Source organism: Homo sapiens, chromosome 7 (genome assembly GCF_000001405.40).
Source record: "Homo sapiens chromosome 7, GRCh38.p14 Primary Assembly".
Classification (NCBI taxonomy): Eukaryota; Metazoa; Chordata; class Mammalia; order Primates; family Hominidae; genus Homo; species Homo sapiens.
The window spans coordinates 6,060,899-6,325,588 of record NC_000007.14 but is presented as its reverse complement, the minus strand read 5'-3'; the positions used below and the strand labels follow the sequence as shown (position 1 = coordinate 6,325,588).

The 264,690-nt window shown below is 45.8% G+C and overlaps 2 protein-coding genes across 23 annotated transcripts, besides 24 other annotated features; one reads left to right on the top strand and one right to left on the bottom strand.

The window, feature by feature from the left end:
- Positions 1,838-2,338: an enhancer, noted in NCBI's record as "H3K27ac hESC enhancer chr7:6362882-6363382 (GRCh37/hg19 assembly coordinates)". NCBI's record gives its function as "activates a minimal SCP1, AML or CMV promoter by ChIP-STARR-seq in primed H9 embryonic stem cells {active_cell/tissue: H9 hESC(primed)}" and the evidence as "EXISTENCE:reporter gene assay evidence [ECO:0000049][PMID:30033119]".
- Positions 41,085-41,966: an enhancer, noted in NCBI's record as "H3K27ac hESC enhancer chr7:6323254-6324135 (GRCh37/hg19 assembly coordinates)". NCBI's record gives its function as "activates a minimal SCP1, AML or CMV promoter by ChIP-STARR-seq in naive H9 embryonic stem cells {active_cell/tissue: H9 hESC(naive)}" and the evidence as "EXISTENCE:reporter gene assay evidence [ECO:0000049][PMID:30033119]".
- Positions 41,967-42,849: an enhancer, noted in NCBI's record as "H3K27ac hESC enhancer chr7:6322371-6323253 (GRCh37/hg19 assembly coordinates)". NCBI's record gives its function as "activates a minimal SCP1, AML or CMV promoter by ChIP-STARR-seq in naive H9 embryonic stem cells {active_cell/tissue: H9 hESC(naive)}" and the evidence as "EXISTENCE:reporter gene assay evidence [ECO:0000049][PMID:30033119]".
- Positions 52,738-53,097: a silencer, noted in NCBI's record as "silent region_17939". NCBI's record gives its function as "represses an Ori minimal core promoter by ATAC-STARR-seq in GM12878 lymphoblastoid cells {active_cell/tissue: GM12878}" and the evidence as "EXISTENCE:reporter gene assay evidence [ECO:0000049][PMID:35858748]".
- Positions 52,738-53,627: a biological region, named in NCBI's record as "H3K27ac-H3K4me1 hESC enhancer GRCh37_chr7:6311593-6312314".
- Positions 52,906-53,627: an enhancer, noted in NCBI's record as "H3K27ac-H3K4me1 hESC enhancer chr7:6311593-6312314 (GRCh37/hg19 assembly coordinates)". NCBI's record gives its function as "activates a minimal SCP1, AML or CMV promoter by ChIP-STARR-seq in naive H9 embryonic stem cells {active_cell/tissue: H9 hESC(naive)}" and the evidence as "EXISTENCE:reporter gene assay evidence [ECO:0000049][PMID:30033119]".
- On the top strand, positions 52,965-163,810 carry CYTH3 (cytohesin 3). 4 transcript variants are annotated; one of them, NM_001367581.1, is made up of 14 exons: positions 52,965-53,115; positions 135,058-135,140; positions 137,868-137,932; positions 138,473-138,539; positions 147,648-147,766; positions 151,177-151,399; positions 151,856-151,936; positions 154,275-154,387; positions 154,611-154,759; positions 154,943-155,054; positions 159,779-159,855; positions 159,973-160,044; positions 160,162-160,316; positions 160,573-163,810. In NM_001367581.1, the coding sequence occupies exons 8-14, from the start codon at positions 154,327-154,329 to the stop codon at positions 160,643-160,645; spliced, it is 699 nt and encodes a 232-aa protein (NP_001354510.1). In that variant the 5' UTR covers positions 52,965-53,115; positions 135,058-135,140; positions 137,868-137,932; positions 138,473-138,539; positions 147,648-147,766; positions 151,177-151,399; positions 151,856-151,936; positions 154,275-154,326; the 3' UTR covers positions 160,646-163,810. The 4 variants fall into 4 exon arrangements, with proteins under 4 accessions (NP_001354510.1, NP_004218.1, NP_001354509.1 ...); NM_004227.4 differs by lacking the exon at positions 151,177-151,399; NM_001367580.1 differs by lacking the exon at positions 151,177-151,399 and having other exon boundaries at positions 151,856-152,858.
- Positions 53,418-53,587: a silencer, noted in NCBI's record as "silent region_17938". NCBI's record gives its function as "represses an Ori minimal core promoter by ATAC-STARR-seq in GM12878 lymphoblastoid cells {active_cell/tissue: GM12878}" and the evidence as "EXISTENCE:reporter gene assay evidence [ECO:0000049][PMID:35858748]".
- Positions 53,628-54,350: an enhancer, noted in NCBI's record as "H3K27ac-H3K4me1 hESC enhancer chr7:6310870-6311592 (GRCh37/hg19 assembly coordinates)". NCBI's record gives its function as "activates a minimal SCP1, AML or CMV promoter by ChIP-STARR-seq in naive H9 embryonic stem cells {active_cell/tissue: H9 hESC(naive)}" and the evidence as "EXISTENCE:reporter gene assay evidence [ECO:0000049][PMID:30033119]".
- Positions 68,904-68,953: an enhancer, noted in NCBI's record as "active region_25620". NCBI's record gives its function as "activates an Ori minimal core promoter by ATAC-STARR-seq in GM12878 lymphoblastoid cells {active_cell/tissue: GM12878}" and the evidence as "EXISTENCE:reporter gene assay evidence [ECO:0000049][PMID:35858748]".
- Positions 74,904-75,063: an enhancer, noted in NCBI's record as "active region_25619". NCBI's record gives its function as "activates an Ori minimal core promoter by ATAC-STARR-seq in GM12878 lymphoblastoid cells {active_cell/tissue: GM12878}" and the evidence as "EXISTENCE:reporter gene assay evidence [ECO:0000049][PMID:35858748]".
- Positions 96,997-97,291: a silencer, noted in NCBI's record as "tiled region #15593; K562 Repressive DNase unmatched - State 5:Enh". NCBI's record gives its function as "represses a minimal TATA promoter and a strong SV40 promoter by Sharpr-MPRA in K562 cells {active_cell/tissue: K562}" and the evidence as "EXISTENCE:reporter gene assay evidence [ECO:0000049][PMID:27701403]".
- Positions 101,695-102,315: an enhancer, noted in NCBI's record as "NANOG-H3K27ac-H3K4me1 hESC enhancer chr7:6262905-6263525 (GRCh37/hg19 assembly coordinates)". NCBI's record gives its function as "activates a minimal SCP1, AML or CMV promoter by ChIP-STARR-seq in naive H9 embryonic stem cells {active_cell/tissue: H9 hESC(naive)}" and the evidence as "EXISTENCE:reporter gene assay evidence [ECO:0000049][PMID:30033119]".
- USP42 (ubiquitin specific peptidase 42) lies at positions 164,025-244,348 on the bottom strand. Of its 19 annotated transcripts, none has more exons than XM_047420940.1 (22): positions 244,319-244,348; positions 240,917-241,160; positions 240,327-240,444; positions 236,844-236,988; positions 234,572-234,657; positions 232,477-232,560; positions 214,215-214,464; positions 210,066-210,266; positions 189,638-189,748; positions 186,395-186,497; positions 185,394-185,461; positions 184,605-184,675; positions 182,575-182,657; positions 181,393-181,504; positions 179,933-180,073; positions 179,341-179,441; positions 177,697-177,850; positions 175,287-176,006; positions 175,083-175,177; positions 170,394-171,833; positions 168,534-168,835; positions 164,025-165,034 (listed from the first exon to the last, which is right to left on the bottom strand). In XM_047420940.1, exons 7-22 carry the CDS (start codon positions 214,453-214,455, stop codon positions 164,994-164,996), a joined length of 3,984 nt encoding a protein of 1,327 aa, XP_047276896.1. In that variant the 5' UTR covers positions 214,456-214,464; positions 232,477-232,560; positions 234,572-234,657; positions 236,844-236,988; positions 240,327-240,444; positions 240,917-241,160; positions 244,319-244,348; the 3' UTR covers positions 164,025-164,993. The 19 variants fall into 19 exon arrangements, with proteins under 19 accessions (XP_047276896.1, XP_024302737.1, XP_047276894.1 ...); XM_024446969.2 differs by lacking the exon at positions 236,844-236,988 and adding an exon at positions 236,689-236,799; XM_047420938.1 differs by lacking the exon at positions 234,572-234,657.
- Positions 174,891-176,090: an enhancer, noted in NCBI's record as "CDK7 strongly-dependent group 2 enhancer chr7:6189130-6190329 (GRCh37/hg19 assembly coordinates)". NCBI's record gives its function as "activates an origin of replication core promoter dependent on BRD2, BRD4, P300/CBP, MED14 and CDK7 cofactors, with strong dependence on CDK7, by STARR-seq in HCT116 cells {active_cell/tissue: HCT116}" and the evidence as "EXISTENCE:reporter gene assay evidence [ECO:0000049][PMID:35650434]".
- Positions 219,275-219,344: a silencer, noted in NCBI's record as "silent region_17937". NCBI's record gives its function as "represses an Ori minimal core promoter by ATAC-STARR-seq in GM12878 lymphoblastoid cells {active_cell/tissue: GM12878}" and the evidence as "EXISTENCE:reporter gene assay evidence [ECO:0000049][PMID:35858748]".
- Positions 220,455-220,504: a silencer, noted in NCBI's record as "silent region_17936". NCBI's record gives its function as "represses an Ori minimal core promoter by ATAC-STARR-seq in GM12878 lymphoblastoid cells {active_cell/tissue: GM12878}" and the evidence as "EXISTENCE:reporter gene assay evidence [ECO:0000049][PMID:35858748]".
- Positions 220,655-220,744: a silencer, noted in NCBI's record as "silent region_17935". NCBI's record gives its function as "represses an Ori minimal core promoter by ATAC-STARR-seq in GM12878 lymphoblastoid cells {active_cell/tissue: GM12878}" and the evidence as "EXISTENCE:reporter gene assay evidence [ECO:0000049][PMID:35858748]".
- Positions 221,005-221,224: an enhancer, noted in NCBI's record as "active region_25618". NCBI's record gives its function as "activates an Ori minimal core promoter by ATAC-STARR-seq in GM12878 lymphoblastoid cells {active_cell/tissue: GM12878}" and the evidence as "EXISTENCE:reporter gene assay evidence [ECO:0000049][PMID:35858748]".
- Positions 221,005-221,707: a biological region, named in NCBI's record as "H3K27ac-H3K4me1 hESC enhancer GRCh37_chr7:6143513-6144112".
- Positions 221,108-221,707: an enhancer, noted in NCBI's record as "H3K27ac-H3K4me1 hESC enhancer chr7:6143513-6144112 (GRCh37/hg19 assembly coordinates)". NCBI's record gives its function as "activates a minimal SCP1, AML or CMV promoter by ChIP-STARR-seq in naive H9 embryonic stem cells {active_cell/tissue: H9 hESC(naive)}" and the evidence as "EXISTENCE:reporter gene assay evidence [ECO:0000049][PMID:30033119]".
- Positions 221,245-221,294: an enhancer, noted in NCBI's record as "active region_25617". NCBI's record gives its function as "activates an Ori minimal core promoter by ATAC-STARR-seq in GM12878 lymphoblastoid cells {active_cell/tissue: GM12878}" and the evidence as "EXISTENCE:reporter gene assay evidence [ECO:0000049][PMID:35858748]".
- Positions 223,868-224,091: a silencer, noted in NCBI's record as "fragment chr7:6141129-6141352 (GRCh37/hg19 assembly coordinates)". NCBI's record gives its function as "represses an EF-1alpha promoter that drives an FKBP-Casp9 reporter gene in an ReSE screen in K562 erythroleukemia cells {active_cell/tissue: K562}" and the evidence as "EXISTENCE:reporter gene assay evidence [ECO:0000049][PMID:32094911]".
- Positions 243,835-244,384: a silencer, noted in NCBI's record as "silent region_17934". NCBI's record gives its function as "represses an Ori minimal core promoter by ATAC-STARR-seq in GM12878 lymphoblastoid cells {active_cell/tissue: GM12878}" and the evidence as "EXISTENCE:reporter gene assay evidence [ECO:0000049][PMID:35858748]".
- Positions 247,321-248,234: an enhancer, noted in NCBI's record as "NANOG-H3K27ac hESC enhancer chr7:6116986-6117899 (GRCh37/hg19 assembly coordinates)". NCBI's record gives its function as "activates a minimal SCP1, AML or CMV promoter by ChIP-STARR-seq in naive H9 embryonic stem cells {active_cell/tissue: H9 hESC(naive)}" and the evidence as "EXISTENCE:reporter gene assay evidence [ECO:0000049][PMID:30033119]".
- Positions 248,235-249,149: an enhancer, noted in NCBI's record as "NANOG-H3K27ac hESC enhancer chr7:6116071-6116985 (GRCh37/hg19 assembly coordinates)". NCBI's record gives its function as "activates a minimal SCP1, AML or CMV promoter by ChIP-STARR-seq in naive H9 embryonic stem cells {active_cell/tissue: H9 hESC(naive)}" and the evidence as "EXISTENCE:reporter gene assay evidence [ECO:0000049][PMID:30033119]".

The following is a 264,690-nucleotide window of genomic DNA, read 5'->3' as shown; positions in this document are numbered from 1 at the left end:
AGACGGGGTTTCGCCATATTAACCAGGCTGGTCTTGAATTCCTGACATCAAGTGATCCATCTGCCTTGGCCACCCAAAGTGCTGGGATTAGAGGTGTGAGCCACCTCACTCGGATGTATATATATATACTATTTTTATATCGAGATGGGGGTCTTGATATGTTGCCCGGGTTCCTGCTGCCTCAGCCTCCTAAAGTGCTGGGATTACAGGCATGAGTGCCACTCTGCCTGGCTTGCTTTTAGTTGTTTTTAAGGCAGTGGATTCAACCTGTTTTGTTTTTCCTTGTTTGCCTCCTAAGAGTTCTGATTCTGGGTGGTGCATAACTGGCTCACACCTGGAATCCCAGCACTTTGGGAGGCAGAGGCAGGTGGATTACTTGAGCTCAGGAGTTCTAGGCCAGCCTGGGCAACATAGCAAGACCATCTCTACAAAAATACAAAAAATTAGCTGGATGTGGTGGCGCGCATCTGTAGTTCCAGCTACTCAGGAGACTGAGGAAGGATCACTTGGGCCTGGGAGATTGAGGCCGCGGTGAACTGTGATTGCCCCCACTACACTCCTGCCTGGGTGACAGGAAGAGATCCTATGTCAAAAACACCCCCAAAAACCCCACAAAGAGTTCTGATTATGCTCTAAGAAAAAAAAGATCAGTAATTGGAAGATTACTAAGTAGGCTCTGTTTTTGTTGTTGTTGTTGTTTTTCTGAGGCAGAGTCTCGCTCTGTCGCCCAGGCTGGAGTGCATGGCACAATCCCAGCTCACTGCAACCCCTGCATCCTGGGTTCAAGTGATTTTCCTGCCTCAGCCTCCTGAGTATCTGGGATTACAGGCGCCCGCCACCGTGCACAGCTAATTTTTGTATTTTTAGTAGAGACAGGTTTTCACCATGTTGGTCAGGCTGGTCTTGAATTCCTGACCTCGTGATCTGCTCGCCTCAGCCTCCCAAAGTGCTGGGATTTCAGGCACAAGTCACCGCACCCGGCCCTGTTTCTGTTTTTCAGAAAGGGTCTTGCTCCATTGCCCAGGTTGGAGTGCAGTGGTGCAATCATAGCTCACTGCAGCCTCCACCTCCTGGGTTCAAGTGATCCCCCTACCTCAGCCTCCTGAGTAGCTGGTACTACAGATATACACTGCCACACCCGGGTAATTTTTTAATTTTTTGTAGGAACGGGGTCTCACTGTGTTGCCCAGTCTGGTCTCCAACTCCTGAGCTCAAGCAATCTGCCTGCCTCAGCCTCCCAAAGTGCTGGGATTACAGGTGTCAGCCACCACACCCAGCCAGAAAGCAGTATTTCTTTTCACACTCCCATATTCCAAGACTTATGACTCATGCTTGTTCAGGAAAACCTATTATGTGAGGGTGAGCTGAGAAAAGAGGGGAGTTTGGTTGATTTTAAATGCAGGTGCTTTGTTCCGTGTCTTAATTCATCTGGAAATTGAGAATGCGGCCGTAGGAGAACAGTGCTTTTTAGCTTTGTGTTGTGATGCCTTTGGGAAAGTGGGAGGAGTAGGTTAAGTCACAGGCAGATTCATTGTTAAACAAATGTTCATGGTTTCCTACTGCACGGTGTAAAAGCAAGGTTTGGCAAATACGTGAATTTAAAAATGTTTAAGCATTTGGAATTTCCATTAAAATCAGCTTCTCCTGGCTGGGGAGGGTGGCCCATGCCTGTAGTCCCAGCATTTTGGGAGGCTGAGGCAGGAGGATCACTTGAGGCTAGGAGTTCCAGACCAGCCAGAGGAACATAGGGAGACCCCCATCTCTTAATTATAATTAACTAACTTATTCATTTATTTATTTATGAGACAGAGTTTCACTCTTGTCGCCCAAGCTGGAGTGCAGTGGCATAATCTCAGCTCACTGCAACCTCTGCCTCCTGGGTTCAAGAGATTCTCCTGCCTCAGCCTCCTGAGTAGCTGGGATGACAGGCATGTGCCACCACACCTGGCTAATTTTTTCATATTTTTAATAGAGATGGGGTTTCACCATGTTGGCCAGGTTGGTCTTGAACTCCTGACATCAAGTGATCCGCCCGCCTCGGCCTCCCAAAGTGCTGGGATTACAGGTGTGAGCCACTGTGCCCGGCCTAATAATGCTTATTTTTGAAGTGATACGGGCATATATATTTATATATATTGTGTTTAAGTTGGCAGATGAGGTCATGTGTCATTGGAGGATGCCAAGTAATCACTTAGTTTAAGTGACCTTTATTCTGGGCAAATTTTAAGCTAGAATGCGAAAGTCTCACCTCCCTCTGAAGGTGAAAGACTGAAGCAGGCTGCACTGGATGGAACGCTGATGCCGGATAGACTGTTTTGTGAATCTCATGGTAATTTATGTGGCTGCATAATAATTTGGGAGGAGTGGATGAGGTTGGGAAGAAAGCCCCGGGGCTGTGCCCGTGAGGTTCGCGTTGACCACAAGAGGGAGCCATGTGTTCACCTAGGGAGTGTGCTGTTTTGGGATGTTTTTATGGTTATTTTGTTTAGCCAAATTCTTAAGCAAAAATTAACATAAAAACGTCAGACTTAGTTTAGTATGGGTTGTTAACGCAAGTGTGTGTAATGTATCAAACCTTACAACAAGATCGTAACTATTTCCTTTTTTAAATTTAAAATTTTTTTGTAGAGATAAGTTCTCACTATGTTGTCCAGACTGGTCCCCAAATAACAGGCTCAAGCAATCCTTCCACCTTGGCATCCCAAAGTGCTGGGATTACAAGTGTGAACAACTGTACCCAACCCAGCTGCAGCTCTTTATTTATTTGTTCACTTAATTTATTTTGAGACGGAGCTTCACTCTTGTTGCCCAGGCTGAAGTGCAATGGCACGATCTCGGCTCACTGCAACCTCTGCCTCCCAGGTTCAAGCAAAATTCTCCTGCCTCAGCCTCCCGAGTAGCTGGGATTACAGGTGCCCACCACCACGCCTGGCTAATTTTTAGTAGAGATGGGGTTTCACCATGTTGGCCAGGCTGGTCTCGAACTCTTGACCTCAAGTGATCCGCCTGACTCGGCCTCCCAAAGTGCTGGGATTTCAGGCATGAGCCACTGCACCCGGCCCAGCTGCAGCTCTTTAATTCAATACCCATAGGTGGTGCTTAAAGAAAGAAGATAAATGTGATAGAAAAGTAAAATGTATTTTTGTGTTTATTTTTTATTTTGGTGCATGGCTTTCAGTAAGAAACCACATTTTCACACTGCACCAACACGAACAGTAGTTTTAGGGCCAGGTGTGGTGGCTCACGCCTGTAATCCCAACACTTTGGGAGGACAAGGTGGGAGGACTACTTGAGGCCAGGCATTCCAGATCAGCCTGGGCAACACAGTGAGACCCCATGTCTACCAAAAAAATAAATAAAATGATATAAAATAAGATAAAAATTTAAAAGAGCAGTAGTTTTCTTCAGAGTGGGCTGGTCAGAATTTTCACTTCTGCCAAGGATGTTCACAGGCTCCCAATGTTGGGAGCTTTTCTGGGCCCTTTCAGGTGGATGGGGCAGGGGCAGGGAGGACCTGTGCTGATTTGCGGGCCCACAGTGCGTTCCTCCTCAGCCTGTTCCTTTGCATGAGAGCCTCTTAGATGCCCTTACAGGGAAATCTGTGACACAGAACAAGTCCATTATGGCTGAGCATGGTGGCTCATGCTGGTAATCCCAACACCTTGGGAGGCCAAGGTGAGAGGATTGCTTGAACCTGGGAGGCTGAGGCTGCAATGAGCCGTGATCATGCCACTGCCCTCCATCCTGCAAGGGAGAGCGAGACCCTATCTCAAGAAAAAAAAAAAGTCAATTTTTTACTATAGAAATCACAACTTTAAATTTCTTTTGTGGCTTGTAGTGAAACATGCTTAAAATGTTGGAATCTACTAAAAAAGATTGAGAACTGCTATTGTATTATTCTATAACATCAATAAATGATTGCTCTTTCTTTTCTTTTATTTATTTAATTTTTTTGAGATGGAGTCTCGCTCTGTTGCCCAGGCTGGGGTGCAGTGGCGAGATCCGGCTCACCACAACCTCCGCCTCCCAGGTTCACGCCTTTCTCCTGCCTAAGCCTCCCGAGTGGCTGGGATTACAGGCGCCCACCACCGCACCCAGCTAATTTTTTGTTATTTTTAGTAGAGACGGGGATTCACCATGTGCAGGATGGTCTCGATCTCTTGACCTCGTGATCTGCCTGCCTCGGCCTCACAAAGTGCTGGGATAACAGGCGTGAGCCACCGTGCCTGGCTAATTTTTGTATTTTTAGTAGAGATGGGGGTTTCACCATGTTGGAACAGACTGGTCTTGAACTGCTGACCTCAGGTGATCCTCCGGCCTCGGCCTCCCAAAGAGCTGGGATTACAGGCATGAGCCACTGCGTCTGGCCAGGTATAAGTATATTATAAAATCATATCTTTCTGTTATAAAAGCTCATATCTTTATGCACATAGTTCTCTCCCATATTCACTATTCTTCTAATATATGTTATTAAGAGATAAACTGACAATAGTGGCATAATTCCTAAGAATATTTCATCTGCAGTCAGGCAACTGATGATCTTAACAGCTAATAGCAGCTATTCATTGAGCTCCCACCTCTAGGTGTGAACAGGTGGTGAAGCTGCTGGGTGTAATATTATCTCATCTTCAGAACAGTCCTGAAAAGCAGTCGTTTTCATTTTCCTGCTGAAGACATGGAGGTGAGGTCACTGCTCAGAACTGGCAGAGCTGGGAGTTGCTTGTTTGTTTTTTGAGACAGGGTCTCACTCTGTCACCCAGGTTGGAGTGCAGTGGCACCAACATTGCTCATTGCAGCCTCAAACTCCTGGGCTCAAGTGATCCTCCTGCCTCAGCCTCCTGAGTGGCTGGAACTACAGGCTTTTGCCACCATGCCTGGCTAATTTTTAATGTTTTTGGCAGAGATGGGAGTGTCTCACCATGTTGCCCAGGCTGGTCTCAACCTCTTGGTTGGCCTCAAGTGATCCTCTCACCTCGGCTTCCCAAAGTGCTGAGATTACAGGCATGAACCATCACACTCAGCTTACTGTCTTTTATTTATTATTGTTATTATTTTTTGAGACAGAGTTTTTCCTCTTGTCACCCAGGCTGGAGTGCAGTGGTGCGATCTTGGCTTGCTGCAACCTCCGCCTCCTGGGTTTAAGTGATTCTCCTGCCTCAGCCTCCTGAGTAGCTGGGACTACAGACGTGCACCACCGCACTCGGCTAATTTTTGTATTTTTAGTAGACATGGGGTTTCACCATGTTGGGCAGGATGGTCTCGATCTCCTGATCTCATGATCCGCCTGCCTCAGCCTCCCAAAGTTCTGGGATTACAGGCATGGGCCACCGTGCCTGGCACCACTGTCTTTCATTATTATTATTATCATTATTATTTATTTATTTATTTATTTATTTACTTTTTTGAGATGGAGTCTTACTCTGTCACCCAGGCTGGTGTGCAGTGGTGCGATCTTGGCTCACTGCAACTTCCACCTCCTGGGTTCAGGCGATTCTCCTGCCTCAGCGTTCCAAGTAGCTGGGATTATAGGCACGCACCACCATGCCCGGCTAATTTTTGTATTTTTAGTAGAGACGTGGGTTTCCACCATGTTGGCCTGGCTGGTCTCGAACTCCTGACCTCAAATGAGCCACCTTCCTCAGCCTCCCAAAGTGCTGGGATCAGGCGTGAGCCATTGTGCCTGGCTGCTAATTTATTTATTTATTTATTTATTTTTTTTTTTTTTGAGATGTAGTCTCACTCTGTTGCCCAGGCTGGAGTGCAGTGGTGCGATCTCGGCTTACTGCAAGCTCCGTCTCCCAGGTTCACACTATTCTCCTGCCTCAGCCTCCTGAGTAGCTGGGACTACAGGTGCCCGCCACCATGCCTGGCTAACTTTTTTTTTTTTGTATTTTTAGTAGAAACGGGGTTTCACCGTGTTAGCCAGGATGGTTTCGATCTCCTGATCTCGTGATCCGCCCGCCTTGGCCTCCCAAAGTGCTGGGATTACAGGCGTGAGCCACTGCGCCTAGCCGCCTGGCTGCTAATTTTTAATAAATAAAATTTGAAATTCAGTTCCCCACTTACACCAGTCACATTTCAAGTGCTCAATAGCTATATGCAGCCAGTGACTACTGTATTAGTACGCATAAAGTACAATTCCCTCATCACAGAAGGTTCTATTGGACAGCCTCTTAGCCCTTGTAGACATACTCAGGACAACTTTGCCTCTTCAGGAAAAGATCTGGCTTTAATACATCAGAGTATGTGATTTTTTTGTCTTACTTTTAACCACCCCCTATCAATATAAGAGGACACTATTTTCTCAAATTGATGGAAAAAAAAAGATTGTGAGTCTGCCGATGATTTTCTGTAAGCTTTTGTTCTCCAAAAAGGGACTGTCTTTGCCTATTTTTATCTTGTTTACAAGGTATTTCTTAGTTCTCGTTGAGTAAAAGATGTAAGAATTCAGCACAGTGCCAGGTACCTAGTCGGTTTCCCATGAATGGCAGCATCACTTTGCCTTGATTTTATATTATTTTGTATATTTTAAAATGTAGACTAGGGGTGGTGGCTCACACCTGTAATCTTAGCACTATGGGAGGCTGAGGCAGGAGGATTGCTTGAGCCCAGGAGTTCAAAGCTGCAGTGAGCTATGATTGCACCAGTGCACTCCAGCCTGGGTGACGGAACAAGACCCTGTCTCTAAAATAAATAAATAAATAAATAAATAAATAAATAAATGCTTAATCTTTTGCATTTTAAGTACTTTATTGCACAATAGCAATTGATTTCAATGTCTCATTGTCTCGAACCTTTTGAAAAACTTCTTTTTCGGCTGGGCCCAGTGGTTCACGCCTGTAGTCCCAACACTTTGGGAGGCCGAGGCAGGTGGATCACCTGAGGTCAGGAGTTCGAAACCAACCTTGCCAACATGGTGAAACTCTCTTTCTACTAAAAATACAAAAATTAGCCTGGCGTGGTGGCAGGCGCCTGTAATCCCAGCTGCTTGGGAGGCTGAGGCAGGAGAATCGCTTGAACCCGGGAGGCGGAGGTTGCAATGAGCCGAGATCGCTCCATTGCACTCCAGCCTGGGCAACAAGAGGGAAACTGTTTCAAAAAAAGAGAAAAAGGAAAGATAAGAAAAACTTCACTTTTGGCTGGGCGCGGTGGCTCATGCCTGTAATCCCAGCACTTTGGGAAGCTGAGGTGGGAGGACTGCATGAACCAGCGAAGCTGATGCTGTAGTGAGCCGCGTTCGTGTCACTACACTCCAGCTTGGGTGACAGAGTAAGTCCCTGTCTCAAAAAAACAGAACAAAGAAAAACTTCAATTTCTCTTACACTGCAGCCTGAGCGTGTGACTTGTAGAAGAGTGCACTTACCCTTTAGCACACTCCAGAGGAAATACATACTCAGGTTTAAAGCTTGACCTTGGCTCTGGTAACGGGACAGTTCATCGAACAAGGGGTGATTCATGAGAACATCCTGTACCGCCCCCTCTCCCTCTAGAGCCACTGGGGGCCTCAAAACGTGAGAGCGGAACCGCTCGAGGAATGGAGGCAGGTTTTGCAAGCGTCTGTCTCCCTGGAACGGCAGGCTTACTGAGGAGTCTCTGGGCTCCTTCCAGCTCCAGGCTGGACTTGGCCTCCCCCTTACTGCCTCCAACGTTACCTCTTTTCCCAAAAATAGGATTTGGAACTTATTCCCCAAGTGACATAATACATCTTACAGTCATGGGCAGGAAGTGGCTGTTTTCCTGCCAGGCCTGTGAGGTCCCCTGGAGATGAGCTGGGAAGGGTACTCCTCGTCCTGCTTCACAATAGAACTTCAACGCCTTCATTTTAAGGCGATTTTCTTCCATTTGGAAGCGCAGCGTGCTTTTCCACACTATGCAGCGAAAGAGGTTAGATTGGCTGGATTTGGACGCTCTTGGGTGTTTCTGCTTCATAAACAAAGCATGCTTGAATATTAATAATGATGCCCTCCAACATGGCGAGATCCCGTCTCCACGGAAAATATAAAAATTAGCCGGGCGTGGCGGCTCATGTCTGTAATCCCAGCACTTTGGGAGGCCGAGGTGGACGGATCACGAGGTCAGGAGATGGAGACCATCCTGGCTAACAGGGTGAAACCCCGTCTCCACTAAAAATACAAAAAATTAGCCAGGCATGGTGGTGGCACCTGTAGTCCCAGCTACTCGGGAGGCTGAGGCAGGAGAATGGCGTGAACCCAGGAGGCGGAGGTTGCAGTGAGCCGAGATTGCGCCACTGCACTCCAGCCTGGGCGGCAGAGCAAGACCGTGTCTCTAAAAAATAAATAAAATATTATTTATTAATTTTACAATAAAATAATTATATTTTATATATTATATAAAATAAATTTATATTTTATAATAAATAAAATATTTTAATGTCTAAAATGTTATATATTAATATATAAAACATTATTTTATTTATTAAACATATAAATATTTTTTATTTATTAAAAATAAATAAAATATCATTTATGTTTTAGACAGGGTCGTCGTCTGGCACCCAGGCTGGAGTGCAGTGGTGCAATCACAGTTCACTGAAGCCTCGACCTCCCAGGCTCAAGGGATCCTCCTGCCTCAGCCTCCCGAGTACCCAGGACCACAGGCATGCGCCACCACGCCTGGCTTTATTGTAAGTTCTAGTGTAGGCACAACGCCGGTTACTTAAGATGACAAATGGGGAAAATCCACATTAATTGGGTTTGCTATTAAGTGGGTGTGTTGATGGCCGGGCACAGTGGCTCATGCTGGTAACCCCAGCACTTTGGGAGGCCGAGGTGGGCAGATCACTAGGTCAAGAGATCGAGACCATCCTGGCCAACACAGTGAAACCCCGTCTCTACTAAAAATACAAAAATTAGCTGGGTGTGGTGGTGTGCATCTGTAATCCCAGCTACTCAGGAGGCTGAGGCAGGAGAATTGCTTGAACCTGGGAGGTGGAGGGTGCAGTGAGCCAAGATCATGCCACTGCACTCCAGCCTGGCAACAGAGCGAGACTCCATCTAAAAAAACAAAAAACAAAACAACAAAAAAAAAGAATTGTCCTCCTCCCGCAACTGAAAACACTGCCCAGGCGAGACTTCCTGACGTTGACATCATGCATCTTAGCACTTTCCTACCCAAGGCTGTAAAAAGCTCTGTTGCACTTTGGCAACGATAGGAATAAGTCTCTGCATCAGCTTTGATCCTGGCTCCAGAGCAAACTAAGCCAAGAACTGAGAATCTGTTGGCTCTGGCTTATTTTGTTTTATTTTATTTATTTTTTTGAGGCAGGGTCGATTTTGGCCCACTGCAACTTCTGCCTCCTGGGCTCAAGCAGTTCTCCTACCTCAGACTCTTGAGTAGCTGGGATTACAGGCACATGGCACCACACCCAGCTAATTTTTGTGTTTTTTGTAGAGACAGGGTTTCATGATGTTACCCAGGCTGGTCTCGAACTCCTGAGCTCAAGAGATCCTCCTGGCTCAGCCTCCCAAAGTGCTGGGATTACAGGTGTGAGCTGCCACACCCGGCTGGGTCTGGCTTCTTATACTGGGCCTTGCCCAGGTTTTGTTATCTGTTTGGAAGTTATTTTTAGCCCTCCGGAACAGTTTTGAGACAAATCGTTTCGGTGCTTATGCAGCATTATTTTTTTTAACCGATCATGACTATTTTCAACTCAGTAGAAGTTCTAAGGCAGAAACATTTCCTTTTTAAGGCCGTGTTTCTCTGGCAGTCCTAAAGACTAATCCAAAAGATTAGCAAAAGTAACCGCTTGTTAAACAGCTCAAATCTGGTAAATACAGGAGATATGCTTCTGTTCAGGGAACCTCTCAGGGTGAGAGAAGAAAGGAAGAAAAAGAGAAGATTTCTATGGATGTCTATGAACAGTGAATTCCTTAACGGAACCAAAATTTGTCTTTTTTAACTGGAAAACTTACATTCATTGATGATAAATAGTATATATCTGAGCCAAAACTGTGTTGCCCAAAATTTAAGTTACATTAAGAAATAGTCGGCCAAGGCCGGGCGCGGTGGCTGACACCTGTAATCCCAGCACTTTGGGAGGCTGAGGCGGGCATATCACGAGGTCAGGAGATCGAGACCATCCTGGCTAACACGGTGAAACCCCGTCTCTACTAACGATACAAAAAAAAAAAAAATTAGCCAGGCGTGGTGGTGGGCGCCTGTAGTACCAGCTACTAGCGAGGCTGAGGTGGGAGAATGACATGAACCTGGGAGGCAGAGCTTGCAGTGAGCCAAGATTGTGCCACTGCACTCCAACCTGGGTGACAGAGCGAGACTCCATCTCGGAAAAAAAAAGAAATAGTCGGCCAGGCACAGTGGCTCACACCTGTAATCCCAGCACTTTGGGAGGCCGAGGCTGACAAATCACGAGGTCAGGAGTTCGAGACCAGCCCGGCCAACATGGTGAAACCCCATCTCTACTAAAATACATAAATTAGCCGGGTGTGGTGGCGGGCGCCTGTAGTCCCAGCTACTTGGGAGGCTGAGGCAGGAGAATCACTTGAACCCCGGAGGCGGAGGTTGCAGTGAGCTGAGATCGCACCATTGCCCTCCAGCCTGGTGACGGAGAGAGACTACGTCTCAAAAAAGAAAAAAAAATAGTCCTCTAACTTTTTGAGTCAGCTCTGTACATCTGCTGGTCGCTCAGTGGGTCTGATCCAGTTCTGTGTCTTTGGGAATAATCTGGCCACAGGGCTGTCCCCACTGTTTTAGCGGGGCAGTGTCAACCTCCCTCAACCCCAGCGGCCATAGGTCCAGAGTTAGGCTTTGTCTTTTTTTTTTTTTTTTTGAGACGGAGTCTCGCTCTGTCGCCCAGGCTGGAGTGCAGTGGCGCGGTCTCGGCTCACTGCAAGCTCCGCCTCTCAGGTTCACGCCATTCTCCTGCCTCAGCCTCCCGAGTAGCTGGGACTACAGGCGCCCGCCACCACGCCCTGCTATAGGCTTTGTCTTCAAAGCAAACAGAGTATTTCCTTTTGGGAAGCGCATGAAGCTGCTTTTTTACTTAGAAAACAAACCCACCCTTCCAAACATGCACAGTGAAATAAGCCAGGCATAAAAGGACAAATATTGTAGGATTCCACTTACATGAGGTTCCTAGAAGAGACAGCTCCGGAGAGACAGTAAGTAGAACGATGGCTGCCAGGGGCTAGGAGAAGGGGGAGAGGGGAGCGAGTGTTTAGCGGGGACACAGTTTCTGTTTGAGAAGATGAAAATGTCCTGGAGATGGATGGGGACGATGGTGGCTGCACAACAATGTCATTGTGCTTAATGCCACTGAACTGTGCACTTAAAAAGGGTTAAGATGGGACGGGCGCAGTGGCTTGTGCCTGTGATCCCAGCACTTTGGGAAGCCTAGGTGGGCGGATCACTTGAGGCCAGGAGTTCAAGACCAGCCTGGCCAACATGGTGAAACCCCATCTGTACTAAACATACAGAAAACTAGTTGGGCGTGTTGGCGCGTGCCTGTAATCCTAGCTGCTAGGGAGGCTAAGGTGGGAGAATCTCTTGAACCCTGGAGGCGGAGGTTGTAGTGAGCCGAGATCGCACCACTGCACTCCAGCCTGGGCGGCATAGTGAAATTCCATCTCAAAAAAAAAAAAAAAAAAAAACCAAAAAAAAAAAAAAACAAAAAAAAAACGGAAAGAAAAGAAAAGGGGGTTAAGATGGTAAATATTATGTTATGTGTGTTTTACCGCAGTGAAAACTATTTACACACGCAGACCCCATTAGCCAATGTGATGCTTCAGGAGGAGGTCTTGGGAATCATTTAGACCTAGACCAGGGTTTGAATCCCACCTCCACCACTTCTTGCTTATGACCCTGGCAAGGGACTTAACCTTTCTGACCTTCATCTGCTTTCTTTGTAAAATAGCGTTGGCCTGGCGCAGTGGCTCACACCTGTGATCCCAGCACTTTGGGAGGCTGGGGCAGGAGGATGGCTTGAACCCAGAAAGTCAAGGCTGCAGTGAGCCGCGATCACGCCACTGCACTCCAGCCTGCGTGGCAGAGTGAAACTCTGTCTCAAAAACAAATACAAAAATATAAATAAATAAATAAATAAACAAATTTAAAAATAAATAAAATAACTCAAGTGGCATTTTAAGTAGTTGTCAGGTCTCATAGCAGGCCTAAAAGTTACTGTCCAAATAAATGCAGTGATCTGGCCAGGTGCGGTGGCTCACACCTGTAATCCTAGCACTTTGGGAGGCTGAGGTGAGACGATCACTTGAGGTCGGGAGTTCAAGACCAGCCTGGCCAATATGGCAAAACCCTGTCTCTACTAAAAATACAAAAATTAGTCGGGGTGTGGTGGCATGTGCCTGTAATCTCAGCTACCCAGGAGACTGAGGCAGGAGAATTGGCCCAGTGCGGTGTCTCATGCCTGTAATCCCAGCACTTTGGGAGGCCGAGGCGGGTGGATCACAAGGTCAGGAGATTGAGACCATCCTGGCTAACACAGTGAAACCCTGTCTCTACTAAAAATACAAAAAAAATTAGCCAGGTGTGGTGGCGGGCGCCTGTAGTCCCAGCTACTCGGAAGGCTGAGGCAGGAGAATGACGTGAACCTGGGAGGCGGAGCTTGCAGTGAGTTGAGATCGCACCACTGCACTCCAGCCTGGGCGACAGAGCAAGACTCCGTCTCAAAAAAAAGGAAAAATGCAGTGATCTTCTGTAGGCCCATTTATGGTGATCTGGGGCCCTCAGCACCATGGTTAGTACTTTTTTTTTCTAGCTAGCAGCCTGGTAAAAATTAACATTAAATACTGATTTTTGCTGGGCACTGTGGCTCAGACCTGGAACCCAGCACTTTGGGAGACCAAGACAGGAGGATTGCTTGAGGCCAGGAGTTCGAGACCAGCCTGGGCAACATGCAGAGACCACTGCTCCCCATCTCTTCCAAAAAAAAAAAAAAAAAAACCACCACAGGAGGCTGAGGCAGGAGAATGGGCATGAACCCGGGAGGTGGAGCTTGCAGTGAGCCGAGATGGCACCACTGCACTCCAGCCTGGGCAACAGAGCGAGGCTCCATTCCAAAAAAACAAAACAACAACAACAAAAAAACCCAAAACAACAAAACAAAGTTAATTTTCAGCCTCGTGGTTGCTAATCTCACATGCTTGTGTGCCTTTTTTTTTTTGAGACAGGGTTTTACTCCTGTTGCCTAGGCTAGAATGAAATGGTGAGGTCTCGGCTCACTGAAACCTTCGCCTCCTGGGTTCAAGTGATCCTCCTGCCTCATTCTCCCAAAGTGCTGGGATTACAGACATGAGCCACTGCACCCAGCCTGTGTTTTTTTGTTTTTTTGTGTTGTTTTGTTTTGAGACAGGGTCTTGCTTTGTCACCCAGACTGGAGTGCAGTGGTACGATCATAGCTCACTGCAACTTGAACTGCGCTCAGGCAATCCTTCTGCCTCAGCCTCCCAAGTACCTGGGACTATAGTTTCATGCCATTATGCCCAGGTAATTACTATTTTTTTGTTTTTTTTTGGAGAGACAGGGTCTTGCTCTGTTGCCCAGTCTGGACTTGAACTCTTGAGCTCAAGCAATCCTTCAACCTCAGTCCCCCAAAGTGTTGAGATTGCAGGCGTGAGCCACCACATCTGGCCACATTTACCATTTTAAAGTAAACAATTCCAGTGGCATTTAATATACTTTGTGCAAATACTACCTCTATCTAGTTCCAAAACATCACCCCAAAAAGAAACCTGTACCCATTAAGCAATTGCTCCCCATTTCACCCACCCCTAACTGGCAACCACCAATCTATATTATTTTTCTATGGATTTCTTTCCTTTTTATTTTTATTTTTTTTCTGAGTCTGCTTGCCAGGGAATATGGATTTCTTTTCTTTTTTTTTTTTTTTTTTTTTTTGAGACGGAGTCTGGCTGTGTCGCCCAGGCTGGGGTGCAGTGGTGCGATCTCTGCTCACTGCAAGCTCCGCCTCCCGGGTTCACGCCATTCTCCTGCCTCAGCCTCCCGAGTAGCTGGGACTACAAGTAGCTGGGACTACAGGTGCCTGCCAACATGCCCGGCTAATTTTTTTGTATTTTTAGTAGAGATGGGGTTTCACTGTGTTAGCCAGGATGGTCTCGATCTCCTGATCTCATGATCTGCCTGCCTTAGCCTCCCAAAGTGCTGGGATTACAGGCGTGAGCCACTGCACCTGGCCGGATTTCTTTTATTTTCTTTTGAGATGAGGTCTCACTGCTCCCCAGGCTGGACTGAAGTGGTGCAGTCACAGCTCACTGCAGCCTCAACCTCCTAGACTCAAGAGATCCTCCTGCCTCTCAAAGTGCTGGGACTACAGGTGTGTGCCACTGCATCTAGCTTCTATGGCTTTTCTTATTTTGAATTTTTTTTTTTTTTTTTGAGACGGAGTCTCGCTTTGTTGCCCAGGCTGGAGTGCAGTGGCGCAATCTTGGCTGACTGCAAGCTCCGCCTCCTGGGTTCATGCCATTCTCCTGCCTCAGCCTTCCGAGTAGCTGGGACTACAGGTGCCCGCCACCACGCCTGGCTAATTTTTTGTATTTTTAGTAGAGATGGGGTTTCACCGTGTTAGCCAGGATGGTCTCGATCTCCTGACCTCATGATCCACCCACCTCGGCCTCCCAAAGTGCTAGGATTACAGGCTTGAGCCACCGCGCCTGGCCTTGAATATTTCATATAAATAAAATCATACAATATGTGAGCCTTTTGTGTCTGGCTTCTTTCACTTAGCATAACGTGTTTGAGGCTCATCAGTGTTGTAGCATGAATCAGTGCTTCATCCCTTTTTATGGCTGAGTAATATTCCATTGAATAGACATACTATAATGTTTAACCATTCCTCTGTACATGGACATGGGATATTTCTGGCAGACTAATGAGCCCAATTGGCCCTTGGAACTGATGGAATAATGGCAGATGTGATAACTGAAATGCCCTGACAACTTACAACATTTTCTTCTTTATGTCCAGAGCAGTTGTTACACATGAAATTAGACGAATGAAAATTAAGTTCACTGAAGTTCCTAGATCTAGCGTTTGTAAATTATCACCCCTTGGGGACTGTTATCCTCATAGGATTCATTTTGTATTTGACATTTGGAAGACTTTGTGCTCTTTTAACAACAGAAAATTACATAAGGTCATTGTCACTTTCGTCGACTCCCTAGTGTTTTTATTCCAAACCATGCAAAATGTTTGTTTTATTTGGAGCGTTCCCTAACTTCGGTTGTATAAACTGTATCAGTAGCTCTCAAGCTTGACTGGTGATAAAAATCACTGGAAAAACTTAACAGAAGTACAGATGGCCAAGTGTAATCCCCCAATCTGCAAAGATGCAGATTCTCCTAGGGTCCCAGCATCTATTCAGGCACCCCAGTTTATGGACTACACTTTGTGAAACAGTGGCGTACACAGATGTCTTGAATTATCTAATAAATTTATCAGATTGGGCCAGGCACGGTGGCTCACGCCTGTAATCCCAGCACTTTGGGAGACCGAGGCGGGGGGATCACTTGAGGTCAGGGGTTCAAAATCAGCCTGGCCAACATGGCCAACAACTCTCTCTCTACTAAAAACACAAAAAAATGGCTGGGCGTGGTGCACACACCTGTAGTCCCAGCTACTCGGGTGGCTGAGGCAGGAGAATGGCTTGACCCTGGGAGGCAGAGGTTGCAATGAGCCGAGATCGCACCACTGCACTCCAGCCTGGGCAACAGAGAGAGACTCTGTCTTAAATAAAATAAAATAAATTTATCAGATCACACGATAGAACTTTAATTAATTACTTAATTGATTAATTTTTGAGGCAGAGTCTAGCTCTGTCGCCCAGGCTGGAGTGCAATGATGTGATCTCGGCTCACTGCAACCTCCACCTCCCGGGTTCTAGCAATTCTCCTGCCTCAGCCTCCCGAGTAGCTGGGATTACAGGTGCCTCCCACCACGCCTGGCTACTTTTTTGTATTTTTAGTAGAGATGCGATTTCACCATGTTGGTCAGGCTAATCTTGAACTCCTGACCTCAGGTGATCCACCCACCTCAGCCTCCCAAAGTGCTGGGATTACAGGCGTGAGCCACCCCGCGCCTGGTCGGAACTTTATTTTTGACATAACAAATTGAAAGATATATTGAAAATAATTCAATAAAATTCCAAAGAACATCATAAAATATATGTATGTTAAAATGGAAGAAAGGTTTTAAAAATGTTGATGAAATAGATTTTCTAAATCCTGAGGAAATTTATATCTGCTCCCATATATTTTCTTTTAATTGTAAGCAAAAATACATAACATGAAATTTATTGTCTTAAACATTTTTATGCGTACAGTTCGGTGGAGTTAAGTATATTCACATTGTGGTGCAACCAATCTCCAGAATTTTGAATAAGTTGCAAAATGGAACTCTCTATCCATTAAACGATTCAGGCCAGGCGCGGTGGCTCACGCCTGCAATCCCAGCACTTTGGGAGGCCAAGGCGGGCAGATTACCTGAGATCAGGAGTTCCAGACCAGCCTGGCCAACATGGTGAAACCCCGTCTCTACCTAAAATACAAAAAAATTCACCGGGCATGGTGGTGCGTGCCTGTAATCCCAGCTACTCGGGAGGCTGAGGCAGGAGAACCACTTGAACCCAGGAGGCAGAGGTTGCAGTGAGCCAAGATCGGGCCACTGCACTCCAGCCTGGGTGACAGAGTGAGACTCGATCTCAAAATACAAAAACAAAAACAATTCACCATTCTTTCTCCTCTTGACTCCTGGTAACCACCATTCTACTTTCTGTTTCTATGAATTTGACTACTCTAGGGACCTCATACAAATGGAATCACACAGTATTTGTCTTTTCTGTGACTGGCATATGTGAACAAAAGTTTCCTGAAAAGGAATTTGGAGAAAAGAGATTTTATTCCAGTGAGCAGTTTGCCCAGTTTCCTTTTAAAGGTTGATTAATATTCTATTGTATGGGTTCCCAGAGGCTCTAACCTGTAATCCCAGCATTTTGGGAGGCTGAGGCAGGAGGATCGCTTGAGCCCAGGAGTTTGAGACTAGCCCTGGCAACATAGCAAGACCCCATCCCTATTTTAAAAAAAATTAAATAAAAAGCAGCAGCAGCCAAGACAACTTCCAAGTTTAACAGAGCTCATGCTTTTAACTGAGAAATTAGCAATGTGGACTAATGACTTATTACGTTTTCATAAAGTTCTCTTTTTTTTTTTTTTTTTTTTTGAGACAAAGTCTCACTCTGTCACCCAGGCTGGTCTTGAACTCCTGACCTCAAGTGATCCACCTGCCTTGCCCTCCCAAAGTGCTGGGATTACAGGCCTGAGCCACCGCCTGGTGTTTCCTTAACGGCCTGTAACTTCCTAAAGTTTTCTTCATGGCCTGTAACTTCCTAACCCCTAGTTTCATTCTAGGAGTCTCCTGTTGCTGGTGTAAATTAAACAGCAGGGAAAAGCAACTTCAGGTTTCAAGCTACCTTAAATCCTGAAAACAGAACTCTGTGTCTGCTACTTTCTTGAAATTGATCTGATGTTCTGCACAAAAGCTCCTGGCTGCCCTTCTGACTCAGACTGAAAATCAAAGTCCTAACAATGCCTCCTGGCCCCTGCTTCCTCCATGCCCTGTTCTCTGACCTCTCCTGCCTCCCTTCTGACTGCGGCCACACCAGCCTCTGGGCGTTTCTGGAAGCCCAGTCGAGAGCTGCGGGCTGAGAGCTTTGCCCTGCAGCACCTTCTTTGGGCTATTTTTCCCCAGAAGCCCATATGGCCCACTTCCTCCCTGCCTTTTTTTTTTTTTTTTTAAAGACGGGGTCTTGCTCTGTACCCAGGCTGGAGTGCAGTGGTGTGATCACACAGCTCACTGCAGCCTCAACCTTCCCAGGCTCAGGTAATCCTCCCATGCCAGCCTCCCAAGTAGCTGCCTCCCTGCCTTTACATCTTTGCTTCTTTAAAAAAAAACAAAAACAAAACAAAACGTTTTTTAACGTTTTAGCACAGTAGTATGATTTCCCAGTTTACACATATTTACAATAAAAAAGTTGGGATAAATATTTCAGCCATGTAAGGCATTGCTCCTGAATATCTAGAATATTCTTCCTTCATTCTGGATAATAGAAGCGTATGAATTACATAATCCTCTTTGCATAAATATTATTCACAATGGCACAATGATTTAGAACACAATTCTATCTTTAAAGAGCAGGTTTTGGCTGGGCGCGGTGGCTCATGCCTGTAATCCCAGCACTTTGGGAGGCCGAGGTGGGCGGATCAAGAGGTCAGGAGATCGAGACCATCCTGGCTAACGCGGTGAAACCCCGTCTCTACTAAAAACACAAAAAATTAGCCGGGCGTGGTGGCGGGCGCCTGTAGTCTCAGCTACTGGGGAGGCTGAGGCAGGAGAATGGTGTGAGCCCGGGAGGCGGAGCTTGCAGTGAGCGGAAATCGCGCCACTGCACTCCAGCCTGGGCGACAGAGTGAGACTCCGACTCAAAAAAAAAAAAAAAGTGCAGGTTTTAAAATCCTCTTTTTAATTGAGTGTGAATAAAAGTATGAAAAGGATTCTGACTGCCTGGGCTAAAATGGTAATCTTGCTCAGATTATCATTAAAAATTTTTTTTTTAATATGATAAGAGCTGTGGAAAAAGATCTCAGCCCTTATTGTCTTTAAAAAAATTTTATCATATACATCATGTAAAATTTCCCATTGTAACCATTTTTTAAGCAACCAGTTCAGTGTCATTAAATACATGCACATGGTGCAACCATCATCACCATCGAGAACATTTTTTCACCTTGCAAAACAGTAACTCTGACCCCATTAAACCCTCATTCCCCATTCCCCCTCCCCCAGAGCCTGGCATCTACCATTCTACTTTCCCTGTCTATGAATTTGACTACTCTAGTGACCTCATATAAGTGGAATCATATAAAGCATGTATGAGGTGACTCACATAAGTGGCATCTAGTATTTGTCCTTTGTCTTCCAGGCTTGTCCGTGTTGCAGCAGGTGTCAGAATTTCTACCCTGTTAAGGTTGAATAATATTCCATTGTATGGATGGACCACATTTTGTTAATCCATTCATCCGTTATGGACACTTGGGCTGGTTCCACCTTTTGGCTCTTGTGAATATGCCTGTGTATTAGTTCATTCTTATACTGCTAATAAAGACATACCTGAGACTGGGTAATTTATAAAGAATTAATAAAGGTTTAATGGACTCACAGTTTCACATGGCTGGGGAGCTCTCACAATCATGGTGGAAGGCGAAGCAGGAGCAAAGGCACATCTTACATGGCAGCAGGCCAAGAGGGTATGTGCAGGGGAACTCCCCTTTATAAAACCATCAGGTCTCATTTGAGGTCAGGAGTTCAAGACCAGCCTCACCAACATGGCAAAACCCTGTCTCTACTAAAAATACAAAAATTAGCTGGGTGGCCAGGAGTGGTGCCTCACACCTGTAATCCCAGCACTTTGGGAGGCCGAGGTGGGCGGATCACAAGGTCAGGAGATTGAGACCATTCTGGCTGACATGGTGAAACCCCATCTCTACCTAAAAAAATACAAAAAATTAGCCGGGCGTGGTGGCAGGCACCTGTAGTCCCAGCTACTCGGGAGGCTGAGGCAGGAGAATGGCGTGAACCTGGGAGGCGGAGCTAGCAGTGAGCTGAGATTGTGCCACTGCACTCCAGCCTGGGCGACAGAGTGAGATGCCGTCTCCAAAAAACACACAAACAAAAAAAATTAGCTGGGCATAGCGGCACGTGCCTGTAATCCCAGCTACTCAGGAGGTTGAGGCAGGAGAATCGCTTGAACCCAGAAGATGGAGGTTACAGTGAGCAGAAATCATGCTACTGCACTCCAGCCTGGGTGACAGCAAGACTCTGTCTCAAAAAAAGCAAAAAGCAAAAAACAAAAAACACCAACATTTAGGGACATGGAAGTCATTGTAATGAAATACTTTAGCTCACTTTATCCCAGCACACCCCCAAGATCCTCCCTGGAAAAAAAGGGTAAAGAATGTGATAATACTCAAGAGTGTTTGATGTATTTGGAAACAGAAAAGTAGGATGTTTACTTGGGAAACGTAAATATTTGGAGTCTACCCATCTAGGAAAAATCATACATGAACCCTTTCAGGCACTGAGAATTCCAGATATAAAGATTAAAAATGATATATTTAATTGCAACATTTGCTACTTAAACATTTGGCAGCCAGGTTTGTTAGCTCACGCCTGTAATCCCAGAACTTTGGGAGGATGAGATAGGAGGATTGCTTGAGGCCAGAAGTTCAAGACCAGGCTGGACAGCATAGCGAGACCTCGTCTCTACTTAAAAAAAAAAAATAGGCCAGGCATAGTGGCTCACACCTGTAATCCCAGCACTTTGGGAGACCAAGGTGGGTGGTTCATCTGAGGTTTGGAGTTCGAGACTAGCCTGATCAAGATGGAGAAACCCCATCTCTACTAAAAATACAAAATTAGCTGGGTGTGGTGGTGCATGCCTATAATCTCGGCTACTTGAGAGGCTGAGGCAGAAGAATCTCTTGAACCCGGGAGGCAGAGGTTGTGGTGAACCGAGATCTCGCCATTGCACTCCAGCCTGGGCAACAAGAGTAAAACTCCATCTCAAAAAAAAAAAAAGGCCGGGCACAGTGGCTCACGCCTGTAATCCCAGCACTTTGGGAGGCTGAGGTGGGCAGATCACCTGACGTCAGGAGTTCGAGACCAGCCTGGCCAACATAGCAAAACCCTGGCTCTACTAAAAATACAAAAATTAGCTGGGCGTGGTGGAAGGCACCTGTAATCCCAGCTACTTGGAAGGCTGAGGCAGGAGAATCGCTTGAGCCCAGGAGCCGGAGGTTGCAGTGAGCAGAGATCGAGCCACTGCACTCCAGCCTGGGCAACAAAGCAAGACTCCGTTTCAAAAAAAAAAAAAAGAATAGCCAAGCAAGGTGGCATGTGCCTGTAGTCCCAGCTACTCAAGAGGCTGAGATGAGAGGATCATTTGAGTCCAGGAGGTCGAGGCTGCAGTGAGCCGTGATAGTGCCACTGCACTCCAGCCTGAGTGACAGAGTGAGACCCTGTCTCTAAAAAAATAAATAAATAAAAATGTGGCAGGGCACTGTGGCTCACGCCTGTGATCCCAGCACTTTGGGAGGCCAAGGTGGGTGGATCACCTAAAGTCAGGAGTTCAAGACCAGCCTGGGCAACATAGTGAAAGCCCATCTCTACTAAAAATACAAAAATTATCTGGGTGTGGTGGCGGGCGCCTGTAATCCTAGCTACTTGGGAGGCAGAGGCAGGAGAATCACTTTAGCCTGGGAGGTGGAGGTTGCAGTGAGTGGAGATCACACCATTGCACTCCAGCCTGGGCGACAGAGCGAGACTCCGTCTCAAAAAAAAGAAAAAAAAGTAAATAAAAAAATTTAAAAAAAATGTAATGCTTGCTTTTTGGCAAATACATTTTAAAGGTTGTTGCTCTTCAGAGGTTGTTTTTAACTGACCATTTGGAATATGAAACTCCAAGAGGAGCCCCTATAAATCTCATCTGTTTCAGAAATTCAAATGGGAGAACTTTGTTCTTTGTTATTTACATGATATGTGGCTAAGATCACTTTGGAAAATGTAGTAAAACTTCATAATAAACTGAACAAATAAAGAAAGCCTTTTCTAACTGGGAAACTGGAAATAACTTCTTTTTTTTTTTTTTTGATATGGAGTCTGGCTCTATTGCCCAGGCTGGAGTGCAGTGGCATGATCTTGGCTCACTGCAACCTCTACCTTCCAGGTTCAAGTGATTCTCCTGCCTCAGCCTCCCGAGTAACTGGGATTATAGGCGCCCACCACCATGCCTGGCTAATTTTTGTATTTTTGTATTTTTTGTGTTTTTTTTTTTTGAGATAGAGTCTCGCTCTGTCACCCAGGCTGGAGTGCAGTGGTGCGATCTCCGCTCACTGTAAGCTCCGCCTCCCTGGTTCAAGCCATTCTCCTGCCTCAGCCTCCCGAGTAGCTGGGACTACAGGCACCCGCCACCATGCCTGGCTATTTTTTTTGTATTTTTAGTAGCGATGGGGTTTCACCGTGTTAGCCAGTATGGTCTTGGTCTCCCAATCTCATGCCACCCTCCTCAGCCTCCCAAAGTGCTGGGATTACAGGCGTGAGCCACCATGCCGGCCTAATTTTAGTATTTTTAGTAGAGAGGGGTTTCTCCATGTTGGCCAGGGTGGTTTCGAACTCCTGACCTCAGGTGAACCGTCCGCCTTGGCCTCCCAAAGTGCTGGGATTACAGGCGTGAGTCACTGCGCCTGGCTGGAAATAACTTCTTAAATTGTCTTTTAACCATTAAGTTTTGCCTCGAATGTGGCTACTTGCCACTGTCACTTTTTTTTTTAATTTTTTTTTTAGAGCTAAGGTCTCTTGAATAAAGCTGAAAATTCTTATGTTGAAAGGTACTTCCTTCTGTTATTTTATCACCTTCCTGGTTTTGTCTAATCTCAGCGAGATTACAGTCATATTTCTTGTTCTTTTTAAGGTGCATTTAACAATTTCAAGCACAGAGTCTTTGTTCTGTGGTCTTGATGTTTTGTGTACTCCCGGACATATTTTGGGACTCTTTAAACAGAAGAATGTTTGCTTTAAATATTCTTAATGTCTTTAAACCTACTTTGTCATATTCAGCTTCTAAAATTTTCATGTGTGCTGATGAGATATTTTATTTAGAGTGTTTTGTTTTAATTAAGCCCATCTTAAGAGACATTCAATTTTTGCCAAGAATCTGCTTTCTCTCTTACAAACCAGTTATATTTGTAACATTCATAAACTAAGTTATTAGCAAAGGCGAAATTTTAGCTGCACCCCGGCTATGTCTTGCAGATTCATGGCGGAATTAAAGAGAGTAAGGGCAGGCTAAAACAAAACACGATGACAAATCAGGATGCTATAAACATGCATGACCTTTATTTTCAATATTTTCTTAAATGCGGTTTTTCCTTTTTTTTTTTTTTTTTGGAGACGGGGCTCACTCCGTTGCCCAGGTTGGAGTGCAGTGGTGCGATCTTAGCTCTCTGCAACCCCTGCCTCCTGGGCTCAAGCCATTCTTCTGCCTCAGCCTCCCGAGTAGCTGAGACTACAGGCATGTGCCACCGCACCCGGCTAATATTTGTATTTTTAGTAGAGACGGGGTTTTGCCATGTTGCCCAGACTGTAAATACTGTTTTTAAAAAATTGTTTCAGAGAACAATTTCTCATCTCTGAAAAGATCGCTAAGGGAGGTTGCTATATTTGAAAGCATTGTGTTTTATTTTTTCACTTGCATCCTTCAACTATGGAGAAAGGCTACAGTGGAAACTGCAATTCTTCCTTTGTTCAACCAGTCTGCATTTAAAAACTAAAGTTTATTTTTTTGACTATTAGAATGTATGTCCACATAGCAGAATATATAGAAAGTTCAGGAAAATAGAGGCAGGAAAATTAAAGTCATTTTACCAAAAGTAACCAATGTTATTATTTCGGTCTGTTTTGTTGGAAATATTGTACATGTAACCCTTTTCTTTTTATTATTGTCTTGTATTATTATCTTTTTTTTTTTCCTGAGACAGAGTCTCACTCTGTCACCCAGGCTGGAGTGTGGTGGCACGATCATGGCTCCCTGCGCCCTCAATCTCCTGGGCTCAAGCGATCCTCTTGCCTCAGCTTCGTATGTAGCTGGGACCACAGGTGTGCACCACCATGCCTGGCTAATTTTTAAAATTTTTTGTAGAGACAGGGTCTCACTTTGTTGCCCAGGCTGGTCTCGAACTCCTGGGCTCAAGCTATCCTCCTGCCTTGGCCTCCCAAAGTATTGGGCTTACACGCATGAGCCATAGCACCTGGCCCATATATACATTCTTTTATCCTGCTTTTTTTCTTTCTTTCTTTTTTTTTCCTCAGCCTCCCATATAGCTGGAATTACAGGAATGCACCACCATGCCCTGCTAATTTTGTACTTTTAGTAGAGACAGGGTTTTCTGCCTCAGCCTCCCAAATAGCTGGGATTACAGGCACGCACCACCACACCCTGCTAATTTTGTATTTTTAGTAGAGATGGGGTTTCACCATGTTGGTCAGGCTGGTCTCAAACTCCTGACCTCAGGTGATTCACCCGTCTCAGCCTTCCAAAGTGCTGGGACTGCAGGCGTGAACCACTGTGCCCGGCCTCTTTTTTTTCGAGACAGAGTCTTGCTCTGTCGCCCAGGCTGGAGTGCAGTGGCACGATCTCGGCTCACGGCAAGCTCTGCCTCCTGGGGTTCATGCCATTCTCCTGCCTCAGCCTCCTGAGTAGCTGGGACTACAGGCGCCCACCACCACGCCCAGCTAATTTTTTTAGTAGAGACGGGGTTTCAGTGTGTTAGCCAGGATGGTCTCCATCTCTTGACCTCATGATCCGCCAGCCTCAGCCTCCCAAAGTGCTGGGATTACAGGCGTGAGCCACCGCGCCTGGCTTTTTTTTTTTTTTTTCTTAAGAGAGGGTCCTTCTTTGTCGCCCAGGCTGGAGTGCAGTTATGTAATCATAGCTCACTGCAGCCTTGACCTCCCAGGCTCAAGTGATCCTCTCATCTCACCCTTCCCAGTAGCTGAGACCACTGCCATATGCCACCATGCCTGGGTAGTTCTTTTGTTTTGTTTTGTTTTGTTAGGTTTTTTTTTTTGAGATGGAGTCTCGCTCTGTCACCCAGGCTGGAGTGCAATGGCGTGATCTTGGCTCACTGCAACCTCCACTTCCCAGGTTCAAACAATTCTCCTGCCTCAACCTCCCGAAGAGCGGAGATTATAGGTGCCCACCACCACACCTGGCTAATTTTTTTGTATTTTTAGTAGAGACAGGTTTTCACCATGTTGGCCAGGCTGGTCTCGTACTCCTGATCTCAGGTGATCCACACGCCTCAGCCTCCCAAAGTGCTGGGATTATGGGTGTGAGCCACCATGCCCAGCCTATTTTATATGTTATTTTACATCTTTTGAGATAGTCTCACTGTGTTGCGCAGGCTGGAGTGCAGTGGCGCAATCTCGGCTCATTGCAACCTCTGCCTCTGGGGTTCAAGCAATTCTCCTGCCTCAGCCTCCAGAGTAGCTAGGATTATAGGTGTGTGCCACCATGCGTGGCTAATTTCCGTATTTTTAGTAGAGACAGAGTTTCACCATCTTGGTTAGGCTGGTCTCAAACCACTGACCTCAAGTGATCTGCCCACCTCAGCCTCCCAAAGTGCTTGGATTACAGGCATGAGCCACCGCACCTGGCCCTATTATAGATATTTTATATAAGTGGAATTGTATAATGTGTAGCTTTCTGCCTCTGGCTTCTTTCACTCAGCAGAATGTTTTCGAGCTTTATCTGCGTGGTAGCACGTGTCAGTACTTCTTTCCTTTCTATGGCTGAGAAATATTCTATGGTTTGTATACCTCAGTTTGTTTATCTGTTTGTCCATTTATGGACATTTGCGAAGTTTCCACCTTTTGACTATTGTGAATAATGCTGCTTTAAACTTGTGTGTATGTGTGTTCGTCTGAGCACCTGTTTCCTGCTCTTTTGGGTATGTACCTAGGAGTGGAATTGCTGGGTTGTACGGTAATTCTATGTTTAACTTTCTGAGGAACTGCCAGATCGTGTTTCATAGCAACTGCCCCATTTTACAATCCCTTCAGCAACATATGAGGCCTCCACATCCTCTCATGGGGATCATCTCTCTCTCTCTCTCTCTTTTTTTTTTTTGGAGACAGTGTCTCACTCTGTTACCCAGGCTGGCATGCACTGGCATGATCAGGGCTCACTGCAGCCTTGACCTCCTGGGATCAAGTCATCCTCCTGCCTCAGCCTCCCAAATAGCTGACACTACAGGTGCACACCATTTAATAATTAAAAAAAAAAAACACTAGTCTGATATGGCGGCACATGCCTGTAGGCCTACCTATTTGGGAGGCTGAGGTGAGAGGAACACTTGAGGACGGGATTTGGAAGCCTAAGTGAACTATGATCTTAATTTTTTAAAAATTAGCTTAGCCACATTCAGCTAATTTTAATTTTTTTTTGTAGAGACAGGGTGTCACGACGTTGCCCAGGCTGGTCTCGAACTCCTGGGGTCAAGTGATTCTCCCACCTTGACCTCCCAAGTGCTGGGATTACAGGAGTGACTCATCGGGCCCAGTTTTTAAAAATTTATTTTATTTTTTTGAGATGGAGTTTCGCTCTTGTTGCCCAGGCTGGAATGCAATGGTGCAATCTCGGCTCACCACAACCTCCACATCCCGGGTTCAAGCGATTCCTCTGCCTCAGCCTCCTGAGTAGCTGGGATTACAGGCATGTGCCACCATGCCTGACTAATTTTGTATTTTTAGTAGAGAAGGGTTTCTTCATCTTGGTCAGGCTGGTCTCGAATTCCTAACCTCAGGTGATCTGCCCACGTTGGCCTCCCAAAGTGCTGGGATTACAGGTGTGAGCCACCGTGCCCGGTCTTTTATTTTTTATTTTTTAAAGAGATAGAGCATGTTTAACTAGGTAACAAACCTGCCACATCCTGCACACGTATCCCAGAACTTAAAATAAAATAAAATAAAATAAAATAAAAAGATAGAGAGACTCTCACTCTTAAAAAATGGCCGGGCGCAGTGGCTCACACCTGTAATCCCAGCACTTTGGGAGGCCGAGGCTGGTGGATCACGAGGTCAGGAGATCGAGACCATCCTGGCTGACACGGTGAAACCCCGTCTCTACTAAAAATACAAAAAATTAGCTGGGCATGGTGGCGGGCACCTGTAGTCCCAGCTACTTGGGAGGCTGAGGCAGGAGAATGGCGTGAATCTGGGAGGCGGAGCTTGCAGTGAGCTGAGATGGAGCCTGGATGACAGAGTGAGACTCCGTCCCAAAATAAAATAAAATAAAATAAAAATAAAAGCTGGGGGCCAGGTGCGGTGGCTCACGCCTGTAATCCCAGCACTTTGGGAGGCCGAGGCGGGTGAATCACGAGGTCAGGAGATCGAGACCATCCTGGCCAACACAATGAAACCCCGTCTCTATTAAAAATACAAAAAAATTAGCCGGGCTTGGTGGCGGGCGCCTGTAGTCCCAGCTACTTGGGAGGCTGAGGCAGGAGAATGGCGGGAATCCCAGAGGCGGAGCTTGCAGTGAGCGAAGATCACACCACTGCACTCCAGCCTGGGCGAGAGAGTGAGACTCCATCTCCAAAAATAAATAAATAAATAAATAAATAAATAAATAAATAAAATGAAATAAATAAAAGCTGGGGTGTAGGGGTGTGATCTCGGCTCACTGCAACCTCTGCCTCTTGAGTTCATGTGATTCTCCCGCCTCAGCCTCCTGAGTAGCTGGGATTACAGGTGTGCACCACCACTCCTGCTAATTTTTGTATTTTTAGTAGAGACAGGGTTTCACCATGTTGGACAGGCTGGTCTCGAACTCCTGACGTCAAGTGACCCACCTGCCTTGTCCTCCCAAAATACGGGGATTACAGGCGTGAGCCACTGTTCCCGGCCTTTTTTGTTTGTTTGGTATTGAGACAGGGTCTTGCCCTGTCGCCCAGGTGTAGTGTAGTGGGGCCATCATAGCTCACTGCAGCCTCCAGCTTCCAGGCTCAAGCAATCCTCCTGCCTCAGCCTCCTGAGTAGCTGGGACTGTAGGTGTACACCACACCTGGCTAATTTTTGTATTTTTAGTAGAGATGGGGTTTCACACTCTTGGTGAGGCTGGTCTCGAACTCCTGACCTCAAGTGATTCGCCTGCTTTGGTCTCCCAAAGTGCTGGGATTACAGGCATCAGCCACTGTGCCTGGTTGCAAACGACATTACCAACTTGTTCCTGTGCACTATGGTGCCCACTCCATTCAGGGGGCTGGTGGTTTGGCGGTTAACATCAGAAGAGGGTAGGCATCACACTTTATCATCTTTCCGTGTCTTCAGTCTTTTGTGGTGTTTCTTGACCTGAGACTCACAGCCTCATCTTCACTCCTTGTCTTGGGTTTTCTAGGAGACACTTTGTTTTGATCCTCTGGGACAGGCAAATGCAATGTCTAGAATAAATGTATGTGTTATTAAATTTCACCCCTAAATGAATAATTCTTGCTGAGATGCACAGAGTGCAATGTGAGGAAGTAACATGAGCCTCAGAATCCACAGAATCTCAGACCTACATGGCAGGATTGGAAAATCTTCCAGCAATCGAAATTAAGCTACTAATCATGTCCTCTCCATAGAACTTTTTTTTTTTTTTTTGAGACAGTCTTGCTCAGTCACCCACTGGAGTGCAGTGGTGCGATCTCAGCTCATTGCAACCTCCGCCTCCCAAGTTCAAGCAATTCTCCTGCCTCAGCCTCCTGAGTAGCTGAGATTACAGGTACCCACCACCACACCCGGCTAATTTTTGTATTTTTAGTAGAGATGAGGTTTCACCATCTTGGCCAGGCTGGTCTTGAACTCCTGACCTCAAGTGATCTGCCCAACTCAACCTCCCAAAGTTCTGGGATTATAGGTGTGAGCCACTTCGCCCAGCCTTCTTTTTTTTTTTTTTTTTTTTTTTTTGAGACAGGGTCTCACTCTGTTGCCCAGGCTAGAGTGCAGTGGTGTGATCTTAGCTCACTGCAGCCTCCAACTCTTGGTCTCAAGTGATCCTCTCACCCTGGCCTCCTGAATATCTAGGACTACTGGCATGAGCCACCGTATCAGGCTAGGTTTTCTTTGTTGTTGTTTTTTTGAGATGGAGTCTCGCTCTGTTGCCCAGGCTGGAGTGCGGTGGCGCCATCTTGGCACCCTACAAGCACTGCCTCCCGGGTTCATGCCATTCTCCTGCCTCAGCCTGCTGAGTAGCTGGGACTACAGGTGCCTGCCACAACGCCTGGCTAATTTTTTGTATTTTTTAGTAGAGACGGGGTTTCACCATGTTAGCCAGGATGGTCTCGATCTCCTGACCTCGTGATCCGCCAGCCTCGGCCCCCCAAAGTGCTGGGATTATAGGTGTGAGCCACCACCCCCAGCCCAGGCTAGGTTTTTAAAACTTATTATTGTAGAGATGGAGTCTTGCTATGTTGCCCAGGCTGGTCTTGAACTCCTGGCCTCAAGTGATCCACCTGCCTTAGCCTCCCAAAGTGCTGGGATTATAGGCATGAGCCACCATTCCCTGCCCGAAGTTCAGTTTGATATCATGGCCAAGTCTCTTCCACCCCAGCCCCTTCCCTGGCTCTGGAATTTCCACCAGAAGATGGGCTTGTGCCGTTTCATCTTCAGAATCTGCAACACATCCGCTCCGCATCAGGCAGGTGACTTAGTGGGCAGCTCCCCTTGACTTCTGGCTGTGGGAGATTCAGATAAAGTCCAAGTAGCAGGCCGGGCGTGGTGGGCCACACCTGTAATCCCTGCACTTTGGGAGGCCAAGGTGGGTGGATCACTTGAGGCCAGGAGTTCAAGACCAGCCTGGCCAGCATGGCGAAACCCCATCTCTACTAAAAATACAAAAATTAGCCAGGTGTGGTGGTGCATGCTTGTGGTCCCAGCTACTCAGGAGGCTGAGGCAGAAGAATTGCTTGAGCTCGGGAGGCAGAGGTTGCAGTGAGCCGAGATCGTGGCACTGCACTGCACTGCAGCCTGGGCAATAGTGTGAGACTCTGTCACAAACAAAACAAAACAAAACAAAACAAAAAACAAATGAAAAACAAAGTCCAAGTCCAAGTAGCAAGAGGACTTTCAGTGAAACCATCTTTCCTCGGTCTTCCCTCTCTTTCCATAATCTGGTTACTAGAGATTAATTTTTCCTTTTTTTTTTTTTTTTTGAGATGGAGTTTTTGCTCTGTCGCCAGTATGGAGCGTGCGATATCGGTTCACTGCAACCTCTGCCTCCCGGGTTCAAGTGATTCTCCTGCCTCAGCCTCCCAAGTAGCTGGAACTACAGGGACCCGCCACCATGCCCAGCTAATTTTTGTATTTTTAGTAGAGACAGGGTTTCACCATGTTGGCCAGGATGGTCTCAATCTATTGACCTCGTGATCTGCCCGCTTTGGCCTCCCAAAGTGCTAGGATTACACGTGTGAGCCACTGCGCCCAGCCGTAATTTTTCCTTTTAATTCTCGGTAGTACTGTGGCTGTTTTCTGGAGCAGGCCAAAGCACATTTCACCTTTTTCCATTTTCTTTCATTCTCATCACAAAAATCCCTCCAGGCTAAGACTCCTTCTCAGAAACCTGGCAATTAGAAGAGGAAGCCTGTCTACTCCTAACACTTCATTTGTAGCCCCATTATAAATAATTAACCTGAAGTTATGCTCAGAAAACAAATAGATGGGGTGCAATTGGCAGGGCTGCATAGAAGATTTTTCTCATGGGTTTTTACCCCATTCACAAAATCCGGGAAGCGGATACAGCCCTTTCCATTAGCAGAAATGAGCTGTCTGCTCTTGAACACTTAGAGAGGAAACCACAGTGGAGCCACTTTTCTTATGCACTTAAACTTGAGATCTGCCCATGGAGTCGTTGTCTGAGGCTCTGGACAGCATTTCCTCCTACCAGGATCTCACAGGCCCCCTAAGGACAGGGCTTGGCTGCAGCTGCCACCGTACGCACTGATTCTGATCCCCTGCCAAGTCAGTCTTGTCCCTGGGGATGACAGTGGTGAGTAGATTCAGAAGGGGTTGTGGTCACCTCAACTCAGATTCAGTCCTTGGCTAAAATAGGGTAAAGACGAGGCTGATATTGTTGTTGTTTTTGTTTTTTTGAGACGGACTCTCTCTCTGTCCACTCAGGCTGGAGTGCAGTCGCGCCATCTCGGCTCACTGCAACCTCTGCTTCCCAGATTGGAGCAATTCTCCTGCCTCAGCCTCCCAAGTAGCTCAGATTACAGGCACCCGCCACCATGCCCGGCTAATTTTTGTGTTTTTTAGTAGAGACGGGGTTTCACCATATTGGCCAGGCTGGTCTCAAACTCCTGACCTGAAATGATCTGCCCGCCTCGGCCTCCAAAAGTGCTGGGATTGTGAAAATTTTTGAAATACAGGTGAAATTCACACAACATGATATTAACCATTGTATTAGTCCGTTTTCATGCTGCTGATAAAGACATACCCGAGACTGTGTAATTTATAAAGAAAAAGAGGTTTAGGCTGGGTGCGGTGGTTCACTTCTGTAATCCCAGTACTTTGGGAGGCCGAGGCAGGTGGATCACCTGAGGTCAGGAGTTCGAGACCAGCCTGGCCAACATGGTGAAACCCTGTCTCTACTAAAAATACAACAACTAGCCGGGCATGGTGGCAGGCGCTTGTAATTGCAGCTACTCGGGGTGCTGAGGCAGGAGAATCGCTTGAACCCGGGAGGCAGAGGTTGCAGTGAACCAAGATCATGCCACTGCACTGCAGCCTGGGAGACAAAAGTGAGACCGTCTCAAAAAATAAAAGAAAAGAAAAAGAGGTTTAGTGGACTTACAGTTCCATGTGGCTGGGGAGGCCTCACAATCATGGTGGAAAGTGAGGGAAGAACAAAGGCAAGTCTTACATAGCAGCAGGCAAAGAGAGAAACTGAGAGCCAAGTGAAAGGGGTTTCCCCTTCTAGAACCATCAGATCTCGTGAGACATACCATGAGAACAGCATGGGGGAAACCACCCCCATGATTCAGTTATCTCCCACCGGGTCTCTCACACAACACATGGGAATTATGGGAGCTACAATTCAAGATGAGATTTGGGGCCGAGTGCAGTGGCTCACACCTGTAATCCCAGCACTTTGGGAGGCCGAGGCAGGCGGATCACCTGAGGTCAGGAGTTCGAGACCAACCTGGCCAACATGGTGAAACACCATCTCTACTAAAAATACAAAAATTAGGTGGGTGTGGTGTCAGGTTCCTGTCATCCCAGCTACTCGCGAGAACTGCTTGAACTCGGGAGGCGGAGGTTGCATGAGCCAAGATCATGCCACTGCCCTCCAGCCTGGGCGACAAGAGCGAGAATTCATCTCAAAAAAAGAAAAAAAAAAAAAAAGATGAGATTTGTGTGGGAACACAGCCAAACCATATCAACCATTTTAGTCACAAAAGGACTAATGCTATACGATCCCAGTTATATGAGGTCCCTAGAGCAGTAAAATTCATAGAGATAGAAGGTATGGTGGTTGTAGGGGGCTGGGAGGAAGGAGAATGGGGAGTGTTTGACGGGTGCAGAGTTTCAGATTGGGAAGATAAGGAAGTTCTGGAGATGGATGGTGGTGATGGTTGCACAACACTGTGAATGTGCTTAGTGCCACTCAACTGGTCGCTTACAAGTGGTTAAAATGGTAAAATGTACACATATTTTATCACAATAAAATATATATGTTATATATTTTGTCACATAAAATATATATGGCTGGGTGTGGTGGGTGGCTCATGCCTGTAATCCTAGCACTTTGGGAAGTCGAGGCAGGCAAATTAGTTGAACCTAGGAGTTCGAGACCAACTTGGGTAACATGGTGAAACCCTGTCTCTACAAAAAAATACAAAAATTGGCCAGAGTGGTGGCATGTGTCTGCAGTCCCAGCTATTCGGGAGGCTTAAGTGGGAGGATCGCTTGAGCCTGGGAGGCAGAGTTTTCAGTGAGCCAAGATTGTGCCATTGCACTCCAGCCTGGGAGACAGAGTGAGACCCTGTCTCAAAAAAAAAAAAAAAAGAAAAGAAAAAGAAAAGGGTCAGGCACAGTGGCTCACACCTGTAATCCCTGCACTTTGGGAGGCCTAGGCGGGTGCATTACCTGAGATCAGGAGTTTGAGACCAGACTGGCCAACATGGCAAAACCCCATCTCTACTAAAAATACAAAAATTAGCTGGGCGTGGTGGCACATGCCTGTAATCCCAGCTCCTTGGGAGACCGAGGTGGGAGAATCGCTTGAACCTGGGAGGCGGAGGTTGCAGTGAGCGGAGATCTTGCCACTGCACTCCAGCCTGGGTGACAGAGTGAGACTCCATCTCAAAAACAAAAACAAAAACAAAGCAAACAAACAAAAAATATATATATGTGTGTGTGTGTGTGTGTGTGTATGTTTTATATATGCAAAACATTAATAATAACCATTTCAAAATATACAGTTCAGTGGCATTTAGTGCATTCCCACTGTTCTGCCACCACCTCTTCTATCTAGTATCAATATATATACGTGTATATATGTATATTTAATTTTTTTTTTTGAGATGGAGTCTCCCTCTGTCACCCAGGCTGGAGTGCAATAGTGCCATCTCGGCTCACTGCAACCACTGCCTCCTGGATTCAAGCAATTCTTCTGCCTCTGCCTCCTGAGTAGCTGAGATTACAGACACGTGCCACCAAGCCCGGCTAATTTAGTAGAGACGGGGGTCTCACCATGTTGGTCAGGCTGGTCTCGAACTCCTGACCTTGTGATCCACCCGCCTCGGCCTCCCAAAGTGCGGGGATTACAGGCATGAGCCACCGCGCCCGGCCTGTATATTTAAGTTTTTAGTAGAGACAAGATCTCACTATATTGCCCAGGCTGCTCTCGAACTCCTGGCCTCAAGTGATTCTCTCACCTTGGCCTCCCAAAGTGCTGGGGTTGCAGGCTGTAGCCACTGTGCCCGGCTGTTCCAAAATGTTTTAACATCATGAAAAGGAAACCTCATTCCCATTAAGCAGTTTCTCATCGTTCTACTCCCACCCCAGCCCCTGGCAACCATCAATTTGCTTTCTGTCTCTATGGATTTACTTATTCTAGATATTTCCTATAAATGGAATCATACAATATGTGGTCTTTGTGTTTGGCTTCTTCTACTTAGCCTCATGTTTTTGGGCCAGGCATGGTGGCTCATTCCCATAATCCCAGCACTTTCACAGGCTGAGGCAGGAAGATCAGTGGAGGTCAGGAGTCTGAGACCAGCCTGGGCAATATAGCAAGACCCCATCTCTATTGAAGATAATGTTGCTGGCCGGGAGCGGTGGCTTACGCCTGTAATCCCAGCACTTTGGGAGGCCGAGGTGGGTGGATCACAAAGTTAAGGGATTGAGACCGTCCTGACCAACATGGTAAAACCCTGTCTCTACTAAAAATAAAAATTAGCTGGGCCTGGTGGTGCAGCACCTGTGGTCCCAGCTACTCGGGAGGCTGAGGCAGGAGAATCACTTGAACCCAGGAGGTGGAGGTTGCAGTAAGCCGAGATCACGCCACTGAACTCCAGCCTGGCAACACAGCGAGACTTCGTCTAAAAAAAAAAAAAAAAAAAAAAAGATAATGTTTCTGAAATTCATTCACATTGTTTCATGCATCAGCTCTTCCTTCCCTCTTTTTTGTTTGAGACAGGGTCTCACTCTGTCACCTAGGGTAGAGTGCAGTGGCATGATCACAACTCTGGCCAACCTCAACCTCCTGGGCTCGAGTGATTCTCCCACCTCAGCTCCCTGAGTAGCTGGGACCACAGGTGCGTGACACTATGCCTGGCTATATTTTATTTTATTTTTTATAAATGCGGTCTTGCTATGTTGTCCAGGCTGGTCTTGAACTCCTGGGGTCATGTGATTCTCCTACCTGGGCCTCCCAAAGCGCTGGGATTACAGGTGTGAGCCCCCTCACCCAGCCGCTTCCTTCCTTTTGGTGGCCGAGTAGTATTCCACTGTGTGGATTTATTACCATTTGTTTCTCCATCTGTGGATGGACATACGGCCTGTTCCCACCTTTTGGTTATTGTGAACAGTGCTGCTGTGAGTATTCACATACAAGGATTTGTTTGGGTGCCTCTGCTGGGAACATTTTTGGCTGCTTTTTGCTCTCAGTTTCTTTCTGGCCTTGCCAAGAGGGCTCCCAGATCCCCTTCCTCACTTGTGGCCAGGTTGGTCCTGCTGGGGCCTCCTACAGCTTGTGAGACAATTGGTGCTTCTTGGAGAACCTGCTGGGTGACGTGTCTCAGAGGGTCACAGCACTCGGCGGCCACCCAGCAATTAGAAAGCTGCCTTGTCATGCTCTCTGGAGAGAGTACCTGAGTATGTGGCCTGGCAGTTCTGTCTGTCGGTTTTCTGGAAGCAACCAGGAGCTGTCCCAGCCTCTGTGGGGCAGGTACAGCAAGAATCCACCTCCCCGAGTCACCACTTGGAGAGCCTTCAAGTCTGTGGACATCCTGTCCCATTTCAACTTTAGTGTTAACAGGATGTGTCAGACATGACACTGAAATGGGAGGGGAGGACAGTGAGGCCGAAACTCTGCCCAGCAAGGGTTACCACGGGAGGCTCCGGGAATGGTTACTGAGGCCTGAACACGTCTGGTGGACACAGTGAGCTTCCAGCAAAGGACAATGGGCTTTTAGGCGCCAATAGCACTAGAAATAATGAGACATGGAATTTCTCTGCTGTGTGGTTTCATACCTTTTTAATTTATTGAGGTGAAATTCACATGAAATTAACCATTTTAAAGTGAGCAATTCAAGGCTTGGCATGGTGGCTCACACCTATAATCCCAACACTTTGGGAGGCTGAGGCAGGAGGATCACTTGAGCCCAGGAGTTCAAGACCAGCTTGGGCAGCATAGTGAGATCCTGTCTCTCCAAAAAATACATATATGTAAAAACATTAACTGGGCACGGTGGTGCGCACATGTAGTCCCAGCTACTCCGGAGGCTAAGGTGGGAGGATTGCTTGAGCCCAGGAGGTTGAGGCTGCAGTGAGCTGTGATCACACCACTGCACTCCAGCCTAGGAGACAGAACCAGACTCTATAAAAAAAAAAAATAGTTATGTAATATTGCTGTACTTATTAAATGATGAAGATTGTGATGGTGATGGTGATGGGGGTATCGATGGAAGTGCCAGGCAAAATCCAAGCCCCAGTAGCTGACTTTTTTTTTTTTTTTTGAGACAGAATCTCACTCTGTCGCCCAGGCTGGAGTTCAGTGGCGCAATCTCGGCTCACTGCAAGCTCTGCCTCCCGGGTTTATGCCATTCTCCTGCCTCAGCCTCCTGAGTAGCTGGGACTACAGATGCCCGCCACCACGCCTGGCTAATTTTTTGTATTTTTAGTAGAGATGGCGTTTCACCACGTTAGCCAGGATGGTCTCGATCTCCTGAGCTTGTGATCCACCTGCCTCAGCCTCCCAAAGTCCTGGGATTACAGGCGTGAGCCACAGCACCCAGCCCCCAGTAGTACACTTCTTATCCTAAATCCAGGAGAGAAAATGATGCAGGATAGTGAATAACAAGAGAGAGACATCTGGAAGAGTTTGCCTTCATTCAGGAGAAGCCAAGAGAACTGAAAGCCTTTTCAGGAATTAGGACATTCAGCTGGGTGCGGTGGCGCACACCTGTAATCCCAGCACTTTGGGAGGCTGAGGCAGGAGAATTGCTTGAGCCCAGGAGTTGGAGACCAGCCTGGGCAACATAGCGAGACCCTGTCTGTACAAAAAATAAGAAAAAAAATCCCAGCTACTTAGGAGACTGAGGTGGGACAATCACTGGAACCCAGGAGTTCAAGACCAGCCTGGACAACATAGTGAGACCCCCATCTCTACACAAAAATTTTGTTAGGCCGGGCGCAGTGGCTCATGTCTGTAATGCCAGCACTTTGGGAGGCCGAGGCAGGTGGATCACAAGGTCAAGAGATTGAGAACAAACTGGCTAATGCAGTGAAACCCCGTCTCTATTAAAAATACAAAAATTAGCTGGGTGTGGTGGTGCACACCTGTAGTCCCAGCTACTCAGGAGGCTGAGGTAGGAGAATCACTTGCACCCAGGAGTGGAGGTTGCAGTGAGCCGAGATCACGACACTGCACTCCAGCCTGGTGACAGAACAAGACTCCATCTCAAAAAAAAAAAAAAATCTAATAGCCAAGTTTTGGGTCACATGCCTGTAGTCCCAGATACTCAGGAGGCTGAGGTGGGAGGATTGCTTGAGCTCAGCAGTTGGAGGCTGCAGTGAGCTATGACTGAACCACTGCACTCCAGCCTGGGCAACAGAGTGAGACCCTGTCAAAGAAGGAAGGAAGAGCAAAAGGGAGGGAGGGAGGAAGGAAGGAAGGAAGGAGATAGAGAAAGAAGGAAGGAAGGAGAGAAAGAAGGAAAGAGAGAAAGAAAGGAAAGAAAGGAAGGAAGGAAAAGAAAGGAAGGAAGGAAGGGAGGGAGGAAGGAAAGAAGGAAGAAAAGGGGAGGAGGGAGGGAAGAAGGAAAGAAGGAAGGAAGGAGAGAGAGAAAGAAGGAAGGAAGGAGAGAAAGAAGGAAGGAAGGAGGGAAAGGAAGGAAGGAAGGAGGGAAAGGAAGGAAGGAAAGGAAGGAAGGAGGAAAAAGAGGAAGGAAGGAAGGGAGGGAGGAAGGAAGGAAGGGAGGAAGGAAAAGGAGACATTAGGCCGGGCATGGAAGTTCATGCCTGTCATCCCAGCACTTTGGGAGACTGAGGTGGGCGGATCACTTGAGGTCAGGAGTTCGAGACCAGCCTGGCCAACATGGTGAAACCCTATCTCTACAAAAAATACAAAAATTAGCATGGAGCGGTGGCACACGCCTGTAAACCCAGCTACTCAGGAGGCTAAGGTAGGAGAATCGCTTGAAACTGGGAGGCAGAGATTGCAATGAGCCAAAATTGTGCCACTGCACTCCAGCCTGGGCGACAGAGGGAGATTCTTTTTTTTATTTTTTAGCTTTTTTTTTCATTTTATTATTATTATACTTTAACTTTTAGGGTACATGTGCACAATGTGCAGGTTTGTTACATATGTATACATGTGCCATGTTGGTGTGCTGCACCCATTAAGTCGTCATTTAGCATTAGGTATATCTCCTAATGCTATCCCTCCTCCCGCCCCGCACCCCACAACAGTCCCCGGTGTGTGATGTTCCCCTTCCTGTGTCCATGTGTTCTCATTGTTCAATTCCCACCTATGAGTGAGAACATGCGGTGTTTGGTTTTTTGTCCTTGCGATAGTTTGCTGAGAATGATGGTTTCCAGTTTCATCCATGTCCCTACAAAGGACATGAACTCATCATTTTTTATGGCTGCATAGTATTCCATGGTGTATATGTGCCACATTTTCTTAATCCAGTCTATCATTGTTGGACATTTAGGTTGCTTCCAAGTCTTTGCTATGGTGAATAGTGCAGCTATAAACATACGTGTGCATGTGTCTTTATAGCAGCATGATTTATAGTCCTTTGGGTATATAGCCAGTAATGGGATGGCTGGGTCAAATGGTATTTCTAGTTCTAGATCCTTGAGGAATCGCCACACTGACTTCCACAATGGTTGAACTAGTTTACAGTCCCACCAACAGTGTAAAAGTGTTCCTATTTCTCCACATCCTCTCCAGCACCTGTTGTTTCCTGACTTTTTAATGATCACCATTCTAACTGTTGTGAGATGGTATCTCATTGTGGTTTTGATTTGCATTTCTCTGATGGCCAGTGATGGTGAGCATTTTTTCATGTGTTTTTTGGCTGCATAAATGTCTTCTTTTGAGAAGTGTCTGTTCATATCCTTTGCACACTTTTTCATGGGGTTGTTTGTTTTTTTCTTGTACATTTGTTTGAGTTCATTGTAGATTCTGGATATTAGCCCTTTGTCAGATGAGTAGGTTGCAAAAATTTTCTCCCATTCTGTAGGTTGCCTGTTCACTCTGATGGTAGTTTCTTTTGCTGTGCAGAAGCTCTTTAGTTTAAGAGATTTTGTCTTTAAAAAAAAAAAAAAGAAAGAAAAAGAAAAAAAGAAATTAAAGCACTCTCTCCCTGTGACCCACCTGCCCACCTGCTCAGGCAGGGTGTCTCCCTGCCAAGGTCCAGTAGGTCTCATTTCTAGCCTCCTTTGAACTTGGCAGTGTGGAGGGGTTAGAAGGGCCGTGACTAAGCTTCCAGCCAGCTGACTGGCCATCTTCTGATGAGCAGGCGGGCGCCGAGGGGAGACTGTGCCCTGGGCAGTGCATTTGTGTGGCGGCGCCAGAATGGGATTTTTGTTTGCTTGTTTTCCAGCTCCTTTTTTACACACAGCAAAATGTTGCATGCTTGAGGTTGTGTCTCCTGTTTCCTTTTGTAGAAGACAATCCTTCACTTCCCAGATGGAATCAATCTGGGATGTATTTTCTCTGTGAGCCAGCCGTGTGCACAGTTCCGGGATGGTGGAGACTGTCTTCTCTGGGCGTCCTTAGCAAAAGACTCCACTTACCAGAGACCACCAAAGAGACAGAATCAAACAATATTAGGGTCCTAGGGCTGCTGTAACAATGACTGCAGATCGGGGTCTTAAAAGCAACAGAAGTTGTCCAGGCGTGGTGGCTCACGCCTGTAATCCCAGCACTGTGGGAGGCTGAGGCAGGAGGATAGCTTAAGGCCAGGATTTCGAGACCAGCCTGGGTAACGTGGTGAAACACCGTCTCTACTAAAAATACCAAAAAAAAAAAAAAAAAAAAGCTGGACGTGGTAGTGCACGGCTGTAATCCCAGGCTGAGGCAGGAAAATTGCTTGAACTCGGGAGGCGGAGGTTGCAGTGAGCCAAGATCGTGCCACTGCACTCCATCCTGGGTGACAAGAGCGAAACTGTGTCTCAAAAAATAAACAAACAAACAAAAAACAATAATTAGCCATATGTGGTGGCACCCACCTGTGCTCCCAGCTACTCGGGAGGCTGGAGGTGGGAGGATTGCTTGAGCTCACTTGAAGGCTGCAGTGAGCTATGATCGCAGCACTGCACTCCAGTGTGGGCAACAGAGTGAGACTCTGTCTAAAAAAAAAAAAAAAAAAAAAAAAAAAAAAAGTAAAAAAAAGGGGAGGATCCTTCTAGGCCTCTCTTCCAGCTTCTGGTGGCTCCCGGCAATCCTTAGTATTCCGTAGATGGTAGCTGCATTGCTGCCATGTCTGCCTCCATTGTCACACACTTCCTTGTGTGTGTCTTCTCTCTTTTTTTTTTGGAGACGGAGTCTCACTCTGTCACCCAGGCTGGAGTGCAGTGGCGCGATCTCGGCTCACTGCAACCTCCGCCTCCCAGGTTCAAGTGATTCTCCTGCCTCAGCCTCCCAAATAGCTGGGACTACAGGCGTGTGCCACCACACCCGGCTAATTTTTTGTATTTTAGTACAGACGAGGTTTCACCATGTTGGCCAAGCTGGTCTCGAACTCCTGACCTCAAGTGATCCCCCCACCTCGGCCTCACGAAGTGCTGGGATTACAGGCGTGAGCCACTGTGCCCAGCTCTACCTCTCTTTTAAGCAATACTGCATTTCGTTTGTTGTTGAGGTTCAATCATCTTTATTCCCTCGAGGCCTTTCCCAGTTAATGCCAGCCAACCCTAGGTAGCCCCTGTGAAGTTGGGGCTTCTAGGAGGCAGTTAGAAGTGGGGGAGCTCATTCAGGGCTGCGTGGTGAGGGAGCTGCACAACAGGGGAAACTTCTAGTACAGATGGGACGTCAGGAAAAGACAGGAAGGAAGGGCCTCTGCTGTAGTGCAGCTCTCAGCGTCTCGCCAGCTCCATGGGGGCCCAGAGTAGAAGCTGCCAGGGGAGGAGCCCCAGGATGCCCTTGTCCCCTGCTGTCCACCCAGTTTCCCCGCTGGGTGACATCTCATGTAACTGTAGTAAAATATCAAAACCAGGAGTTCGACATTGGCATAAAGGGTGTATGTGGTTCTGTGTCATCGTATCACACAGGTAGATCCATCCATGCGATCATCGCCGCAATCAGGATACAGATCTGGGCCAGGCTCGATGACTCATGCTTGTAATTCCAGCACTTTGGGAGGCGGAAGTGGGCGGATCACTTGAGGCCAGGAGTTCAAGACCAGCCTGGGCAACAGCCGTTCAACAACAACAACAACAACAAACTTAACAAACTAGCTGGGTGTGGTAGCTCGCGCCTGTATTCCCAGCTACTCACTCGGGAGGCTGAGGTGGGAGGATCACTTGAGCCCGGGAGGTCGAGGCTGCAGTCAGCTGTGATTGTGCCACTGCACCAGCCTGGGCAACAGAGTGAGACACTGTCTCCCACTTCCTGAAAAATGATACAGATCTGTTCCATGATCTCAAATGCCAGAGAGCCTCCTGCTTCCCTGCTGCAGTCACACCACTCTCCTCCCCCACGAACATACCAACCCTTGTCAATCACTAATCTGTTTTCCATCTTTACAATGTTGTCATTTTGAAAATGTTACATAAATGAATTCCTATAGTATGTGATCTTTTGAGATTGGCTTTTATCGCTCAATGTAATGCCCTTGAGATGCGTCCAAACTGATGCTCATATTGTTTGTTCATATTTTTATTGTTGAGTAGTATTCCATGGTATGGACGTACCAGTTTAATTTTTTACTTATTGTAGGACACCTTGGTTGTTTCCTGTTTTTGGTTATTACGAATAAATTGCTGTGAGTATTCATGTCTGTGGTTTTGCTGGGACATAACTTTTTTGATTGTTTGTTTTGAGACAATGAAATCACTCCGTTGCCTAGGCTGCAGTGCAGTGGCAGGATCACGGCTCACTGCGGCCTCCACCTCCTGGGCTCAAGTGATCCTACTGCCTTAGCCTCCCGAGTAGCTGGAACTGCAGGCTCATGCCACCACGTCCAGCTAATTTTTGTATTCTTTGTAGAAATGGGGTCTTGCTGTGTTACCAAGGCTGGTCTCAAACTCCTGGGCTCAAAGGATCCGCTCACCCCAGCCTCCTAAAGCGCTGGGACTACAGGCATGACCCACCATGCCCAGCCGAACATAACTTTTTTTTTTTTTGAGACAGAATCTTGTTCTGTCTCCCAGGCTGGAGTGCAGTGGCGCAACCTTGAGGGCTCACTGCAATCTCCGCCTCCCAGGTTCCAGAGATTCTCCTGCCTCAGCCTCCTGAGTAGCTGGGATCACAGGCGCCCACCACCATGCCAGGCTAATGTTTTGTATTTTTAGTACAGATGGGGTTTCACCATGTTGGCCAGGCTTGTCTCAAGCTCCTGACCTCAAGTGATCTGCCCGCCTCGGCCTCCCAAATTGCTGGAATTACAGGCATGAGCCACCACGCCCAACCCTGGATTCTTTTTTTTCCTGCTAAGTTTTAGAGTTCTTTATACATTCTAGGAATGAGTAAGCTTTCAGATATGCAACACATTTCTCCCTGCAAATATTGGAAATATTTTTGCAATTATTTTCTCCCTTTGTGGCTTTTTTTTTTATCCTTTTAATTGGGTCCTTCACAGAGTATAAGTTTTAAATTTTGATGAAGTTCAGTTTATTGATGTTTTTTCTTTTATGGATCATGTGTTTTTGTTGTTGTTGTTGAGACAGACTCTGGCTCTTTTTCCCAGGCTGGAGTGCAGTGGTGTGATCTCGACTCGCTGCAACCTCTGCCTCCCAGGCTCAAGCCATCCTCCCAACTTAGCCTCCTGAGTAGCTGGAACTACAGGCATGTGCACCACCATGACTGGCTAATTTTTGTGTTTTTGGTAGAGACAGGGTTTCTTCATGTTGCCCAGGCTGGTCTCAAACCCCTAAGCTCAAGCAATCTGCCTGCCTTGGCCTCCTGAACTGTTGGGATTACAGGCGTGAGCCACCATGCCCGGCTGGATTGTGCTTTTCAAAGTGTCATGTCTGGCCGGGTGCGGTGGCTCATGCCTGTAATCCCAGCACTTTGGGAGGCCGAGGTGGGCGGATCACGAGGTCAGGAGACTGAGAGCATCCTGGCTAACACGGTGAAACCCCGTCTCTACTAAACATACAAAAAAAAAAAAAATAGCTGGGCGTGGTGGCAGATGTCTGTAGTCCCAGCTACTTGGGAGGGTGAGGCAGGAGAATGGCATGAACCTAGGAGGCGGAGCTTGCAGTGAGCCAAGATCACACCACTGCACTCCAGCCTGGGCGAGAGAGTGAGACTCTGTCTCAAAAAAAAAAAAAAAGAAAGAAAGAAAGTGTCATATCTAAAAACTTTTCACTAAGCTGTAAGTCCCAAAGATTTTCTCCTGTTGCCTTCTAAAAGCATGGTTTTCACACTTGGCATTTAAATCTATGATTCTTTTTTTTTTTTTTTTGAGATGGAGTCTCGCTCTGTCACCCAGGCTGGAGTGCAGTGGTGCGATCTCGGCTCACTGCAATCTCCACCTCCCAGGTTCAAGCAATTCTCCTGTCTCAGCCTCCTGAGTAGCTGGGATTACAGGCACCCACCGCCATGCCTGGCTAATTTTTGTATTTTTAGTAGAGATGGGGGTTTCACCATATTGGTCAGGCTGGTCTCGAACTCCTGACCTCAGGTGATCCACCCACCTCGGCCTGCCAAAGTGCTGGGATTACAGGAGTGAACCACTGCACCCAACCCTATGATTCATTTTGAGTTAATATTTGTATAAGTTAATTTTTGTCAGGTTTCTTTTTTTTTTCAATTTTATTGGCTATTCTTACATTGCTATACTTTTTTTTGGCCTATAAATATCCAATTGCTCCAGCACCATTTGTTGAAAGACTATCCTTCCTCCATTGAATGGCTGTTAGTCTGTTGTCAAAAAATCGTTTGTCTGTAATCCTAGCACACGCCTGTAATCCCAGCACTTTGGAAGGCTGAGGTGGGCAGATTGCATGAGCCCAGGAGTTCAAGACCAGTGTGGGCAACATAGCGAGACCCTGTCTCCACAAAAAATACAAAAATTATCCAGGCATGGTGGTGTGCGCCTATAGTCCCAGCTACTTGGGAGGCTGAGGTGGGAGGATGGCTTGAGCCTGGGAGGTGGAGGTTGCAGTGAGCCAAGATCATGCCATTGCATTCCATCCTGGGTGACACAGCCAGATCGTGTCTCAAAAAAAAATCAGGTGGCTGTACTTGTGTGAGGTTACTCCTGCCTACTGTATTCCATTCACCTGTGTATCTGTCTTTCAGCCAATACCACATGGTCTTCATTACTAGAGCTACGTAGTAAGTCTTGAAATTGGGTACAGTGATTTCTCCTACTTTTTCTTTTTCCAAATTGTTTGAGCTATTTTATTTTATTTATTTATTTATTTTTGAGACAAAGTCTCAATCTGTTGCCCAGGCAGGAGTGCGGTGGCACAATCTTGGCTCACTGCAACCTCCACCTCCTGGGTTCAAGCGATTCTCCTACCTCAGCCACCAGAGTAGCTGGGACTACAGGCATACGCCACCACGCCCAGCTGATTTTTATACTTTTAGTAGAGACAGGGTTTCACCATGTTGGCCAGGCTAGTCTCGAACTCCTGACCTCAAGTGATCCACCCACCTTGGCCTCCCAAAGTGCTGGAATTACAGGCGTGAGCCACTGTGCCCAGCCTGTTTGAGCTATTTTAGTTCCTTTGTCTTTCTATGTAAGTTTTAGAATAATCTTGGCTATATTTACTAAACATCTTGCTGGAATTTTGATAGGAATTGCTTTAAACCTGTATCTCAATTTGGGGAGAATTGGTATCTTTACTATGTTGAGTATTCTAATCCACGAACACAACATGCCTCCCTGTTTATTTGGATCTAGTTTGAGTTCTTCTATTTCAGTGTTTTGTCATTTTCAACATACAAATCCTGTACATGTTTTGTTAAATTTACACTCACGTGTTTTATTTATTTATTTATTTTTTGAGACGGAGTTTCGTTCTTGTTGCAAAGGCTGGAGTGCAATGGTGCGATCTCGGCTCACCGCAACCTCTGCCTCTCAGGTTCAAGCGATTCTCCTGCCTCAGCCTCCCGAGTAGCTGGGACTACAGGCATGTGCCACCACTCCCGGCTAATTTTGTATTTTTAATAGAGACAGGGTTTCTCCATGTTGGTCAGGCTGGTCTTGAACTCCCAACCTCAGGTGATTCGCCTACCTTGGCCTCCCAAAGTGCTGGGATTACAGGCGTGAGCCACTGGGTCCAGTCTTCACGTGTGTGTTTTTTTTTTTTCCAAGAAATTGTACATTGCATTTTGTTTCAAATTTTAGAGTCCACATTTTCATTGCTAGTACATATTAATAGAAATACAATTGATTTATATATATTAATCTCATATCCTGTAACCTTGCTGAATTCACTTATGAGTTCTAGGAGGTTTTTGTAGATTGTTTGGAATTTTCTTTTCTTTCTTTTCTTTTTTTTTTTTTTGAGACGGTCTCACTCTGTTGCCCAGGCTAGAGAGCAGTGGCATGATCTTGGCTCACTGCAACCTCTGCCTCCCGGGTTCATGTGATTCTCCTGCCTCAGCCTCCCCAGTAACTGGGATTACAGGTGCCCGCCACCACGCCCAGTTAATTTTTGTATTTTTAGTAGAGACAAGGTTTCACCATGTTGACCAGGCTGGTCTTCAAACTGAGCTCAAGTGATCCTCCCGCCTCGGCCCCCCAGTGTGCTGGGATTACAGCATGAGGCACCACACCCAGCTGGAATTTTCTGTGTAGACATTTTTTCTATATAGACCTATTTTTTTTTTTTAGGCGGGGTCTCACTCTGTTGCCCAGGCTGGAGTGCAGTAGTGGCGTGATCACAGCTCACTGCAGGCTCAAACTCCTGGACTCAACCAATCCTCCCACCCCAGTCTCCCAAGTAGCCGGGACTGGAAGTGCATGACACCACACCTAGCTAATTTTTAAGTCTTTTGTAGAGACAGGGTCTCACTATGTTGCCCAGGCTGGTCTCTTTTTAAATTTTTCTAAGTAAAGGAGAGTTGGCCCCTATAAGGGTGTCGTAAATGTCTCCGGGGCCCTCATAGTGATTCCAGGTGCTGAGTTCTGACATGTCCTTCACTGAAGGTCATTGACTGCCTGGGCACGGTGGCTCATGCCTGTCATCCTAGAACTTCAGGAAGCTGGTATGGGAGGATCGCCTCAGCTCAGAAGTTTGAGCTCACTCTGGGCAACATACTGAGACCTTGTGTCTACAAACAATTTTTGAAAATTAGCCAGGCGTGGTGGTGTGTGCCTCTCAGCTCCTCAGGAGGCTGAGGTGGGAGGATTGCTTGAGCCGAGGAGGCTGAGGCTGCAGTGAGCCATGATTACACTATTGCCCTCCAGCTTGGGCCTGACACCCTGTTTCAAAAATAAATAAATAAATACAAATTAAAAAGTCATTGACTGCTGTCTTCTGTTGAATCCCCAGGGCCTATGTGGTGGAGAGGCTAAGAAACAGGTTTTGTTTTGTTTGTAGCAACAAGGTCTCACTCTGTTACCCAGCCTGACCTTGACCTCCTAGCCTCGAGCAATCCTCAACCTCTCAAAGTGCTGGGATTACAGACATGCACCACCATGCCTGTCCAGAAGCAGGTTGCTGAATGAAGAAACTAACATCAAAAAATGAGGCTTGGAGTCCCCAGATTCCCTTATGAAAATGCACACACGTGTCTGTAGCCCTAAGAACCCAGTTATTTGGCAGACTGATGAGGTATGCAGTGGAGACACCTGAGCAGGGACCACGGACCATGGCAGGGGTGAGTTCCAGAAGGCAAACTTGGAGGGAGAGACAGCAACGAGAAGGTGGCGGTGGAAGGAGGGAGCCCTCACTGAAACTCAGCTTTGCCTCCCAGCTTGGCAGACAGATTCCTTCTGGCTTGTGAATCAGAAGGCGGGAAAAATTCCTACTTCTGTGGATAACAATGACGAGTATTTATTGAGTGCTTATTGTGTGCTACACACTGTATATGACAGCATCCGGTTCTCACAGTAAGTGTATGGGCCGGGGTTGTTGTTGGTTCCATTTCACAGAAATTTCACAGGAACTAGGGCACAGAGAGGTGAAGCAACTTGCCCAAGGTCACACAGCCAAGAAACAAAAGTGCCTGGGCCATCTGATTTTAGAGCCTAGGTAGTACCTTGTGATATATCATGGCTGGGACCCAGTGACAATTACGGGTCATTACTCGGTGTAATGACCAGAACTCATGGATGGCTTTTGCTGTCCTACAAGCCAAATTGCAGTATCACATTGGTGTGGGTGCTGTTAGGCCCTCCAGATCACAATGCCCTGTGACTGGTGTTGGGACGCTTGATTGCTGGTAGGAGCACACTTTCTTTTTTGAGACGGAGTCTCACTCTGTCTCCCAGGCTGGAGTGCAGTGACATGATCTCAGCTCACTGCAACCTCCGCCTCTCGGGTTCAAGCGATTCTCCTGCCTCAGCCTCCTGAGCAGCTGGGATTACAGGTGCGCATCACCACACCCAGCTAATTTTCGTATTTTTAGTAGAGGTGGGGTTTCACTATGTTGGGTCAAGCTCATCTGAACTCCTGATCTCGTGATCTGCCCGCCTCGGCCTCCCGAAGTGCTGGGATTACAGGCGGGAGCCACTGCGCCCGGCCTAGGAGCACATTTTCTATTCCAAGGACCATGATCGCAGACACAGATGTGCTACATCTTGTTGGTTGTCATTTTCACCCTTTTTCTTTTTAATTGCCTGTCCAATAGTACACTCTGCACCCCAGGATGGATTCTCTTGATGATTTTAAGCTGCACGCTGCAGACTCTGACCAACTTAATTTTTTAAATTAATTTTTTTTGTTGTTTTTAGTAGGTCAGGGACATACTATAGAAATGAAGAACCAGGCCAGGCTCAGTGGCTCATGCCTGCAATCCCAGCACTTTGGGAGGCCGAGGTAGGAGGATCGCTTGAGCCCAGGAGTTCGGGACCAACCTGGGCAACACAGTGAAAATCTACAAAAATAAATAAATAAATAAAAAATTAGCTGGGTGTGGTGGTGCTCGCCTGTGGTCCCAGTTTTCCAGGAGGCTGAGGTGGGAGGGTTGTTTGAGGCCAGGAGTTTGAGGCTGCAGTGAGCTGTGATTGCACCACTGCACTCCAGCCTGGGCAACAGAGCGAGACCCTATCTCAAAAAAATAAGAAGTAGATAAAAATAACCGTTTTTAGTAGTATAGAAGACACCTTGTATATAATAACTCTTAGTATTGAGGCTGCTTTGAGTGGATATAATGTTTTTCTGCCAATGACAAATAGCTCAAACTGTGGTCAAATTATTTGTTCCAAGTTTACCACAGAGAAATCTGACTACCTTTGTTCTTACAAAAATGCAAGTCACTAATCAATCTAAAAGGAATTAAGCTGCCCTTGGTAATGTGAGGCCAGGGAACTGATGTCAATTGTGTGGATTATTCTGGGGATAGAAGAAGAAGGCCAAGGTGGACTGCATTGAACGGCTGGAACGAGAGACAGAGTATTGTGAAGGCTGGAATGTCTGGGCTTTTGAAAATTTAATAAGGATGTGACTTGACTCTTGGACCCCTGTCATTTGCCTGAGCAGAACGGAGTATGTTAATTTGCACGAGATCATCTCCATTCCAATGAGATGTTTTCTTTCCTTAATGAAATTAGGTTGCAGAAAGCATTCCTTTTCTTTCCTACCTGTGAGCTGACAGTGAGCTGGCCACAGTGCGTGTCTTCTCCGGACTGTGACAGATCCCCGATGTAACAGATTACTTGAGTCCCCATCTGCTGACAGTCACATTTGTGCCTGCATTTCTTAACTGTTATTAGGGGAGATGAGAGCTGCTCCAGGCAGGGTCTGGAGTAGCTCTAGCCTGGGTAGCTCGGGAAGCCTCTTTATGGCCAAGCATCAAGAAACCGTCCTTGGCAGGGTTTTGGCTCTTGTGACCCTCAGCGCTGGGAGAGGACACTTCTGTCCGATTTCGCAGACTTTCACTTGGAGGATGGATGAATGTACAAAGAAGTCCTCTGACCTTTCCGGAATGTTCACATTCTTGATTTCTTAAACTATTTCTGCAGTGGTCAAAAGGCTGATAAATGGGTTTCAACATGTTTTCAAAATGTTTCCCATTTTTGATGGCCCTGTTCATCCAGCAGTGGTAACAAATATTGTTGTTTTCGCTTTTTTGACATGGCCACACCCTGCAGCAGACAGCAGAGACAGAATAAATACAGACTACAGTCTCTGTCCTGAAGGAGTTTTTTGTTTTTTGTTTTGTTTTGAGATAGGGTCTCACTCTGTTGCCCACGTTGAAGTGCGGTGTTGCGATCCCGGCTCACTGTAGCCTCAACCTCTGGGCTTAGTCTCCTGAATAGCTGGGACTACAAGTGTGCACCACTGCACCCGGCTAATATATATATATACATTTTGAGACAGGGTCTGGCTCTGTCACCCAGAGTGGAGTGCAGTGGTGCGATCTCGACTCACTGCAACCTCTGCCGTCCAGACTCAAGCGATCCTCCTACCTCAGCCTCCCCAGTAGCTGGGACTACAGGCTTGTGTCACCATGCCCAGCTAATTATACTTTGTACTTTTTGTAGAGATAGGGTTTTGCTGTGTTGCCCAGGCTGATCTTGAACTCCTGAGCTCAAAGGATCCACCTGTTTTGTCCTCCCAAAGTGCTGGGATTACAGGTGTGATTTATTTTTTATTTTATTTTTTTTGTACAGACATGGTTCGCTATGTTGCCCAGGCTGGTCCTGAACTCCTGGGCGCAAGCGATCCTCCTGCCTTGGCATCTGAAAGTGCTGGGATTACAGGCATGAGCCACCGCCCAGCCCTGAAGCAGTTTTAAGTCTGCAAAGCCAATTCACATGAAATAGCAAATACTATGAGAAAGTCTACAGAGTCAGATGTCAAAATTACAATTTTTTTTTTTTTTTTTTGAGACGGAGTCTCGCTCCTGTCGCCCATGCTGGAGTGCAGTGGCGTGATCTCGGCTCACTGCAACCTCTGCCTCCTGGGTTCAAGTGATTTTCCTGCCTCAGCTTCCTGAATAGCTGGGGTTACAGGCGCCCGCCACCGTGCCTGGCTAATTTTTGTAGTTTAGTAGAGACAGGGTTTCACCATGTTGGCCAGGCTGATCTCGAACTCCTGACCTCAAGTGATCTGCCTGCCTCGGCCTCCCAAACTGCTAGGATTATAGGCATGAGCCATCGTGCCTGGCCATGCCCGGCTAATTTTTTATATTTTTGGTAGAGATGGGGTTTCATCATGTTGGCCAGGCTGGTCTTGAACTCTTGACCTCATGATCTGCCCGCCTCAGCCTCCCAAAGTGCTGGGATTACAGGTATGAGCCACTGCGCCCCGCCCCTAAAGCAGTTTTAAGGCTGCAAAGCCAATTCACACGAAACAGCAAATACTATGAGAAAGTCTACAGAGTCAGATATCAAAATTACAATTACATAATTATTTGCTTAATGGCTGTATTCCTTCTAGGCCATCCGTTCCATAAGCCTGGGGACTGGGCCGGGTGCGGTGGTTTACGCCTATAATCCCAGCACTTTGGGAGGCTGAGATGGGTGGATCACGAGGTCAGGAGATCGAGACCATCCTGGCTAATATGGTGAAACCCCGTCTCTACTAAAAATACAAAAAATTATCTGGGCATGGTGGCGGGCGCCTGTAGTCCTAGCTACTCGGGAGGCTGAGGCAGGAGAATGGCTAGAACCCGGGAGGCAGAGCTTGCAGTGAGCCAAGATAGCGCCACTACACTCCAGCCTGGGCGACAGAGTGAGACTCTGTGTCAAAAAACAAAAACAAAAACAAAAACAAAAACAAAAACAAAACCTGGGGACTGAATTTACCTTTTTCATCATTTTCCCAGCACCTAGAACAGTGTCTGGAATACAGGAGGTGCCTAAATATTTATCATCTGACCAAATGATTGCAATGATTTAATAATTGGGTTTAATACTTGTTATTCTGCAGCAATGCCTGCTGCATGAATTATTTTCCTCACAAATTCACTTATAAAACTTTCAACATCTGAGCAAACCACTCATAAACTATGCATAAAGTGAGTGCCTATCTTAGTGAGTAACTAAAATACTTAAAGTTCCTATATGTAGAGATAATACGTATGTAAGCAGATTAGATCATTGCTATCTTGGTGGGATTTGAGAGATGCTGGAAAGCACTTCTTTTTGAAAATATGTAATTTTTCCATTAGATATTAATTCCTTCGAGTTGTGAAGATTTTGAAGTCTTCCAATTTCCCCATTAAAGCACAGAAATGACACCCAAAGCCTTTATCCCCCCCAACATTTTTGCAGAATTTGTTGAAATGCAAGCCCAGGCTAAACCATGGGGATAATGTAATATCCTCCTTATATAACTGGGCTGTGCTTTAGTCTGATGAAAATTAGATTAGATGGAGATCAGAGAAGCCACTTTCAGATTAAAACTCTGAGAAAAGCACCTGTGGATCACATTCTAAGACACCTAAAGAATTAAGATTGACATGAAAAAGCATTTATAATTGATAGTATCTTTGAGTTCAAAGCTCTGCATATCTCATTATCAAGTTCAAAGTAATGCTGTCATTTTTTCTCAGTAACGATGCTCTTATCTCCAAGATGACAAAGCTGACGGGAACAAGATCAGGAAGCCGAGTCTGGGGGTTGGGAGTTGAACCCTACATCTCCTGACTCCCAGACCCCTTTTCTGGTGCCTCTTTGTCACTCAAGCTGTCAAACACCTTTGCACGCAGCAGTGTCCCTTGGCTGGGTGTGGTGGCTCATGCCTGTAATCCCAGCACTTCGGGAGGTCAAGGTGGGAGGATCGCTTGAGTCCAGAAGTTTGAGACAAGCATGGGCAAACATGGCAAGATCTCGTCTCTAAAAAAGAATACAAAAATTAACCGATGCATGGTGGCATGTACCTATGGTCCCAGCTATTTGGGAGGCTGAAGTGTGAGGATCACTCGAGACACTGCATGCCAGACTGGGCAATAGAGCGAGACCCTGTCTCAAAAAAAAAGTGTCCCTCGTGGGTTTGGTTGCATGAGAATGCTTGGTGTTCAATTCTTGAGGTTATTAGAAGATTGAACTTTGAAATCATCCCGCAACCTTGAACCAAAAGGTGAAATTGTCCACTTTGATAGATGACAACGGAAGGATCCTTTGGTTCAATGGACAGCTTGTAAATATAAAACAGTTGCTGGAAAATTATATTAGAGATGAGCTATCTCCTCCATTACAATGTTTGCTTTTCTTTAATGCGATTGAGTTCCAACAGAAAGGCTTGGGAGGGGCCACAAGCAATGCTTCAGGAGTTACTGGAAGAGAGATATGGGGAGTGAGAGAGGAGATCCATCGATGTGGAGCAGGGGCCAGGGGAGGCCTTCTGCCCAGGAGGCCTGTGCTGAGGACCCTGGCTGTGCCCAAGGGAAACTGAATTCAGAGCTCCTCCTGCATCATAAATCCAGGACAGCTGGCAGCTCTCCAAGGAAGACTGGCGCTAAACTCCAAGGGCATCAGCCGCCAGATTGGCCAACCCCTACAATGCCCTTTGAGAGCTGAGCCCCAGGTGTGTTGAATCGGGATTCCGTTCCAACCTCATGACCACATTCATTTACAAGCCCTGCATTTTGTTAATTTAAAAATGCACTCACCAGGAGGGAAGGAGGAGAGGCTCCATTAAATATAAGACAGCTGAAAGGCTGGAATTCTTCTGACATGCATGTCTTAGGAAGGAGAAGGCCTGACCTTGTTCTTTTTTTTTTTGAGACAGGGTCTCACTCTGTCACCCAGACTGGAGTGCAGTGGTGCAATAATAACTCACTGCAGCCTCTACCTACTGGGCTCAAGTGACGTGACCTCCCACCTCAGCCTCCCCAGTAGCTGGAACTACAGGCACATGCCACCATGCCTGGGTCGCTATGTTATCGGGGCTGGTCTCCAACTTTTGTTCTCCAGCGATCCTCCCACCTCAGCCTCTCAAAGTATTGGAATACAGGTGTGAGCCACCGAGCCTGGCCAGGCCTGACTTCTGAATGCATTCGTTTCTTGATCTTTTACCCCGAGTGCACGTGCAAGTTGCACCCCTGGCCACTGGGTTTTGCAGAGTGTGGCGTTCCAGTGTCCGGGGCCCCACGCCCGTCCGCAGGCTACTGGAATGCTGAGGGCGAGGAGGCTTCGCTCCACGCACACCGGATCGGCCTGCACTTCAGGGGCCAGGTCTACAGCCTTCCCCAGCGCAGACGCCGCCGGCCCGGCCGGTTCCCGAGGGCGGGGCTGCGCGGCCTCACGCCCCGCCCACCGCGGGCAGAGGCGGGGCATGGGTCACGTGACGGCACGCCGACCAGCGAGGCCCCGCCCGGCGGGAGGAGGCCCGGCCGCGACCCGGGCCGCGCGCTGAGGAGCCGCCCGGTCGCCTGCGCGCTCCCTCCGGCGGCGTCCCCAGCCCGCGGCCCCTCTGCTGCCGGCCCCCGGCTCGCCGGCTGCGGGAGTGGCCTCAAGATGGATGAAGACGGCGGCGGCGAGGGTGGTGGCGGTGAGTGTCGGAGGTGTGGTGGGCTCGCCGGCGGCCTGGGGTCGGGGGCCGGGGGCTGGGGGTCGAGGGCGCGGCGCTGGGCCGGGGTTCGCCGGAGGAGACGGGGTCGGGGGCAGCGGCAGCGGCGTCCGCTGGAGGCCTGAGGCACGCCGGGCCAGGGCCGAGGCTGGGTCTCCGGGGGCCGAGGGAGGGGGCGGGCCGGGGTCGCCGTTCGGCGCTGGCGAGGGTCTGGGTACCAGGCCGGGGCTGCCGCGGGCTGGGGTCGCCCCGGAGTCTCGGGCCGGGGTTTGGGTGTCGCTCCTCTGGGGCGGGGGACCTTGCGGGGCGACCTTCCCCGCATCTTGTCGCCAAGGGCGTTCATGCCCTCCGGAGCCCGGCGTTTCGGACGCCCCCTTTCAGCTCAGGTGGGCGGAAGCGGCTGAGCCGGTGGGAAACCGGGAGGGGAAAGTTTTGCACTGGAGGCTCCTCGAGTGTACAGGACGGGAGGGCAGGGGAAACGGTTGGAAAGCGTGACAGTCTGCTTGGCTTTGGGTCAGAAACGGTCGCTGGATTTGCTCGAACGGGGAGGGGGCCAGCTGGAGTTCAGTTCAGGGTAGACGTTTTAGGAAACGGCAGACGCGACAGATTGAGCAAAAAACTCCGTGGAGCCGAGGGTGGGAGACACGAGCTGCACCCAGCACAGAGGCAAGACCGGAGAGCCAGGTGTGCCCGGAGCCAGGTGTGCTCCCGAGTGGGTCGGGTCGATGCGCGTCGTGGCCCAGGTGGTCTGTGTCTGACGTTCGGTTTCCTCTTGCTGGAGGAATCGTGTTTGTTGGAAATTATTTAGTGGAATACAAATGACTGCTGGGTCATGCTGGGAATTAGATTTTAAAAACAGAGGAACGTGCCTCTGTATGGAGTGGGTGTTCGCTTTGGAAAGCAAAGGGTTAATGCCCGTGTTTTTACAGGAACAGCCGAAGTTGAGGTTCTCTAGACTTTTTTTTTTTTTCCTGAAGATCTCCTTTGAGCTGACAGAGAAATCATCAGAATCATCAGAACCCCATGTAATAAGGGAGCAGTTTAGAGAAATCTTAATTACAGGCTGCCGGTGCAGCTGCCTGTAAGAATCAGCAGTATTGAATGCTTCAGGATGAAGTGGTTCATCATCAAGGTGCCTTCCAGAATTCAAGTGCTGCTCAGAGGGAGATGTTTTTTTGCTGAAAGACGCGATGCAGCCAGGATGGTGGGAAGTTGGCACCCGTCATGGCATTTGGCGAGTTCAGTTCTTATAGTTGAAGCTAGGGGTAGCACTGTGGCACCGAGTGGGTGTGTTGATGGGAGCGCTGTGGAACGAAGGCGCCCAGTTGCGAACCCTCCTACAGTCAGGCTGTCTGGAGCCATGAGATCCTAAGGAATGGGTTCCCGGTGGATGTCGTGTTTCCTGCCTGTCACAATTTGGGCATAGCTGTTTTCCCTTGTTAGAAAAGAAAGACAACTGTAATATGCAGACGTTGGACATTAGCGTCAAGGCAGCTAGCTGGCTTGGCAGTTTTGTTTGTAAGGTGCTTTGGGCTCTGTGAGTAAAGAAATGTAGACTTGAAGATTAAAGCAGGAATAAAGAGGAAAAGAGGAGGCTTTAATGTGCTCCAGCAATTTGCAGGTCTTGAGTACTATAACAAAGGATGATATGAAGTATCAAAAGTCTTAAAATTGTCCTTGGGTTGTTAGTATCTCTTCTGGGAATATATCACAGGGAAGCAACCTTGAAATAAACCCCTCACGTATAAAGATGTGTATTATGCTGTTTAAAATAGCAAAAAATTGGAAACAGCAACGCCAACAGCAGGGGCATGGTGAGGTAAATTATGGGAAGTTTATTGAAGTATTTTACAACCATTAAAATAAGCAGTTTTATACATCATGGTTTAAACAACATAAACATTGGTGACATTATGGATTATTTTATTTTCTTTTTATATTTTCCAGGTTTCTGGAATAAGTGTGTATTTCAGATTGGAAAAAAACCATCAAAGACGTGAATGTTTTAAGTGTATCATTTAATTCATCTCACTGGAACATTCAACAATGAAGATTTATTTATTGATTGCCCATCAAAATGCTAGCCAGCATGTTAGGTGCTGGAAAATAACTTTTAACCTTTATTGATTTAGTTTATGACTAGCTTTCTCCCTTGCTTTGTGACAGACACTTAAAAATATTTTTGGCAATATTAGGATATTTATTTTTGAAACAGGTGAAAAGCAAAGTTTTGAAATATGAGTGATATTGTAATTATTGTATAAACTTTATGTGCTTACATTTAACTCTTGGCTGTTGTAAGTTTTGAAGTTAACATACCTCTTTACAGTTAATACCTTTTAGATTTTTAAATGCTTTAAAATTCATGTTTAAAAAAATAAAGTTGAGCTCTTTTAAAGAAAACCGTTTCAGCTGCCAGCAGATTATAAAGCATAACATTTTTTGGTATATTTTTAGAGTGTAGTACATAATGTTGAACTGTATCTGGGGGAGTCAGTTAAAGCTTGTTTAAAAGATAGGGTAAATAATCTATTCAAACAGTAGTTATGGTAGAAGCCAAAGATAATTGAAAAGGTCTTTTTTTTGTTAATGGTCAGGTTAAAAGACTTGAAAAATTGATTCCTACTTGCTATTTTTATAAGTTAATTTAGCTTTTTGTCCACTGTATTGTTCTTTCAATGCAAGATAAGGAGAGAGAGGATGGTGGCATGAATGGCTGGAAGGCAGTTACAAGAGGAGCGAGTGGGGGGCACAAGATTACAAGAACACATTGTTCCTTACAGTGTGTGCAGAGTGTAGTTAAGTCGTTTTTAATTCCTATGGGACTTTGTTGCCTTTCAGTTTTTCGAGAACAGTTCTTGAGCTAATTGGAGGGTAGCTGGCTAGTTTGGCTCATTGGGATTGTCTTCGTGTCCTGTTTGGGCATTTGTCTGATTGATGGTCCTGAATGGACCATCCCTGGCAGATGAGGTGAATTAACTATAATTGGCATTCTTCTCTCTGACCCCTTCACTCCCTGATCAATGTAGGTGTCTGTGCTTCAGGTGAAGAGATGCTGAGCCTTGTTCATAATAAAATACATGCAAATTAAGACTAGATTGAGCTCCCACCTTTCACCTTCAGACAGGTGATAACCCCCAAGTATACAAAGTCTGTTTCAAGTTTGAAATATTTGAACGGCAAGGTCGTTTCAAACATTTACGGGTAAGAGTGTAAAGTAGCCACAGGCAGGGTCAGCCCATGTCCTGTTGGCTCAGATCCGTTTCTTGCCCTTTCCCTGCAGGGACTCACCCCTGCAGGCAACATTTCCCAGGCCCTTGGTCAGCTGGCTTCCGGCTGGGATTGGCCACTGGGAGCCACTGGCAGGAGGAATGGCAGGAAGAAGGACAAAAACAGGTTATTTCCCTTAGGCCTGCCTCAGGGAGTGTCTCTGGCAGGTACCTTGTCTCCTTTTGGCTCCAGCTCCTGCCCCTTGGTCCTAGCCTTTGAGTCTTGGAAATACCTCCTCCCTTTTACCCTCTATTTGAGAAGTGGTAACAGCAGCTTGCTCTTGATAATCTTTGTATTATCATTTCCTGTTTGGCTTTTCAGTTTTTCCATCACCCCTGTCACTAATTCCTTATATTAAATTCCCTCTATATCAGATTCTTAAAGGGATGGTTTCTCTGGATGTCTCTGTTTCTCTGGGTGGACCCTGATAGATACAGGTGCTTTAGGCAGTAGCTTTAAAAATTACAGGCGTGTAAATCCTTTGACCCAGCAATCCAGTTCTAGGAATTTAACCTGCAGATATATTTGTACACGTGTGAGATAACATAGGTACAAGATTATTTATTGCCTTGAGTGTCCATCAGCAAGCAAGAGACTTATCAGATAAATCCATGCCCAGATGGTTAATGAGGTTGTAAAGTTGTAGAAAGGAACGAGGAAGCTCTTTTCTTAGTTGACATGGAGAGATCTCCAAAATATCTTAAGTTACAAGAGCAGGCCGGGCGCGGCGGCTCTCACCTATAATCCTAGCACTTTGGGAGGCCGAGGCGGGTGGATCATTTGAGGTCAGGAATTCAAGACCAGCCTGGGCAGCATGGTGAAACTCCGTTTCTACTAAAAAAATACAAAAATTAGCCGGGAGTGGTGGTGCGTGCCTGTAATCTCAGCTACGCGGGAGGCTGAGGCAGGAGAATCGCTTGAGCCTGGGAGGTGCAGGTTGCGGTGAGTGAGATTGCGCCACTGCATTCCAGTCTGGGCAACAGAGTGAGACCCTGTCTCAAAAAAACAAAACAAAATTACAAGAGCAAAGTGTAGGAAAGTGTGCATTGCGTGCTCCCATTCTTGTGTTTTGAAAGAGGAGGTAATGGCTGATGCATGCAGATTCCCTGGAAGGTGAAAGGAGGAACCAATAACAATGGTTACCTGATTGGGGAAGATGATGGGAACTGAGTGGATGGGGAATATAGGTGGGAAGGAAACTTTTCACTATGCGCCTTTTTATTTTTTGAAATTCAAAAAAGTTTGAATAATCTGTCTTCACTTTTTCTAAAATTGGAAAGCAGTTTCATAGAAAAATAGTATGATGGTAAGAAAATACCCATTTTACACCTTTTTTGAGGGAATTTTTATAGATTAAAAAATACAGCTGGGCGCAATGGCTCACGCCTGTAATCCCAGCACTTTGGGAGGCCAAGGCGGGTAGATCATGAGGTCAGGAGTTCGAGACCAGTCTGGCCAATGTGGTGAAACCCCGTCTCTACTAAAAATACAAAAATTAGCCGGGCATAGTGATGCGCACCTGTAGTCCCAGCTGCTCGAGAGGCTGAGGCAGGAGAATTGCTTGAACCCTGGAGGCAGAGGTTGCAATGAGCCGAGATAGCGCCACTGCCTGGCGACAGAGTGAGACTCGGTCTCAAAACAAACAAACAAAATATTCTGGGAAGACCGCAACAAAAAGATAATGTGATATGCAATGTAAGGTTATAAAATGTTACCTATTTTTCATTCTGTAGTAAGTTAACTACTGTATTTTTGAGAGTTTAAAAAGTGGATGCTTTTAGATTATGCTTAGAGTATATTCTTTTGTAGTCATTTACTCAAATGTTGATGGTGTCTCTACCAAATACCAGGTTCTATGCATGGCACAAGAGCTATTAGTGCCTGTGTCATGCCGTTTTTGCATTGCTATAAAGAAGTACCTGAGCCTGGGTTATATATAAAGGAAAGAGGTTTCATGGACTCATGGTTGTGCAGGCTGTAGCTGTACAGGCATGGTGCCAGCATCTGCTCGGCTCCTGGGGAGGCCTCAGGGAGCTTTTTACTCATAATGGAAGGTGAAGCAGGATCAGGCACATCACATGGCTAGAGCAGGAGCAAGAGGGAAGAGATGCCACGCCCTTAAACGACCAGATCTCAGGAGTCCTCACTCACTATTGCAAGGGCAGCACTGAGCCATGAGGGATCTGCCTCCATGATCCTGTCGCCTCCCCTCCAAGTCCTGCCTCCAGCATTGGGGATTACAGTTCAACATGAGATTTGGGCGGGGCATATATCCAAACTGTATCAGTGCCTAACAGTGGTGAATACGGCAGATAAATTTCCCACGTTCATGGAGCTCATGTTTAGATGGAGAGACAGACAAAAGAGGTAAACAGCTATATATAAAATAATCATGTATTATGCTAGATGTGTTAAAGGAAATCAACAAGAGGTTGAGGAAGAGAAAGTGTGGGATGGGAGAGGTGTAGGGAAAGCCCGTGGCCAGGGAAGGCCTCTGAGGAAATGCCCTTCGAGGTGCAATCTATAGGGGTAGTGGACCAGACAGAAGGGAAGGCATGGAGCTGGCAAGAGCTGAGTATTCTAGAGAATTAAAAGCAGCTTTGTGTGGCTTGAACAGACAGTGAAGCGGGAGAGATAGACTGGGGCCATGTCAGGCTTTCAGTAGCTAAGGAATGCAGATTTTATTCTAAGTACATGAAGCCGCTGAAAGATTTTTAAACGGGGAAATCTCATTTGATTTACATTTCAATAATTTTAGCTAATATTTACTTGATGCTGTATGTCCTGTGTACTTTCTGCGTCTTAATTTATTGACTCTTCATCATATTGCTATTTTCAGATTGGAAAATGGAGGCATAGGGAAGCTAAGTAATTGGTCTGAAATTTCACAGCTAGCAGGTGATGGAGCTGTGATTGGAACCCAAGCCTTCCATTTCAGAATCCGTATTCTCAACCACTGCCCCCTGCTTTTTAAAGAAGCATATTCTTGACTCCTGAGTGGAGAGTGGTTTGGAGGAGAAGGGAGGACTTGGGAGAAGGGAGGTGTTGCAGTGGTTCAGGTGAGAGTTACGGGGCTTGGTGGGTTAGGGTGGTAGTGGGAAATATGGAGGGAAGGATATATATAAAACACATCTGTATAAAACATACAGAAAAGTACAAAGAATAATGAAACCAGCACTCTTGTTCCCACTACTCAGAATTGACATAATAGCTGTCAATGTTCTGTTGCATTTTTTAGGTCCGTTTTTTAAAAAATAAAGCATTACTGGTAAGTCTCTCCATCTCAGTATATTGTGGTGTTCTTCCAGTTGCTCAGGCCAAAATTTTGGTGCCATCTTTCACTTCTTTTGCCTTAAGCCTTCTCATGGTTCTCCCATTGTCATCCTTGTTCACACTGCAGCCAGGGCGATTCCCTTTGACACGCAGGTCATGTCACTCCTCTCTGAAAGTTTGCTCTTTCCTCGGTTTATTGAGAATCCTATTCTCAGACCACCTTACCATGGCCATGGCCCACACGCTGTAGTTTAGGGGCTGCAAGTTCTTCTTCTTCTTTTTTTTTTTTTTTTTGAAATGGAGTCTTGCTCTGTCACCTGGGCTGGAGTGCAGTGGAGCGATCTCGGCTCACTGCAACATCCGCTTCCTGGGCTCAAGTGATTCTCCTGCCTCAGCCTCCTGAGTAGCTGGGACTACAGGCGCGTGCCACCATGCCCGGCTAATTTTTTGTAATTTTTTTTTTTTAATAGATACGGGTTTCACCATATTGGCCAGGCTGGTCTTGAACTCCTGACCTCGTGATCTGCCTGCCTTGGCCTCCCAAAGTGCTGGGATTACAGGCATGAGCCACCACGCCCAGCCAAGCTTTTTTTTCATAAAAGGGCCGGATAGTAAACCTCATAGGCTTTGTGGGCCACATATGATCTCTGTCACAAGTCTTTTTTTTTTTCATAACCTTTTCAATATGTAAAAAACATTCTGACCTTGGGGACTGCCCTTGACTACTACTCTAGTCCCCTGCTATCTCTTTGACATTGTCTGTTGCTCCTCTCCCGTTTCCTCCCTGACTCTGCTCTGTCTCATTGGTCTCCTTGCCAAGCACACTCCTGCCTCAGTGCCTGTGCACTTGCTGCCCCTGTAGTGGTTTCCTCTTAGATACCTGCATGTGGTGTATCCTTGCTTCATTCAAGTTTGTGCTCAAATGTTTCCTTATCACAGAAGTCTTCCTTGACCAACCTATCTAAAATCACATTCATTGTTACTGTCAGCTCTATTTTTCTCCCTTAGCACATGTCACGCCTTACCTATTACATATTTGTTTCTTTTCTCTTACAATGTGAGTTCTGTGAAAGTAAGAATATTTTCTGCTTTTATCCAGTTATATCTCCAAGATCTAGAACAGTGCTTGGTACATAGTAGCCTTTCAGTAAATATTTGTTAATAAATACTGAATAAAGTTGAAGTCACTTGTGTCTAGCAATCCCTGGTCCTTTTGCTCTTTGCTTTCAATGTTTCTTAGAGGCAGCCATTATGAATTCGATATGGGGCCCTCTGGTGTATGGTGTTTTTGTTAGTTTTTTGAGATGGAGTCTCACTCTGTCACCCAGGCTGGAGTGCAGTGGTGTGATCGCAGCTCACTGCAATCTCCATCTCCTGGGTGCAAGCGATTCTTCTGCCTCAGCCTTCCGAGTAGCTGGGATTACAGGCAGGCGCCACCACACCCAGCTAATTTTTGTAATTTTACTAGAGACAGTGTCTCACCTTGTTGGCTAGGCTGCTCTCGAACTCCTGACCGCAAATGATCCACCCGCTTTGGCCTCCCAAAGTGCTTGGATTGCAGGCATGAGCCACCGTGCCCAGCCTGGTATATATTTCATACTTCAACAGATGTGCGTGTGCCTCTGTAAGCAATGTACAGGTCTCCTTTTTGTTTTTTTTTCTTTTGAGACGGAGTTTTGCCCTTGTTGCCCAGGCTGGAGTGCAATGGAGCCATCTTGGCTCACTGCAACCTCCGCTTCCTGGATTCAAGCGATTCTTCTGCCTCACCCTCCTGAGTAGCTGGGATTACAGGTGCCCGCCATCATGCCCAGCTAATTTTTGCATTTTTAGTAGCGATGGGGTTTCACCATGTTGGCCAGGCTGGTCTTGAACTTCTGACCTCAGATGATCTGCCGGCCTCAGCCTCCCAAAGTGCTGGGATTACAGGTGTGAGCAACCGCACCCGGCCCTAATTGGTTTTAAAAAGATTATAAAGCCGAGATCACACTGTATGTAATCTTCTGCAGCTTGCATTAGAGATTATCCTTGTGATTATATATAGACCTTGTTTAATTTAACTGCGATCACGTTTTGTCTATCTTGTCCTGTGTTGAACTTTTTTTTTTTTTTTCCTGAAGTTAGTGTCCTCACTCTGTTTCCCAGGCTGGAGTGCAGTGGTGTGATCTTGGCTCATTGAAACCTCTACCTCCCAGGTTCAAGCGATTCTTCTGCCTTAACCACTTGAGTGGCTGGGATTACAGGCTTGCAACACCATGCCCTGGTAAATTTTTAGTATTTTTAGTAGAGACAGGTTTTTGCTACGTTGGCCAGGCTGGTCTTGAACTCCTGACCTCAAGTGATCCGCCTGCCTCGGCCTTCCAAATTCTGGGATTACAGGTGTGAGCCACCGGGCCTAGCCCTGTGTTCAACTTTTTAATGTCAATGTTACACTGGTGGTGTTACAAACGGTACTGAGGTGAGCTCCCTAGTCTTCTCTCCCCTCACAAATGTGAGTTTATCTAGAGTATATTTCTAGAATTGCAGTTGTGAGTTATAGGCATGCTTCAGTTTTAATAGATAACAGATTGCTTTCTCATTAGGGGCTTGTGAGTAGTGTGATTTCCCAGCATTCTAATCAGCACACAGTGTTTGCCTTACTTTTAAATATTTACCTATCTCATGGGTAAGAAATGATGTATTGCTTTAATTTGTGTTGCTTTATAGTGACAAAATATATATTTTAAAAGCTGTTATATTAGGTTCAGGGGTACATGTGAAGGTTTCTCGTAAGTGAGCTCTTGTTATGGGATGGAATGTATTTTGGAGAATCAGATGGACATACTGTCAGCTTGGAGAAGGTTAGAGGTATAGAAACTGTAGGAATCAAATATGACTTTAGGTTTCTGGCTTGGTAGTGGTGTTGCTTAATGAACAGGGGAAAAAACTATTGTGAGGGTTCATTTTTTTTTTTGGTCAAAAATGCCTTTACTTTGCCTCCACTTAAACACAATTTTTTTATTAGAGTCGCGCTCTGTTGCCCAGGCTGGAGAGCAGTGACGCCATCATAGCTCACTGCAGCCTTGAACTCCTGGGCTCAAGCAGTCCTCCTGCCTCAGCCTCCCGAGTAGCTAGGACTACAGGCATGTGCCACTGTGCTAAGCTTGCCTCTGTTTTTGAAGGATAGTTTCATCAGGATTATAGTTGGAGGCTTTCAAGTTAATTTATTGCAGTTTTTAATTTTTTGTAAAGATGGGAGGTCTCACTATGTTGCTCAGGCTGGTGTTGAACTACTGGCCTCAAGTGATCCAAAGTGTTGGGATTACAGGCATCAGCCATTGAGCCTGGCCTTCCTACAGTGTTTTGAAGGGGTAGTTTTACTGCTTTCTGGCTTCCACTGATTCTGTGGAGAAGTCAGCTGCATCAGTCTTATTGTCACTCTTTTCCAGTTAGTGTGTTTTTTCTTCCCTTTAGGCTGCTTTTAAGATGTTCTCTTTGGGTTTGGTTTTCAGCTGTTATGTGGTGTGTCCAGATGTGGTTTTCCTCAAGTGTATCCTGCTTGGGATTAGTTGTTCTTTTTCTTCTCTTTGGCAGTGCTGTGACAAAGCTTGATCTTAAATTAGATTTACAGAATTCTTGTTCATTATCTCTTCATTGATTGCTTCTGCTGCATTTCCTGTCTCATCTCCTTCCAGGACTGTAATTACCTGTGCATTAAACATGCCCTCTGTGTCGTGTCCTGTATGTCTTAGATTCTTTTCTGTGTCCTTTATCCCTTTGCCTCTCCATCGTTCACTCTGTATCTTCTTCTGACTTATATTCCATTGTAGTAATCCTTTCTTCAGCTGTAATTGCTGTTGAACTCGTTTATTGAGTTCCTAATTTCCATTATTGTCTTTTCCAGTTTTCTTGATTTTTTTTAAAGATTCCAATTTTCTGCTGGCATTTTTTATCTTGTCAACTGCTTTATTGTATGAATCAGAGTTATTTTAAAGTCTGTGTCTGATAACTCCGATATTTGGATGCCTTGTAAGTGTGTTCTGTTGTCTGTTTTATCCTTGGTTTTCAGTCATGTGATCTTGATTCTAGATATGCCTGTTGAGCTTTAATTAAATTCTGGACAATGTATGTGAAAAATTATAGAGATAATTCAAGACCCTGCCTGTTGGCTTCATTTGAGGATTTGGCAGGCAGTTAAAGTAAGGGAATATCACTTTGCCCTTTTTTTTTTTTTTTTTTTTTTTTTTGAGACAGGGTCTCACTCTGTCGCCTAAGCTGAAGCACAGTCAGGCTCAAATGATCCTATGATCCTCCTACCTCAGCCTCCCAAGTAGCTGGGACTACAGGCACATGCCACCATGCCCAGCTAATTATTTTTTATTTTTGTAGAGCCAGGGTCCCACTATGTTTCCCAGACTGGTCTTGAACTCCTGGCCTCAAATGATCTGCCTGCCTCAGCCTCCAAAGGTGCTGGGATTACAGGCCTGAGCCACCTCACCTGGCCGGAATATCACTTTAAAATTATGAGGCATGGTCTATTCTGGTTTACCCTTCTTCTAGGTTATAGCCTTTAGTGGTTCCCACTGAAAGCTTGGGTTGCTTCCCAGGGCCTCTTCTACTTGGCAGCCCCTGAACTCTAATTTTTGTCCCCTCAGTCCCCTAAGACTGGTGGCTATTCTGCTGACCTTCTTGGATTCTCAGTCACTTGTTTCTGTTTGGTATTTTGGCTTCCCAGCTTCTGCTGTGAATTGGCGAATCCCTCAAGGAGAAAAGGGGCCCCGGTGATTGGGCTCACTTTTCTGCACTCCCCTTTTCCCTCTGGAATCCTGGCCTCCAGAGTCCTCACTGCATGGGTAGCTCTCTGATGCCTTCAAACAGTTGTTTCTAATAATTTGTTCAGTTTTTTAAGTTGTTCTTGGCAGAAATGTTGGTCTGCAGTGAGCTAGTCAGCTTTACTGGAAGCAGACTCTCAGGAATTCAATTTTGCTATTTAAAATGGACTTGTTAGTGAGATATCCTGGTGGAGATGGTAGGTAGGCAGTTGGCTGTGTCAGTCTGCTGCTCAGAAGACTAATTTGGGTAGGAGATAAACATTGGGGAGATTTTAATTCATGCGGGTGGAAGAGCTCACATAGGAAAGAGAGTTGAGAGAGGAGAAAAATCCTAGGACTGAGGACAGCACAGCAAAGGGGACTGGGAGGGTAACCAGTGAGGCCTAGGAAGCCTTGAAGATTGTGTGGCATTGCAGAAGAGAGAAGGAGTGATCGATCAGCTGTGTTGAATGCACTTAGAGACGGCCTAAAATGGGGATGGGGACATGTCTACTGGACTTGGTGATGTTAAAGAAAAACAATTTGGGGAGAGGCAGGGAGCTAGCTAGACTGGAGTGGGCTAAGGAGCTAGTGGGGGAAGGTGTGTCTTTGCTGAAGGAAAGGCACGTGCCATGGGCCTTAATTGGAAATGTGGCATGTTATGAGAATAGAGGGGAAGCCTGAGTGGCTGGAGCTCAGTGAGGGAAGGGTATGTTTGTTTTGCAGTGAAATACTTCTCAAGGAAGTTTTCACAGGAGACCAATAATCATTTCTATCAGGCATGTTAGAATAATAATGCTGTTTGCATTTTCACACTCTTAGTATAAGTAACTTTGGGAGAGGTAGATATAGTTTTAAGAAATTATTGGCAGATCCTTTAAAAAGCGGGTTTGTCAGCTTGTAATATGAGACTGTTGAAACTTTTGAAATGAAATGAAATTTTAAAAGTAGGTTTTGTCAAAGTACCCTAAAAGCTGCTTAAGATATATAAAATATTGGCTGGGCGCGGTGGCACACGCCTGTAATCCCAGCACTTTGGGAGGCCGAGGAGGGTGGATCACCTGAGGTTGGGAGTTCCACACCAGCCTGACCACATGGAGAAACCCTGTTTCTACTAAAAATACAAAATTAGCCTGGTGTGGTGGTGCATGCCTGCAATCCCAGCTACTTAGGAGGCTGAGGCAGGAGAATCACTTGAACCTGGGAGGCGGAGGTTGTGGTGAGCCGAGATCACGCCATTGCTCTCCAGCCTGGGCAACAAGAGCGAAAATCCGTCTTAAAAAAAAAAAAAAATATATATATATATATATATTATATATATATATATATATATATATATATTATATATATATAATATATATATATATAATATATATATATATTATATATATGTATGTAAAATATTTTGAGTTTGTGGGGAAAATAGTAAATCATTTAAATGAGAGTAGAAAATACATGACTCTCCATCCTGTTTTTGAAGTTAACCCAACATAAACTTTTTATAGTTAATGTCAGGTACCCAATTAACATAGAATAGACATGAGATTCTGTAGTGCTTTATAATTTGGCTGGAGCCAATACAGCAAGCATTTATTTCGGATAAATATCTTTTCACTATTATGTAAATATTGGAAGAGACTCGCCTGAGTCAATTTCAGTTGGCCAAGAAGATATTTTGATTTACTTTCCTCGAGTAAATTTACTCTTTGAGCTGACTTGGTTTTTAGTAAGTCACCAGGAACACTGTTCAAATAGGAGAGAATAAAAGTTCCTGCTTTAAACTCTCAACAGGGCTATTGTTAATTACTGTAGTCTTCTTTTGAAAAACTTATGTCTGTAATTAATAAAATCAGCAATTTGCTGTAAAACAAAGCATTTGGATGATGATCAGAAAGTATTTCCCAATATCTAGGTAATTAGTGATTTTTTTCCCCCAAGTTTTCATCCAGATGTTTGGCAATGTGCAGACACAGGCTTACTGCAACTTTATAATTCACTTTCATGAGAACATATAATATTCTCCGTTTATTTTGGACATCAGAGTTTCCTTTTTCTCTGGACAGATACGTATGAAACACATGCTCTTTGAGTGGAGTTTGTGGTCCTCTGAGAATTCTCTGAAGGAGGAAATGGGTTGACCTATTTGGTTGCTATGAAGTAAAAACAATCTTGTTTTCATTTTTTAGTGAACATCTGGGTTGCATTTATTATTTCACATTCTGGAGATTCTGTAAAACCACAATTTGATAATATGAGGGTTCATCAAAGCGGTAATTATTGAGCTATTTTTATAGTTGATTCAAGAATTAGGGTGGCTGATAGACTTTAAACAATATTTTTTCGTTTCTATAAAATGTAACTTAAATAACAACTCTTGATTTGAAACCATAAAATGGGATGTAGATATTTGGGGGACAGAAGAAGGATTGAACAACCAGTTTATTTCTCTGTTGCCTGTTGCCTTGTAGCTTGTCGTCATTGTTACAGCCATATTTGACTCTGTGTAGAAGACATTGTTGATGCCCTATTGCAAATCCACCCTTCTTTGCTTCCTTGCCCACAGAACCATGAATTGTTTACATATTTACCCATCAGGGAAGAGGACTTTATCACCACAAAGGGCTATATCTTAAATAGTCTTAGCAGGTGGGATAATCCCTCTTTCCTTATCCATAAGTGGAGGAGAGGTGAAAGTGTCACCCAAGTCTGGCCAGTATGCAGGGCAGTTTGCAGGGGGATGTCTGCAAGAAGTTTCTTCCTTCACAAATAAATATATGAGGAGTTGCGTTTCTTTTCTTTTCTTTTTTTTTTTTGAGACTGTGTCTTGCTCTGTCTCCTATGCCAGAGTGCAGTGGCATGATCATGGCTCTTTGCGGTCTCAACCTCCTTGGCTCCAGTGATCCCCCCACCTCAGCCTCTCAAGTAGCTAGGCCCTCACCACCACGCTGCGCTAATTTAAAAGTATTTTTTGGAAAAAAAAGAAAAAGCAAACCAAAGAAACAAAAAATATTTTTTGTAGAGACAAGATCTTGCTACGTTGCTCAGGCTGGTCCTAAACTCCTGGCCTCAAGTGATCCTCCCAGGAGTGAGCCACCGTGCCCAGCCCTGTTGCATTTCTTATGCTAGACTTTGTTGGACCTGGATGAGTAGCCAGCTTGCATTCACAATGGCTCTTAATTAAGCCTGTCCATTTCCAAGCCCACACCCTGAGGATGACCAGCGGGATTCTAGATGGTGCTGTTGCTGAATTTCACCCACCCAGGAACCTCCCTACCTCCACACTTCCTGTCATGTGGGACAGTAAATACCCCTCTTGTTTAAATGATTGAACAGCAGTGTACTGTAACTTGGAGCTCAAGGCATCTGGTGTGATACTGGCTGTAGCAGCAGGTAGGTTTCATTCTGTCATTCATTCAGTAAGGATCTCCTCGCCATAGAGTGCGAAGAGAAAAACACCTTTTCTCTGCCATAAATATTCATTAACCATATAAATATTACTTTAAGAACTTGGCTAGGTTATATTTTCTTTTTGAGACTAACACTTTCTCCCCTTTTAATAAAACAAAATACGTTTTCGTATTCTTAGAAATACATTGTTTCATTTGGCAAATCTTTATGTGTATTTTAACGTGTACATTTAGAAGTATGCAGTAATCAAAGGTGGCATTGGCAATTTAATATTCTGTTAGAAGACAGGACTTCCTTTTAGTTCTTTACAGAGAGGAAATAAAATAATCAAGAATGTCCTTTTCCAAGTTTCAGTAATTAGATTAAAATTTTTTTGAGTTGAGAAAGGATCAGACAAATGAATTCAGTTTTGTTTGTGTTAGAGTATGGGAAAATTGAAGAATTTTAGTGTCTTTTGAATGTTTGGCCTGTTCACATGATGAGGCTGTATTTCCCAGGCGTGGGAAGATGAGTGATTGTAGACTTTGATTCAGTATATGACCACACTTCTGAGAGCATGACACATTTCGAGAATAAATGATGCCTTTCATTGCCTTATGTAAAAAAAAATCTTCACGTTGGATAAGTCTTCTTCTAAAATGTTGCGTTTTCTCGGGAATCACAGGGTGTCTGTTATGGACTATGTTCCTGAAATTTAGTTCAAAGTAGTGGTTAAACTGTATACTAGTCAGATGGTTACTAGGATGTTTCAGTTTTCACAAAAGAAAGTCAAATGCCTTCTTTCCTTCCTTTTTGTGGTCAGACTGGTCTTGAAGTCTGCTAGCTCTTGCTCGCCACACGTTGTCCCGCCAGCTTCACTCTTGATGACAGCTCTCAGAGGGAGCAGAGTCCACATGGATGTGGTGTGTCCTGCCCTCCCTTGGCTCCCCCAGTAGTTGCTCTGCCTGACAAGTGCCCAGTAATTTGGCTGGACATGCAGAACATGACTTTTTAATTTTTTTCATCTGGAAAGAACATAAGCTATTTCCCCTGGGTTCTGCTGCTGTTAGTACTTGGACATTTGTTTTAGGATTTAAGTCTCTATTACCTTCCCACTGCTTCCACCGCTCCCCACTTTTTCCTTCTCAGGAGAGGAGTCTGGGGGCTTCTCTCTTTGCATGTCTTCCTGTCAAGTATTACCTATTATGATTCTGGTGAAGAGCGGACTGTCTTGCATCTAAAGGTAATGAAGACCATCTACTTCAGAAGTCTTGTTAAGTTCTGCGCTAAAACATTTATCTCCCATTTCTGTTATACCTGTAAAGGGGAGCAAAGAATTTGTGTCTTCAGAGAGAAGTCCACTATCCTAGTCCTTTCAGCCCCCTTGAGGTTTGGTGCAGGCCTGCCTGGGAGTTCCACAAATGGGAGTGTGCTCTAGGGCCCCCTGCCTGAACCAGTGGCCAGTGACTCCCTTTGGAGAGAATATCCCGGCAGAAGTTCTCGAGTCTCAGGACTTGCTGTAGGCGGTTTTATCTTGGTTTCAGCCATCACGAAATGTAGTTGATTGGATCAGTGACTGGGAATTTCAAGAACAGATTTTACAGGAGTGCTGTTTCCTTAGAGTTGTAAAGTTATTGACAGGGCCATTTCAACTTTGGTTAAACAGATTAAAGGTTGGCCGGGCGCAATGGCTCATGCCTGTAATCCCAGCACTTTGGGAGGCCGAGGTGGGTGGATCACGAGGTCAGGAGATCGAGACCATCCTGGCTAACACAGTGAAACCCTGTCTCTACTAAAAATACAAAAAATTAGCTGGGCGTAGTGGCGGGCACCTGTAGTCCCAGCTACTCAGGAGGCTGAGGCAGGAGAATCGCGTTAACCTGGAAGGCGGAGCTTGTAGTGAGCAGAGATCGCGCCACTGCACTTCAGCCTGGGTGACAGAGGGAGATTCCATCTCAAAAAAAAAAAAAAAAAAAAAAACAGATTAAAGGTCAAACTTGGGTAGTCACACTAACCTGAGCGTCTCCCCCACATAGGGAGTCTGTAAGTCCTTAATTTCATAAGAGACTTGAAGTAGAAGCTGTTTTCTCCTGATGTCCCCAACATATCCCTCCCTCCCTATCTTGATGAGGTGCTGGACCCCCAGGACTACTGCAGTGCTGTGGTGGGGGCCTTTCTGGTCCTCAGCCCAGCTTCTTCACGGCCGACTCTGTTGGGATGCATCATGCTGGAGATAACTATGTAGCCATTCCTTCCTAAATAGTCTTAGTCCTGTGGGATTGGAGAGGCCCTCTTTTCCCTTGGGGTCTCTAGGAATTAGGATTTCAGAACTTTTCCCTGTTTGCTATATCAGGTCAGCCATTGAGGATATTTCGGGTAATTCCCCTTGTTCAAGGCAGAATATTGTCATCTATAATGTTAATGGTTCTGAGAATTTGTATTCATACTTTCTGTATGCTTACATAAGTTTGTTTAAACATTTGAGCCTGATTGGTGTTGACAAATATTTGGTATTGACATATTTTTAAGTAAATATCTGCAGCTCTGTCATTTCTAGCCTTGTGATTTTGTGTAAGTTACTTAATCTCCCTAAGCTGTTAAAAAACCGAAGTGAAATTATTTATATGAAGAATTTATCAAAAATCTCGACGATTGTAATAGTAGGCATTCAAAACTGTTAGTCATCAGTGTGTTAAGCCTCTGGCCTGCCTGTCTTTACATACTGAGTAGAGTGAGTTGGAAGAATTGTTTTATTTGGGCTGAGGAATAACTGATGATTGGCAATATGATTATTATATCTTTTCTTCCCAACTTTGTATTTTGAAAATGTTCAAATCTACAGAAAAGTTGAAGGAATGGTACGATGAATCCTATATGTCTTTCACCTAAATTCACCAGCTGCTAACATTTGGCCACATTTGCTTGTCTGTCTTTGTATTACAATTTGTGTGTGTGTGACTGAACCCATTTGAAAGCAAGATACAAACATGGGCAGGTGCGATGGCTCACGCCTATAATCCCAGCACTTTGGGAGGCCAAGGTGCGCAGATTGTTTGAGGTCAGGAGTTCGAGACCAGCCTGGCCAACATGGTGAAAGCCTGTCTCTACTAAAAATACAAAAAATTAGCCGAGCATTGTGGTATGCGCCTGTAATCCCAGCTTCTTGGGAGGCTGAGGCATGAGAATAGCTTGAGCCTGGGAGGCGGAGGTTGCAGTGAGCTGAGATCACGCCACTGCACTCCAGCCTAGACGACAGAACGAGACTCCGTCTCAAAAAGTTACAAACATCATAACGCTTTTCAAAGAAATACTTTAGCACTCGTCTTCTAAGGACATTCTCCTACATAACTACAGCCGTTATCATTCTTAAGATAACTAACAGTCATTCCATAATATTGTTCCAAAATAGTACACATTCTGCTTTCCCCAGTTGTTACCAAAATGTTTTTATAGCTTTCTTTTTTTTTTAAACCTATCTAGGCTCTAATTAAGATTTACACCTTCTATTTAGTTATCTTTTATCAGTCTTATTTTTGTTGTTGTTTGTTTGTTTTTGAGGTGGAGTCTTGCTCTGTGGCCAGGGCTGGAGTGCAGTGGTGCGATCTCTCAGCTCACTTCAACCTCCGTCTCCCGGGTTCACGTGATTCTCCTGCCTCACCCTCCTGAGTAGTTGGGATTATAGGTGCCTGCCACTGCACCTGGCCTCCTTTCTTTATTTTTTATTTTATTTATTTATTTTTATTTTTGAGACAGAGTCTCACTCTGTCACCCAGGCTGGAGTGCAGTGGCATGATCTTGGCTCACTGCAACCGCTGCCTCCCGGGTTCAAGTGATTCTCCTGCCTCACCCTCCCGAGTAGTTGGGATTACAGGTGCCTGCCACTGCACCTGGCCTCTTTTGTTTATTTATTTATTTTTATTTTTGAGACAGCATCTCACTCTGTCACCCAGGCTGGAGTGCAGTCTCATGATCTCGGCTCACTGCAACTTCCGCCTCCCGGGTTCAAGTGATTCTCCTGCCTCAACCTCCCCAGTAGCTGGGACTACAGGTGCCTACTACCACGCCCGGCTAATTTTTGTATTTTTAGTAGAGATAGGGTTTCATCAAATTGGCCAGGCTGGTCTCAAACTCCTGACCTTGTGATCTGCCCGCCTTGGCCTCCCAAAGTGTTGGGATTACAGGCGTGAGCCACCGTGCCCGGCTGTTTTTAATTTTAAAATGTGTTTTGGTGGCTGGGTGCGATGGATCAGGCTGGTAATTTCAGCACTTTGAGAGGCCGAGGCAGGCGGATCACTTGAGGCCAGGAGTTCAAGACCAGCCTGGCCAACATGGTGAAACCCTATCTCTACTAAAAATACAAAAAAATTAACTGGGCATGGTGCTGCATACCTGAAATCTCAAGCTGAGGCACGAGAATTGCTTGAACCCAGGAGGCAGAGGTTGCAGTGAGCCAAGGTTCTGCCAGTGCACTCCAGCCTGGGTGAACACAGTATGACTCTGTCTCAAAAAAAAAAAAAAAAAATTGTTTTCGTGACACCTTTTTGAAGAGTCCAGGCTTATTGTCTAATATCATTATTTGCATCCTATAGACTAGATTGCATGTGTAAGCAGAATTGATAAGTGCTTCAGTTTCTTTAATTTTTTAATTGTAAATATGTTAAAAATCATTTTGATTCAAGGTAAAAGTGACATTCATTTTTCTTGTTCTTTGGTAAGTGTGGATTAAGTTGGTAACCAGAAGGAGTTACGGAGTGGTTCAGATGTCAGTGGAATGTGTGTGTGGGTAAATTTGGAACAAGCATCCACAGTGGTTTCTCAGACTCACACCCATCCGGAGGTAGTTATCTGGCTTAACATAGTGAGGATTTTATTTTAATATTTGGCCATGGTTTTATAAAGAAATGAACTTAACAATTGGAAAATTTAGTAAGACAAACTATATTTACATAATTTTCAAGAGATACTTTTGCTGTCAGATCCTTGGATGAAGACTAAACCTTAAATCTCTCAGGAATGCATCTTTTTCTTCTTCCCTCCCTCAACACTTTCCTATTGATTTAAAAAAAGAGCTTTAACTGCAGCTGAGACTAATACAGGATCCAGCTGTAGCTTTTTTGTTGTTGTTCATGTATCCGGTGATGGGCACAGCAAACTCATTGTATGAAAAGCCAATAAAGGAAAGGGCAGGGTGGGAAAAAAAATGACACTCCTCTAAAAGTATTCAAGAAATAGCAACAGGGTCTCGGAGTCTCCCTTTCAGATGACTGATTTAAATTCCATTCTAAAGTATTAATTTTGTTCGTGACTAGTCTAGAAGGCATTTTAATTTTCCCTTTTAATTATGTACACGCCACGTAACCAGAGAGTATATGTGAGGCTGACACATTATTTTCCTTGGAGGCAGAAAATAGTAAAGCATGAGAACCCAGAGAACTAAACGCTCCTCTTGTAAAATAGGGCAAAGATTCTTCAAAATACTGTTCATGTTCATGCTGGTATAGAGATAGCAAGGATCTGTGAAAGAAAGCCAGTTTCTCTTAAATTTGTTCAGTAGTACTCAAATTTATGCATTTACCATACAGCAAATAAATTCAGAATCAGTAGTTCAATCAAACTACATTCCACATTTGCCTATCTGTTTCAGTGTAATTTCTATAAAAGATTTGCATCTTCTGCTCTGTCTTAACAGGACCAGGTCCATATCACCATCCTGTAGCTGAAAATGAATTATGTTTTAAAGTGGTTTTTATGATCAATGTAATGATCATAAGACTAGTGATTTTCACATACTTATCTCAAGCATTTTGTTTTTCTTTTTTCACATTAAGGGGGTCAGATTTCTCATATTTCTTGTAATTGTAGCCAGACGTCCTGTTTGGGGACTATTAAATACCAATGGTGCCTGTGAAGAACTCATGCGATTCTGTGGTAACCATCTGAGTTATTCTTTGTAGATTTGATTTTATGGACAGGCCTCTTTGAAGTCCTGTACTCTATTTTTAGAAGCTCTTTTTTACGTTTCCGTGGTTCAGGGCATCAGTCATAAACATATTTATTATTCAGCACAAAAATGTTGTTCAGTGTCTTAAGGCTGTTTAAACTTTACGGAAATAATAAACCAGTGGCACTTCAGTGGATGTAATATATGAGCACTACTGAACAAATTTAAGGGCGGAGAATTTTGCGGTCCTTCACAGATTGCTGCTCTGTCTGCGCCGCCATGAACGGTATTTTGAAGAATCCTTTCCTATTTTACACTGAGAGGGTTCCGTCTCCATGCTTCTCACACGTTTTGATTTTCTGCCTCCCACTGAAAGAAACGCTTTTGTAGCCCTTCAAGAAACTTCCTACATGTCTCCCCTCCTTCTCTCCTGCCTCATTATTACTCCTTTAAAGAAAAAAAAAAAAAAGAATAGTCTGATAGCTTTCTTTTCAGATTTATTTTATTTTATTTATTTTTTTTGAGACGGTGTTTCGCTCTTGTTGCCCAGGCTGGAGTGCAATGGCGTGATCTCGGCTCACTGCAACCTCCGCCACCTGGATTCACGCGATTCTCCTGCTTCAACTTCTGAAGTAGCTGAGACTACAGGCGCCCGCCACCACGTCCAGCTAATTTTTCTATTTTTAGTGGAGATGGGGTTTTACCATGTTGGCCAGGCTGGTCTTGAACTCCTGACCTCAGTCCACCCGCCTTGGCCTCCCAAAGTGCTGGGATTACAGGCGTGAGCCACTGAGCCCGGCTCTTCTCAGATTTATGTATGATTGGTTTGCTGCTCTGTGTTGTAGCAGAGACCCTGTGCTCTGAAGTAATTTCTGATCCAGTGAAATATTACAGGAGCGAGGGACTGTGCACCTTCAGTGTATTTGGTAATAAAGCACCTATTCTCTTTTTAGAAATCACTATAATCCACATGCCATTATAGTCATCCTTTTAAATTACACAATTGAATGGCTTTTAGTATATTCATAAAGTTGTGCGACCATCAGCACTATCTAATTTTAGAACATTTTTATCACTTCAAAAAGAACCTGGGCCCCATTAGCTGTCATCCCCTCCTCTGCAACCCCTGGCAGTCATTCATTGACTTTTTGTTTCCATGGACATGTCACGTAAATGGAATCATAGAATATGTGGTCTTCTGTGTTTGGCATTTTTCACTCAGCAGGTTCATCCATGTTGTGGCATGAGTCATTTTCCCAGGTTCATCCGTGTTGCAGCTCGATTCAGTGTCAGTGTCTGTGCTTCTCCTGTGGGTGGAACTGAGACTTGGATTGGTTTTAGTGTTGGGAGTGGTCAGAGAGGTTTTGCTCACCTCTGTCACATGGTTGAATCTGTGGCTGTGTGCTATCTTGAAGGTTTTTAGGTTTGCTTGTGTTTTCTTCCTATTGAAAAGGTTGAAGTTTATTTTAACCCGTATTATTTGAAGGACCACATCAAATCCTTGCTATTGAAATCCTTTAGTTGATAATCTTATGAACAGTTGCATCTGGAGTAGAATCATGTTGTCTGTAGAAAGTTTTTACTCTCTCTGAAGACCAATAGTGGGTTCAAGAAACAGAATTCCCCAAGGGAGCCATACTGAAATCTGTTAACAGAAGCGTGAAGAGTCTACTTCTCGGGGATTCCAGTGTGATCCCAGTGGTGGACATAGGACAACAAATTTCCATCCCCTGTTCACCCCAAAATCTCGACAAATGACAGGGAAGAGACTGGGATGGGGGGCAAGTGGGGAGAAGTTGGTCAAAGCGTACAGTCTTGCATTTGTAAGATGAATAAATTCTGGAGACCTCATGTACAGCCCTGTGACTACAGTTAGAGATAACGTATTGTATGCTTGAAATTTGCAGAGTGATTTTAAGTATTCTCACTACACAAGCACAAGGTAACTATGTGAGGCGAGAGGTATGTTAATCTTCCTGACTGTGGTCATCATTTCACAGTGTCTCCTTAATCAAGACATCGAGATGTACACCTTGAATATATCCAATTTTTAGTTGTCAATTGTATCTCAACGTAGGTGGGGAAAAAAGAGCCTGGGAAGGGACCTTTTGCAAAGGATAGAGTGTAACACACTTTTGGAAGGAAACTACAAATGGGAAACCTATAAGCAGATAAAACAGAAGGAGGGTTTAGAGTAAGCAGGAGCAGCTTCTGGGCAGCCCCTCACGGGGCTGTGCTCAGACTAGTTAGTGTTTGGATTTTGGGTTCTGTTGGTGATCGTGGAAATTGTGCTGCAAATAAGGAGAATTCAAAGGCCCTCCGAAGCCACTGTGCTGGGAGGGTTTTCTACACTCTTCTCTGTCCTTTCCTGTTCCTCTTGTTTTGAGGAGTCTACAGCATTTTACCCATAAGCAAATTTTCTTTACAGAGATTGGATTCCTTGCCTGGGGAGAATTGGAACTCAATGGGTGTGTACCAACACCCCAAGTAAAGCTTTTTAACATTTTTGTTTGTTTGTTTTGTTTATGCGGCTTCTCCAGTAAAGGGCCCTATCTTTTTCATCCCCAAGAGAAGCCCTCCAGTGGACAAGCTGTGCTCACAAACACAGAACATAGTGAACCTTCCCATTTGAAAGGGAAATCGAGTGAGAAAAGTTACCTACACGCAACACCAAAGGAAGACATAGCTAGCTTCATCGCATTTTTAAATGTGTACAAACAGCAAGGACCTCCAGATGGATGAAAAAACCCAACAGCGTGAAAGAGAAAATTTAAAATAAAATTTCTATAGAAACAGAGAAAGCTGACATCAAAAGAATTCAGAAGATAGAACACTGAAAAATGGTCATTGGCAACTTCCAGGAAGATGTGACTTGGGCACTAGGCTTTGTCTCACTTCTTACCTCCCCTCCCTTGAATCACCAGATCCCCATGGAAGTGATTGAGAAAAAGAGAGATGAAAAGCTGAATCAGAATAGATAGTGGGATCAGGGTGAAGAAATACCAGGGCCTGACTCATCACTCTGTTTCCTTAGAACTCAGTGCAGGGTTGTGAGGAACATATGGAGATGTGGTGTTGGCTGTGCTAATTTGGGAGAGCAGAGAGCGAGGGAGGCCTGATGACCCTGAGTGGCCACGGGCAGCCGGGGTGGGCTTGTGCAGCAGCGATATTGATGAGCAGCTGAACTGGGAGGCCAGAGGACACACGCGGCTTCAACACGCTCAAAACTGCTAGAGCTTCTCCTGGGCGCCACAGTCCTCCTTCCTGGTGCATTGGGTGGCATCCCACCCATCTGGAGTGGAAGCCAGGTCTAGACAGGGAGAGTTAGATGCAGAAACTAGAAAACAAAAGCAACACGATAGGCTCAGAGAAGGAGGCTCCCAGAGCTGACGTTCCCTTGAAGATGGACCACATCTCTGAATAGGCAGTGCAGTTTATATATGCATCCTCCAGCCTATAAACTTAGAGTTAGAAAACAGCAACAATAAAAACCCACCAACGTTTAGCAGCATTCTGAGGAGGAGGTCCAGCTATTCTTTTTTTTTTTTTTGGCTGGGGGGGGGTTGGGGGAGGATGGGTCTAAATACTATTGTTCAGAAATAAAGAATAAAGCAACATGTTTCCAAAAGAAAATAGGAGGGGGATATAATTTTTGAGGCAGAGGAATAGTATAATTTAGAAAATAGTAATTATAGAAATGAGAAGTAAATTTCAGATTGAATCTACTTTGTGCTGTTCTTAATAAACTTCAAGAAACACAAATAAGTGGTTGAAAGATGAGATAAAGCAACAGGCCAAGCTGAAAACTAGGGCAGAGAGAGTTATAAAATGAGGCTGGGCACTAAGCTTATGCCTGTATTCCCAGCGCTTTGGGAGGCTGAGATGGGGGGATCACTGGAGCCCAGGAGTTTAAGACCAGGAGTTCGAGACCAGCCTGGGAACCATGGTAAGCCCTCCGTCTCTACAAAAAACAAGAAAAATTTGGCCAGGTGTGGTGGTACACGCTGCACCTGTGGTCCCAGCTACTCAGAGGCTAAGGTGGGAGGATCGCTTGAGCCCAGAAGTTGTCAAGACTGCAGTGAGCTGTGATTGTAGCACTGCACTCCAGCCTGGGCGACAGACCCTGTCTCAAAAATAAATAAATAAAAATTATAAAGTGAAATGAAAGAGCTGAAAGAAACTGTAATGACAGTAAAAGCATTTGCAGAATTTTAAACTCCCTTACGATTCATGAAGAGCAAAAGTTTACAATGTAGAAAGTTAAATTATTGCTGTGATCTGAATAAATGTTGTTCGTAAAGAAGATACCAAAACAAATAGAACAGAAACAATAATCAGATTCAATGGGAAAAAGTATCTTTGAGCTGAAAAAAAACGAGCTGTTTCTGTATATTCAAAGAGCTCATTCTGCCTTAGATAAAATTAGTGGGAAGAGCAAGAAAGAGCAAGAGAGTACCCTGCAAACAGCCAGTCAGAACCTGGGGAGAGGGTTACTTACAACGAAATCGGGATGGTTTTAGACTTTTCTATAACATTGCCAGAAAATAGTGTCGTGGAGCTGAGGCTAAGTTTTAAGGGAAAAAAGGTTGTAACTAAGAATTAAATAGTCACACTAATTGTTGTTAATTTGTGAAGGCAGCAGAAAGATGTTCTCTGAAGATACAGAAGTTGGAGCTAGCACACTGCCTTCAGTGGGAGCTCACCCTGCCTTTGGACTTAGGAGTTATGTGAGCCAGTACCTTTCCTTACTGTTTAAGGCCATCAGCTTTTTTCTACTACCTGTACCTGAAATTTTTCTGTATGCCTTCTGTAAATTTTTCTTAAACAAAACTTGTTCATGGATATATTCTAACCAACTAAAAGATTGTTTGAATAACTCAAGAATGCGGAACTTGTGGTGTTAAAAAAAATACTGACATTGAATTGAAATCATGTAAACATAAATTTAAGTCTAAATTATAAACTTGATTACAGATGTTACAAATGAAAAGTCAAATATTGTAAATACTGAAAGAGAAGATATGTAATGGAAAGAGAAAAATCCCAGTTATTCAGTAACAATGCCAACAATAATAAATCTGGGTCAGATTCACTAGTAGAAACTGAGAAGTAGGTGGGGGTGGGGCAGGGACTGTTAGGAGAAAGTAAAAGCCCAGCCTTTATTTTTTACTGTTTTATTTTTGTTTTTGATAATTAGAAAAATACAGGTAGTGGTATGGTTTTAAAAAAAAATTAAAGATAATCACTAGAAAATTCAAAGTAGGATGTTCACATTCCACGTCACACATCTACATGTGTGAGGATATATGCATTCCTCGCTGGAGGAGGGAAAACAAAAGATAAATTTGATCACAGGATAAGGTCATGTCACGCAAAAATTCTATGGTATTTGGTTTTGTAAATTGGCTTTTAAAACTTACTTAGAATTTTGGTCTGGCATGGTAGCTCGTGGCTATAATCCCACGGTTTTGGGAGTTGAGGCGGGAGGAACACTTGAGGCAGGAGTTCGCCACCAGCCTGGGGAGCAAAGTGAGACCCCTGTCTCTTTTAAAAAAAAAAAAAAAATTATCCAGGTGTTGTGGCATGCTACTCAGGAGGCTGAGGCAGGACGATTACTTGAGCTCAAGAGTTTGAGGCCGCAGTGAGCTGTGATCATGTCTCTGCGTTCCAGTCTGGGTGACAGAGCAAGACTGTCTCAAAAAAGTTAAAAAAAAAAATTAAAAATTATTTAGAGGATAATTACCTATTTTGCCCTGTGTTTTAGAAAATCTTTAAGAAGCAAGTACCTTTTTTGGGGAGAGGGTTAATGGGAGATAATCCATTTTGTGAAATGTATTTGTTTAGAAATTTAGATCATTTGTGATTCCTCCCCAAACTCGGTCTCAAAAAAAATAAAAAAGAGTTTCACTCTTGCTGCCCAGGCTGTAGCGCAGTGGCACGATCTCGGCTCATTGCAACCTTGACCTCCTAAGTTCAGGTGATTCTCCTGCCTCAGCTTCCTGAGTAGCTGGGATTACAGGCGTGCACTACCATGGCTGGCTACTTTTGTACTTTTAGTAGAGACGGGGTTTCACCATGTTGGTCAGGCTGGTCTCCAAGTCCTGATCTCAGGTGATCCGCCTGCCTCGGCCTCCCGAAGTGCTGGAATTACAGGCGTGAGCTGCCATGCCCGGCCCCCAAACTCTTTTGAGGTAATTCTGGACAAACCTTTGTGAAGGTCTTGGAGGTAGAAACGCTTGGGTGGTGGCTGGAGATGAGTGAAAGTAGGGAAGAAGCCTGCTCCCGCTGGACACATTCTCTCTAGGGTGCACCTTCTCCCAGGGTCACGAAGGCTGGGATGAAAAAGAAAGTAGAGAGCAGTGTGAGCTTCCCCATCAGAGTATCAGCAGTCAGTGGAGGAGGAGCCAGAATTTGTGGGGCCTGAAACTCTCTAATTCTGAGGGCCCTCTTTCAGAAAAAGAATACAAATTTAGGTATCAAAATGAAAATTTAGAATGAAAAAGAAGTCACTAGTTGTACATTTTGAAAAGCTAAAACTACAAACAACTCAAAACCTAGAACCATATAACACAGTTCTTTCTTTGGCACACAACCTTACACTTTCCCCCTGCATTTTTGGTTACCTATTCTAATCTCTTCACGTAGCAATTTTGTAACATTTTATGTAAAAAGACTAGAAGGCCGGGCGCGGTGGCTCATGCCTGTAATCCCAGCACTTTGGAAGGCCGGGGCGGGTGGATCATGAGGTCAGGAGATTGAGACCATCCTGCCTGACACGGGAAACCATGTCTCTACTAAAAATACAAAAAAAAAAAAAAAAAAAAAAAAAAAAAAAAAAAAAATTAGCCGGGCGTGGTGGCGGGTGACTGTAGTCCCAGCTACTCGGGAGGCTGAGGCAGGAGAATGGCGTGAACCCGGGAGGCAGAGGTTGCAGTGAGCCGAGATTGCACCACCGCACTCCAGCCTGGGTGACAGAGCAAGAATCTGTCTCAAAAAAATAAAATAAAAGACTAGACTAAAGATAATCCAGTCTTTCCTCCAGGATGACTGAAAACATTTAAGAAACTTTCTTTCAAGGTTTTGACCATTAAAGTTTTAAGTTTCCATTTTAAAACAATAATTTAGCCTAGGAAATGTAGTGAGACCCCATCTTTACAAAAAAATTAAAAGCTGGGTGTGATGGTGTATACTGGTAGTCCCAGCTACTCAGGAGGCTGAGGCAGGAGGATCGCTTGAGTCCAGGTGGTTGAGGCTGCAGTGAGCCATGATTGTGCCACTGCTCTCCAGCATGGGTGACGAAGACCCTGTCTCAAACAAAACAAAAATAATTTTTCGGACATTTTGAAGCATCTTCTGGTCTTTTTCCTTTCAGTTTGTTTTTGGATTCTACTAGGGTACTTCAGAATACACAGAATAAAGCATTCTAAAAGCAATTAGTCTGTAATTAATGCACATGCAAAAGCAGTTGAAATAAATTCATTAAAAATTGCCACGAAGTTGAGTTACGTCATTCAATCCTGACTCTAGATGAATAGGTTTAGGAGTTTTGTCATCTGAAAACCTGTTTTTTTCCCCCCAGGCTGTTTTGTTGCTTTGGTAACATTCTTTTCTGCCATTTCTTCTGTGAAGTCTGAAAGTGTCCGACTTTGACAGGACAAAATGCATCAGATACATAAGATGCAATTCTGTATGTTGGGCTGCATAGAACATGCAACTTCAACACAGGCTTACTTACTATTTTAGTACCAGTACAGGTTTAAAACCTGTAAATACAGGAATTCTAATAAATTCTTCAAAATGTCAAAAAATGATGTATTTATAACTTACTTTGAACAGTCAAGTATATTCCTAACAGGAGAGAATTTCCATTTTGATGAGACAACAATGACAATGAAATCTTTTTAAAAATTCACTTCTCTGGTGATTGGAAAGTTTTCTCCTAGATTATCTCTGACTCCATACGATTCAAACCTCATTTCTTCTCCATTATCCTCACACTCCTGGTGTTAGTTACTTTAAGACATAGTCATATTAAAATACCACCTCTGACCCTACAGTTTTCATCAATTCATTGGGTAAGTTGATATAGGGCCGGAAGGAATATTCTAGGAAGTCATTTGTCCATTTGGAATGGCTGGCTGTAATTTAATTATACGCAGAAGAAGCTGAAAGCCACCTAAGTAAATTCCACTAAACCCAAACCAAATGTATTTCCAACTGAACCTCCCCTTATGGATTCCCAAAATACCCATCCCCTTAAGATGCCACCTGCCAGAAGAAGTGTGGTGAAGTGGAAAAAACTCTTAACCAACAGAGCTTTCTGGAGGTTCAAGTGTGCTTAACTTCACCATGTTATTACATTGCTTCCCCACCCCCATCCTGCCCCATCCCACCCATGCTTTGACCCAAAGCATGTGCTCGGTTAGCTTTGTTGTCACTGACCGCTGCTGGGGGTCAGGTGGTAGAGCCAGACCTGGCCAGTCACAGGTGTCGGCTGCCTTTTCACAGACCTGCTCCTCTATGCACAGAGACACAGGCCCAGCCCGCTGGGCTCTTCTCATCTTACCAAGGGCAGTTTGCGCTCTTATGCCTGGAGGTGAGAAGCCCTAATTTTTGCACTCAATGTCTATTAACTTTTCAGGCCAGACTTAGGGCAGAGAGTTGCTGGCTTGACAAGTTTTGGGGAAGAAATACCATTTTTAGAGCACCTGCAATTAATCATGAGACTAGGTGTGCATCTATTGACCACAGTCACCTTGGGAGGCACAAGTTTTACCTCCTAGAGAACTGAAGGGGCATGTCCCAGGACACCCATGGCAAGCTGTGAAACTTGCATTGTGGAACCCAGGTCTCCCTCACCTGGTTCTTTTTTTGTTCCCAGGCCTCTGTGCAGCCTCACGATTGGTGACCCTTGGTCCATTCTGGGGTCCCAGCACAGGGACTGCCTAGAGGGTGGCAGTGGGGTCTGGGAGGAGTATGGGAGGCACTGGGTAGGATGGTGTTGAATGTAGTATGACAGGGAATTCCTGTGACTCAGAGCATCTGGCTCCAATCTTGAGCTCATCCCCCTTTAGGCCTTCACTTGTTGAAAATGTAAATGATCCTGGACCTACATAGAGTCCCTTAAGAAGGCCCCTCTTCACGCCTGTAATCCCAGCACTTTTGGAGGCCGAGGCGGGCGGATCACAAGATCAGGAGTTTGAGACCAGCCTGGCCAATATGGTGAAACCCCATCTCTACTAAAAACACAAAAATTAGCCGGGTGTGGTGACGAGTGCCTGTAGTCCCAGCTACTCAGGAGGCTGAGGGAGGAGAATCGCTTGAACCTGGGAGGCGGAGGTTGCAGTGAGCCAAGATCGTGCCACTGCACTCCAGCCTGGGCAACAGAGTGAGACTCCGTCTTAAAAAAAAAAAAAAAAAAATGCCAGGCGCGGTGGCTCATGTCTGTAATCCCAGCACTTTGGGAGGCCGAGGCGGGTGGATCATGACGTCAGGAGATGGAGACCATCCTGGCCAACGCGGTGAAACCCCATCTCTACTAAAAATACAAAAAATTAGGTGGGCGTAGTGGTGGGCGCCTGTAGTCCCAGCTACTCGGGAGGCTGAGACAGGAGAATGGTGTGAACCTGGGAGGTGGAGCTTGCAGTGAGCCGAGATTGTACCACTGCACTCCAGCCTGGGTGACAGAGCGAGACTCCATCTCAAAAAACAAACAAAGAAAAAACCCCTCTGCCCTGTTCCCTTCCTTTGTGTAAAGGTGTGTTTATTGTGTTACAGTGGTATATGCAAGCATGAATGAGACTATTCTGTCCCCTGTCCTACCTCTTAGAAATAATTATTAGTTTCTTCTTTATGCATTTAATGTTTATTTATGCAATTATAATAAAAATGTAAATTCTTATCACTGCCTCCTGTTACACCTCACCTTTTTCATGTAATATCTGGAGATCATTTCGCTACACAGAGCCTTTTCGCACCTTATTTTTTTAAAACTGATAGCTGTCATAATTGAGCTTTTCCTGTACTCTAGGCCTTGTTCTAGCCCTTTCTTTCCCTCCCCACTGCAACCCCACCACTTTTTTTAAACAGCTCTATAGTATTCCATTGTGCTAATGGATCGGTTTATTTATCCAGTACCTTATTGATGGGCACTTGGATTGTTTCTAATCTTTCGCTATTATGTTGTAGAGAATGTGAATATGCCGTTTTTTACACATTTATCTGAGAGAGAAATTTTCAGAAGTGGGATTCTTATGCTAAAAGGAAAATGTGTTTAAAATGTTGTTAGATGTTATCAGACTTCCCTCCACACTCACTGTTTTTTACACCCATCAACAATGTGTGAGATTGCCTGGTTCCCCACAGTTTTGTCAACAGGTAGTCTGTCAAACTTTCGGATTTTTGCCAGTCTGATGGGTCAGAAATGGTATTTCCGTTTAGTTTGCATTTGCTCTTCTCTGGTTATATGCCCATTTATCTGTTGGGTTGTTAGTCTTTTTCAAATTCTCGAAGGTCTTTGCATAGTAGGGGATTAGTTCCCATGGATTGCAAATGTTATCTTCCACTTCACCATTTCTCTTTTGACTCCTTGGGTTTACTTGGGTTTTGGTTTTGTTTTTGTCGTGCAGAAGATCATGTGTGTGTTTAATGCAACCAAATGTATTTCTTTTTTTTTTTGAGATGAGTCTCACTCTGTCGCCCAGGCTGGAGTGCAGTGGCACAATCTCGGCTCACTGCAACCTCCGCCTCCCAGGTTCAAGCGATTCTCCAGCCTCAGCCTCCTGAGTCACTGGGATTACAGGCACATGCCACCATGCCCAACTAATTTTTGCTTTTTTTTTTTTTCAGCAGAGACGGGGTTTCACCATGTTGGTCAGGCTAGTCTTGAACTTCTGACCTCGTGATCCACCCGCCTTGGCCTTCCAAAGTGCTGGGATTACAGGCGCGAGCTACTGCGCCTGGCCTCCTTTTTTTCTTTTTTCACACCTAAATTATGAGTCACACTTAGAATGGAAGGCCATTCTAAGATTATAAAAGAATTTGCCGATGTTATCTGTTTTCTTCCTGTACTTCTGTGTTCATGTTCTACATTTAAATCTTTGAATTGTTTGGAGTTTATTCTGATGTGTGGCGTGAGGTATAGATACAGCTTCAACTTTCTTTCCCCAAAAGGCTGCATTGTCCCAACACCAGTTATTAAAAAGTTCATCTTTACCTTGCCACTTTTATCATATATTAAAGTACCATCTGAGTCTTTCTGGATTTACTATTCTGTTCCATTCTGTCTATTCAGATGCCAGCATGACATGGTTTTACTTATTGAGACCATGGTATTTTAGTATCAGTTAGGGTTAATCTCCTCCCCTCCCCACCTCATTTTTCTTTATTTTCAGAGTTTTCCTGGTTATTCTTGCTTGCTTGTTTTTCCTTGTGATCTTTAGAATCTGCTCATCAACAGAAAAGAAACAGCTTCTGATCTCATTCTTTTTTTTTTTTTTTTTTTTTGAGATGGAGTCTCCCAGGCTGGAGTACAATGGCACGATCTCAGCTCACTGCAACCTCCACATCCCAGGCTGAAGCAATTCTGCCTCAGCCTTCTGAGTAGCTGGGAGTACAGGTGCCTGCCACCACACCTGGCTCATTTTTGTGTTTTTAGTAGAGACGAGGTTTCACTGTGTTGGCCAGGCTGGTCTCGAACTCCTGACCTCACGCGATCCACCTGCCTTGGCCTCCCAAAGTGCTGGGATTATAGGCGTGAGCCACTGCACCCAGCCTCTAATTTCATTCTGATTGCATTAAATATATAAATTAACTTAGAAAATGTATCTTTATGATGTTGCAGTTTCTGATTACGTTAAATTTATGAATTAGAAAGTATATCCTTATGACATTGCAGTTTTCTTTCCAAGAACATGATATGCCTTATTTGTTCAAGTCTGTTACCATTCAAGTGTGTTAGTTTTCCTTCTACTTACATATGTTTTATGCATTTATTATTAAATTTATTTGGATATTTGGTATTTTATTGCTATCATAAATGAAGTATTCTTTTCTACTTTAGTGTCTAACTAGTTATTTGAATTTATGAAAGCTATTGATTTCTCTATATTAATTTTATATCTCATTTGCTTAGCAAATTATCTTACTGTTTTTAGAAACGTTTTTCATTTGCTTCTCTTGGATTTTTCCACTTACACAGTCATTTCTTTAGCAAGTGATGGTTTTATCTCCTCTTTTCTAATTTTTCTTCTGATTTTAGTCTCTTGTCCAATTGCATTGGCCAATGCATTCTGTTTTGAAAATGTTCACTTGGACCCTCCATATGGAGATGTAGGTTTGGAGCTTAGGAGAGATAGTAGGGCTAGACATCAACTTTGGAAGTCATTGTCTTAAAGATGGTGGTTGAAACTCTGGGAACTTATATGTTGGCTAAAGGGGAGAGGTCAGAGCTGGGGATGGAGACGGGGCAGTGGTGGGCAGAGACTAGGAAGGAAGGGCTGCGTCTTCTCTTCTCTTTCTCTCTTCCATTTCCCTCTTCTCTCCTCTCCCCTCCCCTCTCAACAAATATAAAGGTTGTCTTGATGAAGTATAAAGGTTGCCCTGTTGCCCAGGCTGGAGTAAAGTGGTGCGATCATAGCCTCACTGCAGCCTCCAACTCCTGGCTCAAGTGATCCTCCCACCTCAGCCTCCTGAGTAGTTGGGACTACAGGCATGTACCACCATGCTTGGCTAATTTTTGTATTTTTTGTAGAGATGGGGTTTTGCCATGTTGGCCAGGCTGGTCTTGAGCTCCTGGCCTCAAGCAATCAGCACGTCTTGGTCTCCCAAAGTGCTGGAATTACAGGTGCTAACCAGTGTGCTTGGCTTTTTTTTATTATTATTATTATTTTTAACCTGGAGTTCTGATTTCCAATCTTTTCCCCTTTTAAATAGACTTTATTTTTGGAGCAGATTTAGGTTCACAGCAAGAATGAGCAGAAAATAAAGAGCTCCCATATACTCCCTGCCCCCACGTGCACACAGCCTTCCCCGGCTGTCGACACCCTTCACCACAGTGGTCCATTTGTTACAGTCGATGAACCTACATTGACATGTCATTGTCACTTGGAGTTTTCATTAGGATTCACTTTTGGTTATGGTACATTCTATAGGTTTGGGCAAATGTTTAATGATGTAATGATGAGTACCCACCGTTATAGTATCATCCAGAACAGTTTCACTGAAGGGCTTTCTTTTTACATTTACTTTTGCTTACTCAATATGCCTGCCTGTTTGTATAGGTTATTGACATTATCTGTAATGTATTTACTAAGCATACAGCTTAGTGTACTTTACTAAGCATAGTACTTTCATTAGTCTTTATTGAACTTCATCTTGTTTGTTAGCCATCATTTCTTTAATCTTTCAATACTTATTTCTCTGTCCTTTTGTTCTTTTTAGAGGAGGAGTAAATCATTTCCTTTAGTAGAAATTGTTTAAACCTGTAGGGAGGAATTGTGCTTCAAGGTTGTTTCTTTTGATTATAAATGAATGAATTAAATGTATACTAAGATTCACAATTAAAAAAATATTGAAGTGAATTTAAAAAGCAATGCAAAAGCTCACATCTAACTCTTAAAATAGTAGTAGTTCATTCTTATTCTGGTTGGAGTAAGTTCTGTGGTCATTTTCCTGGATTTCAATAATAACCTCTAAGGAGACTTGATGAAGTATACAGATTGTCTAGGATATTTAAAATGCATTTTCTTCTATAAATTAGAATGTTACAATGAGTGGGGACCCTGGTATCTTTACCTATAGCTGACTCTATACTCATTGCGTAACATCTCAGCCAAACTGATTTGCAGGCCAGATTCTAGCATTATAGGATGATACTTGCACACGTGTTCCTCAGCCTTGGGTTTGCCACTCCTGCTATCCTTGGAAGTTGGCTGACTTTTGAGACTTACAGGAAGAGAGTAAACATACATTTACAAGTAGTAGTCAAGTTTCTGTGTATTGCTTGGACATATACGTGGAACCTTCTAATTGGCAATAATACTTTTGGAAATAAACATTGCATGTGTGGTTTTTTTTTGTTGTTATTTTTTAGATAGAGTCTTGCTCTGTCGCCCAGGCTGGAGTGCAGTGGCGCGATCTGGGCTCACTGCAACCTTCTGCCCCCCGGGTTCAAGTGATTTTCCTGCCTCAGCCTCCTGAGTAGCTGGGATAACAGGCGCGTGCCACCATGCCTGGCTAATTTTTGTATTTTTCGTAGAGACGGGGTTTCACCATGTTGGTCAGACTGGTCTCAAACTCCTGACCTGGAGATCCGCCCGCCTCGGCCTCCCAAAGTGCTGGGATTACAGGTGTGAGCCACCACACCGGGCTGCATGTGTTTTTAATAGAAATCAGATGGGATGGGAAAAGGTGGGTGCTTCCTTCTTTGTAACTAATTTCGTCAGTGTAGTAGATTTATTTTCTCAGCCTTTTATCAGTGGGATGTGAGCTGTCCTCTGAAAACTAACATAGCTCAGACTGTTCCCCAGGCAACTGTGTTCCCTGCGGCAGTGTTGTTGCACTTGTACCTCCAGTGCCTATCAGACCAACAGTTCTAGTCTAAAAGTGGATTGAGAAGACAGTTTGTGTAGAACTCGCTCTGGGAGAGCTGAAGCAACGCCTGCCGAGGCGGGAGCTGCTCTGGTTCTAAGTGCTGTCTCCTTTGATCAGGAATTCTTTGAGCTGCTTCTCCAGCAAGTACTCCTCTGCTTTGACATGAGCCTTCTGTGAGCCGTTGTGAAAAGAAATGCATTTCACCAAAACTCGGAAGCTGATCTAGGCCTACTGACCATGAGAGTCTTTGTAGAACATTAATTGGGAAATTTGTAAATTTTGAAAATCTCTTTGAAACACTACTTCATATGTAACAGGTACACTGTCAGAAAAATGGAGACTTGGCCGGGCGCAGTGGCTCACGCCTGTAATCGCAGCACTTTGGGAGACTGAGGCGGGTGGATCACTTGAGGTCAGGAGTTCAAGACCAGCCTAGCCAACATGGTGAAACTTTGTCTCTACTAAAAATACAAAAAATTAGCTGGGTGTGGTGGCATGCGCCTGTAATCCCAGTTACTCAGGAGGCTGAGGCAGGAGGAGAATTGCTTGAACCCAGAAGGTGGAGGTTTCAGTGAGCTGAGATCATGCCACTATACTCCAGCCTGGGCGACAGAGCGAGAATTTGCCTAAAAAACAAAAACAACAACAATAAAAAAGAGGGGTGGTGGACTTAATCATAAGAAATAGTTATTTGCAGGCCAGGCGCAGTGGCTTATACCTGTAATTCCAGTGCTTTTGGAGGCCAAGTTGGGAGGATTCCTTGAGCCCAGGAGTTCAAGACCAGCCTGGGCAACATAGCAAGACCCTGTCTGTACAAAAAGTAAAAAAAAAAAAAAAAAAAGTCAGGCGTAGTGTGCGCCTGTAGTCCCAGCTACTCAGGAGGCTGAGGTGGGAGGATTGTTTGAGCCCAGAAGGTCAAAGCTGCAGTGAAGCAAGATTGTGCCACTGTACTCCAGCCTGGGCAACAAAGCAAGACTCTGTCTCACAAAAAAAATAAGGGGGGGGTTATTTTCTGTTAATATATCCTATATATTAACATTTCTAAAACCCTTGTCTGTGTCTGCATGATACAGTTTAAGATTCCGCAGCTGTCTTCATCCTTTCGGATGTAATCCTAGAGTAGTTAAGTATCAGGTAGTCAGGTTTGCTGAAGCTCTTAATTGTTGGAGGGGATATGCATGTGTGACTTCGTGAATTGGCTAGGCTGGTTTCATTTTTAAGCAATAGCCAATCCTAGGTGAAGAAATGTGAATATAAACATTTCAAAATAATTTCTTTACAGCAATAGATTGGAGCTACTGCCCTGTACTGATTCAACTTACTCGTCGTTTTGTTTTGTTTTGTTTTTATAGCGGGAGACTTTTCTTCTTTTGGTAGTATAGAGTTGTGGGAAGAGAATAGAAAACTCCACATTTGAGTGGGGTTTCTGTCTCTAATGGCTTTATAATTTGCTTGATTTCCAAGACTAGAAAAAATTGTAAATGAGCAGCAAGATACTACCAGCTGTTGTATTGCTTTACTCACATGTGACATGTTGTATTTTTTATTTCAGTGTAGTATCTAACGACTCCCGTGTATAAGAAAGAACCCGTGGTAGGTTTCTGAGAAGTACGGAGTTAGGCAGGACCTAGGGGCCGCTCTTAGGGAGCTTCGTGAGGATGCTGTGGAAATAACTGGCTGAGATGTGGTGCATGATCTAGCAAGCACTAAGCAGTTTTTTTTTTTTTTTTTTTGAGATAGAGTCTCCCTCTGTCTCCCAGGTTGGAGTGCAGTGGTGCAATCTTGGCTGACTGCACCCTCAGCCAGGTTCAAGCGATTCTCTTGCCTCAGCCTCCTGAGTAGCTAGGATTACAGGCATGTGCCACCACACCCAGATAATTTTTGTATTTTTAGTAGAGACATCGGTTTCACCACTTTGGCCAGGCTGTTCTTGAACTCGTGACCTCAAATGATGTGCTCGCCTTGGCATCCCAGAGTGCTGAGATTACAGGCGTGAGCCACTACGCCTGGCCCACTAAGCAGTTCTTACTGCGTGGATCAGGGCAGGTGCTGGGAAAGGTGGTCATCGAGCCTTAAAGGATAAGTGACAGGCATTCTGTGAGGAGGAAATATACATGCGCATGGCAAAGGAGCATGATGCTCTTGGGGAGTGAGTGGTGGGTGTGAGTAAGGTTTTGGTGGGATATGAAATTGGGAACATCATTTAGGACCAGATGCAAGGCACTGAAGTGAGGGATCAGAGGCTCTCATTTTCTTGCTGAGTAGCTGGGGAAGAACCATTGATAACTGAATGACCTTCTTTACCAACTTGGGCCACGTCTCATATTCTTATTATTATTTTCAACAAATTACTCAAGCTCTCTTATTACCAATTAGCAGGAAGTCCAGTGTCTCCTTCAGGGTGACTTTTCTTGACCAAGAATTGTCCTGTAGAACTCCAAGGGTTGATCTTGTTCAAAGGGGTTAGCCCTGCCACGCGGTGGGAGAGCTGGAGGGCCCTAGAGCTACAGCTCTCCCAGTTTGCACTCGTGCACCCAGTTCTTACTCACTAAGTACAGCTGCTCAACAGGTCACCGGGTCCCCAGGGGCTTCCAGTCACAGGTGTGGGATGTCCCGAGACCAGCCCTCTTCATGAGCATCCAGGCCTTGGTGTTGAGCCTGAGTCACCCTCCCATGGTGACTTCCTCTATGGGGCTTTTGATGTTCTTGCCTGCAGCAAACCTCAGTTGGGGACATCAGTAAATCGTGTTCCTTTTGAACTTCTATTGGGAAGGAATGAGGGCCTCTCCTTTTCCTCCAATAGGCTCTGTGGCTCAGATGCAGAATTAGCCAGTGAGTTTTCAATTCTTGGGAAGGCAGTCCTTGGTCAGAACCCAGAAGATACTTCTCTTCTTTTTCCAGGGCAGTGGGTGCCTCCTTCACTGATCTTTGGATAACTAAGAGAGGGCCACTCCAGAACTCTCCCTTGTTAACAGGGATCTCCAGTGGCCTCTAACACATGGGAAGGTCCCCCTCACAAGACTCCTGCTGCACTTGATAAAGGTTACTGGATAGTTGATCAGTTCTGCGATTTAGAAAGATAATGATATGATGTTGTAATGGATTGAATATTAATGTACTCCAAAACTCCTGTTAAAATCCTCGCCCTGAGGTGATGGTACTAGGAGGTGGGCCTGATGGTACTAGGAGGTGGTTCTTTGTAGGTGATTAGCTCATGAATGAGATCCTTGTACAAGAGGCCTCAGACAGCTGCCTTGCCCCTTCCACCAAGTGAGGACACAGAGAAAAGGCAGCTGTGCAAGAACCAGAGAGCAGCCCTCACCACACACTGAATCCGCCGGCACCTGGATCTTGGACTCCCCACCCTCCAGAACTTGTAAGAAATTGATTCCTGTTTACAAGCCACCCAGTCTTTCGCATTTTGTTATAGCAGCCCAAACTGACCAAGACAGTTAGAAAGATGGGACTGGTGGTAAGGCCCTGAAACAGGGTAGACGCTGGGACTGAGATGAAGAGACACATTTACTGAATTTTTTTTTTTTTTTTTTTTGAGATGGAGTCTCGCTCTGTCACCCAGGCTGGAGTGCAGTGGCGCGATCTCGGCTCACTGCAACCTCTGCCTCCTGGGTTCAAGCGATTCTCCTGCCTCAGCCTCTCGAGTAGCTGGGACTACAGGTGCCCACCACCACGCCCAGCTAATTTTTTGTAGTTTTAATAGAAATGGGGTTTCATTGTGTTAGCCAGGATGGTCTCGATCTCCTCACCTCGTGATCTGCCCTCCTCGGCCTCCCAAAGTCATTTACTGTTTTAAACAAAACAAAAACTAGTTACAAAGGTAGAATTGGCAGGATTTGGTGACCTCTTAGATATGGGTCAAAGCTAAAGCTTGTCTAACTTGATAGTAAAGACTTGAAGGCGTGGAGTAGGAGAAACAGTGTGTAGAGGATAAGGTAATTAATTCCTTTTTGGACACACTGATATATCTGCAGTCCTATTGGAGATGTCTAGCTGGCATTGAGTATACTGGTGTGCTGAAAACCTAGGTGATCACTAAAGTTGAGAAAGCAACTTCAGAGAACATTTAGAATGAGGAAGGTAGACAACTGGAATGCAGCCTGGGGAGCTGTAGTATTTAAGGAGCTTGGGAAGAAAGAGGAATCCTGTGATACCAGGAGGCTGAGAGAGAATGGACTGTAGAAGTAAGAGAGTAGAAGTGGTAGAGTGGTTTCAACTGAGCCAAGGGGCAGAGGGCTGCAGGGAGGTAGGAGGTGGGGGTCAGGAGTACCAAATACCATGGCTAAGAGGCTGGCACCCGAAGTGGATGTAAACTCAGGGCTCCTAGTTGCAAATCACAAAAAATGACTCTGGCTAATTTAAGTGTATAAGGAAATCATTGGAAGGGTGTGGGGGAAGTTACAGAACCTACAGGAAGTACAGAGAGCCACGCCCAGAAAACTGACCGTAGACGAGGGAAGCGGGACAGTCAGAACCACAGCCGCAGCCGAGACCACACAGTCTGGCTGAGGTTGCCCAGTGGCTGCTGCTGCAGCCACCACTGCTACAGTCCTGGCTGTTGCTGGCACTGGCAAAATGATTTCCAAATTGTCTGTTTCTTGTCACACTCTTTTTGGTCTGAGCCCTGGGCAGAAGTTTGGGCTTCTGCGATTGGCCAGGTTCACAACAGGAGGCTGCAGGGAGAACCAGGACCTGGCTCTTTTGCTTCTGTGATGGCAAGTGGTCCATCATTACAGGCCATGTGGTCCACCTGTCACGATAGCCTTAGAAGGAGCAGGGGAATAGCAGTTGGGAGAAGAATAAATGGAGAATAGGAAGTGGGAGTGCCGGGTAGAGCATCTCCAAGGCCAGCAGTCAGACTCAGAGCTTGCTTAATCTAAGAGTGTGTCCCGGGGTGCTTCTTGTAGTTGCAACTCTTAAGGCCTCCTTGAATCTGGCTGTGGTACTCCCAAGATTGGAGAACCAATTAGCCTGCTGGTTTGTTTCAATAACCAGAATTGTGCATATGTCTGGAATGAGTTTAAGGGTGGTTATGCTTATCAAGGATTGGGGATTGGCAATGGGTCTAGTGGAAGGGTAAAAGGTAAGACAGCCATTCAAAAAAAGGTGCATCTTGGTGCTGAACTGGGAGGGAAGCAAAGTCTTGAGGGTGCAGAGAGATCAGGAAAAGAGGCAAGTTTAAAACTCAGATGCAAACGGGGGCAAGAAAGCAGAACAGGTAAATTGTTGCAGGTTATGGCCAGAGAATAATTTCTCTGGAGATCAGGCTCGTTGGAGAGCCTGTTCCGACAGTGAAGATTCAGGTGGTGTTAGCAGGGTGCCTTGTGGCCCGGGTCCCGATGCCTTTAAACCATTATTTGAGCTCCTGCCCTTTGGTTTGATCATGTGCTCACATGACAATTTTCCAATTATAAATGGGATCCCCACTTGGGGGATAATAATCATGTTAATATCTAGGATTCTCTTACCTGTGATAAGTTTTTATTTGTTTCTATGAATTGATCAATCAGCATTGAGAGAATGCAGTAAACTATATGGCCAAAGACTCATATTTGTTTGGTAGCTGTTATTTCTTATTGTTAATTTATACATGGGCACACTGGTTTGATACATACATTTCTCCAGTGTGCTGAATGTGTGTGTGTACCTGAGAGGTGGATCTGTTCCTGGCACGTAAAGCAGTCCTGGAGATGAGCACTGCTGGGTGAGGCTGCCTGGGAGACACCCCGGCCTCACCACCCTGCAAAGACTGAGACGCTGTCTTGACATCATCTGAGCTGTGAGCAGGCTCTGCCCTCCTGCAGGGCTCTTTGGAGTCTTCGTGCTCACTCTGTTTCCTTTGCCCAGGAGGCTCTTCTCCCAGTCCCCACTCTTGGTCTGGCCAACTCCTCTTCCTCCTCCAAGTCCCTTTTCTCTTTTCTCTCGTAGAGTTTATCAGTGTTTTGAAATAATACATTTGAGTGTTAAGTGCTGCGTTCCCTACTAACTAAACAGAAAGCGTGAGGAGGGCAGAAGCCCTCTGCCCGTCCCCACTCATGCATCATCCGACTGCAGACAGTTGTCTGGAGAGAGCAGGCAGGCAGTAGTGTTTGATGAAGTCTAAGGCGTGGGTTAGTACAGGTGAGAGGGGAAAGGCCTGGGTAACTCAGGGAGCCGAGTGGCTGGGGTGACTGTGGGGAAAGTGAAGGCACAGTAGGAAGTCTGTGAGAACAGCTCTGTGTGGAGCCACAAAATCACTGATTTCAAGATGAAAGTGGCCTTATTGACTTTTTTCCTGAGATTGTGTAAGTACAGGCTCTTAAAAAAATTATAGAAAATTACAAAGAAGAAAATAAACATTACCTATAATCCTACCGTTATCAACCTTTTGGTTTGTATAACTTTTTTCAAAATACGGGATTTTATGTACTTAGAGTGTTGTACCCATTTTTTTTCATTTACTATGTTGTAGACTTGTTTTCATGTAGTAAAGGTTTACCTTGTCATTACATGGCTGCATTGGATCCTTCTCATGTAGTAAAGGTTTACATTGTCATTATGTGGCTGCATTGGATCCGTGGCATGAAACTTGCTGTGTCTAGTATTGTGGACGCTTAGGTCTCTTACATTTTTTTCACCGTGTAAACCCCACTGTGATGATTATTCTTCCTGTTGTAATTTCAGTCCCCTAAGACACAGAATTTTAAGTCTGGTGGCTAATAGAGTAAGCAGAATGATAATTAGGATTCCAGGTTTTTATTTTTGACTAGTTTTGTTTCTTTGGGATTTGCATTAGTTATTCTATACAGCTTAAGTTCCCTTTTCCCTGCGGTAGAACGGGAATAGGTATCTTAACTGTAGGTGCCTGAGACTCTGCTTTATGGAGATATACTCCTTGTAAGTTTCCAGCTGAGGCACCAATGTTAATAGTGGTTAATATAATCAGAACAATAATAGCAACAATAATAACGGCCACATGCATCACTTTCCATTCGGACTGAGTTTGTTTGGTGGTCTCACAACCATCCTTGAGTTGAGATGGGTTTTTTTATTTTATGTTTATTTTTATTTATTTTTGACATGTAGTCTCACTCTGTCGCCCAGGCTGGAGTGCAGTGGCATAATCTCTGGCTTATTGCAACCTCCACCTCCCAGGATCAAGCGATTCTCCTACCTCAGCCTCCTGAGTAGCTGGGATTACAGGTGTGCACCACCACACCCGGCTGACTTTGTATTTTTAGTGGAGACAGGTTTTCACCATGTTGGCTAGGCTGGTCTCGAACTCCAGACCTCAAGCTATCACTCACCTTACCTTTCCAAAGTGTTGGGATTACGGGCATGAGCCACCCAGCCCAGCCTGAGATAGATAATTCCATTTTTTTTTTTTTTTCTTTTGAGACAGGGTCTCTTTCTGTTGCCCAGGCTGGAGTGCAGTGGTGTGATCTCAGCTCATGGCAAACTCCGCCTCCCGGGTTCAAGTGTCTCTCTTGCCTCAGCTTCCTCTGTAGCTGGGATGACAGGCACCTCCCACCATGCCCGGCTAATTTTTTTTTTTTTTTTTTTCAGTAGAGACGGGGTTTCACTATGTTGGCCAGGCTGGTCTTGAGCTCCTGACCTCAGGTGATCCACCCACCTTGGCCTCCCAAAGTGCTGGGATTACAGGCGTGAACCACTGCGCCCAGCCCTGAGATATGTTCTATGAGCCCTACTCGACCGCTGGGAAAACTGAGGCTTAAGCAGATTAGATAACTTGCACAGGCTTGTAAGGGTGCAGTTGGGCGGTGGACCACTGTTGCTTGTTCCTGGAGTCTGCCGCAGCAAGCACGCTTTCTTCATTCTGTGTGTCTCATAGGAAAATGAGCACACCTGATATCAGTGAAGTATAATTTCTTTATAAGTTTAAAGAGACTGTTTTTAAACTAGAAACAAATGTTTTGTCATTATTTAGACATATGTAAAATTAGGTGTTAATTGTTTTTCTTTGGCTATAGAGGAGTAGCAGATGAAGAGAAGCAAGTAAGGAGAGGCTGGCATTCTGGCCAACTTTGATAACGACATAGTTCCTCTTTAGGTCCTCTACACTTTATTTGGCTAATTCAGGTTTTACTTCTGTTCCACTGTTTTATTCTGTTGCTAGACAGCTGTTAAACATCTGTTCCCTCTGCTCAGAGGGGGTGTGGTTATCTTCATATGTCTACACAGTGGCTTTCTGTATCCTGTTCGTATGTGCCCTAGGAGCCTTCAGAATAAAGGGGCTCGGACAGCGATTGCACAGTGTCTTATGTTTTCCTTGTCACTGCATCCTCAATAACTCACTAATTACCAATAAAAATGTCTAACAAAATTAGATATTTTTCCCACCAGAGGAATAAAGGAAAAGAAGATAAGATTAAGTGGAAGGAAGAAATCTATTTAAAAAGGGGCGGATTTTTACATTCTTAAAAACACAGCCGTGTTCTTGAGTGTGAGGGAATCCTTTTGTGGATCTGGTCTGTGGGAGGGGTTGATAGAAAGTGTGGGAGGACCCTGCTCAGAGCGGGAGGCAGCCCGGATTTCCAGAAGCGAAATGTTAAAGTTGAGCATGGTTTGGATGCAGATAAGAAGTTCTTTTGCTTCCTCTACTTGTGTTAAAACTGTTCATTTTTTATTTTTAAGGTCATCTGGGGGGAGTTTCTTTGCTTCCAGCCTGGATCTCTCAGTGTGGCCTGACCCCTGAATCCTACCCTCCCACACAACTTGAGAACTTGATTCTTTTCTCACAAAGACTTCTTTCCAACCCCTCCCCTCCCCCTAGAAGACTCCATATTTGGAGCTGAGTATTTTGAACAGGGCCCTGGCCAGAGGGCATGTTACATATGTTGTTCTGTCCCATGTACATGGAAAAGCATAAGCTTTAAAGCAAATGTATATAAAAAATGGAAAAGGTCCCTCTAAGCCAGGGACACATGATTTTCTGTTATGAATGTGCTGTACTTATATGATCATTCTCTTTAACTTGCCTCTTTGAAACTGGAAAAAAGGTGAGCAGAAATGGCTGGAGGTAATGAAAGGGAATAGAGAATCAAGGAAATAATTTCTTTGACCATTCTTTTGTGAGCCTTGGGTTAGCAGAGTTAAATACTTAAATAAGAACATAAAATAAGGGAAAGCTTCACATTTCCACATTCATTATTAAATACTTTTTAAATAGGAGAATGAGTCAGAGTGAACCCTAGCAATTATCTCGTTGTTGTTGAAATCTAGCCCACCTACCACATTTTCATAATTAAACACAGGCCTGAGGCAAACATCAGGTTCTCATTCTCCAGAAAGTGAGCACTTGTATACCCTGGTTCAGCCGAGGTCCAGTAAGGTTACTTGTTCACATTCACTGTGGAATTCTCTGCTTGGGAAACCATCATGTTCAGGAACATTCTCAATAAAGTTTATGAGATATCGTATTGGCCTGGAACATGCACAGAGAATTTGACAACCCGTTTGGGTGGAGGAATACAAACTTCGTAATTATTGAAAACATAGTTGTTGTAAATGCTTCCCTTTGGTTTGCTTACTTGGGCCCCAACCAGAGGTTTTCCAGCCTTGGCAAAGCTGCCTAAAGCCTTTTGTGTAGAGTAAGGGCCCTGATAGTGGCATCCTCGTTTTGATTCTGTCTGTAGTGGGAACGCTTCCAAGTCTGATGCTTGTTGTAGGTTTCTGCCAGAGGTCCTTCACTTAGGTTAAGACATCTTCTATTCTTAGTTTAATGATTTTTTTTAAATCAGGAAGGGCTGTTGAATTTTATCAAATGCTATTTTTCCATCTATTGAGATGAACATATGTTTTTCATTATGAGCCTTTCAGTACTATTTGACTTTTTTTTTTAAACCATTTGCACTTATTATATCCACTGACTTGAGGCTTAAAATTCCTTCAAAATGCTAACTTTACAACCATCTTCTGCATGTGTTTTTCTTTGAATATAATTTTTCCATCAATCTGTTCCTATCTGCTTTCTTTTTTTGTAGTGATTTCAGCATCTCTGGGCTGTTGGTGATTTTTTATTCTTTAAAAAGCCTCTTCTATCATTTCATGGGTTTGTCAAGAGAGCGGGCACACCATGTGCCAGCCCTTTCCACTTTTTTTTTTTTTTTTTTAGACAGAGTCTTGCTCTGTTGCCCAGGCTGGAGTGCAGTGGCGCGATCTCAGCTCACTGCAAGCTCCGCCTCCCGGGTTCACACCGTTCTTCTGCCTCAGCCTCCTGAGTAGCTGGGACTACAGGTGCCCGCCACCACGCCTGGCTAATTTTTTGTATTTTTAGTAGAGACGGGGTTTCACCGTGTTAGCCAGGATGGTCTCGATCTCCTGACCTCGTGATCCGCCCACCTTGGCCTCCCAAAGTGCTAGGATTACAGGCATGAGCCACCGCGCCCGGCCCCCTTTCCTCTTAAACCAGTCTCTAGGACTTTAAAAATGCCATCCTTCCTTGCTCAGGTTCTGCTGCATAGGAACCTTCAAGTTCTTACAGCCTTTGAGATGTTGTGTTGCTTTACTTTGAGATGCTGACTGAGAGTCAGAGTTGGGAATACAAATACTCACAACACGGGTTGAAATGTTGGGAAGTAACTTAACTAAAAAGTTAATCAGGGCATTAGCCATGGAGTGGCTGGAAGAATCCTCACTGGGGCTTCAGCCAAGACTGCCAGCTTCACCTTCTTTCCTGGACTGTGAGATAAAAAGCAGATGGATTCTACTCCAGCTTGCCTGCCTCGCCCTAAAATAGCACTCTCCCACCTCCCCACCCTCATCTAAACATTAAATTCCTCAAGTGTTCCACCTTTTAGATGTTTGTGAATGGGAAATGGAATGCCAGATGTTCTACAGCTGTATCCAATCTGCAGAAGACAGAGATGTGGTTCAGGCTTCCCAGCAAGGAATGAGGAAGTATCTCCAGTGCTTTCTAATCAAAGCATTGCAGGGAATATTGTTTGTGGGTGTGGATGTGTGTGTACAGGAGGACGTCTGGATCTTTAGGGAGACCTCTCAGAGCCCTTCAGTTTTAAAAGGAAGCCAATCACAGATGCATTGCTTTTTATTTTTAATTTTTTTAAAAAACACATTCCTTGATGTAGGGTTTGCTAAGCTAGGGACATGGGTTTATGTTCTCGGCCACCTAGGGATGAATGTTTCACATTGGGTTCTCTTTGTTTAAAGACAAAAATTTTTTTGTTTGTTTTTAAAAAAATTTCAGGCTGTGTGTGGTGGCTCACACCTGTAATCCCAGCACTTTGGAAGGCTGAGGCGTTGTGGTCTTGAGCTCCCAAGGTCAGGAGTTCAAGACCAGTCTGGCCAACATGGTGAAACCCCTTCTCTACTAAAAATACAAAAATTAGCTGGGTGTGGTGACACACGCCTGTAATCTCAGCTACTCAGGAGCCTGAGGCAGGAGAACCGCTTGAACCCAGGAGGCGGAGGTTGCAGTGAGCTGAGATTGCACCTTTGCACTGCAGCCTGGGCGACAAGAGTGGAACTCCATTTCCAAAAAAAAAAAAAAATTCTTCAAAAAAATATATATTTTCAGGCCATGCTCGGTGGCTCATACCTGTAATCCCAGCACTTTGAGAGGCCAAGGTGGGTGGATCACCTGAGGTCGGGTGTTCGAGACCAGCCTGACCAACATGGAGAAACCCTGACTCTACTAAAAAACACAAAAAATTAGCCTAGCATGGTGGTTCATGCCTGTAATCCCAACTACTTGGGAGGCTGAGGCAGGTGAATCGCTTGAACCCGGGAGGTAGAGGTTGTGGTGAGCCGAGATCGTGCCATTGCACTCCAGCCTGGGCAACAAGAGTGAAACTCTGTCTCAAAAAAAAAAAAAAAATTTTTTTTCCTTCATCTTAATGTAGGCTCTATCTTAACAGTTTATCCCATACCTTGACCTTTGTATCCAGAACAATTTCTATGCACAATTCATTGGATATGTGATAGTAAATATTTACATGTCTTTGGACAATATGATATATATAATATTGTACTGTCTTAATTTCAGGCTTTATTAATAATAGACATTCAATAATGATAGATTAATAATTTGTTTATAATTTGTTTTGGAATTACAGCCATCACCTGATCTAATTTTAGAACATTTCTTCACCCCTAACAGATCCCTCACTCCTGTTTGCAGTCAGTCCTTACCCCAGCGCCAGCCACTGGCTAATGTGGTTTCTGTCTCTATAGATTTGCCCTTTCTGATATTTAACATAAATAGAATCAAGCAGTATGTGGTCTTTTGCATCTGACTTCCTTTACTTCACATAACGTTTTCAGGTTTCATGTATGTTATAACATATCCATAGTTTATTCTTATCTGAATATCCCAGTGTCAGGAAATACTACAAGTGTTATCCATTCATCCATTGATGGACATTTGGTTTGTTTCCACCTTCTGGCTATTGTAAATCATGCTGCTATGAACATTCGTGTACACATACTTGTTTGGATACCTGTTTTCAGCTCTTTGGGTATATACGTAGAAGTAGAATTACTAGTGGTTCTATGTTTAATTTTCTGGGGAGCCACTAAATTGTATTCCACAGCGACAAAAATGGAACCATTTTCCATTCACGCCAGCAATGTATGATGGTTAAATTTCCTTACATCCTTGCCAACACTTGTTAGTATGTTTTTTAAAGTATAGCCATCCTAGTTTTAGCTCTTATGCTAGGTCATTCACTCATTTTGAGTTAATTTTTGTATATGGCATAAGGTAGGGGTCTAGACCCTCATTCTTTTGCATGCGGATGTCCAGTTGTCCCAGCACCATTTGTTGAAGAGACTTGTTTTAAATACTTTTAATAATATATGGTTTTGTTTTTAGGCTCTATAGTCGGTTCCATCAATCTTTTTTTTTTTTTTTTTTTACCTATTTTTGCAGCAGTGTCACACTTTGTTAATAGCGCTTCAGGGACTGTGTACATATTCCATGTATACCTACTGACTCAAGGCTCTTAATAGCATTCAGGTCATCTTTGTCTTTGTTTAAGAAGCAGAATTAACCAGGCATGGTGGTGGATACCTGTAGTCCCAGCTACTCAGGAGGCTGAGGCAGGGGGATCGCTTGAGTCCAAGAGTTTGAGTCCACCTTCTCATTTGCTTTTTTTCTGTGTGAAGACGTGTTTTTGCTTTTTGTGCAATGGAAAAATATGTGAATAGGATAACAGTTGTGAATCAGTAAGGATTATATATGTGGAAGCAGAAAAGACAGTATTAGCATCATTCATAGGGTTGTATGATTTGACTGCTGTAGTTGTGTACATGATCTGTCTTGCAATTCTGGAGAATTAATCTGGGCATAAATACTGCATCTCCATTTTTTTTTTTTTTTTTTTTTTTTTTTTTTAGTATTTATTGATCATTCTTGGGTGTTTCTCAGAGAGGGGGATGTGGCAGGGTCATAGGATAATAGTGGAGAGAAGGTCAGCAGATAAACACGTGAACAAAAGTCTCTAGTTTTCCTAGGCAGAGGTCCCTTCGGCCTTCAGCAGTGTTTGTGTCCCTGGGTACTTGAGATTAGGGAGTGGTGATGACTCTTAACGAGCATGCTGCCTTCTAGCATCTGTGTAACAAAGCACATCTTGCACTGCTCTTAATCCATTTAACCCTGAGTTGACACAGCACATGTTTCAGAGAGCACGGGGTTGGGGGTAAGGTTATAGATTAACAGCATCCCAAGGCAGAATAATTTTTCTTAGTACAGAACAAAATGATGTCTCCTATGTCAACTTCTTTCTACACAGACACAGTAACAATCTGATCTCTCTTTCTTTTCCCCACATTTCCCCCTTTTCTTTTCGACAAAACCGCCATCGTCATCATGGCCCGTTCTTGATGGTCACTGTCTCTTCAGAGCTGTTGGGTACACTTCCCAGACGGGGCGGCCTGGCAGAGGCGCTCCTCACTTCCCAGACGGGGCGGCCTGGCACAGGCGCTCCTCAGTTCCCAGATGGGGCGGCCGGGCCGAGGCGCTCCTCACCTCCCAGATGGGGCGGCCGGGCAGAGGCGCCCCCCACCTCCCAGACGGGGCGGCCGGGCAGAGGCGCTCCTCGCCTCCCAGACGAAGGGCAGCCAGGCAGAGGCGCTTCTCACATGCCAGACCGCATCTGCATTTAAGAGGAGAAGTGAAGCATCCTTATTCATTTTTATTTGCTTCAAATAATGAAGGAAAAAATTACCTGTCAGTAAAGGCTGCCAGCAAGTGTTTAGTTCACTTTACATTTATTAATTATTGATTGATTGACTATTATGAGCAGGCCAACTGGAGTGTTGTTTGAAACTGCCTTTTAAAATGTTCTTTTGTCATATTAGCTGTTTTGTCAAATAAGAGTTAACCGTCACCTGAAAATGTGGAACACTTTATAATAATGTATAATGGTTATATAAAATTGGTTCAGTTTTTTTTTTGCTTTTTTGGGTTTTGTTTTTTTTTTTTTGAAACGGAGTCTCACTCTGTTGCCCAGGCTGGAGTGCAGTGGCGCGATCTCAGCTCACCGCAACCTCTGCCTCCCTGGTTCATGCCATTCTCCCACCTCAGCCTCCCGAGTAGCTGGGACTACAGGTGCCCGCCACCACGCCCGGCTAATGTTTTTATATTTTTAGTAGAGACGGGGTTTCACTGTATTAACCAGGATGGTCTCCATCTCCTGAACTTGTGATCCACCCATCTTGGCCTCCCCGAGTGCTGGGATTACAGGCACCCAGCCAAAATTGATTCAGTTTTAAGACTCAGCAGTTGAGAGTAACATTTGCCTGGGATTCTTCTCTGTATGTTAAAATGTTAATGACTCCTCTCTTCAGCAGGTGTCATCACTGTGACAGGGATATGGGGGGGAACACGAGGCACTTGCCTTGAGAACAGAGACAGAGTTAGGCATTATCGACAGGTGCTCATTTGGTATCACATTTTAAAATGACTAAGCCCTAATCTTCCTTCCGTGATGTCCCTTGACATCTCTGCCTTTGGAAGTCTGGCTGCTTTTTCATTAGCACCTTGATCACATCTCACTCAGAGGCTGTGAAGGGCACCCTGGCAGGAGGGACCAAAGCTCTTTGCCACATACTCTGCTCTGTCCTGCTGCTTTTCCCTGGAATGGCTGCCAGGACCTGTATGACTGGAGGTCAGATGTGTAAGTCCTTCTGTCTGGTCACGAGGGTATAGGAAACATCTGGTTTTTCCTTACCTTATGCAATATAAAGACTGTTTTTTAGTTTTTTTTGTTTTTGTTTTTTTGACAGCGTCTTGCTCTGTTACCCATGCTGGAGTGCAGTGGCACCATCATAGCTCACTGCAGCCTCGGATTCTAGGCTTCAAATGATCCTCCCACTTCAGCCTTCCCAGTAGCTGGGACCACAGACACGCCTCACTATGTCTGGCTAATTTCCTTTTTATTTTTTGTAGAGCTGTCCTCCCACCTCACTCTCCCTGAGTATTGAGGTTACAGGCGTGAGCCACCATGCCTGGCCTAATTTTTTTTTAACTTCATTTTGAACTAATTTGTAGATTCACAGAAAGTTGCAAAGATAACAGTACATAAAGGTTCCACTTGCCCTTCACTCATTTCCTCACACTGGTTACATCTTATGTAACTGCAATACAGTATCAAAATCAGGAAGCTGACATTGGTATGAGGTGTTTGTATAGTTTTGTGTCATCACCCATGCGTAGATTGATGTAGCCACCGCTGCAATCAAGATACAGAACTGTTCCATCACCACAAAGTTATCAGGCTCCCTCCTACTACCCCAGTTGTCTTCTCCTCAACCACCCTAAACCCCAAACAATGACTAATCCATTTTCCACCTCTGAGATGTTATCATTTTGAAATGTCACATACATCAAATTATATAATATGTAACCTTTTCAGACTGGGGTTGTTTCTGGGTTTTTAAAAATTCAGCTTAATGCCCTTACAATCCAACCAGGCTGTTGTGTGTATCAATAGTTCATTCACTTTTATTGCTAGATAATATTCCATGGTATGGATATATATCACAGTTTATTTCTCCATCCACCTATTGTAGAACTTTGGTTGTTTCCAGTCTTAGGATATTACGAGTAAAGTTGCTGTGAACATTCATGTTCAGGTTTTTGTGTGGGCATACATTTTAATTTCTCTGGAATAAATAAATTTCTCAGGTGATATTGCTGGATCACATGGTAAGTGTATGTTTAGTTTTTTTTTTGGAGAAGGGGTCTCACTCTGTCGCCTAGGCTGGAGTGCAGTGGCGCGATCTCGACTTACTTCAACCTTTGCCTCCCGTGTTCAAGCAATTCTCCTGCCACTGCCTCCCAATTGGCTGGGACTACAGGTGCCCGCCACCACGCCTGGCTAATTTTTTGTATTTTAGTAGAGATGGGGTTTCACCGTGTTGCCCAGGCTGGTCTCGAACTCCTGAGCTCAGGCATTCCACCTGCCTCGGCCTCCCAAAGTGCTGGGATTACAGGTGTGAGCCACCGCGCCCGGCTGTGTATGTTTAGTTTTATAAGAAAATGCCAAATTGTTTTCCGGAGGGCTATAACATTTTATGTTCCCACCAGCAATGTATGAAAGATCCAGATTGTCCACATCTTTGCCAGCCTTTGGTTTTTTTTTTTTTTTTTTTTTGAGACAGGATGTTTCGAGACTTTCTCCCAGTCTGTAGCTTCTCTTCATCCTTTTAATGCTTTGCAGAGCAAAAGTTTTTAATTTTGATGTCCAATTTATTATTTTTTTCTTTTATGGATTCTCAGTCACGTTTGTGGATTCTCAGTCATTACTAAGCCTTCGCTCTCAAAGATTTTTCTCATGTTTTCTTTTAAAGTTTTATAGTTTTACATTTAAACTTATGGTCTACTTTGAGTTAATTTTGTATAAAATATGAGGTTTAGGTCAAGTTTCATTCTTTTGCCTATGAATAGCCAATTGCTGCAGCAATATTTATTGAAAAGAATATCTGTTCTGCATTGGACCGCTTTTACACCTTTGTCAAAAATCACTTGGCTAGGCCAGGCGCGGTGGCTCACCCCTGTAATCCCAGCACTTTGGGAGGCCGAGGCGGGCAGATCACTTGAGGTCAGGAGTTTGAGACCAGACTGTGGTCTCAAACATGGTGAAACCCCGTCTCTACCAAAAAAAAAATACAAAAATTAGCTGGGTGTGGTGGTGCATGCCTGTAGTCCCAGTCACTTGGCTCTGAGTGTGGGCTCTTCTGAGTTCTCTCTTCTGTTCCATTCATCTGTGTGTCTATCCCTCTGCCAACACCACAGTCTTGAATAATATAGTTATGTAAGCCTTGAAATTGAGGAGAATAATTCCTCCAATTTGTCTTTTTTTCAAAATTGTTCCAGCTATTCTGATTCCTTTGACTTGCCATTATAAATTTGAGAATGGTCTTTGCTATCTCTTAAAAAAAAACTTACTGGAAATTTGATAGGAATGAGTCTTTTTCATTCCAAGCTAGTGGAGTTTCTACTTTTTGAACATCCTCAAAAACCTTGTGGGTCTCCTCTGTATTTCACAGGGATTTCACAGGGGACAAGAGGGCCCTCCATAGATCTTACCTGTGCGGTTCTGTTTCTATTCCTGGCTTTTGCTGAGAGGGTTGAGGGGATTCATGAGTGACAGGCTTAAATCTCTTCAAAGAGCTTTCTGTGTGAATGGATACTCTCACCTTTTAATTCTTCCAGCATACTAGCAAAACATTGGCCAGCCACACCCTTGTCTTTCCTTAGAGCACTTTTTCCTGCCAGTGAATCTCCTAATTTTATTGTCTTTTGCAATCCATGCAGGCTCAGAATTTCCCAAATTAAGCCCTGGTTCCTTTTTGCATAATAGTTTCTCTTAATTTCTCTCTTCTGCATTTTACTATAAGCGCAAGAAGAAACCAGGTTGCACCTTTAACACTCTGCTTGGAAAATGCCTCAATTAAATATCCAAGTTCATCACTTACACGTTCTGCTTTTCACACAGTTGTAGGAGATAATTCAGCTATGTTTTCTGCTAGTATATAATAGTTTCCAAAAAGAGGTGGCTCATTTCTTTGAGTCCTACCAGCAGTACATTTAATGTCCATTTTTCTACCAACGGTGTGCTTATGAAGATGTAGGTATTCTCTAAGATGATACAGACTTTCTGTACTCTGCTCCTCACTTCTCCTGAGTCCTCAGTGGCAGTTTTTTTTTTTTTTTTTTTTTTTTGAGACGGAGTCTCTCCCCGTTGCCAGCCTGGAGTACAGTGGCACAGTGTCGGCTCACTGCAACCTCCGCCTCCCGGGTTCAAGCGATTCTCCTGCCTCAGCCTCCCAAGTAGCTGGGACTACAGGTGTGCGCCACCACGCCCAGCTAATTTCTGTATTTTTAGTAGAGATGGAGTTTCGCCATGTTGGCCAGGATGGTCTCGATCTCCTGACCTCGTGACCTGCCCGCCTCGGCCTCCCAAAGTGCTAGGATTACAGACATGAGCCACCGTGCCTGGCAAGTGGCACAGTTTTTAACATCCACATTTCTGTGATCTGTTTAAGGCAATCTAGGCTTTCTGTATCGTCATCTTCAAAATTATTCCAGCCTCTGTCCCTTACAATTTGAAAGCTGGTTCCACATTTTTAGGTATTTGTTATAGCTGCACCCTAGTTCTGTATTTGTTTCCCGAGGCTGTTGTAATAAGTTACCACACATTTTGTGCCTTAAAATAGCACACATTTATTCTTGTACTGTTCTAGAAGTAAGAAGTCTGAAATCAGCTTCACTGGGCCAAAATGAAGGTGTCCAATGGGCCGTGCTCCATCTGGAGGAGAGAATGCATTTTCTTCCCTTTCCCAGCATCTAGAGCTGCATTTCCTTGTCCATGACCCCTCTCTCCATCTTCAAACCCAGCAGCCTGGCATCCTGCTTCAGTCATCACGTTGCCTTCTTCTGTGTCACATCTCCTGTGCTTTCTTCTTATATGGACATTTTTTATTGCATTTAGATCCCCTGGATAATCCAGGATAATCATCTCCATTGAAGATGCTTTTTCTTTTCTTTTTGAGATAGGGTCTGGCTCTGTTGCCCAGGCTGGAGTGTGGTGTGATCTCGGCTCACTGCAACCTCCCACCTCCCCGGCTCAAGTCTCCCACCTCAGCCTCCTGAATAGCTGGAACTACAGGTGCACACCACCATACCTGGCTAATTTTTGTATTTTTCATAGAGATGAGGTTTTGTCATGTTGCCCAGGCTGGACTTGAACTCCAGAGCTCAAGTGATCTGCCCACCTCGGCCTTCCAAAGTGTTGGGATTACAGGCATGAGCCACCATGCCTCGCTCTCCATCTATTTTTTTTTTAATCTAAAATTCTTAATTCTATTTGCAGAGTTCCTTTTGTCATGTAAGTTAACATTCACAAGTTCTAGAGATTAGGACCTGGATATCTTTGGGGGTCAATGATTCAGCCTACTACAATTTTCTGTGGGGTCTTGAAAAACATGAATATTATGCTGTTGGTGGGAGTGTTCTATAATCTTTCTGAGACTTTGTTGGTTGATGGTGGTGGTGAGTTCTTCTCTATACTTGCTGATTCTTTGGTTCATTAATTATTAACAAGAGAGAAAGGCATTGAATTCTCTGACTATAATTGTTGATATCTCTCAGCTCTGTTGTTGCTGGAATCACATATTTTGCAGCTTTGTTTGGTGCATATACATTTAGAATTGCTATGTCTTTTTGATGGATCATTATATAGTATCTGTCTCTGGTAGTTTTCTTTGCTCTGAAGTTTACTGTAGCTGTTTTATTAATATAGCCACACCTGCTTTCTTTTTATTAATGTTTGCATGATATCTTTTTCATCCTTTTACTTCAGCCAATATATTCGAATATAAAATACGTGTATTTGAAGTGAGTTTTTTGTAGACAGCATCTAGGTGGGTCATGTATAATTTTTAAATTCTACTCTGCCAATCTTTTAATATTTAACATTTATATTTAGACCTTTTACATTTAAGATGATTATTGGCCAGGAGCAGTGGTTCATGCCCGTAATCTTGGCACTTTGGGAGGCCGAGGCTGGTGGGATCACCTGAGGTTAGGAGTTCGAGACCAGCCTGGCCAACATGGTGAAACCCTGTCTCTACTAAAAATAGAAAAATTAGCTGGGTGTGGTGGCACACGCCTGTAATCCCAGCTACTTGGGAGGCTGAGGCAGGAGAATCACTTGAACCTGGGAGGCAGAGGTTGCAGTGAGCGGAGATAATGCCACTGCACTCCAGCCTGGGTGATAGAGTGAGACTCAGTCACACCAAAAAAAAAAAGTCATTATCGATTATATTAGGGCTTAAGTCTGCCATTTCTTTTTTTTTTTTTTTTCCTGTTCAGCTTTTTGTTTTCTTTTTCCTGTGAGTTACTTGAAGATTTTTTAGAATTCCAGTTTGACATATGTGTGTGTATGTATGTGTATGTGTGTATATACACATACACACATTTTTTTGAGATGGGGTCTCACCCTGTCACCCAGATTGGAGTGCAGTAGTGTGATCTTGGCTGACTGCAACCTCTGCCTCCCAGGCTCAAGTAATCCTCCCACCTCAGCCTCCTGTGTAGCTGGGACCATAGGTGTGCGTCACCACACCCGGCTAATTTTTTGATTTTTTTTGTAGAGATGGGGTCTTGCGGTGTTGACAAGGCTGGTCTCAAACTCCTGAGCTCAGGTAATCCACCCACCTCAGCCTCCCAAAGTGCTAGCATTACAGGTATGAGCCACTGCACCTGGCCTCTATGTTTTTGATTGAGTATATCTCTTTGTATAGCTTTTTAAATGGTTGCTCTAGGTGTATGTTTGCATATATGTATATATGTATGTATAATAAGTAATATATATTTTTATATAATTACCATCTACTGGGGGTGTCACTTTACCAGTTCAAATGAAATGTAGAACCCTTACCTCCCTCTGTGTCCCTCACTGTCTCCAATTTGTAATCTTACATATTTCTTCCATATATATTGAGAACTACATCAGATGGTGTTAGTTTTTGCCTCAACCGTGAAACGTGATTGAGAAAACCCAAGAGGAGAAGGAAAGTTTTTTATACTTACACATATTTTTACTGTTTCTTTTGTTATTGTTTTCTAATATTTCAAGATGACTTCTTTGATCATTTCCCTTCTAGTTAGAGAACTCCCGCTAGCCATTCTTTTAGGGTAGGTCTACTGGTGACAAGTTGTTTTCGTTTTCCTTTATTTAAGAATGTCTCAATTTCCCTTTCATTCCCAAAGGATAACTTCACCAGATATAGAATTCAGGGTTGACAGTTCTTTCTTCACTTGAAGAATGTTTTGCTACTTCCTCTGGCCATTGTGGTTTTGATGAGAAGCCCATTGTCATTTGAATTATCTTTCTCCTCTATAGGTAAGGTGTTATTTTCCCTGGTTGGTTTCAAACATTTTTCTCTTTCAGAAGAATGTGTATCATGTGTCTTGGCATAGGTCTCTGGGTTTATCCTGTTTCAAGTTTGTTTAGCCTCTTGAATTCATAGGCTTATGTTTTTTGCCAAGTTTGAGAAGAAGTTTTCACCTATTAAAAAATGTTTTTCTAGCCCACCCTTTTTGTCCTTATTTGTCTTTTTTTTTTTTTTTTTTGAGATGGAGACTTGCTCTGTCGCCCAGGCTGGAGTGCGGTGGCGCGATCTCGGCTCACTGCAAGCTCCGCCTCCTGGGTTCACGCCATTCTCCTGCCTCAGCCTCCCGACTAGCTGGGACTACAGGTGCCCACCACCACACCCGGCTAATTTTTTGTATTTTTAGTAGAGATGGGGTTTCACTGTGTTAGCCAGGATGGTCTTGATCTCCTGACCTCGTGATCCGCCCGCCTCGGCATCCCAAAGTTCTGGGATTACAGGCGTGAGCCACCGCACCTGGCCTGTCCTCATTTGTCTTTAGGGAAATTATCTGTACGTTTTGGGACTATCAAGTGCCCCTGAACCGTGGAGCATCTTCTGCTCTTGGGTCACTAGAGCAGGGGGAATAATCAGGAAGAACTTTCTGGTGTTACTCAGCTGCGATTTTCCTTGTCAACTCTCATGTGCTCCATGTTGTGGAGTGGCGTTTTAAAATCCAACCAGTACTCTTTCAGAACACTTGAAGTAACAGAATTCTCAGAGGAAGAGAGGGCATCCTATCCCATTTTCTTCACACACAAATAACTCTGTAGTTTTGTGTAAGGTGGGTTCTGTTTAAATTTTTGTCTTTTTAAAAATTTACCAAAATAACCTTACTCTTTTTTTTCAAGCCAATCAAAATCAAGATAAGAAAATACTATTGTCTCTATACTAAGAGTATGACTAGGCAGCTCTTTGCCTGTGGTTGCGAGGAGCCACAGCCTTTCACAGAGCGAATATTCGCTTTGGCATCAGTTTTTATCATAGTTGGTACTTTGATATTACCGTGGGAAATCTTGTCAATCGCATGTGTCCTTTAGGTTAGATGAGAAGGAAACAACACATCTTACAGGCTCTACTTGTCTCTTGAACTAGCAAGTTATTTTTGCTTATTAAAAATTTTGTTTTGTATGGTTTGGTGAGAGTATGCTCAGTTTGTTTTGTTCTGAGGTCATTCCTAGGCCAGGTGGAATGTGGCCCTCTTAGGTACCAGCTCTCATAGTGGGGAACTCCAGGGCTGAAAATGACACTTCTCTTTGGAAAAAGCACCAGTTTGTATGGTTTTGAAGAGCCAGATGCTGTAGGTTATTTAGGAATACTTAGTAATATTTGAAGAGAAAATAAAAGTAGTAATTTTTAAAGCATTCCTTATACACAAAATTAAGGGAAAATGCCATTAAAATCATTTAGAAATCTGTAGAGTTCTCTAATAGTCAAGGCTTTTAAAATTTATTTCTTATGTTTTGAATTTTCAAAATACTTTTCAACATTTTAGTATGAAAAATTTCAAGTACACAAAAACGTTGAAAGGCTATACAGTGGCTTAGGTGTAAACCCCCCACCTAGGCTCCACGATTAACCTTTCACTGTGTGTGCTTTATCACATGGCCGTTTATCCGTCTCTCATCGATCCATCCATCCATCTTACTTTTTAGACATTTCAGAGCTGGAGGTGTCAGTGTACTTTAACTTTTGGACCTGTTTTTCTCTTATTTGTGTGGTCCAAGATGGGCCCTATAAAAACTTTGAATCAAAATATGTCTTCTGAGAAGCTCTAGTTCCTCTTACAAGGTCAGGGGAGTCTGTGACACTGCTTTCCCTGCACTCCATGAGCCTTCCTAAAAGGATGCTGAGAATAACTCCTGTGCTCTGATGCGTTATGTGGCTGAGAAGCACTGAAACTTCATGGAGCCAAGTTCTCCTGGTGGGCAGAGAGAACATCCAGACAGAATGGGCTGTCTTCTGGGCTGGGCCCCTGTGATGGGTTCCTGCCTTGCTGGCTTCCAAGGAACAGTGTTAATCTTCTGCTTGGGTGTAATCTTGAATTAACTGAGGAATCTAGGAAAGTGCATGAGATTGTGTCTTCAGACACCCGAAGAGAGCACCAAAGCTGTGAGATAGTCACACTTAGGAACTGTGCTTCCCTAGACCATTGGTTCTCAAGGCCCCTGGGGGTTGAAGGCCAAGGAGATTAAATTTTTCAAATTGGGTAATTAAAGACAACGGCAAAACAAAACCAAACAAACAAACAAACAAAAAACCATGGGGACACTTTACTGGGATTGAGATTGTATTGCAAAGAATGGAATCAGAGCCGTCGTTGTTGTAGATAGGCACCAACGTTATTAAAGCCCTCTTGACTTTAAGATTGACACAAAATTGTGGAAATCTTCCTAAAATGGTGTTGGAGGTTCCTCCTTTCCCCAAACTCTTTTCTATACCATGCAACAACGGATAGTGCTGGGATATATTTTCAGGAATTCACGAAGACCGTGAAAATGAATGAAATAGCTCTTTTAATTGCAAAGAGCTAATAAACATACATCTCATCTCTGGAGCACCTTTTGTGAAAAGCCTGTGTTCTGAGTAGTCTGATAATTCAGCAGATATCTCTGAGTTCCCACTATGTGCTAGTCACGGTTCTTGGTGCTGGGAATTTAATAATGAACCAGACAAGGAAGAACCCTGTCCTTGGGAGTTGACATTCTTATAGGAGGAGACATAAACTAAACAATAAGTCAGCGGGATGCTACTAATAGTATTAATACATGGCACTTCTAGGTGCAGTAGTTACTGTTATCCCTATTAAAGATGAGATGACTGTGTGGAAAATTGGAAACCTTGTGCACTGTTGGTGGGAACGTAAAATGGTGCAGCTGCTGTAGAAAACAGTGTGGAGATTCCTCCAAAAATTAGAAATCGCACTGCCCCAGTGCCCTTCACAATGGGCAAGAGCTGAAGCCATCAGAGTGTTCATGGCCAGATGAATGGATAAGCAAAATGTGGTCTCTCCATACAATGGAATATTACTCAGCCTTACAAAGGAAGGAAGGCTGGTCCGAAGGTAGTGAGTTATATCGATTGTTCAGTTACAGGTCTAACTCCTTATTCTACTCTTTCCTCCCTTCTCACTACTGCATTTGACTAATCTTTAAAAAAAAATTGAAAATGTTTTTAAAAAAGGAAACTCTGTCACATGCCACAACATGGGTGAACCTTGAGAACTTTTTTTTTATATTTATGCCAGGTGAAATAAGCCAGTCACAAGACACATACTGTGTGATTCTACTTATGTGAGGTACCTGAGTAGTTGAATTCATAGAGACAAAGTAGAATGGTGGGTGCCTGGGGATGGGGAAAGGGAGAATTGGGGAGTTAGTATTTAATGGGTACAGAGTTTTACAAGATGAAAAAGTTCTAGAGATGGATAGTGATGATGGTTGCAAAACAGTGTGAATATACTTAACAGTACTGAACTGGACACGTAAGAAAAAATGGATGCCAGGCCTGGTGGCACATGCGTGTAGCCATTACTTGGGAGGCAAAGGCAGAATGACTGCATGAGCCCTGGAGTTCAAGACTGCTGAGTCATTATTGACCACCATACTCCAGTGTGGGAAACATCGGGAGACCTTGCTTCAAAAAAAATGGTTGAAATTGAACTCATGGAGATAGAGAGTAGAAGGATGGTTACCAGAGGCTGGGAAGGGTAAAGGGGAGATAAGGATGGTTAATGGGCACAAAAAATTAGTTAGAAAGAATGAATAAGACCCTAGTATTTTTTATTTATTTATTTATTTATTTTTGAGACAGCGTCTCACTCTGTCGCCCAGGCTGGAGTGCAGTGGCACAATCTCAGCTCACTGCAACCTTCACCTCCTGGGTTCAAGTGATTGTTGTGCCTCAGCCTCCTGAGTAGCTGGGATGACAAGTGCAAGCCACCACACCTGACTAATTTTTGTATTTTTAGTAGAGACATTTTGGCCAGGCTTGTCTCAAACTCTGGGCCACAGTGGTCCACCCGCCTCAGCCTCCCAAAGTGCTAGGATTACAGGCATGAGCCACCGTGCCCAGCCAAGACCTAATATTTGATAGCACAACAGGGTAACTATAGTCAATAATAATTTAATTGTACATTTAAAAATAAAAGAATATATTTAGGCCAGGCACCGTGGCTTACTCCTGTAATCCCAGCACTTTGGGATTTGAACTCCTGAGCTCAGATGATCCTTCTGCCTCAATCTCCTAAGAGTCTAGGACTATAGGTGTGCACCACTGTGCCCAGCTGTGTTATGCGTTTTACCACAATTAAAAATTTTAAAGTTTTTGAAATGAGAAAAGCAAAGCACAGGTGTCCGGTCTTGCACAGCTAATGAAGTGGTAGAGCCAGGAGTCAGGCTCCGCAGTGTGGCTCCACAAAACGTGCATTCAGCCATCATTCTGTTCTGCTTCCAAAACACTCTGGGTAAAAAGTGCTATGAAAGAAATACAACAGCCATGTCTGATAGAAAGCGATTGTGCAGGGAGCTGAGAGTCTGTCCTTTAGACAGGGTGATCAGGGAGGGCCTGCTTTGAGCAAGGGAGCTGGAGGGAGCTGGAGCCAGCCAGGTGCTCAGGAGAGTGGTTCACAGGAGGGGATGGTGCCCCAGTGGCAGATGGGGTCGGATCAGGGAGGGCACTATAGGCTCAGGTGAGGAACTCGGATTTTGTTCTGAACCCAGCGGGAAGTCATATGTGTTTTAAGCAGGGAAGAGACATGATTTGATTTATATTTTCATGAGTACTGCCAAAACTTCACTTGGAAAGGAAATTGAGAAAAAATTCCGGAATATCGATTTCTCCATTTTGTGATCAAATATCAAATAGAATACTTCAGGTTTTACAAAAGATTAATCCTCACCCTGCTTTTTGGTGCTGTTTGAAGCATTTTAAGTGTAACAACTCTTATCAGTGAAGGCAATATGCCCAACTGTTTTCTTGGAAGACACTTAGTTAAAGATGCTGAGGAGGAAAAAATACTGCTTTCCTAAGCCTGGCACCACTACTCAAGATGATGTGTGAAGTTGTGTCAGAATCCATCAGAGTTAATGAAATGGTTTGGAAAAAAATGACTGACAAGCACTGGGGGTTTCTTTTGGGGACACCAGCAGCATGAACTCTGTCTTAGATTTCACGCATTTTTAGCCAAAGTTCCACCTATGGATATAGGAAATTAGTTATAAAAATGTTTTTATCTTCCCAACTTAAGTTCTCAAGGCCAAAGATTTTGAAAAAACTTCAATGAAAAGGATAAATCTAATCTTAAATTTTAGGTGACGTCTCCTTGACATGGTAGTTGAAAACTCATTTGAAATTTGATAAGGAATCTTCTTTCATATTCTGTCGCATCTTCAAGAGGACTTGTTGGGAGTTTGGGTTGATTAAATTGTCAGAGATGACTTTCACAAAGTTGTCTTAGAGAATTATTTGGTAGCTTTGGATGTCATTATCCCTACTTTAAAAATGTTATTAATAGACTTTAGTTTTTAGAACTAATTTAGATTTACATAAAAATCGAGCTGACAGTATAGAGTTCCCATCTGCTCACCGCCTCCCAGCACATAGTTTTTCTGTTATTAACATCTTACATTAGTGTGGTGCATTTCTTACAATGGATAAACCAATATTGATACCTTGTTACTAACTGAAGTTTATGGTTTACAATAGCATTTCCTTTTGGGGTCCTTGGGGTCCTGACAGGTGCATAATGACATGGATCCACCATTACCGTATCATACAGAAGAGTTTCACCAACCAGGAGTCCCCTGTGCTCAGCTATTCATCCCTGTCCGTGTCCCCCTGAACCCCTGGCAACCACTGATCCTTCTGTTGTCTCAGTAGCATTGCCTTTTCCAGAATGCCATCTAGTTGAAATTGTACAATATGTAGCCTTTTCATATTGGCTTCTTTCACTTAGCCATATACAGTTAAAGTTCCTTTATGTCTTTTCAAGGCTTGAGAGCTGATCTCTTACTATCACTGAATAATATTTCATTGTCTGGATGCATCATAGTTTATCGAGTCACCTATTGAGGGACATCTTGGTTGCTTCAGTTTTTGGCAATTATAAATAAAGCTGCTATAAATATTTATGGCAGATTTTCATGTGGACATAGTTTCCAACTCAGTTGGGTAAATTCCAAGGAGGGCAGTTGCTGGATCGTATTGTAAGGCTGTTGAGCTTGGAGAGAAACTGCCAAACTGTCTTCCAAAGTGTCCTCAAATGGTTTTTAGTCACGTGCATTTGTGAAGCTGCTCCCCCGCACCGCCAACGACAGCTTCTGGCTGTGAAAGAAACTTTATTCAGGTTTGATCTCAGAAGTTGTTTATTTTACTCTGTTTTTCAGTTAGCTAGGGTAGAAAGTCTCAATGTCTATTACTAGTTTTTCATGACTGAGGTCAACATATTCATCGTTCAAGATCTTACAATATTTTTTGTTTTGATTTGTTTTGAGATGCAGTATTTAATTTGAAATTTCTAGTAATATTCAAGAAGAGAGTTTGATTAGCTTGAGATAGTAGTAGTATCCCATTTACAAATGAGGAAACTGAGGCATAGAGCGGTTAGGTAAAAGACGCTGTGCCTAAAGGCGCAGAGCTAGTAAGTGGCAGAGAGAACATTTGAGACAAGTCCAGCTGCAAGATTGACTGTGTCACATTGCCTCTCTATCTGTTGCATTCATGATTTAAGGACTTATCTATTCAGTGCTGTATTTTAGCAGTGCTTCTCAAATTTCCCTGTTCAACAAAGTCATTTGGGAAGCTTGTTAAAATTCAGAGCCCTGGGCTTCATACCCAGAGGTTCTGATTTGGTAGGTTTGGGATAGGGTCTAGGAACTCTATTTTAGACAATTACCTCCAAGTGTTTCTGATGGAGAAGATCTTTAGACCATGTTATAAAAAACTGCTACAGAAAATGAACTCTAGGCCAGGCGTGGTGACCCACACCTGTAATCCCAACACCTTGGGAGGCTGAGGAGGGAGGATCGCTTCAGACCAGCCTGGGCAGCATAGCAAGACCCCATCTCTACAAAAATAAAAAATAGTTGGATATGATAGCAGGCTCCTGTAGTCCCAGATACTTGGGAGGCTGAGGCAGGGTGATTGCCTGAGTCCAGGAGTTGGAGGCTGTGGTGAACTATGATTGGGCCATTGCCCCCCAACCTGGGTGACAGTGAGATCCTGCCGCACCTCTCAAAAAAAAGAAAAGAAAATGAGCTAGAATGAATGATTGGAATGAAGTACTTTTGCCAAGGTTCCCAAGGAGCTGGCTATGTCCTTGGCCCTTAGGTTTAGTTTTGCTGTATGGAACTGGGGAATAAACTGTCCTTGACTACTGCATTTGGTAAGACACATGCCACTACAGTGATTCTTCCATTGCTTGTAGAGCAGCAATTGTGGGTTGGCATGTTTGTTGTCAAGAGGATGTTTATATATGAGTCCAAAAGGCTGATTTGGGTAGGGTTGTAACACCATGTTTGTTAGTTTTACATGTAACACCATGTAAATACAAAGCAGTTATTTAAAAATCTTGCAATGACTGCCCTGATTGCTAGTTTATTGCTAAGTTTATCTGTCGTCTTTGTAGTGTACAAAAATTCTTACCTACCTTATCCAGTGATAGATGTGTATACCTACACTTGATCTTAGCCAAAAGTCTGAGAAGCAATAGATAGATATATATACCTAAGGTAGAAGGAGTCTTGGAAGAATAAGAACAGTAGTGCTCAAAAGTATCATCCTATAGAACAGTTATTAATCGTTTTTTTTATCTGCTTCTAACACCTTTCCCCCCACCCCCCCAAGACAGGGTCTGGCTCTGTCACCCAGGCTGCAGTGCAGTGGCATGATCTCGGCTCATTGCAACCTCCGCTTTCTGGGTTTAAGCCATCCTCCCACCTCAGCCTCCCAAGTAGCTGGGATTACAGGCATATACCACTGCACCCAGGTAATTTTTGTATTTGTTGTGGAGATGGAGTTTCACCATGTTGCCCAGGCTGGTCTTGAACATCTGAACTCAAGCAGTCTGCCTGCCTCGACCTCCCAAAGTGCTGGGATTACAGGTATGAGTCACTGCGCCCAGCCTTTTTTTGTTTTGTTTTTTGAGATGGAGTCTCGCTCTGTCACCCAGGCTGGAGTGCAGTGGTGTGATCATAGCTCACTGTGGCCTATATTGCCCAGGCTGGTCTCAAACTCCTGGTCTCAAGTGATCCAACCCCCTTGGCTTCCCAAAGTACTGGGATTACAGGTGTGTGCCACTCCACCTGACTCAAACATCAAGTTTGAATTAAATGCTATTCCATTAAAAAGTAGGCATTCTTTATAGCTGTATATCACTGATTCTAAGATGCACATTTTAGGTCGGGCGTGGCAGCTCACGCCTGTAGTCCCAGCACTTTGGGAGGCTGAGGCAAGTGGATCACGAGGTCAGGAGATAGAGACCATCCTGGCTAACACGGTGAAGCCCTGTCTCTACTAAAAATACAGAAAATTAGCTGGGCTTGGTGGCAGGTGCCTGTAGTCCCAGGTACTCGGGAGGCTGAGGCAGGAGAATGGCGTGAACCCAGGAGGTGGAGCTTGCAGTGAGCCAAGATCGCGCCACTGCACTCCAGCCTGGGCGACGGAGTGAGACTCCGTCTCAAAAAAAAAAAAAAAAAAAAAAAAAAGTTGCACATTTTAATTTCTGTGAAATTGGAATGTTTCTTATGGTATGGCATCTTAAAGTTTGTAGTATTGGTGTTTTTTCTTTTAAACAGGACATAAAAATAATGGTTTACTTAAAATTGATGGGTTTTAGATTTTATGAAGCATTTATTCTGTAGTTAGTAGTCTCTCTAAAACGAAAAAAATCGTCTCCCCCGTTGTCCCTTAAAACGCTGCTGGGATTTGACCTTTACTTGATGCTTTGTATCTTAGAGCCACAGGATATAAGGTAGAGGTGGCAGTGAGGCCACCTGACTCATGTTTGTACCTTAGACTGGATTGTCCTGAAGTCATCCTAGGGCAGTTAGCATTGGTTCTGTTAGTGTTTGGCATGTTCTTAGAATGCTATTTCAGTGTCTTTTTCAGGAAATTCTTCCCTTCTTCTGTTAAGGATTAAAAGGGATCAGTTTTTCAGACATAGGCTTTTAAGGGCAATAAGTAAAGCGCCCAAATGTTGAGCGTACCTAGAACTCAAGCTATTTTCCATGTAGTCATGTACACACACCCTTGTGCATCTACTGCCTAAATTGAAATAGCCATGTGCAACATCACAGGAGGCTCTGATATGCCCTTCTTCAGGCAGTACTTTCTGCCTCCCCAGATTACCCACTGTTTTGATTCCTATCAACACAAATTAGTTTTGTCTGTTCTTGACCTGCTCTGGATGTTTTCTGTAAATGGAATCACAATATGTGGTCTTCTGTGGCTGGCTCATTTCACCTAGCATCGTGTTCTCAGTTCATCTGTGTTGTAGCATGTGCCAGTACTTCATTTTGATGGCTGAATCACATTCCATTGTACATATAGACCATATATTTTTAAATCCATTCATCTGTTGATGGACATTTAGGTTGTTTGGGCTATTTGTGAATAGTGTTGCTATGAACATTCATGTACAGGTTTTTGTGTGGACATATGTTTTTACTTTTTGGGGTATATAACTAGAGTGGAATTGCTGGAATGCAAACTGTTTTAACTTTTTGAAGAACTGCCAAACTGTTTTTCTAAGTGGCTTTACTTGATTTTATTTTAATAATTGATTTCTGTATTATTTTCTGTTTTGGGTTTAAGCAGTTGTTTCTCTAATTTTTAAAGGTGAGTGCTTAGTTTATCATTTTTCAACAAAATTATTTTCTAAAATAAGCTTTTTTTTTTTTTTTTTTTTTTTTTTTTTAAGAGATAGGACCTTGCTCTGTCACCCAGGTTAGAGTGCAGTGGCCCGATCATAGCTCACTGCAGCCTCAAATTGCTGGGCTCAAGCTATCCTGTCTCAGCCTCCCAAATAGATAGGATTACAGGTATGTACCACCACACCTGGCTAATGTGTTTTGGCTTTTTTCAGACAGGGCCTTGCTATATTGCCCACGCTGTGGTAGCATCTTAAGTTGTTATTTTCTAAGTTGTTCTAGCTTTAGTACACAAGTAATATTTTCACATTATCTTTCTCTTCTTTTCTTGTTTTTTATTTGTTTGTTGGAGACGGAGTCTCATTCTTTTGCCCAGGCTGGAGTGCAGTAGTGAGATCTCGGCTCAGTGCGACTTCTACCTCCTGGGTTCAAGGGGTTCTCCTGCCTCAGCCTCCCGAGTAGCTGGGATTACAGGCGTGCACTGCCATGCCTGGCTAATTTTTTGTATTTTTAGTAGAGATGGGGTTTTACCATGTTGGCCAGCCTGATCTCAAACTCCTGACCTCAGGTGATCTGCCCACCTTGGACTCCCAAAGTTCCGGATTACAGGTGTGAGCCACCGTGCCTGGCCTTTGTTGGTATTTTCTAATTTACATTACGTTGTTATCTTTGACCAATGATTTATTTAGAATTGTGTTTCTTAATTTAATTTCCAAACAAATGGGTTTTCCTGGTCACTGTTTTTTGTTTTTGCTTTTTTGAGAGAGTATTGCTTTGTCACCCAGGCTGGAGTGCAGTGGCATGATCATGGCTCACTGCAGCCTTGGCCGTCCAGGCTCAGGTGATTCTCCTACCTCAGCCCCCAAGTAGCTGGGACTACAGGTGTGCACCACCATACCTGGCTAATTTTTGTATTTTTAATAGAGACAGGGTCTTCGCCATGTTGCCCAAACTGGCCTTGAACTCCTGGGCTCAAGTGATCCACCCACCTCAGCCTCCCAAAGCTCTGGAATTACAGGCGTGAGCCACCGCACTCATCCTCTAGTCACTGTTTTGCAATTGATTTTTAACTTGATTGTTTTGTGTTCAGAGAATGTGGTCTTTATGACAACAGTAGTTTGTTATAGTTCGATACAGGAAACATAGAGCACTCTAAGTATTTTGAGCAGGAAGGAATGATTTGATTGGGGAGCCATGGGTTGGCTAAAGGAGTGGGCCCTGGCTTGGCTCTCCAAAATCGAGTCACCAGAGGAATTCTCGCCTGCTAGGCAACTCCTGCAACCATGGAGGTCCGTGCATATCCTCAGCCGTGATGGGGTCCACAGAACCTGAATCAGGAGGCCACAGTGCTGGAATGAACTCTCAATTCCTAGGAATCTAGAGAACGAACACTAGATAGAAAGCTGTTGCAGAAAATCCTCACCTTTCACATCTTTGTGGGCCAGCTGAGCAGCAGCCTGTGTAAAAGGGCAGGACGAGGACTTCTGCTTCACTGCTCTCTTTTGAATCCTGTACACTGCCTCTGTTTGGCAGAATAAGAGGATCTGGAGATGTAATTTTGAGCTTTCTAAACTCTGCTTTACTTGAAGGCACCTCCAGAGATTGAGCAAAGCACCTTCATCTCCACTACACCAATCCTTTGAAATTTATTTTCTTTTTTCACATGTGCTTGAATGTATATTGCACACCTGTTGGGTGCCATGATCCCACTGAGTTTGTCTGTATCAATTGTAAGATGCGTCGTTAGCTTATGTTCCATTAAGAAGAAAAAAGCTGGCACCTAAACCAGGGGCAATGAATCCTTCTCACTTAGAATCTTTATTTATACTGTCTGATTTTTTTTCAACTTAATATTGGTTTCTTTTTTTTTTTTCTATTGTGAACATATATAAAAAGTGAAATATGAAGCTGAGTGCGGTGGCTAACGCCTGTAATCCCAGCACTTTGGGAGGCTGAGGCGGGTGGATCACGAGGTCAGGAGATCAAGACCATCCTGGCTAACACAGTGAAACCCTGTCTCTACTAAAAATAAAAAAATTAGCCGGGCATGGTGGCAGGCGCCTGTAGTCCCAGCTACTCGGGAGGCTGAGACAGGAGAATGGTGTGAACCCAGGAGGCGGAGCTTGCAGTGAGCCGAGATTGGGCCATTGCATTCCAGCCTGGGCGACAGAGCGAGACTCTGTCTCCAAAAAAAAAAAAGGTGGAATATGAGTACAGTAAGTTGGTCAAGGTATTCCTGAAGCTTATTTACAGATTCCAACTCCTGAATCAGTTGTCTACTCAGAATAGTTGATATTTATGTTTTTCTACACAGTGCTGTCACCATCGAAGGCATTAGTGACACAGCAGTTCTTAAAGAGTGCTCCTATATTGTCTCCCGGATTTTTTTCTAATGTTTTGCAGAATTTTCTGCTGAGACTTTGTTGATCTTACCAGAAAGTATCAATGAATAATCTGTGGCAATGACTAGACTCATAATCCTTCATCAGATTATTCTTAAATTTTGTTTTTTTGCATGAAACGTTAAGGAGTAGCAGTTGTTTAGTTTTGCCTCTAGCAATAGTCAGATTCACAGCTATGGAGGCAATGATATGTAAATGTCACAATTCACTTCAAATATGTTAAAATGTGAAAAAAAAGCACATCTTATAATCAGTGAAGTATATTATGTCCATTAAATCAAGCTTGCTATTGTGTTGGTAAGATCTTCAACATTTTTTTTTTTTTGCCTTTGGGAAAAATTTTATTTTTACATGTACATCTGTCAATTTTTGCTTTATATATTTTGAGACTATTTTGTTAGATGCATATAAATTCTGACTTTGTGAATAACTGAACAAAATATCATTATCTAGTGACTCATAGCTTTAGTCTATTTTTCTTAAAGTTTTTTTGCCTATTTTTTCTTATAGCGGTACCAACTTTTTGGTAAGAATTTGTCTGGTATGTCACTTTCTACCCTTTTACCAACTTTTATGTATTCGTATGTTTTAAATATGCCTCTTTTAAAGAGCATTTAGTGGGATGTTTTTTGTTCTGGTTTTTAAGTCCAAGTTTTAAAACTTTACTCCTTTTTTTCACTTATGTTCATTGTAAATGTATCAGTTACTTCTTACTGCATAACAAACTTCTTCAAAGGAATTGGTTTAAAACAGCAATGGCCTGGCTGGGCACGGTGGCTCACGCCTGTAATCCCAGCACTTTGGGAGGCCAAGGCGGGCGGATCACCTCAGGTCGGGAGTTTGAGATGAGCCTAACATGGAGAAACCCCTTTTCTACTAAAAAAACAAAATTAGTTGGGCGTGGCGGCGCATGCCTGTAATCCCAGCCACTCAGGAGGCTGAGGCAGGAGAATCGATTGAACCCAGGAGGCGGAGGTTGCGGTGAGCTGAGATTCGCACCACTGCACTCCAGCCTGGGCAACAAGAGCGAAACCCTGTCTCAAAAAAAAAAAAAAAAAAAAAACTAGCAATGGCCTGTTGTCTCACCATCCAAATTTCCAAGTTGGCTGGCGGTTCACGTGCTGCTCTTGTCTGGGTTCACCCACGTTGTCATATTCAGCTGGAAGGCCAGCCGGGGGCTGAGCCCGTCCCAGATGACTTCACTTACGCGTTCGTCTGGGGCCTTGGCTGAGGTGCTGCAGCAGCTGGGACCTCAGGGACTCTTCCGTGTGGTTTCTTTACACAATGGATTTCATTTTCAAGGTTGCTGGCCCAGGGCATGGTGGTCTCAGGTTCCAGGACAGGGGAGGGACAAGACCTTGAGGCCTGGGTGCTGGGCCCTGCCCACTGTCAAATCTGCCATCTTCTCTTGGTCAAAGGAAGTCCCAAAGCCAGTCCAGAGAAAACACTGGGAAATAGACTTCCCTTCTTGAGAGGAGGAACCTCAAAATACCATGGCTGTGTTTTTCTGTCTACCATGGTAAAGATCAGTATATTTGGATTTTTTTTCCTGCACCCAATATTTTGCATTTTGTATTTCTAACAGTTGTTCTGTGTTTCTCTTTCTCTTTCCTTGCCTTTTTTTGGATTATTTTTTCTCATTCCAGTTTTAATTTCCCTTTCCCAATTTGGGCATTTTGAGCTCCATTCCTTTCCTGCTTACCCTAGAAATTTTAGTATGCCTTCTTAACTTGACAAGTCTAAAGTTAATCATCTATCCGCTCCGCCTTCGAACCCTAAGAACTTGAGAGCAAATTACTTCCCTTCTTATTTACATGCTGTTGTTGTTGAGCATTTTAGTTCTGTTCTTACTCTATGAGATGTTGTTATCTTACACAGTCAGGTTTTTTTAAGATTTACTTATGGAAACCAGTGCTCATCATTTTCTCTTGATGCTCACACCTCCTGTACTGGATCCCTTCTCTTGATTGAACTTATTTAAGAATTTCTGTTAGTGATAATGGTGCACCAGTGGCCAACTCCAGTTTGTGTCTGAAAATGTCACCTTTCACCTAATCCAAAGAAGGCTGGGTAAGGAACCAGTGTCCTGGAACAGTGAAGATCACCACATGGAGATTGAGGAGAAATGACAAGAAAGAAGGTTCCAAGGAGGTGGCGAGAATCGGACCCTTGGAGCCTCTGCGGCTTTCCTGCCTGCCCCTGCAGCTCAGTGCAGCATCCTGGCTAGCTGCGGCATGCCACTCACCTGGCCCTTTCCGTTGTTGCTAACACGTGACTGCCCTGTTACCCACCTGGATGTCATAGTTTGAATGCTGCTTTATCACCCACTGAGGTCACCCGACTGTCGAGTGGTGAGGAGAGGCAGAGCGCAGCCCCTGGCAGCTCAGAGCCTGCCCTTTTGTTCTGCGTGTCATCATACTGCTTCAGTAGTCTCCAGAAACTCATGCTCATTTAACAGTTGAGCCAGGCAAGGTGGCTCATACCTACAATCCCAGCACTTTGGGAGGCCGAAGTAGAGGATTACTTGAGCCCAGGAGTTTGAGACTAGCCTGGACAACAACATAGTGAGACCCTGTCTCTACAAAAACAATTTGAAAGTTAGCTGGGCATGGTGGTACGTGCCTGTGGTCCCAGCTATTCAGGAGGCTGAGGCGGGAGGATCACCTGAGTTTGGGACGCTGAGGCTGCAGTGAGCTGTGATTGTGCCATTGCAGTCCAGACTGAGTGACAGAGCAAGATCCTTTCTCAAAATAACCAGTTTAAATTGCTGGATATAACAGTGTTATGAGATAGGTGTTATTTCTGTGTGTGTTAAACCACGGCTCCATGTAGAGTTTCCATGTAGTGGATTAACTGGGACTAGTGCTCAAAGCCCATGCTTTGCCAGTGTTCTGTTTCCTGCAGAATCGGCCAGTCTCTGAACTGACCAAAAATCTAAAAAGCTCCATATCACAACAAAAATTAGTATTGATTAGTAATAAAGGTAAACTTAAGGGTAAGAGAATCAATTTCAATTAGGACTAGGTAGCCAGAAATACACAGTTGTGAGTTAAATGACCAAATTTTTGTTCAGGGTACGTATTATCACATTTGACTTACAGTGACTAAAACATAGTGAGGGTTCTGGCCACAGTTCATAACTGTGAAACTCCATCTTTCTCCAGGAGAAGTCATAGGACTGCGAGTGAACTCCGTGGAAGATCTCATATGTTTGCATATACATGTATATAAAATGTGTCAGGGTGTCACTATTTATAGCAGTAAACTAGAAAGCTGCAGCTTCTTGGTAGATTGGAATCTGTTAGATAACTAGATTAATAATATAACTTGAAAGTTAGAAAGTACTGAATCAACTTGGAGATACCACTTGCTTATTTTTTAATATGAGTATCTGTGACAATCTCCCATTTTTCCTTGATTCTGAGATACAAATTATACATTTTAAACTGCCTGAAATTAAGCATACATCTTACAATTGATGGGCTCTTAGATTTTATTAAAGATGGTAAATAAGGGAATGATTCTGAATTTCTTAATATTATTGCACACTTTGTTAGTGGTTGGTTTAGGATTTATATATACACCTTTCATTTCTCAGTCTACCATCAAATGATGTTAACCATTTCACATGTGGGATAAGCAGCTTATAACGTGTGCTTTCCTTTCTCCCTCCCAACCTTTGTTCTGTTTTATATTTGTTATTAACCCAATACATGTCGTATTATTTCTGCTTTGAACACTAACAGTAAATCTTTTAAAGAGGTATCTGTCATGAAGGGAAAGTATTCACTCACATAGTTATCATTTACAAGACTTTCATTGTTTTGCATCGGTAACAAATTTTTATCTGGTATCTTTTCTTTCCCCCTGCATGAAGGACTGCTTTAACATTTCTTGTAGTGCAGATGTGCTAGTGGCAAATTAGTTTAAGTTTTTATATCTGAAAATGTCTTTGTTTCATCTTTATTTTTGAAAGAGATTTTGCAGGGTGTAGAATTTTGTTATTTTGTTTGCTTGTTTTTTTATTGTTTATTTTTTAGAGATAGGTTCTTGCTATGTTGCCCAGGCCAGCCTCAACTCTTGGGCTCCAGATCCTCCTGCTACAGACTCCCCAGTGGCTGGGACTACAGGCACATAACCACTGTGCCTGGCTGTTTTTCTACCCCCATCATTTCAGGCAACAGGATAAATCCAGTCCCTGTTACTCCATTGTGGCTGGAAGCAGAAGGTCCACACTTAAGTACTTTAAATTCCTACAAACCTGAACCTAAAATATAGACCTCAACAACTGTGAGTCTCTGTGATTTTGCAGATCTAAGTTTGTGGAAGGCTAGTGCCTGAGAAAGGCAAGGATTTTGGCTGAATGATGTGAATTTGCTCCTGATTCTTATGTAAAGCTTCACTGGCAGCACCCTTTTACTAAAATGGAGGATTTCCTGCCTTCTTTCCACATTGTTTTTTCCTTGTGGAAACATTTATATTTGCTATCAAGAATTAGAGTAAGAATGTTGAAACCGTATGTGCTGCACAGACTCATTCTCTTTTAGAGCCTGATGCATTGTTAGAAATAAACCAGTGTGTCCAACCTCCTCCATCAGACGAGAACTGAGTCTGAAGGACCCTTTCCTAGCGTGTCTGGAATGTCAGGATTTTATAGGGAAGCTCGTGGTGGGTGCATTCAACCAGCTTTAGAGATTTCATGCCAGACCAGTGATTTCCAGTTAACCTGCCCTTTTTTTTTTTTTTAGCAGCTTTATTGAGGTTGGAGGGGAAGTTTTCATTGTATGCCTTTTTATATGTTTGTGTATGTGTAACCATATCCATATATTACTTTATCCATTCAAAAATAAACCGCTAGATTTCTTGGGAGGAAAAAACCACTTGACCTTTGTTTCTTCTTACCTAACAGAGTCCAAGTAACAAAACATACATGATGTCAATAAGTGAATCCAAGCCTTAGATAACTTTGATTGAAGGCTGGTTTGTTGCTGTGGAAAAGATCTGGATAATTAAGGACACCTTCTCTGAACATTGCTTATCTTCCCATTTTTAGTATGGCGGTCACATGTGTGAAATTGTCTGTGTATCAGCAGATTCTGTGACTGCAAAGTTATTTTGGATGCAGAGGGATACTGATAGAACGTCACTAAACAGCTGGTCTAACAGCTAGGTGTTGGTATTTGCTATACAATCTGGGTGTCCAAAGACACAATAGGACAGCAAGGTACTTAGAAGCTCCGCAGAGACTGGTTCAGAAATACTTTATCACATACTCCTATGCCTTTTATTTATTCCTTTTCATGTGTCAAGGATAATTCTGTTACTTCCTAGTAATGCTTTCCCCAAATATCCTGAGTGATATTGCTACAGATGTTACTAGCCACTTAATACCTGAAAGTTTTTTTTTTCCTTTTTTTTTTTTTTTTCTTAAGAGTGTCTCACTCTGTTACTCAGGTTGGAGTGCAGTAGCACAGTCATAGCTCGCTGCATCCTCAAACTCAAGGGCTCAAGCGATCCCCCCACTTCAGCCTCTTGAGTACCCGGGACTGTGGGCATGCGTGACATGTCTGGCTAATTTCTTTTCTGTTTTTTGTAGAGACAGAGTTTCTTTGTGTTGCCCAGGCTAGTCTCAAACTCCTGGCCTCAAGCAATCTTCTGGCTTTGGCTTCCCAAAGTACTGGGATTACAGGCTTGAGCCATTACACCTGGCCAAATACGTGAAACTTAAATTTTTTTTTAACATGAAAAATTCAAACTCTTAGACTGTAAAATGGATAATGGATCAAATAGATTTAATAATTGTTATAATTTTGCTCAATTCTTTTTTTTCCCTCTTTGAGGCAGAGTTCCACTCTTGTTGCCCAGGCTGGAGGGCAATGGCATGATCTTGGCTCACTGCAATCTCCCCCTCTTGGGTTCAAGCATTTCTCCTGCTTCACCCTCCCAGGTAGCTGGGATTTCAGGCACCCACCATTACATCTGGCTAATTTTTGTATTTTTAGTAGAGACGGGATTTCATCATATTGGCCAGGCTGGTCTGGAGCTGCTGACCTTAGGTGATCCGCCCACTTCGGCCTTCCAAAGTGCTGAGATTACAGGTGTGAGCCACTGTGCTCAGCCTCAATTCTTTTTTTGCTAAAGTATTTCGAAGTATAGACATAATAGCATTATATCCCTATATACTATGACATGAATCTCTAGAAAATAAAGACATTTCTCTACACAGCCACCATGTCTTTGTCCCACTGTACAAAATTTTCTTTTAGACGTGGAAATTCTGATTGCAGTACTGGTAAAGTAAACGGCTAGTGCTTATTCAACTCCTTAGGGCCTTAAGGGGGTAGGAAAAGATAGGTATTACTGAAAGATAAAAATCAAGGAAATCCTTTGATTCCGATTAAAAGGTATTTTAGGATCTTTAGAGTTAAATCATTCTGGTGTTTAGATTCACTTTGTACGTCTTCACTCTGTGTTAACAACCAACCCTGCTCATCTTTAGGGTAGGAGGAGAGAAACTGTAGATAGACTTTCTTAAAAAGGAAACAGAAATGTATGCCGATGCTTGAATTAAAGCTCTCCCCTTGCAGGCTCTTATTTTTCTATATCTGCACAGGAGAGCTCAGCAGAAGAAAATTCTTTTCGTAAATGTTGTTGACAGACTTGATTTGAATCTTCAGGTACATTTACTTTTTAGTAACAGGATAGTGTCAGTCAGCTGGTTACTATTAGATATACTTTTTGCCATATTGAAATAAGATGCGGCTGGGCGCGGTGGCTCACGCCTGTAATCCCAGCACTTTGAGAGGCTGAGGTGGGTGGATCACCTGAGGTCAGGAGTTTGAGACCAGCCTGGCCAACACGGTGAAACCCCGTCTCTACTAAAAACATAGAAAATTAGCTGGGCATGGTGGTGCGTGCCTATAATCCCAGCTACTTGTGAGGCTGGGGCAGGAGAATCACTTGAATGTGGGAGGTGAAGGTTGCAGTGAGCTGAGATTGTGCCATTGCACTCCAGCCTGGGCAACAAAAATGAAATTCCGTCTCAAAAAAAAAAAAAAAAAAAAGAAAAAAAGAAAAAAGATGCTCCCTCAGATGCGTAAGAGTAATAGTTTTGAAGATTTGAGAACTGCCTGCTTGCTTCTTTATTTTATTTGATCTCTCTGGGCATTCGATGTTGGTTTTCTGCCTGTTGAAATTCTTTATTGGCTTTCATTCTTTCCTACTTCTCACGTTATCTCTTGATCTCGATTTCTTTGTGTTTCTTCTCCTTCAACGCTAAGTGTGGTGCGCATTCATTCCACTCGTGCTCTTTAGCCGATCACAGTAAAATGTCAGGTGGAGCTAGGCTGAGCCAAGGAGAATAGAGCATAGACTTTATGGGCTTCTCAGAAGGAAGACTTCTCACTCTTGAGAGAGACATAGGACTAAGGAAGCATGTAGTTTCAGTTGCTGGGGGAAGCCTAGAGCGAGAAAGAGACAGACTTTAGGATGAAACTGACACATTGGAAGGCAGGATGAACAGACTGGGTTACCGATGACATCGTTGAGCTACCAGACCACCCAATAGCATGTTGCATGACTTTGGATCTCCTTGAGCTTATTCTACGTGGACTTTGATGAGCACCTTGGAGGTGTATATTCATGTCATTCATCAAATTTGGGACATTTCAGCCATTATTTCTTCAAATATTTTTTCTTTTTCTCCTGGGAAAGAATCATTAGACTTTCCCTGGCTTTGGTTTCCTCATTTATAAAACGAGGATAATAATGGCTGCTCTTAGTTATTTGGGGGGTTTAATGGAGATGACCTGTTAGTTGATCAGTAAATTGTAGTTCCTTCCTCATTCATTGCTTGACATAGAGGATTGCTTAAGAAAACAGCAGTGTGAATACAAAAAATTAGCCGGGCGTGATGGCAGGCACCTGTAATCCCAGCTACTTGGGAGGCTGAGGCAGGAGAATTGCTTGAACCTGGGAGGTGGAGGTTGCAGTGAGCCCAGATCGTGCCATTGTACTCCAGCCTGGGTGAGAGAGTGAGACGCCGTCTCAAAAAAATAAAAAAGAAAAAGAAAACCACAGTGTGGAATTTATCGACACTTAGATCTAATACAGGAAGCAGGAAATTAAAAATTTTATGTTAATTGTATTATTTGTATCTTTGTGAAGCATATTTTATTTTTTTCTGTTTGAGACAAAAGTTTACTAAGAAAGACCTGAAGAAAATAGTGTCTTTTTGCAAAATTTTTTTGCTTTGCCATGTTTACTTTATCATAAGCTGAACATTGTGTTCTTAATTTATATCGTAATGAAAACATTTAACTGATTAGGGATCACAGTACCTACAGTACCCTTGAAAATATTAATAAATTTGTTCTCTTTTTTTAGGCATAACCATTGCCATCCAAAAGTTATTTTCTGTGATGAACAGCTTTTTGGTTTCAGATGACCATTGGCTTATTTAGGAAGAAGATATGGCCTACTTTTTCTCTTTTCATTTGTCTCTTTCTTTTTTCTTTTTTTAAAATTATTTATTTATTTATTTTTTGAGATGGAGTTTTGCTCTTGTGGCTCAGGCTGGAGTGCAATGACGCGATCTCGGCTCACTGCAACTTCCACCTCCTGGGTTCAAGTGATTCTCCCGCCTCAGCCTCCCGAGTAGCTGGGACTATAGGCGCCCGCCACGGCACCCAGCTAATTTTTGTATTTTTAGTAGAGATGCGGTTTCACCATGTTAGCCAGGATGCTCTCGATCTCTTGACGTCATGATCCGCCTGCCTTGGCCTCCCAAAGTGCTGGGATTACAGGCGTGAGCCACGTGCCCGGCCTATTTACTTTTTTAATCTACACAATGGGCTTCTTTGATGTTATTGGTACATATCTTCTGTTGCAGTGCACAGAAATTTTTCTGATATACCTGGGAGTAAAATTGCTGGGTCATAGCAGATGCACTTCTTTGATATTAATAGACAAATTGTTTTCCAAAGTTCTCTCGATGACAGGTCACAGTCTGGTGAGATTGAAATGCATGTGTTGTTTTCAAGGTTTTTTTGTTTTTTGTTTTTGTTTATTTTTAAAGAGATGGGAGTCTCGCTCTGTCACCCAGGCTGGGATGCAGTGGCTGGTCACTGCAACCTGGAACCCCTGAGCTCAAGCGATCCTCCCACCTCAGCCTCCTGAGTACCTGGGACTACGGATGCGTGCCATCACGCCTGGCTTTTTCCCCAAGGTTTTATATTTTATCAGTTGTACACGTATTAAAGAGTCAACTGTAATGTTTGTAATGGGGGCAAGCATTGCCTTGCCTTGTCACTTTCTTGTCCCCAAGGTGTAACCACTTTTATCCCTTTTTGCTTTTTTGTGTCTGTTTCGGTATCTGTTTTGCATGTCAGAGGCTTACCTCCAGTTTGGGAAGGAAGAAGTAAAAAGTGTATTAGAAGCTCTGAGTGCAGCAGAAGGCCGTGTTGACTGTTTCTCTGTAGGGTGATGTGGGTGTACTGGTTGTTGGTGTCTGCCCCTCAGATCATTATCTTTAGAGCTGAAGCCTGTGGGATGCTTCAGAGAAGACGCTTGTCCCAGCCTCTGTCCAGGGTGGTGGGAGAGGAGTAAATGGCCCGTGGCCTGCAGTCGGGGAGCCCAGTGGAGAAGGCGGCTTGGTGATGAGTATGTTTGCTTTTATCTCTCACCCCTGTTTTTAGTAGGGTGCCCTTGCCCTCAAACGTGTTAGAAGTGCCCTAGTCTCTCTGTTTTGTTCTCTAAAGATAAATAAGCAGTCTTCCGTGGCGTGGGAGAGAAGAGGCAGGCATCCAGTGGCATTTCAAAGAGCCTTTCAACCAGTTCTCCTTATTTTAGTTGACCCTCCTTCACAGCCCCCTCCAGAGTTACGTAGTGAAGCCAGAGCCTAAGCCTTGTGGGGATTCTCTCACGTAAATTAGGTTACTTGGTCTACGCCACTGTGGGCTTCAAAGTTTGCTTTTCCATGTGGATTAAATCAGCTGTGGCTAGTCCAGTTTGGCTTCAAGCTCATAAAAATGTGGCGGTTCTTTCTGTTTCCATTCTCTTTGTTGTGACAGGTTTTGAGTTTTTTAAATTGCTAATTATGATTACTACAGTTTTAGTGGATGTCTCCTTTTTTTTTTTTTTTTTGAGACGGGAGTCTTGCTCTGTCGCCCAGGCTAGAGTGCAGTGGCACGATCTTGGCTCAGTGCAACCTAATGGAGGTCTCTTGTTGGGATTTTAATTTGTATTTCCTTGACTATTAAGAGAGTTGACATCCTTTTATCAGCCCATTCATATTAATTTTTTGGTCTTGTGCCTATGCAAGTCATTTGCCCAATTTCCTTTTTTCTTTTGAGACGGACTCTCGCTCTGTCACCCAGGCTAGAGTGCAGTGGTGGGATCTCGGCTCACTGCAACCTTTGCTTTCCTGTTTCAAGCGATTCTCCTGCCTCAGCCTCCCCAGTAACTGGGATTACAGGCGCCCACCACTACACCCAGCTAATTTTTTGTATTTTTAGTAGAGACGGGGTTTCACTATGTTGGCCAGACTGGTCCAGAACTCCTGACCTCAGGTGATCCACCTGTCTCTGCCTCCCAAAGTGCTGGGCTTACAGGCATGAGCCACTGTGTCTGGCCCCATTTGCCCATTTTCTAAGCACGGAGTTGTTATGTCTTTTAAAAATTGACTTGTGGGCCAGGTGTGGTGGCTCAGGCCTGTAATCTCAGCATTTTGGGAGGCCAAGACGGGTGGATCACTTGAGGTCAGGAGTTCAAGACCAGCCTGGCCAACATGGTGAAACCCCGTCTCTACTAAAAATACAAAAAATTAGCCGAGCGTGGTGGTGCACGCCTATAATCCCAGCTACTCGGGAGGCTGAGGCAGGAGAATCACTTGAACTCAGGAGGTGGAGGTTGCAGTGAGCTGAGATCGTGCCACCGCACTCCAGCCTGGCGACAGAGCGAGACTCTGTCTCAAAAAAAAAAAAAAAAAAAAATTGACTTGTGGCTGGGCACAGTGGCTCACATCTGTAATCCCTGTGCTTTAGGAGGCCAAGGTAGGAGTTTTGCTTCAGGCCAGGTGTTCAAGGCCAGCCTGGGCAACATAGCAAGACCCTGTCTTTAAATTTAAAAAAAAAAAAATTAGCCAGACATGGTGGCGCATGTCTGTAATCCTAGCTACTTGGGAGGCTGAGGTGGGAGGATTGCTTGAGCCCAGGAGTTCAAGGCTACAGTGAGCCATTGCAGCATTTCACTGCAGTGAGATCCTGGCCAGCAGAGTGAGATCCTGTCTCTACAAAAAACAATAATATAATTTGTAGGAGTTACATATTTTGAATCCGAATTCTTTGGCAGTTTCTGGCTCAGCTCTTCTTCACTCTGTGGTGTGGAACTTTTGGAGAATAAAGTTTTTATTTATTAATTTTTTTTTGAGACACAGATTCTGTGTTGCCCAGACTGGAGTGCAGTGGCACAGTCAGCCTCACAGTCATGATCATAGCTCACTGCAGCCTCAAACTCCTGGGCTGAAGTGATCCTCCCACCTCAGGCTCCCAAAGTGACTGGGCCCACAGGCATGCACCACCATGCCTGGCTATTTTTCATTTTCTTTAGTTCAGATGGGGGTCCCACTGTATTGCCCAGGCTGGTCTCGAACTCCTGGCCTCAAGTGATCCTCCCACCTTGGCCTCCCAAAGTGCTTGGATACAGGCATGAGCCACCTTGCCTGGCCTAGTTTCTTAACTTTGATATAATTAAATGTATTAATATTTTCCTTTGTGATTTATATTTTGTCTATCTTGTTTAAGAAGTCCTTCCCTGGCTGAGTGCAGTGAACCCAGGAGACGGAGGATGCAGTGAGACAAGATTGTGCCACTGCACTCCAGCCAGGGTGACAGAGTCAGATTCTGTCTCAAAAAAAAAAAAAAAAAAAAAAGTCCTTCCCTACCCTGAAATTATAAAAAAAATTCTCCTGTATTTACTTCTAAAAATTGTGTAGCGTTTCCCCTTCACATTTATACTTTTAATCCACTTGTAATTGATTGAAAATATGTGTGATTGATAACATACAATCTGCTTTTATTTTTTCCATATAAATAACTGTTTTCACACATATTTATTGAAGAGTCCAGTCTGTTTTTGAGCTGAGTGTCAGCTCTGCTGTGAATCATATTTTCGTCGGCCTGTGGTCTTTTCCTGGGCGCTGTCTATGTTGATTTATTTATTTATTTATTTTAATTTTTGTAGAGAAAGGATCTCACCATCTTGCTCAGGCTGGTCTTGAACTCCTGGGCTCAAGCGATCCTCCTGCCTCAGTGTCCCAAAGTGCTGGGATTAGAGACGTGAGCCACCGTGCCTGAATTTAGCCTTCTTTCATAGTCATCATTTTATTTGTGAGACTCATCCATATTGATAGACTTAGCTCATTCTTTTTAATTTTTTTTTTTTCCCGAAACAGAATCTCCCTCTGTTGCCCAGGCTGGAGTGCAGTGATGTGATTTTGCCTCACTGCAGCCTCCGCCTCCTGGGTTCAAGCAGTTCTCCTGCCTCAGCCTCCCGAGTAGCTGAGATTACAGGCATGCGTCACCACACCCAGCTGATTTTTGTATTTTTAATAGAGATGGGGTTTCACCGTGTTGGCCAGGCTGGTCTCAAACTCCTGACCTCAAGTGATCCACCCACCTCAGCCTCCTAAAGTGCTGGGATTACAGGCATGAGCCACCGTGCCTGGCCTGAAAAAATATTTTTGTTGGATGGGATTCTATTTTATGAATGTACCGCAATTTATTCGTGTTCTTACTGATGAATATTTAGGCTGTTTTCTGGTTATAAAGAGCGCTCCTATGAGTGTCTCAGATACAGTCTCAATGGGAGCATTTCTTTAGGATAAATACCTGCGTATGGAATTGCTGGGTGGCAGCATGTACCCACCTCAACCTTGCTGGATGTTGCCAATGTGTTCTCCAAAGTAGTTAATTATTTTTTTCTTCTTTCAGTGCCTGAAGACCTCTCATTAGAAGAGAGAGAAGAACTTCTAGACATTCGTCGAAGAAAAAAGGAACTTATTGATGACATTGAGGTAAAAAAAAAAAAAAAAAACCAAAAATCCAAAACTCTGTTTTTTGCTTTTGAGTAAAATAGTAAAAGAGTAGCCTCACAAAAATGTAAAAAAAAAAAAAAACCCAAAAACAAAAAATAACAAAAAAAAAAGATGTTTAGTGTGTGCATATAAGAACTACACAAAGAGACAGAGTGAAAAGTTATCAAGTTGGGAAAGCAAAGACTCCACACAGGCAGTGAGACCCCGGGTAGAAATCAAGACATCGTAGAACTGAGGTCAGCAGTAGCCAGCTCGCAAACCCAGGGCCACAGGCAGCGTATCATCTAAAGCAGCAGCAAGCCACGAGCGCATTGCTCTGTCAAATTGTGCACTGAGACCCTCTTTCGTTAACTAATATGTTTTTTTGTTTGTTTTTTTCTTTTTGCTTTTTTGAGACAGAGTCTCGCTCTGTTGCCCAGGCTGGAGTGCAGTGGCACAATCTGGGCTCACTGCATCCTTTGCCTCCTGGGTTCACGCCATTCTCCTGCCTCAGTCTCCTGAGTATCTGAGATTACAGGCACCCACCACCACACCCAGCTAATTTTTTGTATTTTTAGTAGAGACAGGGTTTCACTGTGTTAGGCAGATTGGTCTTGATCTCCTGACCTCGTGATCCGCTCACCTCAGCCTCCCAAAGTGCTGGGATCACAGACGTGAGCCACTGCGCCCAGCCACCAATATGTTAATGTTCTAGCACCTAGAACATTGCCTGTTCCATTTTTGGCTCTCAGATGCCCTTTGAGTGAATATGTGGGCATGTATTGGGTTCCAGCTGTGTACCAAGTGCCTACCAGGTGGTAGGAGTAGGATGACACATTAGGCCGGGCACAGCGGCTCACACCTGTTATCCCAGCACTTTGGGAGGCCAAGGCAGGAGGATCTCTTGAGCCCAGGAGTTCAAGACCAGCCTGGGCAACATGGTCAAACCCCATCTCTACAAAAAATGCACGCCACCATGCCCAGCTAAGTTTTGTACCTGTAGTCCCAGATACTCGGGAGGCTGAGGTGGGAGGATCACCTGAGCCCAAGAAGCTGAGGCTACAGTGAACTGTGATTGTGCCAGTGTACTGCGGACTGGGCAACAGAGCAAGACCCTGTCTAAAAAAAAGAAAAAGTAAAGACAAATAAAAACACAGGCACACAAACATGGGCTCTTCCACACTTGTGTACTTTACTCAGAGGATGGGGTAGAGGGCGGTCCCACAGGAGAAGCATGTGAATAAAGCCACCGTCTCGGCGTGGGAGAGCCTGTGATTGTTACAGAAGTGATTCAGAGGGCCGGCCCTGGCTCCTTCCGTTTGGGGCTTCCTTGGGAAAGTCAATCAGACATGGAGGTCTTCTTTGAGAAGCTTTCTAGTCATTGTCATTGCCAAAATAAATGTGGCTTCACAGGCCACGGCAAGGACAGGCCTTGTCCCAGACAATAGCTCCTTTCTAGGAGTTTGCGTTTTAAGTCCGAGTGTCTTGGCATATAATAGGGTCCTGAATAAAAATGTCTTTGTATTTGAAAGGTAATTCATGGAAATTTTTCTTCTAAGGTTACCCTTCATTCTTGGGAAAATCAGATAACCCAGAATTGGTCTCTGGTTGAAGAATAAGGATGTATATTATTTGGACCTTAGTAATCAGCCTGCTGGATAAATGTGGAATCGTAATCTAGCTCTAACTACTTCATTTTATCAGTGAGCACACTGAGGCCCAGGGAAGTTGGAGGCTTCCAGAGGTCAGTCTCATTAGTAGGGGTCACATCAAGGGAAAGGGGGTCTGTCCCCTTGGATGCATTTGGCTTCTCTGAGTGCCCTGAGTCAGTTCTGTTCACCCCCGGGCTCTGTCCATGGTGCTTCATCTCATTCAAGGTGATACAAGTGATCCTGAGACCACTGACCTAAACACACCTGAGCTTCAGCCTGAGACCACCGATCTAAACACACCCGAGCCTCAGCTTCTCCCTGGGAACACAGGCAGTGTTGAAGGAGGAGGCAGGTGACAACTGTTTGCATGGCAGGGCTGAATAGTGCAGTTAAGCGAACTGAGGACTCATGGCTTTCCTTTTGCTGGGCTTTTTTTTTTTGTTTTTTTGTTTTTTTTAAAAAAAGAGACCAAGTCTTGCTCTGTCACCCAGACTGGAGTACAGTGGTGTGATCATGGCTCACTGCAGCCTCAAACTCGTGGGTTCATGCAGTCCTCCCTCCTCAGCCTCTCTAGTAGCTAGGACTACAGGCATGTACCACCACACTCAGCTAATTTTTCTGTTTTTCTTTTTTGTAGCAATGAGGCCTTGCTACATTGCCCAGGCTGTTCTCAAACTCCTGATCTCAAGCGATCCCTCTGCTTCAACCTCCCAAAATGCTGGGATTACAGGCATGAGCCACTGCTCCTGGCTTGGTTTTATCTTTTCACAGCTGTGATATTCCCCCCCCAGTGTGCTTGCCTGATTTTATATACAAATACCCTAGGATCTGCAGAGTGGACCCCTCTGAACCTGGTATCTGATGAAAAGTGAGCAAAGAATTTTGTGTTCTCCTAAGTTGTGGTGGCTTTGACTATGAAGCTCTAGCTGTATTGATAATAGTATTGGTTTTTCCATCCCTGTGATGCTCCGGTGAGACCGCAGGGAAGCTTGTCACAAGAGAACTAAAATTTCTGAGTCTCAGGGGAGGAAGGTTAAGACCCACTCCCCACCTCGAAATTCTTCTTTTTTGACAGAGGCTGAAATATGAAATTGCAGAGGTGATGACAGAGATCGACAATCTAACTTCCGTAGAGGAGAGGTAACAATTTGTGGCTACACCTTTAAGCTATTTACTCTTTTCTTTCTACCTCCATCCTGTAGTCAAACTTGCAGAAAGTGGGGTGAGAGTGGTTGGGATGTGGGGAGCCTGTGGAGTTGTTAATTCCTCTCCTCTCCCCCTACTCTGCGTGGAGGGGTCCAGGGGTGTTTCCCTGGATGTTACCTCCCATTGCCTCCTCTGTAAGTCATCATCTGCCTTTATAGGTTCAGGCATAAGCACAGGCACTTCAGGGTTGACCCGCACAGAAATTACCTGCCTGCGTCATAAGGAACTGTGCTTTATTAAAATCACTGGTTTGCATCATTAGCTTTTTCTGAAGTGTCTCAAGTTATCAAATGTGAACAGCAATGGTGGCTGCACCACCCCTGCCGCCACTGCGGAGACTGGGGGCCCCTCCGTGAGGGCCTGTGCTTCGCTTCCTTGAGCCCGTTGTTGCGGGGGAAAGTACACTGGAGGGCCGTGACTGGGCTGCATTGTGAAAACAGCATGAGTGATTTTTAAATTATTTCACACCAATAGCAAAACGACTCAGAGGAACAAACAGATAGCCATGGGAAGAAAGAAATTCAACATGGATCCCAAAAAGGTAAGAGAATGCTCTCCCTTTTCTGGCCTGCAGGAGATGGACTAATTGATTTGAACTGCCGTTTCCCTTTTGGACAGAGGTCAGAGGTGGTCCGCCCTGTCACCTCATAAAAGACTGGGAGTTGAAGGCACATTTTTATCAAAAAGGGGCTTTTCGCGAGTGGGGTGAAGCAGAAGTGCCTTGTAGGGCTGGTGCCCTGGGCAGAAAGGCCTTTCTTTCAGAGTGAGCTGCTGGGTGAGGAAGCAGCCTCACAGGCACGGCTTGGACGACTCAGCACAGGCCGGGCTTGGCTCCAGGCAGTGCCCTTGCTGTCGAGGCTCATATTCGCATCTTCCCGCTTGACCTGGGTCAGGGAATCACGTGACTAGGAAGGAGCAGGGGTGGGAGTGGAACCCTGGTGTCCAGAGGTTACGGACTTTATAATCTGGGTGGGTTAAGTGGTTCACATAAGAGGACTTTATTCCTCCATTCACCTTAAAAAGCAGGTGTCTGTGAAAAAACAAGGGATCCTCCACATTTAAGCCAGCATCTTTCTCTTTCCTCAAGTTGGATTTTCTAGGGAGACACTCGAAAACCGTGAAACCTGAAACATGTAGCTGCTTGTTTTTGAGACCGAGCTAAGGGATTTGGCAGAATCTGTGAAGCTTTTTGGGGGACATTTTGGTTTTGAGAAAGAAGGGTAGACCTGAGTCTTCAGGGTTGAGGAGAGGAACGGCGTGTCCACGGGAAGGTCTCGCTGCAGAGCTGGTTCACGCCACTCCTGTGGTCTTCAGTCGGTCTGCACTTTTTTTTTTTTTTTTTTTTTTGAGATAGAGTCTTGCTCTGTCACCCAGGCTGGAGTGCAGTGGCACGATCTTGGCTCACTGCAAGCTCCGCCTCCCGGGTTCACGCCATTCTCCTGCCTCAGCCTCCCGGGTAGCTGAGACTACAGGCGCCCGCCACCACGCCCGGCTAATTTTTTGTATTTTTAGTAGAGATGGGGTTTCACTGTGTTAGCCAGGATGGTCTTGATCTCCTGACCTCATGATCCGCCCGCCTCGGCCTCCCAAAGTGCTGGGATTATGTGCGTGAGCCACCGTGCCTGGCCCAGTCGGTCTGTACTTCTAACGTTCCCCTTGCTTTTCTGGCATTGAGCCTCTGTGCTAATGAGTTAATTATTTGTTCCTTCGATAAATATCTGATTGCAGAATTCCATTGTACAAGGTCTAAGATCTGTAAACTCACATAAGTGCAGGTGCAGTTGCAGGTGATATTTACAGAAGTGCATGTCGTTATTTCCTGCTCACGGTTTGCAGGTCTGGGACTGCAGGTATGCGCCACTGCACCCAGATAATTTTTTTTTTTTTTTTTGAGACAGAGTCTAACTCTGTTGCCCAGGCTGGAGTGCAGTGGTGCGATCTCGGCCCACCGCAAGCTCCACCTCCCGGGTTCACACCATTCTCCTGCCTCAGCCTCCCGAGTAGCTGGGACTACAGGTGCCTGCCACCATGCCCGGCTAATTTTTTGTATTTTTTTTTAGTAGAGACGGGGTTTCACTGTGTTAGCTAGGATGGTCTCGATCTCCTGACCTTGTGATCTGCCCACCTTGGCCTCCCAAAGTGCTGGGATTACAGGCGTGAGCCCAGTGCACCCGGCCCAGTTTCACCACGTTGGCCAGGCTGGTCTCGAACTCCTGACCTCAGGTGATCTGCCCACCTCAGCCTCCCAAAAGTGCTGGGATTACAGGCATGAGCCACTGCGCCAGGCCATGTCTGGATTTTCTTAAGGCCCAGCACATCTGCACCCAGAGGAGGGTTTTTGTTTAATGCATACACTCTAGCCACTGTGAAAACTTTCCTGTTGCTTTCTGGTTCTCTGCTTATGGGGCATAAATCATCTCCAAGATGGAATGAAAATTGTCAATTTTGTGAATTTGGAAATGATTTGATATTTTGGGTAACAGCTTTTCTTTAAGGAGTTGGAACTGTGGAGTTAGATTTATCAGCAGATGTAATAAGCATTGGAAGCATCTCAGGTTCTTTATGAAAGTGGATGTGCTCAGAACTGGGTCTTATGTTTTAAGGGGACCCAAGTAGTGCAGCACAGGGCAGCACACCAGTAAGTTCATGGATAAATTCTAATCTCATGAAATACATACAAATAAATACTTATTTTTTAAAGGGATGCTACTGAGTCCTGGTGCGGTGGCTTACGCGTATAATCCCAGCACTTTAGGAGGCCCAGTTGGGCAGATCACCTGAGGTCAGGAGTTTGAGACCAGCCTGGCCAACATGGTGAAACTCCATCTCTACTAAAAATACAAAATTAGCTGGGCGTGGTGGTGGGTGCCTGTAGTCCCAGCTACTCGGGAGGCTGAGGCGCGAGAATCGCTTGAACCTGGGAGTCAGGTTGCAGTGAGCTGAGATTGCATCACTGCACTCCAGTCTGGGCGACAAGAGTAAGAGGCTGTCTCTCAAAATAAGTAAATAAATAAAGTGATGCCACTACTGTGCATCAGGTTTCAGCTTCATGAGCGTAAACTTTTCTTCATGCCTATGAAGCCCTCTCTGTCAGGCTCTTGACTGTCTTCCTGTTTTATATATACCGTGTGTCAGATTTATAATAAGGGCCAACAAAACTACAAGTTTTGTAGACTTGAATATAGCACTTGTCAGTCCACTTGAGCCTTCCTAACACAATACCACAGAGGGGGCCAGGCGCGGTGGCTCACGCCTGTAATCCCAGCACTTTGGGAGGCTGAGGCGGGTGGATCATGAGGTCAGGAGATTGAGACCATCCTGGCTAACACAGTGAAACCCCGTTTCTACTGAAAATACAAAAAATTAGCCGGGTGTGGTGACGGGCGCCTGTAGTCCCAGCTACTCGGGAGGCTGAGGCAGGAGAATGGCGTGAACCCGGGAGGTGGAGCTTGCAGTAAGCCGAGATTCCGCCCCTGCACTCCAGCCTGGGCGACAGAGCGAGACTCTATCTCAAAAAAAAAAAAAAAAAAAAAAAAAAAAAGCCACAGAGGGGGTGCGTAAACAATGGAAATGTATTTTCTTACAGTTCTGGAGGCTGGAAGTCCGAGATGAGGGTGCCAGCATGATTGGTGTCTGGTGAGGGCTCTCTTCCTGGCTTGCTAGTAGCCGCCTTCTTGCTGTATCCTCACATGCTGGGGAGTAAGGAGAACTTACTCACTCTAGGGTGATGTTCTTATAAGGGCACAAATCCCATGAGGCCAGGACCTCATGTAACACTGATTACCTCCAAAAGACCCCGTCTCCAGATAGCATCACAGTGGGGGTTTGGGCTTCAACATATGAATTGTGGGGGGGACACGGACATTTCGTTCACAGCTGCAAAGGATGATCTCACATGCTTCAGACACAACTCAAAATTATATCTACCTCCCCATGCCCCTATTAAACCTGTAACACTATGAAGCATGAAGACATTGTCAGAGCAAATAAATTCCTTCCAGCTAGGATGGTGTTTTCTAAGTCTCAGAGTGATGACACTTTAAACAGGGAGCTTTGGTTTGTTGAGGTGCATTATTTCTAGAAGTAGTACTTGAGTTCATTAATGAGTAAGAGGGAAGGTTTGATTAGATCAAGGAAGCTGAAAACACTCTGCAGCCTCTCCTTTATTCCTGATTTCCTAGAAATGCCTTAAATAAAATATATAAATCTATATGACAAGCAGGGGTCCACTCAGTGGACTAGAAATTGAGGAATCCCTGGAAGAAGATAAATGGGATCAGCTGGAGAAGGAAACACTCCCCACAGCACATACAAGAAAGAACTGCCGGGGGCGGCAAGAGCAGCTTCAGAGTTCCCCGAGTGCAGAGGAGGTACATTCAGGGAACAGGACTGTGGGAGGGACGTCGAGACTGGTCACGCTCTCCTGACCTTGTGTCTAGCAGTGATTGTGTCTCCAGGTGGGAAAAGCAAGAGGGAGCACTTAGTCCGTGAAAACAGGCAGCGTCCTCGGTGGGTGGCAGCACCAACAAGGAGAAATACCCACTCCCAGAGACCAGCCGTTGGCTGCCTGACCTGCTCCTCTTCCAGATCACTGGAGGCAGCTGCAGCAAAAACCAGAAGCAAGTAGCATTCTGTTAGGCCAACAGTGACCCTAAAATACAAAGACAAACACCCACCAAGCACCACCAAGCGTTTGAGGAAACCAGCACCATGAAAGAGACATGAAACCCAACAAACAGAAGAACTAAGGCTGGAGGAAACAGACTTAATGGAAACAATAGAGGCGGGGAGGGCGGCTCATGCCTATAATCCTGACGTCTTAGAAGGTCTAGGTGGGAGGATCACTTGAGCTCAGGAGTTCAAAACCAGCCTAACATAGTGAGACCCTCATCTCTATAAACAGTTTTTTTAAAAAAATAAGCCAGGCATGGTGGTATGCACCTGTAGTCCCAGCTACTTGAGAGGCTAAGGTGGGAGGATCACTTGAGCCCAGGAGTTTGAGGCTACAATGAAATGTGATTGCACCACTGCATTCTAGCCTGGGTGACAGTAAGACTTTGTCTCTTAAATCCTTTATCAAGCCAGATGTGGTGGCATGTGCCTGTAGTCCAACTACTGGGAGGCTAAGGCAGAAGGATTGCTTCAGCCCAGGAGTTTGAGGCTGCGGTGAGCTGTGATTACACCACTGCACTCTAGCCTGGGCAACAGAATGAGACCCTGTCTCTTAAAAAAGAAGCAGGAGGCTGGGTGCGGTGGCTCACGCCTGTAATCCGAGCACTTTGGGAGGCCGGGGTGGGTGGATTGCCTGAGGTTAGAAGTTCAAGAGCAGCTTGGCTAACATGGTGAAACCCCATCTCTACTAAAAATAGAAAAAAATTAGCTGGGTATGGTAGCAGGCACCTGTAATCTCAGCTACTCGGGAGGCTGAGGCAGGAGAATCACTTGAACCCAGGAGGTGGAGGTTGCAGTGAGCCTAGATTGCACTAATGCACTCCAGCCTGGGCGATAAGAGCAAAACTCTGTCTCAAAAAAAACAAAACAAAATAAAAACAGAAGAAGCAAAAAAACAATAGGAGGAAACTTTTTATAGTAGGATATTTGTGTATATTATAAATATCATCAAAGAGATACGATAGGATGTTTCTTATCCATGATATAAAAATGGGGGATTGTGAAAAAGAACCTTGGAAATGAAAACTAGGAGTGTGTGTCACATCATCACTTGAGCATATGGAGAAGACGTGGCTGAAGAGTGGACGTGTGCTAGAACAGAGTTTAAGAATTCTTTATTCAGTTTTGCAGAGACCTACAAGAAAACATGCACGGTGGGTCCAGCAGCCCAAATTTCATGTAATAGAAGTCACAGAAGGAGAGAATGGAAAGTGGAGGAGAGGAAATATTTCAAAGAAATCTTGGAATATTTTAGAACTAAGAAAAATCCTTAGATTCAAAGGCCCCACCAAATGCCAAGCAGGATAAAAATTGAAAAGACTTATACACATAGACGTGTCAAGTAAAATGTTGTAAAACTCATGGATAGAGGAATTCATTAAATTTCCCAGGAAGGAAAGATCAGATTACCTAAGAAGAAATGAGGAGCACAGCAAGCTTGTCAGGGATGCTGGATCAAAGACAGGAGGGGAGCAGTGCCTGCCAAGGCCTGAGGAAACATGATTTAAAACCCCAAATTCTGTCTGTCCTGTCACTCACAAGAGAAGGTGAGGAAACACATGTTCAGACACACAAGGGCTTCTCTGATGTCTAGGAATTGTGTAATTGGAGCGTGACACCTCAAAACAAGAAATGACTACATAGGATAAAAAAGGAAAGGCATGCAAAGAAACAAGCAAAACTTTGAATGTCAAAGTGAGAAATTTATTGTTTAAAAGATTTTTTTTAAGTCCAAATTTATGTCAGTATTTAAGTAGCAAGGGGGAAAGGAAGGAAGGAAGGAACAGCTAAGGTTTTCTAGATGTTGATAGATAAAAATAAGTTTAAATACTTGTCAAAATTTTAAGAGTAATCACTGAAGAGAAATAGGATTTTTAAATTATTAACAAACATTGAATAAAGAAAGTTTGATCCATTCAACACAAGGCTGGAAAGGCCTGTGAAATAGAAAGTACCAAATAAGGGGTCAGGAGTAAGTGCTAACTAATCAGTGCTCACCGTAGATTTGATTGGGCTAAAGTAATGACAAGACAGACACTTGGGTATTAATAAAATAATATAAAATAAAATCCAGCTTTGGATTGAGACCCACACCTAGAAGAGAAACAGAAAAAGATAGAGTAGGTGTAGTGGGTCAAATGGTGCCACCGCCCCCATTTCTGCTGTTTGACTTTTAAATGGTATTTTAAAATAGTAAACATTTCTAATAATGTTAGAACACTCACTTTCTTTTATGAGTATTTACCTAGTGTATTAGTATTCTAGGGCTGCCATGACAAATGACCAGCAACGGGGTGGTTTAAAACAAGAGAAATCTATTCTCGCTCAGTTCAGGAGGCCAGAAGTCCGAGATCGGGGTGTGGGCAGGATTGCTGCTTAGACTGAGGGAGAATCCCTTCCAGCCTCGCTCCTGGCGGCTGCCACCCTCCTGGTCTCCACAGCCGTGGGCACCTCACTGTGGTCTCTGCCTCCATTGTCTTGTGGCCTTCTCTGCACCTTCTCCTCTCTGTCTCATAGGACAAGTGTGATTGAACGCAGAGCTTCTGTGTCCTCCTCCTCTGCTTGTCTCTTTGTCACCTGCCAGATAGCATTCTCCAAGAAATGTCAGTGTTTTGTGTGTTCTGAATTTTAGGGCAGGCCTTGAGCATCCAGAGGAAGGCATGGGAGCCTCATGCCCAGGCCCATTCAGTTCCCTGGGCTTCAGCTGACAGTGGCAGGGGCCTTCACCATGCAGGGTCAGGCCCCCAGCCCTGTAGCCCCAGAGATGACAGGACAACTAGTGATCCCTCAGGGTGTCCTGTCTCTCCTCCCACCTGCAGCTGATGGCCTCACCTGGCTTCTCCACCGGCCTCACTTGTTTTCCTCACTTAGAGCCAATAGCAAAGCCCCAGCACTGTCTTTCCTGCCCTAGGCTCTGTTTTCAGGGAACTTGGGCTGCATTAGGCCTCTCGAAGGACCAGACCTGCATTGCTACTGTGTGTGTGTGTGTGTGTGTGTGGTTTGTGTGTGTGTGGTTGTGTGTGGGTGTGTGTGGTGTGTGTGGTGTGTGTGGGTGTGTGTGGTGTGTCTGTGGTGTGGTGTATGTGGTGTGCGTGTGTGGTGTGTGTGTGGTGTGTGTGGTGGGTGTGTGTGGTAGGTGGTGTGTGTGGGGTGTGTGTGGTGGGGGTGTGGGGTGTGTGTGGTGGGTGTGTGTGTGTGGTGTGTGGGGTGTGTGTGGGGTGTGTGTGTGGGGGGGTGTGTGTGGTGTGTGTGTGGGGTGTGTGTGGGGTGTGGGGTGTGTGAGGTGTATGTGGGGGGTGTGTGTGTGTGGTGTGTGGTGTGTGTGTGTGTGTCTGTCTTGTAATTTAGATGGTGCCCCTGTGGGTACCATCACCAGATACATATGAGAATTGATTTAGGATTGTTAGACTCACTGATTTTTCTGGAGAATAACATTAAAACATGGTGCACAAATTCTAAATGTACAGCTTGAAGAATCTTTATAAATTAATACACTCACATAACTGCAACCCAGAACAAGCCGCAGTTGTAGAATATTACAGGGCACCTTTCTGATGCCTCATCCTAGGGAATTCACTCCCCAGGGTAACCAGTCCTTAATCACCATAAGTTTTGCCTTTTTAAAACCTTCTGTGAATGGAACTGAAATACTCTTCCGTGTCGTCTTTTGCTCCATATCATGTCTGTGAGATTCATTCTTGTGAGTGTTCATTCCATTTCATGGCTGTAGAGTCTTCCATCATGTGATTATGCCAGAATGTACTGATCGGTTCTCTTACTGACTGTTTTCAGTTTTTGGAAATAAGGCTGCTGTGGACGTTCGTGTGTTTAAAAAAAATAGGAAATTTCTGGATGGACCGTGAGGGTATGAGGCAGCCCTGGTCTTGGGTACTGAGAGTCTTAGCTGGATAAAGCCTCTCTGAATTTGTAGAAATGGCCTCCTGGCAAATTGATTTCTGAATTCCCTATTCCCTTGCCACCCTTGCCAACACATATTTTGAAACTGGCTGCAAGGCTGTGTTAGAGGTAAACATTTCTATTAATAGGTTCCTGGGACTTCTCATGAGACAGTGCTCAGCTGATTCAGGCCAGGGGCAGCCCATTGCCTTTGAGATTGTCAGCTGTGCCGCAGCCCTCAGAGTGGGCATGAGCTTTGACTGGATGAGCTTGGTGGCACAGCATGTCAGTATGTTTTTGGCATCAGGTAATAGAAAATCCAACAAAATGTATCTTACACAGGGCGAGGTTTATCTTCTCACACAGCTGTGTAGCAGTAGGTGGCTCCCAAGTGGCAAGAAGGCGGTCCCTGTACACATCTCAGGGTTTCCCATGTGAGATGGCCACTGTGGCTCTGGTCATCACATAAGTGTTCAAGGCAGAAAGGAGGAGGAAGAGCAGTGCTGGCTCATGGGCTCCTTTTTACCAGGAAATCAAAAACTTTCCCTCCAGGCTTGCCTTTCTGTCTGGCCAGATCTGGGTCACAAGGTCATTTCTAGTGCCAAAGGCAGCCAGGAAACTCCCTCTCTAGTGAAGGGGGTGGCAGGGAGCGGGGACCAGCACCACCCGCTTGCTGCGTCCCTGGGAGTGGGGCCAGGTTGGCCAACCGGCAGTGGCCACCACCCACAAAGTTTTCCTCGCAGACACAGAATAAACTATCTTTCTAAGCTTGGGAAATCTAATATTACTGTTACTCCTGCCTTTATAATTTCTAATAACCACCTGTAATGGTTTGTTCAATAACCCATTTGTCTGTCTTTTAACTTGTTAAACTGAACAGGAGGAATGAACGTGCGTTTCTTTGGTGGATAAAATGTAGTATGGATTTGGGAAAATCAGATTGTGCAGTTGTATGGGTGTCTCTGGTATTATTTTTGCTGTGTCCATACCAGTAAAATCCTGACACTAAGTGTATTTCTGTCTTTGAAAAATGAGTTTGAGTGACACTCCTAACCAGTGCTTCCATTTTAATGTTCTTCAGGGAATTCAGTTTCTAATAGAAAATGACCTGCTACAGAGTTCCCCAGAAGACGTCGCCCAGTTCCTTTATAAAGGAGAAGGCCTAAATAAGACCGTCATTGGGGACTACCTGGGTGAAAGGTGAGTTAGAGGAGGATGCAAAGCCCTACCTGGGGCCACTCAGCCCTGCAGCTTGACCTAGGCTCACGCTCCACTTTCGGGGCCATCACAGCCTAAAGGCATGATAGAGCCACGGGCTGTGGGCATCCACATGCCCGTCTCAATACCAAGCGAGCCCAGTGCAACCGGTTCCTCTCCCGTGTCCATGGGAGGAGAGAGGCATTACCGTATTATGGGATCCTGGGACTCCTCTGGAATCCTGTTTTTCAGGGAGCCACAACAGAACTGACAATGCTGCTGCCCCTTTCTCCTTGTCTTGGAAAGCATCTTAATCGTCTTCTGTTTTGCCCAGAAATAAGCCTGATTTCTCAGTGGTTTTCTTTCTCCTGTTACTTGCAGTATGAATAAAGGTGGAAAGTGAATTTTTTTAATGGAAAGCAGCAGGTCAGATTTACTTTCTGACTGCGACTGGCTTAGCAGAGGTTAGGGCAGGACTGCTGAGGCAGCACATGCCCTGAGTATGGCAAACAGACTTTTGTCAAAGACCAGAAGAAAGTGTTTTTAAACAAAAGCCCAGTAGTTCCTAAAGTTGGGCGGTTTTGGTTTTTAGCTTTTTTAAAAAAAATATTTGATCGAAAGTGGAAAGTGGAATACTTCCCGACTCATTCTCTGAGGCCAGCACTACCTGATACCCAAACCAAAGACACCGCTAGAAAATGGCAGACCCTATCCTTATGACTGTAATATATAGTAAGCAATAGGTAAAAAGGATTGTGCACCAAGGGGGACTTACCCCATGCATGCAAGGTTAGTTCAACATACAAGTCAATTAAAGTAATGTATCTTTCACATAAAGGACAAAACCCACATGATCTTCTCAACAAATACAGGAAAAGCATTTGACAGAACTCAAAACTCCTTCACGATAAAAACACTTAAAAAGCTAAGACAGGCATGGAACTTCTTCAACATGATGGAGGGTACCTATAAAAAACCCCACTTTAACATCATACTTAATGATGAAAGACTGCTCTCCTGCTAAGATCAGGAACGAGACAAGGAGGTCTGCTCTTAGTACTGCTGTTCAGCCCGGTGCTGGCACGCCTTGCCAGGACAGTTAGACAAGAACATAAAGACATCCAAATTGGAAAGGAAGAAATTAAATTCTATTTGCAGATGATGCAATCATATATATAGAATATCCTAAGGAATCATTAAAAACTATTAGAAGTAATACATTCAGTAAGGTTGCATGATATACAATTAATATACAAAACTCAATTGGCCAGGCGTGGTGCCTCATGCCTGTAATCCCAGCGCTTTGGGAGGCCGAGGTGGGCAGATCACAAGGTCAGGAGATCGAGACCATCCTGGCTAACATGGTGAAACCTCACCTCTACTAAAAACACAAAAAATTGGCTGGGTGTGGTGGTGGGCGCCTGTATTCTCAGCTATGCAAGAGGCTGAGGCAGGAGAATGACGTGAACCTGGGAGGTGGAGCTTGCAGTGAGCCAAGATGGTGCCACTGCACTCCAGCCTGGGCTACAGAGTGAGACTCTGGCTCAAAAAAAAAAAAAAAAAAAAAAAAATCAATTGTATTTCTATACAATAGCAATGAGTAAACTGAAACAGATATTAAGTAAACAGCTCCATTTATAATAGCATTAAAAGGAATAAGATACTTAGGATAAATTTAACAAAAAAGCAACATTTTTACTCCAAAAACCACAAAACATTGTTGAAAAAAATGAAAAGACCTAAATAAATGGAAAAGCATCCCATGTTCGTGGATTGGAGGGCTTACTATTGCTAAGATGCCAATATTCCAACACTGATCTACAGATTTATTGTACTTCTTATTGAAATCCCAGCTGACTTCTTTGCAGAAGTTGCACATCCTAAAATTACTATGGAAAATTCAAGGGACCCAAAATAACCACAGCAGTCTAAAAAAGAACAAAGTTGCAGAACTCACATTTCCTGATTACAAAATAAAGTGGCCAGGCACGGTGACTCACTCTGTAATCCCAGCATTTTGGGAGGCTGAGACGGGCAGATCACCTGAGGTCAGGAGTTTAAGACCAGCCTGGCCAACATGGTGAAACCCCATGTCTACAAAAATAGAAAAATTAGCCAGACATGATGGCAGGTGTCTATAATCCCAGCCACTCGGGAGGCTGAGGCAGGAGAATCGCTTGAACCCAGGAGGCAGAGGCTGCAGTTTGTCAAAATCATGTTATTGGACTCCAGCCTGGGTAACAGAGTGAGACTCTCTCAAAAAAAAAAAAAAAAAAAAAAGACTAAAGTGTATAGTCAAGACATTGTAAGACTGGCATAAGGATACACATACATAAATGATGGAACAGCATTCAGAATCCAGAAATAAACCCTCACATTAATGTCAAATAATTTTTCAACCAGGTACCAAGACAATTTCAGTGGGGGGAAGAATAGCCTTTTCAACAAATGGTGCTGGGTAAAAGTAGGTAGACTCTACTTCATCAGAATATTGTGCTTCAGAAGACATCAAGAAATTGAAGGCTGGCCGGGCATGGTGGTGTTCATAGCTAATCATCAGTTACAGATTCCTTGGTTCCTTCCCCACTCCCACTGCTTCACTTGACTAGCCTGAAAAAAAGGTAAAAAGACAACCCACAGGCCATCCTGGGTAACATAGTGAGCCCTGCCTCTACAAAAAATAGAAATAAATCAGTATTACTTGCAAATATCTTCATATATTTCTCCTTATATAATCTAGATGTAAGTCCTTAGCAGATTATAAGGACCAGTTATCATACTGATTCAGTCCTTGTAATCTCCTAAGGACTTCTATCTAGATTATATAAAGAACTCTTCCAAATAAGAGTAAAAATAACAAAAATTACTCAGTTATAAACTGGCAAAGGATCTGAATAGACGTTACACAAGTGGCCAATAAGCACAGGAAAAAATGCTCAATTGATCATCAAGGAGATGCAGATTGAAACCACAAGGAGAGGCTGGGCGTGGCGGCTCAGGCCTGTAATCCCAGCACTTTGGGAGGCCGAGGTGGGTGGATCACGAGGTTAGGAGATCTAGACCATCCTGGCTAACACGGTGAAACCCCGTCTCTACTAAAAATACAAAAAATTAGCCAGGCGTGCTGGCGGGTGCCTGTAGTCCCAGCTACTCGGGAGGCTGAGACAGGAGTATCGCTTGAACCCAGGAGGTGGAGGTTGCAGTGGGCCAAGAATGTGCCACTGCACTCCAGCCTGGGCAGCAGAGCGAGACTCTGTCTGGAAAAAAAAAAAAAAAAAAAAAAAAACCCACAAGGAGATACCATTTCACACCCATTAGGCTGGCCGTAATAAAAAAGACACATAACAAATGCCAGCAAGGCTGCAGGGAAGTCAAACCCTTATTCATTGCTGATAAGATATAAAATGATGCAGGCAGGTGCCGTGGCTCACACCTGTAATCCCAGCACTTTGGGAGGCTGAGGTGGGCGGATCACCTGAGGTCGGGAGTTCGAGACCAGCCTGACCAACATGGAGAAACCCCATCTCTACTAAAAATACAAAAGTTAGCCGGGCATGGTGGCGCATGCCTGTAATCCCAGCTACTTAGGAGGCTGAGGCAGGAGAGTCGCTTCGAACCCAGGAGGCAGAGATTTCGGTGAGTTGAGATCACGCCATTGTATTCCAGTCTGGGCCACAAGAGTGAAATTCTGGCTCAAAAAAAAAAAGGATATAAAATGATACTTTGGAAATCTCTCTGGCAGTTACTCAAAATGTAAAACATAAACTTTAACATGGAACCCAGTAATTCCACTCTTAGGTATTTACTCAATAGAAATAAAAATGTGGCCAGGTGTGGGGGCTCATGCCTGTAATCCCAGCACTTTGGGAGGCCCAGGGAGGTGTGGGAGGACCACTTGAGCCCAGGAGTTGCAGACCAGCCTGGGTAACATGGCCAGCCCTGCCTCTACAAAAAATACAAATGTTTTAAAAAAGCATGGCCATGCAGAAACTTGTGCATGAACGTTCATAGCCACATTATTCATCAGCCGCATCTTTTAAAATGATTGCGATAATGTACATTAGGTTTGAAACTTACTTCTTTTTTTCCCAGGGATGAATTTAATATTAAAGTTCTTCAAGCCTTTGTTGAACTCCATGAGTTTGCTGATCTCAACCTTGTACAAGCCTTAAGGTAAGTATGATCATTTGCTGGGTGTAGAGTGGATGGGGAAGGCCAGAGGACCACTGCCTGGGCAGCAGTGGCGGTGAATTGACTCCAGGTAACTTGGTGCCACACGAGTCTCACAGATGCTGGCTCCTTTTCCGGATGATCCAGCTAATGCTGTGTGACACTGAGCAGCCCTAGACAGGAATTGGGGCACACGCTTAAGATAAGGGCCGTGCTTTCCTCACTGTGGCCGCTGATGCTCCTTCCATTCCGTTTCCTTTTATTTGTAATGGTGTATGGCAGTAGTCGAGTGCCTTGTTCCCAAGCTCTGTATGGCGTGGCGTTGGTGCTCCATGGGGTTACTTCCTTCCACACTTGACCCAAAGCACCAAACGCATGGATACCTGAGTGTGCCAGAGAGGATGTAGGTGTCTCGCCATTTTGGTGTCTGGGACACACTCCCTGGATGCCCCCTTGAGCTGCCCTTCCTGCACGTTGTCTTCCTCCTGCTCTGCAAGCAGGAAGTTGTCTCGCTTCCTTCCTTGGTGCCCTGGCTGAGTCGCGTGGGCTCTTCATCTGTTCTGGGCCTTGACCCTGAGCCAGCACTCAGCAGCATCCGGGGGAGAGGAGGCAGGGCTTCTGGTGGGAGTCGCCTCAGCCGGCCCTTGGACTAAGAAAATCAGGCCGCACCTCGTCATCTTCTCAAATCTTCGGCTTCATACCTTGTTCTCGTTTACGTGGACTGTTTGCTCATGGCCTTACCTCAACTGCAGACTGCAATGTTGGCAGCGTTTTTGTGGGACCCTCGTGATGTTGTGCTCACAGCGCAGCCTGGGGCTGAACAGTGCGCTGAGAGTTCGCAACATATAAGAATCCTGCAGCCGCAGTTCAGGCTTATCAGATTGCGTTTCTGGAAGCTGTACATCCAGAGAAGGGTGCAGGCCTGGTGAGTCTGGGAGGGGTGTCTGGTGCGGCCCTTGCAGCTGTGACTCCATTTCTTTCAGTCCATCAGTCTCTGGCGAGAGCCGGAGAGGTTCCTATTAATTCCCACAGCCGTGGGAGCCTGGCATAGCCCCGTAGAGGGCCTGATGGAGGCACAGGATGGGCGGGAATACAGGCAGGTCCTGTGGCCTGAGGAGCTGCCCTGAGGATGTTAGCTTTTGTCCTGAGGGGCACGGCAAGCCTGTGTGGGGCAGAGGCATGCGGGCTGACTCGAGACGCATCACTGCTGTGGGGTGGGCAGGTGCATGCTTTGCTGGTGAATGTGGGGCAGAGAGGGAGTGAGGGGTGGAGGAGGGGTGGTTGTGTTGAGTCTGAAGGCTGCTGGTGCAGGCCTGGCGGAGAAGAAGGGGCCTGGTAGAGAGTGGGGCCAGACGTGGCTGGAATCCTGGGAAGAGAGAGCAGAGGAAGGACCCTGGGGAGCTGCCCTGTGTGAGGGACGTGCAGAGGAAGAGGAGCCCCGCGGGGCCAGGCTGCATCCTCCCCCGATGGCTGGTGGGATCAGTATTTTAAAAAGCCCAGAGACTTAATTGGAGCCTCAAGGTCTAACTCGGTCTTGATCCTTGTGCTAAATCCACGGCAGCATCAGACGTTGCTGAATAGCTGGTGCGGGAGGCTGCAGCTGGCCATGGGGACTGCAGCCCCTGCCTCCGGGGCTCACTCCTGGGCGGGCAGACGGTGGCTAAGGCAGACAGGTAGCAGGGGTGGTGCCACGCAGCCAAGGAACGCAAGGAAGGGAAGCAGTGAGCGGGGGCGGGGCGGGTTGTTGGGCTGGGGGTTCCAATTACAGGCAGGGCAGCCAGGGAGACCTCAGCCAGAGGGGATGCCTGAGGGTGGGAGTGTCTGCTGGGCCTGGTCTCTGAGGCAGGCATGTGTCTGCCCAGCAAGGCAGCAGCAGCTTCTGACCGCAGCGCCCAGTGCTGTAGGTGGGGCTTTGGATACCGTCCTGTGGGCTATGGCTCTGCCTTATGTGTGGGAGTTCTGAAAGGAGGACCGGCTGGTGGCAGCTCGGGACAGGCAGGGCTCTGGTGATCACCTGGCAGCAGCAGGAGATGGTGGCAATGGGGACAGAGAAGTGCCAGGATCCTGGATATTTACTTTTTAGGCAGAGACAACCGGCCTCGCTGCTGAATTGGTTGTAGTTACAAAAAGATGAGCCATCAGTAAGCGTGTCTCGAGTTATGGAACGGAAGGAGACTGTCCTGGGTCTTCTCCTTTCTGTCTCTGCGCCCCCAAGCCCCTGCCAGAGCTGTACCCCAGGCTCGGGAGGAAAACGTCCTTCCTGAGCTGGGCAGAAGCCGCCCTTGGCCGTGAGGCGGTGTTGGTTCTGATGCGGCTTCCCATGGCTTTGGTGTCTCCACAGGCAGTTCTTATGGAGCTTCAGGCTGCCCGGGGAGGCGCAGAAGATTGATCGCATGATGGAGGCTTTCGCTTCTCGCTACTGCCTGTGCAACCCCGGGGTCTTCCAGTCCACAGGTCAGTGCAGAGCCCACAGCCTGGCCCCTTGCCAGGCACAGCCTCCAGCTCTGGAGGGGGCGGCCCCTGTGGGCACAGCCCAGCGTGTGTTCCTGGGGACCTGCCTTCCCTGAGCGAGGACGACCTGTGGGCCGGGCACCTCTTGCAGGCGGGCCCCCAGCACGCGGGGTCCCACTGTCCACTGGAGGTTCTGGCTGAGCCCAGCACCCCGGACTCGTTGCAGACACGTGCTACGTGCTGTCATTCGCCATCATCATGCTCAACACCAGCCTCCACAACCACAACGTGCGTGACAAGCCCACGGCAGAACGGTTCATCGCCATGAACCGCGGCATCAACGAGGGCGGGGACCTCCCTGAGGAGCTGCTGAGGGTGAGCTCCCCGGCCCGCGGCCGCTGCCGTCTGCAGGATCTCTTCGCTGTGAGCGGCCGCAGCGCCCGCGGCTCTAGACACGCCTCCCAAGCCTCCTTGCCGCCCTGGTCCCGCTGAGCTTTCTGCCCGGCCAGCCATTTTCCTCCGAGTCTCTGAACTGGCTGCTGTTTTCCCTCCTTGCAGAATTTGTATGAGAGCATTAAGAACGAGCCATTTAAGATCCCGGAGGACGACGGGAACGACCTGACCCACACCTTCTTCAACCCCGACCGCGAGGGCTGGCTCCTGAAGCTGGGTGAGCCGCCGGCCCAGCGGGACCCGGGCGTGACCCCTCTGCCCATGGCAGCAGCCCCTCGGGTTCCTCCCAGGCTCATCGTAGGAATGCCCCCCACCGCAGGCAGAGACGTTAAAAAGAAACGCGGTTAAGCCAGAGCCCGCTCTCGGTAGCTGCATGGCCACGGCTGCTTCTCCGAGCCGGGGCCTCAGAGCCATGCCCGCGGCAGAGAGTAGCGCCCAGGCTGCACGGCCCGTCCCAGAAAACTGCTGAGTTAGCATCCAGATCCAGCCAGGGCAGCTTCCTGCACGAGAAGCAAGCGCATTATCTCCACAGAGCCTGTGTGCCTCTCTCGGTTTGGTGTGGCTGTGATTTTTGACGCGTGGTTTAAATGTGCCTTCTTGTTGTTTTCCTTCTGCCTGTGGCTCCCACCTTTCTGTTCTGTGACGGGCTGTCCCTGCTTGTCCTGCTTTAGGAGGTAGGTACCCAGTGGCTCCCCGCCCCCTCAGCGGCTCATTCCTCTCGCTCTCCCCACGTTGGTCTGTGTGAGCTCCGCTGTGTGGCTGCCATTCATCCGATCCATCTGTGGACTTGCTGGGGCTGCGCCGTGCACGGTGTGGTGAATGCTACACCCACCCCCAGGGGCGGGGCTGAGAGTGGCTGGGACCTGGAGCACATGGGGATGCTGTGTGGGAACCAACTTGCCCCCCACCCTGTGTCTCTAGGGGTCCGCAGCAGTAGAGAAGCAGACAGCCAGCCCTGTCCCTGCGGCGTCACCCTCCACCCCATACTAACCCAGCAGCGCATGGAGAGATTTCGGGAGTGCTCTAAAGGCCTTTGGAGCAATTTAGGGCAATTACGGGCAGTTTTAGAAATGCTGAGGGGTTGTTTTGCCTGCGGGGCGGGGATGGTTGCCTTATGCCCACAGTGAAGCGGGCGAGATGCGGTAGCTGGGTTCACGCAAGCCTTTCTGAGAGCAGGCGGCCGCTGGGCAGCACGTGAGACATGGAGTGGAGCATCCTGGTGATTTTTTAAAAATTTTATCAGCCGGGTGCAGTGGCTCATGTGTGTAATCCTAGTGCTTTGGGAGGCTGAGGTGGGAGGATTGCTTAGGCCAGGAGCTTCAGACCACCTGGGCAATATAGTGAAACCCCATCTTTACAAAAAATTAGCCTGGCGTGATGGTGTGTGCCTGTAGTCCCAGCTACTAGGGAGGCTGAGGCAGGAGGATGGCCTGAGCCCAGGAGGTTGAGGCTCCAATGAACCATGACTGTGCCACTGCTCTCCCACCTCGGCGACAGAGTGAGACCTCGTCTCAAAAAAATAAACATCAAGGAAGGGTGAGACACGGTGTGACGGGCACAGGCCTCCTCAGCTGGTGGAAAGGGTGTGAGTCCCACAGGTCTGCCATTCCCATTAGGGTCTTTGACCTTGGCCATTGCTCTTTGACTTTTTTCTGGCTGTACCGAGGTTTAGGGGAGTTGTAGATATTTGCCTGAAAACCTAGTACCATGGTCTTTGGCTCGGGTGCCTGAGAGACCCGATTCAAATCACATTGTGCGAGTGTTCTAGAGTGAGGGCCGGTGGGGGGGAATGTAACCGGAAATGCCGGCAGGCACTCTGGGGCCGGGATAAGTGGGATGTTCGTTTGATTAGATGCCTCCCTTCTGGTTCCTGCGTTGCCCACCAGTGTCCCCTCGAGGGACAGTGACGCCATCAGCCTGCCTGGCAGCCAATGTGACCCCTGCCACCAGGGAAAGGTCGGCTCTAGAGACGTAAGTGTGTGAATGAAATGAAGGCACAGCAGAGCTCGTGTTGTCTAACCTGTTTTCTGGTTGGGCAGATAAACAGGCCATGAAATGAGTGCACACAGTGCTCACGGGAACCAAGAGCTGGCTGGGCGCCGGGTGCCAAGCGCAGGGGCCCTGGAGGGGCTGGTCCAGCTGGCGTGGCCTCAGTGTGGTGGGCGGCCCGGTGAGCACCTGCTGCTCTAGGGGCTGGCTTCCTTGTCCTCTCCCAGCACCCTGTATGTCTGCTGTGTTCTCAGAAACAAAGTTCGAGACCAAAGGCTGGCGAGCCAGGGCCCTGGCTGGAGGCAGACGAGATGGGTGCAGGATCTAGAACGTGCTTCCAGGCGTGTGCTCAGCGGGGAGTGCGGCCTGGCTTGGTTGCATTCTTATTGTAGATTTGCTTTTAGAACAGGTGGTCTTAAAAAGGCCTGGATGCTTTGCCAGAGCGTAGGAGCCCTGCTGTGTACACAGGCGTGGCTTACGATTGTTGGTAACTTAAGACTTCGAGTCTTGAATCAATCACCAGAAAAAAAAAAAAAAAAAAAATCCTAGGAGGTGGCCCAATCCGAGCTGCCATACAGAAAGTGTGTGCATGTGGACCTGTGTGTGCACGTACGCGCCTGCCTGCTAACGGCAATGAAGACAGAAACTTACAGAGAGAAAGTGGCTCCCATCTGCAGGTTCCAGAAGCCAGGCTCTTGTCTGCAGGCGAGAATGCTGTGTGGTGTGGCCAGAAACAAGTGTGAGCAGAGCCTGCTCGGCTCTGAGACCAAGCTTATCACCCCTTCCCTGGGCCTGCAGTCCTGGTCTGCAACGACCCCCTGGCCCTGAGGACTGGACAGGGATGGGGCTCTGCATGGGAGGTGTGAGCGGGGGACCCAAGGTGGAGCTGAGAGGCCACCTGGCAGACCCCTCCCAGGCGGGGCCAGGTGTGTGGGCTAGTGGAACATACAGGTCCTTTGCTGTCCACCATGCTGGGAGCGTGGAGGAAGAGAGCAGGCGCTGGACAGAAACACACAACCTGGGGGCTCCTGGATGAGCTCCCCAAGAACTGGAGACTCAGATAACAGGGCAGGGAGAAAGGCCACAGCTGGGGAGCCAGGAAGGGCAGCCCCTGCTGCCGCCCAAGGAGTTGGGTTTAAAGCTGAGTGCAGTGGGACCCTTTGGGGGGCTTCAAGCCGGAGGGGCATGATTGCCACGTTTTTGAAAAGATGCCTTTGGCCGCTGTTTGGGGGATGGCAGCTGGCACCAGTGCAGCTGGAGCGGGGCCTGCTCTGGAGTCTCTGGAGGGAAGCAGAGGCGACCGTGACAGTGACGGATGTCAGGGTAGTGGAGTTGCTGTCAGCTGATTCTGCCACAGCAGTTCAAGCTGGAGCAAGTGCCTGGAAGGAATCAGCACTGTCCTCCTGTCCCTAGGGTCTCGGGGACATAGAACACCTCTCACTGCTCACTGGAGGACTGTGGGACAAGGCAGGTTGCCCCCAGGGTCTCCTGCCCTCCCCTGTGGACTTGGGCCTCCCTGGTGTGCTGCAGTGGAGGTGGGGAAGGTGAAGGCCAAGGGCTTGCAGAGAGCATGGAGCCCGCGGTGAGACAGGGACACGAGGGCAACAAGGACTTTGGGCCTTGCTGTGGGCCTGGCTGGGTCTTAAAGGGGACCAGTGAGGCGGTGCCACAGTTGGGGCAGAGGGTTCCAGTGACGGAGCAGCTTGCAGGGGTTCGGGGAGTGGAAGCCCCGCCAGGGCTCAGGAGAGATGTTGGGGGCAGGGTCTGAGGGCTGGGGAGATGCAGCAGAGAGCTTGGGGGCAGATTTGCCCAGACCAGGGTCTAGACAGACCCTTTAACAGGTAGGCTGGTGGGACACTGATGAGACTGGGGCCTGTGGGGAGAGGAGGAACAGCTGGAGGCTGGGCTCCTGTTCCAGGCTGGCGGTGGCAACCGCATTGCAGGCTGCCTTAGGCATCAAAGGAGGACGGCAGCACTGAGTGAGGCAGGGGCCAGAGGGTCCCAGAGGGACTGCAGAGACCCGCTTCCGGCCTCCAGTTCCGCTGAGCCAGGCTTCCTCCCACCTGCAGCTGGTTCCTCCTCACCCAGGGTCTCTGCAAACCAGGCCCCAACAGGGAAAGCCCCCTGTGTCCTGGTGATCCATCCACAGAGCCCTTCGCACACAGTCTTGCCTCCAGGCCTCAGCGCCCGTGCTGGCCCCCACTTAGGGAGGGAGGGCTACTCCCCTGCCGGCCTGTCACAGAGAAAGCCGGGTGAGCTCCGCAGCGCTGGAGAGGCATGGGGCAGAGAGGGCCTAGTACCCCAGGGAGCACTTGAGTTCATTGTCACCAGCGTGTATTTCTTTGAATTATTTAAAAAACAAACACCGGCAAGGCTATAGCAGCTGAAGTCAGTTTGTCTCTGCTCAGTGTTTAAGGATCAGAGATTTCCTTCCCTTAGGGAGAGGAGGGCAGGTACAGATGGGGGTACGTGCGTGTGCACGTGTGCTCCAGATCTTGTTACAAAATTAATTCAGTCTCACGATTCCTTGGGCCCAGGGGTGACTGATTTTGATGGATCCCAGGGCTGCCCAAGGGCCTCTGTAATGCGATAACCACCTGACATGGTGGGGTCAGGTCCTGGACAGAGCCAGGCGCGCAGTCCTGACTTCATCACACTGCCATCTCATGTGGGAAAATGACGCCATCCATCCCACTAACTCTCCCAGGAAGCGAATTGTAGCGCGGTTGTGTCATCAAGGGGCCCATCAGTGCCGTGGAGGGGGCGCCGGTGTGGGCGGGGTGGGTGCATGTGGGGCCCTGCGGTGGGAACGCTGAAGGACACCTGAACCCAAGCCTGGCGCCTGGTGGCCTTTCTGAAAACGCAGTGGTCTGTGCAGGTCCAGGGCCCCCTCTTGGACCCGCGGGCTCCCTGTGCACGGAGCGCAGACTCACGGGGCCCTTCTGCTTCTAGGAGGGCGTGTGAAGACCTGGAAGCGCCGGTGGTTCATCCTGACCGATAACTGCCTCTATTACTTTGAATACACAACAGTAAGTAAGGGCCAGGCCTCCTTGCCGCCTCCCAGCAGTCCCGGAGCTGCCCTGGGGCCGAGGGACCCTCAGGCTGGTGACCCACAGTGAGCCCCGCCGTGTACTTTCCTCTTGTAGGATAAGGAGCCCAGGGGAATCATCCCGTTGGAAAACCTCAGCATCAGGGAGGTGGAGGACCCCCGGAAACCCGTAAGCTCTTCCTCCTGAACCTTCTCTCCTGCCAGCCACCTGGGAGCCATCCTCACTGCCTGCAGGGAACCTGCCCCAAGCCCCCCTGACCGCCTCCCCTCTCTCTTTCTCCACCAGAACTGTTTTGAGCTCTACAATCCCAGCCACAAAGGGCAGGTCATCAAGGCCTGTAAGACTGAGGCCGACGGCCGCGTGGTAGAGGGGAACCATGTGGTGTACCGGATCTCAGCCCCGAGCCCGGAGGAGAAGGAGGAGTGGATGAAATCCATCAAGTGAGTGGGGCCTCGGGGGCGGGGCCAGGCCCGTCTTCTCGTGCCGGTTGGAGGGCGGGGGATGGTCTGGAACATGGATGCTTCCGTGTGCAAGAGTGGACCTTCTGTCTCCAGAAACCCCAGAGGGCCGGGCTGCCAAAGCCGACGTTCAGATCTGAGCCTGCGGTCCTGTCTGAGGGGCCTCTGGGGCTGGTGGGAAAGGGGAGGTCTGTGTGTCACCCACGACCTAACCTGTGTGTTTTCCTTTTTTCACCAGAGCCAGTATCAGCAGAGATCCCTTCTATGACATGTTGGCAACGAGGAAACGAAGGATTGCCAATAAAAAATAGCTTTCCTGGCTAAAAGACCCAGGTAAAAGACCCAACCCCAGCAGAAAGACACCGCGGGCGGCCCCTCCGCGGAAGGCGTGGCAGGGAGGCAGTCGCCCTGCGGTGCAAGCTGCTGCTCCAGAGCATACCGTGGCCCAGGTGGTATCCCCAAGGCCTCGTGCCGTGGCTGGGGTCCTGGGAGGTGGTCGCCCTGCAGTGCAAGCTGCTGCTCCAGAGCGTACCGTGGCCCAGACTGATCCTCGAGGCCTCCTGCCGTGGCTGGGGTCATGGTCGGCTGCGCATGTCCAGAAGCATTTCCTTCCTGCGACCATCCCGGCGCCCCTAGGGGGAGAAGCCAGGACAGCAGCTTCCGCTGTCTCCACAGCAGACACGGGACGGATTCCACAGACGGGAGCCTCATTCGTACCATGCCAAACGCATTCACTCGGGGCAGTATTAACCGTTCTAGAAAGCCACTGTTTTATAGCAAAACAGGAAAGGAAAAGCTACCAGTTTTTTATTCAGAATTTTTCTCAGATATATAGGATTATAGCTTTTATATGCCTTTTTATATTCTGAAATTATAACAAAAGATACTTTCTAACAGTAGTATTTTTAGAATGGCAGCTATAAAGTTAACTCCTGGACACAAGTATATACTGTGCACTGAAAAAATATCCATCTACACAGCACCCAAGGGGAGGGCTGGGGGCACCGGCACGGGGGCAGCGTGCAGCCCTGCCCTGTCAGGCTGTCAGACAAGCCCCGGGGGGCAGCAGGTGGGCTCGGGACGGGCTGGGGGAGGGACGGCCATGGCACTTGGGGGCTCCAGGGTGACTCCCATGAGGCCTCCCTTCAACCAGGCTTTTTGGCCCCACAAATACTTTAAGCAAATCATTAAAATTATAACAGTTAATGGTTTGGGGGTGTTTAGGCTGTAACTGCTAACTCCTAGGAAACAGCCTTTTCCCTGGACACAGATGGTCCATACGCTGAGCCACGTGAAACTGCTGATGTTTTGTTTAGATGCACACACATGGCAGCGTTTCATACAGGTCAGCAGGTTAGACCGGCTTTTGACCATATTCATCGCTATTTAAAACCTGTGGCAAAATGAACGCTTATTTTACAGACTTTCTAATTTGACCAGATTTCTTAATGAATAGACACAGAATTAACTAAAAACAGTCTCACCCCATGTAGTGCGCCGTGTCCTGAGAGAGGTGCCCTCCCTACGAGGAGGGAAGAACAGGCCCTGGGGTGCAGAGGCCCGGCACGTAGAGAACCCAGATAGACGCCGGTGGTGGAACTGGTCAAACTCCACGCCCGCCTGGGAGGTTGTCAGGTTGCTGTGGATGTAAGGATAGGAGGTGCCCAGTGCTCCGCTCAAGGAAGGCTGGATCTGGGCCCCACCTACAGAGAGGGCTCAGGGCTGGACCGGGGGCATTGTGTGCTTGGGCCGACCCGGGCCGGTGGCAGACGCTGTTCTCTGTCGGGAGATTTGCGTCCCCAGGACCCTGTTACACAGTGGGCTGTTGGGTTGGTGGCTGGCTTTTCCTCTATGGACTTCCTCTTCCTGCCCCACCTGCATAGGCACACACACCTTGAATCTGCACCCTCTGGAGGGCATCTGTACTCCTGTGCAAAATGCCCAGTCCAGAGACAAAACCTCAGACTTTGTGCACCTAGGTTTCCTTCTCAGCAGCGGAGACTGTTCTTTGAGTTGCCTTGAAGTGGAGGCCGAGCGGCTGCGGGCCCTTCGCCTCCCTGCGGCTGACCTTGATGTAGCTTTAAGTCACACTAGACTGCAGAGGGGTCCGAGGCCAGAAACCCCTGTCCTGCATCAGACTTTCATTCCCACGTTCTTAGGCTTTGTTACTGATACCTCAAATCGGAAGTTTTAGTTCTGAGAAAGGCAAGTCAGCGTTCTTGAAATGCCTGACTGGTAGATATGCAACTCTGGCCTCCAGTCTTCCATGAAAATAAATGCTGCCTGGACCCCCACCCAGACCACACACTGACGGCCGGCTCCGGCGGTGCCCACCCCTCAGGCTGGCCCGGCACCCAAGACTGGCCACAGCCAGCTCTGTCAGCATGTTGTGCTCGGACAAGCTGTTTCCTTCTTCTGACCAACCCAGGTGTGACCTGGGGATGCAGAGCTTTCTGTTTTGGGTGTTGGGAGAAGCAGCAGGAAGGAGTCGCCAGATGATCAAGCTCCCCCTTTGCTGTCATCTGTGAATGAGCTTCGCCAGGTGGTGGGCACCTGGGAGCCATGCAGAGGCTGTGGTGCTGAGTTAGACTCCAGGTACTTTGTGGTCAAAGGAAATCGCCTAGCTCCAGGCTGTGTTAGGACAGTATTAGCATGAAGGCTGTGCGACCATCATGCCTGCTGATCCTTGAGGCAGGCCTGGTCCAGAAAACTCTGGGTCAGTGACTGCGCAGGGCCAGCCGCTACCAGGACGGCCCTGAAACAGGACACATCTGTTTTTTGTCCCTCACCCTGGGCAGGCCGCGTCACAATCACAGTCCTCCTCCTCCCCACCCTGACGTCTGAGCGCAGGGCTTGAATTGTTAGTCCCAACTCTGGCCAAAGATACTTTTTTCCAGAGACAGAGGCCAGGAGGCAGTGAGGGGAGCCCCGCGGGGAGGCGGCGGCGACTGCCACAGCCCTTCCAGCCTGTCTTGCTGGCCGCCCTGGTTCATATTTGAGTTTAATTGTACTGACCCTGGACCCAGATAAGCAGCAACTTTGTGTCTTTGGGGTCACAGAACATTTTGGGGCAGTTTAATGTGGTACCAAACTGAAAATAGGAGCTATTTATAGATGGAGCAGCACTTAGTGCTTCATAGAAAGCAATGCCTATTTTTAAAGTTACAAACGCAGATATCTACATAGATATGCTTTGCTGAGAAGTTAGGTCTGTGGTAGACCAGAAACCACAAATTGACTTTTTTTCTTAGAAAATATTTCTATTTGCGGTAAATATAGTAATATGTAAATAATGTACATCTGTTGATTTCTGGAGTGTCTGTTATTCAATGATGTATATACTCCCACAGCTCGCATGAAGGAACAGCCTCTATTGATACTTGGTTGTAAAGTGAAGTAAGATTGGAGGGTGGATGGCTGTCAGAGCTCTTGCAGATACTGTGTTCACTAAATAAAAATCACATGTATTGTTAAAACAAGCCTAAGACTTGGTTCTTTAAAACAGATATTGTTGGGTCCAGCAAACACCCCTCCAATTTTCCTTTGCCCGTCCGAGGTGGGATGGCCTGGCCGAAGGTGCCGACTTCGGCAGGAGCACTTACTTGAAGGTTTTAAGAAAGTGAATTCAGATGATGACAGGAAGGAGTCTGGAAGCAAATGGGGAAAACAACAGTAAAAAGACGCCAAGTGTGTGATTTGCTGCCATTTATATACTATAGAAATTTTACATGCTGTATATTTACAGTGGGGCAAGTGCTTTTTTAATCTTTAGAAAAACAAAGATCAAACTTTAAACATCTCTGAACAACACAAACTGTATAAACCATACAGATTATTCAGATACAAACTGTATTAAATACAGTTTTCCCCACTCCATCTCCTGATGCAGGACCAGTGAATTATAAGTGTATCACAGTTTGATAGCATATCCATATTAAAAATAAAATCACAGTATGATTGTGTCTGTAACTAGAAACTCGAAGGGACCAAGCAGACAACGGAGACTCCAGTATCAGTGAAGACAAGAGACGCTGTATCAAAAAGTGTTGTGTAATAGAAACATACTGTCGGCTTTACAAATCATGTCTGGGTTATACATTCATAATGTAAATACTCATCATAACTGGGAAATTGATTGATTGGAACAGTTCCACAAAGTTCAAAAACAGAACTTGTCTATAAAATACATCTTCAAATCTTGAATACAACTAAAATAAGCAAATTAGTTTCTAGTATCAGACATTACAGAAAACAGACTGCTCTCCAAAGTCTAGGTGAGAGCTTGTGAGTTTTTAAATAAGTCTTTAAATTAAATATACACACTGTCAGTTTGTACTTTTGACAATTCCATGGTCTCCCGGTTGGTCTTGCACCAGATGTCTAACTTGGAGGAACATTACATGAAATACAAGTAATCGACCTGAGTCTGTAATTAAGCAGCATTTGAGATGTTCTATTCCAGGGCATTATTTCAATGGGATTTATATACACGGTATTTTACAATGGTCAGCAGTGGTAGAAAGTGTTCGTCCATTCGGAATAAGGGTAATTAAGAAAAGGTAAAAACTAAAAAAAAAGTTCTCCATGGTAAAATCTGTACAGTATTTACTAAAGAAGCACCACGCAGATTGGAACAGAGTTATTGTCTATCTTTATAATTTAAGCTGGGCTGGGGATGGCTTCTGTTGAACGCGTTGAATCTGAAAGACAAGAGGCGCAGGGTTAGTGAGTTGGAGGCAGGCGGCGGCGTGTAGGGCTTATTCCCGGACGCCCTGCCAGCTGCTCCCGAAGGCTGGGGAAGCTCTTCCTTGAGGAGATCACTCTGCCTTCTCTGCCTTCCTGAGTGGAAATGAGGGAACTGGCGGTGCGGGCAGCTCAGCCAGGGAGGCGCCATCTGCTGGGCCCGGCCACCACCCGCCCCAGATGCCTCCTCCACCTCCATCCTCACAGCCCCTCACTCAGGAAGTTTAGCTCCTTAATTAGGGTTGGGCCTCTCCCTTGAGGACACATTGATAAAGCCTGTTAATTAACGGCCAATTAATCCACAGACTCTTCACTTGGCAATTCATTTTAAATTCCTCTTGCTGACTACATGTGACAGACACATTTGGACAAAGTTTCCTTTCAAGGGAAAAATGGTTCACTGTCCCCTCTAGCTCCACAAGGGTCAGGTATAAAACCAGTGACTCTCCCAGGACCGCTGTGTGAAGTGATCCAACAAAGCCCCACAGCTCCGAGGTCCTGATCTGCCGCCCGGCCCTGGGCCACCTTCCTATGGTTTTGTACGGTGGCTGCTGGGGGGGTGCTGGCTCCAGCTCAGTGCCACCTCGGGGCGCAGACAGCAGCACAGGGGACGGGACGGACGAGGGAGCAAGGCTCCGCTCTCCTGAGTGAGGTGCCTGTGCTGGGGACCGGGCCTCTCCCTTCCCAGATGTTTATCAAAGGCCCGTGGGCTCTGCCGCTGTGAGCCGGGTTGGCTTTTCCCAAGTGAGGCACAAGGGAACAGGGCGACTCTGCCTGCGTGAAGGATGCGGGTCTTCCCCAGCCAGTAATGCAAACGTGATGAGGTGGAGGGTCTAGGTCTGTCCCCAAGCGCGTGGCCTGGGTCTGGGCTGGCTGGGAACCTGCCGGGGCCTCTCCATGGCTCTGCCAACTCCTATGAGCCCAGCCCCCAGGCAGAGCCGCAGAATTAAAACTCCTCTGCCTGCGTCCCCTCAGCGCCACCACAAACAATGAGGAAACAGACAGGAAAACAGCTTACCATAACTAGTGAATTTTTTGTTTTGAGGCTGAGTTTTCAATCACCTAGAAAGCAAAGGTCAGGAAAGAGATTTTAATGATGGTTGCAAAATCGCCAGGGCCTCTGCTGTGTGTGTGCGTTAAGTGGCTATGGTCAGAGTCACTGCGGTTCCCTGTGAGCGCCTGAGGCCACTCCCCAGTGAGGTGAGCAGGGATGTCCCAGCGCTCAGCGGCTGCTCCCAGGGTTTTACTGATGTCAAAGGGTTTACGTGATGACTGAGGGCTCCATCCAACCCACACGCAGCCTGATGTTAGAACAGATATCAGGCCCAAGAACTGAACTGGGCGGAACAGAGCCAGAGGAGGAGTTTGAAAGAGAAAGACAAGGGGCCGAAGTCCAGGGTAGAGGGGGACCCGCAGGACCACAGGACGCTGGGTGAGGCGGGGCCGGGCAGCGGCCTTCTCAGAAGGACAAGAAAGGCTCCTCAGTCTGCTCGCAGCAGAAGCGCCAGCTGCAAACCCTGTCATCGGTGCAGTGGGACGGGGACGGAAACACAGGGCCACCACACAGACAACGCCTGACCACAGCACCCGAGACACGAGGCAAACAAGATCACGTTCAACCTCCCTCCCGCTGGACCAGCTGCCTCGGGGGCCATCACTGTCTCCCAGTAGCCCCAGCTGGAAGCCCATGATCCTGGGAGCCTGCACCACACTCAGAATGAGCCCATCCACTGCATCCTCGGATCCTCGGGTACCAAGCAGCCCTCACGAATCTCCTTCCCCGATTCGCTGAAATGGGAACGCAAAACCAATTCTGAAATGTCCAGAACGTCTACAAGGCCCGCAGGCAACCCGTCCTCACCGGCAGTGCTGGTGCCTGTCCTCATCTCCGGCTGTTTCCCCAGCACTCCATGGGCAAATGTCCCCCATGGGGCTCACCCCGCAACCCCCAGCTCTCTCTCACACACTCTAAGGACCGTTTACCCCTCAATCAACAATGCATGCTGGCTCTGGGCTGCTGGGAGGGACAGGCCTTCCCCAGAACACACAGCTCCACCTAACCCACAACTCAGCCGAGAAGCAAAAGGCCTCAGGGCAGCCCTGAAGATTCGTCAAAAGCCCCTGGGAGGAGGGGATGCGCTTCACACGTGAACACAAACAATGGGCGTCCAGGCAGGGGTGACAAACCCTTTCTGTCAAGGGGCAATAATAAACATTTTCCGCTTTGCGAGCCACACGGTCCCTGCCCTGCCGCAGCCACTCACCTCTGCCAGGCAGTGACAGCGAAGCCGCCAGACAGCGTGGGAACGCACCTGGCTGCGCCCCAATCAAGCCACAGACACTGAGGTCTGAATTTCACATCATTTTCATGTGAAACGCATTGTTCTTTGGGATTATTTCCAACCACTTAAAAAGGTTAAAACCATTCTTAACTCCAAGTTCATACAAAGTCTGGTGACTGGCCGAAGTTGGCCCCAGGGCTGCAGTTTGCCAGCCTCCGCTCTAGGTCCACTGACTCGAGTGACATCCGCTTCTAACAGGCTCACAGCTCCTCTCGAGGGTGAGCGGTCACCGGACACCAACGGGAGAGGAAGTGGGGGGCTGCCTCAAGTGCAGTAAGAGCACAGCGTGTGGCCACAGGACGGAGACACAGCCCCACAGGGCAGAAGAGAATCCAGGACACCTGGCAGGGGCAGCCAGCGCTCTGCCACATGGAGGCCTCTGCAGTGTCACTCAAGCAGAGGCTGGTGCCCACGCTTCTAAGGAACCAAGCGAGCAAATCAGTACCGAGCATCAGGGTGCACTCAGAATGCTACAGGTTTAAGGATTCGGGAGAGTAACGTATACGCTGCAAAAGTATTTCTATCAAAAATGCTTTAAAACCAAGAGTTCTCGAGACCATCCTGGCTAACACGGTGAAACACCGTCTCTACTAAAAACACAAAATTTAGCCGGGCGTGGTGGCGGGCGCCTGTAGTCCCGGCTACTCAGGAGGCTGAGGCAGGAGAACAGCATGAACCTGGGAGGCAGAGGTTGCAGTGAGCTGAGATCGCCGCCACTGCACTCCAGCCTGGGCAATAGAGCAAGACTCCGTCTCAAAAAATAAAATAAATAAAATAAAATAAAATAAAACCAAACCAAACCAAGAGTTCTGGTCCTTTGCAAGGCAAAGTCAGATGCCTAGAGCTGTACGTTCCAGGGCTTTGGTGACACAGGTAGTGCTGCCCTCAGTCCTGTGTCACTTAGGCCTTCAATAAACGCTAAGGGCTTAACTGTGCAACGGAACCACACTGCAGGGATGAGCACTGAGGCCAGACCAGGCAGGGCAGGGGTGCTCTGAGTAACTGTGCCCTTTGATGCCACCTGAGGTTTTCTTTCTACATGTTAATCACCTTTGCAAAGAAAATGTATTAAGAAATAGTTTCTATCTTCCTAATTCCAAGTATCTCCTCTTACCCTGGCCATACTCAAAGAGACGACACCTGTCATCCCTGCTTTCCATCCGTAAGTGTTTCGTTTTCTCACGGAAAGGTCCGACGCCTTCCAGAGGCGGGCCACCAGAGAGAGGAAAGCCACCCTGGGCTCTCCGGAACTGGGCGACAGTCTCCAAGCTGGTGACCCTGGGTAAGTGCAGTTCTGAATCTTTAACAAAGTCCTCTGATTTTCTTGAATGTCTCTTCTTTTTCTTCTTCTTTTTTTTGTGTCTGTGGAGGTCAGCGTCAGAGCACGCTGCTGAGAGGTCTGAGTCCTGCTGATGCCTGCAGAAGGAAAAGCCAGAATTCAAAACCCTAAAACACAAAACCACCAGCAGCAGACCCTGGAGCTTGGCCTTTCCACCCATTCACCGAGAACATTCACTGTGCAGACACGCACAATTCTTATCTAATTAGCCACGTAGGCCAGGTATGGTGGCGCACACCTGTAGTCCCAGCTACTCGGGAGGCTGAAGCAGGAGGATCACTTGAGCCCAGGAGATTGAGGCTGCAGTGAGCTACGACTGCAACACCGCACTCCAGCCTGGGCAACAGAGCAAGACCCTGTCTCAAAAATTTAACAAGTTTGCCTTCACTGTAATGACTGTTTCAGTCCAGGGCCATAAATTCACCAACTTTAGCTCCATCCTGAACAGTCCCATCTCTGCTTCAGCTTTCTCAGGAACTAAGGCTGTTGGACAAACACTGCAGGGAGGATTCTGCTAACTTTTCCCGAAACCAGTAGTTACTTGAAGGGAAAGGAAATACTAAGCCTCCTTCCCTCCCATGTGCCTGAGACACCTGGCAGCAATATTATTTTTCCCTCCAATAACCACTGCCTATTTTCCATATGGCTTTTGGTAATCTTTCCCAGGGTTTCAGTTTCAAGAGATGTCAACTAAAATTACTAATTCTGCTCCTGCTCATCCATCTCATCATGGATACGTCATTTTCAAGACAATCACCAACCAATTTAGCTTTTTAAAAATACAAAAACAGGCCAGGTGAGGTGGCTCATGCCTGTGATCCCAGTGCTTTGGGATCGCTTGAGTCTAGGGGTTTGAGAACAGCGTGCGCGGCATAGTGAGATCCTGTCTTTACAAAAATAAAAAATTAGCTGAGGATGGTAGCACACGCCTGCAGTCCCGGCTACTCCAGAGGCTGAGGGCTGAAGCAGAAATATCATTTGAGCCCAGGAGGTCAAGGCTGCAGTGAGTTATGATGGCATCACTGCACTCCAGCCTGGGTGACAGAGCAACACCCTGTCTCTTAAAAAATACAGAAGCAAATTTCCCAATTGGATTTCAAGTTGAAAAATGGAGACAAAAACAAAGGCCGAGGAAACGAAGGTGTCTCCGATGCCTACGCTGGGCAGGCGGGCAGGCACAGGAAAAGTGTGCCTCCTGTTGTCTGCCTCCCTCACAGCCACTGAATTTCAGGAAAATATAACAGATATGAAAACATAACTACATCTGACAAGTAAGAATATTAACACCAATTCTAAGGTCAAAGACTCCCAATTGTTCATTGATGGAACACTGCATGCTTACTCCTGGAAGAGTTATAAAGCATTCACCAAAAATGGCACTATCATTTTGAAAAAGAAGGTTGTTAGGCATTTAACGACACCATGAAGAATAAAGATACAGCTTCAAAGCAGGGCAAATTTTTACAAATCTGTAAAAATAGTGAACTCTCAAAACCCACAGAAATGAAAGACACAAATCAGACGGATACAACTGTGGCCTGGCTGGTCACTTGTTCCTGAGTCGAGTGAGAAGGGACAGGCCCCACTGCTGACAGCAGCGCCAGCGCCTCGGGGAGCACAAGGCCCCAGGCTCACCTGGAGTCGCGGTCTCGGTGTTTGTCTTTGGATTTCTTTTTCTTCTTTGATTTTTTGTGCTTCTTTGCTTTAGGCTCTTCTAGAGGATCCTTCTGTTCGCTCCTCCGGGCTTTCTTTTCAACATGACTGTCACTGTTCTCCACACTGTCGTGTCTCCGTTTCCGGGACTTTCCATTTTCGTGTTCGTGAAACCGATCAGAGAGGTTACAGTTGTCTCCGGCTACAAGTGCAGTTCTGTCGTGGGAGAAGCGGTCGGGGTGCGGGGCGAGGGCGTGGGGCGCGCCTGCGCGGGGGCTGCTGGGGCGGTGCCGCTCCCTCTCCCGGGCCGGCTCGCAGCCCCTACGGCCCCGGTTGTGGTCCTTGTGCGGCCGCTCGTGCAGCCCGGCCCGCTCGTGCTCGCGGCCGCCGTGGAAGGGCTTCCAGTCCCGGGCAGCGTACAGGGCGTACCTGTCATGGTAGTACCGGCACCTGTCCCAGCGCGGCCTGTCGGGGTAGAACTTCTCCCGGCCCCAGCCACGCTCGCCCTCGGTGTAGTGGTGTCTGACCCAGTCCAGCTCCACCCCGCTCCGGTGTCGGGAGTGGTGGTGACTGCACCTGCCCAGAGAGCGGCGCTCGCCAGGGCTGAGCCTGTCGCCGTGGCCGGGGTGGTGCTCCGGGGCGTGGCGGTCCTGGCGGTCGCGCTCCCGGGGGCAGGTGCGGCGCCGCCGGTGACGGTGGCCCTCAGTCTTGCTCCTGCTCTCTCTGGCGGGCTCCCCGCTGGACGAGCGCTCTCTCCGGCTGCGGTAGTGGCCTCGGTCCACCTTTCTGAGGCTGCCGATTTTCTCCTTCGCTGGGGAAGGGCCTGGGGCTTTCGGCGCCGCGGCGTCCTCGACCCTCTCGCCGGGGCTAGGCTCAGCGTCCCCTTCCGGGTGACCGGCCGGGGCCATGTCCAGCACAGGAGCTGGCGGCCGCTCTGCGGCCTCGGGTGCGCCCAAGCTCTGGGATGGGTCCTGAGCGTCCCGGGCGTGGTCCCCGCTGGGGTGAACAAGGAGTGGCTGCTCGCAGGGCTCCTCCGACCGCGCAGGCGGAGCCGGACTCAACCCTTCCGGGGCTTCCGCCAACGCCGAGTCCCGCGGGCCCTCCGCGATCATCCCCTTTGCGTCCTGGGACAACGGGCTCGCATCGCCTGTTAAGCTCCCGGGATCACACAGGTCAGGGGGTGCTGTGTCCCCCACGATGTCCTCGCCGGCGCTGGGCGGAGGCTCCTCGGGGGCGACGGCCATGGCCTCCCAGGCGCCTTCTTTGGTAGCGGGGGTGCCGGGATCGCGGGGCGGCGGAGCCTTCTTGGTGCTGCTGAGGCCGGCGGCCGCATCTGGCTCCTCCAGGGATTCGGCGGCGGGGCTGCCAGGCTGAGGCTCGGCGTCGCGGTCCTCGGGAGGGCCCCTCTCTGCTCCAGGTGCACTGCAGCCCCCAAACAAACAAACACGCCCGTTAGCGTGGGCTTGACAGGCTCATGTCATTGCATTACAAGGACAAATACTTCAAAACGTTCATTTGCTATTTCGTCTCTTTATTTTATTATTATTATACTTTAAGTTTCAGGCTACATGTGCACAATGTGCAGGTTAGTTACATATGTATACGTGTGCCATGCTGGTGTGCTGCACCCATTAACTCGTCATTTAGCAGCTATTTCGTCTCTTTAAATACATCTCGCCGAAGCCCAATATTAGGCTAGTACTACTATCTCTGGAAACTCCCAATTTTCTCTTTCCCTTATTAAATAAAAATAAAATGTTATATCATCAAGCCCAGCTCCTAGCCTATTTTTCAAAACAATAATCCTAGAGTTCTAGGCTCTTCCTGTTTCTGGATATCCCTCTAGTTCTTCCAATTCCTCTATTTTTTTTTTTTGTTTTGTTTCATTTTGTTTTGTTTTTTTGAAGGACAGAGTCCCACTCTGTTGCCCAGGCTGGAGCGCAGTGGTGTGATCTCAGCTCCCTGCAACCTCCATCTCCTGGGTGCAAGCGATTCTCCTGACCCAGCTTCCCGGGTAGCTGGGATTACAGGTGCCCACCACCATGCCCAGCTGATATTTGTGTTTTTAGTAGAGATGGGGTTTCACTATACCTTGGCCAAGCTGGTCTCGAACTCCTGACCTCAGGTGATCCGCCCGCCTCAGCCTCCCAAAGTGCTGGGATTACAGGCGTGAGCCACCGCGCCTGGCCGCAATTCCTCTAGTTCTTCCTAATAACTAAGACTAAAGAAAAAAAGTCCAGTGATGACAGGGCCTCCTCCTTTCCTCTCGACTCCCTTTCTCTGATTTCTCTTGGACCCTCAAAGGTAGAGGGGCCACCTCCAAACACAGCCAGCAGCTCCTCCAATTACTGACAAATTATGAGGAATCAGAGGCTTTAGCAAAACGTTCTGTAGTAAATTAACTTTGTCCTTTGATTCCCGCAGAGCTTTCGATATATCCTCGGGGTTAATAATGAAAGCTGCTGTGGCCTGGGCTTGTCTGCACAGCCACCTACCTCACCCTCACGCTACCTGGCCTAGGTGAGGCCAGAGTCCCCTGGCCGAGGGAGCGAGTGTCCAAGCTGGCCTATCCTTAGGTTGGGAATGAGTGTTCCCTGCCCACAGGGTTCGCCCCATTCCGGTTTAATATCTACGCCCTCCTAACAGAGGGCCTCAGTGAGGGCACTCCCACCCGCCGGGGGCCATTCTGGGGTTGCCACAGTGATGGGAGCCCCGCCAGCATGAACAGCACCCCCACAGGTGAGTGCCAACAACCGTGCGGGTAAAAACTACGGGTGTGTCACTGGCACGGTTTTCACTGACACTGACGTTTCCAGGAAGGCACCCAGTATATAAATCTAGAGTCGCTCATGCTGTGATTTGATCAGAACTTCACCAGAAGTTGTTCGCCATGAGAACACGACTTCCTGATGATGAACCCGCGCCTGGCACCGAGTATGGTGACATCCGGCCGCACTCTGAGCTGTCACTCACAGCCAACCTGTGCAGAGATGCAAGCACCGCCTGCACAGCCTCTCGCCACGGGGCCGTCCTGCTGCTGCTTTGCGAGGTGAAGCCACTGACGCTGCATGACAAATTCCCTTCCTCTCACTCCTGACCAACGTTACATTCACATTCTTCACTAACATGACATGATTTTTTTTTTAAATTGTGGGGCAGGTTTTATTATCTATAATTTCAGAATCCTTGAAGGGCCTTTACAAAGTACAGTCATGTACCTCATACATACGGTCAACAACAGACCACATATGATGGCGGTCCATAAGATCACAACATAGCTGAAAACTCCCGTCACTGTAACAGTCCAAGGGCAACGCGTGCCTCGTGAGTGTGGTGATGCTGGTGTAAACAAACCCACTGCACTGCCAGTCCCATGGAAGTCTAGCACATACGATTAGTACATAATACATGACAATGGCAATAAACGACTCTGCTGGCCGGGCACGGTGGCTCACGTCTGGAATCCCAGCCCTTTGGGAGGCCACAGCGGGTGGATGAGTTGAGGTCAGGAGTTTGAGACCAGCCTGACCAACATGGTAAAACCCTGTCTCTACTAAAAATACAAAAAAAAAATTAGCTGGGTGGGGTGGCGCATGCCTGTAGTCCCAGCTACTCAGGAGGCTGAGTCAGGAGAATTGCTTGAACTTGGGAGGCGGAGGCTGCAGTGAGCTGAGATCGCACCACTGTACTCCAGCCTGGTGACACAGCGAGACTCCGTCTCAAACAAAAAAACAAACAAAAAAAGAAGTTATTTTTGTACAGCTGTATGTTTGTGTTTTAAGCTAAGTGTTATTACAAAAGAGTCAAACAGTTTAAAATTAAAAGTCTATAAAGTAAAAAAGTTACAGTAAGCTAAGGTGTGTTTACTATTGAAGAAATCAATTTTTTTAACAAATTGAGTGCGGCTGAAGTGTGCAGTGTTTCCAGAGTCTACAGTAGTGTACCGTCCCAGGCCTCCACATTCACTCAGCACTCACTCACTGGCTCACCCAGAGCACCCTCCAGTCCTGCCAGCTCCATTCATGGTAAGTGCCCTGTGCAGGTGTGCCAGTTTTCCTCTTATACCATATTTTTACTGTCCCTTTTCTATGTTTAGATACACAAATACCACTGTATTACAGCTGCCTACGGGATCCAGTGCAGTCACAGGCTGTGCAGGTTTGTGGCCTAGGAGCCGCAGGACACACCATCTAGGTCTGTGTGACACACTGTGGTGCTGGCATGACAACCACATCCCCAAACGATGCATTTCTCAGAAGGCATCCCTGTTGTGGACGGACGGATGTCTGTATGTGCTTCTTCACAGGACTGAGAGCCCTGGCCTAGACCCTCAGCACACCCTCACATCATCATTTCTCATGAGAAAGATGAAATGAGATGGCACTTGAAGGCGTGCCAGTAACACCGCTAACCAGAGAGAGGTGGCCACGCAGGAGGAGAAATAGCATGGTGAGTACATCAAGTTTCCGTGGACTCAGTCCTGTATGCCACATTTTTTCTTTACTCTTCTAAAAGGCAAGTTAATAAATCCTATACATTATAATTCAAATCATTCTAGGATTCAAAATGTTCATTATAAAATTTCTACAGCATTCAAATACTGACACATCTGGAGGCTACTGGATTTCCTACTATGCTGCCACACGTGCCTCAGATGTACTCTTACGTTACCTCATTTCATCCGTCGAGCCTTTCAGTTTGTTGCTAAGCCTGAAGGTCTCTAAGATTTTGTCTTCTGGGAGAGACAGCAAAGGAGCAGGCATCAACTGCAATAAAAACAAAAATATTTCAGCTTCAGTCGCCAGCTCCATGCCTCCTGAAATCCAGCCAAGGGAACCGCCACAAACGAGGCTGAAGACCCTGACGTGCACTCACCTTTCCAGGAAGACCGTTTGCCTTAGCAAAGGGATTTTCTGAGTGCAGGGCAGGCTGGCCTTGGCAGCTGGCACCATCAGGCGCTAGGCCGTTTTCTTTCGGGTCACTGTCGCTGTCTGCACTATTAGCACCGTTTAGGGTCATGGGTTCTTGAAGCTCGTGCGGAGTGGCCTCCTCATCTTCGGCATCTTGGCCGGGAGAGTGGGAGCTCACAATCGTACCAATCCCATTCTCCTTGCCCAGCCCCTTTGACTCCTCGTCAGAGTCCTCAGAGGACTCGGCGCCATAGGGCACCAGCACGCTGGAGTTCAGCTTGGATTTGCCATTCATCACGGGCTGGGAGCAGGATTCACTGCGGGGGATCGGTTTTGTTACTTTACTAGAAACTGACATCGTAGATGCGTTCGAGGTAGACTGTACTGCAGAATTGGTAATGGTAGAAGAGGGAACGGGCTTGGTAGGGTTCTCCAAAGAATTACTATGAAGGTTAGGTTGAGACTGACACTGGCGAACAGGCAACTTGTTGTGAATACTGATTGTAATTTTTTGTTTCTTAGGATGTTCTGGGATCACTGAGGACCTATTAACTGACCAGTTTTGGACAGAAGCTGAAGCATTAACAGGACTAGCCCTGTTGACACTGGAATTCCCGTTAGGACTCGACATGGAACTGCTTGGCGTGTCTTTCAATGGTCCAGTCCCATTTAAGTGAGGTGGATTCTGGAAGTAAGCAGAGCGCACCTGGTCAGAGCTCCAGAAACATGGTCACACAAACAGAACCCATTTTGGCTGATGGGTCCTTCCCATTTTGCTTTTTTTTTTTTTCAGGACTAACAAGTTTCATACACCTGGAAATGTTCTCTGTTTTTCTCAATCCCTCCTACCCGCGCATACTTTCCACAGGCCCTAGTTTTCTGGCAATAAATCAACAAACAGGACATACATGTTTCACAGAAAACAATCCTCCGACCAAACTCGTTCTGTCCCAGATCTGATCGAAATCAGCAGGACCTGTGGCATGGAGTCACACACTTGCTACCTGGTTGGGTTTCCTGGGAGCTCGCTGATGCAGAGTGCCAGGAAGGAGGAATCACCCTCGCCTCGGAGCAAAGGAGACGGTCACGTGGGCGGAGAGTAGGGGCTGCTTCAGCCGCCACTCACTCAGCCATGACCCCACCACTGCCCCACAACGTCTCCACATTCTCCTCACGCAGTGAGACTCGCTGCAGGTTCCCCCATGGCTGCTGCACCCCCGTGGAGGCGCAGGCGTGAAAGTCAGTTAACAGATCACGTGTGGCCTTCCCAGCGTCTCCTCACATACCTGAATTAGCTGCCATCCTAACACTGGAAAGCTTCATGGTAAAAACAAAAACAGGCTTTGGAAAAGCAATGCCAACCACCCCTTCCTACAGGGCACATGCCCTCCTGTTTGCCAGAGTCCTGATGTCACTCTGGAGCAGAGCCCAAAAGGGGAGCCCGCTGGGCATTTGATGTGTGACTCTGTTATACCTCAAATATACTGCCTGATGTCCATAAAATAAAGCATGCAGCTAGACCGTGTGTGTGATCATCCAAAACAAACTCAAGTCGAAAAGCTGTGAAGATGCCACAGCTCAGATGAGGCCCCCACTCTAGAATCCTGTGTTCCTTGTGACACTAGCTCACTACTGTTCGCCCCGACAGGACCAACAGGGAGTAAAATCAAACCCAGGGGGAGAGCAGACAGAAACACCACACCCCTGAAACGACTAAATGGACCTAACAAACGTGTTCTTGTAAACAGATCGCTTTCCTGCAATCCGACAGGAATTAAAGAATCTCCAAGTGTTTAACCCTTTGAGAAGAATGGAAGTCCAGAGGGGACCTAAAATTTAAAGGTGCTGACACCCAGGCTTTCCTCTTTCCTCCCCATTGGTGAGGTTTGCTGTATATTTTGGGGTTTTTGTTTTTTTGGGGGGTTATTTTGGAGACGGGGTCTCACTCTGTTGCCCAGGCTGGAGTGCAGTGGTGCAATCTCAGCTCACTGCAACCTCTGCCTCCTGGGCTCAAGTGATCCTCCTGCCTCAGCCTCCTGAGCAGCTGGGACCACAGCACACACCACCATACCCGGCTGATACTTGTATTTTTTGTGGAGACGGGGTTTCACCCTGGTACCCAGGGTGGTCTCAAACAACTGAGCTCAAATGATCCACCTGTCTCGGCCTCCCAAAGTGCTGGGATTACAAGCTTGAGCCACTGCGCTCGGCCGTTTTCTGTATATTTGAAATACTGTGTAAGAGGGTTTGATTAAACTGTGAGAAGAAATTCAGATGTATTTGAGGACACAGCAACCACTACAATTCAACTTGAGAGTTTGAAGTTACATTTTAAAAATTAACATAAAAATGTTCTTCTCCCTAAGGACTGTTACCTTTATCATGTGAGAGGGAAGCTGTGGTCCGATAAAGCCTGGCGCAGCCTGTTTGTTGGTGACAACCCGCTGACTGATGACGGGGCGGGGAGAGGACTGGCCGGGGCTATGGGTGGGATGAGTAAGTTCACCTCCATTTTTCACATCATGGGACCTGGAAACAAGGAGAGCGATACTTAGGGTGACACAGGACACCTCCTTAGGAGAGATTCATTTACAAAGTCAACAGCATTTAACCCCTCAGGCGGAAACCTGATGAAAAAAATAGCATGTTTATGCTACACAGTATGGAGCTATACACATCCCCTCCTTCAGGCTAATGTCAGGCACTCAGATCAGGAGACAACAAGGATAACTGGGTAAATGACGTTCTTTAAACTGTGTTTTCTGAAGATGCTGTTTCATCTGAAAGGTATTTCTTTTCTGTTTATTTATATTTTCCTTTTTTTGAGACAGGGTCTTGCTGCGTCGCCCAGGCTGGACTGCAGAGGAACAGCCATTGCTCACTGTGGCCTTGCCCTCCTGCCTCAGCCTCCTGAGTAGCTGGGACCACAGACATGCACCACCACGCCTGGCTCATTTTTTTATTTTCTGTAGAAATGGGGTCTCGCTTTGTTGCCCAGGCTTATATTTTTCTAATTATAAATATATGCCACTGTGGAAAATCTAGTGTCCAAAAAAGTTAGAAACAAAATCCTACCCCTCAACTTGGCCTGAGGCCTCCTCTGATCATCATCTGTGCTTCAGCCCAACTGCCGAAATCCAATGCCAGTGTTTAATATTTCAATGTGCAGACATGAGCATTCTGCCAGTTGGACATTTGAGAATATTCTTGATTTTCAGCTATCAAACATTTTTTCCAAAAATGGAGCGAGTGAGTGAGTGAAAAGCGTATGCAGCCACAACAGGACAGAGCTGGGTGCGGGTGCTGGCCTTGGCCTGGAAGGCAACTGACCTGTGCTCCAGGTTGGGAGGTGCTGGCTGTGACCACGCCAGGTGCTCAGAGGTCCCTTCCTGAGGTCTCCACTCATTGTCCTGTGGCTCCTGGCCCACTCCATTACTGCCCGCAGCAGAAGCCCACCCTTGTCAGCCACCACCTCTCCCTGCAGCTGCACCTTCAGTGCTCATGGCCACAGAGTGCGATGCGGAGCAAACTCATCATCCCGCTCAGACACTACCTTTCTTACTCTCCAGGCACATGGCAGAGTTGATGGTTTTTGGTTTTTTTTTGAGACAGTCTTGCTCTGTCACTCAGGCTGGAATGCAGTGGCTCAATCATGGCTTACTGCAGCCTCGGCCTCCCCAGGCTCAGGTAATCCTCCCACCTCAACTTTCGGAGCAGATAAGACCACAGGCCCACAACACCACACCTGGCTAATTTTTTCGTATTTTGTAGACATGTGGTCTCACTATGTTGCCCAGGCTGGTCGGTCTCGAACTCCTGGGCTCAAGTGATCCTTCCATCTTGGCCGCCCAAAGTGCTAGGATTATAGGCGTGAGGCACCATGCCCAGGCTAGAGTTGATCTTTAAGCTGCTGGGTTTTTTTTTTTTTTTAAAACACTGAATATTGAATTCAAACATGTTGATAAGACAAGAAGAAATGACATACCAGAAAATCTGGCAATTTGTTTTCATGACAATACCTGATATAAAAGAGCACATAGGCTTGTTGGCTGAGTACCGATCTAATATCACTGGTAGATACAATGGAGTCATTCATTTGATACCAGAGGCCATTGCTAGCCTATAAATGAGAGCCAATAAAAGAGAGAGATTAGATTTAATTAAACATGGAACATAGTCAAGAGAAATATTTCTTTCTTTTTTTTTGAGATGGAGTCTCACTCTGTCACCCAGGCTGGAGTGCAGTGGCGTGATCTTGCAATCTCCACCTCCTGGGTTCAAGCGATTCTCCTGCCTCAGCCTCCGGAGCTGCTGGGATTACTGGCAGGTGCCACCACACGCAGATAATTTTTGTATTTTTAATAGAGGCGGGGTTTCACCCTGTTGGCCAGGTTGGTCTTGAACTCCTGACCTCAAGTGATCCCCCAGCCTCAGTCTCCCAAAGTGTAGGGATTACAGGAGTAAGCCACTGCGCCCGGCCAAGAGAAATATTTTTACCTCGGGTATTCACATTTTAACTGTAAAAGTTCCACCTCTCCCTACCCCAAGAATGCTACTGCTGTCTTATAGCATGTATGTAACAATAGTTAATAGCAAATCTGCACAGCTTACTTTTATGTAGCAGAAGTAATGGCCAGCATGGCAATTAAAACCAGTGTGGACCAGCACTGCATACAAGACGTAGACAATTGGCTCTCCGTTGGGTTGAGACATATATGGCCGAATATCAAGATACTCAGGGTATTTCACATCCTAGAAGGAAATGGAAACAGGAGAAACATTTCCGAGGGCACAGATCATTCCACATATTCAGGTAGAGGGTACTTAGAGCTTCCTAGGAGGGGAGACCCACAGAACACCTGAGCCCTGTGATATTCTAGCAAAAACCTAATGCATTTAAAAAACCTAGTGCATTTAGCCATCTTTTTTTTTTTTTTGAGATGGCGTGCCACTCTATCACCCAGGCTGGAGTGCAGTGACACGATCTCAGCTCACTGGAAGCTCCGCCTCCCGGGTTCAAGTGATTGTCCTGCCTCAGCCTCCCGAGTAGCCGGGATTACAGGTGCGCCACCACGCCCAGCTAATTTTTGTATTTTTAGTAGAGACAGGGGTTTCACCATCTTGGCTAGGCTGGTCTTGAACGCCTGACCTCGTGATCCACCCAGCTTGGCCTCCCAAAGTGCTAGAATTATAGGCATGAGCCACTGCACCTGGCCTAGCCACCTTTCAAAGGGCATGGTTAACCGGGAGGATAGCGGAATCTAAGTGTATTTAAGGCCATCCTGCTGCATTTATTATTTTCTTTTAACAAGTCAGGATCTATATTAAGTGAATTCTTCAAACCCATCAAAGGACAGACTAACAAAATGACAACTCTGAACATAATTTTTTTTTTTTTGAGACAGAATCTGACTCTGTTGCCCAGGCTGGAGTGCAGTGGCACAATCTCGGCTCACTGCAACCTCTGCCTCCTAGGTTCAAGCGATTCTCCTGCCTCAGCCTCCCGAGTAGCTAGGATTACAAGTGCCTGCCACCACACCCAGCTAATTTTAGTATTTTTAGTAGAAACAGGGCTTTGCCACGTTCGCCAGAGTGGTCTCAAACTCCCGGCTTGAAGTGATATGCCCAACTAGGCCTTCTAAAGTGCTGGGATTACGGGCGTGAGCCACCACACTCGGCCGATTATTTAATTTTAATAATTCAGGAATGGATCGTTTATTTCTCTTGCATGCTATTTAGTTTTTGACCACTTTCAATCTTCAGAAAGTGGGAAGAAAATGGGAAAATTCAGTGTACTACCAATCAGAAAACAAACAAACAAGACAAAATGAACTTTGGTGAAAACTGGCAAAGTCTAGCAGGAAGTCCTCTTTGGATTTCAGATTATACAGGCTCTCCCTGTATCCCCTCACAACCACGGGTACCAACAAAACAGACAATGAAGCCCAAATGTAGGTAATAGTTAGCAATTTTGTCATGAGAAAGTCGAGTCCTTAATCCTTAATAGCTACAGACACGTTAAGCTTCGAAAGGCTCGACATAAAACATGATTAATGACATCATCCACATACCTTAGCAATTTTTCCACCGGTAAAATTTGCAAAACGTTTCAGAGAAAGTGTAAGAACATTAGAGGATCTATGGATAGTGAACCTCTTTGAAGCTGGAACCATCTTTTTACACCTTGAAACAAACAGAAACAAAAGTATAAGAAGACGAATATATACACACAATTTGTGGTATTTTGGTCTTTCTTGTTACTATTCTCAAACATTACATATTAAGGTTCCAAAAAGGACACTGGATGAGAACCACCAGCCTTCAACCAACAGTGAAAATATTAACATTAAAAATACAGGGGGAAACTGCTTAATTAGCATGAAAGGAAAGGAAGTTAGGACAATTCTGAAAAACCAAGCCACGCAAGCCACCAATAATGTTAAAATTAGGTTAACACAACTTCCTCTCAATTCAAAAGAAACTGAAAAACGAACATGTTCAGACTGGTATAATTATGTGAAAATATGTCTTAAATTCATCTAATTTAAAAATAATAATAATTATTATATGAAAAGAGAGCCCTAACCAGAAACAAAAGGAATAAAAATAAATATTAGAAATGTCTGTGGAATTTAAAACAAAGGCAAAATCCCTCTGGTCTTGAAGATTTGACAATAAAAAAATTACTTCTATTACCTGACCACAAAGTGGAAATCTACTTAAAAACATACAAAAGAGCTTTCTTAAAATAGGCACTCTTGACTTCATGTGGAAACATATTAATGAATGATCAAAATTAGAGTTTTTCAGCAAATGCTATCCCAAACCCTGGGAACCCACCCTAAGAGAGAAGGAGCCTCCCTATCCCAGAAGAAAGTGACTCCCCACCCGACGGCAGCCCTCTTATCATAAGAAAGTCAATGAAAATGCTATTTGGCAGACAGTGCGTGCCCAGCCACACCTGAAGCAGCACTACCATGGGGTGCAAAGACAATTTTACCTCTCTCCTCCCACCGAATCTGCCCAATAATGTCATGCCCCAGGCTTTCACAGGCACAGAGCTGCGCATCTTGCAGAAACACACACATCAAGACACTCCGGGCTCTCGCCTTTGGACGACAGGGACGCAGTGTCTTCCCAGAGGGTATCAGAAACTCAAGCAACCTAGACACACCAAACTCTCTCAAACCAAGCCTGCCGGCCATCCCCACTGGAGAAGCCGGCATCAAGAATCAAGTCACCACCCAACGTACTTGCTGCACTTGTACGAGTTTTCTCCATCAAGCTGTTCCGGCTTCACAAACTGCTCCAATGCCTTGTTGACACTCTGAGCAGCCTGGGAAGAGAAGAGGCACAAACACCACATCACCGCACACCGTCACTTGTGTTTGGGTCTTGCCCTGCCACCCAGGCTGGAGTGCAGTGGCACAATCACAGCTCACTGCAGCCTCGACCTCCTGGGCTCAAGCAATCCTCTCACCTCAGCCTCCCGAGCAGCTAAACCACAGGCATGGCCACCATGCCCAGCTAAATTTTTCATTTTTTTGTAGAGACAGGGGTCTCACTATATTCCCCCAGGCTGGTCTCAAACTCCTGGGCTCAAGCGATCCTCCCACCTCGACCTCCCAAACTGTTAGGATTACAGGTATGAGCTGTCATGCCCAGCCGTGCCCCTTATTTTTTAAAAGAAGGAACAGAAGACTCAAAGATATAACAGCAAATGAAAATTTTTATGTAAAAAGAAAATTTTCCGGGCGGGCGTGGTGGCTCACGCCTGTAATCCCAGCACGTTGGGAGGCCAAGGCAGGCAGATCATGAGGTCAGGAGATCCAGACCATCCTGGCTAACATGGTAAAACCCCGTCTCTACTAAAAATACAAAAAATTAGCAGGGCACAGTGGCACGCGCCTGTAGTCCCAGCTACTTGGGAGGTTGAGGCAGAAGAATCGCCTGAACCCAGGAGGTGGAGGTTGCAGTGAGCCGAGATCGAGCCACTGCACTCTAGCCTGGGTGACAGAGCAGGACTCCGTCTCAAAAAAAAAAAAAGAAAAAAGAAACAAAATTTTCATTTAGTAGTATGATGTTCACTTTTATAAATCTACATACCAAATTATATCCTCTCCCATTTAAAAATGAGCAGAATTAAAGTGAACAAAAATATAGAGGATGCTCACTGCAGCAATACATAAAACTGGAAGCAAACCAAATATCCACCAGCAAGGAATTCGGCACAGGAATTACAGTCTATCCATTCACTGCACCACACACTGCCCAGAGAGCACGCTCACACAGAAAGGTCTCAACAGAATTACACGGAACAGTGAGTGGCCAGACAGACATCAGACACAATCTCATTTATATAAAAAGTGAACAATACATTCTGGAGCAGTACATATCAAACTGTTAAAAATAATGCATTCAAAAGGAAAGGATTTTACATATATCTGCAACGTTACTCATTTTTATCATAAGCATGTATTACATCTGTAATCAGAAAAATGCAAGCTCAAAAACAACAAAAAAATTAGGAATTCAGAAAATGCAAGAGGCAGGCTGGGCACAGTCGCTGTAGTCCCAGCTACTAGGGAGGCTGAGACAGGGGAAATGCTTGAACCCTGGAGGTGGAGGATGCAGTGAGCTGATATTGCGCCACTGCACTCCAGCCTGGGCAATGGAGCAAGACTCCATCTCAAAAAAAAAAAATAATAATAACCAACTGTACTTGGCTAATATAGAAAATCTAGTTTTATTAAGATATTAAATGAAAATTCAGGCCGGGCGCGGTGGCTCACGCCTGTAATCCCAGCACTTTGGGAGGTGGGCAGATCACGAGGTCAAGAGTTCAAGACCATCCTGGCCGATAGGTGAAACCCCATCTCTACTAAAAATACAAAAATTAGCTGGGCATGGTGGCACATGCACCTATAGTCCCACCTACTCGGGAGGCTGAGGCAGAAGAATTGCTTGAACTCGGGAGGTGGAGGTTGCAGTGAGCCGAGATCACGCCACTGCATGCCAGCCTGGGTGACAGAGTGCAATTCCATCTCAAAAAAAAAAAAAAAAAAAGAAAAGAAAAAGAAAATTCAAAGAGTAATAAAAAAACTTTAAAAGCTTTTTTATGATGCTTACTACAAAGCTTGAATAATTCCTCCAAATGAAATCTTAGCATATTGAATTTTTCAATTTATATTCTCTAACAAGTAGTCTAAATTATAAATGAACTACAGTTACATAAAATGACTTATTTTAAAAATGTAATTACTCCCATAATTATGAAATTTACCTTTATCTCCAATGTTATATCAAGATATGGATCAAAAGTATCTGAAACGCCCTTGCAATTTAAACATTTGACTGAAATAAAAATAAAATGCAAAAGATGAGCAAAGTATAATCATTACAGCAACATCAACTACTGAAATGACAAAATACAATTTTGAAATTTAAAATTTTTTAACTGTAATTTTTCTATCAATTGAACAAAAAAAGTTTTAAATTAATACTACTCATAATATGGGTGAAAAGTGTAATGAATTTGGCCCCTCATATACTATTGATTAGAATCAAAACTGGTATACCCTCTTAGAAGACAACCTGACAGAATTAAAATTTACAATACACACTCCCTGTGATCCAGAAATTCTAATACTAAGAATTCATCCTACATATACATTTTTACCCAGACATAAAGCATGTGTGCACGGATGCTCCATGAACAACAACAAAACACAAACAACCTAAATCCCATCGATAGGGGACTAAAATAAATGGAACACTACTCCAACTGTCGAAGGCTGTTAGGCCTGTGTGCTGAAATGTAAAAGACTGCTAATACGAAGAGACAAATGGAAGCAGTGCACACAGTATGCTCCCAGTTTATTCATGCACAGGAAACTACCAGGAGGATTTACTACAACCTGGCACCGAGGCTGCCTCTGGGTAAAAGGAATGAGAATCTGGGCTGGAGAGAAGCACTTTTCCTTCCTTCCTAGTAGGACTAACCCTGTCCTACTATTACCATTTTTTAACCACATGTGTGTATCATTTTATCAACTTATAAGCAAAAGCTTACCTCTAGATCTTAGGTATCCTCCAAATATCTGACAAACAAGAGTGGTGGCCTGGGTGTGTCTGTCTAATCTGAAAAACGTTGAACAGTGACATGAGAGAAGAGCTTTGCAAAAACTCCAGATGCTGTGACCAGATTTCAAACACATGGGAGCTCACAAAAGATCAAGAATTCAAACAGGACAGCCATGGAAAATAAAAGGATGGCACGTGTGGCAGCCCAAGAGCATCCCTTCCTGGCCAGAACACAGGGAGGTCTGGGAGTGGCGGGAGGAGACGCAGAGCTGTGGGAGCTGTGTCTGTCAGGAAGGGACTCGGGAAGCAAGGCAGGAGTCTGGTCCTGAAGCAGGAAGATGGCAGCCTCCGGGCACTGCGGCCTGTGTGGGAGGAAAGGGAGCGGAGGCGGAAAAGGCAGAGAGTCTTCCTCCGACCCAAGTATGTCATCACCCGGACAATGAAGTCCTAGACAGGGCGGTGCCAGGGCAGGGAGAATGCAGAGGGAGATCTACCAGGTGTCTCAGACAGCACCAAGCGGCTTGGGATGCATTATCTGTCCCCTCGTTCTTCCTCTTGAGTCTGCATTTAGATTTTAAGGAACTAGCTACAAGAATCAGTAACTGATTGGGGTGGGGGTTCAGGAAATAAACACAGGCTGGAGGGCAGCAGAGAAAAGAAAATGTCAGGCACAACTAGAAAGGAGAAGCAGCTAGTTTGAGATCTGCAGACGTCTGCTGATAATGAGAAATTAAATAGCTGCAAGACCAATGTTTATTTCCTGACATCTATGATTGAGCCAACTCAAACTGTTACGTAAGACACACGTGTAAATTTCAACCATTTTAAAATAATGCACATCACCTAAGGAAGAGGCAGAGCAAAGCCAAAAGGTAAAGTGAACACTGTTCTGTGTGCTTCCAACAAAAAAGGTGAAAATGAATTCTGATAAGAATAAACTACAACCAGAGATCCCCAATGAAGACATGGCTGGCGCTCTGTTGTACTTACTTATTGCTGCCATTCAAGCATGCTTTCTGCATAGCATCAACAGTGTATTGAAGGAATTCATGGGCATCTTCTTGGTTTCCAAAACGGAAGTGCCTAGCTATACCTGTAAAATTTCGGTAAAGACAAGGCTTTATCATTACACGTAATAAGCCTAAGTTGTACCCCCCAAAATATATCTTATAATAATATGTTGGTTGGAAAACTCCCAAATACTTACTTTATGAGGAAATAGCACTAACATAAGCCACTAATATAAGCTATAAGCAGGATCAGGCCCTTTAGACTAGAATCCCCAACCGTTTGGGCACCAGGGACTGGTTTCACGGAAGACCATTTTTCCACAGACCAGAAGAGGGGGTTGGGATGAAATTGTTCCAGCTCAGATCATCAGGCATGAGATTCTCCTAAGGAGCATGGAACCTGGATCCCATGCACACACAGTTCACAATAGGGTTGGCGCTGCTATGAGAATCTAATGCTGCCATTGATCTGACAGGAGGCGGAGCTCAGGTGGGGATGCTCACCTGCTGCTCACCTCCTGCTGTGCAGCCCAGTTCCTAACAGGCCACATTGGGTACCAGTCTACGGCCCAGGGGTTAGGGACCCCTGCTTTACACCATTAAAAGTCCACAGCAGCTAGAGTTTCTGAGAGTCTAGAGAGTAGCTACAGAGTGACTCATGTTTCTAGCAAGTTAATAAAGTTACACTTGAATAAACTGGCTGTTTTGTCTCAAGTTTGTCCAAAATGCTATGCTGGTGATTTTAAATTGGTGCTACATCTCTATAATACAGAATCCATTCAAAATATAAATCTCCCAACCTATCTAATTCTATCCCAATGACCTACAGAAGAAATTATATTTGCAGGTGCACAGAAACATTTCAGTCCTGTTTCTAATTGATTAAACAGCTAAAAGACCAAATTATTTTTTAAATTACAATAAAAAATTAACACAAAAGTATAAGCAATATCACACTAAAACATATATACTGAATTTTACATGTGTATGAATGTATAAAAATGTTCTAGCTTAAATCACATGAAACTGCCAACACTCCACCAGTTTAGACCTACAAACGTGACAACTTCATGACTGAACCATGTGTGTATCAGTGGATACACACACACACAGAGCAATGACATTTTCTTAAAAGACTAGGTTTAAAAATGTTAGTCATGTCTGCTATATAAATATGTATAAAAATAAATATATGTGGTCGGGCGTGGTGGCTCACACCTGTAATTCCAACACTTTGGGAGGCAGAGGCGGGTGGATCATGAGGTCAGGATATCGAGGCCATCCTGGCTAACATGGTGAAACCCCATCTCTACTAAAAATACAAAAATTAGCCAGGGGTAGTGGCAAGCACCTGTAGTCCCAGCTACTCAGGAGGCTGACGCAGGAGAAATCGCTGGAATCCGAGAGGCGGAGGTTGCAGTGAGCCAAGACTGCACCACTGCACTCCAGCCTAGGCGACAGAGTGAGACTCCATCTCAAAAATAAATGAATAAAAACAAATAAATACATGTATAAATAGCCAGGCATGGTGGCTCACGTCTGTAATCTCTGCACTTTGGGAGGCCAAGACGGGTGGATCACCTGAGGTCAGGAGTTCAAGGCCAGCCTGGCCAACATGGTGAAACCCCGTCTCTACTAAAACTACAAAATTAGCCAGGTGTGGTGGTACACGTCTGTAATCCCAGCTACTTGGGAGGCTGAGGCAGAAGAATCACTTGAACCTGAGAGGCAGAGGTTGTAGTGAGCCAAGATCGTGCCACTGCACTCCAGGCTTGGGGACAGAGCGAGACTCCATCTCAAATGAATGGATGAATGAATGCATGCATGCATGTGTAAACAATCCAAACCTGCCTGGCTAAATTTTGCCAGGCTTCAACAATATTTCAAAGGTTTTTGGCTTGTCTGTTGTGGTCTATCAATAATGCCAAGGGCCAATATAAGACCTCTTTAATCTTCAGTGGCTTTCTAGGCAAAAAGATTACAGTTTGTTACTGTATAATTACACATCCCTATAATTACCCAGTTAGATGCCAGATTAAGAGTTATAGTTTTGTTTGTATGCATTTTTTATTCCAACTCAATTAACAAGATGCAAAAGTTTACTGCAAAAACACACAGAATGTAAGAAAATTTCATGCACTTACCCATTTAAAATTCAAAAATTAAATAGAAAAAAGTAAAATTTATCCACCAATTTGCTAAGCTCTGAGTATATATTCTTTTAAGACTGTAATTAAGTTGGGCATAGTGGTGCACATCTGTAATCCCAGCTACTCAACTGGGGCAAGAGGATCACTTGAGCCAGGAGTTCAAGACTAGCCTGGGCAAAACAGTGAGACACAGTCTCACTTGAAAAAAAAAAAAAAGAAGAACCGAAAAAAGAGAATTAACCTTATTTATTTCTTATTTTATTTTTACTGCTGCTTGCAGAGCAGGGCTAATCCACAGGCAGTGTGTCCAGAGTAGCCTAATTAACTTTATTTTGACAATTTCTGTCACTGCGTATAGTAAAGTATTCATTCACCAAACTGAAACTAATTAAAAACTGTTTACAAAAACCTGTGAGACAATATCAGAATTAGTATTACTCAGCATAGAAATCCAAGTTTCAGAGCAAAGACACTATAAAACTTACCAATTATTTTAACATATTGATTTTTAATAGTTTAAAATTTGTTATATTAAATTGAATAGTCTTTAATATATTGTCATCTTTTGCTTTAAAGTTTCAAAATGTGTTTATATAGCAAATGTTTTACTAAAAATTTGTTATCAAAGACATAGCCACGTACGACAAAATGTATTTGTTTTCTAATACATGACGGGTTCGGTTTTTTTCACCAGTTGGACATTAAGAATAACTAGGTAATAGGCCAGGCATGGTGGCTCACGCCTGTAATCCCAGCACTTTGGGAGGCGGAGGCAGGTGGATCAACTGAGGTCAGGAGTTTGAGACCAGCCTGACCAACATGGAGAAACCCCATCTGTACTAAAAGTACAAAATTAGCCTGGCATAGTGGTACACGCCTGTGATCTCAGCTACTCGAGAGGCTGAGACAGGACAATCGTTTGAACCTGGGAGGTGGAAGCTGCAGTGAGCCGAAATAGCGCCACTACATTCCAGCCTAGGCGACAGAGCAAGACTCTGTCTCGAAAAAAAAAAAAAAAAAAAGTATAACTAGGTAATAAATACAAATATAAAACTACAATAGTTAATACTTACGCCGCATCTCATTGATGACAAACATTGGTTTAATAACGTCCCCAGGATTACTGAGTGCCTGGGTAATATGTGCTTGCATTGTACACATCATACAAAAGCCTTCTGCATGACCTGAAAGATAGATGATAATCCTCCAAATTAGCAAAATACAACCATATACACACATCAAGGCTAATTACAAATCAGGGGCACACACCTGAAATGAAATAATAGCTGCTATATGCATGCCTTGAGCTATCTACTTTTATGCATTTTCATTTACTTTTTTTTGTTCTTTTTTTTTTTTTTTTTTTTTTTTTTGAGATGGAGTCTCACTCTGTCACCCAGGCTGGAGTGCAGTGGTGTGACCCTGGCTCACTGCAACCTCGGCCTCCCCGGGTCCAAGCCATTTGCCTGCCTCAGCCTCCCAAGTAGCTGGGACTACTACATGCGCCACCATGCCTGGCTAATTTTTTTTTGTATTTTTAGTAGAGATGGGGTTTCACCATGTTAGCCAGGCTGGCCTCGAAATCCTGACCTCAGGCAATCCACCCACCTTGGCCTCCCAAAGTGCTGGGATTATAGGTGTAAGCCACCACCCCAGCCTCATTTACTTTTCTAACAAACCTAAGTGATAAGTATATATTAGCTCTCTTTCACAAGAAAGGAAAAAAGCTCAGAGAGTTTAAAAGTTTGCCCAATGTCAAAGAGTTATTATGGGACAGACACATAATTGGATTCAAATCATACTCTTTCAAATTTGAAAGCCAGTGCTCCTAGCTACTCTCTATACAGGAAAAGCAAGGTTTTTCCCCTCACACCACTATTTATCTCAAACACTAAAAGAAAGTCTCCCACAGCAGGGATGAGACATCACTGTGGAAGCCAGGCGCCATGGCTCATGCCTATCATCTCAGCACTCTGGGAAGCTGAGGTGGGTGCATCTCTTGGGGCCAAGAGTTTGAGACTAGCCTGGGCAACATGGTCAAACCCTGTCTCTACAAAAAATAAAAAGAAAATTAGCCCAGTGTGGTGGCACAAGCCTGTAATCTCAGCTACCCAGGAGGCCGAGGCAGGAGGATCACCTGATCCCAGGGAGGCTGAGGCTGCAGTAAGCTGTGATCACACCACTGCACTACAGCCTGGGCAACAGAGCGAGACCCTGTCTCAAAAAAACAAAGAAAGAAAAGAAAAAAGAAAATAATCTCTGTGTAAATACTCTGGCGTTGCTGGCCACAGATGGTGGTCTCTATGGCATATCTTTTTTGACAACTTTCTAAAAATGTAAAAATCATTCTTAGCGCATGCTAAGTGATGCTGCAGCATCTAGTGGGGAGAAGCCAGGGATGCCGCTCAACAGCCTCGAATGCACCGGACAGCCCCTCCCAGCAAAGAGTCACCCAAAGTGTTGGCAGCACCGAGGCTGAGGAGCTGCCTGACTAAAGGCTACCCAGACGCACCTAATAACGCTTAAAACAAAAGGATCAAGCTATTCCCAATTAACTCTGTCTTGCAATAAAGCTCAAAAATATTTTTTAAAGAAATACAAAAATCCCAGCACCCAATAACATAAAATTCATTCTGTCTGGCATCCAATCAAACAGTACAAGGCACGCAAAGATGCAGAAATGACCGGTAACAAGGAGAAAATAAACAGAAAAAGACCCAGAAATAACACAGAAAATATAATCAGAAGACAATAACTTTAAAAAGGATATTACAAATATATTCCTATGTTCAAGGAAATGAAAAATGGAAGAATACATTAAGAAGAAACATGGTGGCTGAGCCTGGTGGCTCATACCTGTAATCCCAGCACTTTGGGAAGCTAAGGAGGGCAGATCACGAGGTCAGGAGATCGAGACGATCCTGGCTAACACAGTGAAACCCCGTCTCTACTAAAGATACAAAAAAATTAGCTGGGCGTGGTGGTGGGCACCTGTAGTCCCAGCTACTCGGGAGGCTGAGGCAAGAGAATGGCGTGAACCCAGGAAGCAGAGCTTGCAGTGAGCTGAGATGGCACCACTGCACTCCAGCCTGGGCGACAGAGCAAGACGCTGTCTCAAAAAAAAAAAAAAAAAGAAGAAGAAACATGGAAATAGATGCAAATCTGCTTATACACATGAAGAGTACAATCTCTGGGATGAAAAATGCACCAGGTGCGGTGGCTTACGCCTGTCATCCCAGTGCTTCGGGAGGCTGAGGCAGGCGGACCACTTGAGCCCAGGAGTTTGACACCAGCCTGGGCAACACAGAAAAACCCCATCTCTACTAAAAATACAAAAATTAGCCAGGTGTGGTGGCACGTGCTTGTAGTCTCAGCTACTCCAGAGGCTGATGTGGGATGGGAGGACCACCTGAGCCCAGCAGTTGGAGGCTGCAGTAAGCTATGATAGCACCACTGCACTCCAGCCTGGGTGACAGAGTAAGATCCTGTCTCAAAAAAATAAAAACAAACAACAATAACAAAAACACCAGATGTAATTAATAACAGATTAGACACCACAGAAGAAAAGATTAGTGAACTTGAAGATATTCATTATGGGTAGAAAATATCCATAATAAAACACAGAGAGAGAAAATCTCAAAATAACAACAACAACACAGCATACCAGTAAGCTATGGGACAATTTTAAGTTGCCCCTGATATACATCATTAGAGTCTGAAGGTAAAAGGACAGCATAAATATTTCAAGAAATAACAATTATCTACAAACGAAAAGCACAAAGGAGGTTTTTGGGAAGAGGCATGGTTTCGTACCCTGACTGAGCTGTCAGTTCACATGAGTCTATATTAATATTCAAAAGATCTTACACCAAAAAAGTTATTAAGTTTTCAAAAGTCACTGAAAGTTGTCCAAATTTGACAGAAATAATACATGTACAGATCTAAGAACCTCAACAAATTCCAGGAGTAGAAACATGAAGAAAACTACACAAAGGACCCCTACTTACAACCAGTGATAAAAATCTTAAAAGCACTGGAGATAAAAACAGTGCTGGGCCGGGCGCAGTGGCTCACGCCTGTAATCCCAGCACTTTGGGAGACCAAGATGGGCAGATCACAAGGTAGAAGATCGAGACCATCCTGGCTAACACGGTGAAACCCCGTCTCTACTAAAAATACAAAAAAATTAGCCGGGTGTGGTGGCACGCACCTGTGGTCCCAGCTACTCAGGAGGCTGAGGCAGGAGAATGGCGTGAACCCGGGAGGCGGAGGTTGCAGTGAGCCGAGATCTCGACGCTGCACTCCAGCCTGGGCAACAGAGCAAAACTCCGTCTCAAAAAACAAACAAACAAACAAAACATTACATAGGCTGGCTTGGTGGCTCATGCCTGTAATCCCAGCATTCTGTGAGGCTGAGGCGGGTAGATCACTTGAGGTCAGGAGTTTGAGACCAGCCTGGCTAACATGGTGAAACCCTGTCTCTACTAAAAATCCAAAAAATTACCTGGGCATGGTGGTGTGCGCCTGTAACCCCAGCTACTCAGGAGGCTGAGACAGGAGAATCACTTGAACCTGGGAGGCAGAGGTTGCAGTGAGCTGAGATCGCAACACTGCACTCCAGCCTGGGCCACGGAGTGAAACTCAGTCTCAAAAAAACACAAGAAACAAAACAAAAACAAAAGCAAAAAATCATTATGTATATAGGAACAAAGGTAAAAACGACAACAGACTTCTTATCAGGCACAGCACAGGCCAGAAGACAGTGGAATAATATCTTTCAAGTATTAAAAGAAAAAGAACGGGCCAGGTGTGGTGGCTGCCCTGTAATCTCAGCACTTTGGGAAGCCAAGGCGGGTGGATCGCTTGAGCCTAGGAGTTCGAGACCAGCCTGGCCAAAATGGCCAAAATCCTGTCTCTACAAAAAATTAGCCAGGCATGGTGGTGAACGCCTGTAGTCCCAGCTATTCAGGAAGTTGAGGTGGGAGGATTACTTGAGCCCAAGAGGTTGAGGCTGCAATGAGCTATAATCACACCACTGCACTCTAGCCTGGGTGAGAGTGACAGCCTGTCTCAAAAAAGACAAATAATGTTAACATAGAATTCTACACCCCATGAGAATATCATTCAAAAACAAACATGAGACTTGCACTTCTGGGAGACGGAATAGAGGTAGTTTTCTATTCCTCCTGCCAAGTACAACAAATCCTGACCATTGTGTATAAAATGAACCTTAAAAGGCTGTGAAAGGTAGAAAGAGAAAGAGACATGCTACGGACCTCAAGACCCAAGGAAGACATGGTGGTGAGTTTCCTGGGGTTTCTTTGTGCTTCTTCTAGTCCAGACTTAGAGCTAAAGTCAGCAACCTGGAAGCCCCAACAACTGCAGGCAACCAAGCCCAGCAAAATCCCGCTCCCACTCTCTCCAGCCAAAGGATGAGGAAGGGGCAGCCTCGTGTGACAGAAACCTTTAGAAATCATTGCTCTACTTCAGCTTCTGTGTGTATTTTTTTCTGTATATTATGATGTTTGTTTTTGTTTGGTTTGTTTTTTTTGAGACAGCATCTCACTCTGTCACCCAGGCTGGAGTGCAGTGGCGGGATCACGGCTCACTGCAGCCTCTACCTCCCAAGGCTCAGGTGATCTCCCCACCCGTCTCTCGAGTAGCTGGGATTACAGGCATGCACCACCATACCCGGCTAATGTTTGTATTTCAGTAGAGACAGGGTTTCACCATGTTGGCCAGGCTGGTCTCGGACTCCTGGGCTCAAGTGATCCACCCTCCTCTGCCTCCCAAACTGCTGGAATTGTAAGAATTATTATGATGTTTTGACATCCTAAAGATCTTTCTGGCTGGGGAGAGGCTGCCCCTCAGGCTAGCCAATTCTTAGAGGTAGCAAAGGGCTCAGCGTTCGTGCAAGCCTTTGCTATACACACTAACCAATCCAGAGCCCTTCCTTCTCCATCCACCTGCCTGTGCACCCCAGGAGGCAAAACTCCTCTGCCCTAATCATCTCAGGGCCAGGTGCCAGGCAACTCTGGACCACACCTGTGGCTCAGAGCCCACAAAAATTATTCAAACCAGCCAATCCCAAATTCTTCCCCCTGCCCTACCCTGCTTTTCCCACGGAAACCTCAACGAAGGCTCTGGCCAATAATGCCTTCCCCTTGCTCCTGTCTTCTGCTTCCTCACCACATGGCCCTGCATGGTGTGCCCTGTGAGCATAAAATCTTTGTCTTCCTGAGCCTCTCTTGTGTCTCCTCTTGTGGCTGCCCCTGAGCAACCATCTCATAAAAGAATACAAAAGACATTAAAACATCACAGAAGAACTATGGCCTCACCTCCACCCACACCAGAAAAGGCAAGTAAACAGCCTTGACTTACACTCAACAGGCTGTAGCAAGGCACCCTAACCCATACTGGGTTAACGGTGGAGAAGGCTGACTAGGAGCTGGGACTTGCAACCATACTGGATGAACAAACCCTGTCCCACCCCACGTTGTGACAATCATGTGGGGAGCCCAGATTTCCACCCACCCAGTAGTAAAAAGCCACCTCTAAACTCTGCCACCACTATGGCCTCCCCAGCCCCCGGTGAGGGTCAGAGGCAGGACTGTCACCATCACTCAGTGGTAACAAAACCACTCCCACTGCAGTGTCCGTGGAGACCATGTGGGGAGCAGGAACTTCCACTTCCACCCAGCAGGGACAACGATCCCCAATTCCCACCTGGGGTGCCAACGGAGGCTGAGTGGGGAATGTGGGCTTCTACTCCATCTGACATCACTTCCTCTGCCAGAGCAGTGTCAGAGCAAGTTGGCTAAAACAAAGGTTAGATAAGACTCAGTGTCTTATAAGATAACACCAAAATATCCATGGCCAGGCGCGGGGGCTCATGCCTACAATTCTAGCACTTTCGGAGGTCGACGCAAGAGGACTGCTTGAGCCCAGGAGGTGGGAGCTGCAGTGAGCCATGATTACACCACTGCACTCCAGCCTGGACAACAAAGTAAGACCCTGACTCAAAAAACAAAATTGTTTTAAAATCCAGCTTTCAACTGAAAATCACTCATCATACTGAGAACTAAGAATTTCTCAAACAAAAATTATAACATTGTCTGATATGGTTCTAAATGTATATAAAAGAAACCTTTTTTTTTTTTTTTTGAGACAGAGTCTCACTCTGTCACCCAGGCTGGAGTACAATGGCATGATCTTGGCTCACTGAAACCTCTGCCTCCTGGGTTCAAGTGATTCTCTTGCCTCAGCCTCCCAAGTAGCTAGGATTAGAGGTGTGCACCACCACACCTGGCTAATTTTTGTATTTTTAGTAGAGACAGGGTTTCACCATGTTGGCCAGGCTGGTCTTGAATCCCTGACCTCAGGTAATCCGCCCGCCTCGGCCTCCCAAAGTGCTGGGATTACAGGCATGAGCCACCGCGCCTCGTCCTTTTTTTTTTTTTTTTTTCCTGAGGCAGAGCCTCACTTTGTCACCCAGCCTGGAGTGCAGTAGCACAATCTTGGCTCACCACAACTTCCACCTCCTGGATTCAAACAATTCTCCTTCCTCAGCCTCCCGAATAGCTGGGATTACAGGCGCCCGCCACCATGCCTGGCTAATCTTTTGTATTTTTAGTAGAGATGGGGTTTCGCCATGTTGGCCAGGCTGGTCTCAAACTCCTGACCTCAGGTGATCCACCTGCCTCGGCTTCCCAAAATGCTGGGATTACAGGCATGAGCCACCACGCCTGGCCTAGAAGAAACATTTTATAACAATTATAACTAGTGGAGAGTAAAGGACATAGGGAAGTAATGTTTCTATACGTCCCTCAAACTAGTAAAATGACAATACCAGTAAACCGTGGTAAAAGTTATGTGTGTGTAAATGTGGTCCCTAAAAGTGACCACTAAAAAGGCTACAGGCCCAGTGGCACACGCCTGTAATCCCAGCATTGTGTGAGCCTGAGGTGGGCGGATGGCCTGAGCCCAGGAGTTTGAGACCAGCCTGGGCAACATGGTGAAACCCTGTCTCTACAAAAATTAGCCAGGCATGGTCGCGCACAGCTGTAGTCCAAGCCACTTGCGGGGCTGAGGCAGGAGGATCATTTGAGGTTGGGAGACTGAGGCTGTAGTGAGCTGAGATGGTGCAACCACACTCCAGCCTAGGTGACAGAGAGACCCTGTCCACGACCCACCCCCAAAAAAGAAAGAAAGACTCAAGTAAAGCAAAATGATGTAATTTTGAAAAACACTTTCAAGTATTCAAATAACCCACAGAGAAGCAAGAAAACACAGACATATAAAAAAGAACAGAACAAAAAACAAAACATTAAATGGCAGAATAAGCCTTAAGTCTTAAAATATCAATAATCACCTTAAAAGTCAATGTTCTAAATAAATGAGGGTGAAGGACACCCAGCCTAGAGCAGCAGAGAGTTAAAAGACACAGACTCACAAAATGGATTGAACAGCACAACCCAACGATACGCTGTTTACAGAAAAACTCACTTCAAATGTAATGACACAGGCAGGCTGAAAGTAAAAGGATAAAAAAGATATGTCATGCAAGCATTAATCAAAACAAAGCAGGGAAAAAATTTTATCTGGGCATGGTGGTGCATGCCTGTGGTCCCAACTGCTCCAAAGGCTGAGATGGAGGATTCCTAGAGCCCAGGAGTTGGAGGGTGCAGTGAGCCATGATCGCACCACTGCACTCCAGACCAGGTGACAGAGTGAGACCTCATCTCAAGGAGGAAAAAAAAAAAAAAAAAGCAGGGCCAGGCACAGTGGCTCACACCTGTAATTCCAACACTTTCAGAGGCCAAGGCAGGAGGATCACTTGAGGCTAGGAGTTCGAGACCAGCCTGGGTAACACAGCGAGACCAAATCTCTACAAAAGTAAAAATAAAAAAATTAGCTGGTCATGGTGGGACACGCCTGTAGTCCAAAGCTAGCAGGAAGGCTGAGGCAGGAGGATAGCTTGAGACCAAAATTTTGATGATGTAGGATTTTGAGGATTTTGAGGATGCAGTGAGCTATGATCACACCAATGCACAAAGCCTGGGTCACAGAACAAGATTCTGTCTCAAAAACAAAGAAACCAACAACAACAAAAAAAGCAGGAATGGTTACATTAATAAAGAGTAAAGCAGACTTCAGGGACATAGTAAAGATGTTAATCCCCCCAAATTAAGACACAAGTTTAGTGTACTTCCTATCAAAATCCCAGCAAAATATTTTATATAGATTATTTTATAATTTGTAACGAAAAGCAATGTAACTAGAATAGCCGAAACTATTGTGAAGAATAAAGTGGAAGGAATCATTCTAACCGATGACAAGACTTACTACATAACTACAGTAACAAGGACTTGTGTAGAGTGGTGGACACATACATCATCACAACAGAACAGAAACCTGGAGACAGACACACAAATATGCCCAAATAATTTTTTTTAATTACAAAGATACAAAAGCAATTCAACAAAGACAGCTTCTTCAAGAAAATGACGCTGGAGCAAATGACATCCAGACAAAAAAACTCAGCTCAAATCTCAGTTTCTAAAAAAAAAAACTCAAAATGGATCACAGACTTAAATGTAACACATTAAACAATACAACTTACAGGAAAAAATTAACATAGGAAAAAATCTGCAGGATCAAGAGCTAGGCAAAGAGATATTAAACTTGACACTAAAAGCACAATCCACTAAAGGCTGACCAATTGAACTTCACCAAAATTAAAAACCTCTGTCTGTAAAACAACCACTAAGTGGATGAAGACATGCTACAGATGGGGAGAAAACATTTGGAAACCACATATCCTCAAAACTTGACAGTACAACAACAAAGAACATGATAGAAAATGAGGGAAAGATACAGGCACGTTTCACCAAAGAACACAAACAGATGGCAAATAAGCACATGAAAAGATGTTCAATACCTTTAAGCATTAGGGAAATGCAAATGAAAGCCACACTGAGTTACCACTACACACCTATCAGTACAGGTAAAATGAACACTAGTGACAACAGCAAATGTTGGCAAAGATGCAAGGAAGCTGGAACTCTCATATATTGCTTTGGCAGTTTCTTATAAAATCAAATATGCAACTACCATATAACCCAGCATTTGCAGTCCTGGGCATTTATCCCAGAGAAATGAAGACATGCTGACAAAAAGAGCTATATACACTCACGTTTATAGCAGCTCCACTCACCATATCCCAAAACTAGTAACAACCTGGATGTTTACCGCAGCTCCACTCACAATCCCCCAAAACCAGAAACAACCCGGATGTGTTTACTGCAGCTCTACTCACGATATCCCAAAACTAGAAACAACCTAGATGTGTTTACCGCAGCTCCACTCACGATATCCCAAAACTAGAAACAACCGGATATCCTTTAATGGAAAAGTAGTTAAAGAAACTGTGGCGTTATCAGGCCGGCACAGTGGCTCATGCCTGTAATCCCAGCACTTTGGGAGGCTGAGGCGGGCAGATCACGAGGTCAGGAGATAGAGACCATCCTGGCTAACACGGTGAAACCCGTCTCTACTAAAAATACAAAAAAAATTAGCCAGGCGTGGTGGTGGGCACCTGTAGTCCCAGCTACTCGGGAGGCTGAGGCAGGAGAATGGCGTGAAGCCAGGAGGCGAAGCCTGCAGTGAGCTGAGATCGTGCCACTGCACTCCAGCCTGGACAACAGAGCAAGACTTCCTCTCAAAAAAAAAAAAAAGAAACTGTGGCGTATCCATACCATGAAATACTACCTACCAATGAAAGAATTATTAATACATGCAACGACCTGGATCAATCTTGAGAGAATTATGCTAGGTGAAAAAGCCAATTCCAAAAGGTTACATACTATATAATTCACGTAACACTGTTGAAATGACAAAATCATAGAAATGGAGAATCAGTGGTCACCAGAGGTTAAGGGGAAGGCAGGGACACAAGTGGGCTTGGAAAGGGAAACATGCTGGGTTCTGTAGGTGATGGAAATGCTCTGTATCTTGACTATATCAATGTCACTACTGTGCTTGTGATATTCCATTACAGTGTTATCACTGGGGGAGGTTCAGTAAGGGTACATGGGATTTCTCTATATTATTTCTTACAAGTGCATGTGAATCTAGTTACCACAAATAAAAAGTTGAGTTTTTTAAAAAAAGCAAAATAAAGACATTTCAAACCAAAAAAAAAACAAAAACTAAAATCAACAACAAAGTAAAATAAACAACCCCTGAGCATCAAAAAACAAAACAAAACAAAAGTAAGGAAAAATACCAAATGGAAATCTGAATACATAAAAAGGAATGAAAAGCAGTGAAAACAGTAAACAAGTAGGTAAACAGAAATGATTTCTTAAAAGCTTTAAACTATCTAAAACAAAACTTTTAAAATGAATTTAAAGAAAAAAATAATACAACAACGCATGACAACAATAGCACAAAGATGGGAAAGGAAAGATGGAGTATATTACCAAAATGTTCTTATACTTCACGAGAAGCAGAATATTGTTGTGTTTTGTTTTGTGACAGAGTTTCGCTCTTGTTGCCTAGGCTGGAGTGCAGTGGTGTGTTCTTGGCTCACTGCAACCCCCGCTTCCAAGGTTCAAGCGATTCTCCCACCTCAGTCTCCGAAGTAGCTGAGATTACAGGCATCTGCCACCATGTCAGGCTAATTTTTTGTATTTTTAGTAGAGACAAAGTTTCACCATATTGACCAGGCTGGTCTCAAACTCCCATCCTCAGGTGATCCTCCAGCCTCAGCCTCTCAAAGTGCTGGGATTACAGGCATGAGCCACTGCATCCTGCCTGTTTTTTTTTTTTTTTTTTTTTGTTGAGACAGAGTCTCGCTCTGTTGCCCAGGCTGGAGTGCAGTGGTGCAATCTCGGCTCACTGAAACCTCCAACTCCCGGGATCAAGCGATTCTCCTGCCTCAGCCTCCTGAATAACTGGAATTACAAGCATGAGCCACCACACCCGGCTAATTTTTGTATTTTCAGTAGAGACGGGGTTTTGCTATATTGGCCAGGCTGGTCTCGAATTCCTGACCACAAGTGATCTGCCCACCTCAGCCTCCCAAAGTGCTGAGACTACAGGCATGAGCCACTGGCACCGGCCTGAGAAGTGGAATGTTATTTGAAGGTAAACTGATACGTTAAAGATATAACCTAAAGTAACCACCATGAAAAAAAATATCAAAAATATGCCAATGAAGCAGATTAAATAAAATCATATATCAATCCAAAAGAAGGCAGGAAAAAGATTTTAAAAGACAACCAAGAATAAATGGGACAAATAGGAAAAAAAATAGCAAGATGGTAGATTTAAACCCATTCATACCAATAATCTCATTAAATGTAAAAGGTATAATGCCTCAAAATAAAAGGCAGAGGCTACTATTGGATAAAAAGCAAGATCAAATTAATAAGCTATTTATAAGAAATCCACTTTAAAGCTGGGCACGGGGGCTCACTCCTGTAATCCCAGCACTTTGGGAGGCCGAGGCAGGCAGATCACGAGGTCAGGAGTTTGAGACCAGCCTGGCCAATATGGTGAAACCCCATCTCTACTAAAAATACAAAAATTAGCCGGGTGTGGTGGTGCACCCGTAGTCCCAGCTACATGGGAGGCTGAGGCAGAAGAATCACTTGAACCTGGGAAGTGAAGGTTGCAGTGAGCCGAGATCGCGCCACTGCACTCCAGCCTGGGTGACAGAGCGAGAATCCGTCTCAAAAAAAGAAAAAAGGGAATCTACTTTAAATATACAGACAAAAATAAGTTAAAGATAAAAAGATGGAAAAAATATATCATGCTAACATGAATCATAAGAAAACTGGAGTGGGCTGGGCATGGTAGCTCACGCCTGTAATCCCAGCACTTAGGGAGACTGAGGCAGGCAGATGACCTGAGGTTAAGATTTCAAGACCAGCCTGGCCAACATGGTGAAACCCCATCACTACTAAAAATACAAAAGTTAGCCGGGCACGGCGGCGCATGTCTGTAATCCCAGCTACTTAGGAGACCGAGGCAGGAGGCAGAGTTGAACCCAGGAGGCAGAGTTTCCAGTGAGCCAAGATCATGCCAGTGCACTCCAGCATAGGTGACAAAGTGAGACTCCACCTCAAAAAAAAAGAGAAACGATACGAAAAAGAAAACTGGAGTGGCTTTTTTTTTTTTTTTTTTTGAGACAGGGTCTCCTTTCGTTGCCCTGGTTGGAGTACAGTGGCATAATCCTTCAACTCCCTGGCTCAAGTGATTCTCCTACCTCGGCCTCCCGAGTAGCTAAGACTATAGAAGAACACCACCACGCCTAGCTAATTTTTTAATATTTTATTTTTATTTATTTTTTATTTTTTGAGATGGAGTCTCGCTGTCGCCCAGGCTGGAGTGCAGTGGCGCGATCTCGGCTCACTGCAGGCTCTGCCTCCCGGGGTTTATGCCATTCTCCTGCCTCAGCCTCCCGAGTAGCTGGGACTACAGGCGCCCGCCACCTCGCCTGGCTAATATTTGTATTTTTAGTAGAGACGGGGTTTCACCGTGTTAGCCAGGATGGTCTCGATCTCCTGAGCTCGTGATCTGCTCGCCTTGGCCTCCCAAAGTGCTGGGATTACAGGCGTGAGCCACCGCACCCAGCCCAATTTTTTAATATTTTATATTATACAGAGAGGGTCTCACTATGTAGCTCAGGCTGGTCTAGAACTCCTAGCTTAACCCATCCTCCTGCCTCAGCCTCCCAAAGTGTTGGGATTACAGGCATGAGCCATCATGCCCAGCTTGGGGTGGCTAAATTTATCTCAGATGAAGTAGATTTCAGAGCAAAGAATATTATTTGGGATGAAGAGGGTCATTTCATAAATGGTAACGAAATGAGTTCATCAAGAGGGCATAACAGGCCAGGTGCAGTGGCTCAGACCTATAATCCCAGCACTTTGGGAGGCCGAGGCAGGTGGATCACCTGAGGTCAGGAGTTTGAGACCAGCCTAGCCAACACGGGCGAAACCCCATCACTACTAAAAAATACAAAAATCAGTCAGGTGTGGTGGCGCATGCCTGTAATCCCAGCTGCTCAGGAGGCTGAGGTATGAGAATCACTTGAACTTGAAAGGTGGAGGCTGCGGCGAACCAAGATCATACCACTGCACTCTAGCCTGGGCGCCAGCAGTTCAAGACAACTGTCTTGAAGCCAGGAGTTTGAGATGAGCCTGAGCAACTTAGTGAGACCCTATCTCTATTTAAAAAAAAAATTAGGCTGGACACAGTGACTCACGCCTGTAATCCCAGCACTTTGGGAGGCTGAGGCGGGTGGATCACAAGGCCAGGAGATAAGAGACCATCCTGGCCAACATGTTGAAACCCCATCTCTACTAAAAATATAAAAATTAGCTGGGTGTGGTGGCATGTGCCTGTAATCCCAGCTACTCAGGAGGCCGAGGCAGGAGAATCGCTTGAACCCATGAGGCGCAGGTTGCAGTTGAGCCGAGATCACACTACTGCACTCCAGCGTGGCAACAGAGCAAGACTCTGTCTCAAAACAAACAAACAAACAAACAAAAAAACAAAACAAAACAAAAGGCATGGTGGTGCATGTCTGTAGTCTCAGCTACTTGGGAAGGTGAGGTGGGAAGATCACTTGAACCCAGAAGGTTGAGGGTGCAGTGAGCTATGATGACACCACTGCACTCCAGCCTAGGCAACAGAGTGAGTGAGACCCTGTCTTTAAAAAAAAAAAAAAAAAAACTGACACATGACATATCAACATATCTGGGATACAACTAAAGTACCACTCATAGGGAAATTTATAGCATTTGACACTTACATTGGAAAAGAAGAAAGATCTCAAATCAAATGACCTAAGACTCCACCTTAAGACACTGGAACAGAGCACATTAAATCCAAAGTAAGCAGAAGAAATGGAATAATGACAATAACAACAAACATCAATAAAACACAAAACTGTAATGAAACAGAAAACTGTAACAATGAAACCAAGAGCTCGTTCTTTGAGAAGATCAGTAACATTAAAAAACTTCTGGTCAGATTGATCAAACGAAAAAGGAGACAGAAAGCTGGGTATGGTGGTATAATCCTAGCACTTTTGGAGGCCAAGCGGGGAGGATCATTTGAAGCCAGGAGTTCAAGACTACCCTGGGCAACATAGTGAGACCTCGTCTCTACAAAAATAATTTAAAAATTAGCTGTGTGTGGTGATGCACACCTCTAGCTACTCAGGAAGCTGAGGTGGGAGCACTGCTTGAGCCCAGGAGGTGGAGGCTGCAGTGAGGTATGATCTTGCCACTGTACTCCAGCCTGGGCAAAAGAGCAAGATCCTGTCTTCTAAAAACAAAACAAAGAAAAGAAGAATGTAGTTTAAAACCTGCCCATGAGAAACTGCAAGGTCCAGATGGCTTCACTGCTGAAATCTAGCAAACATTTAAAGAAGAAATAACATCAATTCTGTACAAACTCTTCCAGGAAACAGATGCGAAGAAAACATATCCCAACACATGCCATGATGCCAACATTACCCTAATGCCAAAACAAGAAAAAAAAAAGGCATTATAAGAAACTATAGGCTAATAATACTTACGAAGACAAAACTGTTTTACAATTTTAGCAAATCAAAGCCAGTAATACATAGAATAATGCATCATGACCAAGTGTGAGTCATCTCAGGAATGCAAGGTTGGTTTAACATTCAAGCATCAAACAACTCAACCTGGTAAAAGGCATCTATGAAAAACCTACAACACCATACTTAATGGTAAAAGACTGAATGCTTTTCCTCTAAGGCTGAGAAAGAGACATGGATTTTTACTCTTATCACCTCTATTTAACAATGTAATGGAGGTCTCTTTACTAGAAAAAAACAGCAAGAAAAATTAATAAAGAACCTACACAGACTGGAAATGGAGAAGTAAAATTATCTTTATTCACGTATCACATAGTTGCGTCTATAAAATCTTAAGGGATCTTAAAAAAAAAAACCTACTAGAATTAATAAGTGACTTAAGGTTCCAAGATATAAGATCAAAATCTGAAAAATGTATTTCTATATGCTAGCAATAAACAATCAGTAAGTTGAAATTTTAAAAATAAAATACCCTTTGTAATAGTTAATGAAAATATTTATTCCAGCCGGGTGCAGTGGCTCACCCCTGTAATCCCAGCACTTTGGGAGGCCGAGGCAGGTGGATCATTTGAGGCCAGGAGTTCGAGACCAGCTTGGCCAACAGGGTGAAACCCCATCTCTACTAAAAATACAAAAATTAGCCGGGCATGATGGTGGGCACCTGTAATCTCAGCTACCCATGAGGCTGAAGCAGAAGAATTGCTTGAACCCAGAAGGCAGAGGGTGCAGTGAGCCGAGATTGTGCCACTGCACTCCAGCCTGGGCAACGAGAAACTAAAGATGGCCTAGGCCAGGCATAGTGGCTCATGCCTGAAATCCCAACACTTTGAAAGGCTGAGGCAAGAGGCTGGGCACAGTGTCTCATGCCTGTAATCCCAGCACTTTGGGAGGCCGAGTCGGGCAGATCACTTGAGGTCAGGAGTTTGAGACCAGCCTGGCCAACACTGTGAAACCCCATCTCTACTAAAAATACAAAAATTAGCTAGAAGTGATGGTGCGTGCCTGTAATCCCAGTTACCTGGGAGGCTGAGGCAGGAGAATCACTTAAACCGAAGAGGTGGAGGTTACAGTGAGTGGAGATAGTGGCACTGCACTCTACCTGGAGTGACAGAGCAAATAAAAAGGGCCGGGCGCAGTGGCTCACGCCTGTAATCCCAACACTCTGAGAGGCCGAGGCAGGCAGATCATGAGGTCAGGAGATCAAGACCATCCTGGCTAACACAGTGAAACCCCATCTCTACTAAAAATACAAAAAAATTAGCCGGCGTGGTGGCAGGCACCTGTAGTCCCAACCACTCAGGAAGCTGAGGCAGAAGAATGGCGTGAACCCGGGGGCGTAGGTTGCAGTGAGCCGAGACAGCGCCACTGCACTCCAGCCCGGGCGGCAGAGCGAGACTCCGTCTCAAAAAACAAAAACAAAAACAAAAAAAGGCTGAGGCAAGAGAACCGCTTAAGCGTAGGAGTTCAAGACCAGCCTGGGCAACATGGTGAGACTGTCTCTACAAAAAAACAAAAAATTAGCTAGGTGTTGTAGCACATGCCTGTAGTCCTGGCTATTCATGAGGCTGAGGCAAGGGGATCCCTTGAGCCAAGGAGGTCAAGGCTGCAGTGAGCTCTGACTGTGCACCACTGTACTCTAGCCTGGGCAACAGAGCAAGAATGTCACTAAAAAAAAACAAAACAACAACAACAACAAAAAACAAGGCCTAAATGAATAGGTATACCTTGCTTGTGAGTCAGAAAATAATACTGTTTAGGTGTCAATTCACATCAAATTGATTTAAATATTCAGCACAGTCCCAATCAAAATACCAGGAAGATTATTTGTAGAAATTCACAAAGTGATTCTAAAATTCATTTGAAAATACAAATGGCCAAGCAACCATGAAGAGCCAGAACAACTTTTTTATTTTGGTTGACGTAAGATCTCACTCTGCTGCCCAGGCTGCAGCGTACCTGCACAATAATGGCTCACTGCAGTCACCACCTCCTGAGCTGAAGCGAGCCTCTCACCTCAGTCTCCCAAGTAGCCAGGACTAGCGCTTGCCGCCACACCCAGAGAATTTTTTTTATTTTTTGTAAAGACGAGGTCTCACAATGTTGCCCAGGCTACAGCATAACTCGGAGAAAGAACAAAGTTGGAGGACTTACCTGGTTCCAAAACTTTTTTTTTGAGACAGCATCTCACTCTATCACTCAGGCTGTAATACAGTGGTGCAATCATAGCTCACGGCAGCCTCAAACTCCCAGGCTCAAGCAATCCTCCTGCCTCAGCCTCCGAAGTAACTAGGACTATAGGCATGAGTTCCCAGATGCAGCTAATTTTTTTTTTTTTTGGAGAGACAGGGTCTTGACATGTTGCCCAGGCTGGTCTCAAACTCCTGGGTTCAAACAGTCCTCCTGCCTCAGCCTCCCAAAACACTGAGATTACAGACATGAGCCACTGCAGTTGGCCACAAAACTTTAAAATATATAGTAATCAAAACATTGTGTTACGGTGTCAAGACAAACAAGTGATCAGTACAACATAATAGAGTCCAGAAATAGATCGTATTGATATGGCTTACTGATTTTTTTTCTTCTGTCTAAAGTGCTTCAATCACCTGATTTTTGATAAAGGTGCAAAGACAATTTAGTGACAAAAGGATTATGTTTCCAACAAATGGTGCTAGAACAACCGAACATCCATATGCAAAAAAATAAACTTGCTCCATCTTCACATCACAAACAAAAATTAACTCAAAATGGACCACTGACCCAAAAACAAAAGCTAAAACTTTAAGACTTCTAGAAGAAAGTATAGGAAAAATATTTGTGACCTGTAGGTAGGCAAAGTTTTTTTTTTTTCTTGTCTTTTCTTTTTTCCTTGAGACATGGTCTTACTGTCACCCAGACTGGAATAAAGTGGCACAATCATGGCTCACTGCAGCCTCAACCTCCTGGGCTCATGTGATCCTCCCACCTCAGTCTCCCAAGTAGCTGGGACTATAGGCGCACACCGCCAAGCCCAGATAATTTTTGTATTTTTTATAGAGACAGGGTTTCACCATGTTGCCCAAACTGGTCTCAAACTACTGAACTCAAGTGAGCCACCCGCCTCAGCCTCCCAAAACACATGAACCACCACACCTGGCCTAATTTTTGATTTTTTTTATATATAGAGATGAGTTCTCCCTACGTTGCCCAGGCTAGTCTTGAAATCCTGGGCTCAAGTGATCTACCTGCCTCGTTCTCCCAAAGTGCTGGGATTACAGGCATGAGCCACATACCCAGCCAAGATTTCTTAAAACACCTACAGCACAACGAATAAAAAGAAAAAAAAAGAAATGAAATTTCCCAAAACAAAAAATGCACTCTTTAAAAGACACTGAAAAGAATCAAAAGACAAATCCCAGCCTACATAATAAAAGACTTATATCGAGGATATATAAAGAACTCTCTAAGCTCAACAATAAGAAAACTACCAGTTTTCAAACGGGCAAAAGATTTCAACAGGCATTTTAGCAAAGGAAATATACGGATGGCAAATAACCACATGAAAAGATGTTCAAAACAAAAACAAAACAAAAAAGAAAAGAGGTTCAGCATTATTCATTATGAAAGTACAAATTAAAACCACAACAAAATACTACCACACTACACACCTATGGAGATGGCTAAAACTGAAGAAGACTGACCCCACCAAGTATTGGGAAGGATGTGGAGCAAATGGAAGATTCATTCACCAGTGGTGGGACTATAAAACACTGCAATCCCTTCTGGAAAGTCTGGAAGTCTCTTAAAATGTTAAAGTACACACCCACCCCAGGACCAAGCCATTTTACTCCTAGATATTTACCTAAGAGAAATGAAAACATGTCCTAACAAAGGCTTGTTTGCTAATGTTCATAGCAGCTTAATTTGTAACGGCACAAAGTGAAAAATGACCCAGATGCCCATCAATAGACAAATGGAGAAACAAATTGTGATCTAGCCATAAAATGGAATCCTACTCAACAATACGATCAAGTGATGCTACATGGCACAAATGGAATAATGTTGACAGGATTATGCTGAGTGAAAGAAGCGAGATAATATGAGAATATATACTGTACAATTCCACATAAGCAACACTCTAGAAAATCTAAACTAATTCATCTATAGTGACGGAAAGCAGATCAGTGGTTGCCGGGCAGGAGGGTGGGGAAAGGATGGAAAGGGTGATTTCAAAGGGGCATCGGGGAACTTTTGAGGGTGATGAACATGTTCATTATCTTAATCTTGATGCTAGTTCCACGGGTGTATACAAATGTCAAAATGCATCAAATTATGTATTTTAAATATGTGTAATTTGGTATATATCAATTATACTTCAGTAAAGCTGGGAAAAGAGAGAGAGAAAGAGAGGGAGGAAGGGAGGGAGGGAGGAAGCAAGCACAAAAACTACCAGTAGCATAAAAGATAGGCACCTAATTCTGGACATCGGGAGCTTCTGAATTTTGTCTTGGTCCTCTCTCTTGCTGTCCAGGTGCTAGTGCTGGGTTTTCATCCACACCCTACTTTCATTAAGCGCAAAAGTGATAGGAAAGCTGTCTGTGGGGAATGAATTATGGACTGAGAAAGGGAGAAAATGAGGGCAAACAGAACGTTAATTCTGGCATAACAAACACCCCTAGGTAGGTGGTGAGATTCTAGGTGATTTTTCTTTGGTTTCTTTAAGTTTTTCTGTACTTTCCAAATTCTTTACAAGCATTACTTGGCTCTTTGGAGGGAAAAAAAAATCAGTTTTAAAAGAACCAATTTAAATTCTCCATTAAGTAAAGAACTATTCAAAAAGAAACCAAGGATTTTTTTTTTTAAATCCTAGTAACTAATAGCCCCAGAACATACACACATGAATCTGAGCCATTAATTTAGATCAAAGAACAGGGAGACTGCATTTATAAAGAATGAAGGATATTTACAACATATGGAGAAGGCCAAAACCTCAAAAACGGATGTTCCAAATTCTGAAGGTTGATAGTCAACCACTGAGTTGGCTTCCATCTAATTAAAGACATTTTAATAAGCTTTAACTGATTTCCTGCCATGTAGGTTGAAGATGAAGTTCTCAAATGCTAAAGGGAAAGTCTAGTCTGAATTCCAGGAGGTTGCGGGCAGTGACAAGAGAGTCCCTCTCCTCTAAGGCTTATAAGCATGTAAATGATTGAGCCTTCCAACATGATATAAATGCCAGGAGAGGCAGGATTTCTTAACCTCGCCTGTCCCAAGTTGCTGGCATCAGACGTTTTTTTTTTTTTTTTTTGAGACAGGGTCTCTTTCTGTTGTCTAGGCTGAAGTACAGCAGTGCGATCACAGCTCACTGCAGTCTCAACCTTCCAGACTCAGGTGACCTTCCTGTCTCACCCTCCTGAGTATGCTGGGACTAGAGGTGTGTGCTGCCATGCTAGACTAATTTTTATTTTTATTTTTAGTAGAGATGGGGTCTTACTATGTTGTCCAGGTTGGTCTCCAACTCTTGGGCTCGAGTGATCCTTTCTCCTCGGTCTCTCAAAGTGCTGGGATTACAGGTGTGAGCCCAGCTAATGTCAGATATTTCTGTCACATTTTTTTAGTAAGTGTAGAAAACCAACAAGGAGTTCAGAAATGCCAAAAGCTGATAAAATGTTTCTTTTTAAATACCTTCACAGGTCTAATTAGGTGCAAAATGTTTTTCATGCAACCTGAATCCCAATCCTGAGTCCTCCTCCTTGGTTTCTAAAAGAATAAACCAACTTCTTAGTAATCATAGCACTCTTGGATTAATTCTTCACTTTCATTTCAGAGGAAAAAATGAAAGTAGGTTAGCGCACTACAATACTACAAACACAACACGGAACACTTACATGTTTTGGAGTGTTCATGTGATAGCATGTAATTGGCAAGAGGTGGTGTGTAGGTTAAACACTGCAGTGCTGCATTGGCAAAACAGGTATTGCCCAAATTCTGGAGCCCAGCTCCAACTCTATGAGTTTGTTGCCACTTAAGACAAATCTTCTCAGATGGGAAAAGAACTTTCTGTGGAGGAGCGATGCCATCACCTAGGGCTAGAAAAATAAACAAGAAAGAGTCAGAAACCAAGCTTTGCATACTGAAGCTAAATAAATAGTAACACCTGGTCAAACCTCAATCTTTACAAGATCCGAAATCTCATGACCAGCCTACCTGAAATACAGGGGGAAGAGGGACATTTTAAAAGACAGAAACCAGAACATGAGAAATTTTCAATGATCTGGTTTCTCCAGTAAACAAACTGCAAGGACAGAAAGGGGAGAGGGTTACAGATTTAAAGAAACTTGAGAGAAATATCTACCAAATGCAAAGTGTAGACTTCATTTGGATGCTGCTCTGAACAACTGCTTAAAAAAATATATATATAGGGCCGGGCACAGTGGCTCACGCCTATAATCCCAGCACTTTGGGAGGCTGAGGCAGGCGGATTATGAGGTCAGGAGATCGAGACCATCCTGGCTAACAAGGTGAAACCCCGTCTCTACTAAAAATACAAAAAATTAGCCAGGCGCGGTGACGGGCACCTGTAGTCCTAGCTACTAGGGAGGCTAAGACAGGAGAATGGCGTGAACCCGGGAGGCAGAGCTTGCAGTGAGCTGAGATAGTGCCACTGCACTCCAGCCTGGGAGACAGAGCGAGAGACTCCGTCTCAAAAAAAAAAAAAAAAAAAAAAAAAAAATATATATATATATATATATATACACACACACATACATATATACACACACACGTATTTTATGTATATATATTTTATATATACATAAAACAACAACCAGAGAAATATGAACACTGAATGACTGTTTCATGTAAATACATTTTTGATTTTTAGAAAAAACTCTTTAGATGTATACACTAAAATACAAGTGAAAGATGAAGTATTGGATTTGAGATAATGTCGTGGGGAGATAAGGAGGTGCTGGTATCACTGCCCGTAAGTTGATAAATGTCAAAGTTGGTTGACGGCTACATGAGAGTTCATTATAATTACTCTTTTATATCCACTTTGAACATTTAAAAAATAAATAATACAATCAATAGAAAAAATGAGATACATTTGATTCCTTGTAACATCTGCCATGGATGCTAATTCATTGCCACCATCACTGCCGTCCTTACCATCTCATGTAGGGAGCCCTTACTAGGCCAAATGGCTGCAATTCTAATGGCTGGTGCTGATGTCATTCCCATTTTACCACTAAGGAAGCAGGTTTTGAACTCAGGCTATCAGGTACCACTGTACACACTTGTGAGGAGACTACCTATGACCTAAAAATTTTGAAGATTATCAACAGATTACTAATAACTAAGTATGATAATGGAACTCAAGATGAAGCTCAAGAAACAACTTATTTAGGAAAGCTGAAAATCATCAATGGCAAGACTAATTTTTCAAAGGCTTTGGCAGTCCCCCAGTGCTCTAACAGAAGGCTGAGATTGGGTCGGGCACAGTGGCTCATGCCTGTAATCCCAGCACTTTGGGAGGCCGAGGCGGGCGGATCACAAGGTCAGGAGATCGAGACTATTCAGGCTAACACAGTGAAACCCTGTCTCTACTAAAAATACAAAAAATTAGCCAGGTGTGGTGGCAGGCACCTGTAGTCCCAGCTACTCAGGAGGCTGAGGCAGGAGAATGGTGTGAACCCGGGAGGCGGAGGTTGCAGTGAGCCGAGATTGCAACACTGCTCTCCAGCCTGGGCGACAGAGAGAGACTTCGTCTCAAAAAAAAAACAAAAACAAAAACAAAAAAAACCAAAAGGCTGAGATGCCATGTAGAATCATTCTCCATCTGAAGAGACTTATTAGTGGTTATTTAGGCAGGCGTAGGCAGGCTACAGCTTGGTGGGGAAAGGAGAGCAAAATTAGGACAAAAGAAAGGATTCTGTGGAGAATGAGATGAGAGCCCCAGAAAAGGGGAGAGTGGGGAGATGTGAGTTCAGTCCTAAGAAGAGAGAGAAGCCCCAGCAACATGACAGGAGGTTGAAGGCCGTGGAGAAAGAGGTCCTGTGGGAAAGTCCTGCTGGAGAGAAGCCAAAGGACTTTCCACCTCCATGTGCAACATTCGATTAGGTTGTGTTTCATGATATAAACTTCCCCTACCCAAAACACCTTCAGCAAGCCAAACTGCAACACCCACCCCCACATCACAATATGAAACTTACTGTTGTCCGGGTGCAGTGGCCTACACCTGTAATCCCAGCACTCTGGGAGGCCGAGGCGGGTGGATTATAAGTTTGAAACCAGCCTGGCCAGCATGGTGAAACCCCGTCTCTACTAAAAATACAAAAATGTAGCTGGGCATGGTGGCGCGCACCTGTAGTCCCAGCTACTCGGGAGGCTGAGGCAGGAGAATTGCTTGAACCCAGCAGGCAGAGATTGCAGTGAGCCGAGATCGCGCCACTGCATTCCAGAATGGGCGACAGAGCGAGACTCTGTCTCAAAAAAAAAAAAAAAAAAAAAGAAACTTACTAAAGGACTCAAAAACAACATGGCGATCAAACTACTCGAAGCCAGGGGGTGTCCAATCTTTTGGCTTCCCTGGGCCACACTGGAAGACAAATTGTCTTGGGCCACACGTAAAATACACTAACACTAACACTAACGACAGCTAATGAGCTTAAAAAAAAATCTCAAAAAAACTCAATGTTTTAAGAAAGTTTACGGATTTGTGTTGGGCTGCATTCAAAGCTGTCTGGGCTGCATGCTCTAAGCCAAACAACAATCTAACTAGGAAATTCTATTGTATTTCAAATCTTCATGTCCTCAAATGCAAAAGTCTTGAAGTACCAACTTAAAGTGTTACTGTCTCATTTATCTGGATGAGTTTTAACGAATGTAACCACATTTGTATCATTATAACAAATGTAACATTTGTGTTACATGCTCTCTTTTTTTTTTCTTTTTTCTTTTTGAGACAGAGTCTCACTCTGTTGCCCAGGCTGAAATGCAATGGTGCGATCTTGGGCTCACTGCAACCTCTGCCTCCCAGGTTCATGCGATTCTCCTGCCTCAGCCTCCCAAGTAGCTGGGATTATAGGCACACACCACCATGCCCAGCTAATTTTTGTATTTTTAGTGGAGATGGGGTTTCACCATATTAGCCAGACTGGTCTCAAACTCCTGACCTCAGGTGATCCACCTGCCTTGGCCTCCCAAAGTGCTGGGATAACAGGTGGAGCCACCATGCCTAGCCTATCTGCTCTCTTTCAAAGAGCTTTATTACTACGAATGATTTTTAACTGCCAGGAAAAAAACAAAAACAAAAACAAAAAAAACTGGGTAAAGCTCATTTGTCAAAAGACAACCATTTTACAAAACACCTTTAAATTTGTAAAAGTCATCTACTTAGGAAACTAGAATAACTACTGGTTAACAAGTTATTATAATGCTTGCCCATCTCAATTCTCACCAAGATAAAGTTTATTCTTAAAAAAAACTGGAATAAAAGGGCCTGGCGTGGTGGTTCATGCCTGTAATCCCAGCACTTCAGGACGCTGAGGTGGGTGGATCATGAGGTCAGAAGATCGAGACCATCCTGGCTAACATGGTGAACCCCCGTCTCTACTAAAAATACAAAAAAAAAAAAAAAAATTAGCCGGGCTTGGTGGCAGGCGCCTGTAGTCCCAGCTACTCTGGAGGCTGAGGCAGGAAAATGTCCTGAACCCGGGAGGCAGAGCTTGCAGTGAGTCAAGATCGCGCCACTGCACTCCAGCCTGGGTGACAGAGCGAGACTCCGTCTCAAAAAAAAAAAAAAAAATTGGAATAAAAGAAACTAATAATATTCTAGCAACTAAAAACAATCTACCCTGTTGTCAGTCAATGACGAACAAGTAACAGGAAAACAAAGCCCATCAAGTAATACAACTCTGCTGGCCACTCAGGTGGCCTCACGCCTTGCAAAATAAGCCCCTCTCTGAAACCACCAAGCCCCAGCAGCATTTACACAGGAGTTTCTGGCGGTAATTCTCTCTTTTGAAAAACAGTACCTTGATCCTTTTGTGGTGATGGTTTTGATTTATCAGGTACAGATGAACTCGAATAAACTACAGCACCAGGTACTGGTCCTAAAGAAAGTGTGTGATTTGACACATCATTCAATGAAGACACAGCACCCCAGCTGGCAGAACCTGCATCCATGTCTCCAGGTGAGACTGCCTCGGAGCTGCCAGGCTGATTCTGATAGGCTGATGGGTCTGAAGATTCAGAAGCTTTGTCAACTATGGTCATTGTTCAACTCTGCAAAAGATGAAAAGTATGTATTTGTTTCATCAGGTGAGAAAAGCAATCTCCTTACCCTACCGTTAGATCTTGGAAGATCATTCCAGCCATTTTAAAGTGATTTTCAAACACATCACTCAAATATAAAAACAATAGTACTTTCTAACATTTCTGTAATAATCCCCTTGGGACATTTAGCATCATGATAATCTGAATGTCAACAATCTTTATTTTAAAATCTTCAGTGAAGTATTTGATTAAAAGAACTTCTCATTTTCATTTCATGCCCCCTAAAAGTCTGGCATTTCAGTTTATAATTGGACATTTCAATTCTCAGTTCTGTTTATTTACTAAGTACCTATATTTTCCTTCTATACTGCTTAAAACTAGAAAAATTATACACAGTAATACATTTGACTACATCTTCAATTTGAGTATAATTCCTCAGAGAAAAGCATCAACTACACAGAAAAAATCTAGACTTAATTTTGTGCTTAAAGTGCAAATGGCACCAAGTGAAATACATTATATTTTTTAAAATTATAATTATAGAGATCTCACCTTTAAAACCATTTTTCTGAAGAGGCTCATTTATATGGAATGTATGACTTTTTAAATAAAACCCGTAAGCCATTACTGATATCAAACTCAAACACAAATATCTGTTATGAAAGGACTTGATTATAATTTTCTTTCTGAGTCCTATTTTAAAATATTAGGGCTACCACTAATTGAGCATTTTCTATGTACTGGGCATTGCATCAACTGCTGGACATACATTAACTTAATTTTTATAAAGAACGTATGAGAGATCAGACAGAATCCCCAGGGCCTATAAAATGAAGCAACCAGTCAGCAACTGGGACTGAGAGCCAGGTCCAGCGTTCCCAGCCAGGCTTCCTTCTGGTTATGCCACCCTGTCAACAGAAGGCTTTTAGGGATATTTCTAAAATCGCCCAACAGTAGCCACATCTAGACATGCCACTCCTATGTAGAAAACCTTTCAGGAGGCCGGGCGCGGTGGCTCATGCCTATAATTGCAGCACCTTGGGAGGCCAAGGTGGGCAGATCGCTTGAGGTCAGGAGTTTGAGACCAGCCTGGCCAACATGGTGAGACCCTGTCTCTACGAAAAACAAAAATTACCCAGGCATGGTGGTGCACACCTGTAATCCCAGCATTTTGGGAGGCCGAGGCAGGTGAATCACCTGAGGTCAGGCGTTTGAGACCAGTCTGGCCAACATAGTGAAACCTCATCTCTACTAAAAATACAAAAATTAGCCGGGCGTGGTGGCACGTACCTGTAATCTCAACTACTTGGGAGGCTGAGTCAGGAAAATCGCTTGAACCTGGGAGACAGAAGTTGCAGAGAGCCAAAACCGTGCCACTGATATCCAGCCTTGGTGACAGAGCAAGATTAAGTCTCAAAAAAAAAAAAAAAAAAGGCCGGGCGGGGCGCAGTGGCTCACACCCCTGTAATCCCAGCACTTTGGGAGGCCAAAGTGGGTGGATCACTTGAGTCCAGGAGTTCGAGACCAGCCTGGCCAACATGGGGAAACCCCATCTCTACTAAAAATAAAAAAATTAACCAGGCATGGTGGCGCACGCCTGTATTCCCAGCTACTTGGGAGGCTGAGGCAAGGAAAATTGCTTGAACCTGGAAGGCAGAGATTGCAGTGAGCCGAGATCATGCCACTGCACTCCAGACTGACATAGAGAGACTCTGCCTCAAGAAAAGAAAGAAAGAAAAGGAAAGGAAGAAAGAACACCTTTCAGGAGTGGCCCAACTGCCCACAGCACAACATCTTAATGTCTGGACTTCACATTGTCTGACCTAATAACCTCGCCAAACACCCTCTCCGTCACGTTCCCACCATGCTGAAGTCTTGTTTTTTTTTCTTTTGTCCCTGCTGTCTCTGGGCTCTGCACATGCTGTTCTTTTCTCCGACTCTTTTCCAACCTTCCACCTCCAGCCAGTTCACACTTCCACTTCTCAGTTTAGACTTTACTTTCTCTGGGACACTTTCCTTGACATCACCATTCCCCCAAGACGGGGTTAGAAACCCCTCCTCAAGGCCCCCACAGCACCCTGTGCTGATTTCTACGGTACTGTGCTGGCATCTACTCCACAGCTGTTTTACTTGCTGTTCTCTACCATGTTCTTATTCACATCCTCTGACCTGGTGTAGAGAAAGCTTTCCATACATGTGGAGAACAACTTAATGAACAAAGTCTGGGAACAGAAAACAACTAGCGTTTGCTTTTAGCACCAGCTTGTGCTGAATGATTAACATACAGTATATCATTTGATCCTTAAAAAACTCTGGAGTAGAAATGGCCTTAAAAAATTTTTTTTTTAATATTGAGGCTGGGCGCAGTGGCTCACGCCTGTAATCCCAGCACTTTGGGAGGCCAAGGCGGGTGGATCACGAGGTCAGGAGATTGAGACCATCCTGACCAACATGGTGAAACCCTGTCTCTACTGAAAATACAAAAATTAGCTGGGCATGGTGGTGCGTGTCTGTAATCCCAGCTACTCGGGAAGCTGAGGTAGGAGAATCGCTTGAACCCGGGAGGTGGAGGTTGCAGTGAGCTGAGATCGCGCCACTGCACTCCAGCCTGGCGACAGAGCGAGACTCTGTCTTTAAAAGAAAAGGATACTGTAAAAGTACAAAAAAGTACTACCCATGCTATGAAGTAGGGATAATAAAATACCCATGTACTTTCCAAACTGGCTGCTCACAATAACTTTCTGGGGTTTTTCTTTTTTGTAGAGACAGGGTCTCACTACGTTGCCCAGGCTGGTCTTGAACTCCTGGCCTCAAACGATCCTCCTGCCTCTGCCTCCCAAAATGCTGGAATTACAGGCATGAGCCACAGAACCTGGCCAAATTTGTTTTTTAAAAGCATCAATTTTGTTACTTGTAATTTTTTTGTTTGTTTGTTTTGTTATGTTTTGAGACAAAGTCTAGCTCTGCCACCCAGGCTGGAATGCAATGGCGCTGTCACAGCTCACTGCAACCTTCTCCACCTCCTGGCTTCAAGTGATTCTCTTGCCTCAGCCTCCAGGGTAGCTGGGACTACAGGTGCGTGCCACCACACCCGGCTAATTTTTGTATTTTTAGTGGAGCCGGGTTTCACTATGTTGGCCAGGCTGGTGTAATTTTTAACTAGGGTAAGATTATCACCCAAAAAAATACAATCTTAAAGTTTCTGAACTCAAGTAGAAATAGAAAAGATGTTTGTCAATTTCAATGAACTAAGAAAACTGAATTGAAAATTTAAATCAATCAAAGGTAGCTGACCCTCAATCAGGAAGAAAGCTTGAGCCTTATCCTCCAAATACAGTTTACATTTTTCCTCATCTAATAGTTAAAAGAAATTATGAAACAGTGTGGGGACAGAAGAAAAAAATGCAGGAAAAAAAGAAAGAAGAGGCCGGGCGCAGGTGCTCACACCTGTAATCCCAGCACTTTGGGAGGACGAGGCGGGCAGATCACCTGAAATCAGGAGTTCAAGACCAGCCTGACCAACATGGAGAAATCCCGTCTCTACTAAAAATACAAAATTAGCCAGGCGTGGTGGCGCATGCCTGTAATCCCAGCTACTCGGGAGGCTGAGGCAGGAGAATCCCTTGAACCCAGGAGGCAGAGGTTGTGGTGAGCCGAGATCGCGCCATTGCCCTCCAGCCTGGGCAGTAAGAGTGAAACTCCGTCTCAAAAAAAAAAAAAAAAAGAAAAGGAAGAAGAAAGCCCAAATAGAGTTGTAAGAAATATAAGAAAAGGTTAATCCAGCCTTATTTACAGTAACACTAAACAGCAACAAAAACCTTAATTTTCAGGGGATAAACATACCTTCAGAACAATCACTAACAAATGACCAAATAAAACCATTTTATTTGCTCCAATTACCTTTTAAAAGGGACAAAAGCCTCTTAAGTGAAAAAAAATTTAACGAAAGCACAATTCAAGTCATCATTAACCATACAGCATTGTAACTGTGGAAAAACCAACCAAAGCTATCCATTCGCCTTCATTTGTATATTCAGCCAATGAAGTCTTGACCTAAAACCATCAGGCATCAAACTAAACTCCATCTGCTACACACATAACCTTTCTTGAAGCTAAACAATGTTATGTAGGACTTAAGATTCATATACTTGCATGTTCCTCACTTTCAGTAAAGCTTCTAAATATTACTGTTACAAATATCAGAACTTGTAAGCAACAGCTTCTGATGATATATAAAAGTTACAAGAGCATTAAAACAACAACCTACAGGTGGGGCATGGTGGACCAAGCCTGTAATCCCAACACTTTGGGAGGCCAAGGCAGCAGGATGGCTTGAGCCCAGGAGTTGCAGACCAGCCTGGGCAACAGTGAGACCCTGTCTCTTTAAGAAAAAAAAAAAAAATTAGCTGGGTGTGGTGGCATGTGCCTGTAGTCCTACCTACTTAGGAGGCTGAGGTGGGAGGACTGCTGGAGCTCAGGAGATTGAGGCTACAGTGAGCTACAACTGCGCCACTGCACTCCAGCCTAGGCAGCAGAGGGAGATCTTGCCTCAAAAAAACAACATGAACATGAATCGAGGTTGGATCTGTGTGGAGGAATGAGACTTCACAAGTGTTTCCTTTGCTTTAAATACTAGTCTTACTCAAAGCTTTAAAATTCCCAGTCTCTTATATGGTATGTCTCCCTTGTTATCAAATGCTAGAATGCATTATTCTTTCTTCATTTGTGGAGTTTCACTATTTAGACACTGTGGCACTCTGCATACATTGAGGTAATAATATTAGCACGTTTAAAGAGAAACTGTTACGCTCTGCTTCTTCGTAAACAATGTAATCCACGTTCTCATAGCATTTCCGTTATAAGAGAAAACACACACGCTTTAAAAAGACAAAACCTTCGTCTTAATTATACTTAAGTAAACCAAACGACTGGCCTTAAACTTTATAAACCAAATACTTACTGTAGACTTGATTCAAAGATACAGAAGAGAAAGTGAAACTGACCCTAATTTAAAACAAATAAGTGAAACTGATCATTCATATCCCCTAGGCAATTTGAATGAGTGACAAAGTAAAAAGAATTAGGTTTAAAATGTACAACTCTTCGAAACGTTTTGAGAGGCCACCAAAACGAGAACCTAGGATTCTGTGGTTACCTTGAAAAGGAGGCGTTAACTAGTTTCTCAAACAGTTTTGCTGTCAGGGTATTGACTTTACATAACCAACATGTTTTCCCATAAACAAGTGACCCCACGGCCTCCTAAGAGTCATTAACAAAAGTCATCTCCACTGCATGCATGTGAGAGGGGTTAAAGTCCTAGATGGGAAAACTTGTTCCGTCCAATTTTCATTTCCAACATCTGCAACGGATCCCCCGTTCCAGGTAAGCTGGCTCTTCCTGCCCCGAAAATAAAAAACGCTAGAGAGGCACACATGCTTTTGGGGACGCGCCACCCGGCTTCTCCTCTCCCTTCGGGGTGGCCGCTCCGCCCGGCGTGGGCACCTCGGACTCTCCACGGAGCAGCCAGGTGGCTAGGCCTGGGGAGGGGGCGCCCAAGGTGGGAAAACTTTGCCTCTGTTAGGGATGCAGTGGGGGCGGGGAGGCCGGCCCGGGGCTCTGAGGGGGCTCCGGGGCGGGAGGTGGCAGCCACGCGGGGGGCGGCGGGCGGGCCGGGGACGCCGGACTCCGCGGTCAGCGGCCAGCACACGCCCACCCCGGCCGCCCCGAGCCTCCCGCCTGCCTGCCCGGCCCCCAGGCCGAAGGGGCGGGCTGGGGCCGGGTGGGGGTGGGAGCGCAGTGTCCATGGCAACCAGGGGGGCCCGGCCTCGCCGCGCAGCCCGGCTACCCCGGTGCCCGCCCGCCGCGGCCGCCGCCCCCTCCCCAGCGGCCTGGCCCGGGCGGGCGGTGGCGCCGCAGCCCCCAGAGCGGCGGGGTCCCGGGCGGCCCGCGGCTGTGTAGGGGGAGGCGGGCGAGGGGCCGCACCAGCCCCCGGCGGGCCGCGCCGGCTGAGGGGCGGCCGAGCCAGCGGCGGCCCAGGCGAGCGGGCCGCTGCGCGGGCCCCATGCCGGCCTGCGGCGGGCGGGAAGGAGGCGGGAGCTTACCTGACCCGGCTCGGCGCTCGCTCCATCCCCCTCGGCCGCCGCCGCCGCCGCCGCACACAGCCCAGCCGCCCGGCGGGGGACAATGACGTGCCTCCATCCGGGCACCGCCGCCGCCGCCTCCGGGTCAGCGCCGCGCCCGCCGCGCCCCTCCGGGCCGCCGGGGGGCGCGCCAGGGCCGCGCCCGAACGCGCCGCCGCCCAGGGGCCGTCGCACAAGAAGCGCGGCGCGCAGCTAACAAGCACGGCGAGTGTGGGAGGGGTCGTCGCCCAAGAGCCGTGGGCGAAGGCAGACGTCGCGCGTCACCAGAGCGCCGGTCGGGCCGGCAGAGGGAGCGCGCTGATTGGCTGGGCTGGTCGCGCGTCTGCGCGCCGGCGAAAGGGCTCCTTCCGCCCTGTGCTTCCCTGGGCAGAGCCAGACGGCGCGCGGCGGGCGTAGGACTTTGGGCTTTCGCCTCGTCCTGCGCTTGACCCCAGATGCGTTTCCAGAAGCGGGGCACCTGGGGACGCAGGAGTCTGGGATCCCCGTCCCCCGAAAACGGACTTGGCTCCGAGAAATCCTCCGCTTCGTGGGCTTCGCCCTCTGCAACTACCTTGCGCCTCCCTTGGCCTAGCGGACGCAGCCTTTATTTTTTGTTTCTTAGAAACAAGGTCTGGGCCGGGCGCGGTGGCTCACGCCTTAATCCCAGCATTCTGGGAGGCCGAGGCGGGCGGATCACGAGGTCAGGAGTTCGAGACTAGCCTGGCCAGCATGGTGAAACCCTGTCTCTACTAAAGATACAAAAAATTAGCCGGGCGTGGTGGCGCGCGCCTGTAGTCCCAGCTACTCGGGAAGCTGAGGCAGGAGAATTGCTTGAACCCGGGAGGCGGAGGTTGCAGTGAGCCGAGATCGCGCCTCTGCACTGCAGCCCTCCAGCCTGGGCGACAGAGCGAGAGTCTGTCTCAAAAAAGAAAAGAAAAGAAACAGGGTCTGTAGCCCAGGCTGGAGTGCAATTTCACGACCTAACTCACTGCAGCTGCGACCTCCCGGGCTCAAGCGATGTTCCTGTCTTAGCCTCCCTAGCAGCTGGGGCTACGGACGCGCGCTACCACGCCCACTTAATTTTAGGGTTTTTGTTTGTTTGTTTTTGGTGTGGAGTTTTGTTTTGTAGGGACAGAGGTCTTACTGTTGCCCGGGCAGGTCTAAGATTCCTGGGCTCAAGCAGCTCCCCCTCCGTGGCTTCCCAAAGTGTTGGGATTACAGGCGTGAGCCGCTGCACCCGACTAATTTTTTAAGTTTTGTTTTTTTTTTTTTTTTTGTAGAGACGGGGGTCTCGCTATGTTGCCCAGGCTGGTTTCCAACTTCTGAGATCAAGCGATTGTCCCACCTCAGCCTCCCAAAGCGCTGGGATTACACTCCGGAGCCACCGCCCAAGACCTGATGCAGCCTTCAAGTCCGCCTGACCCCACCGGTGCGCCACTGTCCATCAGACTCACACACTGAGTTACAGAAAGGGATTTTCTTTTTCTTTTTTTTTTTTGAGACGGAGTTTGCTCTTATGGCCCAGGCTGGAGTGCAATGGTGTCATCTCGGCTCACTGCAACCTGTGCCTCCTGCCTCAGCCTCCTAAGTACCTGGGATTACAGATGCCCGCCACCACGCCCGGCTAATTTTTTGTATTTTGTAGAGACAGAGTTTCACCATGTTGGTCAGGCTGGTCTCGAACTCCTGACCTCAGGTGTGGAATTTTAAACCTGGCTCTGAAGGGGATAGACCCCTGTTCACCCCGTCCAGATTTTATCTCAAATCCTAGCATTGTACAGGCTTAGGAGACAACTGGACCAGTTCTTGCTCCAGAGTGCCAGATCCACACATCCAATCATTTATTGGCTGTCTCCACCTCGAGGCCTAACAGAGCTAGTTCATCTCTGCATCTCCCCTCCACCATGAGCCTGCTTCTCCCTGCACTGATTAAGGACCTGGTATTCTGTGCTCACCAGACCTTTCCTCTCTCACTGCCTCTTTCCCTCCCCTGGTGATCTAACCCTTTACACCAACTCATGTTTACCTGGCCTCCCCAGCGGCTGCTGTCCTGACCCTCCCTGAGTCAGCCTTTCTTCGCTCAACAATTCCATCTCAACAGTCTCTTCTCTGTTGCTGCACTCCCCACCCTACAGTGGCTTGGGTGGTCTTCCAAAAACCGTCAGATCACTTGACTCCCCCACTCTGAGCATTCTATGGCTCACAGCAAAGTCTAAATTCCTTAGCTAGGTATCAGAAACTCCAAGTTCCCTTTCCTCTTTTATGTGTTTCAACCATAACACACTCCTCAATTCCAGTACCCAGCCCTACCCCACTACTACATCTGCTTGTAGAAAGCCCACCCATGCTGCCTCTTCTGCGCAGCCCACAGTGTGTCCCCACAGGCACAGCCCACCACACCTGGCTAATCTTTATTTTTTTAGAGACGGGCTCGCTATGTTGCCCAGGTTGGTTGTGAACCCCTGGCCTCAAGGGATCCTCTGCTTGGACCTCCCAAAGTGCTGGGATTACAGGCATGAGCCACCACACCAACCCAGCTTCATTTTCCATTTCACGCTGTTGACAAACTGGTCCCTCCAGGCTGCCCCTTAAATCTTAGTAGAATCTGGGCGTGGTGGCTCACGCCTGTAATCCCAGCACTTTGGGAAGCCGAGGCGGGCAGATCACAAGATCAGGAGTTCGAGACCAGCCTGGCCAATATGCTGAAACTCTGTCTCTACTAAAAATACAAAAATCAGTTGGCTGTGGTGATGGCACCTGTAATCCCAGCTACTGGGAGGCTGAGGCAGGAGAATCGCTTGAACCTGGGAGGCAGAGGTTGCAGTGAGCCGAGATCGCGACACTGCACTCTAGCCTGGGCAACAGAGTGAGATTCCGTCTGTCTCAAAAAAAAAAAAAAAAAAAATCTTAGGAGACTACCTGAGCAACTTAAATAGAAAAGGTATTTTTTGTGAATTAAGGTGGAATGTCACCCTGTCTCCTAGAACAGTCTCGGCTCACTGCAACCTCCACCTCCCAGGTTCAAGCAATTCTTCTGCCTCAGGGACTACAAGCACACACCACTGTACCCGGCTAATTTTTTTTTTTTTTGTAGTTTTAGTAGAGATGGGGTTTCACCATGTTGGTCAGGCTGGACTCGAACTCCTGGCCTCAAGTGATCTGCCCACCTCAGCCTCCCAAAGTGCTGGGATTGCAGGCGTGAGCCACTGCGCCCAGTCAGAAAAGGAGTTCTTTTTAAATCATCTCTTGGCGTTGTCTACCCAGAACAGGCTCTAAGGTTGGAGGGGATGGGGGGTTACACCTCCCCCTCTACCTTGCCCCATGCCATCAAAGCAAACATAGAGACCCTTTTCCTCTAAGGAGCTAGCACCACTTACTCTAGCAAACTGGCAACATTAATGGAGAAGTCACAAAGCATATGAAGACATCCCTGCCTACAAACAGCTGGGGCCTTGGCTGAGATGATAAACTGGCCCCAAAACCTTGTTCTCCTCCAGATCAGAGTGTAATCCAGAGTGAATGCTGCCTGGAGAAGTCACTTTTCCTCTGTTCTTATAAGCTCTGTGACCTACAGAAATTACTTAACCTGTTTCCTTTATTGAAATGGTTTTTATGCAAGACGCAAACTGATTCCAAGTGCCCCACCCTCAAGTCCGAAGGCTCACAGGATCATGGAACAATAGGTGTCAGGAAGGGGTGAATTTTATTTTCTGAGGACCTCCAGACTTAGGGAGCCTGCAGTGGGCACTGTTAATGCCCCACCCAGGTCCTCCTTACTGGCGGATGCTTCCATCCCTTGTCTGCTGCTGTGGTGTTCGCTGCTTATAACTCACAGCTGCCTCTTCTCCTGAGGCTGTTCTTAGCTGAAGGGGAGACTCATCTCCCACTGAGACAATATTGTTGCTCCACTCCTTTCACTGCCCTTTCCTTTCATTACCTTCCTCCCTAGAGCGCTCCCCTCAAGGCCAAATTGTACCTAAATCTTGTGCGCCTAAATTCTGTCTCAAGCCTCACTTCTAGATATCCTGGTTTAAGACAGTGGGTACCAGCCAGGCTCAGTGGCACACACCTATAGTCCCAGCCCTTTGGGAGGCCAAGGCAAGCAGATCACTTGAGGTCAGGAGTTCAAGACCAGCGTGACCAACATGGTGAAACCCCATCTCTTCTAAAAATACAAAAAATTAGCTGAGTGTGGTAGCGCGCGCCTATAATCCCAGCTACTCAGGAGGCTGAGGCAGGAGAATTGCTGGAACCTGGGAGGTGGGCTTGCACCACTGCACTACAGCCTGGGGCAACAGAGCGAGACTCCCGTCTCAAAAAAAAAAAAAAAAAGACAGTGGATACCAAGAATAGTCCCTAAGAAACAGAGTGTAAAAATGTCCAGGTGCCAGGCACAGTGGCTCCCGCCTGTAATCCCAGCACTTTGAGAGGCTGAGATGAGCAGATAACCTGAGGTCAGGAGTTCGAGACAAGCCTGGCCAACATGGTGAAACCCCGTCTCTACTAAAAATACAAAAATTAGCCGGGCATGGTTGCAAGCACCTGTAATCCCAGCTACTTGGGAGGCTGAGGCAAGAGAATCGCTTGAACCCAGGAGGCGGAGGTTGAAATGAGCTGAGGCCATACCATTGCACTCCAGCCTGGGCAACAAGAGCGAAACTCCGTATTAAAAAACCATAAAATAAATAAATAAATAAATCTCCAGGCAATGGATGGGACACTCACAGCTGGGCAACAGTATCAGGCGCCCATCTAGGGGGACTAGTTAGGGCTGGATATGAGTAGAAGGGGATGTGTTGGCTTATTCAATCTCTCTGGTTTTTGAGGATATAGGAGAAGTAGTCATTAGAACTGTGAAATTGGGCCAGGTGCGGTGACTCACACCTGTAATCCCAGCACTTTAGGAGGCTGAGGCCGGAAGATCGCTTGAGGCCAGGAGTTCAAGACCAGCCTGGGCAACATAGTGAGCCCCAGTCTCTACCAATAATAATAATAATAATAATAATAATAGACTTGTGAAATTTGGTAGTAATAGAATTTTTTTTTTTTTTTGAGAGGGAGTCTCGTTCTGTCACCCAGGCTGGACTGCAGTGGTGTGATCTTGGCTAACTGCAACCTCCACCTCCCAGGTTTAAGTGATTCTCCTGCCTCCGCCTCCCAGGTAGCTGGGATTATAGGCACCCACCACAATGCCCAGATAATTTTTGTATTTTTAGTAGAGATGGGGTTTCACCATATTGGCAAGGCTGCTCTTGAAATCCTGACCTCAAATGATCTCCCTGCCTTGGCCTCCCAAAATGCTGGGATTACAGGCATGAGCCACTGTGCCCGGATGGTAATAACAGATCCTTTAAAGAGGGAAAATTGGGGCAGGTGCGGTGGCTCACACCTGTAATCCTAACACTCTGGGAGGCTGAGGCAGGTGGATCACCTGAGGTCAGGAGTTTGAGACCCGCCTGCCCAACATACTGAACCCCATCTCTACTAAAAATACAAAAATTGGCCAGGCACAGTGGCTCACGCCTGTAATCCCAGCACTTTGGGAGGCCGAGGCGGGCAGATCATGAGGTCAGGAGATTGAGACAATCCTGGCTAACACTGTGAAACCCCATCTGTACTAAAAATACAAAAAATTAGCCGGGCATGGTGGCGGGTGCCTGTAGTCCCAGCTACTGGGGAGGCTAAGGCAGGAGAATCTCTTGAACCTGGGAGGCCTAGGTTGCAATGAGCTGAGATCGCGCCACTGCACTCCAGCCTGGGCAACAGAACGAGACTCCGTCTCAAAAAAAAAAAAAAAAAAAAAGAGAGGGAACAATGGGGCTCCAGGCAATTAGTCAGTAATATAAAGTGAGAAAGCCAGAGAGCAGAGCCTCCTCAGCAGTCTGTCATCTATAATCAGAGGGCAGACAGTCCTGAAAACCAGGCAGAGGACTTAACCTAAAAGGAGCAGAACATTAGAAAAGGTTGAATTTTCAGCTACTATCAGTCTCTAACACCAAAGTCAGGACTCTAATAAGGAAGGAGTGAGACCCTGAGACAAAGGACAGGACTCTAATGTCCGTAGAACTTCAAGCTCCTCTGAACTCTTTGTTCAAGAATGGTACCACCAACCCGAAGACTATGCAGACACCTCAAATGAGGTAGGTACCCTACAAGACAATGCATTCTTGGCAGGGCATGGTGGCTCATGCCTGTAATCCCAGCACTCTGAGAGGCCGAGGCAGACAGACCACTTGAAATCAGGAGTTCAAGACCAGCCTGGCCAACATGGTGAAACCCCGTCTCTACTAAAAAATACAAAAATTAGCCAGGTGTGGTGGTGCACATCCCAGCTACTCAGGAGGCTGAGGCAGGAGAATCGTTTGAACCGGGGAGGCGGAGGTTGCAGTGAGCTGAGATCATGCCACTGCATTCCAGCCTGGGCGACAGTTAAGAGTGAGACTCTGTCTCAAGAAAAACAAAAAACAAGAAAACAATGCATTCTTTCTGTTCCTGTATCCCCCTGGCCACCAGATAAATCACCAAGATCAGATACCATCACGCCTGCTAAGGGAGGAGTGGAATCAAAAATTGAAGGAACTGCAAGACCAGGCTAATACACACCAGCAGAAACTGAAAATAAGCCCGGGAATGGATACTACGGGGCCTAGATCAAGGGGTGAGGGGTGAGGGCTGGGGAGCAGATAAGAGAGAGTTTATAGATATGTGGGCACTTTCCTTTAATACAGATCTCACACTTTGTCAAGGATGCTGGGTGGGCAGGTTCTGATACATCATGGGACTGGTATTTGACAATAGAAATAAGCTACATGGGCTGGGCGCGGTGGCTCACGCCTGTAATCCCAGCACTTTGGGAGGCCAAGGTGGAAGGATCACGAGTTCAGAAGATCAAGACCATCCTGGCCAACATGGTGAAACCCGTCTCTACTAAAAATACAAAACTTAGCTGTGGGGTAGTGGTGTGTGCCTGTAATCCCAGCTACTCAGGAGGCTGAGGCAGGAGAATCGCTTAAACCAGGGAGTTGAAGTTTGCAGTGAGGCAAGATTGTGTCACAGCACTCCAGCCTGGCAACAGAGTGAGACTCCATCTCAAAAAAAAAAAAAAAAGAAAAGAAAGAAAAAGAAGGCCGGGCGCGGTGGCTCACGCCTGTAGTCCCAGCACTTTGGGAGGCCGAGGCGGGCGGATCACGAGGTCAGGAGATCGAGACCATCCTTGCTAACATGGTAAAACCCCGCCTCTACTAAAAATGCAAAAAATTAGCGGGGCATGGTGGCGGCCGCCTGTAGTCACAGCAACTCGGGAGGCTGAGGCAGGAGAATGGCATGATCCCGGAAGGCGGAGTTTGCAGTGAGCTGAGATTGTGCCACTGCACTCCAGCCTGGGTGACAGAGCAAGACTCTGTCTCGAAAAAAAAAAAGAAAAGAAAAAGAAATAACCCACATGGCTGGGCGCAGTGGCTTATGCTTGTAATCACAACACTTTGGGAGACTGAACTGGGAGGATCACTTGAGGCCAGGAATTGGAGGCTGCGGTGAGCTATGATCATGCAACGGCACACTTCAGCCTGTGCTCTGTCTTCAGGGCAACAGTGCATGAGCCTGTCTCCAAAAAAAAAAAAAAAAAAAAAGGACCCACAGGGACCTAATTTTAGATGCCATGAATTCCATGGCAGATACTGGAGGAAGCGAGTGCTACTCTCAGGGAAGAGGACATGCTAAAATGCATGCTACCAGCTGGTGACATTCCATCACAAGGCCTGGAAAACACCGTTTTACCAGGACCACGGAGGGCAGAGACAGCATCAGCTGTGTTGGAAAAGTGGTACCCCGAGGTGGCTGTCATGTATAAGCCAGGGCTAATAACAGGAGATGCTGTTACAGAACTGGGCTGTCTGGTAGCAAAGAGGATGATAGCAGCCCGTCTCTACTAAACATACAAAATTAGCCAGGCATGGTGGCATGTGCCTGTAGTCACAGCTACTTGGGAGGCTGAGGCAAGAGAATCACTTGAACCCGGGAGCCAAGATCATGCCACAGCACTCCAGCATGGATGACAGAGGAAGACTGTCTCAAAAAAAAAAAGAAAAGAAAGAAAGAAAGAAAATGATGGCATCCTGGAGTGTCAGAGACTGGGTAGCAGTGCTTACGCAGCAGAAGGTGGGCATGATTGGTACAGTGAGCAGCAAGCCAGAGTAGCAGATGGGAGGCACTGACTTGCAGGGATCCAAGGCAATGGCTAATAAAACACAGGGCAAGACAGGCTGTCAACAAAAGCACAGTATATATCATTGTAAGCAGACAAGGAGGATCTCCAGGGATTATAGGAACTTGGGATTAATCTCCAGGGATTAATCAACTTGTGCAATCAGCCTGTTTCACAGCCTCCTGCTCTGCACCTGTTCTTCCCCAAACCTTGGATGGAATGCAGTCACCTTGTTAGTTTAAACCAGCTCCTGACAGACCCCAACAACGTACAGATGAACCTGAGTGAACTCTCTGCATGACCATGCTAAAGTATCCATCCCGTGAGAAGTTATAGCTTCATTCCCATCACATGCAACCTATGGGCTGGCAGGATGACTCACTGCATCTGCACCATTGGGATCCCTCCTCTCCATGCAATGATGCACCCATCTCCCCTCTCCATCACCCCATAAAACCCTACTGTCACTTTCCCTTGGGGAGACTCTGCTTTGGAGAATACTCCCAGTGTTCTTACTGGCACCAAGTAATAAGCTGGTCTCGAACTGCTGGCCTCAAGTGATCTGCCCACCACAGCCTCCCAAAGTGCTGGGATTACAGGCGTGAGCCACCACGCCTGGCCAGGTATACCTATATGTCTATAATAACCTGGTTGTGTAGAAGACTGAGGTTAGCTGTCTCAGTGGAAAAACACGAACATCTGCCCAGATTCCCCCACCTGAGCCAGTTCTCAATTCCAAAACATGCATCCAGGCTGGGTGAGGTGGCTCAGACCTGGAATCCCAATGCTTGGGAAGCTGGGGCAGATGGATGATTTGAGTCTAGGAATTCGAGACCAACCTGAGCACAGTAAGACTCTGTCTCTACAAAAAAATAAATTAAAAAAAAAAGCCAAGTATGGTGGCACCTGTGGTCCCAGTTACTCAGGAGGCTGAGGCAGGAGGATTGCTTGAGCCTGGGAGGTGTAGACTGCAGTGAGATGTGACCACACCACTGCAGCCCGGGTAACAGTGAGACCCTGTCTCAAAAACAAAAATCGAAATACCCATCCAGTAAAGGAGAAGCCAGATCCCATGCAAGTGTACACAGTAGGGATTTTCCAAGTCCTGCCCCAAAGAGACCTCTGGCCATTTTTTTTGTTTTTTAGACGGAGTCTTGCACTGTTGCCCAGGCTGGAGTGCAGTGGCGCAATCTCAGCTCATTGCAACCTCCGCCTCCCAGGTTCAAGTGATTCTCCTGCCTCAGCTTCCCAAGTAGCTGGGATTACAGGTGCCTGCCACCACGCCCAGCTAATTTTTTGTATTTTTAGTAGACACGGGGTTTCACTATGTTGGCGAGGCTGGTCTCAAACTCCTGACTTCGTGATCTGCCTGCCTCAACCTGCCAAAGTGCTGGGATTACAGGCGTGAGCCACCACACCCGGCCCCTCTGGCCATTTAATTTACTCCGTAATTATATGCTGGGGAATAGGGGTCTGCTCAGATATTTCCAGGCTTTTGCTTACAGAGTCCAAGTTAACGCAGCTCTAAAGCACCCTCAGGGTTCCCTTATTGCTAAGGGATCAAGTTAATACCTTTGGTCCTGACCCACATCCCTCACTGGGTTCACTGAGCCCACAGTGGTCAATTCCCTGGTTCCCAAATGTGATACTCAAATAGTCATACTTAGCAACTGGTTCCTTGACTTACAGCATTAAGAGCTATTGTAGCACAGAAAGCCAAGTGGGGCTGGGCACGGTGGCTCACACCTATAATGCCAGCACTTTGGGAGGCCCAGACGGGCAGATCCCTTGAGGTTAGGAGTTCAAGACCAGCCTGGCCAACATGGCGAAACTCCATCTCTACTAAAAATACAAAAATTAGCCAGATGTGGTGGCAAGCACCTGTAATCCCAGCTACTCAGGAGGCTGAGGCAGGAGAATCGCTTGAACCTGGGAGGCGGAGGTTGCAATGAGCCGAGATTGCGTCACTGTACTCCAGCCTGGGTGACCAAAAAAAAAAAAAAGCCAAGTGGAACAAGTGGAAGCCCTGAAACTGCCCCCTCTGGCCAAAAGAGTAAGTTGGTGGGGCTGAGGGTGGAGGTTGATGGGAGAAAATCGCAGAGAATAGTGCCATGCTCAGAGGGTTAAAGGATGCAAGGCTGGTGTCTCCATCATCTGCTCATTTAATTTACCAGTCTGACCCCTGCAAAAACTGGATGAACCATCATAGGTGACAATGAACTACTGCAAACATAATCCTCAAGGACTCATCTAGCACCAGCTTAATTCCACCGCTACCCACTCCATCCTTTGGAGTTCTTCTACATCCACAACAGAATGGAGTTGTGTTTAGAATCTCTCAGGCTGGGCTTAGTGGCTCATGCCTGTAATCCCAGCACTTTAGGAGGCCGAGGAAGGAAGATCGCTTGAGGCTAAGAGTTCAAGACCAGCCTGGGCAATATAGGGAGACCCTGACTCTACAAAAAATAAAAAATTAGCCAGGTGCTGGTGCATGCCTGTAGTCCCAGCTACTAAGGAGGCTGAGGTGGGAGGATCGCTTGAGCCCAGGAGGTCAAGGGTCCAGTGAGCTATTATGGCACGATGGCACTCCAGCCTGGGTGACAAAGCAAGACCCTGTCTTAAAAACAACAGGCCGGGCATGGTGGCTCATGCCTGTAATCCCAGCACTTCAGGAGGCTGAGGCAGGTGGATCACGAGGTCAGGAGTTCAAGACCAGACTGACCAACATGGTGAAACCCCGTCTCTACTAAAAATACAAAAAAAATTAGCCGGGTGTGGTGGCACGCACCAGCTACTCAGGAGGCTGAGGAAGGAGAATCACTTCAACCCGGGAGGTGGAGGTTGCAGTGAGCCCACATCGCGCCATGCACTCCAGCCTGGGTGACAGAGTGAGACTCCATCTTAAAAAAACAAAATAACCTTGTAGTTGATCCTCCTTTTTCTGAAACCCTGAGAGCAAACATGAACAAGGTCTTTTAACTCTTATAGATTTTACAACCACTATGAAAAAAACAAAGAAGAAAATATATAAACAGTGAAAAATAGATTGGTCACAAAATACATTCAAAAGAAGTACCTACCATATTTTACCACAAAAAAGTAAAGAAGGGAGGGGGAGAGAAAGAGGGAGAGGAAGAGAAAAAAAGAGAGAAAGGAAGAAAGAGGTAAGGAAAGGAGAGGGGAGGGGTGGGGGAAGGAGGGAAGCAAGGTGAAAGAAAGAAAAAAGAGAAAAGAAAGAGAGAGGCACATGCCTGTAATCCCAGCACTTTGAGAGGCTGAGGCGGGAGAATCGCTTGAGATCAGGAGTTCGAGACCAGCCTGGCCAACATGGTTTTGGTTTCTATCAAAAAATACAAAAGTTACCCGAGCATGGTGGTGCATGCCTGTAGTCCCAGTTACTCGGGAATCTGAGGCATGAGAATCACTTGAACTCGGGAGGTGGAGGTTGCAGTGAGCTGAAATCCTGCCACTGCACTCCAGCCTGGGCAACAGAGTGAGACTTGGTCCCAAGGCAAAAAAAAAGAGAGAGAAGAAAAGAAGGAAGGAGGGAAGAAAGGAAGAAAGGAAGGAGGAAGAGAGGGAGGGAGGGAGGAAGGAAGAAAGGAAGGAAAGGGAAGGAAGGAAGGGAGAGAGGGAGGGAAGGAAGGGAAGGGAGGGAGGGAGAGAGGGAGGGAAAGGAAAGGAAGGAAGAAAGAGTACCTTCCGTTTACTCAGAGTGCTCAGATGACACCAATCAATAGACTTGTCCCAGCAGCCCACACGGAGACTCAGTCACAGAGAGCACTGTTTGGAAACAGACACACTAGATGTAAATTCCAGCTCCAGCTTATATTTATCTGTTAAGTTCTCTGAACCTTACTTCAGACTCTCATGAAATGAAAGGCTGTTTTAATTTATCTTAAGCCAAGTTTATCCTAATGGATGATTAACACCACTTCCCTGCACACCAACATAAGACATTAAAGTGTGAAAGTGTTCAAGGAGGGATATATTTAATCTTCTGAGGACCGGTGTCTCCTAGGAAGGAAATCTGAGACTGTGGCTGGCCAGGTCTTAGACCCAGCTTGTTTTTAGGAGACAGATCCCAAATCTCTCCTTTATGGATTGACAAAATATTAATTTAGAATTAAGAGGGGGTCATTGGAGATGCTGTGCCTACTTTCCAGAGACTATTTTGTTTGGAACCCGGAGCTGTGGGTGTTAATTAGTTATTACACATTGTCATGATGCCTCAAATGAGGAAGGTAATACTTAGTGGATGGGTTTACCCCTGAAGTGGATGCTGTTCAGGAAAAGTTTTACAACAGAAATGGCACTTGAAATAGGTCCTTGAGGCCGGGCGTGGTGGCGCATGCCTGTAATCCCAGAACTTTGAGAGCCCAAGGTGGGCAGATCCCCTGAGGTCAGGAGTTCAAGACCAGCCTGGCCAACATGGTGAAACCCCATCTCTACTAAAAATACAAAAACTAGCTGGGTGTGGTGGGAGGTGCCTATAATCCCAGCTACTCAGGAGGTCTGAGGCAGGTGAATCACTTGAACCCAGGAGGCGGAGGTTGCAGTGAGCTGAGATCACACCACTGCACTCCAGCCTGGGCGACAAAGCGAGAATCTGTCTCAAAAAAAAAAAAAAAAAGAGAAGAAGAAGAAAGAAGAAGAAGAAGAGGAAGAGGAAGAAGAAGAAGAAGAAGGAAGAGGAAGAAGAAGAAGAAGAGGAGGAAGAAGAAGAAGAGGAAGAGGAAGAAGAAGAAGAAGAAGAAAGAAGAAGAAGAAGAAGAAGAAGAAGAAGAAGAAGAAGAAGAAGAAGAAGAAGAAGAAGAAGAAGAAGAAGAAGAAAAAATACGTCCTTGAGGACTAAGTAGGATTTTTTCCAGGCAGATATCGAATAGAAAAAGGATGCCAGCCAGCATTTCAGGAAGAAATGCCGATTGAGAGTGCTGTGGTGCACCCCTGTAGTCCCAGCTATTTGGGAGGCTGTGGTGGGAGGGATCAAGCCCAGTTGGGGCAAAATAGCTAGACACCACCCCACTTTGCACCCCCATCCCCCACTGTCTCCAAAAAAATTTTTTTACCAGACTATTAAATCAGCAACATATATATGTGTGTGTGTGTGTGTGTGTGTGTGTGTGTGTGTATGCTAACATAATGATTAAATATGGTTCCTGTTTTTTTGGCTAATATAAAAAAACAAGAATAAAATTAATATGGGGGTGAGAATGAGAATCAATATAATCAATAGAAACCCAATTATAGTATAATACGGTAGCTGACTAGACGCTATGTATGGCACTGGGCATGGCGGCTCAAGCCTGTTATCTGAGCATTTGGGGAGGCCAAAGTAGGAGAATCGCCTGAGTCTAGGAGTTCAAGACCAGCCTGGGCAACATAGGGAGACCCTGTCTCTACAAAAACTTAAAAAAATTAGGTGGGCATGATGATGCATGCCTGCAGTCTCAGCTACTTGAGGGAGGCGGAGGTGGGAGGATCGCTTGAGACCAGGAGTTTGAGGCTGCAGTGAGCTCTGATCTTGCCATTTCACTCCAGCCTGGGCAACAGAGCAAGACCCTGCCTCAAAAAAGAAAAGAAAAGAGAAGAGAAGAGAAAAGAAAAGTGTGTAAAGTTAGTTAATCTCTATGTACTGACAATATCAACTAAATATAAACAGTGACTCTTACCACAGAAGCTGAAACAAAATAGCAAATCATATGCAATAAACCGAAGTAAGTTGGAGGACTTAATGAAGAACACAATCAAAGGAGGCCAAGGAAGGCTTGCTGCAAGGGGGTTTATAACTCACCACTGAATAGGCGTCATATGTCTTCAAATTAGATTGTAACTGTGATGAAATTGATCCCTAACAAATTCTTCCTGGAACATAAATTGCTGACAGGATAAATACATAATACTTTTTAGTTAAGTTATAAGCGTAAGGTCCTCTCAAGAGGATTACTAATAGAAGTTAGTTATATATATTTTACACTATATATGTTATATACTATATATATAACTATATGTTATATATATTATGTTATATATGTTATATATATAATATATATAGTATATAATATATATATAGTTAGTTTTGTTTTTTTGTTTATTTGAGACAGAGTCTCACTCTGTCGCCCAGGCTAGAGTGCAGTGGCATGATCCCAGCTCACTGCAACCTCCGCCTCCTAGGCTCAAGCAATTCTCCTGCCTCAGTCTCCTGAGTAGCTGGGATTACAGGCATGCACAACCGTGCCCAACTAATTTTTGTATTTTTAGGAGAGATGGGGTTTCACCATGTTAGCCAGGTTGGTCTCAAACTCCTGACCTCAGTTGATCCACCTGCCTTGGCCTCCCAAAGTGCCGGGATTAGAGGTGTGAGCCACTGTGCCTGGCATATATATAAATATAAACCTATATAATATATATAAATATAAACCTATATAATATATATAAAGAAATATATATAAATATATATATAAATATATATATAAAGAAATATATATATATATTTCTTTTTTTTTTTTTTGAGACAGAGTTTCAATATTGTTGCCCAGGCTGGTGTGCAATGGCGTGATCTCGGTTCACTGCAACCTCAGCCTCCTGGGTTCAAGCAATTCTCCTTCCTCAGCCTCCCGAGTAGCTGGGATTACAGGCATGCGCCACCATGCCTGTCTAATTTTGTGTTTTTAGTAGAGGCGGGGGTTTCTCCATGTTGGTCAGACTGGTCTCGAACTCCCGATCTCAGGTGATCTGCCCACCTTGACCTCCCAAAGTGCTGGGATTACAGGCGTGAGCCACTGCGCCTGGCCCTATATATATATCTTTTGAGACAGAGTCTTGCTCTGTCGCCCAGGCTGGAGTGCAGTGAGGTGATCTTGGCTCGCTGCAGCCTCCACCTCCCGGGTTCAAGCCACATTGGCGCCTCCTGCGCCCAGCCACAGCAAGCCATATTTCATCAGACACTTGAGGGATGAGTATCAGAAAGTCAGGTGAAGAGGCTGGGCGCGGTAGCTCACACCTGTAATCCCAGCACTTTGGGAGGCCAAGGTGGGCAGATCACGAGGTCAGGAGTTTGAGAACAGCCTGACCAACATGGTGAAACCCCATCTCTACTAAATACAAAAAAATTAGCCAGGCGTGGTGGTGCATGCCTGTAATCCCAGCTACTCAGGAGGCTGAGGAAGGAGAATTGTTTGAACCCGGGAGGCGAAGGTTGCAGTGAGCCGAGATCGCACCCTTGCACTCCAGCCTGGGAGACAGGGTGAGACTCCATCTCAAAAAAAAAAAAAAGAGAAAGTCAGGTGAAGCAGGGACGGGGTCCAGGGTCAGAAGAGTGTTCTGGGTGGAAGGAACAGAAGCTATATGTATTACGTTTTTAAAATTTTCTGTATTTATGATGCTTTGACATCTTACAAAGCTTGCTGGCCTGAAAGAAACTCCCCCTCCCAGGGGTAGCCAATCCTCAGGACACCAAAGAGCTCAACCAGGAGGATGTCTTTAGTCCCAGCACTTTGGGAGGCCAAGGTGGGTGTATCACCTAAGATCAGGAGTTCAAGATGAACCTGGCCAACATGGTGAAACCCTGTCTCTACTAAAAATACAAAAAAAAAAAAAATTAGCCAGGCGTGGTGTCGGGCGCCTGTAGTCCCAGCTACTCGGGAGGCTGAGGCAGGAGAATGGCGTGAACCTGGGAGGTGGCGGTTGCAGTGAACAGAGATCGCACCACTTCACTCCAGCCTGGGCAACAAAGTGAAACTCCATTTCAAAAAGATAAATATAAATAAATAAATAAATAAATAAATATAGAAAAGAAACCCCAGTGCAGGCTCTGGCTCAGGCTTCTGCCACCTGACCAAACCTGGCACTCCCCTATGGCCCTTCATGGCATTTGGTGAGACCCCTCCCTGGACCTGTGAGTATACCTACATGTTCCTTCCAATCTTGGTTCCCGCCGTCCCCTCCTGCGGGTGCACTGATTGTCCCATACCACGTCCATCATCTCTATGCTTGGAACACTTCAGGCTTCAAGCAGGAGGTCTGAGGAAGAACAGGAGAGAAGGAGAGCAAAATGTCGAACTCACCTTGATGAGTTGGTGGAAAGAGAAAATTATAAATTCTCAGAAGAAATCTTTCTGTTTAGGGAGATTCTAATGGTGAAAGATCGATGATGAGACGCTATCACTGGTGTAGTGACGTCAATCGGGGTTGGCAGGATGAGTTAGCCTCCTAGGAGCAAAGAAGGATTGTCAATAAGAGTAATAAGAGTAGGAGGCCATGCACGGTGGCTCATGCCTGTAATCCCAGCACTTTGGGAGACCAAGGCGGGTGATCACCTGAACTCAGGAGTTCCAGACCAGCCTGGCCAATGTGGTGAAACCCCGTCTCTACTAAAAATATATAAAAATTAGCTGGGCATGGTGGCGGGTGCCTTTAATCCCAGCTACTTGGGAGGCTGAGGCAGGAGAATCTCTTGAACCTGGGAGGCAGAGGTTGCAGTGAGCCGAGATTGCACCACTGCAGTCCAGCCTAGGGTGACAGATCAAGACTCCGTCGCAAAAAGAAAAAAAAAAGTAATGTGAGTAGGGTTTTTAAAATTTTTATGTTTTAGAGACAGGGTCTCACTCTGTTGCCCAGGCTGGAGTGCACTGGAGCAATCATAGCTCAGTACCCGGCTAGTTTTTAAATACTTCGTAGAGACAAAGTCTTGCTATATTGCCCAGGTGGGTCTCGAACTCCTGGCCTCAAGCAATCCTCCTGCCTTGGCCTCCCAAAGTGCTGGCATTACAGGTATGAGCCACCATGCCTGTCCTAGAGTTGATATTAATAGCAGGTAACCGTTGAGAGGTACTATGTCCCAGGTCCCTCTCCTAAATGATTTAGATATGTTAACTCATTTACTGTTTGCAACACGACTACAAAGCAGATAAAATTAGTACTTCCATTTTACAGATTAGAGGTTAAGTATGTTATTCACTGTCTTATAATTAGTATCAAACATATGTTCCTCTGGGGACTGGGGACAGAGGGACTTTCTAGGCAGATGGGACAACATATGCAAAAACGAGAATAAAAGGGAATAAAGGAGGCAAGACGAGGGTATAGCTTATCTCAAATAGTTGTTGGAGAAGATTCACACTCTCGCTGAAAAATATCTCAACTTCGTATAATGAAAGAGAGTTAAAGAAGTGTGAGGCGGGGCAGGGAGCTAATTCCTGTAATCCCAGCACTTTGGGAGGCCGAAGCGGGTGGATTGCTTCAGTCCAGGAGTTCAAGATCAGCCTGGGCAACATGGCAAGACCCCATCTCTACAAAAAATTTTAAAATGAGACAGGCGCAGTGGCATCCACATGTAGTCCCAGCTACTCAGGAGGCTGAGGTGGGAGGATCACTTGTGCCCAGCAGTTTGAGGCTACAGTGAGCTATGATCACACTCCAGTCTGGACAACAGAGTGAGACTTAGTCTCAAAAAAAAAAAAAAAAAAAAAAGAAGCGCTTAGGCCAGGTGCGGTGGCTCACGTCTGTAATCCCAGCACTTTGGTAGGCCAAGGCGGGCAGATCACCTGAGGTCAGGAGTTCCAGACCAGCCTGGCCAACATGGTGAACGCCTTCTCTACTAAAATTACGAAAATTAGCTGGGCGTGATGGCACACCCCTGTTATCCCAGCTACTCGGGAGGCTGAGGCAGGAGAATCGCTTGAACATGGGAGGCAGAGGTTGCAGTGGGCTGAGATCGCACCACTGCACTCCAGCCTGGGTGACAGAGTGACACTCTGTCTCAAAAGAAAAAAAAAAGTGTGGTGGCTGGAGGCGGTGGCTCACATCTGTAATCCCAGCTCTTTGGGAGGCTGAAGCAGGCAAATCACCCGAAGTCAGGAGTTCGAGACAAGCCTGGCCAACATGGTGAAACCCCGTCTCTACTAAAAATACAAAAAATTTAGCCAGGTATGGTGGCAGACGCCTGTAATTCCAGCTACTCGGGAGGCTGAGGTAGGAGAATTGCTTGAACTGGGAGACAGAGGTCACAGTGAGCTGAGACCGCGCCATTGCATTCCAGCCTGGGCGACAAGAGCGAAACTCCATCTCAAAAAGAAAGGAAAGGAAAAAGGAAAAGGAAAAGGAAAGGAAAGGAAAGGGGAAAGGGAAGGGGGAAGGGAAGGGGGAAGGGAAGGAGGAAAGGAAAAGGCTGATGTAGCTCATGCTTGTAATCCCAGAACTTTGGGAGGTTGAGGGGGGTGGATCACCTGAGGTCAGGAGTTTGAAACCAGCATGGCCAACATGGTGAAAACTAGTCTCTACTAAAAATACAAAAATTAGCCCGGCTAGGCTGGGCGCGGTGGCTCACGCCTGTAATCTCAGCATTTTGGGAGGCCGAGGTGGGCGGATCATGATGTCAGGAGATCGAGACCATCCTGGCTAACACGGTGAAATCCTATCTCTATTAAAAATACAAAAAATTAGCCAGGCATGGTGGCAGGCACCTGTAGTCCCAGCTACTCTGGAGGCTGAGGCAGGAGAATGGCGTGAACCCAGGAGGCAGAGCTTGCAGTGAACTGAGATCGCGCCACTACACTCCAGCCTGGGCGACAGAGCGAGACTCTGTCTCAAAAAAAAAAAAAAAAAAAAATTAGCCAGGTGAGGTGGCAGGCTCCTGTAATCCCAGGTACTCGGGAGGCTGAGGCAGGAGAATTGCTTGAACCTGTGAGGCGAAGGTTGCAATGAGCCAAGATCTTGGCATTGCAAACCAACCTGGGTGAGAGTCAGATTCTGTCTCAAAAAAAAAGAAAAAAAAAAAGAGGGTGGTTATCACCAGGGTGGTTTCTCTCATCTCGATGTTGGCAGCCAGTGTCTGTGGTGGCATTGAGGTCTCCTACAAAGAGTGGCTTATGGGGCATTTATAAAAAATATAGACTAATAGGCTGGGCACGGTGGCTCACGCCTGTAATCCCAGCACCTTGGGAGGCCAAGGCGGGCAGATCACAAGGTCAGGAGTTCAAAACCAGCCTGGCCAACATGGTGAGATCCCGTCTCTACTAAAAATACAAAATTTAGCCAGGCATGATGGCACATGCCAGTAGTGCCAGATACTCAGGAAGCTGAGGCAGGAGAATCGCTTGAACTCAAGAGGCAGAGGCTCTGGTGAGCTGAGATTATGCCACTGCACTCCAGCCTGGGCAACGGAGCAAGACTCCATCTCAAAAAAAATATATATATATATATATATATTTGTATATATTACATATATAGTAATAATACCTGTTATTTTGACACTATTATACAGCAGGTCCCTCTTCTATATAATCTATATGAGTTATACATGTTAACTCACTAATTATGTGCAACACTAGGAGGAAGATTTAACTAGATTTCCGTTTTACGAGTTCCAACAACTAAAAGGGGATGGTGGCCGGGCACGGTGGCCCACGCCTAAAATCCCAGGATTTTGGGAGCCCAAAGCTGGTGGATCAGAAGGTCAGGAGATCCAGACCAGCGTGGCCAAAGTGGTGAAACCCCATCTCTACTAAAAACTAAAAAAAAAAAAATTAGTCGGGCATGGTGGTGCGCACCTGTAGTCCCAGCTACTCTGGAGGCTAAGGCAGGAGAATCACTTGAACCCGGGAGGCAGAGGTTGCAGTAAGTGAAGATCATGTCACTGCACTCCAGCCTGGATGACAGAGTGAGAATCTGTCTCAAAATAAATAAATAAATAAATAAATAAATAGGAATGGCTAAAACACAAAAACAAGGCTGGGCACAGTCGTTCATGCCAGGGAGAAAAGTAGGGTGGATCAGTTACACTTAAGAGTCCTTGGCTGGGTGCGGTGGCTCGCACCTGTAATCGCAGCACTCTGAGAGGCCGAGGTGTGTGAATCACCTGAGGTCAGGAGTTCAAGACCAGCTTGACCAACATGGTGAAACCCCATCTATACTAAAAATGTAAACATTAGCCAGGCATGATGGCACACACCTGTAGTTCCAGATACTCAGAAGGCTGAGGCAGGAGACTCACTTGAACCCGGGAGGTGGAGGTTGCAGTGAGCTGAAATTCTGCCACTGCACTCCAGGCTGGGTGACAGAGTGAGACTCCGTCTCAAAAAAAAAAAAAAAAGAGTCCTTGCGATATCAGGTGAGGAGTGTAGCAGGGCGTAAAAGAGACCTGAGAAATATCTGCAACAAACAGCCAGGTGCGATGGCGAATGGTGTAGGCCTTGTGGATCGCAGATGCAACAGCAGATGCCGCAGCGTGGTGATGCGGGCAGCGATGTGGAGTGCCTAGTGGCTAACTCAGCTTAGAAAAATATCCTGGGGCAAGGCTGGACAAAAGAGGGAGACCAAAGGAGAGCCCCTCCCTCAGGCTCAGAGTGATGTCCTTTAGTGTCCGGCAGGTTGAGTCAAGCCTCCTAGGGCAAAAATGAAAACATCAGCGTTAGCAAGACAAAATATTGATACCAACAAGGACTAAAAGTTACTGGAAACCTACAATAGATCAAAACCCTCTTCAGGGCTGGGTGTGGTGGCTCACACCTGTAATCCCAGCACTTTGGGAGGCCAAGGTGGGCAGATCTCCTGAGGTCAAGAGTTCAAGACCAGCCTGGTCAACATGGTGAAACCCTGTCTCTACTAAAAATACAAAAATTAGCTGGGCGTGGTGGCTCATGCCTGTAGTCCCAGCTACTCAGGAGGCTGAGGCAGGAGAATCACTTGAACCCGAGAGGCGGAGGTTGCAGTGAGCCGAGATTGAGCCACTGCACTCCAGCCTGGGTGACAGAGCGAGACTCTGTCTCAAAACAAAACAAAACAAAAACCCTCTTCGTGTGATGTATATACCTTAACTCACGGACGACCTACACAACCAGCTTGGGAGTTAGGTACCCTTAATCACTTTAAGGTTAGAAAAAAGGGGCAGGAGGTTAACTAGGTTAGGGATCAGTACAAATCTATCCTTGCTAGAGACCCCAGAATATGTCCCCTTGGTTTCTAACTTCTCCCCGAACAGCTCTGAATATGCAGATTGAGTAAGGAAGGGGAAAAAAAGAGGAATTTACATGCCCTAAGATGGAGAGTTCCTAAAACAACGTACTGGAAGACAATAAAAACATAAACGCCACATAATACTATGTATTTCCTGTGGGGGCATGTGTGTGTGTGTGTATATATACATATCTCAATATACTATATACTTATATATTCTGGTGTTACATATATTTATTGCGGTTTCTGGGTATATATATGTGTGTGTATATATATGTATACATACATATATATGTATTTAAGGCTAGGTGTGGTGGCTCCTGGCTGTAATCCCAGCACTTTGGGAGGCCGAGGCGGGCAGATTACTTGAGGTCAGGAGTTTGAGACCAGCCTGGTTGACATGGCAAAACCCCATCTTTACTAAAAATACAAAAATTAGCTGGGCATGGTGGCAAGTGCCTGTAATTCCAGCTACTTGAGAGGCTGAGGCAGGAGAATTGCTTGAACCTGGGAGGCAGAGGTTGCAGTGAGCCAAGATAGCACCACTGCACTCCAGCCTGGGCCACAGCGCTAGACTGTATCTAAAATAAATAAATAAATAAATAAATAAATAAATAAATAAATAAATAAATAAGCTGGGTGCGGTGGCTCACGCCTGTAACCCCAGCCCTTTGGGAGGCCAAGGTGGGTGGATCACCTGAGGTCAGGAGTTCGAGACCAGCCTGACCAACATGGTGAAACCCCACCTCTACTAAAAATACAAAAATCAGCCAGGTGTGGTAGCCCGCACCTGTAATTCCATCTACACGGGAGGCTGAGGCAGGACAATCAGCTTGAACCCAGGAGGCAGAGGTTGCAGTGAGCCGAGACTCCATCTCAAAATAAAATAAAATTAAAATAAATAAATATATATATATATGTATCTATATATATTTAATTTAATAGAGACACAGGCGCAGTGGCTCACACCTGTAATCCCAGCACTTTGGGAGGCCAAGGCAGGTAGACTGCCTGAGCTCAGGAGTTCGCAACCAGCCTGGGCAACACAGTGAAACTGCATGTCTACTCAAATACAAAACATTAGCCAGGTGTAGCGGTGTGCACCTGTGGTCCCAGCTACTACGGAGGCTCAGATAGGAGAATTGCTTGAACCTGGGAGGCAGATGTTGCAGTGAGCCAAGATCATGCCACTGCACTCCAGCCTGGGTGACAGAGGGAGACAGTGTCTCAAAAAAAAAAAAAAAAAAAAAAAAACAGAAAGAAAGAAAATAGAGACGCAGTCTCCTTATGTTGCCCTGGCTGGTCTTGAACTCTTGGATTCAAGCCATTCTCCCGCCTTTGCCTCCTGAACTGCTGAGATTACAAGTGTGAGCCACTACACCCAGCCTAAAAATATATTTTATATGTTTAGGTGGATAAATACCCACCCGGGCCGGGCGCGGTGGCTCACGCCTGTAATCCCAGCACTTCGGGAGGCCAAGGCAGGCGGATCACGAGGTCAGGAGATCGAGACCATCCTGGCTAACACAGTGAAACCCCGTCTCTACTAAAAATACAAAAAATTAGCCGGGCCTGGTGGCGGGCACCTGTAGTCCCAGCTACTCGGGAGGCTGAGGCAGGAGAATGGCGTGAACCCGGGAGGCCGAGCTTGCAGTGAGCCGAGATCGCGCCACTGCACTCCAGCCTGGGCGACAAAGCGAGACTCTATCTCAAAAAAAAAAAAAGGATAAATTCGCACCCATAAATATATATTTTCTGCATACATACACGTATATGTATATATAGTATATTTACACATACAAATATGTATACATACATATATATGTAATACAGACAAGTCCCCGCAGAAAATACCTATTATTTGGAACTTATATTTTTATTGTCTCACAGAATATGTTATTTTATGTGTTGTTCTGCAACTTGCATATACAGGTATACTGTATTTTATTTATATTTCTATATATGTTAGTGTTAACGAATATAAAAGTCAGGAAACTCAGCTGGTAAACTCTCAGGAGGGGAGAAAGAACGAGATCAGGTTTCATGGGTCAACACAGACTTTAGGTTTCCTCGTGAACAGCAGGGAGGAGCGGCCCGGAGCGAACCCGCAGTCCACGTAGGCGCAGTCGGCTTTCAGCAGCGCGATCACCCTCTCACCCGACCTCCGCAGGCCGCCGTCCGAAGACTAGCCCACCAGAGAGCATGCGCCATGGGTGCTCCCGCGTGGTAGCCGCCCCTCCTGCCCCGCCTGCCCAGTCGGAAAGGAGAAGGGGCGGGGTCTGCGGCGGGCTCCGCCCCCAAACTGCGGCGCGCGCGTGGGTGGGGCGGGTCTTACGTCTGGAGAAGGGCTACTTCCGGGGTGGACGGCAATGGCTGTGGGCAAGGAGCGAGGCGCGATTGGCTGTCCGGCGGACGAGTTCTGGGGCCCGCGAGCGCAAAGTGGAAGGCGGCGGGGCCGGGGCTGTGGCTGCGCCGCCCGCCATCTACCTCCCCGCGGCGGCCCGGCCCCCGGTATGATGGTGGGGACCGGTGGGGATCTAGGTCGCGGGCCAGGAGGAGGGTGTTGGGGAACGTGTGTCCAGCTCACCTCCGTTAGCCGCTGAACGCTAGCACCGACAGAAGATTCTCTCATCTTAAAGCGGAGGTATACGGGGTGTCGGGGGAAGACACTCCCACCAGACTCAGAGTTACTCTGATCTGAAAGATGACAGTCGCAGCACGTCAGCCAGAATCAAGTCTCCTAGGAGCCTAAACTAAAGGATCAGAGCAAATAATGGTATTAGGTACAAGACTCTCTGAGAGCTTGCCATAAATATGTCAATCGATGTAATCCTCACTACAGCCCTGTAAATTAGGTGGTAAAATATCATTTACAAATAAAAAACTGAGACACAGGGTAATGTGTTTAAAATCAGCGAGCAGTGGCAGAATTCGCTGTAAACATTACACTGCGTATAGATGATACTTTTCCAGATGTTTGAAATGTTGGACACAATTCCCATTCCGCTGGGGGAAATAGCTAGATTTACTGTTATTGAAGAATCCAGTTATGGACTACCATGCTATACTGACATAGGAAGTTCCCCCAAGACGTATTTGGGAGTGGATTTTAAAAGTTACAGAAAAAGAGATATGAGTACTTTTTTTTTTTTTTTTTGAGACAGAGACTCACTCTGTCGCCCAGGCTGGAGTGCAGTGGCGCGATCTCGGCTCTCTGCAATCTGCACCTCCCGGGTTCAAGCGATTGTCCTGCCTCAGGCTCCTGGCAAATTTTTGTATTTTTAGTAGAGACGCGGTTTCACTATGTTGGCCAGACTGGTCTCCAACTGCTGACCTCAAATGATCCACCCACCTTGGCCTCACTCCCAAAGTGCTGGGATTACAGGCGTGAGCCACCGCGCCCAGCCAGTAATTCTTTTTTTTTTTTTTTTAAGTAATTCTTTTACACAAAAACCCCTTAAAACAATACTGTTTTTTTGTGGTATATGCTTATGTAAATGAATAGAAAAAGATGTATACACATTACTATAAAAAGACCTGCAGTATTAATAACATACGCTAAACTGCCAACAGTCAATAGGGGAGGGAAACTTTATCCTATTCATGAAGTTTTTTTTTTTTTTTTTTTTTTTTTTGAGACGGAGTCTCGCTCTCTCGCCCAGGCTGGAGTGCAGTGGCGCGATCTTGGCTCACTGCAAGCTCTGCCTCCCGGATTCATGCCATTCTCCTGGCTCAGCCTCCCGAGTAGCTGGGACTACAGGCGTCCGCCACCAGGCCTGGCTAATTTTTTGTACATTTAGTAGAGACGGGGTTTCACCATGTTGGCCAGGATGGTCTCGATCTCTTGACCTCGTGATCCACCCGCCTTGGCCTCCCAAAGTGCTGGGATTACAGGCATGAGCCACCGCGCCTGGCCTATGAAGTTTTTTTTGGGGGGCGTAGGGGGGTGAAATGTGGTCAGAAAAATGTATATATACATACTGTATCTTCTCTACATAATAAAAATTATCTTTAAAACTTGAGTAAGAATGACAAATTTCACCAAGCATGGTGTCTCAAAAAAAAAAAAAAGAATGACGTTTTGTATAATTTGAGCACCTACTCTGGTATAATGGCTTTTGAATAATTGTAGAAATAAAATCTACCATTAGGGGGTGAGGATTTGAGGGTTATGAGAATAAGAGCATAAACATAAAGCACATTCAGGGAATTCCAAAAGAATTTTTACAGTACTTTAAAACAGTGCAGTATTTCATAATTTAGTCCAAGGCAGCTTAATAACAAACAATGTTAGCTAAAACTGCTCTATATCTATGTTACATAGCTCATATTTAATGAAGAATTAGAGGCACTCAATAATACTAAGTACTATTTATTTATTTATTTATTTATTTATTTTTGAGACAGAGTCTGGCTCTGTCGCCCAGGCTAGAGTGCAGTGGCCCAATCTCGGCTCACTGCAAGCTCCGCCTCCGGGGTTCAAGCGATTCTCCTGCCTCAGCCTCCAGCGTAGCTGGGATTACAGGCACGTGCCACCCCGCCGGGCTAATTTTTTGTATTTTTAGTAGAGATGGGGTTTCACCGTGTTAGCCAGGGTGGTCTCGATCTCCTGACCTTGTGATCCGCCCGCCTTGGCCTCCCAAAGTTCTGGGATTACAGGTATGAGCCCCCGTGCTTGGCCAATACTAAGTACTTTTTAAAATATGGCTCCTGATATTTTCAGTTGAAATATTTTATAAATGTATTCAATGTTGATTACTGTAAAGTGTTTCACTTTAATAAAATTCAAGATATGCCTACATCTTATACCTGACAATTTTGTGACCCTATATAAAAATTGTTACAAACAAAAAACCCTTAGTAACATCTATTTTGTACATTACACTGGGGTGGAGGCTTTAAAACCAAAAGGGATATGCCCAGGGATTGAAATGAGGGCAATTCGCTCTTAATTGACAGGATCTACTAGAAACTGACATTTAAAATATGTTAGTTGACCTAAGGAATACCAAGAGCCAAATTTGGCTTGGGAATCTCTTAGTTATTCACCCTATTTGGAGAAGTAAAGAAGAAAGCAGAAGTAGTTGTGCTCACCTGACAAGTGCCTTCGTATCTGGGACTTACCATCAGACAGTTGGCAAGACCCTGTTAATTGAGGGTTCAAATCCTGATGACATCACAACTGTTGCTTGGTAGCCAGCCAGATCAACAATTTTCACAAGGCCTTGGCTTAAGCTATTTTTTTTTTTTTTTTTTGAGATGGAGTCTTGCTCTGTCTCCCAGGCTGGAGTGCAGTGGCACGATCTTGGCTCACTGCAAGCTCTGCCTCCTGGGTTCATGCCATTCTCCTGCCTCAGCCTCCGGAGTAGCTGGGACTACAGGCACCCGCCACCATGCCCGGCTAATTTTTTGTATTTTAAGTAGAGACAGGGTTTCACCGTGTTAGCCAGGATGGTCTCGATCTCCTGACCTAATGATCTGCCCGCCTCAGCCTCCCAAAGTGCTGGGATTACAGGTGTAAGCCATCGTGCCCGGATGGCTTAGGCTATTTCTTACCACAATAAGATGCTTCAAATAGAGTTTAACATGTATTAATTATTGCAATGTAACAAATTAACTACCCAGAAACATTTCTCCCACAGTTTCTGAAGGTCACGGATCAGAGCAGGGTGGCTTAATGGTTCTGGCTTATTTTTTTTTATTTTTTATTTTTTTTGAAACAGAGTTTTGCTTTTGTTGCCCAGGCTGGAGTGCAATGGCACGATCTCGGCTCACTGCAACCTCTGCCTCCCAGGTTCAAGCAATTCTCCTGCCTCAGCCTCCCAAGTAGCTGGGATTACAGGCGTGTGCCACCGTGCCTGGCTAATTTTTGTATTTTTAAGGGCCAGGCCCGGTGGCTCACGCCCACTTTGGGAGGCTGAGGTGGGTGGATCATGAGGTCAGCAGTTCGAGACCAGCCTGACCAACATGGTAAAACCCTGTCTCTACTAAAAGTACAAAAAAATTAGCTAGGTGTGGTGGCAGGCACCTGTAATCCCAGCAACTTGGTTGGCTGAGGCAGGAGAATCGCTTGAAACCGGAAGGTGGAGGTTGCAGTGAGATGAGATTGCACCACTGCACTCTAGCCTGGGCAGTAAGAGCAAAAAAAATTGCATTTTTAGTACAGACGGAGTTTCACCCTATTGGCCAGGCTGGTCTGGAACTCCTGACCTACAGTGATCTGCCTGCCTTGGCCTCCCGAAGTGCTGGGACTACAGGCGTGAGCCACTGCTCCTGGCCAGTTCGGACTCTTGAGTTTACAGGACATTTCAAGGGCCTACTGGGGATGAAGAATCTTTTCCAAACTCACTTTCTTCTTGGCAGGCTCACTTTCCCACAGTGAGGGCTGGCTAGGGCTACTCACAGCATGGCTTCCTCACCCCAGGGCAACAGATGAAAGAGGGAGAGAGTAAGATGAAAGCCACAGTGTCTTTTGAACTTCTCTGAGAAGTTACATACCATCAATTCTCCGTACATGAATCATCACACAGACCAACCTTAGTACAATGTAAGAGGGAACTTGACAAGGGTATCATTTCCCAAACTCTCCCTCTCATGGATAATTACTATATACAGGGTGCGTAAGAGCTGTGGTCAAAATGAAGGAATTAGAGACACTACACAAACAAGATTAGGCCCTGGTGGCCCGGCACGGTGGCTCATCACGCCTGTAATCCCAGCACTTTGGGAGGCTGAGGTGGGCAGATCACAAGATCAGGAGTTCAAGACCAGCCGGACCAATATGGTGAAACTCCGTCTCTACTAAAAATACAAAAATTAGCTGGGCGTGGTGGCATGTGCCTGTAATCTTAGCTACTCAGGAGGCTGAGGCAGGAGAATTGTTTGAACCTGGGAGCCAGAGGTTGCAGTGAGCTAAGATCGCTCCACTGCACTCCAGCCTGGGCAACAGAGCAAGACTCTGTATCAAGAAAAAAAAAAAATTGCTGGGCACAGTGGCCCATGCCTGTAATCCCAGCACTTTGAGAGACCAAGGCGGGCGGATCATGAGGTCAGGAGATGGAGACCATCCTGGCTAACACGGTGAAACCCCGTCTCTACTAAAAATACAAAAAATTAGACGGGCGTGGTGGCGGGCGCCTGTAGTACCAGCTACTTGGGAGGCTGAAGCAGGAGAATGGCTTGAACCCGGGAGGTGGAGCTTGCAGTGAGCCGAGATCGCGCCACTGCACTCTAGCCTGGGTGACAGAGTGAGACTCCTTCTCAAAAAAAAAAAAAAAAAAAGGCCGTGTGTGGTTGCTGACCTGTAATCCCAGCACTTTAGGAGGCTGGGGCAGGCGGATCATGAGGTCAGGAGTTCGAGACCAGCCTGGCCAATATAGTGAAACCCCATCTCTACTAAAAATACAAAAAATTAGGCAGGCATGGTGGCAGGCGCCTGTAATCCCAGCTACTCAGGAGGCTGAGGCAGGAGAATCGCTTGAACCCGGGAGGCAGAGGTTGCAGTGAGCCGAGATCGTGGATAGTGCCATTGCACTCCAGCCCAGGCAACAATGCAGGACTCTGTCTCAAAACAAACAAACAAAAAAAAATAGAAAAGAAAACATTAGGCCCTGGTGCTATACATGTATACATGTACAATTTCCTTCTTTCTTTTTTTCTTTTTCTTTTCTTTTTTTTTTTTGAGACAGAATCTCGCTCTGTTGCCCAGACTGGAGTGCAGTGGCGCGATCTCGGCTCACTGCAAGCTCCGCCTCCGGGGTTCACGCCATTCTCCGGCCTCACCCTCCCGAGTAGCTGGGACTACAGGCGCCTGCCACCACGCCCGGCTAATTTTTGTATTTTTTAGTAGAGACAGGGTTTCACCTTGTTAACCAGGAGGGTCTCAATCTCCTGACCTCGTGATCTGCCCACCTCGGCCTCCCAAAGTGCTGGGATTACAGGCGTGAGCCACTGCGCCCGGCCTACAATTTCCTTAACATCAGTTGAAGATGATAAAATATATACAACTACAGCTATATCCAAACACGTTATTAGTTACCTTATATGATTTCTGTAGCTATCTGTTTATTGATCCATCCAACTGAAGCAGTATCTTTTAACTCTCTGCTATATAGATAAGAAATGTTGGCTGGGCGCGGTGGCTCACACCTGCAATCCCAGCACTTTGGGAAGCCGAGGCAGGTGGATCATCTGAGGTCAGGAGTTCAAGACCAGCTTGGCCAACATGGTGAAACCCCATCTCTACTAAAAATTTAAAATTAGCCGGGCATGGTGGCACACGCCTGTAATCCCAGGTACTTGTGTGGCTGAGACAGGAGAATCACTTGAACCTGGGAGGCAGAGGCTGCAGTGAGCCGAGGTCGCACTATTGCACTCCAGCCTGGGCAAGACAGAGCAAGACTATGTCTAAAAAAAAATAAAAAAGAAAGAAAAAAGAAGAAAAAGTAATGTTGGCCGGGAGCGGTGGCTCACACCTGGAATCCCAGCAGTACTTTGGGAGGCCAGAGTGGGTGGATCACTTGAGGTCAGGAGTTCGAGACCAGCCTGACCAACGTGGTGAAATCCCGTCTCTACTAAAAATACAAAAATTATCTCGGCATGGTGGAGCACGTCTGTAATCCCAGCTACTTGAGAGGCTGAGGCAGGAGAATTGCATAAACCCAGGAGGCGGAGGTTGCAGTAGTGAGCCAAGATTGCGCCATTGCACCCCAGTCTGGGTGACAGAGCAAGACTCTGTCAAAAAAAAAAAAAGAAAATAAATGTTTATTTCTTTTTATTACTTCCAAACATGAATAGATAGACCATTAATTTTATACTATTATGGTTTACAGCACTTACCTTCTATTGAGTAACCATAATTAAGTATTCTTGAAATCCTGATGATTAAGAAAGGTAGCTAATTGGGGGTTTCCTTTGACATTAGTGACCTCTCTCCTAATTGACAGAACTGACTTGCAAGTCCATGTGGATATTGTGGGGAAGATCTCGAATTAGGGGGTTTGGTGATGAGGGTGGTAGGGAACAGAGTGGGCAAGCAATTTGTGCATAAACACACAGACACAGACACACACAGACATACACACAGGCAAGATACATATATAAAAGTAGATATACACACAGGTAAGATACATATATAGACGTAGATATACACAGACACACACCTACACTGCTTTAGAGAGTTTGTCTTTGCTTCATCATGAGGGAAAAGATACATGGTAGATATGACATAGGTGAAGAAGATGGGTAAGGGCCATCCATGCAGCCAGGCCAACAATGATTCAATCAGTCACTTAGATTTCTGTCCTTCTGGGTGACTCTCTGTCCCTGCTGCAGAGGCTGTGACCTCAAGAACAAGCCCCCCTCCCTAGCACTCCGTCATGAATGCTTAAGTAATGAATCTTACATCTTACTTTTCTGTCCATTCATCAGTGTGATCCCATAGACCACTGTGACAGCTCTTGAAAGCTGTCTCTTTACTTGTGAATTTTTTTTTTTTTTGAGACGGAGTCTCGCTCTGTCACCCAGGCTGGAGTGCAGTGGTGCGATCTCGGCTCACTGCAACCTCCGCCTCCCAGGTTCACACCATTCTCCTGCCTCAGCCTCCTGAGCAGCTGGGACTACAGGCGCCCACCACCACGCCCGGCTAATTTTTTGTATTTTTAGTAGAGAAGGGGTTTCACTGTGTTAGCCAGGATGGTCTCGAACTCATGACCTCAGGTGATCCACCCGCCTTGGCCTCCCAAAGTGCTGGGATTACAGGCATGAGCCACCACACCTGGCCATAACATTTCTTATCTATGTAACAGGGAGTTAAAAGATACTATTTTAATTGGATGAATCAACAAGCAGGTTCTTTTTGTTGTTGTGTTTTGTTTTGTTTTGTTTTGTTTTGAGACGTAGTTTTGCTCTTGTTGCCCCGGTTAGAGTGCAATGGCGCTATCTCAGCTCACTGCAACCTCCGCCTCCCTGTTTCAAGCAATTCTTCTGCCTCAGCCTCCTGAGTAGCTGGGATTACAGGCATGTGCCACCACGCTTGGCTAATTTTTTGTATTTTTAGTAGAGAAGGGGTTTCTCCACGTTGGTCAGCTGATCTGGAACTCCCGACCTCAGGTGATACGCCTGCCTCGGCCTCCCAAAGTGGTGGAATTACAGGCATGAGCCACCGCGCCCAGCCACAAACAGGTATTTATGGAAATTATAGGCCATAGGGAAGGAGTCTGTACTTTGCTGTTAGTGCGTTTGAAAGACTGACTCACTGCAAGGCTGATCTCCTGCTTCTACTCGTGCCTTCTTTTTTTTTTTTTGAGATGGAGTCTTGCCCTATTTCTCAGGCTGGAGTGCAGTGGCACGATCTCAGCTCACTGCAAGCTCTGCCTCCTGCGTTCCTGCCATTCTCCTGCCTCATCCTCCTGAATAGCAGGGACTACAGGCGTCCACCACCACACCAGGCTAATTTTTTGTATTTTTTTTTTTAGTAGAGACGGGGTTTCACTGTGTTAGCCAGGATGGTCTTGATCTCCTGACCTGGTGATCCGCCTGCCTCGGCCTCCCAAAGTGCTGGGATTACAGGTGTGAGCCACCGTGTCTGGCCTACTCCTGCCTTCTTTGTTCACTCTTGTCCTCTTTCTTTGAAACACACTAAGCTCATTTCTACCCCAGGGCCCTTGCACTTTCTTTCTGCATGGGTCCAGGAATCAAGTGTTAGAAATGAGAATGGCACCGCTTAGTATTACCCCTAGTGACCCACTGGCCAAATCTTTTTTTTTTTTTTTTTTTTTTTTGAGACGGAGTCTCACTCTGTTGCCCAGGCTGGAGTATAGTGGCACAGTCTCAGCTCACTGCAACCTCCGCCTTCCGGGTTCAAGCAATTCTCCTGCCTCAGCCTCCCTAGCAGCTGGGACTACAGGCGTGTGCCACCACGCCCAGCTAATTTTTGTATTTTTAGTAGAGATGGGGTTTCACCATGCTGGCCAGGCTGGTCTCAAACTCCTGACCTCAGGTGATCTGTCCGCCTTAGCCTCTCAAAGTGCTGGGATTACACTTTGAGCGTGAACCACTGCACACGGCTCACTAGTTAAATCTTTCCTTCCTGTTCCCATAACCTTATGCTCTGCTAGCCTAGAGGTCTTAGTTCCAAAGAGAGCAATGCCTCCACCAGGAGACATGCTATGGTTTGACTATTTGTCCCCTCCAAAACACAAGTTGAAATTTAATCCCCAATGTGGCAGTATTTAGAGGTGGGGCCTTTAAGAGTTGATAGAGTCATGGCCAGGTGCGGTGGCTCATGCCTGTAGTCCCAGCACTTTGGGAGGCTGAGGCAGGTGGATCACGAGGTCAGGAGATCGAGACCATCCTGGCTAACACGGTGAAACCCCATCTGTACTAAAAATACAAAAAATTAGCTGGGCGTAGTGATAGGCGCCTGTAGTCCCAGCTACTTGGGAGGCTGAGGCAGGAGAATGGCGTGAACCCTGGAGGCGGAGCTTGCAGTGAGCTGAGACCATGCCACTGTACTCCAGCCTGGGCGACAGAGCAAGACTCCGTCTCAAAAAAAAAAAAAAAAGAAGGTGATTCAGTCATGAGGGCTCTGCCCTTATGAATGAATTAATCTGTCCTTGGATTAATAAATTAATGGGTTAGGGCCGGGTGCAGTGACTTATGTCTGTAATCCCAGCACTTTGGAAGGCCAAGGTGGGCAGATCTCCCGAGGTTGGGAGTTCAGGAGGAGCCTGATCAACATGGAGAAACCCCGTCTCTACTAAAAATACAAAATTAGCCAGGCTTCGTGGCACATGCCTGTAATCCCAGCTACTTGGGAGGCTGAGGCAGGAGAATCACTTGAACTGGGGAGGCAGAGATTGCCGTCAGCCGAGATCGCGCCATTGCACTCCAGTCTGGGCAACAAGAGTGAAACTCCATCTTAAAATAATAATAATAATAATTAATTAATGGGTTAATGGATTAAGGAGTTATCATGGGAATGGGATTGGTGGCTATAAAGCTGTATAAATAAAAGGAGGAGAGGTGTGAGCTAGCATGCTGAGCCCCCTGGCCATGTGATGTCCTACACCACCTCGGGACTTTGCAGAGTCCTATCAGAAAGAAGGGCCTCACCAGATGCAGCCCTTTGACCTTGGACTTTTCAGCCCCCATAACTGCAAGAAATAATTTCTTTCTTTATAAATTACCCAGTTTCAGGTATTCTGTCATAAGCAACAGAAAATGGACTGACAACAGTGATTTCATTGAACTGACTTTTCAGTGCCACCTGGCCACTTTCAGTTCCTCTTGCCTCTGAATCAACAGGCAAAGAAAGACGTTACTGGGCTGACTTGGGTGATTAATCCTGACTACCAAAGAGAAATTGGACTGCTACTCCACAATGGAGCTAGGAAAGGGTATGTCTGAAATACAGGAGAGCGCTTAGGGTATCTCTTAGTATCAGAATGCCCTATGATTAGAGTCAATGGAAAACTGCAACAACCCAATCTTGGCAGGACTATGAATGGCCCAGGAAAGGAGGTTTGGTTCGCCACACCAGGTGACCCATGGCCAGCTGAGGTGTTTGTTGAGGAGAACGGGAATACGGAATGTGTGGTGGAAGAAGATGGTTATAAACACCAGCTACGACCCATCACCAGTTGCAGAACCGAGAGCTGCAATTGCCGTTGATGTTTCTTTTTGTTTTGTGATGGATGTGTGTGTGTGTGTGTGTGTATCACAAATGTCTTTGTTTTCATTCCCCACTTATCCTCTTATGTAACAAAAGATATATTGACTTTATATCATAGTATTTCAATATTGTTAACCTTATAGCATACTATTTAAGTTATGAGATACCAAGGAGAAGCATAAACATCACCCAAGAAACTTACATCCTCTTCTGGGAAAGAGATTAGTGCGGTTTTCATTGTATACGAGATAGTTGTATCACGTCAAGTGGATAGTTGTATCATGGTTGAAAAAGATGCATATAGTCTGGGTGCAGTGGCTCACACCTATAATCCCAGCACTTTGGGAGGCCAAGACAGGCGGATCACCTGAGGTCAGGAGTTCCAGAGCAGCCTGGCCAAAATGGTGAAACCCCGTTTCTACCAAAAATACAAAAATTATCTGGGCTTGGTGGTGCACAACTGTAGTTCCAGCTACTTGGGAGGCTGAAGCAGGAGAATCATTTGAGCCTGGGAGGTAGGCGCAGGTTGCAGTGAGCCGAGATTGCACCACTGCACTCCGGCCTGGCCAACAGAGCAAGACTCTGTCTCAAAAAACAAACAAACAAAATAAATAAATAAAAATTAAAAATGCGCATGGATGCTGTTGACAAGGGGTGAACTTGCCAAAGTTATTTTTTTTTTCTTTTGAGACAGAGTTTCACTCTTGTTGCCCAGGCTGGAGTGCAAAGGCATGATCTCGGCTCACCGCAACCTCCGCCTCCTGGGTTCAAGCGATTCTCCTGCCTCAGCCTCCCAAGTCGCTGGGATTACAGGCATGTGCCACCATGCCCAGCTAATTTTGTATTTTCAGTAGAGACGGGGTTTCTCCATGTTGGTCAGGCTGATCTCATACTCCCGACCTCAGGTGATTCGCCTGCCTTGGCCTCCCAAAGTGCTGGGATTACAGGTGTGAGCCACCACACCCGGCCTGTGATGGTTAGTTTTATGTGTCAACTTGGGTGGCCCACAATGCCCACATATTTGGTCAAAGATTATTCTGGGAGGGGCATGGTGGCTCATGCTTGTAATCCCAACACTTTGGGAGGCCTAGGTGGATGGATGGTTTAAGCCCAGGAGTTCAAGACGGGCCTGGGCCACATAGTGACACCCTGTCTCTATGAAAACTAAAAAAGTTAACTAGATGTGGGCCAGGCGCAGTGGCCACATTAACATTAAATTGGTGGACTTGATTTCTTTTTTCTTTTTCTTTTTCTTTCTTTTTGTTTTTTTTTTTTAGACGGAGTCTTGCTCTGTAGCCAGGCTAGAGTGCTGTGGCGTGATCTTGGCTCACTGCAACCTCTGACTCCCTGATTCAAGCGATTCTCCTGCCTCAGCCTCCTGAGTAGCTGGGATTACAGGCAAGTGCCACCATGCCTGGCTAATTTTTTTTTTTTTTTTTTTTGAGACGAGTCTCCCTCTGTCGCCCAGGCTAGAATGCAGTGGCGAGATCTCCACTCGCTGCAAGCTCCGCCTCCTGGGTTCACACCATTCTCCTGCCTCAGCCTCCCGAGTAGCTGGGACTACAGGCACCCGCCACCACGCCCGGCTAATTTTTTTGTGTTTTTAGTAGAGACGGGGTTTCACTGTGTTAGCCAGGATGGTCTCCATCTCCTGACGTTGTGATCCGCCCGCCTCGGCCTCCCAAACTGGTGGGATTACAGGCGTAAGCCACCACGCCTGGCCTAGCCCGACTAATTTTTGTATTTTCAGCAGAGACAGAGTTTCACTATGTTGGCCAGGATGGTCTCGGTCTCCTGACCTTGTGATCCACCCACCTTAGACTCTCGAAGTGCTGGGATTACAGGCATGAGCCACCGCACCCGGCCTGTTTTTTTTTGTTTGTTGTTTGTTTTTTGAGATGGAGTCTCCCTCTTGTTGCCCAGGCTGGAGTGCAGTGGCGTGATCTTGGCTCACTGCAAGGGTTCAAGTGATTCTCTGGCCTCAGCCTCCTAAGTAGCTGGGATTACACCATGCCTGGCTAATTTTTGTATTTTTAGTAGTGACAAGGTTTCACCATGTTGGCCAGCCTGGTCTAGAACCCCTGACCTCAGGTGATCTGCCGCCTTGGCCTCCCAAAGTGCTGGGATTACAGGCATGAGACACTGTGCCTGACCTAAGACTTTGAGTAAAGCAGATTGTCTTTATAATGTGGAGTATTGGAGGTTTCATTCAATCAGTTGAAAACTCAGATATGGCAAAAAGACTGACCTGCCCTGAGCAAGAAAGTTTCCGGCAGACAAGTTTCTGACTTAAACTGTAACACTGACTCTTCCTTCTCTGGGTCTCTAGTCTGCCAGTCCACCCTGCAGATTTTGGATTTAGCCTCCATGATCCTATAAGCCAATTTCTTTTCTTTTTCTTTTTCCTTTTTTTTTTTTTTTTTGACATGGAGTTTCACTCATGTTGCCCAGGCTAGAGTGCAATGGCACCATCTCGGCTCACCTCAACCTCCTCCTCCCGGGTTCAAGTGATCTCCTGCCTCAGTCTCCCAGGTAGCTGGGATTACAGGCATGCCCGGCTAATTTTGTATTTTTAGTAGAGACGGGGTTTCTCCATGTTGGTCAGGCTGGTCTTGAACTCCCAGCCTTGGGTGATCTGCCTGCCTTGGCCTCCCAAAGTACTGGGATTATAGGCGTGACCCACTGTGCCCGGCCGAGCTAATTTCTTAAAATAAATTTCTCTCTCCCTTTCTGTTTTTTTTTTTTTTTTTTTTTGAGACAGGGTCTTGCTCTGTCACCCAGGCTAGAGTGCAGTGGCACAATCTCGGCTTACTGCAAACTTCAGCTTCTGGATTCAAGCAATTCTCTTGCCTTAGCCTCCCGAGTAGCCTGAGTAGCTGGGATTACAGGCGTGCACCACCATGCCCAGCTAATTTTTTGTATTTTTAGTAGAGATGGAGTTTTGCTATGTTGGCCAGGCTGGTCTTGAACTCCTGGCCTCCAGTGACCTGCCTGCCTTCGCCTCCTATAGTGCTGGGATTACAGGCGTGAGCCACCACTCCCAGCCAAATAAATTTCTCTAAATATATACACATTCTATTCTCCTAGTTCTCTTTCTGCAGAGAATCCTGACTAATATATTTGCTGTCTTGAAAAAAAAATTGAAACATTTCAAACATATAAAAAGTTACCAAGAATAATGTGAATAAACACCAATGTTTCCACAATCAAATTTAACAACCACTGATGTTAAGCTATATTTGTTTGAGAATTGCTCTCTCTGTCACCCAGGCTGCAGTGCAGTGGCTCTAATCATACCTCACTTCAGCCTGCATCTCCCACACTCACCTGATCCTCTCACCTCAGCCTCCTGAGTAGCTAGGAGTACAGGTACATGCCACAACAACCAGCTAATTAAAAAAAAATTTTTTTTTTAATTTTGTTTTGTAGAGATGGGGGTGTTACTATGTTGCCCAGGCTGGTCTTGAACTCCTTGGCTCAAGCAATCCTCCCCTTTAAGCCTCTCAAACTGCTGGCATTACAGGCATGAGTCAAGGAGAATTTACAGGCAATTTACCTGGAAGAAAATTGCTTTTCTTAAAGAAATAATGGGCCAGGTGCAGTGAATGCCTGTAATCCCAGCACTTTGAGAGGCCAAGGCAGGTGGATCACCTGACATCAGGAGTTCGAGACCAACCTAGCCAAAATGGTGAAACTCTGTCTCTACTAAAAATACAAAAATTAGCAGGGCACAATGACAGGTGCCTGTAATTCCAGCTACTCGAGTGGCTGAGGCAGGAGAATCACTTGAACCGGGAGGCAGAGGTTGCAGTGAGCCGAGATCACACCATTGCACTCCAGCCACAACAAGATTGAAACTCCATCTCAAAAATAAATAAATAAATAAAGTTTACAGATACAGATATATTCCAGTGGTAACCCTTCCTGATCCCACTGTCTTCTCTCCCTCTCCAAATGTAATCACATTTTTCAAGTCAGGTGTCACTCTCATCTTATTTTTACTAGTAATGTATGTGTCCCTAAATAACATACTTTTTTTGGAGATGGAGTCTTGCTCTGTCGCCCAGGCTGGAGTACAGTGGCGCGATCTCAGCTCACTGCAACCTCCATTTCTTGGGTTCAGGCGATTCTTCTGCCTCAGCCTTCTGAGTAGCTGGGACTACAAGCGCACACCGCCACGCCTGGCTAACTTTTTGTATTTTAGTAGAGACAGGGTTTCACTGTTTTGTCCAGGCTGGTCTTGAACTCCTGAGCTCAGGCAATCTGCCCACCTTGGTCTCCCAAGGTGCTAGAATTACAAGCACGAGCCACCATGCCCGGCCAACATATATTTTTTTGTATATACAAAATTTTTTACATACATGATATCATTCTGCACTTTTTGAGGCTGAATTTAGAGCCAAAGTACATGGGTTTAAATTCTGCCTGCCAGAGATCTCTTTTTGGGGCAATGAGAATGGCTAAAATTAGATAGTGGTGATGGTTGTGCAATTCTCTGAGTATGGCCAGGCGGGGTGGCTCACCCCTGTCATCCCAGCACTTTGGGAGGCCGAGGAGGGTGGATCACGAGGTCAGGAGATCGAGACCATCCTGGCTAACATGGTGAAACCCCGTCTCTACTAAAAAATACAAAAAATTAGCCAGGCGTGGTGGCAGGCGCCTGTAGTCCCAGCTACTCAGAAGGCTGAGGCAGGAGAATGGCGTGAACCCGGGAGGTCGAGCTTGCAGTGAGCCGAGATCGCGCCACTGCACTCCAGCCTGGGCGACAGAGCGAGACTCCGTCTCAAAAAAAAAAAAAATTCTCTGAGTATGCTAAAAGTCACTTTAACAGAGTGACTTCTATGGTATGTAAATTATATCTGAATAAAGCTATTATAAAAAGACAGATAACAATGAAAGCTGAGATGTGAAAAAAAATCCTGGATGCACTATGAGTGGCCTGGCCTTGGACAAGTTATTTAAAAAACTTTCTTGGGCCCAGCACGGTGGCTCATGCCCGTAATCCTAGCACTTTGGGAGGCCGAGGCAGGCAGATCACGAGGTCCGGAGTTTGAGACCAGCCTGGCTAACATGGTGAAACCCCATCTCTACTAAAAATACAAAAAATAGCTGAGCATGGTGGCAGGAGCCTGTAATCCCAGCTACTTGGGAGGCTGAGGCAGGAGAATAGCTTGAACCCAGGAGGCAGAGGTTGCAGTGAGCCAAGATCACGTCACTGCACTCCAGCCTGGGCGACAGAGTGAGGCCCTGTCTCAAAACAAAAACAAAAACAAAACAAAAAAACACAAGCTTTTTTTAGGCTGGGCACAGTGGCTTATGCCTGTAATCCCAGCACTCTGGGAGGCCACAGCCAACATGGTGAAACCACGTCTCTACTAAAAATACAAAAATTAAACAGGTGTGGTGACGTGCGCCTGTAGTCCCAGCTACTCGGGAGGCTGAGGCAGGAGAATCGCTTGAATCCAGGAAGCGGAGGTTGCTGTGAGCCAAGATGGTGCCACTGTACTTCAGCCTGGGTGACAGAGCCAGACTCCATGTCAAAAAGGAAAAAAAAAAAGCTTTCTTTGCCTTCCTGTTCTTATCTATAAAATGAGATAATTATAGCATCTAGCTAGTAAGTTTGTTATGAGAATTGAGTGAGTTAACACTTTTTCTTTTTTTTTTTTTTGAGATGGAGTTGCACTCTTGTTGCCCAGGATAGAGTGCAATGGCACGATCTTGGCTCATTGCAACCTCCGCCTCCCAGGTTCATGGCATTCTCCTGCCTCAGCCTCCCGAGTAGCTGGGACTACAGGCGCCCGCCACCACGCCCAGCTAATTTTTTGTATTTTTAGTAGAGACGGGGTTTCACTGTGTTAGCCAGGATGGTCTCGATCTCCTGACCTTGTGATCCACCCGCCTCGGCCTCCCAAAGGGCTGGGATTATAAGCGTGAGTCACCGCGCCTGGCAGGTTTTTTACCAATTTGCTGTTAAAAACAATGTTGCAATAAACAGGCTTATATAATATCCATGGACATACATAAGAGTGTCCAAAGGGAACCTAGAGGGGACTTACTGGATCATGGGTATGCAACATGTTAACATAAAAAATTATGAATTGGGCAGGTGCAGTGGCTCATGCCTTAATCCAAGAACTTTGGGAGGCCAAGGAGGGCAGATCCCTTGAGTTCTGGAGTTTGAGACCAGCCTGGGCAAGATGGCAAAACCTGTCTCTACCAAAAATACAAAAAACTGGCTGGGCATAGTGGCACATGCTAGTGGTCCCAGCTACCTGGGAAGCCAAACTGGGAGGATCACCTGAGCTTGGGAAGTTGACGCTGCAGTGAGCCAAGATGTCGCTACTGCACTCCACCTGGGTGACAAAATGAGACCCCCATCTCAAAAAAAAAAAAAAAATTCCTCCAGGTGTGGTGGCTCACACCTGTAACCTCAGCAGTTTGGGAGGCCGAGGTGGGTGGATCACCTGAGGTCAGGAGTTTGAGACTGGCTTGGCCAACATGGTGAAACCCCATCTCTACTAAAATTACAGAAATTAGCTGGGCGTGGTGGCGGGCGCCTGTGATCTCAGCTACTGGGGAGGCAGAGGCAGAAGAATTGCTTGAACCCGGGAGGTGGAGTTTTCAGTGAGCTGAGATCGTGTCATTGCACTCCAGCCTGGGCGACAACAGTGAGACTCTCTTTAAAAAAAAAAATTATTCATAACACTTGTAACACTTGTTAAACATGGTAGGACTGAACTTATTTAAGGCAGGGTGTGTTAGTCTGTTCATGTGGCTATAAAGATACCTGAGGCGGCCAGGCATGGTGGCTCACGCCTGTAATCCCAGCACTTTGGCAGGCCAAGGTGGGTGGATCACCTGAGGTCAGGAGTTCGAGACCAGACTGGCCAACATGGTGAAACCCCGTCTCTACTAAAACTACAAAACCTAGCTGGGCATGGTGGTGTGTGCCTGTAGTCCCAGCTACTTGGGAGGCTGAGGCAGGAGAATCGCTTGAACCCAGTAGGCAGACGTTGCAGTGAGCCGATATTGTGCCACTGCACTCCAGCGTGGGTGACAGAGCGAGACTCCATCTTAAACAAACAAACAAAAAACCCAAAACCTGATACTGGGTATCTTATAAAGAGAAGAGATTTATTTGGCTCATAGTTCTGCAGGCTGTACAAAAACATAGTGCCAGCATCTGCTTCTGGTGAGACCTCAGGAAGCTCCCACTCATGGCTGAAGGCAAAGTTGGAGCAGGTGTGTCACATGGCCAGAGAAGAAGAAAGGGAGAGAGAAGGGAGGCACCCCTTTTATTTTATTTATTTTTAAATTGTATTTATTTATTTATTTATTTTGAGACAGATCTCCCTCTGTGGCCCAGGCTGGAGTGCAGTGGTGCGATCTCAGCTTACTGCAACCTCTGCCTCCAAGTTTCAAGCGATTCTCCTGCTTCGGCCTCCCAAGTAGCTGGGATTACAGGCAGGTGCCACCACACCCAGCTAATTTTTGTATTTTTAGTTGGGACGGGGTTTCACCATGTTGGCCAGGCTGGTCTTGAGACTCCTGACCTCAGGTGATTCACCAGCCTTGGCCTCCCAAAGTGCTGGGATTATAGGCGTAAGCCATGGCACCCAGCCTATTTTTTTTTTTTTTGAGATGGGGTCTCCCTCTGTCACCCAGGCTGAAGTGCAGTGGCGCGATCTCTGCTCTCTAGAACCTCCACCTCCTGTGTTCAAGCATTATCCTGACTCAGGCTCCTGATTAGCTGGGTCTACAGGTGCACTTTTGGCTAACTTTTGCATTTTTAGTAGAGACTGGGTTTCTCCATGTTGGCCAGGCTGGTCTCAAACTCCTTACCTCAAATGATCTGCCTGCCTCGGCCTCCCAAAGTGCTGGGATTACAGGCATGAGCTGCCATGTCTGGCCTCAGACTTCTTTTTAAACAACCAGATCTGACATGAACTCACAGAGTGAGAACTCACTCATCACCAAGAGGATGCCGCTAAGTCATTCATGAGGGATCCACCCCCATGTCCAACACCTCCCACTAGGCCCCACCTCCAATATTGGGGTTCACAGTTCTTTTTTTTTTTTTTTTGAGATGGAGTTTCCCTCTTGTTGCCCAGGCTGGAGTGCGGTGGCACGATCTCGGCTCACTGCAACCTCCACCACCAGGGTTCAAGCAATTGTCCTGCCTCAGCCTCCCGAGTAGCTGGGATTACAGGCGCCCCCTACCATGCCCAGCTAATTTTTGTATTTTTGGTAGAAATGGGGTTTCACCGTGTTAGCCAGGATGGTCTTGATCTCTTGACCTTGTGATCCTCCTGCCTCGGCCTCCCAAAATGCTGGGATTACAGGCGTGAGCCACCGTGCCCGGCCTCTGTTTTTTTTTTCATTGTAGCATACAGGTGTTAGATATTCACTTGTTTACAATGCCCACCTCCCAATGGTCTGCTCAACTGGAAACAAAGGTATCTATGGGTTCACATTTCAACATGAGACTTGAAGGGGACACACAGGCGAACTATATCAGAGGGGTACTACAATGGCATTTTGTAGTTGGGGAGATGTCGGATTCAACTCCAAATACAACAAGGAAATGTGAGAATCTATAGCCAAAGATGAGGGTGTGTGTTGTCGGGGGTGGTCAGTGCATGGAAAATTACCACGAGGAAATATCAGCGGTTAAGGGGGGATTTCTGGCTAAATCCACCTAATAGGATTCTTGCTGAAAGCAGGCCAGGGTGACAAGACATCACCTGGGGGATGTTAGGCGAGGAGGAACCCAACCAGTTATAGAGGATGATCAGATATTGAGAATGAGGGATTCAGGCTAAAGCGACTTACTAGGATTCTTGCGAGAATTGGACAATATAGAGATGAATATGTGAGCTCTAAAATCAGGGCCTAGTTGAGAAATCAGAGGGGCCTGACTAGAGATAAGTCAAGGAGAGAATCTTAATTGACCATCTGACTTTATTGAACATTGCTAAATTGCTCGTTAGCAACGTACGATTGTTTCTCTTTTTTCGTATCCTCACCAACACTTGGTATGAGAAAGTTTAAATTTGCAAATATATTTTGAAACGATATTTCATCATTTAACTTGCATTTACTTGTAGCTAATGAAACTTGTGCAGCTTTTCTATCTTATTGGTTATTTGGGGTTCCTCTTTGGTTAACTATGTTTAATATTGCAAGCTGATGTGCGATATTGTATTTCTTAAAAAAATTAATTTCGGCCAGGTGCAGTGGCTCATGCCTGTAATCCCAGCACTCTGGGACACTGAGGTGGGTGGATCACGAGGTCAGGGGTTCGAGAGCAGCTGTATAGAGTGTGTTGCTTTTTTTCTCTATGCCTTCAGTAACAATGGGCATTTCCAGTGATGGTCGAACATGGTGAGAACCAGATTAGCATATCAACGTTATTATTATTTGTTTTAAATTATAGAGAGGAGGGCTCACTAAATTGCCCATGCTGGTCTCAAACTCCTGGCCTCAAGCAATCCTCCTGCATCAGCCTCTCAAAGTGCTGGAATTATAGGTGTGAGCCACTGTGCCTGGCCCATGCTAATATTTTTAATGCAAGTAAAGTGCGCCATTGTATGAATGTTCGTCGTTAATTTAGCCGATTATCTTGTCTTACAGTTTTGGCATTATAAGCATTGTTTCAATCATTAGCTTTTAAACTAAGTATTTTTGCTTGTTTTTAACCTTTTTCTTAGGATAAATTTCTGACAGTGGAATTGTTCAAGAAAAAACGTATTCGTATTTGTATTTTATTTTATTTTATTTATTTATTTTTTTGAGACAGAGTCTCGCTCTGTCACCCAGGCTAGAGTGCAGTGGCGCGATCTCGGCTCACTGCCAGCTCCACTTCCCGGGTTCACGCCATTCTCCTGCCTCAGCCTCCGGAGTAGCTGGGACTATAGGCGCCCGCCACCACGCCTGGCTCATTTTTCGTATTTTTAGGAGAGATGGGGGTTTCACCGCGTCAACCAGGATGGTCTCGATCTCCTGACCTCGTGATCCGCCTGCCTCGGCCTCCCAAAGTGCTGGGATTACAGGCGTGAGCCACCGCGCCCGGCCAGTATTTGTATTTGTATATATATATATTTTTACAGTATTTGTATTTTTAAAGCTGCGAATACATACAGACAAAACACTCCTCAGAAGGGGCGTGCTCTTCTAGAACATCAGCAAGGCACAGGAAGGAACATCTCTAATCTCTTTTTTTTTTTTTTTGAGACGGAGTCTTGCTTTGTTGCCCAGGCTGGAGTGCAGTCGCTCAATCTCAGCTC

Coding starts and splice junctions, on each gene's coding strand:
- CYTH3 (NM_004227.4), top strand. CDS start 53,082: ATGGATGAAGACGGCGGCGGCGAGGGTGGTGGCG. Junction 53,116..135,057: donor CGGCGGCGAGGGTGGTGGCG/GTGAGTGTCGGA, acceptor TTCTTCTTTCAG/TGCCTGAAGACCTCTCATTA. Junction 155,055..159,778: donor GGGCTGGCTCCTGAAGCTGG/GTGAGCCGCCGG, acceptor TTCTGCTTCTAG/GAGGGCGTGTGAAGACCTGG.
- USP42 (XM_047420940.1), bottom strand. CDS start 214,455: ATGACCATAGTTGACAAAGCTTCTGAATCTTCAGACCCATCAGCCTAT. Junction 185,462..186,394: donor TGCTTGAATGGCAGCAATAA/GTAAGTACAACA, acceptor AACGTTTTTCAG/ATTAGACAGACACACCCAGG. Junction 175,178..175,286: donor CAAACGGTCTTCCTGGAAAG/GTGAGTGCACGT, acceptor TTTTTATTGCAG/TTGATGCCTGCTCCTTTGCT.